The 288,358-nt window shown below is 40.9% G+C and overlaps 4 protein-coding genes across 9 annotated transcripts; 2 read left to right on the top strand and 2 right to left on the bottom strand.

Moving 5' to 3' along the window:
* The first annotated feature begins 9,251 nt into the window (after positions 1 to 9,251).
* LOC138592034 (receptor activity-modifying protein 1) lies at positions 9,252 to 15,274 on the top strand. Its single transcript, XM_069662645.1, has 4 exons — positions 9,252 to 9,342; positions 11,891 to 11,936; positions 12,039 to 12,174; positions 15,016 to 15,274. Exons 2-4 carry the CDS (start codon positions 11,891 to 11,893, stop codon positions 15,272 to 15,274), a joined length of 441 nt encoding a protein of 146 aa, XP_069518746.1. The 5' UTR covers positions 9,252 to 9,342.
* Positions 15,275 to 22,524: 7,250 nt separating this feature from the next.
* Positions 22,525 to 76,572, bottom strand: slc4a3 (solute carrier family 4 member 3). The gene is made up of 23 exons (XM_069662644.1): positions 76,503 to 76,572; positions 64,514 to 64,697; positions 61,349 to 61,599; positions 61,020 to 61,207; positions 60,179 to 60,244; positions 58,102 to 58,325; positions 44,407 to 44,552; positions 43,006 to 43,186; positions 42,564 to 42,699; positions 35,515 to 35,683; positions 34,597 to 34,699; positions 33,944 to 34,128; positions 33,114 to 33,333; positions 32,568 to 32,783; positions 32,340 to 32,488; positions 32,025 to 32,219; positions 31,684 to 31,884; positions 30,706 to 30,795; positions 30,440 to 30,606; positions 30,076 to 30,329; positions 27,985 to 28,154; positions 25,609 to 25,782; positions 22,525 to 23,677 (listed from the first exon to the last, which is right to left on the bottom strand). The coding sequence occupies exons 1-23, from the start codon at positions 76,554 to 76,556 to the stop codon at positions 23,600 to 23,602; spliced, it is 3,801 nt and encodes a 1,266-aa protein (XP_069518745.1). The 5' UTR covers positions 76,557 to 76,572; the 3' UTR covers positions 22,525 to 23,599.
* A 42,124-nt stretch (positions 76,573 to 118,696) lies between these two features.
* On the top strand, positions 118,697 to 162,983 carry col5a2a (collagen, type V, alpha 2a). Its single transcript, XM_069662729.1, has 54 exons — positions 118,697 to 118,943; positions 142,002 to 142,223; positions 143,086 to 143,129; positions 143,230 to 143,262; positions 143,355 to 143,387; positions 143,684 to 143,737; positions 144,870 to 144,962; positions 145,199 to 145,270; positions 146,587 to 146,631; positions 146,739 to 146,792; positions 147,003 to 147,056; positions 147,276 to 147,329; positions 147,427 to 147,480; positions 147,675 to 147,728; positions 147,853 to 147,897; positions 148,055 to 148,108; positions 148,269 to 148,313; positions 148,673 to 148,726; positions 148,961 to 149,059; positions 149,185 to 149,229; positions 149,313 to 149,411; positions 149,530 to 149,583; positions 149,715 to 149,822; positions 150,346 to 150,399; positions 150,539 to 150,637; positions 150,760 to 150,813; positions 150,926 to 151,024; positions 151,126 to 151,179; positions 151,527 to 151,580; positions 151,661 to 151,714; positions 151,817 to 151,870; positions 152,012 to 152,056; positions 152,137 to 152,235; positions 152,999 to 153,106; positions 153,395 to 153,448; positions 153,556 to 153,609; positions 153,898 to 153,951; positions 154,072 to 154,125; positions 154,247 to 154,354; positions 154,466 to 154,519; positions 154,628 to 154,681; positions 155,688 to 155,849; positions 155,963 to 156,070; positions 156,185 to 156,292; positions 156,386 to 156,439; positions 156,512 to 156,619; positions 156,901 to 156,954; positions 157,047 to 157,154; positions 158,166 to 158,219; positions 158,378 to 158,485; positions 158,739 to 159,051; positions 159,303 to 159,484; positions 159,741 to 159,983; positions 161,425 to 162,983. The coding sequence occupies exons 1-54, from the start codon at positions 118,853 to 118,855 to the stop codon at positions 161,569 to 161,571; spliced, it is 4,515 nt and encodes a 1,504-aa protein (XP_069518830.1). The 5' UTR covers positions 118,697 to 118,852; the 3' UTR covers positions 161,572 to 162,983.
* A 2,245-nt stretch (positions 162,984 to 165,228) lies between these two features.
* gulp1a (GULP PTB domain containing engulfment adaptor 1a) lies at positions 165,229 to 262,766 on the bottom strand. Of its 6 annotated transcripts, XM_069663127.1 has the most exons (13): positions 262,675 to 262,766; positions 227,424 to 227,514; positions 201,578 to 201,658; positions 183,942 to 184,003; positions 177,548 to 177,619; positions 173,319 to 173,417; positions 173,027 to 173,164; positions 172,679 to 172,795; positions 170,965 to 171,051; positions 169,927 to 170,157; positions 169,613 to 169,751; positions 169,343 to 169,437; positions 165,229 to 165,993 (listed from the first exon to the last, which is right to left on the bottom strand). In XM_069663127.1, exons 3-13 carry the CDS (start codon positions 201,603 to 201,605, stop codon positions 165,922 to 165,924), a joined length of 1,140 nt encoding a protein of 379 aa, XP_069519228.1. In that variant the 5' UTR covers positions 201,606 to 201,658; positions 227,424 to 227,514; positions 262,675 to 262,766; the 3' UTR covers positions 165,229 to 165,921. The 6 variants fall into 6 exon arrangements, with proteins under 6 accessions (XP_069519228.1, XP_069519234.1, XP_069519233.1 ...); XM_069663133.1 differs by lacking the exon at positions 169,927 to 170,157; XM_069663132.1 differs by lacking the exon at positions 227,424 to 227,514.
* Positions 262,767 to 288,358: the final 25,592 nt, after the last annotated feature.

Raw genomic sequence — 288,358 nt, 5'->3', positions numbered from 1 at the left:
TCAAAAATGACCCTTGGAAGGATTGAACAGTACGAACCTCAGGATCCTGACAGTCAACTGTGTGAGGGTAAACATTGTGATGCAACTGACAGGGTCCTATCTGCTCTCATGTTACCAACAGAAACAAGAAAGCCTCTGAGTCTCACCAATAGACATGAACCAATGAGATCTACATCCTGGAATGTATTGGTTTATTTCTGCTGATTCAAGTACAACTAAGACGAGTAAACATCTCTTTTTATTACTGCCATTTATGCTACAATTCCTTGATTTTATTATACATATGATTAAAGAGCAACTTGTAGGTTAATTTTTTTACTACAGTAATTTCTGTAAAATGGCTGTGGAAAAAATTAATCCTTGATTTCGTATTATTTACAAGGCATTAGGGCACAAATTTAGAGGGAGAAGTGGCCGTTTTAAGTAAAGCTGCTTTTTTTTTCAACATGGCGTCATATTACGAAACAAGAGGGACTTACAGTGTCCGACTCTGCTTTAGCTCAACGTGCAGAAGTAGGTGGTAGTGAGTCTGAGCTATTGTATTGTATTGTGCAGATATTATTTCGGTAGTGTAACACTGCATTTCACCAGTTCTTATGATGGTTCGCTTTGCGTTTGTTGCACAAATTCTAGCTTCACAGGACATCGAGCATCGAGGACACACAAGCACCTATCAAACAAAGTATCAGGAAACTGTCATCGCTCTCTCTCTCTCTCTCACACACCACTGTGGCACCGTAAAACAGATTTACCATTATAGAAGGCAATACAAAATACAACTGATACGAGCTGACACCCATTCGTAACTGTAATGGGTATGTATTAATGCTCCCACTTGCTACTTGGTATGTGATAAACTTTACAATGTTCACAGCTCTCCACTGGTTCTCATCGCACTCCAACTCAATGTCTCTCCTGTGGCCATTATTTCTCTTTATCCCGGCAACCTCTCCATCGTATGCATATGAATTAATAATTTCTTCATCTTAAATGACAAGATCCATATTTATTAATGTTAAATCCCTCATTAATTGGCGGGACTCCCTTTTGTTACATCGCATCCGGTTATCTGTTTTGATGCAGAAATATAAGAAAACGTAGATAAAATGACTCCAGAAGCCACTGCAGTGTTTTCATTCATATATTTCGTTGAAAATATAATTACTAAATCATTTCCCGACACATTGATTCCCTTTAGTCTCCAACCTGCAAGTTTCTCTTTAACAGAGGGAAAGAAATGGGACTGCTTATCGGTCTCTTTTTTTCTTCAGGTCATTCCGGAGCCAAGCTGAGATGACGAACACAAATAACACCGACTCAGCACCATGTGCACTCACTTAGAAAACAAAGTTCAACTAAAAGCAAAACACAGAGAGCCAGATCTTACAAGCAGAATATTAAAACTCGCGCTGAGTGTTTGTGATGTGGCCCCTTCATTTGTTGCTCGTTAGCTGGCACTTATTTAAAGGTGGAACCAAGGGGCCAAAATTACTCTCATTTCTATGTAGCCCAATTATTTTGCTGAGTGGTGGTAGTCAACATAATGTGCTCTGTTGCCTGCTGAAAAACCCAAGTGAGTGTCTCTCAGCCTCGAACAAGTGGCTGTTGACTTTTACCCTCTGCAGTTGGGACAGGTGTGACATAAGTTTGACCTCTTTGTGGAGGTTATTGTCGCTATTTTTCTGCTCACCTTGGTGTTCGTTGACTTTATCATTAATTTCAAAACAAGGTCCAACGCGTCATCATTTTCATCAAGTGTTAGCAGCTAGATGGCTCATTGCATGCAAAGACTGTATATACAGATGGACGACATGACAGCTCCCTAAAAGTGAAGCCAAAACATTTTGAGCGCCCCCTGCTGACTGGCTGCAGTATAGGTCATAAAGCCCGCCTCCTCCATGTTAACAGATGGGACATGAGTCAAACTATAAAATCAAAATACACGTCAGATACATTTTTCTCAAACATGGTTTCTGTCATTATAGTTAGTTCTCATCTTGCTGATTTACGTCCAAGTGTTCATTTTTCTGACAAGTTTATTTTTAATTCGTTATTTGATGCGGTAAAAATGATGATTGACATCCTGCAGCCGATCTGTTCTGGATTAGCAGAGTGGAGGACGAACGGCGAGAGGAAATGTAACTAAAACAATCACTACAGCCATTGAAGTTTCCATACCTGAAGCTGTTCTGCCGTTAAACACGCTGGCGTGCGAGATCCTTGCTGTTTTTTTGCAGTTAAGTTAAGTGTGCGTTTTGGTATGCGGAAGTGGCTACAGTGGCGCCACCCGCCGATCTCAACTGCGCAGTCTTTGGCTCCAAATGACATCACCATCACAGCGCCTATCACAGGGGCTATTTTGGCATCAATTCCGTACAATGGGAGCAGATGGAGACACGTCGTCTATCTATACAGAGATCGGTTGCATGTAAGAGAAACCTTTTCATTCATTTTTTCAAATCTGTATTTAAGCCTCGAGAACAATTGACTCTTCCCTCATTTGTAATGATAGATACAGAAAAAATACACAATAAAAGCCACTGAAAAAGGCAATACTCAGTGAAAACATTTGCTCTCAAAGGTGAAGTGGTTTGAGATCATTGTCTTAATTTGTCCAAGAGAAATGAGATTGTTCATCTTGAGAGTGTATCGTACATAATTCCTCTTTAGGAGCACAAAAACTAAAGGCGGGTTTTCCAAGTTGAGAGTAAATCCGCAGGACTTGAAGCATTGGGCAGTTAGTAGAGCGAGTTTGGTAGGGTCCAGTGGTCCAGTCCAGCCTAGATGTCATGTGGGGTCATGAGCATCCAGTAAGGATTGATTGATGCTTCCGCACCAGAGAACAACACCATTTTTTTTATTGGACAGAATACAATGTTGACTGTCACAGGGATCTCTGGTTATAAATCTATGAGCCTAATGGCCTTCACTTCCAAACCCTGCATAACCAACTGCATTATCACTTGGCAAAACTCAATATGTGCACAGTGAAGCTGGCACACAAGCATTAACCTCACATTCACTTGAAAATGTTGGCCTGGTTCTAAAAGGACACAAAGGGAACACAAACAGTGTGACGCACTAAAAGTACGGAGAAACTATTTAGCAATTTGACAGGAATACAATAAAAAACAAAGTGTGCAGAGTCAGTTATGTGTTATTACTGGTTAAATCAATGTATGGTCTTAACATGAGCAGTTTCTTCGAGCATTGTTATTCACTAGAAAAGTTCAGAATGTTTTAATTAATGATTTACTGATACCAGATAATGTGTTTGAATAAGGTGAGTAATGGCTTTTCAAGAACTGCAGAAAAGCTCATCCTGTCCAGGGTCGCGGGGGGGGCTGGAGCCCAGCTGTCATAGGGCGAGAGGCGGGGCTATAGCCTGGATTGATCGCCAGTCAATCACTGGGCTGATGCATGGAGACAAACAATCTTTCACGCTCACACTCACACTCCATTTTTAGTCATTAATATGCATGTCTTTGGACTGTGGGAGGAAGCTGGAGTACCTGGAGAGAACATGCAAACTCCACACAGAAAGGCCCCCTTCATCCAAACCAGGATTCAAACTAGGAACTGTGAGGTGACATTCCTAACCTCTCTACCATCATTCAGCCTTGTTTAATACCAACAGTTGTGTTTTCAGTTGACGTAAGGGATGAGTTATTTGGACTGGGTGTGTGATAAGAATTGGCCATCGAAAAAGTAGGTCTCAAATGATAGAAACAACATGTGTTTTTGCCCTGTGAATACAGAGATGAAAGTACACAGTGCTCAGGTCACATGACTTAAACATACCATGAGGGGGTTTAACCTGTTATGAAACCTCAATATGATCTAAAGAAGCAAAGGAGACCATCAGTGAGAAGAATGGCTATTTCTCTATGTATCCTTAATGCCTGCTAATTGTACAAATTGTGAATTCCTTTATGATCATAAGGCAAGTATGCATTTCTTCTGTCTCTGATTGTGGGTGGCAAGTCCACCTACAATGGCCCTGTTCATTTAAGTTCACTGCTCCCAGCAGCTGCAGCTGTGGTGCACACTGTTCAGGACAGGTGCAGCATTGAGTGGTTAAGGTAAATACATTTACTAATCCCTGCAGGAGTAGTAAAAAAAAAAGGTAATGGAATAATAACATGTCAAGGTGTTTTTTAAGGAAATAAAGTATAATTACAAGTGATATTCAAAAGTCAACTTTGCTCCATTAATTGTGAAAGAAAAGTTTGGATTATAGGTTTTGACTGTCAGTACGAATGAGGAGCAAAAGAGCATGAGTGTAGATTACGTAGTGACATGATGTAATGATGGATTAACACGCAGTCATATGATGAAGTGCACGTTACACCTCTTGGAGACGATGCACAAACAGGAAACTTCTCATTCCCATTACACGGGGCAGATATTTCCTCATGTTTGACTGACCCCAGGATGCACGTTTGGGTTTTCCAGCCTCGCAGTGTTGCTCCGGTGTGATGTCAGTGTAGCTCAGTGTATAACATGCTTCAGTTGAGCTGGTCTGAGTATGAAGTAATGTCTGTCAGGTCTGTCTATCCTCACTCTGCCCGATTCTGCCACTTGCATAAGGTTTCTGGACTGACAAGGTCATTGGGGGAAAAGAGAAGCCTCTGAATGTTAATTAAGTTGTTGGTAAATGTATGAGTTAAGTCCTGACAAACTGAATAAAGTCAGGACACTACATGTAGAATTTCTTACTTTGGCGCTCCCCATTGGTAGGGTAAAAAAGATACAGGGTTGGAAATGCATTTCTTTGCATTAGTATACTTGACTTTGTGATCCAAAGTCCAATTTGGAAAAAAAAATTCCAACTCACTGACATCTTAAGGCACGTGCAACTTCCTCCCCACCCATGTATGCAGCTGCATGGTGATGGAAGATACTTGTTCTGTTGGACAGCTGGCATCCTGCAAGAAATTTCATCCTCAAGCCTCTAAAGACTAGTAAAGCATTCTCTTCAATAGATGCACTTATTAAATCACAGTATAACTCAACTCATTTTTTTTGACAGTGTGACCTTTTAAAAAAGTGTTACTGTCAGTTACAGGCCACACAGTAACTGGAAGTTGTGAAAGGGATAATATATGTAAACATCATTTGTGGTGTCTTGAGCTGCAACTCTCTCATTGGATAATTCAATCAACATATTCACAAGCCAGCGATATTCCTCTGCAATCGCGCTCAAGGTAAGGAAGCTTTTATCAAAATAATGTCGTAGGCTACTCAATGCTTACTGTTAAAAGATGTATAAAAGTGAATAACATAACTAACTAACTAATAACGTAAATCTGACGAATCTTCATGGACCGCGAGTCAGCAAATGTAGAACACGATAGAAAGTGAAAACATGGAGGGACAAGCCACATTTCAAGGTAAAACAACATATTCGATAACCTTAAAGCTTTCAATCAAGCACTTCCTAGCTAAAATTACTGTTTGCTAACATCACTGTTAGCTAGGAATATACCCCTTTCCTCTTTGCTATATAACAACAGCAAACCGGGTAGGATAGCTCTGCAGTAATTGGGACAGCCCTAGGAAAAAATCACTTTAAGTCAATGCCCAGGTTGGTATTTTAAAGAAAAATATACATGAGGAGCTCTTTGTGTACGACGGAGCAGGAACCAGGAACTGAGTGGCTTAGCTAATGGACTGGAAGCATTAAACATTTTAACACTTATTTCTGAACACAAATGTAAAGTTTTATGTTGGTCTGGTGCAGTGACTTCTTCAGCTTCGCGAATGGATGCCAATCTACGGAATGAAAGTCACAGTGTTTACATCCTTTAAAACCCCATTCCTCAACTGGTGTTGGAAGGCTGCAGTGCTGCCGGACTGAAGATAGAGCAATATCATACAGCAGCTTTAAAATGATCGTATTCTACCAAAAAACAAAAGGGTCAAAATACCACATTGAATTGCAGAACTATGCTCTGCACACCATTTTAATGTAACAACACGGCCCATACATTCGGCCTTTTTTGGCATTATTAATCGTATACTGTATAGAGGGCAAAAATATTCTTCAAATACGATAGTTATCGCACATCTGGCAACACTGGAAGGCTGCCTTTTGAGTCTTGGACAGAGTCAGTCTAGTTGTTCCATTCCCCCCTGCTTAAGGTTTTTATGCTAAGCTAAGCTTATCTCCTCCAGACTGGAGCTTTGTAAGCTACTACACACATGGCTAACATTAGATTGGTATCAAATTTCGGATCTAATTTTGCAGCTCAACCTAATCTCCAACAGCATGTGTAGTCTAAATACACAGTCAACATTCTTTTGGTGGAAGACATGAAGCTATGGTTGCAGAGCGTAGACCAATTATTTAGGATCTGTTCTTACAATGAATGTGTGTCATCCATGCTTTAGACCTGTACATCACTATCAATTAATGAATAAAGGAAAAAATCCTATTGCGTTTTACGATTTATTTCTCCTTGAATTTGAACCTAATTGTCTGTATCGTCATATCTCCTCTACTGTAACCTTGAAAGCATGATTATACAAACAGCAGTTAATAAGCATAACTGATATATAAATGGCTGCTGGGTGTGTTCATAACAAATGAGTTAAAAAGGAAACAGAGTTAAGGAGACAAAAAGAAGGATTTAAGGCGGACATCCAGCCCACAGTACACAGCCTCTTCCCTCTGCTCTTGTTCCTACCTGAGAAATATTTTCCATTACTTTAACTCTGTCCAAACAGCACGTGCGTTCACTTTCACGGACACAGTGTACGGAGCCGTGTCTATCTGCTGTGTACTCTTGTTTGCTCTGTCGCTCACACTGTAATGCTTTCAATTTAGGAAGATGGAAATGTTTTCTTATGGCCGATCCTCAGCATTTCTCCGTTCACAAACCCATTAGGATTATATTATGTGTACGCGTTGCCTAGGAACTCTTAATGAATGGGCAATAGCTGAACAATGTTGGAACGTTTAATTTTACTCTACAGCGGAACGACCTGATAGTGCCGCGCTGAGAGATCTGTTAACTGGGCTCCTGAAAGATCCGTCTTTCAGGGAGTCATTTAGCCGAGACAAATGGAATACCACAGTAAGGTGGTCACATTTTCCACACTCACTCATTTTCCTCAGTCATGGGCATAATTCAAAGGAGAGGAGTGAAAGGGAGGCCTATATTTGGGAGGATTCTGATATCCAGCAGTGAACAAGACACTAATGAGGATTAAGGAAAAAGAAAAAAGGTCTTGAATAGATCTTAATAAAATAGAACAATTTCTCTGATTTGTTGTTTTACATACATTAATTATATGACATAATCAGCGTTCAGGAGTGTTTTATGTGTGTTAGTGTGTTACGTGTTTGAAGGACAGACTGCAATAGGGTGAGAGATAAAGACTGTGGGGCTCCACGGTGGTGCAGGCAGTGGTTAGCGCTGTCGCCTCACGAGTGGAAGGTTCCTAGTTCGAATCCTTGTTTGGACAAAGTGGGCCTTTCTGTGTGGAGTGTGGGTTCTCTCCGGCTTCCTCCCACAGTTCAAAGACATGCTCGCCCTATTGCCGGTAGGTTTGAATGTGAGCGTGAAAGGTTGTCTGTCTCTATGTGTCAGCCCTGTGATTGACTGGTGATCAGTCCAGGATGTTCCCCGCTTCTCGCCCAATGACAGCTCCAGGCTTCCCGTGACCCTGAACAGCATAAGTGGTATAGATAATGGATGGATGGATAAAGATTGTGTTAAAGTGATTATCTGGAAGATTTTTATTTAAATAAATGTCTGTTAAGTCTCTATCTATCGCTGAATGAGGTAACACAATGGTGATAGAGCCTATGGCCCACTGATGAAAGCCTTTGCATTTGCTGTGTTACAGACTGGGTGTCTGCGGCGACTTTCGGGGAAAAAAAATCACAAGCGGCGCCCAGTTAGTGACGCGGTTTCCATCACCCAGCAGTGGTTGGTCTGCCAGAGAGGGTAGGTGGAGCTAAGCGGCTGCTTTTCCGGTCTCTGCAAGTGTTGCGAGTAAACAGTAATCTACTATGGCTGAACAAACAAAGAAAAGATGGATGACTACAGATACAACTTCAACAATAAGTGAAAATCCAAAGAAAAAGAAACAAACTCGACGCTCAGATGAAGGCAAACAGTCTGAAAAGGAAATCGAGGAAAATCAGGAGTTACCACCGGAGCCAACCGTGGACGTCACACATGCAACATTGTCTGGATATCTGAGAAGTGTGCTCCCGCAATTACCGTTTATCACCATAGGTGCCGCCAAAGAGAACGAAACTGAGATCTTCGAGATTTAAGGTCTCGCTGTTAACAAATCTATCTATAAACTCAACAAAAGCTGTTTTTATTAATATTTTACCCACGGGGGATCATTTGCTCCTTGTAATAGATTTGATGACATAATATTTTATCCTCGCAAGTTTATTAGAAAGAAACACTATCTGCAGTGGGCTCTGGGTGTGTGGGGGAACAGGCTCAGTAGCAGATCTGTGGAAGCAGATTTAATCACTCCAGAGAACACAAAGCAGCCCTGCAGCAAGAACTCTGTTCACCCTGACAGTGGCTGTACATGAAGAGCTAGGTCTCATTTCTGATCTTTGGGGAAAACCAGGAAAATGTGGTTGTTAATGTTAAAAGCAGGACATTTGAGAGTGTTATGGATTGTTTTCAGAGCCTTGGACACTGGGACGATTGATTACTGTAATGCAAAACAAAGCTGGTGTGTGTGTACTTGTTAATATCTGTATGTGTGCATCTAAAGGCAGCTGTGAAAATGCTGAACATGGATGGGTACATTCAGGTTTGCTTGTTTCTTTCAGGAGCTCTCTCTCACCCCACAGACTATTAACTGCCTCTGGTTGTGAATGTTTGACTCTCTGTTTTCAGTAACAGCCTGACAACCTGTTCAAGGTATTTGTCCAACTGATACTCAGTGTATACTGGACTGTACACCTCTCTGATTTCAATTTGGAATAGGAAAGATCCATAAAAATAAACTTCAACATTTGTGAGATGCTGCCATGCAGGCTTCCTGACATTGAGGCCTCTCAGTTCGGGTGCCTCTGGGGGGCTGTGTGTGGGACATGTCTCTGGGTAGCATGGGAACAGCTCTCCTCAGCCTGGGAAAGGAAGCAGCCTGTCCATTTCTGTTGCACAATCCAATTAGCTCTGAGTTGCACCGATAAGAAACTGGACCAGATCACACAGAGGCTTTTTTGTGACCAGTTGTGCATTTGTTAGTTGGCTGGTTAAATGATTTGAAGCATCTTCAGCACAGGTTCTGATCGAGTCTTTCTCCAGAGATCCACAAGGAAACAATTCTGCTGCAGACAGCGACGTAAAAGCCGGGGTATGTCAGAACTTTCCATACTTGGTGATGAGCTTTGCTTTAAAACTTGCTGCATTTAAATGATAAATCTGTTGAATGCAAAAACTGATGCTTTTATTTTTTAACGTAACATTATATGAGAGGATTCAATTTGTTTAATATACTGTATGTTATAAATTTGATTTCCCATATGGAACTGTAACTGACTAACAGTATTTACAGTATACGGTACAGTATTTCTTTCTACCCAGACATTTCTTGTGTGCATATTTTACAAATCCGTCTCTGGCTGCTTTCCACTGCTGACATCTGTTTTCAGAGTCTCCCACGAGATAAATTCATTAATTTGAGGGAATGTCCAGGACACAGATGGCCGTCACTTCTGTTTCGTTCAGAGCTTTACAGCTTTCTCTTTTCAAAATGTGCAGCAGGACACAAGTTCAACATTCAAAATCCTGCTTGGAAAGTTGTGTAGCCTAAATGTAAAGGTAGGATTTAAATCAGTGAGTGAACAATTTGTTCAGTTTGACATGGACTCTTTTTTTCACTCACTCTGAATATTCATAGTGTATCAGCTTTAAGAAGAAAATGTTTGCATAGAGGTCATGCATCGCCTTGTGATAAGGTTATGCATTTAATAAAAACACTACTCCCACTCAACTGTGGGGGAGGAAATAGACAAAATGTCTTTTTCCAGCAAGATAAAGCACGGCTGTTTGTGCCAGGACATGACAGATATCATGATTAAAATGAGGTTTTGTTGAATAAAGAGGAAGCAGAGAACTCACTGAGACTTGAGCTGAGCCACCAGTTCCTTAAGCTCATCACTTGTTTTCAAAGCTGCTCCTACATGACTGATACAGAACACTACAAAATCCCAACCCGTGACACATTAAAGGCTAAATATGTGACTTTTATCCAGTAGATGTCGCACTTGAGCACCTGCATGAAACCAAAACGAACTCCATACAACAGCCCCTGCTACTTTTTCTGCTCTACTATGTAGCACCAACTGAACATAATTATAACAGAGCAAACAATCGAAATGGATTGGTAGGCTTGTACAGGCTCATCTAGGCAGCATGCATGTTACAGCTCGAGCTGCAGTAGACCGCAGCCTGCATTGTACAGCTGCGGGCTAACGTTAGCACACTTTAGTTTACTATGCATGTTGCTACAGCCCCCCGCTAGCATGGTTAACTACACAGAATGACCGTGGTATGATAACGCTACAGAACACTAAGCAAGCAAGCAAGCGTAAAATAAACAGTGAGTTAGCTATCGTCCCTAATGTTACTCTAGTACGCGTACATGAAGTCGCATGGAACGTGGACGCAGTCCTGTCGATGTAAACAAAGAGCTGAGCACAACAAACACAGAGGGAGTTTGACTTTACTCTCTTTTTAGGACGTTATTTTGCAAGGATATATGTACATAGGACACACTTGATTTCAGATATATTAATGTGTAAAATGTCGCATATTAAGCCTTTAATGAAGAGTATACAGTATTTATCGCAGCTTTGTTAATAAGCCCTAAGCAGGCATGCATCCATACACAATGTTTCAGTGATAACGAGTAATTTCCGGTTCTTTTCTCGGCTTATTTATGTTATCTTGAGATACAACGCTTAATCCACTACCTTAGTACAGTACAGCGTGCGTAGCGAGGCAAACATTATCGGATAGCTAAACACTAATAGCTAACACCGGATAGCTAACTTGACTGTAATCATGCTAGGTAGGTCATGATGAAGAAGCTTGAAGTGAGTTTTCATAGATAACTTGCACGCTCGTTTACTAAAGAAACAGCGTTGTATGAATCGTTTTTTAGTCATGTAAAACTGTAACAATACAAAATGTTCCTATCAAAAATAAAATATGAGCAGAAATGGTTTCTATAGACATACATGAACTACTCCACTCACAAACAAAGCTTATCCAAGGCTTACACAGGCGGATGGAGCTGGATTGAAAAAGTGGTTTGTTCTCTAGTTTCCTTCAAAGGAAAATGGTGTTATCATTAATGCATGACAGGAAATGAGCTGCTGATCACGTGACTGACGATCATGTGACTCAAAACACCCAATGACAGTGAGAACATTCAGAATAACAGAAATAGGCTACATGCCACTATAATATGAAGCAGAATATTTAAGCCGAATGAAAACATGTTACATTACAATGCTGGTTTTCCCGTGATAACAAGCAAATTTCAGTTTCAGAGAGTCAGAGTTGCAAAAGCAGAAAACGAACATAGAAATGGCATAATTTACAATTAGTGTCGGCAATGGCCCTTGTAAACAGCTTTGTAATCCCCAGATAATGAGAAAAAAAGTCGAGATCTCAAGAAAACAACTGACATTAACTCGTTATCACAGGAAAACAAGCTTTGTTGTCGCGAGATAATGAGATGATTAAGGCAAGATCTCGAGAAAACAACCGGAAATTACTCGCAGTTAAACAAAATAAATACAATGCATGTCTGCTTCGGGCTTCTGTACATTACAGAATTATGATAAGTAATATTTTCTTAATTACTATGATTGTATTTTTTTTTTTTTAAATAGATGGTGTTGACTGCATTCTTTCTGGCACTAATCTTCATCCGGACAGGTAAACCAGAATTTCAGCTTAGTCAGCTTGACCTCGATAGACGACATGGAAGCAAAGCAGTCTACAGTCACCACTGATACTCTCAATGTCTGTTTTCTTCAGGAGTGGCTTTGAAATTTGTTCCATCATGTGACCAGCACATGTTTGACAGTAATGTGGACATCTGCCTGTCAGACTTCAACAGGAGCATGGAGACGAGAGGCTATCGGGACAGATGCCCCTGGCCTGGTTCCAAACGGTAAATTCACGCCGATTTCTCACATAGTTCTAGTTTAAACCTGCTTTTACATCAACTCATTGGAGTTCATCAAATTCATGTCTTTGAACCAGGACCTGTTATTTGGATCAAGTAGCTGGTGAAAATGATTAATCTGTTTGCATATTTTAGTGCCGTTTAGGTTTACACAACTGACCTGGTATGTTGGTTACCCAATATTTAAGATGAATTCAGATATTATTTAAAACTTTTTACATATTTTGGGGTCTAAATGACAACTTGGAGCAAAAGGTTGCTCCAGTAGGTCTTTTCAGGTAGGAGCCGTGAGATGAGCTGCCATGGCTGCAACTTGATCTTTCTGGGCAAATACTCACCATGAATTTATGTCGACTAAAAGTGCTTGTTTTTGCCATTTCAAAGTGTGTTACAACACTAAAAAAGAATGATAATTTTAAGCTAAGCTGATCCTTTTTTTAAACTAGAAACAGCCATTAAATGCTTTCTTTAATGCTACCAGACTTGTATTGACTTGCACAGAAGTGGTAATCTCGAAGATCTCAGTTTTTGTTCTCTTTGGCGGCACCAAGCGATAAATGGTAATTGTTTTCCAGACTCTGTTGCATGTGTGACGTCCACGGTTGGCTCCGGTTGATTTTCCTGACTGACGGTCGCTTTCCTTTTTAGCCTGTTTGTTCAGCCATTTACTCACAACACTTGCAGAGAGCCGAAAAGCAGCCTCTTAGCTCCGCCTACCCTCTCTGGCAGACCAACCACTGCTGGCTGATGGATAACGCGTCACTACCTGGGCGCCGTTTGTGACTTTTTCTGAAAAAGTCGCCACCGACACCCAGTCTGTAATACTGCAAATGCAAAGGCTTTCATCAGTGGGCCATAGGCTCAATCACCATTGTGTTACCTCATTTGGCGATAGATAGAGACTTAACATTTATCTAAATGAAAATCTTCCAGATTATTGCTGTAAAAGGTTAGCTCACAGGGAACACCAACACACAAATTAACTGGTCAAGGCAAATATAAACCAGAAACTCCTTCTGTGTTCTGAGAATCAAAATTACAGTTTTTAAATAGGGCACAGGTTCAAATATACCAGAGTTTCCCTTTAAAGGATCCAGACCAGGATCAGGGCCGAGACATTAAGACATTAAGACAACTTAATGATATGATAAGATGTTAGTGATTAGCAAACAGATATTATTACCAGAGCTCAACATTGTAGAGGCAATAGATATAAAACAGGAATAAGGCTGGGTATAGTTGCACATTATGCACTTTTTATGGACTTCTCAGTGATGATATATGACCTTGAGTCATGGGAAAGTCAGATACTTTCATGTTTCCTGGCTGCATTTAGTACTAATTACTCAACTTGTAATGAAAAAGTACTCGACTGTTGCTCCTGGGCTCATATTCCAGACAGCAGTTGTTTGTGGAGACTTTAGCTCTTGCTGTGCTACCTACAGTAGACTGCAGTAGATATTAATTATAGCCGTAATAATCCATATTTTACTGCTAATATGGTTTAGGGCTGAGTTCCCTCAGAGATCAAATGGTGTGTAAGGGTGGAGTGTCAATCATCACATGGAGCCCTGTATGTTGATCAGTCCTCCAGCTGTCAGGCTCAATTGCCTCTCAGTGAATGTTTTCCATACTAAAATCTTGTAGTGACAACTGCTCAAGCGATTTATGCTGCTGTAGTCAGGCTATGGTCGCTTCACCACCCAGAGGAGGTGACATGTCAAAACTTAGCAGTGAAATTTAAGCTTCCTCCACAACATCAGTGAAAGATTTCTCCGTTTATAAAAAGCTTGGAGTCGCCAAGGCTGGATGTTTTTGGCTCATTTTGCATTATGTCAAAATGCTCATGCATGAATATTAAAGTGGTGGCTTTAACGGACTACACCGGCGATAGTATTCTTTCATTAACTTGAAATCATATTTATACATTTTTCCAAACCATACTGTAGCTCATTAAACCTTTCGATCCCAGAGCAACTTTTCATAGAGATTGATTTACAACAAGTTAGCTTACACTGTGCACTATATCTTTGAGCATCACTGCAACAAACATTTGTGGACCTATTCTGAGTGTTTCTTTTACACCCTACACATAAGCTGTGTCCCAATCCAGGGGCTGCAGCCTTTGAAGGCCATATTTGAAAGCCGATTGCGTCACAGCAGCGCCTCGAAGGCTGTCCCAATTCTTGTTTGAATTGGTGGCTTCTTACACAGCTGAGAAATACATTTTTAAATGTAAAAGTTTTAAAACTGGACTTATGTTGGCCTGACTAGACTTCCTGTTACATGTGTAATCATTAAACATCAGCGTGCTAGCCACACAGTTGGAAAGCCCACCGAACTTTGAACAAATTATCATTGTTCAAGTCTTTTTTGTGTCTTTCTCAATGTTTAATGTGGATTAGATTAGTAGAGTGGTTGAGGTTCATTTAAGTATGATCCATAAAAGGCAAAAAAACCCCACTGAAATTTCCCAATAAATTAAAAATGTCTGACTTCCTCCAAGAGGATTTCTTGATACATCTAGGAGTAACGTGCAGCGGGGGCTCCATTGTTGAAATATTGTATTGGGTGCTATGGAGCCATTATACCAACCCTGACACCTACATCATATTTAAAGTTGAGCTAGTCTCTAATAATGAACTTCCTGTTTCATGGCAAATAATGTCATATGTCATTAATGTTAATACAATTAGCATAATGTGACTCTAAGCCTCCGGATTCATATAAATTGTAAAAAATCTTTAAATGTGTAGTGAAATCCTGACTGCTGGAATCATTTTAAACCATCTAACTCCTGTCCTCTGTCCCGCTCTCTCCCTGCAGGGTTTACAACAAACTGAAGGGGTGCGTGGACGACTGGGCGAAGGCGTCTTGGTGTAGGGGTTGCGGATCTCTGGTAGACAAGGTCTTCTTGGAGGTCCATCACACATACTTTTGGCACTGTGGACAGGTCCAGGACCCCCCACTCTTCACTCTCATTATGTTAATAGCACCTGTTATCATTGCCACGCTCGCCCTGCCAATTGTGTGCTTTAAACTCGTCACCTGGAGCACAGAGATGCCCGGCACTCTGGGGCTGTGATCTGCTGAGCTGACAAAGGAGAAATACAGTATTTTTCAACCTGGGACATGTTGTCGTAATAATTGCGGCCATTGAGAGACGTGATAACTTAAGTTCAAGAATTAATGCAAACACTGAGTCTGAAACAAAGTTAAACGTAGCTGCCAGAATAAGCTAAGTATTTAGCTAACTAAACTAGACGCCTTCACATTTGTGATTGCTGGTTAGTTTAAATATGTGATGCAGTGTGGTACTGTCGCTTTAACGTGTGGTCATTATTAGCACAGACGTAGTATTTGAATTAGTGTCTTCTTTGAGAAGACTATCCAGCTGAGAATCAGGAGGATGATCATGAGGCATCACTTAGAGCCTATACCATTCTATAACCAGAAAAAACTAACGAATAAGGAAATAATAAATAAGGAAGAAAGACAAAAAATACAGTAGAAATGGTAAGCAACCAAAAACAATACATTATAGGATGATGGAGAAACAATGACTTATAATTTAATTAATGACAATAACTAACCAGGGAGCTAATCTATGGGTTTACTTCTGGTCCAACTCATAAGCAAGTGTTTGAATTGATTAATAAGAAAAGTAGTTTGGTTTATTTTGTAAGCTTTAGGAGGCTCAAGCTGTTTGCCCAGATTTAATCTTCCCATATTTCCTGAGGGGAGGCGGCTGGTGCACAGTTTGCATGACCCTTTGTCCCATCGTCAGAACCACCACAGTTAGAAAGATAAAATTCACGTTCTAGTACTGCAAGTACGGCTACTTTCTTTTAAATTAAAGATACATGAACACACAGATCGAAACACAGGCCAACATATACCACTATAGTATTACAATCTGTTTAAAGTAGCGAACACACATTTTAAATCAGGAATATTATACTGTATAATTGTGCAATTACAGGCATTAATTTGAATGATATGAAAAGTGAACCACAAGTTATCACTAATTGTTCTTCCAAAGCAATTGTTCAACCATTAGTTGTTTAAGTATTTTTTTCTCCTCATATGTCAGATGTTCTGTACCTTTAAATGGCTGCTTCCTGCATTAAGCATATGATTAATTCTGTAGACATAAATTTATACTTGACTGTGTAAATACTTTTCTGTGAATGTCTCAACTTTCTTGAGCTCATTATTTTGTCATGTGTGCTGAAGCCCACCCATCTGGTACCTAGAGCAAGTAGAGAAAAACAAAACCTTATTAATGATTTACTGCACTGTTAAACACCAACGTCATTCCTAAAGTCTGTGTGACACTATGTGATAACCTGTAATGTACTGCTGTTTTTTTACACTGACCAAAAAGGAACGATTCTGTTTGTATTTGAAACACATAATAAATATTTATTTCAGACAAAAAAATAATGTTTTCCAGTTGTTGCTGAAAACTTCTTTACAATAGCGGGACGGACCTGCTATACAAGTGTCAGTCTGCGGCATGATTGCAAACATACATACTGGATGTCATATTTATCATCAGATTAGTATACACCAAGGGATTATCGTGTGAATCATCAAAACAAAATAAAGAATAATGAAGCAATGTTTAATGACTGCTTAGGATGTGAAATGATGGTCGAACTACCCACTGAGAATCAACACCTAAATCTGCAGCTCTGTGTGGCTCTGGCAACTCTGCACCTGCACAGCACGGACCAGAGATGATGTAAACAAGAGGGTTCAGCTCAAAGCAATCCAAAAAGTAGTGCACTCTTCTTTTTTCATAAATTGCTGCTATACAATATTTGAGTCTGGTCTTTCTGATTCATTGTTCAAATGTTGCTTTCTGTGCTGTAGAGGAAAAAATCACTTTGTGACAAATGCTGAAGTTATGGTGTTTCTGAAATAACATATTTGTCACTATACTGAAATCAGACCTTTTATTTTGAAAGGTTTGAAGACAAAAGAGCATTCACAAAGGATTTGTTCAATTTATAACTTAAGAAATCAACAAAATGTAGGAAACAAATCCTGCTCTGGGATCCTTTGGCTTGGAGTTCAATTCAATTCAAAAGACACCATCCATCATAACTCTGTTTTTCTGGAGGGAACATCAATGCGAACAACCTTCGCCATAATACTTGATCTGGTTTCATGTATCTGATTTAGAGTTATATAATAGTCAAAGCTAATACACTATATCACATGCTGGAACTCCAAGATCACCAGACGTCTTCACTCAAACCAATGACGTTAAATCAAGAGAGGTTAAAAAACAACAGAGCCAAGCGTTAGAATTGGGTGGGTGGTCTGCTCTGCTTCCATGGAGGTATAAGGTGACGAATTGTGGGAACTCGGAATATTAACACGGCAGAACTTTTCGAGGGTCAAAAAACTATTTTTCTTTTAATCTTGCGTGTTTAACATCCAGCTCCCCGACAGGACAGAGTGGCAGCACCGTACCTTTTATTATCTTAAATAATACCCACAATTCAACTTTTTCTCTTGGGTAAACACGGGAAGGATGTTTAGCTAAGGATACGTTCCGCAGCCCTGTCGTGGCTCAGCTCCACACATACCCAGACACACCAGTTATTGTCATAACAGCAGCACGTGGACGTGTTGAACAGTCTAACAGAGTTGTATTCTCAGACAACAAAGGACGTCCACCCTCTGACTCCTTTAACCACTGTGGGCCAACCAGCGGAGCACATAGTCGTACTGCATTCAGATCGCTGATGCCAGGTACTGCGGCCAAAGAATTACTGGTCAAAGTCACATCAGGTGTCAATCAGCCAATTTAATATTTAGAAAAAAATGAATGCTTTCATAATAAATCTTTTTTAAAATCTAATTACACATTTTCAGGGCTCTATTATTTACAGGTCAAAATGTTTTCATCACATTTCTCTGCACTTAAGTGTAAGTGTTGTGCATGTAATTAAGTGATTATCAGCCTGTGCTTGTTATGTATAAGTAGATCACTGACGCCACAATTCTTCATGCATGAACTAATTAAAGCTGAAATGAAGCTAATTTATCAGGTTTATCAGCTTAAAACACTTATTTTGTAAATAACATCGTCAGAATATGTGTCAATAATTATTGGGTGACAGGCTTTAACACAACATGCCCGTTTTAAATGATAATCTCAAAGATTTTCATTTAAATAAATGTCTGTTAAGTCACTATCTATCACCGAATGAGGTAACACAATGGTGACTGAGCCTATGGCCCACTGATGAAAGCCTTTGCATTTGCAGTATCACAGACTGTCTGTCTGGTGCGACTTTCGCTGGAAAAGTCACAACGCAACGCCCAGTTAGTGACGCATTTTCCATCACCCAGCAGTGGTTGGTCTGCCAGAGAGGGTAGGCGGAGCTAAGCGGCTGCTTTTCCGCTCTCTGCAAGTGTTGCGAGTAAACAGTAATCTACTATGGCAGAACAAACAAAGAAAAGATCGATGATTACATACAACTTCAACAATAAGTGAAAATCCAAAGAAAAAGAAACAAATTGGACGCTCAGATGAAGCAAACAGTCTGAAAAGGAAAGCGACCGTCAGCGACGAAAATCAAGACCACTGTCTGGATATCTGGGAAGTTTATCGCCATACGCCGCCAAAGAGAACAAAACTGAGATCTTCAAGATTACAACTTTAAGTCGATTCTTCTGACTGGATGACACTCTAGATCAATTCCAATGGCCTGTTCTGCTTTCAGTTGGCGCTAACATGAAGGAATATAACCTGCCATAACACAGAGAGTGTGACTTCAAAGACAGAGAGCAGAGGAACCCTGACTGCTCCCTAACCGGGCTTTAGCTTCTGCAGTGCTGAGGTCATGACCTCTGTAGTTTTATTCCATGTACTAATCAACAGTTACATTTGGTTTTAAATACTGACACCAATACTATTTAAAAGTTCTTACAAATTTGACTTTTTTAAGCAAAAATGACCAAATACATAAATGAAAAATATATTTGTGACACTATAATTTAATTCCTGGCAGAGGGGGAAAGTTGACATTTAACAATCATTTCACACAATCATTTAGGAATACTCTGAGGCATAAAGTTATTCAAAAAAAAAATACAAACAAAATAAATTAAAATCAAATAAACATGTTACACTTTCTTCTCCAGGTCGTTTTATAATAATCTCTGGGCGTGGAGGGTTGGCTCAACATCAACTGTGTGCATACATCTAACACATAACCTGTCTGTTGTGCTTAAAGCATCCTTAACATTCAACCATCACTCAATAGCTTTTGTCCTTAATGGGGCTCCATGAATCGGAGTCAGACTTGCTAAACATGACCAGCACCACCACGTGTCTGAGAATACAGACAACCTAACGTTTACATTCATTCATGTCATGAACACAGTGTGGCCAAGTATAAAGGAGAAAACTTATCATCGTCTTTGCACTCAGTTTGCCATTCCAGTCTTTATGAACCCTGAAACACAAACACATGGTTCAAAAGGTCCTTTAAATGTGCAGCCTATTTTCAATGAACCTGCTATAGAGTGCTAATGTAAAGCACATTCAGTGACTCATTAACCTGGGGAACTGCAGAATTAAACACAGACTGCAGCAGGTGCATGTTTCACATCAAAGTATAGCTTGAAATGTCGGTCCGAAGAGAACAAAGGAGGGGGAATAAATAAAGTCTTAATTTACAGTTAGTTTCCATGTGACTGCGCCGGAGTAAACACATAATTCTCTTCACTTGACCTCCTTCTCTCCTTTGTGTGACACAAAAGCCTGCACTGTAAGCCATATATTTTTACATTGCAAGTGTTGGATTGCCTTGAACGCTTTATGTACACAAAAGAGACAACAAACTGAAAGGCTGGGAAGCAATATTTACAGATCAAAGGTCAGTTTCCCCTGAGACAGAGTTCTTGCATGGCTCTAATGTAGGGCATGGTTATTTGAAATGAGATCTACTAATCTGTGAGGTTTGCATACAAAAACGCTGCTACACTGCTGACCATTAAAAGCATGTTTTGTTTTTGAATGTCATAATCTGTACTTTACTGTTTAGCACTTTTTTTTTAGTTGATTGTATGTCTGCAGATGTGTAAATACAAATATATATGAATATATGCGTTTTTTCTTTTTTTGTCATATTTAATAGCTATTTACAAAACCCTCCTCAGCTGCCACACTGTCTGTCGACTGATTCCACCATGTATTTCTTTATGCATTTCAGCAGATACAGTGAAGAGGTTCACAAAAAATATGTGGAGGGATAGAAGGAACAAAAAAATCGACATAAAATTTACATTTGTGCAAAAAAATTCTTCAATTTTATATTAGTTAATCATCCACATCTTGCACCTTTCTGAGGAACTTGTCATCTCTATTGTCCATAAATGTGATCAGTCATCAGAGAGTTCAGTAGGCCTTTTGTTGCCCTGCAGAGTATTTCATTTCACCATTCAAATCCAAATGCATCCACTTCTATCTTTTTTCACAAAACTTTTTGACTACTTTGTTTGAGAACGCTGACACAGAACATCCTAGAATAGTCCGTGTTGCACTGAGGCCTCATTCATTGATTCACGCTCTCAGGCTTAAATCTTTTGTTAACCATAGACTGAATAAAAGAAGTGCACATAGCCACTGTGACAAAACCCATCTGTTTGTGAACCCCCCTTTCGAAGCCGCGATTTTAGCATTTTCGACACATCTTGTTTTTCTAGGACTAGACACGACTGTATTGGGATGGGACTCCTTAAAAACACAGTATTTACTCAGATGGGCGTGGCTCTGTGACCATCAGAAGGCTCAGCGCTAACTGTTAGCAAGCTAACTTTATGTAAACAGGTTTCCTTTGAAACAAGCCTCACGTGCGGAGCGCTTAGTTACGTTTGCCGCATTGGGCTATAAAGAATTAAGTTACCCGAGTGTATTGTTAATGTGGGTTAAATGCCCCAATAACCCCAACTTCAGCAGTTTGTCAACAAATTTAAAGTGAATCGCACCTCATGTACTGTATGTCTTCTAAGCTCATTTGGGCATTTATTGATACAAGATACTTCATTGATATCAGACCCCCATCTGACTATATTTTTGTATCTAATGTCAATATATTTTAGCATTATTTAGTTGTTCATATTTTCCAGTATAACATTATAACGGTCAAATTGAGAATTTTCCCACAGTCAGGTAGAAGTCATTTGAAAATCTGCAGGGAAGTCTAGTCATGGTTGTAGCTGTGCCAACAGCACAATGAGCTAGAATCTAAGTGTACCTTTGTAAATCAATGATCACAAAAAAAGTAAAAATCATCTGTTTGAAGTTACAATCAGATGTGAGCTCTCCTGCAGGTTTAATCTTGGAGTTAAGGCAAAAATTAGGATTATAAACAACTTTTTAGGTTTAGTTTTGCTAGCTTGTCCAAAAACGAGACGAGCTAAATGTGAGTGACAAGAATGGGCATCAGACACACAACACTCTGTGTAACGCAGAACATAAGACACCGCCCCCAGGTGAAATACCGTGTTTTAAAGGAGTCCCGTATTGGGACGTCAGGGTGGATACATATTGGTCTACTCTATCCTATTTGTCAATCACAGATAGCCATGCCCTGAACTTTAAGCATACCCTGCTTTTCCCCCAATTTTAAATGTTTTCTTTTTACAATTTTTGAAGAAGACTTTAAACTAGCGACTGACACCATGAACTCAATAGGAGAATTTTTCACTGAGGTAATTATTCACACCTGAAGAAGGGTCCTTTTCTCATCTGCTTCTATGCAGCCTGACTTCTTTTTGCAACCAGCGGAGTCGCCCCCTGCTGGCCATGAGAAAGAATGCAGGTTTAAGGCACTTCTGCAATGGCTTCACTTTTAAAATCAACAGGCTACGTCCACTTGTTTTACACAGTCTGTGGTGGAATGTTTGTCTCTGGTACGCTGGCCTTTCACAAAACTGTACGCAGCTAAATAATTAGGTCTCTCATGAAATTTCTACGCACAGTAGCTCTAACAACTGGTGTTCTGTGTAGCAGAAGTAGTGTTTCTGAAAAGTGTCACAGCTGAATGGTAATTAAAATTCTATAGTGGGCTTGAAAATATAGGAGGTGAAAACTGAATCTCTGGGCATTTCAAAACAACTCTGAACACAGATGGTACATTATAATTCCAAGCTCACAGTCGTACTGTACAATGCATCATTCATACACGCTGCCAACACTCAACTGTTCCCCAGCGTTTTCAGTGCTTGTGTGTTTGCTTAGTTTCTATGCTTTTCCACTCCAGTGTGGTTTTATATTATTCATGACATGTGTGAAAAATGCACCACGTTATGGAAATACTGCAGAGAGAGATGAAAGAACGGGTGAATAATGACATTTTCTGTTTTCAATGTGTCAACCTACACAATGTTCTTTTTATTTTATACTCATATAGCTATAGGTATTTGGAGTCTAAACACCACTAAGAATCTGGCATTAAGTCCAAAGGTCACAAAGTAAATAGGTACAACAAAGTAGAAAAATAAGGTTGAGACCATGTTAGCTATTTACTTACAGTATACATCCAAGGTCACAATAATAGGGGAAGAGTACTGGTATGTTGGGCATTAAACACCTAACAAAGTACAGTAACACCCCGTGAAGAGGCTTGCACAGTCTCTGTAGAGATTTTGGCTTCATGGGGAGACTACATTTAGGGAGGAGGCTTTGCGCCAGGGAGCTCGGTTGGCAGTGACAAAAGTGAACTTTTGCCCAGTCAAAGTGCTCATTACTAGAAGTCTGTACAGAAAGGAAGAGGACTGCTTAACTCCTTGTTTGCACATCATTGCAACCTATTGGTGACGGCAGTGGTATAAAGAAACTGGCAGCTATGTTACATAGGCAGTGGAATTTAGAGCTTTGGGATTCAGGGTCAATCCACGTGACAAATTCTGACCTTATTTCCCACCTTCAGGCAAAAAAAGGGTTAAATTATCCCGCTCCCTGTAGTCATAGAGGTCCCCATCAACATTGCACTTATTCCCAAACCTGCAGAGTAATTAAAGGGATAGAGAGGATAAAAAGGTGGTTAAAATGTTCATGTTAGTTACATTTTTTTGCTAGATTTGCATCGTCCACTTCAGGTAGGGTGCTCCGAGTTTTTTTCATGGCCTCTGACACAATAAAATCTTCAGGGAGTTAACAGAACACCACCATGGAGATCATCAGGGGTGTTATTTAAAAAAAAACTAGGCTAAACAAAGGTAAGAAGGGATAATCAAGCTAAAGTTTTCAATATTTTATAAAAACCATTTCGGTATCTCCCCCCGCTTAGTCGTGATGCTGAGGTTTCCAGAGAGGCTCGCTCTGATTGGTCAGAGCTGGAGGAGGGAGGATGGCGTCCAATAGGCAGGGTCCAATTTAAATTTATACAAGCATGTGGATCTCGTTGTACTCGTCTCGTCCGTCTTCATCAAAGTTGGGAGAATCCTCGTCGCAATCCAGCTGTGGAAAGACAAATTATCTTCAGTCAATCACATCACAAGGTTTGCTCAGAGGTCAAGTGGAGTAAGATGCTTGTTCAGATGAACTCTGGTGCTCTTAAAGCTTGTTCAACAGCTGCCATTTAACACTGGTGCTGACTCAGCTAGGCCTTGGTCTGCTTCCAAGTCTCATAATCATGTTTGATTTGAGTTTGAATCAAACAGCTAAGTCACTGTTAAATCTGCTAATTATAAACTAAAAAGTGAAATATTTTGTGAAAATTGTGCATTTCTTTTCCCACAGAGAGTTAGAATAAGTCACATGTCTTTATGCTAAATATGAAGCTACAGCCAGCAGCTGCCTAACTTAAAGGAGCAATTCGCCCCCCTGGAAAAAGTCATGGTCAGTCAAAGCTGGTGTTCTCTGTAATCAATAGGACCAATAATATTTGAAATTGGCACCATAGCTGTGGAGAAAGTTGTACAAACAGTTTGTGGTTTCGCCCATTCTACATTCCTACAACACCCAGCGTGCATTGCACCCCTCCCTCTGAAAGGAACGGCCCAGCAAGAGACGCTGCAGTGAAATATTACCGTTTCACTGCAGGCAATGGCTCAGAGCGGTACAGAATCCGAAATACGACAAGTCTACATTTCAAACCTGATGATTTTGAACGAGACATGACATCGGAGGCGGGCGTCCTAGATTGAGGAAGGGTAGTTTGGCAAGCTCCCTGGCCTCCGCCAGCTGAAGAGTTTTACGTAGTCTGGAGGAGGTTTGCAGGGCCCATTGGAGAAGCAGATAGCGTCCTCCAAAGGCACAGAGCCAATTTGCATTTTTTTTCCTACCATAATGGCATCAGCTCCCCATAATAGCATGACAGGACTGAGGTTGAAAATCGGCAAAATGGCCCTTTGACTTAGCCTACATTTGCCGCACCACTTCAGTTCACTACTTAACATGTTCATTTGTGTTTGATCTTGTACCGTCTTTGCAAGTGTAAAACCAGCCATTCGCTATTGCACAGCGAGTTGTGTGCCCTGTCTTTGCTTAGATAAGTACGCCAACTGCTGGCACCAGCTTCATACTTAGCATACAGACATGTGAGTCGTATGAATCTACTCATTGAACTCCCAGAAAGAAAGCCCAAGTGTTTACCAAACTGTCAAAGTATTTCAGAAGCTCGTCTGGTTAAAGCTCTTGGTTCGTTTGTAAAAAGCTGGCGTGTACATGAAGTACAGTGAATTAAGAACGAAATGGCAACGATGTACAGATGATGTCAAACTAAAGGAAAAACCTGAATGCTTGATCCCTACAGTGAGGGGTAGGTGACGCTCTGGCATGGTTTCGATCCACAAGAGCAAAACAAAGAGCAAACATGTTGAAATACAGTGAGAGAAAGTAATCTGCTTCATTCAAAGGTGAAGGTTAGAGGAGTGAGGATCCTGACATCATGGAGGTCCCAGTAAGGTGTACAGCATTTCTACAGTGCTTTGGGTTCATGAGACCTTTGGACGAACACAGCATGAATGGTGGTCAGGTTCAGAACTAGGCTGTTTACCCTAGCTCCTGAATAAATTGACATTTTGGAAAGGGGGGGGGTTTAATGTCACAGTGATGACATGTATGGGTTTGGGGGATCTAACCAAGAAAACAAAAAGGATGGACTGTGATTCTTTTTCTGGTCAGAACTCAGAGCAAAAAGAAATATTTGCATATCGAATGAAAATATTTGGAGCACAGAGCTGTCCATAATCATAAGGGAGGAAATCATTTGTAGTTCATTTGTAGGGTTTTCTTCATGGACTGTTAGTGTTAGGCAGATATAAAAACATGCCAACATCCATCTAATGTTAAATCTGCTGTGAAATAAGTGTCCCCAGGCGATGTGGGATCAGATTATCGTGGCAAAGATTCAAACATTCCTGGACCGTCTCTGCTACCAAACCTACCGCCTGCAGCTCACGTTCCTCGAAAATCCTGGAGAGGACGAGGCGACGCAGCGGCACCGTCATGATAAGGACGAAGGGGAACGCCAGGGAGGCCTCGGTCGACTTCACTACCCACAGAGCCACAATGCATCCCAGCTGCGTGATGGTGAACATGTTCATACGCCACGTCTTCACCTGAACAAACACACATGCTGGTTAGAAAACTAGAACCCCTGGACCACACAGTACAGACATACAAAGATATAACACACACAGCTGCTCAAAGACACACATGAAGAGACTTTAAACTGAACTGAATCCTAAAGTTTCCCTGCATGAAGAAAATCTTGCATGTTTTTGGCTCCATCTAGTGGAAAATGTCATATCTAATATTTGTGTTAAACATGCTGGATGGAATTTTATGTGTTTTCACTGTGTTTTTTACACAAAACAAAAAGTGGTTTCAATGACACACATACAGTTTAATGAAGAGCCACGTGCAGTAAAGCCATGTGTCATGATTTGTAAGCTGAAAACATCTGGCGTCCTCTTGTTGTTTTCTATTTTCATTTATGAAATGCAAGTGACAACACAAATCTTTATTTAACGATGAATTCTTATTGTGTTAACTCTGAAATCTCTGTTCCTGTTTGTTTTAGGGTTCATTTTAAGGTTTTATTTTTTCAATCTTTAAATGGATTAGCACCTCGGTACATCTCTGAGCTCCTGCAAGTCTATAACCCCTCGAGGTCTTTGAGGTCCGCTGATCAGCTGCTTCCTGTTGTTCCTAAAACTAGGCTGAAAACGTGGGGTGATGGAACGAGCTACCACCCCACGATAGGATGGCCCACCACCTTACCAACTTTTAAATCCTGTTTTTAATGTTAGGTTTATTCCTTGGCTTTTAACCCAGCATGAGAGTTGAGTGGTCTCTGTCTTTCTGTGTCGTTTTATTGTCTTATTAATGTATGTTTAATGTATTTTACGGGCTTTTATGTGTTTTTTTGTATTTTAAAGTCTGTGCTTTTATATTTTATGTTTTTTCTGCGCTTTATTTCTGCTTTTTAATTTCACTATGCCTTAGGTTTTTTTTTAAATGTGCTATATAAATAAAATGGATTGGATATTGGTATCCAATCCACACTGTGTCATACTGTTCTTTGATTTACTTTTGTAATTAAATATACACCAACATTTTGATTTTGCTCGTCTACTTACGGCTGCAATCATCTCCTCCTCCTATTTTTCCCCTATGTTTAATAAGAAAGAAAAAAGTGCCTGCTTTTACTTGGTTATTATTCAATTTAAATCATTGTTTTATTAATTTATTATGCAAGTGTTGGCCACCCTGAAGCTGAACCATTGTATGCTCCATGTAGGATAGAAAACACACGTCTACTTTTCCTACAGCACACCCAAAGTCTTTCAAAAGTTGCCGCGTTTTATTATGAAATTCCATCTACATATTATCATCAAATAAAAGAGTTTCTTGTTTTTAAAGTCAAGTACAAACAACACAAAAATCCCCTTTGAACAGGCTTACAGTGGGAGTGATCAGGGATATGATCATCAGTACATGTGCAGTGGAAAAATGTACTCATTAGTTTATTTGAAGATAATATGTTGAATCTTTTTATTTTGAAATTTCCTCCTCGTGTTTCTCAGTGAGACAGTGTTTTCGTGGCTGAGCCTTAAGAGAAAAACAATAACAAAGAGAGGGGAAAGAGGGAATTTCATCATAAAATCAACTTTGGAGCACACCCACTTGTTTTGTCTACCTTCATATGTTCTTGGGAAATGTTTTGCACTAAGAGTGATTGTGAATTTTGTCTCCTTTTAGTTATATTTGGAGGTAACTAGTTTTAAGACAGACACAACACAAAGTACGTTTCACTAGTATCCTAAATACAAGTTATATTTTGCACATGTCGACTTTATATTCTGGTTTCATACTTAATGTACTGGTTTTATTAACTTTCTTTAGTACTTCTATGACTGATGATCGGTGAGAGAAGCCAAAACCCAAACTGTGTTTATCCTCCACTGTTTAGGAAACTTTTGATTTGGGGTCAAAACTGCAGGAACGGTTTCTTTTCTTCATGCAGTTTGGAAGATGGTGCCTGCTACTCTGTGTTGTTAAAGAGATATCAAATGTGTTGAATGTGAAGAAGTTTAAAACTTGGATAGCTCTAAAAACCTGAACCAAGATAATTCATCATGTGCACACACAAGTCTAAATAATCTGGTTAGTCTTTCGAAACAAGCTAAAAACCAACCCTGCAGACATCGGCTGCCTGAACTTTGCAGCAGTTACCGCTCGGCTCGGTCTGGTTTCTCCATCTCACCACTAATAACAGAAGGACGAGGGCATGTAAACATTCTCATTGCTTGTGTTACCTTGGTGACGTAGATGTGGTCAGGGTGATGCTTGGCGGGCGTCACCATCAGTGTGATGCGTTCGTACAGTTGGATGCCTGTCAGAGAGGTGACCCCCATGTACAGGAAGATACCAAAGAGCACAGCCAGAGGGATGAGGCGGAGCATGTCTGTCATCACTATGGACATGCCTGATGGGTAGAAAGACGAGGTTATCAAATGATAGATTTTTTTTTCGATATAACAATATGCAACTGTGGAGAAAATTATTCATTCAACAAAGGAGCGGCCCTTATGACAAACAGGCTGTAATTACTGTTTATTTGAAACATATCCATTGTTAAGCTGCGTTGGTTGAAACCCTACTTGAGTTAATCCAAAGGGTCTTATTCTTAAGCCCAACAGCATTTCAATCAAATAAAAGCTCAACAATCACGATGAGTCATTATGATTGTGGACCCAAACTGGATCAAACTTTACTTAAGACAACTTTGGGAAACCACCCTAATTGAAACAAGATATTCTGCTGGAAAAAAAGTGCTAGCCAGTGGAGAGAAACAACGCTGAAATTGAAATTGAGTTTGACAATTTTCGTTTTTGGAAGAATAACTGTTGATGCCGGGTCATTTTGACGACAACTTTTAAACAGAATGTAAAGTTATTTTTAAGCTGTTAACGAATTCATGCCTCGAGAATGTCAGGAGCTGCAAAGGTGGCGCTCTGTAACTCTGAGCTCATGTTTGCTTTGAAGACGAATAATTGCCTGGAAAAAAACAGCAATTTGGAGAAGTATAACAGAGGAGCAGCTTTGTTTGTGTGTTAGATGGTTACTTAAATATCAGTATTTTCAAACAACACACTCTCTTTTACAAGAGAAAATGCTCTGAACTTAGTTTGGAAAATTTTCACTGAAGCTGCAAGCATGTTAACTTCTATAATAGAGAGCAGTTATGGGTCTTTGAAGCGATTCAGATCTTCAAATCTCGTTCAGCTGCAAGATTAGTTCATGAGACTTGTTCACCAAGTCATTCAGTGACATTTCCGGTTTGTCCGTAATGACAAAGAAACAACTCCTTCCTCACTCTCACTCGTTTATGAATTGCATCGCATTCACTGGTCTTCTTGTAAAATCATCACGATATAACAGTTACTTGGCCCAACTTGTCCGTTACAAAACCATCTGACGTTATAATGTCTTAATAAATAAACATAATTTAGTTTGTGTTCATCTGTCAGAGGTTTACACTTCTGTAAACTGGCTTTGTGTGCACGCCTGAAATACTTCCGCCCCACTTTCGTTCGTAATCGTATCGTTCACGAGGACCATTCTCATTCAGTGGACGAGTGAGTGAGAGAGTGAGAGAGCGCCACATTCTGCCAAGTGATACGTTCCGTAGTTCTCCAAACCACCAATGACATGGTCATTTGATAAATACAGCCCTCCTCCAAAAGGCAGTTGGTGCATGCTAACATCAATCAGTCCGGTTTTCTAAAAGGAAGAAGGAGGGGATTGGGAAGCTGCAAGCAGAGACGTTAACATCAAGCGAGAGAGTATTGAATGAACGGCAGGAACGAATCAATGCCTGGAATTGAACGGATCATTGAATTCACTAAAAAGATTTGTCCTTTTTGAACAAATTGTTCATGACCGAAACATCTCTATTCCTTTCCTTCCCAGATACTCTTAACTGTGACATAGTAGCGTCTTGGCTCCCACAGGGCGGTCGTTCAAGTCCTGAACAGTAACCCAACAAAACCAGCAGCTTCTAATGTCCTGCTCCTTGGCTTGGAAAAAGACACTATTGGTAAGCTGTTAGCCAGGCATGCTGACATTTGCAGCTAACGTTGGAGCAGATAAAAACACTGTTTAATGCATTCATTAACATTAGTCCTTGTGCTTTTAGATAGGTTAAAAAAAGAAACCACTCTCTTTAAGATAGTGAGTATCAATCTCACTTCATACACACATTTTTCACTTGTCTGGGAATATTGACAGGTTGCGTGCCTATCGACAGCTGCAAAATTTTGATTGGCTGATCACAGTTTGGTGTTTTGGTTTCAGCAATGGTCATATGTTTACCTCCACACTCCCATCCTTCTCTTTCCTCTTACCGACAAGAACAGCCACGAAAAGCCCCGTCAGCCTCTGTTCCTTCACCTCCTGGATCATGGGCTTCTCGCCGGGCGCCGTGGCTTTGCTCATGACAGTGAGGGCATTGACATGAGTGACGGATCGCACAGTTGCTGCGGTGAGCCATGGTAGGCCGAAGAGAGGACAGATGGCGCCCAGGATGACAATGAGCAGAAGATCCAGGTGGAAGCCCGAGCCTTTAACCAGCCGACGCTCCTTCTTACTGACTATCAGTCTGATCGATTGGAGGAAAATGGTTCATTTAGAAATGTTTGTAAAGAAGAATACACGCACAGAGATTCTACTGACAGAGCATGACCAGTGTACATAATATTTAGTACGTACGAAGTGATCTGAGTTTCCATGAAAATGAGGATGAAGACAAGAAGGGCAGGTACGACAGACGCTCCCATCATCCAGGTGGGAAACGGATGCTTGTCACCAAAGGGACTGATGAACCAACCTCGCTTATCAGGGGAGGTGACTGAGAAGCCCGACGGCACGTCCAGTTTCTAAAGTAAATACAAATATTGTTAACATCCTGAGAACACTGACTTCATGAAGCTGTAAGGAAAATGGTGTGAGTTAAAAATAATTGAAATTACAGTTACCTGTGTGTAAGTGTCAGTGATGGCGTAATCCACCAATACTGAAAATAAAATTGAGATGGGGATGCCGAAGTCACCGATGATTCTTCTGGCCTGGAGGTTATTGAGAAAAAAACATAAATAAAATCAAGTCAGTATAATTCTTAACATATAAAAGTTTACTGTTTAAGTGATAATCTCGAAGATTTTCATTTAAATAAATGTCTGTTAAGTCACTATCTATCGCCGAATGAGGTAACACAATGGTGATTGAGCCTATGGCCCACTGATGAAAGCCTTTGCATTTGCAGTATTACAGACTGGGTGTCTGGTGCGACTTTCACGGGAAAAATCACAAGCAGCGCCCAGTTAGTGACGTGTTTTCCATCAGCCAGCAGTGGTTGGTCTGCCGGAGAGGGTCGGCGGAGCTAAGCGGCTGCTTTTCCGCTCTCTGCAAGCGTCAGCGAGGAAAATCAAGAGTTACAACCGGAGCCAACGGTGGCCGTCACAGGTGCAACACTGTCAGGATATCTGGGAAGTGTGCTCTTGTAATTACCGTTTATTGCCATAGGTGCCGCCAAAGAGAACGAAACTGAGATCCTCGAGATTACCACTTTAAGTAGATTCAAAAGGCACCATGTGGAGTTTTTGAGCCGTGGAACATTGTTTTTAAAATGGACCCTGTTTTGTTTGTTTGTCATACACACGGATAAGGACACACATGCTGGTTGTAATGTGCCGAGAAATGAAGCAAGCAGGAAGCAGAAAGAGGAGACCACAAGGTGGTGTAAAAGTAAACGTGCTGTAAACAATGCAGGTTTCAAAATATTCAGAAAACCAATTGCAAGTGTTTTCTGAGAAAGAGAAACAAAACGTTTTCTCACATTCAGGACACAAACAATGAATTTTGGTCTGGAACACACAATGTCAACATGACTTTGTTAAAACTCCACAAGATGCCTGAAGTTCATTGTCTGAAAGAGACTCAGTAAAACGTGGTACCTTGCCGCCTAAAAAACGACTGTTTCGGAATTTCCTGAGGAAGAAAGCAACAAAGAAAGTGCCCATCATGAGGACCAGAGACAGAAGAGCAGTGTTTGGCTGGTTGTAGACGGGGCCTTCATAGTCCCGAACCCCGGAAACCCCGGAAGCCGGTGTAGAGTCAGTAGGATATATTGCCATCAGAGGATGTTCATGAAACACCTGGAAACACGAGGAAAATAAGACCGTTATAGATAGGATAAAACCCTATTCTTGGATATATCAACTTCCATAACAAGCCCTGCATCATTAATCATGACAGATAGTCTCTTTAAATGGGAACATATGCATTGAAAAGTTACCTTGAAGAGCTTAGAGAAAGTCTCGTAGATGAAGATGAGGGAGATGAGGAAAGCAAAAATCTCTTGGGTGAAAGGCGAGATGTAGCGCACGAGGAAGCTGCCCTCTGCGGCCACCATCACCAGGACGATGAAGATGAGCCAGAAACCGATCCACACCCGACCAGTCAGGTACTCAAAGTTGTGAGCCTGACAGAACTGAGTGAAAAGACGGACATGTTAACAAGATGGCAAAAGCATGGCACAACGGGAATAAGGTACCATAGAAACTGGAGTATGTGGTTGAGATTCTGGTACAACTTCTTCATTTTAAAGTACCTTGTAGTAGGCTTCTTCAAACACCAGTAAAGGTCCTGAGAAGCCGATGATGAGGAGGGGCTGACCACCGAGCAGCGAGAATATTACACCAAGAGTTGCAGTTGACACAATAAGCTCTGTCACTCCCATCATGCCTTCTGTTTTCTCTCCTGCATGTGAAAAAAAACAAGTTCAAAGCACCGGTACGACATTTACATAGAACCCAAATGTCTTGTACTTTCAGTTTACCCAGCAGGCCTCCGAAGGTAATCGTGGGCGACAGTGCAGCAAAGTAGATGAAGATGACGGCGGCGAGGCACTGCATGTCAAGGGCATCTTTTAGGTCGCTGACATATTGTGGGTAGCGGCGGCGGATGTCGTGGATCAGGCCTCCGAAAGGGATCCCTGAGCGCTTTAGTGGGTCCACCTCCTGGTCTCCCTCCTCCTCCTCCTCTGGGCTCACCTCTAGGGGGAGTGACACAGGCACCGTTACATGACGACAATACAATAATTGCAATTATCTTTACAATAAAGTCTCCTGCAGATTCATATGCAGCTGAAACTAGTTCCTAACAAATGCAAAATTGAGTCCTGTTTTAGTGACTTTTCCACACACAACAGTGCTCAGCTGTTTAGATCAGGGTTTTTAACAATCCTAAAGCAGGGAATGCTCTGCACACAATTTAAAAGCAGCCAGACTAAAGAGTTTTTGTACAATCAGAGGAACCTCTTTCTAACCTAGTAATTGAGGATTTGGCTCCAAAAAGAGGCTCTTTAAAGACCCTGACAGACTACCTTTGTTGTTAAGCTCGATTCCAGCTGAGGAGTGCTGCCTCTTGAGTTCTCTTTCTTTCCTCTTGCGCAGCATTTGCTTCTGGAAGTCAGCCACGGTCTTCAGGAGGTCTTTGCCTTCCACGTCTGAGGGTGGAATGACGATGCTGCAGTCCAAGAACTCATTGATACCATTCAGGAGGTCCTGTCTGTCGTCAGCAAAGTAGGCCACCTCATGGAAACTCTGCAAAACACAGTTGTATGTCATTAAGAAACACTTAAGAGGGCCCATTAAGCTAAAGGGATCTGCTCTATTATTCATACCTGCAATAACTGTGTATATTTAAAGTATCTGTTAGTAGCGAGAGTCGCTTCACTGTGAGTCTTATTAGTGGTTTATTACTCCTATCAATTTTCAGCTTCCCAGGTGTCTTTGGTGGCCGTATACAGATGTAGTCAATAGTTTTCAGCCCTGGAAAGTCATTTTGTTAAATTCAATGCAACATGAAAATAGCCAAAGGGCTGCTTAATTGGCAACTATTTTGCATTTTTTTCTCTTTACTTTGTAATATCAAGATCAATTTCTGGGTTCTTTTCTCTGCAGGACTTTTTCTTTCAGTGAGAATTGTTAAAATACAAATATGGAGACCCTTAGATGTCCTTTACACACACTACAAGTACTTCACACATGTGACTGCAAAGCAAATAATCACTTTTCCAAGTTTTCAAAAGTGTTGGCATATTAAAATAATACTTAGTTACTGAGATTAGTCATCTGTTGCATTCTATTTAGTGACTCAGTGCTTCAACCATGTGACTGAAATGTGACTTCACATCTTTTAAGTTTCAAATACCTTGTCAGACATGAGAGTGGAAAAGGAGCGCCCGATCTCGTGATAGTCCATGTTTGATTGACTGGGACCAAGCAGGACGAAAAGGAAGCGAACAGGGACGGGGACCTCCAGGACGGACTCCAGAAGGACCGCTTCATTCAGCCTGACAAAGGCCATGGCCGGCTGCTCCAGAAACTCAACGCAGCCTGACAGGAGACAACAGCAAACCACAACAAAATTAAGTCATGGGAGTTTTTCACATCTCTGCATGACGTGTGGCATATTTGCTTGTCCTCATTAACATCTTTTGTGGTGCTTAATTGCTGTCAAGGCTAAATGAATACGTCCTGTAGCTTTACACAGCATCGCAAAGCCGCTGCAGTGTTGTTGACTTAACATTAACAGCAGAGTAACACTTCAAACTTCAGTAAAGACAATATTTGATGAAAATACTCAAACAAGTATACCATTAGCGGCGAGTATGACATTTGTTTGGTGTTACACCAATGTATTTAATGTATTTAAATTCTTGTATGTTGTACTGTATGTGAGGGCTAGCCGGATGGAGGGTTTTCAACAAGCAGATCCAACTCTTGGCAGTTTCTAAGAACAGAAGAAAATAAAAGGCATAATTCCTCTGACTAATATACTTTGTCAAAACTAACAGAGCTTACCAACTAAAACAATGACAGCTTCAGCATCTTTGGGAATCTTGGCGAGCAGTTTCATCGATCTGGCTGCGGCCGGATGACTCTCAGGCAGAGGGTGGAGAGATTTCTTGGATCAAGAACAGAAGCAAGATTAGCCACATTATTGTTTCGACCAACGTGATGTGACACCATAATATGGCATGGAAGCAATAATGTGAGAAGAGCAATATATGTATGAAGAATAATAATCTAATGGCCAGGAACAATTCTTTTCAAGCCATGCAAGTGTGTGAGTGGTTCTTTATGTCCAAACAGAATTCTTTTAATAGGCTGTTTGAAATTTGCCAACATTTTAAGCCACGGGGAACATTAAGATTTCACAGTTAATGCATCAAGAAGCTTTAACTAGAAGCACCTGTAAGCTGACTAAGAACATAATTCAACACATGTGGCGCAGGGAGGCTTACTTTCTCCGACTTCAAGAACTACCTACACGACTTCTGACCTCATGGAGGGTGTTTCAAAGAACAATGCGAGAGCCACGGGCCTCACATCAGGACTTTAGTGTAATCATGCTTAAATCTCCGCTTACTGCTGATTCTTAGAACTTAATTCAAACCATAAACTAGAACGAGACACCTCAAAATCGCTTTTATCTCTGTCCATTTAGATAGCTGAGTTCAATTATCCTTGTGGATTCCTGTCAAAACTAGTTACTCTGGCTTTGGAGAATCGTATTTACTGTGTGGGCTGCCTGCGTTGTTTCAACTATGTCACAATCTATCATCATCCAGATTTCATATCTCTTAGATCTTTGCCAACAGCTTCTCAAATGGACAGAACTAAGTAAGTGTGAAGAGTTAGGATTGCTGTTAAGCTGAGGTCAAACAAATCACAGATAAAAAATAGACCAGGGGAACTTACAAACAGGCTGACAAACACGTCTTGTTTTGGGTCGTATACAGGCCCTTTGTTATCCGGATGCTCTTCGTGCTCTTCTGCCACCAGGGGCAGGTTGGTGTCATGGACGTTGTTGTGATTGTAGCTGCCATGACCGAGACTACTGGATGATTGGTGGCGGTGAAAACGGTGTTTCAGATCACTCGGGTGGCTGTAGAACAGAAATAAAAAAGCCAACCATTAATGATAGCATACAGCACAGCAAGCAGCTTTTGAGGCTGTACGTAGACACAACAGTGCTCTGCGCTAAAAGCTAACATCAGTATGCTAATATTCTTTCAGTAAAATGCTGCAGCACTGATGATTAGCAAGTTATGTTTACCAGTGTCACGTAGTTTTAGTATGTTAGCATGCTAACATTTGGTAACGGGAATGCCATTAGTTTAACATGTCTTAAACCAAAGAAAGACAGGTACAAACAAACTATGTTAACCTATAATGTAAGGGAATCGTCAAACATAACAATAACTCATCCTGTGGAGAACATAAATAATATATGTAGCAAGTTTATAGTAAAAATATTATTTGATTAAATTAAATTATAATTGATCTGCAGCTTTTATATTGGTCCATCCAACAGCTGTAGAGACATTTTACTCTTAACCAAACTTGTTCGTCATCAAACAAACTTCCCTGGATAAACAGTCAGGGGATGATGAAAGTCAAGTGGATGCAACGTCTCTGAATCATTAATACCTGCACCAAATGTTGCACCAACTGTCCCGCTGATGTAAAAATAGTTCAATGGATAATTAAAATTATTGACGTGCTAGTGGTTGTAGGTGTAAAGATCGGCAATGAGGATCCATCCACTGTGAATCATGAATGTCTGTAGCAAGGTAGATTTTCACTAAGGACAAAAGTTGAGGAGCAACAGACTAGCATTCTTTAAACCTGTTAGGTTGAGCAGTATGTAGACACACACATTATTAGCTCCCTCTTTCTTGTGGCTGGCTGGAAGTGGGCGGGGCTTATTAATTAACCTGGTTCCTCAGGTGTGCTAAGTTTGCTGGGTAACCGTGTCCAGCAAGAGGTTTGGCACTGAACCACCCTGATGATTGAGACCCGCCCCCCTAGCACCTTTTGTTTTGTGCCCTGATAACAACAAGGACTAGAAGCCTACTATCTCCAGTTTCTTATTTCTTTTGGACCAACCACCAACAAAATACCTTGACACGTCTACTGACGCCGCCTTGCCTGGCCGTTCGTGGGGAGCTCTCAGTTTGAGCTAGCCACTGTTGCTGACTGGAGGTAAGCCCCACACCACCCCTTGCCAGCCAGCCTATTCTGAATGAATGAACTTACCCTAGATACACCAGGAGCCAAACTCTCAGTCATTCTCGTAACAAAGCCCCAAGGCTATCATGTCTAAAATTCAGATAGTAATTGGATGATTGTTCTATGTTCCACATTCTAAGAATCTTATTCCCACTTTTTCCAGTGGAAACTGTTGAACTGACTCAAAGTCGGCATGGCAGACTTTAATTCAGCTTTGGTGATGAAGAGATGAGGAGATGGGTGAAAGTCCTGTGTTTGACCTATTGTCTTTCTAGCCAATATAAACACAGTATAACGAGCAAGTCACATCACCGTCAGACGGGACAAGGCAGAACTTACTGGAAGAAAAATATGCCCCATCTCACCTTCCCTAGTAAATAGCATTACCATATGGCAATAGAGTTGCCATGTTGCTCTGTCAGCTACTACTAACCATTATTTTGTCCCATTATTATTTCAGAAACCTAAAAGGAATGTGTATCTACTTATTAGTTCGCAAGCCTGAGGATGAATTTAATTATGAATATATGATAATGGGAACAGTTGAATTATCACCAGTAAAAATAGGAAGAGTTATCATGAGGAAGCATTTGTATTAAACTGACTGCAGGATAGTTTGGAGTGTGAATTAACCAGCACAGCTGTGTTTCTTGTTCACATACTGTCAAAGAGCTTTACCTCATGTAGCTGTAATGCAGCTCATAAATTTAGAAAAGTCATCAGCGAAGAGCTTCAAAATCTAAACCACTTTTCAATAAGAGCTAATTAGCAAACACTAATGAGGAAGCCTGAGTGGAAACAGTCATTTTTCCTGATGTGATATTTGCATTAGCACATCAATAAAACAGCCAGAGACTAATCTGTGAAGCCTTATTATCCATACTTTAGTGCATGTGTTTAAGTGTAAGCACGTTTCTCTTCCCCTTATGAGCCAAGTATTTAGTGTGTCACACCAGCCAAGGTTTTTAACACTGCGCCATTCCTGCTCAGTCCAATGGTGACATCACCTCAATCATTAGGCCCACATGGCCCAATAAGACGGCGCCCAAATTGGACGCGACAGCACCCGGAGACAAAAGAACGAGGTGTGACACTGAAGTGAATTGTGCTCGGGACGTTTCCAGAGGATCTTTAAAGTGTTCTGAGTAAGCGATGAGCTAAATTTTAGCAGCGCCTCAGTGTGTTTCTTTCCACGTCGTAAATCGGATATCTAAGACTGGTGATGACTCTGATGATGACAGAGTGTTTTTTTCCCTGTGGAAGCAGCCAGGATATTTATGTGGAAAGGCTGTGAAAGATGGTATCAATGCAGGAAGGCCTGCTAATAATGTCCACAGGCTTATATTGTGTTCATCTGTGTGTGCAAAATCAGTCCCAGGCACATTAGTGACAGCAAATTTGATTACTATAATGTTAGTAATATTAAATTATTTACTCAAATCTGCCCTAATCCAAACTCTAAAAGCCTCATGACAAAAAGAATAGTCCATGCAGGATTACTGATCACACTCGGGCTGTACCATTCTGGCTTAACAGAGGGGGAGCCAGACGGAGACTGCTGAAGCAGGGGCTCAGGAGAGCTGTACACAGAGACATGAGGATGAGATTTATTCCAATTCAAAATAAAACTAAAACAGGTGTAAATAAAAGCTTATTCTTGACCTTAGCAACAGAAATTGTCAAAACATTTTCACACCCCGGTCCATTTAGCAGCTTTTATGGAGCTTTTCTTTGTATCACACAATAGAGGGAGAGAACCTTTAATATGACAACATAGAAGAGACGTATGAAAATGCCCAGCACTGAAAATTTACATTTGAACAATTCTGTGACAACAGGACAAACTCTGTGTTCTTAGGAAGCATGTTTGATATGATCGAATCTCTAAAACATTTAAAAGTGTACCTATAGTTAGTGTGTACACAATATATGTCTGCAAATGGGCACTGAAAACAACTTGTCTGCATGTCAACTCAAATAAAATGATTGTGTTATGAATACAACTCGATATAGAAGTGCAACATTTTCAGCAACATCTTCACTTTAATAATCATACAGTATAACTGGAGATCATTCACAGAGATCCTGTCCCCAGATTTATTCAAATCTCCCTGTTGTTGACATTGTTGGCATGTTTTGTTTTTGGCATATAATGACCACAACCAATGAATATAGCTGTAACATATGTCTGGCTCAGACATAAGTGTTCTCATAAATTGCAACATCGAGTACCCTGGAGTAGGACGGGTCCTTGTGGGCAAGCACCTTGCTCGAATGTAATTTCTCGATCTTATTATTATTATTTTTTTAATTAATCTTTATTTAACCAGGAAGGTTCCGAGGGAGACCTGGCCAAGACAGCATTCCAGTTCCAGTTCCAATAAAGATAAAACAATAACAAGCAAGAAATACAATCAAATACACAAGGAAAGGACTAAGACCGGCTCAAATGAAGCAGTTACATTTTTCAGAAACATGGACTTTTAACAGCATAACACTTAACTGTCTTGAGCTTGAATTTTTGCTACTTAAAAGTTATAATTAAGTTGATCAGAAGTTAATTCTTATCGGCAATAATTACAGACCTCTCAACTTAAAAAAAAATTCAGATGAAGACATTTGAGTCATAAGTTTGATAATCCTGGTCTACAGCCTTACTTAGAAGCTTTCGGAGTTTTAAAGGCTAAAACTTGTTGTGTGTTAGCATGCTAACATGGGAATGTTATTGCTTCTTTAAGGTATTTGGTCATAAACAAAAGTGTTAGATGATAAAAACTTCTGATCTCATTGTGGCGCTACATGAACAGCCACCAATTGCTACAATTCAACCTCAAATTCATGTTCCCAACGAACATAATTTAATGGCCATCCACCCAAACTTAAACTGTTGGTTGGGCTGGAAGAAGATTCGGGCTATTAGCAAAATCATTAGCATAGATGTTCTGGGCACTAAGGATACAACCACCTCTTTTCATGGCAATCTGTCCAATAGTGGTCTCGACATTTCTCTATAAAGCAAAAATCTGTTGGCACAAAAGTAGTGACCTTTAATGTCTTTACAAAGTTCCATGGCGATCCATCCAGCAGTTACAGTAATTTCACATGATATTAACTTGAGGATGAGTGAGCCTGATGACAACATCTGTATATATGCAGGCATGACTTATCTTTCCTCTGGGTAATGTGACTTGACAGCCGACATTTAGTTCACTTGTTTTTTTGTTATATAACAGTAAAAAGAATCTATAAAGAACCGCATGTAGCACACTATTCCATTGGCTGTGTGTGTTAGGTCAGTTTAGCTGGCATGTCAATGCTTCTGCCAATCAATAGGAGGGGAGCAGCTATAGGGAGGGAGGAGATGGCATGTCACATGTTTCACATCCACATGCTTTATTTGATTTCAAAACAGCAGTGTGCCGGGTCTGATGTAACTTTCCCCTCCGGTGTTTTGTGAGCACAGCTGAGAGATTTTCTCGTGGGCAAAATCCTCACACCTGAAAGTAAGTTGTGGCATCCCATGATAACAATCCACCTTCCAGATGTGCTCACAAACACTCCTTCTGGTTTACCAACTTCATATCCAATTATTCCCAACAAGTCTATTAAACTTGACAGACTGGGCCGGCTGGAAAGAACCTGCACTTGTAAAAACCACAAAGAACCCAAAACTCAAAGGCTGAAACAACAACTGACCCTGCTGGCGAGAAACAGCAAACCTTTGGAATGAAGACACCCAAATAGCTTGTTGTTTAGTCAGTCTCCTGTCATCTTAAACCCTGGGTTTAAAGTCTTACTTGTTTTAAACCAAACACATGAAAGACAATGGACCTGGATTTATGAAGAGTAACTAAATAGCTGAGTTTCAACCTTGAAGGGCGACATGTTTTTAAAAACACTGTTGTTTCATTCTCGTTGTGTGGTTAGGAAAATCAGATTGAAAAAACGAACTCTTTCGAGTATAGAGGAGAAGCCTGACAGAGAGTAGGACTGAAAAGGCAAAGCGTTTTACAGAAGAAGAGATCAAACGGCCAGGTTGCACAATCAAGAATCAAACTTTGAATCTAAAGGTCTGGGATTTAAGAGCCAGCGCAGCTTCAGAACAGTCTTGACATTTGAATCTTAGTCAACCCCGGGGAAGTACACGCGATGATGAGCCAAGTGTTGTTAAATGTCACAATTTGGAAATTCCCCGCTCAGTTCCCCGGAGTTTGCCGTTTTGTAACAACCTCCACTGCAGAACAATGATTAATGAGGAGGAGGAAGAGCGATCGGGTATTTTTCTTCTGTAAAAATGTAAACAGAGCTGCATCCACACAACCGTTCACAGACCGGTCTGTTAATACAAGGATAAATAAACAGCTGAATCTGAGATAAAAATGTTTTGGGCATGTCTCTAACGTATTATTAAATTGGATTTGGATTTTCTGAAATTTAATCAGGATCTGCTGGCATGGTAAATGAACCCACAGACCGAAACTGCAAGGAGGAGTTCTTGTTCAGTCTTCCAGATCAAACATATAATTAAAGAATAAAGTCCTCAGAATCAGTCTTGAGCCCACGTTAACCCCATGAAGACGGTCCTCCCACGTTTGGCTGCGGGAGTTTGTCGTTTATATAATCTAGATCTAAAATAAAATCTTTATCAGCAAATTGTTTTATTCAAAAGAAAGCTAAGGCTTCCAAAGTTAACGTTGAGTGTTTTTTGCGTTACATACAACGTAAACTGCATGGGGTGTGTGGGATCTGGAACGATATGTGTTCGTTTGCCTTATTTAGCCCTTTTCAGAGTTCTATGAGTTTAAGGAACAAGTATTTACAACATAATTAAGCTGTATTATACAATATTCTAATGTAAATCATTGTAAACAAGTCATTAAAATAGAGTAATATTATTTCTGAGTGTTAACTCGTTCCTCAAACAGCTGGGTATCGCAGCTTTTGTTGTTGTTTTTGTGAAAATCAACGCAAACAAATAGTAAATAGTGTATGTCTCTGGGATTCCTTCAGCGGTTGGTTAATACACATTTCGTGCTCTTTTCCAGCAAAGTACATGAACTGGCTGAAAATTAAGGAATGAACATTCACTGCAACAGCGTGACTAACTGATGTTTTGAAGCTCTGTGGTGCAGCTATTAGACTTTGACTGTCCAGTCAACACCTGTTAGCAGGATATATTCACTTTTTTTCCTTCAGTGTGATTTGTTGATGATATGAGAAATGGAACATTTTCATTTTTAAGAGCAAAGAGCATTGACCTTACCAATCAGCAATACATTTGATGGCTAATGTCTGTGCTGCCTTTAAAACAGGGTTTCTAGCAAATACCACAGATGTAGTTGCCAGTATTAGCAATAAATAAAGCTCTTTATAGAAATCCTGACAGTGACAGGATCAGTAAAGCTTCTTTAACATGTTGAAATACATCAATGAAGCCATGAGGAACGTAAGTGATGTATTCACACATTTCATACTCCTGCAGTACTTCCCAAAGTGTGCCGTTGAGGACCTGCAGTTATGAGAGTTGTTTTCAGATTTGTTAATATGTTTTGCTTTCAGTAACAATGTTGTTACCAGCTGTAAAAGTACTTTTCAACCTGTTCCTTAAAACTTATTTAGCCTGATGAGGCCTTCAAACTCTCAACCCTCTCTTTGGGTGTCACACTAGAAAACTAACTCATCATTGAAACCAGATTACACAAATGTTGTTTATGAGGGAGGTACATCAGATTAAATTAAGCTTAGATACAAACCTGTGTTTGAGAAGCAGAGCCCGGAGAACACTGGGTCTGTCCTCAGCTCTGATCTGATCAGAGATGATCATCGTCTCCACCACCAGATGGGCGATGCCGGGCAGTGAGTTCTGCTCGAGGTCGAGAAGGACAGCACCTGGGGAAAGAAGGTACAGGAAGATAAAGAGCTGAACTGGCTGCTGACACCAGATTGTTTTAAAGGTAGCCACATAAAGTGTTTGGCCAAACATTAACAGAGAGAAAACGTTTCACATCTACATTGTGGTATTTAAGAAATGTAGGCAAAAACAACCTATATTGTTGTCCAACAAATCAGTGATTTTACTACTTTTAGTGCATCATATTTATGTAGATTTTAATTCGGCTGCTCACTAAAATAAAAGAATCATGACAGTATTGTTGTGAGTATCCTCTTTCCTGTACTCATGCAGGAGCCTGTTACCATGTGTGATGGTGCGCCGAAGCTCCAGCAAGCTGCGGAAGGAGAGTGAGGCCACATGAGGTTTGCCCCAGCGGTCCGTCTCCTCCTCCACATCCTCTTCAAACTTGATCCAGCGAGCACGCTCCTTCCAACGCATTTCATGGTCCTTCTCCACAATCAGCTCGTTCAGCTCGACAAACAACTGAAGATGAAGTGGGAAAAGAGTATTATTGACATAAACCTTGCAGAAATGAAACAGAGATCCATCTAAAGTTCTTTTTAAAAACCAGAGCATGATCTGTTACTGGTGGCAAACTAAGTTCAAAGACAGCTAATCCAATGACACAGTCGACACATGTTTATAGGGACTGACTAAACTTAGTGGTTTGGATGCAGCTAAAAGTGGTTTGAACTAAGAGGATAACTCAGTGGTTTGTAGATGTATTTTGTCATATTTTTAACATATAATTCATTTTTAGAAAAATGTTTTCAGGGCAAAATATAATGATTTGTGTCGTTGGAAAATGTATGCTGTCAAAGTGAGGTGAAACAAAAGAAACTATGGTTCTATTCTAACTATTCTGGTGAAAGGAGAGAAATGTGCTTCAGTTAGGACGACACAGTCCCATAAGACTACAGAATCGTATTTTACAAGACTTATGGATTGTTACTTATCAGTTAGCATGCACTAAAAAATATTTTATATTAACAATGTGTCAATGAAGTGATATCCTCAGATATCCAGACTGGTTTAGCCCCTTTCAGCTTATTCTATTGGTTTCACAGGCCTCAACTTTATTGCTTTGGTTCGTTCTGACTGCTCATATCACTCTTATTTCCAGCAGCTAGCTTAGCAGCTATTTTAGCGCAAAACAATTTATAAAGCCGCTGTACGGTGCCTGCCTAGTACTAAATGGCTGACAAAGTTAGCAACTAGCAAGTTAGCAAAGTGGAGCAGCTAGAGAGCAAAATATTTCCCCTCAGGAAGACAAAAACAAAGTTAAAATAAGAATGAATGTTGGACTGACATTTTGTTGGGTGGTCAGAAGCACTGCTCCAAATGAGTACGAACTTCCACTCAATACCGATCGACATGTCTGTTTTTATTTACATATCTAATTTAACTTTATTTTATTTATGTATTTATTTATTTTTATTTTCTTTCTCCTATGTTCTTGTATGGTTTTGCTTTGCTGTTTCTTTTACTCTCCTGTTTTTTTGTTTGTTTGTTTTTTGTTTAGTTTTTTCCTTATTCTGATCCATGTAAAAAATATGGTGATAAGTAAATATATGTAAATGAAAAAAAAGGAAATGATGACATTTACAAGTATAATAAAGGAAACTTTATCTAGCTATTGAGGGATTTACATGCTGGTTAAAATGCAAGTAAATGTGGTGGGGGAACAAGAGCGTGCTGCAAACCTCATGAATTTTCTTATCTGCTGCTCTCTTCTTCTTCTTCAGGCTGGATAGCGGTGTGGAACTGTTGCTGCTCCGGTTCATCTGACACCGGGATGACTTCTTTACCAGGTGGCGTCTCACCCCGGGATTGTCCTCAAATCTGTGACCTGAAAAGCCACCACAAGTATCAAGTCAAAATTGAAAAGGTCAACATTGTGAGGTCATGATGTTAGAAAAGTTCTTTCAGGACTACGATCAAATAAAACTTCCTCTATAACTCAGGATATGTGCTCCATGCTGGAAAATCAGAAATTAAATTTGTAATGTCTGTTTAAGTTTCCAGCTGACAGAAGAACATCCACTAACAGAAGGTGAAAGCACCACGGGTGAGTGAGAGTGTGCTGTATGTACGCCCTGGGAAACTGTTACAGAAGAGCTGGTTTCGCTTGCAGACATTTGTCAGTTCAAAAAGAGTAATTTCATTTTCAATTTCCTTGACCACAAATCACGTTTTATTGAGTTGAGCATAATGTGGAGGTCTTTAAATTACGGCAAGTACCTGGCAACCATCTGCCTTGTAAGTGTGGGAGGCTTGGGAAGTCACTTAATTGGGACAAAATAGCTCGGAAATGAGAAAAGGTTAACCACCTGTGTGGACATGTGTTTAAAGGATGTTTTACATGATTTGAGGTCATGATTATAATTTGGCAAAATTGTGACAAATTATTTGGAGGCCCAGTGTGTGTTTTTATTCAGAAACGGTCAAGTGTGGGTTCACAGTGACTTTAAGGTATAACTCGAGAAACATTGCAAAGGTGGTCAAAGGAAAATTTTAACTGCTAATCAGGTGTATTTACATTCCTGTCTACTACTTTCCTTTGAGTGTTTGATTCACTTTCCACTTTCTGGGTGGCAATTGGCTTATATAAATCTGTCTGAAAATTAACATTCACATACATGTGTGGTAAATCATAGTAGTAGACATTAGGGGTGGGAATAGCAGGGTAACTCACGATACAATATGCGATCCTTGGCCAGCGATAATATCACAATACAGCAATTCTGCGATAATTGATTTATTGCAAGTCAAACATATAAAGATACATCATGATATCTGATTACTTCTTCTTCAGCCGATTCATTTCCATTCACCCTCATTAATGTCTTAAGCGCTGCTGCGAGGAGTCAACAAGTAGTGACATGGTGAGTCAAAATGGCAGGGAAATCTGTTTAGAGCGCTGTATATTTGTAAATCGACATAAAGATTTTTGTCGAAAGATAATCGTATTGCACAAGTCAGGACTAGGATATATTGCCGTATCGATATTTTGTCCCACCCCGAGTGAACATTTCGTTTCCCATATGTACCTTGTTGAACCTTGTACAGCATGGACAGGTTAAAGTCATTATGAGCTTAAAATCCTAATTTGTAATAGTTGGGCTTTAATGATCAAAATGAGTGGCACAGCTGTTAAGATTTACCATAAGAAGCATGGGTATGTATGAGGTTATATGAGGTTAAGTTGAAGGTTAAGTAATGAAATGGGGCCAGTTCAGAAACTGACATTTAACTGTGAACTGAAAGAACTGCTCGCGACCCGTCAGACCCGCCAAAGGCCGAATTAAATTTCTGACTAAATAAACATGTCTTTTTTAATCTTCTACATGAGCAGCCGGACCTACATGGAGGTGAGAGAGGGAGGGAGGGAGGGAGTGTGTGTGTGTGTGTGTTTTTGGGTGCAGTAACTGTGGCAAGTGTTCCGTTCTGCTGCGTCATGCCTTCCTCAGGGAAACAGAGAGAAATGGAAATCAAGATGAAGTTAGGCTGTATTTCATTTTGTAGACCCTCCCGAGGGGAAAGCTCTAAAGGCTGTCCTTTGGTGAACTGTTCCAGCTGATCTGATGAGCAAATGTTTCTCACCACATGGGAAGGGCATGGCTGGGTAAATAAGGGGAGAGAAGGACTTCATTTTGTTCCTCTTCCTCCTCTTGAACTGCTGTTTGACCTTGGATAATTCTATTTATGTTGCAGAAAAGACTCCCAGTGCTTAATACTGCAATAAATGTTGAGTTTCCTTTAAAATCAACAGCTTTGAACAATTTAGATCAACGATCAAAAGTAATAATGCATAAATTGGCACACGGATAGATGATTTCTTCTGTCATGAGCTGGACAAGAAACTATTTAGCATGGGTCATAAAAGGGCAATTTGATAGTTAATTTGGGACAATGATAAGACAAACTTGTTGTAGATATACAGTATATATAATTACCCTGAAGGAAACAAACTATCCCTGTGTAACCAACCATCTCATGCTAATAATACTGACTTTTAGAAATCAGTTAGAGCTCAAGAATGATTAAAAAACACTTCAATATCAAAAATGTGTTTGCTTGCCAGGAACTGTGTTCTCAACAAAAAGTCTCTTGTTTATCTGAGTTGAATCCAATTCTTGTACAAATCTGATTTGGGACATATTTGTTACCAAATAAACACAAATCTTACTTCATTTTAGACCAAAACAAAAGTTTCTGTTACTGTAATCTTAAACTCATGGTTATTTTTAAAATAAATAAGTCTTACTGTTTGAAAAGGACTGGATGTGTTTACGACACAAGATGGAAAATAGCTAAATTAAAGGCTGTAAAAGAGACCGAGGAGCTCAGTTTAGACATGTCATCAACCTTTGAGTTTTAAGGCTAGTGCTTGACAGAAATTTTACTCAAATGTCACTAAGCCTCTTGGAAGCAACAGATCAATTAAAACTGCCCTAAAAAAAGGAGCCAGTTGGAATATCAAAGTATAATGACAATTCAAAGGGTCATGTGCTTGGATCGTTATAACAAACATTTCAGAAAAATGACTTAGTCAGTAGAAACGTGTTTACCTGATGATTTGTAAGTGACAGCACTGTTTAATAAGCTGTAATACCTCAACAACTGGTGAAATATATGCTAAGTAAAGATTTCAATATTAAAGGAGAAGTTTTAAACCTGGGCCCTATTTTTTTAGCAAATTTGGGTGTCGAAATGCCTCACAGGAACAAAAACTTTTGGAATCGGTCCAGTAGATGTCCACCGCCGTAGCCACGTGGCAAAATAATCCCCTGGGGCAATTGTGCCAGATCAAATTACATCCACTAAAAGTGCTTGTTTTTTCCACTGACAGGCTCAGATTGTTACTCCAGGTGTCCGACAACATTACGAAAATGATCTCTAAAAAGATTATCATTTTTGAGTCCCTTTTGGGTAACCAGAAACAGTCTCACTCAAGGAGAAGTCTCGTTCTGAAATCTCGCTGGTGGTGAGATGTTACCTGAACAGGACGGTGGAAACGTGAGTTAGAGTTGGAGAGAGGATTTGTTTACGTAGAGGACTGCCAGCAAGAATATATTTCAAAAGCCATGGCTGAATATTTACCTGATCGACGAGGAAGATGAGGCATTTGAACCACCGTCCTGTTCAGGTTAAATACCAAACTCCTCCTTTAACCGTTGTAGCTCTATTCTGAAGGGCCACTACCCAGTCAAGGCACTCCAAAACTCAAGGCACAGGGGGTGTAATTTGGACTGGGCCTATATGTCATTTTAACCCCTGCTTGATAAAGAGCAGGTCTTGCAGATTTGGGCATGTTATGTTAGTAGCGGCAAAGTTAGCTTTGAGCTGCTACCTTAAATGAAAAATGGGCTGCGGAGGTCTGTTTAGTTCTTACTTCAAATTCCCAGATAGTTTTCCTATTAAACAAAGATGCTGACTAATCACAGAAGGTAATTTAACAGACCTTGCAGAGCTTCAGGCATGGCTCCATGCATCAGTACTACCAAACACCTTTAAATTTGTGGAATCCCAACTTCAATACCAATGATGAAGGTGTATTCAACGCATGTAATTAGGAAATATTGTCTAGAAAGCATTGAAGGCTCAATCAAATGTTCTGACAAACTAACATGTAGATATGGAGGCATTTCATGGCGTACGTAAAAACCTGCAAGTGGCGCTAAACAAAAAGCACAAAAGACAGGATCAGTTCTCTGAGGTCTCTGACTGCCCAAGAACTGCCAGGACAATCTCATCACAGAAAACATCAGGGGATCGCTACAATCATCACACAAAGGATTATGAAGGTCTAATTATATATAACTTATATTATGACAAAATTTCATGGCATCCAATGTCCAAGCTGACATTGCCAGAAAATACTATTAATTATTTTCCACATTGGATTTGAGTAGGTCCAAGACCCGGTAGCACAAGCTGAGTGGCCAGTTTAAATTTACATGTAAGTAATGACGGGTTGTCCATTATCAGGAATAAATGGCAGAGGCAACCATCCTACGTGCAGTAGGGAACAGTTCTGGCCTTCACATCGTTATATAGGACACCTTTAAGGACGTTGTATTACATGTACCATCATCACATCAAAGTGAAAAAAAAACAGACCGTGTATTCAAGTCAAGCAAATTCAAAGGATTTCAAAAGCCAAAATTCAGTTTACACTGTGACCCCTGAGAGTGTAACTCAAACCTAAAACACTGATTATCATCCCAAAAGGTTCATATGCTAAAAAACATTTTCTACTACTCCAATAAAAAGTACTGATCTCAGATACAACCTGGCAAAAACAGACATTTCTAATACAATCAGCTTGAAGAATGCTTTGGCCCAGCGATAAGCCAGAAAGCATTTAGTATGTGAGCAACACTCAAAGTCAATGACATTGCATTTAGTAAATTTAATTTGAAAATATGTGCTACAACAAGACAAGCCAGCTATCCAGCCAATTCATTTTTCCAAATCAATATCAAGATTTCCCAAACAAACGATGCCATGCCATGTTGGATAACTAGTTAACAAGTTGCAAACAATTGTAAACCGACTTGACAACATCCAGGCTGCTATGGTTACTCGTTTTAGATACAGGCTGATACAATGTAGCCGTCACAATAATTGTGAAAAGTGCACTGTGACAGTTTAGCTGGTTCTTTTGAGTAGGTGTCCATTATCAGGAATAAATGGACTCCCGGTAGCCAATCACAAATGAGTATTTACCCAGACTGTGGTATCATAATCGTTACTGTGGTTTAACAGATAAACGTATCAAGAGGAATTCTAATTATATTATAGGGTGTCTGTGGCTCAGTGGTAGAGCCAGTCAGTGGTTCGATTCCTGACTGCGACAGTCCACATGTTAAAGTGTCCTTGGGCAAGAAGCTGAATAGTACCCAAATAGTAGCCTTTGCCATCAGAGTGTGAATATGACATGTAGTGTAAAAGGGGTTTGAGTAGTTGGAGGACTAGAAAAGCGCTATATAAGTACAGTCCACTTTCCATTTACCACAAACATTGCTCTAAATTCTGACAACATTTCCATACCAGTATAGACTCATGTAGATGCAGGCCGTAACTATGTAGCCATTGCAATCATTTAAAAAGGTGAGCAGACAGTTTTGCAACATCTTCTTCCATTGTCAAGAATAAATGGACACCTGGCGGCCAATAAGAATCGAGTATTCGCCCAGACAATGGCATTATTATTGTTAACTGGCTTTAACAGACACAGTGATTGAGGTGAATTACAACAATTGCTCAAAATTCTGCTCAAGTATAACAGGCTGATTGACTTAATGTAGTTTGTATGTGCTGGAACCTAGCTCCATAAAACAGCAGAACAACACTTTGCTGGTCAATGAAATGTCTTTCCACTCGAGCTGTGGCTGATTCCAAATGGACCTGCTGAATGGGGGCCACTGGATCAATAGGAAAGCAGGAAGCTGCAGCAGTGGAGCATCGTGTCAATTCACTCAATACCGTGGAAAACCTTGTTCTGTGTGGCCATGAACGAGTTCTATTGCCATTAATTAAGCTAGCAGTGGGCTTTAATCAATGAAAACAAGTGAGCTCCCGCCCATTGATTATCCATGTAAAATCAGAAATATGTGCTCATCCATGTGAGTTTCCCACTGAGTTAGGATTGCATAACAACTTCATTCATAAACAGCTTAATGTAACTTGAACTACTGTCATATGTACATGGTTTAGCTCTTCTTTAATGAACAGAAGTGCAATTCTAGACTAGGAGAATCCAATCAGCAACACAACAACACAACTTACGGACTGGCTCCATTGATGACCCCACTTGAGTTTGGATAGACTCAAGCAAGTCATAGTCATCAAAATCCAAAACAAACTCGTCAAAGTCCTCCAATCCCTCCACATTGGACAATGAGCCGTGGTGATCATGTTGGTGCTGCTTGGGAGTGCCTTTCTGGGTACTGCACCGACGTTCTTGTCCATGGTGGTCAGTGCTAAGCTTCTTATCAGAGGTCCCATGTCCCTGGTTTTCCTGTCCCTGAATGTCTGTCATCTCCTCAGCCGGTACCTCCTCCTATCCTCCTCTCTCCAAGTGGACACACTGCTCATCCAGGGCTTCAGCTCTTGAACAAAGTTCCTCGCCCAGGGTCACTGTTCTGATGAGACTTGGTCCTTGTAGAGAGCCCTCGTTGAGCAGCAGAACCTATGCATAAAGTTCAGAAGTAGCTCCAAAATCAGACGGTTTTGAAAGATTTGAAAGACTCCTCCCAAAAAGCTTCTTGTGTCCAATTTGTGAAGTTACATGAAGTGAAAAACAAGCCTCAAATCCAAACAAAATGCAAAGTTGGAGCCACACCCTCAGGCAGAAGCCCACAGTCAGAAAGATGCATAAATGGCAGCAACAAATGCTTTAGCTGCAACTCCAAAAACAAGTATTGACAAGGGTTGGTCTACTTTGCGAGACGTGCCTGTCAGTCGAATGGTTGCTCCGCCCTTTTTAATGATGTCCCCAGTCCATTGATCTTTGTGGCTGTTGGAAAACCAACATAGAGTGGATCAGACAACAAAAGTTCATGCCTTTTGTTTCCATAGTTCCCCACATCACATCCCCATCATGTGATTTGTTGAAGAGTAAAGGTTATGTTCAAAAGGTTGCTGATATTCAGAAATACATGCCTAACACTAAGCAACAACCACTAGCGTTATACCTTACTGATGAGAATAATCTTAGTGAGATATCATGGTGCTTATTATCACAGTGTGCTGGTCCATTTCTGTCCCTTTGTCTCCATGGAAACCGTAAAAACCATTGAGGTGTCATGGTCTGCTTAGTTACAGCGGGTGCTAAAGTGGACACATCTTACATGTGGCCATAGATTTTATTAAGTCAAAGGAAGCGCTTCCAATTCCAGCTTTGCCCATTTGCACTCTGGGACTGTCCAGGTGAAGTATTGTTGATCTAGAGTAGAACATGTTTTATCTGATGTTACTGGAACTAGTCCTATTTCAGCAAACGTATTGCTTTAATCAGCGTTACTATATCTTCAGAAGACCTCTCTCTTTAGGTTTGACAGCTCGCATGGTGCTCGCACAAGCAGCTTAAGATATCTCAATGGATTCTGTCACTATTGGACATCATCTCTTTGAAACTCTCTATAAGTCGAGCCAACAGTGCAGAGGATAATTCATTAGACCACTTATACAAGGTTCTGGGGAAAAAAAAATTATAGTTATATGATTCAAATTATGCAAAGATGTAACATATATGACTGTTGCAGGTGTTCATTCTCTGTTAGATATGAAATACATGCTGTAGATAGACCTTTATTATCATCGTACTGCACAAGTACAGTACAATGAAATTGGATGGCTGTCCTTACTGATGCAGAGATAACAAAAATAAATAAATACATTTAAATCAAATTAAAAACAATATTGCACACTGCGCCCTCTTTAGTATTGCACACACCCTTATATTTGTTTGGGGAAGTGCTGTCCTATCGCACAGTGTTATGTTCAAATGTTCAAATATTCATGTTCATTGCAGCTATGGCTCTGCTGTAAAAACTTTTTCTCTGTTTTCCTATCTAATATTATTATCAATATGTTTATTATTGATGGCTTAAATATTCATAGTTTTGTACCTATGAGTCATATTGGGAGGTGGGTGGGGACTTGAACACTGGAGGGGCAGAAACGATAAATGTGTAATTGCCGTCATATTTAACTCACCCTCCATTACTGAAAATAAAACATTTGATCACAGAAAAACAGGTTCACAAGTGTGAGTGTTGCATTCAGGATCCTCACTGTCTGCATTTATATGCATGTGTGTGTATACAGTACAGGCATTTTAGGGAATCAGAAGGTATTTCAATTTTGACCGACCTGCATATCATTCTTATGAGTTTGAACGTTTGCTTAAGATTTGAAAACATCATGTAACCAGATTTTCTCCAAACAGACACGTTTTTAGGATTCTTTACTCACACTATCTCATATCTCATTTCACTACACTCAACCTAGCTAGGTGCAAATAAACTTGGCATTACATAAGGCTTAATGCCTAATTGCACCTTAATGCAGGATGGCACACTCCACTTTTCATACATTGTCACAGACTAAACAGTCTTCCACTGCTATACATTGAGGACTGAGTGTTTGTTAAGTTCTATTGACTGTTATCATTACAGCCTGTGAAGGTTATGGTCACTGGAAATACTTTCAATTCTTTCAACTTGGCTTTAAATTGCAGCATATGTGATTTTGATTTATCTTAAAGTGTAAAAAATATATTAAACATTAATGACAGGATTGGAACAAAGGTACCTACTGTGGGTAAACACTGTATATGTGCTGTCACTTTCACCCATCCCTCCCTACAAATCCGATAGCTTGCTCTGATGGACTGTGGGTGCCCTGTTTTCTGTTTCCAGAGGGTTCCCAAACAGTCAATGATCACTCTGCTGTGGTAAAGCAGGAAAAGCCAGAGGCAGGGTCGCTGCTAAAGGGGAATCGACTGCAGCCTCGGTTAATTAATGCCTCTGGATGCTGTTAGAGAGCTTTTCCCTGGCTACACTAGCCTTTGCCTCCCAAACACTGTCTCCTCTTTTCTCCCTTTGTTCAGTATTTAGTGCGCTCGATACATGCACACAGGGACAGCATACCTGCCTGTGTGTACAATGTTTAGAATTAACAACGGGCTCTATATATAGTATACTCAGTTATGAATCAATAGGGAATAATCCATAATGAACTCACACAGATAAAATGCAGGCAGCCTCACTCCCACTGCCGGAGCTGTGTCCCTTATTTCTACACAACCTACCAATACTTTTGTTGTTTTTTTAAGCTGACCTTTTTGAATAAAGTTTCTGTTGCCAGTTATGTTGAGCAGCTCCTTTAAGTCAGGCAGAGTGAAGGCAGACAGGCCTGTCAGGATACGTGTTTATCCTTTAAATTTTAACATTGAACTGATCCTGTTTCCCTTTGGCCAGCAGAGGGGGCTGCAGCCTTTACAGCCCTTTCCAAATAATACATTATTTTACTGTCCTTTCTAAGCATTTAACTTTGTATGCCTACATGTAGGCAGCACTATGGCTTTAACGCTGTAATAAAACAACATTCTGCCTTTATTGTACAACGGATTTCTCCACTAACATACTTAACTGCATTGAGCCCAACACTGAAACGGGTAGGAATGCATTGTTTCGCTGCATTTAATTCAATGGCTCATATATCACAAAAGTATTCAGTAAATGTGACTACAAAAAGAAAAGAAAGCTTTGTGTAGATAGGTCGTTTCTCTGTCCTCCGTCCTTTCTGCTTCTGTGATAGAAGCTTCTTCTAACAGTGTGTGTGGGGGCCAGGAGCTGTGTGGGTTGGATTCATGAGACAGAATGTGTTGGACGCCCACGGTGGAGCCGACTCTTCGGCAGCAGAGAAGCAACTTGTCAATTGTCGACATCAGAGCAGCGAGCCTGTCAATAAACGTTGTAGCAGGCTGTCCAGGTTGATCACATTTCAAACATTTTCAGCTTTGTTTATGGAAGTTATCGTTACAGTATTGTTGATATAAAAGAGGCCATAAAACTAACACTTGTTTAGATTTCTGACTATTATCTAGTTCAAGCTGATTTTTGTATGACACTCTGATAATACAACATTAGATGATTTATACTTACTTTTTTCTGAATTTCACATTTCAAGGAATATATATCTGTTGTAAAAGTACGTATGATACTCCAATAGTAACTTGCTAGTAAAGATCAAATGTTTCTTACTCTGCTAACATCACAAAACATGTTGCTCTGTCAACAGATAAATTGCAGCATACAAAAAGGATAAACAACATTTGGAATCAGTATAGTAGTGGCAACTTGAAATAAAAACCTTTTTTGCCACTAGGAGGACGTGATGTTTCTGACACGTGTTCCTCAAAAGGCAAACTTCCACGTGTTCCAAAAGACAAAAGAGACTGATGAAGGCACTAAAAAAAATCAACGGTTAAAAATAAAACTAATTTTTCGCTTGCCTATAAACCTATGACCAAAAAAAAGACTACAAAATGCCTTTTATATCGTACTGGCAACGGTCAGAAAAACTGGTGCTCCCCGTCCTGCTCGCTTGAATGCATCATTCACGGAGCATGTGCCCACAGGTGCCACACGCGGCACCAGCAACAGTTTACGACAGCAGGATTAACAAATGAAGGGAGGACAAATATCCTTATAAATCTGCTGTTATAGATACAACAATAAGAAAACAAATACAAAATTATATAACTTACAACTATATTCAAATGAGGCACAATCTTAATATAAACCCAATTTTCCTTATGGCTCTAACAAGTATCTATATTTAAGGTTTCTCAACTTAAACAAAGCTCTCAACAGCTCGGAGCTGAAGTTACTTTGAGGAGGAGGCTCGCCAAAAAGGGCTGCAGAGCAAAGAGCAGCAGCTGCTGACTCATAGTCATAAGGATGATGCTGCTACTTTGTTTGGAAAAATACCCACTGGGAAGAAAATATTTAGTGGTGTTAGAGCAAAAGTCACTGGGAGGATTTCTATATTTCTTAAATATGCAGTATTACCAGCACCCAGTTACTGAAGAAGACGAGACAGAAGTCTTGGACTGATGTTTGAAAAGCTAAAAGTTTAAAAGGTCACATTCAGAATTCCTTTGATGTATTATCAATGTGTTGAAAAGGCAGATGAGACAACTGTGTAGTAGTATTCGTCACTACCACTAGAGTGTGCTAGAGTATTAGTGGAAATGTAAGGGGAACCGCTATCTAACCAAGACATTCTTGGATATAATTTGCAGATCAAGTTGATCCACCTATTATTACTTTAACAGGAAAACAGGCCTTTAACTAAATGTTTATATCATCTGTCCTTTACAACACAACAGTCAAGACAACATCAAGAGAACCTTTTGCAGCTCCTTGGCAGGTTGAAAGGATGCTGACGATGTTCAGAGCCAGGAGTCTGAAGTCACATCCAATTATGTTCAGATCAGAGAGCGGATGCAATTAAAAAGTGGCAGATTCTAGCTCTTTCTTTTCCGCTGTCTTCTCTCTTTTTTTGTCACAAGTTCCTCATTTATCTGCTGAAATACACCCACTCCTTACCTCGATTCTCCTATGCTGATACCATCATCGCAGGCTAACATACACTGACGAAAGCTTTTAAATTATTGGTGGAATGCCGTAATCACGCTCTCTTACCAGTTTAATAATGACTCATCATAACACCAATACCTTCAAAAATAGTATGCAGGCCTTAATATTTGGGAATATATCAGCGAAATGACACCGTGTATACTGCAGGACTACATGAACTTCTACACAGAACTGCTGTTGGCCCTTTGTCATAAATATCATAGCAACCACATCAGGTGCTATATGGAGAACTGGTGGAGCAAAGTCACTGGCTGATATATAACAACCACGCTGGAAACGGACACCTCACACTGTTGTTGTGATGTGGGTGAAAAGGAAAACTGAGTCATCTCAGAAGGTACTTTTAGCAACAGAGGAAACCATCTCCTTTCGACCTGCTCCAAGGCCTTTATATCTTATTAGCATGAGGAAATATAAAGGTTGTTTTTCAGTCTGTAAAGTGGCCCAGACGTGTCATCACTTTACAGGACAAGATACACCACAGCAGCTGTTTCAGAAAACTATAACTAAACCCTTAAAATAACCTTTTTGTCTAACACAGGATTATGAACCTAATGACCAAACTATTCAAAAGTACCTCTAAATTACATGGAACTCTAATACACCACCAATTACAACAAAGCAGTCAAATTAACACTGCTGTAACACAGTATCAACACAACCTTTGCTGGATGTTATTTTTGCAACATCACTTTTAGTATGTGGTTACATTATATTTTACTGGTTTACCTGATCACATGTTCCAGCACAGATTTATCTGTATCTGTATGTTTTTAGACATGTGGCTATAAAGAAACTTCTTTTTAAGGTCATATAATTCAGAAAAGAATGCTTGGTGTGATTTAAAAAATGACATCATCATATAATTTGTGTAGCAAAGTGCACTTAAAGTAATAATCTCAAAGTGTTGCGAGTTAACATTAATCTACTATGGCTGAACAAACAAAGAAAAGATCAATGACTACAGATACAACTTCAAAAATACTTGAAAATCCAAAGAAAAAGAAACAACTTGGACGCTCAGATGAAGGCAAACAGTCTAAAAAGGAAAGCGACCGTCAGTGAGGAAAATCAAGAGTTACAACCGGAGCCAACCGTTCTAGATTACCACTTTACGTTTTTTAAAGAAATCAGCCTTTACTTTTACATTGTAATTCCAGTGGAAAAATTGGTGTAAAATCCACATAGAAAGGGTTTATTTTGGGCACCAAATAGCTCAGTGGTTTTAGTGCGTGTCCCATTTACAGAGTCTACACTCCTCGATGTGGCGGCCCCAGGTTGAAATCCGACCCTCAGCCCTTTGCCGTGTGTCATCCCCACTCTCTCTTCCCCTGTTTCTGACACTATCCACTGTCCCCTCTTTTTCAATAAAGGCATAAAAGGCCAAAAAAACAAATGTACAATATATAATTTACTCTATTTTGACTCCAGCTCAAAAACTCACTATATTAGCAGACATGTTGGTAACCAGTGAATGTTTCCCCTCTGAAATTGGTGTCAACATTTCCCTAAAAAAATCCCATATCTCTCGTGCTCTGCTTGTATCTTATTATCCGGCAGGTGTCTGTTTAAATTGAATGACAATAAACATCAAACATAGTTCCTGCCAGTTTTGCCTGAGCACAGGATGTAGCAACGATAGCAACTGTTCCTCAACTTCATGCTGTATTTGTAGCTGAAGAAGAATATGATCCGACTACAGCAAATCACAGCACTTCTTACAAGTCACCTAGTGTTTTAATCTGAAGTGTACAATAAGACAGTGATGGTAAACTCAAGACTACATGTAGTCGGGTTCCAGGTAGCTGAATTACTGCTCACATTTCTGCTCTTTTCAATGTTTAAAAAGTATCGGGGGTTGTGATTAGTGGTGGCTTGCTTCCTGGATGGAAACAATGGCCGAGCTAGTCAGAGCTTAGAGGTTGAACTGAGAACGGGGACGTTTTCCTTTGTGAGTCAGCTAACTGCGCATATATGAACACAACTTCCATGTCAACTGAAAATCCTGTTTGCACTACAGATACACATGAAGATAATGTTAGGGTAAAAAAAGGTTTATCAAGTAATCATGTAACTTCCGTAGCAATTATGATTCAGACATAAATAAACAGTATCTTTTGATGGCTTTCAGATGTTGAAGTGTGCCTACAAACACAAGCAGAACCAGTGAGATCATCCAGGATGCCCTGCAGAAAAACCCTTCTGTTATAGCCTCCTTACTTTTCATGTCATCAAGGTCAGCGCTGGCCAGCATCTGGGCCTCGGCCTCATCAGTGGGCACCTGCTGGTAGACGGCCGTCTCATGAGCAGTCATGCTGCCGATGCAGATTCGCTCCCGCAGGTCATAGTTGCTGCGCTGGGCGGCTGCTGGACGATGGTGGACGGGCTTCTTGCGGAACCAGCCACGGGTCGTTGAACTCGAAGGATCTGATTCTTCAGGAGCGCTGACAAAAAGCAAGCAGAGGTGAGAAAAATGTAAGGATAACCAAGTTAAGAAATAATGACACAGAATGTGTTGAAAATCAGACTTTAAAACTGTTCACATTTAAACATGTGTTGCAGCTGATCCAAATGCTCTCCTGGCTGCATTTCTGTCTCTTCACCAGCAGAGGGCTTCACAACACAGCAGCAGCGCGGGATCTCCTCACAAACCCTCTGAGTCATCCTCTGCTGTGTTCGCTCAATCACAGCAGCATAATCTGACATGGCACAGGCTCGACGCTGTTTCTGTGCTCTTATTTTACCAGACAGACATTTGCAAAGACAGCCAGCCGCGTCACCATTGGGCCTCTTACTTATCAAAGCTCACACAATATAGCAATTATGTAAAAATGCTGGAGCCATGAATGAATCATCGAAGCCTGAGGAACTGTATGCACGGGTTATTGGGGTTGATTTGCTTGATGTTCACATTCCTAATGACACAATTAAGTTGCTAATATAAGTTCACATGTGTAATATGTATGAGCCTATAAATGCAATAGCAGCAGAGTCAGCTCTTGTCTGCTCTTTCCTGCTCTGTGCTGTATTCTCAGCCAAAGCACCTGCTTTGTTTAACAGATACATTTGACGCAGGGGGTCAGTTCTAAATTTAGAAAGCAAAATAAACCTTTGAATATTAATTAAATCGTCTCTAATCCAGCTTTGGTATCTGATCCCTCACTTATACCCTGACTGACAGACGCTCAGTTCTATCTTGCCTACAGGTGGAAAACAGACAAACACTAACATCCTTCCTTGTCTCAGTTTTACCATACTAAATTAGACCAGTTCATAAGGTACACAGTAATAAACTACAGGTCACCATAGCAACGCTCTTCTGTGTAGCGTGTTTGTCTTTCCACAGTAACAGTTAACACTCTTTGGTGAAATGGACTTAGAGTAATAAAAGGAAAAACTGATTACAAACAACCTTTAAAGCTGCTCAATCAATATTTTTATATCAGTGAACCACAGTGGGGGAAAAAGAGGGCGATGTGAAGGGGGCTGCTCATCGCGAAGACAATTAAGACTCTGCTGTTCCCCTCAGCTCTACGGATCGTTTAAGCATCCTTAGATTTATTTACTTTTACAGCTCACAGAGTTGCTGTGTACAAGCTGCCCGACATCCATCAGCAGATCGATAAAGTTAGCAGCTAGCTGGTGAACATAAAGAAGAGTTTAGCAGATTAAGAGACAGATATTTGACAGATATAAGGAGTTTGTGGAAACCATAGAGATTAATATTAGACTTAAATAAATTACAATCATCCCAACAACCCAAAATTAATGTTAATGTGGAAATATGCAACTCTTTACTAACAGGAGTAAGTAAACAATTTCATGAAACGATGCTAAATGTGCTAAAGGATAAGATATCGTACATTATTGCCACCTGTCTATCAAGAGGCCTTTGTCAAAGCAGACGTTTATCCTTTCTGTAGTAGTTAAAGGAGACATATTTTAGCAATGCAATCAATTTTCTATTATTCTAATGTGTTTTTGAGTCACGTTGGTAAAGTTTGTTGTTTTAAAAATTGTAGAGCCTCTCCTTCCTCCTGAAACGAACAAGTCATTCAAAGGTCAGACCTTAGCCATGATTGGCTGACAGCATAGCGGTCATAGTGCACGATCCCATGTGGGGGAGCGGCCGCACTGTATTGTCACTCCAAAGTTGTAGAAAACATGGCTGCTCTAGAATCGGTTATTCGACCTTATATGTACGAGCCAGAATCTCCAGGAGGTATCGGAATGGTAAGCTGAAATCTTGACGACTTGACTACAAGCTTGTGCAAGTAGGCAGCCTGAGGCGAATGACGGTGAAAGACGATTGGTCAATTTCTGAATGTCCCATTTCAGAGGCGACCTTTTTAAACATGTTATTCTGGAAAGACACAGAATTATGCAGTTTTCACCTTTTCACTGTGAACAATAAACAAAATGTGAAACCAATGCAGAATATGAGAATATCCATTTAAAAGATATGGCCCCTATAAAGCACATAGGCTACTAATAACTGTTTTTAGCCACAGGGGGCAGCAGAATGACCAGTTAAACTAGCATTGACATGTTTGCATATAGTGATATTTGCCTAGTTTTTACATCACACAAACTTTGAGCAGCATTAGTATAAATCTTGACTTGTGTTTCTTGTGACCTGAGGAGGGCAACTCTAATATCCACTCTACTTTTAGATGTTTTGTGATTTCAAAAACAATAATATCTGGCTCTTTAGCTGCTAAATACAGAGCAAGGTAGCTCACTAGCTAACTCTGCATACTCTTTGGTACTGGGCATGTATCAAACAGCAGGTTTATCAGTGACTACTTTTTCCTGAAATCTGCTGCTAAAAACAAGGGAACTAATATTACAATTACAGGCCAGAAAGCAATTAGCTGAAGGATTCTTAGTAGATGAAGGCTCATTAGAGGTGAGAGGAACTGCAGAGTCGTGATAATTCTCTGCGGGTTTATCGCTTAATTACAAATAGTGATTTGATGATTTTAATTAAAATATCGGTAATAAATAGTTTGAAATTAATAACACTAGTGATACAGGTAGGTAGGTGATACGGTTTCAGTTAAAAGAGAGGATTTAGGACTCATTGAAACAAACACTCTTCAGCACAAACAGCCACTTGAGGAATTGTAATAGCCAACCTGCTGCAGGCTGCTTCCTCTCCATCCACCTCCTCGTCCTGTCCAACAACAGCAATTCTCCCATTACAAGCCTCCCCGTCCATCAGAGTGGGTTCAACTTTCTTCGACAATGGATGGTCTTCATTTTCCAAGTGGAAGGTAGAGAGCGGGAGGGGTTCCTCCAAGTCTTCTTGGATCCCCAAACTAAACTGAGAGGAAGAGGAAGATCAGTGAGAGGGGAGGAATATGCTACGGGTGGTTTTACCGAGCAGGTTATCAAAACCTCAGACAACTATTCCCTTGCCACCTTTTCACCACAGAATGGGTATGGTTCCTCAGTCTTATTTTACCTGTGGTTGGATGTCAGGTTTCTCTGTGCTCGCGGCAGCCGCCCCCTGTCCGTCCGTCTCAGACTCCGCCCCTTCCTCGTCTACCTCGTGGATTGTGGGTGTAACATCAGAGGGTGGCAGAGACGTCCTTTTTTTCTTCCGTTTCTTTTTGCGCCTTCTGTCCAAGCTGTGCACCCTCTTGCGTAAACGCTGTGGCAGGGGCAGGTGGGTGGATAAGGGGTGGTGCGTATGATGAAATGTGTGTCGGTGATCTAAAATATTAAGAATAAAAGCAAAAGAAAATCATTCATCAGATGCAGAAATGATGGACCACTTACTGAGAAGACAGTGTCATAAGGTGCTTTTCGACAGCAGTAACTTTCCCCAGGAACAAGGAACCTTTTGAGGAACTCTGTGCGTTTCGATAGCAGACGATACCTGAAAAGTCCCTGCTCAGGGGCAAGTACTTTCCGAAGGTCCAGGAACTTTCAGGGCGGGGCCTGCAGTGCTGATCGTTTCTGAATGGTCGAGTACTCGCAGAGTTTTATTTCACCCACCATGTTTAAAAGACTGCAGCTGCAAGCTCACTGTTATCAACGTGCTTCGAGATTGTTTATCATTGTGCTTCGAGATTGTTTATCAACGTGCTTCGAGATTGTTTATCATTGTGCTTCGAGATTGTTTATCATCGTGCTTCGAGATTGTTTATCAACGTGCTTCGAGATTGTTTATCATTGTGCTTCGAGATTGTTTATCAACGTGCTTCGAGATTGTTTATCATTGTGCTTCGAGATTGTTTATCATCGTGCTTCGAGATTGTCTATCACCGTGTTTTGAGATGGAGTCAGAGAAGTAGGCCTACGACAAATGGACCGACGACGAGGTGCAGGCCTTGATGATGCAATAAAGCATGATCAAAAACAGCACAAGTTGAATCTCCATACTAACAGGCTAACTGTAGTGTCACACAAATGATGATACCGGCATTTTATGCCGTCATCTTTGTTGTATGGCGTCATCTTCTTCTTACTGCTGCCTACTGGACTGGCGGTGTAGTGCAGTTACTTTTATTGCTTCTCCATACGTCATTGGCCTGATTTGCATAATATTCTCGTGACTTTAGGCTGCTGTGGAAACACAGACAACAATGGGCACAAGGAAGCATTTAGTTCCTTGAAGAGAATTTCCTGAAGTTAAAAGTTCCTGGTACTTTTGGTCGAAAAGCACCTATACACCGTTTCATGCTTTGTCCCTTTGGACTGTGTTTAAGGTCTAGTGGCAGAGATTAGGAGCAAACACTGTAAATAAAGAGGTGACGTAGCCTTGTAGGGTCTAAAAGTGAAGGCAATGCAGACGTGCCTTCAACCTGCAGTCTCTCTAAAAGACAGAAGAGGGCGACTCCACTGGTTGCAAAAAGAAGAACGTGACCCCATTTCTCACTTTATTAAACAATTTCCCAAAAAGTTAATAATCTTAATTGTTAGTTTAAAGTCTTCTTCATGAAAGCATGATGATCTTTTGCGAATTAAGAGTAAAATAGATCATAAAGGATATGCTTCCGGTGTGGCTACCTGGTGATTGCAAGTCACAACCTTTAAAATATATTTATCACCGTTCCATTGCAACATACAAAAAATAAAAACAAAAAATAACATAACCTTGCTAACCAAACTAGCATTAGCACAAGCATATAACTTTGTATTTGATACTCCTTGCTCCTTTCAAGCATCACTCTCCCGTCCAATTCGTGCAGTTAGGACACATGCAAGATGGTGAGAGCCAAAATGTCGAACTCGAGGCTTTGTAATTTCAAGATTCAAGATTGAAGACGTTTATTGTCACTCCGGTTATACAAGTACAACAAGGGTTAATATTATATATAAGGGACAGATAAAATATAGTAAAATAAAATATATTAACAAAAAAGGATGCAGTAATAAAACAAAATAAAAATAATATATTCGTTCTACTGTGCCTCTGATATACACACATATATTGTATAGCTACAGCACCTTATATAAACACATCTACAAGTTTTAAACAGACGCTGCCTTTCTCTAACAAATACTGGTTCTTAGCTGCTGCCTTTTGATTCCATTAAATAAAACATGCAAGTGCTATTCTCGGAGGAGGAGTTCTATCCCCCCTTAATTCTCCATTAAACACTTGAAAGACACAACACAAACAAAGGCTTTAGATTTTAATTAACATACAACAATAGAGAGATGCACTGTTTAATAAACATCAAAAGACAGCAGCTTTATCTAATCTTAGCCATTATCATCTCCTTCCAGAGCATGTGGTGTTCATTCACTTAGGTCTCTGAAATTAATCCACTGGTTTACTTACATGAGATCTGGTGCCCTGCTCTAAATGTAGTCGCTTTATGTAACACAAGTCAATACTATGAAAGACAAGGTCAGAACAAACTGGATTATGACAAAGTGCTGTTTTTCCACACATATTTAATATGAATAATATGGGAAAGAGACTCAACAGCTGTGCTAGTGGCTCTTTGAGGCTGTATTTCAGCAAACTTGTGCTGTGGGCTAAATGCTAAAATCAGTATGCTAACATGGTTGTGTCCACCATGTTACCTTGGTATGCTAGCATGCCAACATTTGCTAAGAAGAACAAAAAACGAAGTATGCCTGAAGCCAAAGGTATGGTCTAAAAAACAATGGCACCAGATGAAACAATGTCACAATTTATCCTGAAGAGAAACAGGGATGTCTGTAGCCATTCCTGTTCTAGGATGTCCACTGGCTGTGCAGACATTTCAACGAGAAGCACAAATGTGAACCATGAGGTGGTTTCTTTTGTGAGGAAAAAGTCAGGGCATGACCAAAGACTAGTCACCTTCTGGAAACCATGAATGACTTAAGAAAATGTACCTCAGTATTGTACATCAGTATTGGAGATGAAGAGTTATTGGACAAGAAAATCAGGGGACCATAAGAATTCTTCAGGACTTCTTTAGGGCTTAGAAATTACTGGGATCACCGAAGTCGTTGAGGTGGACCCTTAGGAGAGCATGAATGTCTGTAGCAAACTGAGGTAATTCTCAGGTACCTCAGTCTGTACCAAAAGGACGGCCTACATTCCTATCCATGTCACAAGCATTGCTTATGTTTGCATGGAACCAAATATAATCGTGCAAAATGTGTACTAGGTAAATTTGCTTACATTCGAAGTCCTTCTCGGTGTAGTGTCGGCCCATCCTGTCCCCACTGGTGGAAGCAGAGTCGCTGATGATGTCTCCAAAGCGCTCCACGGACAGTGCTTTCTCCCAGTTCTCCTCCTCCTCCTCCTCCTCCTCTTCCTCCTGCTCCTCTGCTGACCCTTCTTCATCTTCCTCCTCCACTTTCACCTGAGGAAGGGTGGAGAGAAAGAGAAAACTTCTGTCAACACGGTTAGGGCGATAAAGAATGCATTAGATGAAGCAGTAATATGTTGACGTCTTCACTTATTGGCTGTCTTATCTAAATCACTATCTTTGTGTGGGTCTCTATAGGAGCTATATAGTTTAGGTTAATTCACATTCACTCTGATGAATGAATCTCATCTGGACCTGGTGATTACATGACTTGTTCTACACTGATTGCTCCATTCTGTAAGCCTATAGTGCGTAATGCAATCAGACATTCTGTAGAGCACAGCTTGACTCTGACAGCAGAAATAAGAGCCACACAAGGGGCAGATTGAGGCCAAATTCCTAATGCAGGATGAAAAAAGAGTATATAAATGTGTGGGGGCGTTCCAACACCAATTCTATAATACATCTATATTATTGTGAATCTCAATGCATGCATGTTGGGATGGATCGAAAAAATATCTGCCTAACGTAAGACAAAGCCAATTCCGGTTGTCCCAAAATCCTGATTTAGCTTTTATTTGTCATTGGAAAAAACCTCCACTGTATTTTAGATGACTTCGTATACAGTACAATAAGCACCTGGTGTCTGTACATCCTCCACTTCATGTATAGAGGACATTAAATCGATACAACAAAGTGCTAAGCAGCAGAGAACTAATGCACTGGACAGCCCCTGGAGACAGTGGAGGCTGAAGGGAGTGTCCTGCCGGAGCCGTTTGGTGCCTCTGATAGGTCAAATCACCGCGACAGGCTGCTTCCTCTGCCTCAGATTGGTGCTGGCACGGTAAGCACTCTGGCTGCTTCTCTGTGGTCTTCAATTTCTCTGTGCCAAGGCTCCATTACCTCCTAATTACCAGTGGGATGAAGGGACAGGATGCGTTTAATGATCTCAGCTACCTATCTAGAAAGAGCCGAGGCAGATGAAGCCAGACTGAATATAAAAGGACAGTTTTAAATTGAGCGAGCATTAAAAGCCTTGTTTTCACTGGTCGGCCGGCTCAATTCTGTTCATTATTAAAGGTGCCCTATATTCCTGCAAACCAATTCTAGTTTAATTTCAACCTCTTACATCCTCCTGCCCTCACCTTGCTCTGGTAAGCACAGTGTAACACCCTGAATTTAATAGTGCTAATGCAACGCAAGAGGGAATAATACGGTGAGCTGAGGCCGATATTACAGTAAAAGGAATTCTGCTAAACCTGCTTCTGCTTTGCGAAAGCTTCGTTGAGGCAAATGAGTCAAAAGTCTTTCATGTCGGCTTTGAAGTCAGTTGGGGTGGAGGGACACAGGAGGAGGGCGTCCCCAGCCCAGGTGGTGGAGTTGGTATGTGAATGGGATTTGGAAGACGAACAATGGAGGGCGCTCATTTCTAATAAGGCAATTATTGATTTTACCATTACAGTGAAGCAATTGAGCTATGTGCCCTTAGTGTAGACCAGCCATTACCTTTAAGAATGCAGCAATCTAAAAGTCAAGGGAACAAACAAACCTCTTGAGACCAAAATGAAGTATTTTCTTACATAATTGTATTTATAAACAATGAAATTCTATGCAATTCTAGCAAGTCTCGACTCATATTTTCTTAGGCAAGTCAAGTCAAGTTGAGTCCGTAGTTAAGGCAAGTCAAGTCCCGAGTCAATTAACTTTTTTCCCACCCAAGATCCAGCTCTCTTTCCTGTAAATTGTCCACCTGCAGCACCTTCCAGGCCCACCAAGGGGCCGCAGCCCACACTTTGGCAATCATTGGTTTAGACTATTCATGAACAGGCCCCTATAATTAGTAAGAGTGTTCAGGTATATTGAATCCCTTTATTAATCCTGACAGATCTAGAAGGAGCATTCAATCTGCAGGAAAGATTCTGATGTGACAAAACATACTGACAGATAGAATAGTACTCTTTAATGGTGGCTAAGAGTTTTTACACAGAGACAGCTGAGGGAAAGGTAAAATGCAAAAAGGCATAATTGTGATATTTATTGGCTTACATAAGCCCATTCCAAACATGCATTGCACTCCTGAACATGTTGGGACATTAAGCCAAAGGCTGCACGGGAGAGCATTAATGTTCAAATCACTTGCACCGCTCATTATTAAATGGTCTTTACCCTGCCAGCTCCTTAGCCGGAGTCAGTTCGATGTCCAAGTGAGCCGATGTGTGAGCCGAGCAGGTAATTGACAGGATCATTCCACTCTTTTTGCTCAAATACTGTTAGCTTTTTACTCTCTTTTCTAATGTGTATTTGTTCAAATACATGTTGTGATATAAATGCAAACACAGTGACCAACCTCCTGCATGCTCTACCTAAGTCCCATCTGTGTCCTTACCAAAACAGTGTATTTTTAGCAGTTTAAAAACACACCTCACACGATCCTTTTTGTGCTACATGTGTGAATGAGCAAAGTCCGGACTTGATTCTTTGGATCCTGTCTGGAGATCATGTATGAAAAGAGCCATGCAGACACCATGAGACACAAAACTTACACCAAAAGCAACCAGCTGCCTTATATACCCTCCCTGCTGCAGGTGACTGGTTGGACAAGACCACTTAGGTGGGAACACAACCAAATTAATCTATTTATATTTCCATAACATCAATACCATTCAAATAGAAAGAATTAATATTCACACAAAAATGATTTCCTGTGTTTTAATCTGTAACACTTACACTCAAAATAATCACTTAAATATGCTTTATTTCCTCCTGTACTCCCCCCCTCTCACTTTAATGGTTTCCTCCTGGAGCTCTTAAGCAGGTGCTCAGGCCTCGCCCACCCCTTAGGAAACCGCCCCCTGCTCAGGAGACAACCAGGAAGTGGTGAGTGCTGCCATTGTTGGAATTAGCTCTTTGAGTTAGCTTGGTTGCACAGGCAGGATGGCCTGTGTTTGCCTGATGTCTGATGTCACCTTGGACTCTGGTGGAAAATATGAGGGACAGTCACTACTATTTGACATGGAGAGGTGGAGATCTACTAATATTGTTGTTGTTCTAATGAATCAGAGCTCTCTATTAACAGTGAGTGTTTGCACTGTGGGTTACCATCTACATCAAACACAACAATATTTGGTGGATGAGAACTCAGCTACGGTGTGGCTGGTTTGGCCTCTTCTAATCAATTATGAGCGGGGCACGCTTTGATCAAAGCAGCCTGACGTTAGGAGGTAAGCCAGTGTTTAGAGGAAAACCTGCTGTCTAACCTTTTCTCATGAACTGCCCAACTTCTACTGCAACATGAATATTTCATATCTAATGGAATGCTGAGCCAGAGAGAGGCAGTGAAATATTTATCAGCTGCTGACTAATATGAAAGAGGGCGTGTGTGTGTGTGTGTGTGTGTGTGTGTGTGTGTGTGTGTGTGTGTGTGTATGTGTGTGAGTGTTTTATGTGTTTGCCTTGTATGCCCTTAGTGATCAGGAAAACCCTCTGGATTTTACGTAATGGTTGGTTGGTTATTTTGGTGGAGGACAAGAAGTGTGGAGCTAAGAGTGGGTTACTGTTTTAAGGTCTAATTTCAATGTTTGGGGTTGGAAATAAGCTCAGGGTTAAAGCATCTGGCAATTAAAATAATTTGGTTTATGATGGGATTAGGTTAAAGTCTTATTTTTATCAAAAGAAAAATGCAAAAATGCAAAAAAATGCAAAAAAAAAAAAAAAACAATCACCAATAGTAGGGACTATGTTTCCTATTGCTTTACTTGTGAACCTAGTTGGAAGCTGAACACCATAACCCTGCTGACCCTCTCTTCCACTCTGCTCCTCATTTAATACTCACATTCATTATGTTACATACAATTCCGTATACCCAATATTCAATCTGAAAATTAAGAGAAATGTGTAAGTAATTATTTTGCAAGACATGCATAATATTTACACCTCTTGCTATAATGCAGCAATGCAGCTGTTACTGCAACAAAGCTATGCCTCCACCAAACACTGAAGTTACAGTTTAGATCCTCTTGTGTTTCCCATAGAATGACAGTGTAACCGTGGCTGGGACTGGGATATACTGTATATGTCACAGTGAAGTTGACCTTTAACCTTCTGGGTAAAAACTGCCATCGGTTCATAATTATATGCTATAAAACTTTGTTCTGATTTTGTGTCATAAGAAAGTATTAATTCTTGAGAAGTGACCAAAAAAGTCCTTCTAAATTATCACAGAGACCTTTTTACTTCTGAGCACTAAATTAGTCCGAGTGAACCTCTTCCCACTCAATTTCCCCCTGGTAGATGAGAGATCAAAATATCTTTAGAGTTTAGCCAAGTAGGTGACATAAAACTATTGTTATAGCAAGTACAGTACATACACAGGAGCAACAAAGCCATATGATACCAAACATAGCAACCCCCCTCTGCTGTGCAGACAGACAGACAGACAGTCAGTCAGTCAGTCAGTCAGTAGGGATGCACCGATACCGATAACCAGTATTGGGCAGTATCGGAGCTTAAGTACTCGTACTCGTAAAACTACGACGAGTACCGCACCAGAATACCACTGTACAGCTTGACGTTAGCCTCCCATTAGTTAAGCAGTTATAGGCGAAGAAGCAGAAGTTGAGTGTTAAAATGTCAGCTGCAGTTGCAGTTGCATCATTATGTCTTTTTACTTTGTTACAGTCAGAAAGTGAGAAACATCTGATGAAAATGACACGTTTTAAAGTCATTATGAGAACTGTAATAATATTATTGTACTTGTACTGGGAAATTATGGAAAACAAAAACTTGAAAAAACACACAAAAAAAATAGTACAGTTACACAATTAAAGAAAAATAACACACAGGACGGGAGCTGCTGCCACCTTGCACGACGCTGGAAACGGAAGCCATTATGACATTGCTTTTACAGCCTGCAGGTTCATTGTTTTTGTTCACTTAAACCACTCTTCTAGTTTTAATGGAACAAAAACAATTGGTAAACATAGTTGAGTATTTAGCAGGCCGTTAGTAGAGAACAAACACAGCCATAGCTAAAACTAAAGTGGATATTGATCTTGCATTCAGCAGATGTCCAGAGACACAACTTCAGAATGAATGCTAACATGGCTCTGTGCCTGCTGGATGGGTTATAGGCAATGTCGTGCTAATAAGTTAGCCACATGAACTTCAAACAATTACTTTCACAGCTGGTTTCCACGACCCTCTTACTGTGTGCAAGATTACAACACATTCATGATGAAACGAAGAAGTGGTGTAACCATCTCAACATAACATAAATGAATGTTTGAACACTGTTTTTTTAAAGGTAAATCTAGATACCATTAGGTGAGATTAGTACAGCTGAACTTGATGCTGAAATGAATGACTGAATGTATAATCTGTAATAACTCTGAATCAAATGGAGTTGTCTGTCTCTTTGCTGAGCCAGATTTCAGTGCGGATGCCTTCAGGCTGCAGTATGTTACACCATGTAACAATATGTCAATGCATGCTTGTTGGTCTGGCAGATTTATTATTTACATCATAAAAACCATTGCCAGGCAAAGAGGATCGAACAGTGGGATAGACAGTACTCGAGGGGCAATGTAAACAGTGAACACATTTTTTACTCATTATTTCACATATAACAATTCAGACTGACACAAATATATGTTTGTTTGCTTCTGCTGATTGCCCTGCTTTTTGTTGCTTCCTGCTCTTTTTATTTAGCTTCATTTAGAAGCTGCTTCCCTCTGCCTTCATCTCGGCCCTTTGATAGAAGCAGTTGGCACGTTTCCCAGACCGACAAACACAACTAACATAAATATCAGCAGCAGTGTTTGGCTTTGCTATTCACTGCACAGCTGATGTTTATGAGCAATTATTTAAATATGTTGGGCTTATTACTCAACGTTATTTTGAAAAAAAAATAAAAGTTAAGCAAGTTTTCCATAAATACAGTCCAAACAACAAGTGCTCAAAACATGTGATTAAAGCCGTTATTCTTTCCTCCATACTTGTAATCAGCAAATATCAAGCAGCAAGACTGGATTCTATTATTGTTACAATTATAGCATCCAATTTAAGTTATCTAAGATGCACTTAGATAACTGGAATATAATTTAATATATTAGGGATTGAAACCAGTTCTTACAGAGAACCAATATTCAACAAACCATTCAGCAAAACCAACAACACAGAACCATGTTTTTAACATTTAAACGCCTAACCGTTTTACCAACTTTCCTTTAATAAATAATCCACACAGTCTGACAGTATTGTATATATTCTGCATTAGCAAAGCTCTTCAGTGCAATTTAATGATGTTCACACTCAATATTCCAAAAAACATCCCAATATTTAATTTAAGTTGAATGGGGGTGATTATTTTTCATGAAGCTTTAAGAGTTTACTAAGGTGGCCAATGCAGCTCAAAGTAATGCAACTTAGCTTGTGTTTTCCTGGTGAAAACAAGACCTAGTTTCCTTGATAAGATAAGATAATCTTTTATTCGTCCCACAACGTGGAAATTTGCAGTGTTACAGCAGCAAAGTGGACATTACAATAAAGGGCATATAAAGATAAGAGAAAAAGCTCGTCTGTGAGCCGGGAGCTACTGCAACAGGCTGCCACTCGTGTGGCGCCGGAACCGGAAGGTGAGCTAAGTGTAAGCTAATTGACAAAACTCAAGAACTTCAACACGTTGAAAACATAAAGGCAACATTTAGAAATAATTACTGCAAATATAAAAAACCCAAACCCAAGGAATTTAGTTAAAAATTGCCAATTTGACAACAAATATGCTGCTGAAGAAAATATGATGTGAATACATACAACACGTTATATTGGATTTTTTGCCGATATCCGATATGCCGATATTTTCTAACTCTTTTTTGCTGATTGCGATACCGATATATTAGGCACATTTTTTCCAAACCAAATTGCACAGAACATCAAGTCTCCCCTGTAGTGGAATTGATATCATGCCTACTCTTATTGTAGTGGCCCACTTGCAGATGCAGAAGTAACACAATACAGGGCTTTTTAAAATGTACACATACACTGGGCAATATAAGAAAACTACTTAAACTTGTACAAAATTCCATATTTATTTGTATGTAACATTTTCTTTCAAATAAAACAGCAATAGTCATACAACTTAGACAAGCTTCTCCTCGCATGACCGACGTAGAGCAACCATTGCAAATAGCAACCTTGCTGTCTTGCACCCTTCTTCACGCCTGACAGAAGCAGACACTCGCACTGAGTTAATGTCGTAGCATTACGTCGAGCTTTTATAGGGACTCATCGAGCATTTAGGCAGAAGTAAAGCGTTGTTTTGGCGGCGGAAAATATCATAAAAATGACATATCTGCCGATGCCGATTTCATTTCAACCATAATCTGCAGATACCGATAACATGTCCATAATATCATGCATCCCTAATCAAAATACAGCAACACTGCCTTTCTTGACGCATTACAGCCACGAATCAAAATCCAAAGGAAGGAATGTGTTTAATGTCACTCATGTCCAAGTGCATTACTGTATGTGGCACTACTAGTGCTCCACAGGTTCCTTTGTGTTGCAAAGCATTGACCTCCACTGAGCTCACAGTTAACAGTCAAAAACCAAGACCTCAAAAAGATCTGTATCTTGAGACGTCACATACATTCAATAATTGCTGCTAATGTTTCTGTGGTGACCCAGACTGAGAGGAGGATCATCAGTCATCTGAACATAGCCTCAGGCCAAACCAAGTCGATCACAGTTTAGAGCAGGCATCAGCTGGCTTTAGGAAGTGACGGTGCAAATAAGCTGTTCTGTCTCTTTCTCTGAATCCTCTGTGTGTGCGAGTGTACATTAACTACAGGGTGCATGTATTATTGAGGGTAGGAAATTGAGCGGTCCATGCAGCAAAGCGTTGAGCCTATTATTTCCTCCGAACCAGTGTCACAATATGCTATGCACGCTGGTGATGGCATGGCCCCCACTTTGCATAATAACACATCACCTACTTAGTTGGCGGAGCCGATTCTCCCTGAGAACACGCGTTCATCTGTTTCATTTGAACAACAGCTACAGTACATTTTCCACAGACATGTGTGACTCATCCTTTTGTTGGGACGTTGGAGGGAAAAATTCAGTCTTGAAGACAAGTGTGTCTTTCATTCCAGCTATGCATTATACTGTTGTTCAAGGGGCTTCTATTCTTTAAGAATTCTAATTCAATTTAATAGGCTTTACTGGAACGACAATGCAGGATTACAATTCTGACAACAGTAAGGACATCTTTAGATAGAGACAGTTATTCCCTAATTTAAAACACTAACATTTAGTGCAAAATCTGTTTATTTCAATGGAATCTCTGAATACTGGATCTGCTTATGGGGTTGAAATAAATCGGTTAGTCAATCCCAAACCCAATCTCTACATTCACAGACTCACAGACTTTGAGGCGTGTTCCCGGTATGAGTGTGAGTGCTTAGTGCCGTCCCAATGTCAAATCACCACGTGCCTGAGGCCTCTGATGCAGAGCTTTTCAATGCCAAATTGCAGACTTTCCTTGAGTCCGCATATCTGCAGACTTTCCTTTGGGAGTTACCTGAAGTCGCAGCCAGCTTGGTGACGTACACAAATGTGATTGCCCAGCCCCGCAATAAATGTCAACAAATGTTCGTATATTGAAGTAGTATTCAATAAAGTTTGAACAAAAAAACTAAATATAAACAAAGCAAGCATGGACGGTGACGGGAGCCACAAATAGGTTTATCTTTAAGTGACAACATTTAGTTAATGACTTGTGTGGTTATTTAAAGCACGTTTTTAGAGATGTTTATGTTTTCAGTTCAATATTAATTAAAAATGACGCCTTTCTGACTTTAGTTTGCTAAAATATGTAAACACTGTAAGACACATTACATGCTGGAGGACGGCTTTTTTCCTAATTATTTAATGGCGCTTCTTGGTTCCAGTTAACATATGATGTCATGATAGTGTGTCCCATTAAGGATTTGTATGCTGTTCTCAAACCCTCATGGACTCACGCACTTGCACGCCTGACGTCATTAAAGTCTGTGAGGGTTCAGTGCTTAGGCTTTAGGGAGGAGATTGGGATTGGGCCAAAGAATGATCATGAGCTTAAGTAGAAGATTTTTATACATTTTTTTAGAACAAAAACTTGCAGGAATATTATAACACAATTTAATTCATCAATATGTGCAGTTGTGGTCATGTGGACATATGACGATGTGATTATGAAGAACAAAACTATAAATTAAACACAAATTGAACATGTCAGAATGAGCTCCCCCCTTCAGTAGCACGGATAACACCATTTTTCCAGGCATGTCAGTAACTTGTGTAAAGGTCGCTTTATTTATATTCATAATCATTTAATAGAAAAAAAATGTACAAATGCGACAGAATGATGTACTGGCAAATGAAAAAGCAGTGCTTTGTTTTCACTTTATTCATTATATCAAATGTGCCATTTGACAGAACTAAAACAAGCCCTTTTATTTTTCCCGTTCACGATACAAAAGCTGTTTGAAAGGGCAGCGCTGCCCTGAGGGGAAGAGAAAAGGGCTTCTTCCTGAACTACCAGATCCAGCTGAGAAAACACACGATTTAAGAAACAGGAAAGGCCACATCCAACAAATATTTAGTGTTTCAGAGATAACATTTTAGAACCGCTCTCTGGCCTGTGACGAACAGGCTTCTTGGCAGCTCGGCGATATGAAAATGTGACATGAGGCTGATTTTGCAGCTAAAGAATGAGTTCACACAGACACAAAGCATTTTGTCATGGCTTTCAGTCAAACACGCTTATGAACTATTTTTTCTCACTCCACTTCTCAATCTCAAGCTGCTAGCCACATTGCCAGAATTCAAGCTCTATTAAATATGCCACCTGCTGTAGTTATAAAGGACTATTTCACTCGCTCCATGAGCATGACTCCATTCTGAAGCTGAAACATGAACATATGCAGCACACTCAGTAACCAGATATATTTTGCAAAGCATTTTTCTGCAAACCCTCCTGCACTTACATAAGTGTCTGTCCTTGAGATAGCCTCTTCACATATCAACTATTACAATATAAATCCCACAATGCAACCAAACACAGTCAGCAAAAGAATAAATCAATGTGTTCTTGTCAGTAGGTGTGGAGCTACAGGGGATTAGCTTACATTAGCATGAAGACTGGAAGCTGGGGAAGCAGCTATTCCACTTCTCTTATTGACACATAATTCACTAATTGAGACGTTGAAAACAAGTTGATGTACCCTAATTGAAAAAGGAAACTGTTCGCCAAGACAAACATGTAGTACTTAAACCCATTTCTGTTTGTGCACTGATTAAACAAATGAGACACACAGTCTTCATTAGTGAGCGCAGGCTTTTGGTTCTTTGGGAGGAATTTTTGAACTTGGGAAAGAGAAAGCTATGCTAAGCTAAGCTAATTGCCTTCAGACTCTAAGGGGGTTTTTAAACCTTTGTTTGTTTGTTTTGGTCCGAATCAGTGGATGAGTTGATAATTTGGTTCATTTTCACTTCGGTTCGGTTTCACAAGGCAAAATTTCAAGACATCAAAATATATCAACAAAAGCCATGTGGGAGCTGTCAGTCCGTTCATTGGTCAGAAATCTCATGTGGTTGGCGGCAGATAAAGGAGTTTTTGCACTTCTTGTTGCAAACACAACAAGTTCAAACCCACTTGAACTGAAATGAACATCTTGGTGATCACATTTGTATTGTAAACAAAAATACACGCGTCCCGCTTTGCATTAAATGTAATGGATTAAACGTAAACACAATGTCAAATATAAAATGAATTAAAATAACAGCCTATCCAAAGTGCAGCCAGTGTGTGCTTAGTATACAGCGCAGTTGGTTACGGGAGCTTGTTTAATCCAAAAATGTGCTACGCTTCCAGCAGTTTGGTCGAAGTAGGACAGATCGCGTTCTTACCACAAACGAACCGCAACAGAGTTTGTTTGGAATCGGAGAGAGAGCTTTGTTCCCATCTGCCCAAACGAACCGCACCAAGGGGGTAAACGTCCTAAATCTATAGTCACTACGAAGACATGAAGTGACATGGACTCAATAAAGCAGTGAGCGCACTAACCAAACCATCCATCCATTTTCTATACCTTATCCTGTTCAGAGTCGCGGGGGGGTTGGAGTCTATCCCGGCTGTCATTGCCCAAGAGACGGGGTTGCATCCTGGACTGGTCGCCAGTCAATCACACTCACATCCATACATACACACAGGCAATTTAGAGTCACCAATTAACTTGACGAGCATGTCTTTGGACTGTGGGAGGAAGCCGGAGTACTTGGGATTGAACATGCACACTCCACACAGAAAGGCCCACTTCGTCTGAACCCAGGATTCGAACTAGGAACCTTCTCACTGTGAGGCAACAGCGCTAACCACTGCACCACCGTGCAGCCCCTACCATAACCAATACTTAAATAAACAAGGGGGTATACTTTAATGGACTTTTAACACAGAAAGAACTATGAATGGAGGCCACTGGATCAACCAAAAAACACACACAAAAAGAGTTCAGCTGTTGCTTGGGAAAGCTTTCTGGTTTGAAAAGGGCAGTTCAAATCAAACTGAAGGCTGTTGGCTTTTTACGAGGTTGTGCCACTCAGACTACCTCCCTGTAAGGTTAACCTTCTGAGAGCGCTGCTGGCCCGGAGGCAAACGATTCTCCGCACTGTGCACATGACCAGCTCTGGATTAAACCAAGCAGCTTGTTTTGGTCTTTGCTTAAACAATCGAAGGTTTAAGATATGTTTCTACTTCACATATTTCCCATTTTTTTTATATCTTGTTAAATAAAAGAAACAACTATGAATAATTCTTACCTGTTGTAGGTTGATCAACACATCTATCTCTGGGGCATGACCTCCTGTAGCCATGGGGCCTGGCGCGCAGCCAGAAAGTGAAGAATAGCTCGATGACGAGGACGGGGGCCTGCAGGAAGGAAGGCTAATGTGGCTGGAATAAAACTAAGGGACAGACTGGGTATGAAGCGGCTGTGGGAAAGGATTTGGGAGGGAGAGATGCGACTGGATGAAAAGTCCTAGAGGTAAAGGATGACAGGGGTGGCAGGGTTGGGTGTTGGAGCAGGGTGGGGTTAGTGTCGTGGGGTGAGGGGGGTAAGCAGGAGAGGGAAGCAGGGAAAGATGGGGTGCAGAGCAGCAGGAACCTGGGGGAGGACTGGGATCAGCCTTTCTCTTTCACAGTTGGGGATCCAGGAAACCTTTGGGGTGGCATAACCTGCAGGACAGTGGACAGGAGAAGCGACTGTGTCATAAACTGAGGAATATATGGGTCACTGATGGACAGTAACCAAGCACACATAACATACTGCAAACACTGTTACACATACCAACAGTAAGAAAAAAAACAACACATTCAGAGTAAATACATGTTGGTAATATTTCTACAATACATTCAAAAGCTTTGGAGCAGATTTATATCAATAATCGAGCAGCTATCCTGGATATATCACAGCATTCCTTTGCTGCTTCCCACCCACATGGTGTTTTTTTAACATTCATTATCGTATGATCAATTTCCAGAGGCGTCTTTACAGATAGATCGATAAATACTTTGTCAGACCAAGTCTGAAATTGTTCTTGCTTCACAGCAGCTCCATTTGCAACATAAACGTTGAGGACAGGATACAAAAAAAACATAGATTTGACAAAACAGTTCATAACACAGAAGACAGTGTTCAGGGCCCTTTAACGTACTTTTGATCTGGGATTTAGCTCCATGTTTGATTTCAGGATAGACTGATGAACAAAAGAGTGCTTCAGCCTAACCTTATTTAAACCTGGGACCCTGGATCTCCGGTTTGATGGTAATAGGGGCTGCCATATCAGCTGCCAGGTGACAGAAAGGGGGTTTACTTACAGCAGGCCTCATCTGGAGTCAAACCACCACCGTCATTTCTAACCGAGTCTCTTCGAAGATTATGTGCCTTTTAATCAATTTTCTCTTTATCTCTGCTCTGATACTTCTTATAATAGGGTTTAGTGTAAGAGGCTATACTGTGGATCCCCTAAACTTCAGCAGCATGCTGAGGCCTGCCCCAAAATTATACATTTGACTTATCAGTGAAGAAGACCTTGAGACGACACATGTTGTCTGGCGAGTCTTTTAAGCTTTGTCATTGACCACAGACCGATACAGGAGCAACAACATGGCAGCTTTAAACTTTACAGAGTCTCAAAATAACCCGTCAGTGTTTATTGTTCACAAGGTTTTAACTGGGAGCACAGTTATCTGCAGAGGCGTCCTCCTTTAACAAACTGAGCCGTTTAAAACTGTTTTAATAGAACATGAGAGTCATCCTGTTGGTTGAAACAGGAGTTTGGTCAGACAATGAACTGAAAAATTGCGAAAATATGATTTGACTGACATTCTGAGTCATGAACAGCCCTTACAAACTATACAATGATGTTAACTATCTTTCTTCTATTTAAAGACTTTTTACTGACTGGCTGCTGCAACATGTTGGAGTCTCCTCTTCTTCGCTGGTAGTGTTACGCTGGGAACACACCGGACGCCGAAGCGCCGCGAATTGTGTCGTTCACACCAGACGCGCCGCGACGCGCACCTCCGCGGCTGGCTTGCGCCCTGCAGCGATCGTGTCAATCCTGGCAGGAAGTCACACATGAAGCAACGAGAGAATCCGGTCAATTTTCAAAATTAAAGCAATTTTCAAAATAAAACACCGCGATTGACAAATGCAATGTTATATTTGTGTGCTTTTATATATTTGTCAGTATCTAAACAGAGCGCGAGAGAGATGAAGATACACACAGACACACACACACACACACACACACACACACACACATGGACATAGACACAAACACAGGCGCACACACACACACACACACACACACACACACAAGAAAGAGAGAGACACAAAGTGGACTGGCTATAGGGGGTGCGGGCGGGGTGTCAAAACACACACGCAAACAGAGAGAGAGAGCATGATGAAAAAACAGCTCCAAATGTGAGTAAACGACAGCTGAGGAGCAGAGGCGCTTGTCGACCGGCGCGGAGAAATTCGCGTCTAGTGTGAACGGAAGTGCTCCGGCTCGCGCACGATTTTCGTTGCGCGGCGCTTCGCAGCGCTTCGGCATCCGGTGTGTTCCCGGCGTTACAGCGACAAGCAAACTTCTTTTTGCACTTTGCATCTTTATAAGCATTAAAAAATCAGGACATAATGAGTTACCACTTTTTCTGAGGTGTTGTTAGGCAGGTACATTGGACAGAACCAGGCTAGCTGCTTGCTTTGTTTTCCGGTCTTAGCTAGGCTAACTGGCGGCTCACATTAGCTTTATATTTCCTTAAAGTCATGACAGACAGATCCACATTATCTCTCTCAGGAAAACAGAAAGTAAAGCAGGATTTCTGGTTCGTCATGTAGAAAAATCTTTCTGGATTCAAGTAAAATTTTAAAGAAAATCAATTAGCAAGAATCATTATATACATTTTTAACCGTATGAAAACTGTGTATTGGTGAATAATTCTTAAAATAAAATATGCGGTATTACAAAATGAAAATTTACTCTACTTAAAACGAAATGATTCTAGCTCTTTTTGCTCTATTGTTACTGTAAGGGAACACATCAATGTGTTTTCATGCACATATAGACAATTATCAATTATACTTAATATTATGTGGGACTTTAAAGTCTATTTTCTATTTTACAAACAAAAAAACCCTCCTACTTTCACCACACTTGGTTCAGTGACTACAAATAGACTTGTGGGCTGCAGCTGGGTTACTTGTCACCTACGTTTCTAACGGTGTTCAAATGTATTTTTAATCAGTGTGAGCAGCCCCGCAACGGTAACTTTTGGAAACAAAACTCACACATCCTACTTCCTTTCGCCAAATGCACAACCTCATGCCGTGTGTGCGCAGCAGGTGAAGCCACTCTGAAACACCTCTGCTTAGTGAACGGTCCGTTCATGTGGTCGCAGCGTTAAACAACACCTGGGCGAGGTTCCACTAATAACACATTCATTCATAAACCACTCGCGTAACTGCGCGTCTCACTCAATCATCCTGCAGACATTATATGTGAGGGCTGCGGCGTAGAGCGTGTCTACAGGCAAGTGACACACACACACTCAGCAACCAGGGACCATTAGCGTTCCTTTCGCACCTCGTGAATGTCAGCCCAATGTTTCCTCTCTTTTTAGCCCTGTTTTGGTCTCCACCACCTCCTCAGGAATATGTGAACTAGTTGCAAACTTTGTGTGTCTGCTGTTTGGTACTGGGCAGGTCGAGTACAGATCCGTTATCGGAGCATTTTGTCTGCTAGGTCTATGAAAGTGAACCAAAACAGTGAATTTGTTAGCACACAACCAAAACAAAACAGCTAAAAGAGACTAAACAACATCTGAGGACAACGGTGGAGTTCTGTTCTGTTCTGTGGGTTCATTATAAGAAACCCCTTTGACATGCTATACAGCTAATAGACCCATTGTTATCATAAAATACAAAGATTTGTTTAATTTTAAATTAATGTTAAGAAGTTGAGATGGCGATTAGCAACCTATTAGCTTTAGATGATTTATTGACATTACTGGTGTTTCCCTGCAGATTAAGATAGTCATCTTCTTGTTTCCCATTAAGATATCCTGCTAAAGTCATCACTTAACTCTTCTTAATCCTCACTTAATAGTCTAAATTGAAAATCCCTCGAACACACACACAAACATAAACAAACACGAGAACAAGAGAAGGCACCTTGGGACCGCTTAATCATCGTGATGACGCCAAAATAGACACAGCTGATTATTTTGGATTTAACGTGGAGGGAAACAGGTGCCTGTCATCCATCTGGACATGCCAGGGATTGTTTGTGTGTAATTATTTTTGGGCAGCGAGGGAGAAGGCCAGCCAGACAATTGCTATTTACTACAGTAAAGATCTTGTCACTCAGGGTTAGTCTCAAGGATATTAGTCAATTAGCAGTTTTACCATTCTTCCAAGAGGAGACGGAATAGAAAATACCTGAATGTGCTGCCCCTGTGATCCTCTCTGAAGAGGAGGCATTACTCGGTCTTTGTATTATCCATATCGTTGTCATGTTCTGTTCATTACATCTCTTGTGGTTCAGTTATGAAGTGCACAAAGTGTAGAGTGAATCATAGGGTATTTCTTGATGTGTGTGTGTGTAAGGAGAAGCACATGTTCAGTGTTTTGTGAAGGCTTTTAGGAGGCTGATGGTACCAGTGCATCTAATGCAGAGACAAGACATTCAGTTGAATTAGGCCAACATCATGTGAATATTAGATATTTTGGACATAAAGAAGTCATAGGAATTGACGTAATAAAGCTGATAAATCCCGAGGGTCCCAGTCTGTTGGAGCTGCTGTTTTCCCACCGTCACAATAAGATGCCCTACATCTGCCTCAGTTCTATTCTGCTGACTCATTTTCTCCCCCTGAGACAGTTAAAGCTGGCTCATAGCACACATTATGCACAAGGCGCTGCACAAATAAAAGTATGTTGCAGAGCTGAGTGTGCGGAACAGTTTGGGGTTATCTCTGGAGAGCTATTGTGCACAATATGGCAGTATTACACTGTGATGCATCTGCAGGAGAAACCAAGAGTGTTTTCTTTAATAATCACATCACACACTGGGATCTTTGATTTTAAGGGGATTTCTTAAATGTATTTTAACAAGAAGGGGGGTTTGACTTTATTTCTTTATCTTGTGTAAAATCCACACAATCTATGCCAGAGTGTTTTATATGATTTTATAAGATAAGATAAGATAAGATCCCCCATTGCGGGAAATTCACTTGTTACAACAGCTTAAAGTAAAGGACAGGGTAAAACAGGTGATGGATACAAAAAAGGCAGGACAAAAAGACAATAAAATACAATAATAATCTTAATAACAAATATGTACACCTTTCACTTATTGTGGATGATTAAGTTTTTGTACCAACAAAAGCGTCAAGACAAAAAAACAAACTTAAAACTGCACTTATATAAACTTAACATTGTTTGCCTTCATCTGAGCGTCGAATTAGTTTCTTTTTCTTTGGATTTTCACTTCTTGTTGAAGTTGTATCTGTAGTCATCCATCTTTTCTTTGTTTGTTCAGCCATAGTAGATTACTGTTGTACTCGCAACACTTGCAGAGAGCGGAAAAGCAGCTGCTTAGCTCCGCCTACCCTCTCTGGCAGACCAACCACTGCTGGCTGATGGAAAACGTGTCACTAACTGGGCGCCGCTTGGGATTTTTTCCGTGAAAGTCGCACCAGACTCCCAGTCCATAATAATGCTATATACTGGAAATGCAAAGGTTTTCATCAGTGGGCCATAGGCTCAATCACCATTGTGTTACCTCATTCGGCGATAGATAGAGACTTAACAGACATTTATTTGCAAGAAAATCTTCAAGATTAATATCTCTCTAATATCTCTGAGGCTCTAGAATCATTTTTTAGACATGCAACAATGCTGCTTCTGTGTTGACATTTTATTATCATTCAGTCCTTGAATGCACCATGCATGCACAACTCATTCATAGTTAAATTTAGCCTCTTGCAGTTTCAAATAATGAAAATACTACTGGCTAGCGAAATAGATACCATTAAAAAGCAAATAAACTGTACATTGACATCGCAATAGAGTCTGCATATGTACTTAACCTGCACATGCTGTTGACTAATCCACTATACGTAACTTTATCCATCTCACTCCTTTTCAACAGCACCAGTATTATTTGTTCTGTTTAAAGGTTCTATGGGAAAATAACCCCCGTACCCTCGCATGTTGTTTCCTACCTTCTATTGTGCCTGCAGGGCCAGTGTGTCATCCTGATTGGCCACCAGCGGAGTGAGTAGTCACCTTGGCCAAAGCCGACCCAGCTCCCGCCTGGCCCACCACCACCACCAGCTCACTAACAGCCACAGCAATATCAAGTGTCCCACCCCCTTCATACCAGCGGTGTAATCAGAGAGCGCTGAATGGCTCGCCCTTTGAATGTGTGAAGGGAACGCTGACATACATAAGTGACAGACGCTCAGAGTGTTGTGGTGTTTGGGGGGGTGGAGCAGCTGAGGAATGCCAACAGACACAAAAAAAAGGAAAACAAAAGCTCAGGTGGATGAAAGGCCGACTACACAAATGATGAGGATGACCCCCTAAAAATAATCAGCTACATATTTCATTAGAGAAGATAAATACTATGTCATGAGGATGAGAGGGCGTACTCACTCACCACCCGATACTCAATTTCAACTGCCAAGAAACACTTAGCACTTGAGATATTAGCCGTAGGGGAATAGTCATGTTGTAAAAATATAGACAACATGTTGACCTCAACCTTCACTTACAACTATCCAAGCACCTTTCGCATTACATGCTGCCTGAAGCAAGTCAACAATGAGATCTTTTAATTAACTTAGAGTTGCTCCTACCTAAGTGTGGTAAGGACTATTGGAGAGTACGCCAGCCATACACCAATTGGTTACCATAATTTACTAGCCCCACCCAAAAATCTAAATGTTTATCTTCCCCAAAACAGCAGCCTATACAGCAATTGTATATTAAGGCTGTAACTGGCAACTACAAAAGTACAAAAGTGAGTAGAAGTACCCAAGAAGCGGGCACTGCCATCTTGTGCATTTGCAACCAGAGTGTGTGCAGTAGAGATCGACTGGAGGAGCCGTGGTGTTGACGTACTGCCACTTCCACTAACCTAAACACATATACAACTAAAAAAACGAAATCCCTCACGTCGGTGCATGCAACAGCAGAACAGCTTCTCGTGTTGGTCTGAAGCAGATATTCGTGGTTATGGAAACTTCAGTGACTATTGTGATTGTTTTAGTTACGTCTCCTCTCTCTGCTCCTCCTCTACTCTGCTAATCTGAGTCGGCTGCAGGAGCCGGACTAGTCAACATACCTGTTTTTATAGCATCAATTAAGTACAAAAAATTAAAAAACTTCCCATGTTTGAGATTAATGTATTTGACGTGTATTTTGATTTTATAGTTTGACTCATGTCCCATCTGTTAACATGGAGGAGGTGGGCTTTATGACCTATACTGCAGCCAGTCAGCAGGGGGCGATAGAGAGGGTTTGGCTTCACTTTTACACAGTCTATGATAAACAATAACAGTTTTTTTTTAAGATGATTTTTTTGGCCATTTTGCAAAGACAGCTGAAGAGAGTCAGGAAATATGGGGAGAAGAGCATGGGGAATGACATGCAGCAAAGAGCCGAGGACAGGAGTCAAACCTGTGGCTGCTGCGTCGAGGACTGTAGCATCTGTATATGGGGTGCCTGCTCCACCAACTCAGCTAAACCAGCACCCCAGTGTGGTGCACTTTTACCATTGACTAACAAGTTAGTGTCTATTGACAAAAAAGCAACAGGTGAAATACAGGATCTGTTGTCTAACACTCTATTCTCTCTAGGAGGTTGTGTGACGTGTGCTGGATGGAGAGGCTCTGATTAAGGATTATACTGGCCTGCATCTCCCAGTTAACGCTGATGACGTGACAGGTAGTGTTTGTTTGTTAGAGCTGTCTAGTGGTCAGTGCCCAGCGCTAGCTTGTCTGCCTTGGCTAACTTCTCTTAGCTCATCCTTTTTCAGTGCATTCAGTCATAGTAACTCTCGATGGGATAATGTAATACAACTACAGGTACTGAAATAACTTTGGAATCTGTCACCCTCTACCAGAGTGATTTACATAGTAACAGTATCCATAATTTGGCACACCAACTAGGTGATGGTTTTAGATCACCACACATCTTATTTCCTCACCCCTATCTAGCAGCTACGCAATCTTTCACTAGTACTACTGAATGCTAGTGTACTAAACTGAAGAGAAGCTCCACACAAACTGACTTTGTTGCCATTATAAAGGAAGTATATCCTTTAACATGTTGATTATTTACCTGCTTGCTAGCAAAGCCTATAGGGAAGTGTGTGTGCTTGCAACTGTAAATAAACCTCTGGACCAACATGCAAAACTGGCCAAGTATCGATGTTGCTAACCAATTAACAACTAATCATTGACAACACTCAACTGGCTTATAAAGCCCCAAAACAATTTTAATTTAGTTGTAATTTATAAATTGTATTATCATAATGTTGCAAGAATATTCAAATGTTTTGCATTTTTAATATTAATATTATATTTTATATTTAATATTTTTTTCAATGGTTTTAATCATATATTTCCATTATTTAAAAACACAGATGCAGATTTTTATCATTTCATTGATATTTTAAATGTATTTAATTTGTTATTAATAAAATTGCATTTGATTATATTTAAATATGTGCAGATCAATAAAAATGCTGCCATGAGCAAAAGTTTCATCAAACCATTTATCTGATTGCATCATTTAACAATTCCCTAAGATTACCACTTTTATGTGACGATCCAGACATAGTTTTCCTAGTGTTTCAAGATAAATTACATCTTGATTTTCTCAATGAAATTACTTGCAGACACTGAGTCAACTTCAGAATCAAATGCCACGTTTGCCAGACACCCTGCGAATAAAGCCCCCTGAGAGAGACAGAGAGAGGGAAGGTGTAAATGAGGCAGATGCTCTGAAACACAGTTTGCTCAGTTTGAGCACAATTTCTTATGTGTTGATTTCTCAGCAGCCAGGTGTTTGTTGCACATCATTTACTCATGGTATCCACAGTGGATCATTTTGCCTAATGGCACTGTGCTTTGGTGCAGCACTTTACAAATTAGGCAACTCATATCTGCCCTGGGGCCTTCAGATTGGACCGCCAAACAGTTTAATAGCAGTAATAACAGCATCACTGTAAATCATCACCTCTGTAGACTGATTTATTGATATTCTTGCTTTAAAGTTGTATTTTTTTTGTTGATCCACATTTTTTTTTTTTAAGCACCTCTTAAATGTGTAATCTAAAGTAAGACACTTTTCTATGGTCAGTTAAATATGTAAATAACCGGATGCATGCAGAGACCCTAATCAAGCTTATAATTTAATTATCCTTTTGAAATTACCATTAAATTTGCCAATTAGTTTACTATGAGGTTATTTGGAACTGCAGTTTCCTTAGTTGCACTGTAAGTTTTGCAGTTTAAAAAGATACATCAACCACACAGCTGCCAGCTGGTGCTAAGAAAAAAACAAGAAAGTGATAAACTTTGATCAAAAACTGAACAAAAATCAGTCTTGGCATCAGCTTAGAGACATCTTGCAGAGTTTCACAGTTCATACTGACAAACATGGACAAAACTTCATGTACAGTGCAAAGGGAGAGTGTAAGATCAAGAGCTTCTGCCAACCAAAGTTAACCTGTTAAACCACACATAGGAGTCTGCACCACCACTAGCGCTACTCAGTATTGTAGCCTTACTTATACAATACTGCAAATATGCACCATATTTCAACTAACAGGCAGCACTGCCAAGACATTATCTGTGCAGGCCATTGTGGTCATCTGAAAACACATTGCAATCATAGTATTCTGCTCTCATGTTGGCCAAGCAGTCCGAGCAGAAGTCAACATGTTTCTGCCCGTTAACAACCTCTGCCTAACTCCAGGCCACACAAGCCACTCCAGACACAGCCATAAGCTATTTCTTTATGTGTAGATCTATATTTAGAGACCAGTGGGCAGCAAACTCAGAGACAAGGTGCCTGATAGGTCTACAAAGGCTTCACACTTTAACACTATGATACTGAAGACAACTGCAACTGTAAAATAAGCAAGGCCAAAGTGACATTTCATAACTTTCCAAACTTCAGTTTATGGCCACAAGCACAAAAATGCCACAGCTGTAGCCTCACATATTCTTACTCTGTGCGCGGTGCTAGCTAACATACCATTATTGCCATTGCTGGGCAGTAACCCTGACTAATGGTAACATCACAATATGATAACTTTTTCAGTTCATTCAATCCAAAAGGCATCTTGATATATTGTCTTGTTTGCTCTTCACCAAGAGTTTTTGGAGGGTTAAAATCAGTTTCCCAATGTTGGGTGGAGTGGCTGGTAAAGAGCATGCTAGCTTGGCCCAGAGGCTGGAGATTTGGGGAGGCGGTTTATTCTCGAACAAAAGCAGAGAAATGTCACACCTGCTAAGGTCGAAGTTGTGTAATTTACATCTTGTGTGTTGTGAGCAGTCTTGCTAATGCTAGCTGATAAGTACTTATACCTATAAGTACTTTTACACTTTCAAAGCTACTGTTATCTTCAGAATAAAGTACGCTTAGTAGTTTTAAAGGCAGCCTGATATGGTTGTGCAGGAAGTAAAATTAGAAGTCATGTAACAAATGGCTTTTGCCCTGTTTGGATTGTGCAGTTTTTCGGTTCAGCACTACAGTAGCAGCTGTAAGCATTGTAACTGTGTGCATGTTAGCATGCTAACACTGAATTTAAGCTCAAAGCAGAGTTGCTAGCACGGCTGTAGACTGGTTTTAAATGATGATGACATTTCAATGCGCTGAGTGCACTGACTCAGTTCACCTTCATTGTATTGAGTTTGCTGGCGAGCCCTATGAGTAGTTGTAATATTTTGAACTGCCCCTTTAATTACTTAAAGTCAGTCACCAGGTTTTATCTAAATTGACTGAGTGTGTTATGGATAGTGAGATATTATTGTATCTAAAATACTAAATACACATGGGATCATGTCTCTTGGAAGATTGTAGCCTATAGCTTAAATATTTGTGTTCATCCTATTTCATCCAGCTAATAATCCTGCTGGAGGACATACTAGAACACACAGCCTTTGATATCCTGCTCTCAGCTTCCTCTTGCTCAGACGTAAGTGGTACAATAATCAATACTTGCACTCAATTCTAAAATCCTTTATTTATAAAACATTGAAGCTGAAAGGTGTCAAGTTACCCTAGCCATGTGGTGTCCATAAGAACTGAACAGCAGCTGCGTTAACCCTCCAGATTTTAGACATCATGTGAGGCACCATTAGTTTACTCTCAGCAGACGATTGTTGCTGAGTCATTACTATGTGACCTCACAACCCCAGCTTCTGTTTGAACTTGAATCCCAGGCTACTTCACACGGCTTACAGATGATCTATTAATGCTTTTGGTGTGTTTTTGAGCAAGAAGGCTGTGCAATCTTTAATGCACAGGCAAAAACACTGCAGCACAACAACGACTAACAACATACTACAACCAGTAAGCCACCGCCTCCGGAGCAGAGCTGCTCTACCTGCACACGATGAAGTCGTCTCTTCCTCTCAGTGCAGACCTGCACCTAAATGCAACACTAAACCTGCAAGGGCAGACTCGTTAGCATTTATTTACTGGGCTGGATATCTCTGTCTGTGCAGATACCTCAATTCTACAACGTTAGCATGTAATTTCCTCTGCTCACGCACATGCATGTCTTTGTTGCATAGCAAGTAACCAGACAGCGACTCAGCATCATTTTGATGTCAGTGCGTTTTTGCCCACTCAAGTCAAAGCTGAAACATTTGCACTTTTAACAAACGTAATTTGCCGACTTACCTGCGATTTCAGAGAGCTGTCCAGCCGTAGAAAAACTAGAAGCAAGAGATGCTGCGACTATACGAAGCAGCAGCGATATTGGTCCATACCGTAACCTAGTGAAGACACGCCACGCAGCCTGCTGGATCTGCAAAGGATGCTCAGCATGACCACGTGACTCTGGAGGACAACCTGCCAATCTGAAGTCACTGACGGACAATAACAACATGCTGCGTGTGCTTTGTTTTTAGGAAGGTGGGACGGTAATATATTAATTGAGTGCTATCCTCAACTGTCATCATAATTATCGATTTTATCCTGTCATCGTGTACGGAAGAGTATTAGAGTCAGCCTTAAGAAAAAAATGAGGAGAGGGATTTTTTTTTTTTTTTTTTACAATTTGAATTTCGATAATAAAGTCGAACTTCCAGTAGCCTGTAAGTGCCATTAACTAATTAATTAATTAATTAATTAGTAATGACTTAGTTCTCGACATTTTAAATGTATTCATCAGTGCAAAAAAATAATAATAATAATCTTTCTCATCTTGTGCCTGGCCCCAATAGGCTACTGTTCTATGAATACGAGTAGGCTAATAAAAGAAGACATAGTAGTGGTTAAATTATATTACTTTTGTTTTTATAGTAAACCCGATCATAGTATTATATTCTAGTATCTATACGTTCATATGTTATCTATATGTATATCTATGTTCATATTATACTGTACATTTTGTACCGTACAACACTACATCCGACATGCTGTTTTTGCTTCTGTAATATACACTATTATGTTATTATTATATATATATTGTTAATATTATTGATACCACATACTGTATATTATATTATATTACACTATATTATACGATCATACTATATAATTGCAATTCCACCTTTACGTTACATTGTACAATTGACTTAATATTCCATACCACACTACTTTACATACATATACATACCGTAATATAAAATACTGTATTTATTTGACACTTTTTATATTGCACCTTATTTATACTGTACTATTTTATACTGCTAAATGCTGCTGCTATTACCCATACATTTCACTTTAGATTGTCACTTATGTCACTTTTGTATACCAGTTGTATATACCTCTTATTTTACTTTATTTTATTTTAGTCTATCTATTCTTATTTCTATTTGTATTTGCCTTCATGCAACAATTTCTTATAACATCTTAAAGTTGCGAGGACTAAACTCGGCTACAGACTCATAACAAGCCGCCACTTCTTTTTCTAATGTAACTGTTAATGCAAATTTCAGGGTGACAGATCAGAGCTGCATCTTTAAAAAAAAAAAAAAGTCTATATTAATTCCAACTAAAGTTGTATTTTTTTATTTAAACTAAATATAGGAGCAGCTGGTTGAACTAAATGATGCATAACATGAAACATAAGCCTACTCGGTATGACAGCTTTATCACTGAGGACTACTAAAAGTTCTGCCACTGAGGCAATAAAGCTTCACATTGAGAGTTAACATAGACGAATGGATGCATCAGGAAACTGCTTTGTGGTCCCCAGCGGGCCCCTTAAGCTCCATGTGCACTTTGTTTTCAATATTTTGATGGTAAACAGAATTATTTTATTTGCCATACATCTTCAGAATTACCAATTACTGCAGCTTGATGATGAGTCTTGTGTGTCCAGACGGAAAACAGGCAGGATGTGGTTAAGAGATTGTACCATACACAGTACTGTGTAAGCAGGCTCCCAGCTGTGTTCCCCCTCATGTTTCCATGTCATTCTTCTCTGCATCCCTCATTTACTGCACCTTTTAATAAAGGAAACAAACTCATATTGCATGTTGCTAATTCCAAAATAAGCGAGGGATAAATGCAATACAAAAAATAAACAGCAGGAGTGGTTGATGGTGTTGCTGAAACAATTAAAATGATAAAACAGTTAAATATTCATATGTCTGAACTTAACCTTTTGCTGCTGCTTTGATGCTGATTTTCTGCATGGTTCCTCCTCTCCACAGCTGCCGCACACAATCATGTGTGTAGGATGAGCGAGAAACTGTCAGTTTATTTGAACAAACCCTGTCCCAGCCTGAAACACTGCTTAAAAAGAATCAAACCTCCTCCTCTGAAACTGACAGCAATTGTAAGTCAGTTCTCCCACCCACTCACTCGCAAAACACATTCTCTCCAAAGCAGTCACCACATGGCCTCCACTACAGTACACACTGCCAATGTGTACAGAGTGCCTGCTCAGTTCAGTGCAGGATAAATCCAGCCACAACACTGTTTCTGATACTGTGTTGTGGTTTCCACTCAGAGGGTATTGAACTGTGTTTTGTCTCACTGTAGAGCTTTATTGAAAAAATTCTGTTTAGTACCAGTATCTCGTTTGCTGGAGGCTTCTCATGGAGAACCTGCAGAAACACACATTTTCTGCTCGTCACCATGTAAACATACAAAATTATTTAGCACTTATGTGTTTCAATAAGAAAACAAAGCAAATAAAACAGTGGAACAAATAAAACACTTCGCATTACTGCTCAATTACGAGACATGTCACCGTTCAATGTTCAGAACAAAGCAACACTAACTATTCATATGTATGTACAGAATGGATTCTTTGTGGCCCTCTAGTGGCCTAAAAGGTGCACAGCACTTGGGAGGACACCACATTAAAAAGGGGAAAACTTTATTTTTTTGGCCTTTTATGCTTTTATTGAGAGGGGGGGGGGGGGGGGCAGTGGGTAGTGTAGGAAACAGGAACAGAGAGTGGGGATGACACGTGGCACAGGGCCGGGGGTGGGAGTCGAGCCCGGGGCTGCTGCATCAAGGCCTGTAGCCTCTGTAAATGGGACGTGCGATTTAACTAATGAGCTAAACCAGCGCTCTTGAAGGTTTTATTTATAAAAACTATTAATAATTACTGTCAATAAATCTAAATGTGGACACAAATATGGCTAATAAGTCCTAACTTAAACTAATTGGCAGAACAAAAAGACAAACTAATTCTCTGTTCAGTATAATAGTACATTTAGAGTACAGGTTCCTGATAGCATTGCATTACAAGACAACACCAGGAGTGTTTTTCATGTCAAATCATTCCAGGTCAAGTCAGTTTTATTTGTATAGCACCACCTCACAACAAAATGTATCTCGTTACACTTTACATAAAGAGCAAGTCTACATTGTATTTTTTAATAAAGTTATTTACCCAATAATTGAACCATAAACAAGCACTTGGAAAACAAATGTTTTTTTAACAGGTAGAAACTTCAAGAACTAAACATTAGTTGGACAATTATCTGCCTCGACCAGTTGGGTCAAGGCAGAAGGCCGAAAAAGAGAGGTAGATAGACGGAAAGACGGAGACGTACCAATGCACATGTAACAATAGTTTTAACAACATCAACTGCAGTTGCACGTATATAATAATAAAGTAGCAGTGCGGGTCAATCAGCTCCATACTGGCAGTCGGTCCACAAGGAACCTGCAAGAAGAGAAAGCACAGAAGATGTGCTGGGGAAGATACAAGGGAAGTGCATTAATGGGAGAATAATGCATGGAGAGGGAGAGGAGGAGAGAGGAGCTCAGTGCCTCATATGAAGTCCCCCAATAGTCTAAGCCTATAGCAGCATAACTATAGCTTGGTCAACAGCATGCCTGAGCCAGCTCGGACTGTAATCTACATCAAAAAGGAAAGTTTGGGATACATTTAGTTTGCCTGAAGTTTTGGGGTCTGATTTCTTAAACCTGCACAACCGATCACGGTCATGCTTGGTATATTGTTCAAACTGAAATAAGGCCGATGTCCACAGTCCATTATCCTCGAGTCCACATGCACGTCGATGTTGATTATGTGGTATAAACTGGCCACAGTCTGACTGATATGAAATATTGTTTAGAGTGACATATTTGTTTGCTAGTGGAGAGGATGTATTGGTTGTGAAGTTTAAACAAGAGTAAAACATCTGTGCATTTATAATACAGAGTCGGCTGCATGCAGACATCATGTGTAGGTTGCAGAGACACAGCTGGCAGCTGAGGGAACACTGAAACATCTTCAGATCATCCGACACGTGTCGGTTTACTGCCGCTGTCTGTGGAATTTGTGATTAACGGAAGTCTAACAAAAAAACAGAAATGAAATAGGAGGAAAAATAAGTAATATTGACAGATTTCTATACATTTAAATCACGTTTAAATCTCTGTTTATTATGAAAGTTCTGACCTTCAGCATGCTTCAACAACAAACTATTAGTTTTCATTGCTTTGATTCCTGAATGTCACATTTAACCCACCAGGAAAGATGTGCACAAAATAAAAACACATCTAATATGCAAATTATTGTAGATTTTTTAAATAGATTAACTAAAGCATAGTAAACTAAGTTAAATACAGTGAAACAGATGCCAATGTGCAATATGGGTTTGCTCCACTAGAGGGCGCCCTAACTTTAAATATAAAAAGACAATACATATTTTACGTGTATATGTACATCTCAGAATAATAACTTAAAAAGTAGTTTAAAACGTGTGATGCTATAGATATAAAAAAAGGATCTTCTTTATAAATATCAAGATTTAAGTTACCAAAGTAACAGAGAACAAACATTAATGCTTTTTATCATTCTATTAAAACTGCTGACGGCGCATGTTTGATATTTTCTTCCTCTATTAGTTTTTAATAAGAGTTTGCCACACAATATCCTGTCAGGAGAGGCAGGCAGACATTACAATGGTGTCAGGAAACCCTGTTAATGTTTAAAGCTGGGAGATGTTTAAATGTGCGAGGCAGACGTCTCACAGCTGGAGGATCATCCACACGGAACATTTTCCACTGACTGTGTTCTTCACACACACACACACACACACACACACACACACACACACCTACACACACACAGACAGAGAGAGAGAGAGCTGAAACTGTTCTGTTTCAATGATGGCAGGAAAGTCACTTATTGTGTGACAAGATCCTAGTTGTTCACATAGTTAAAGTGTCACACATGGAAGCAGAGGGCGGGATTTAGAGGCAAAGAAAGAACAGAGTTAAAGTGGAGATCAGTTGTTGCTTTAAAGTTTATACACAGAGTATAAACACACGTCTGATGGACTCAGGCTATTTCATCACTCACATTGAGCTTGTTTGCTCATGCGACCTCAGACAGACTCTCTAAGGTGCTCTAACAGGAAGTTTCATTTGGCTCGGTCAGAACGTAAGGCTCGGGGGGCAGGGCTGTGTGTCAAGTGATTACACGCCTGCAAAAGGAAATAACACTTTAAGACCACCGGACATTTATTTCACTCTGTTCAAACACCTCTTCTTCTTCTGCTGCTGCTGCAAATAAGTCCCCTCTTTACACATGCTTATACTTTTGCCTTTTCCATTTACTTATTTAAAGCAATGGTAATTTAAAACGTGTTAACCTTTCACATATAATATCACAGAGAATAATCACCTGTTGCCCTGTATCTGATCAATATGTACATGGACAAACAGTTTGCAAATGTCTGTATTATTCCATTGTAGAGATACAATCCCCGTTGGTGTAAGTTAGAAATTAAATGTGGCAAAATGGCAGAAGATGTATCCTACGGAAGCCCTAAGCGGACATGCATCCATACATTTAATTGACTCCAGTGATAACGAGTAATTTCCAGTTGCTTCCTCGAGATCTCGTCTTATTGATCTCGTTATCTCGAGATAACAACGCTGCATCCTTCGTAACGCCACATGATCATAACTCGTATCCCCAGAGTTGCAAAAGCACAAAACAAACATATTTTAGCTATACAATACATTTTCAATTATTCTGATGTATTTTTGAATCATGTTGGTAAAGTTTGTTTCGTTTTAATAACTGTATACATATCTTAATGTAATTATTTTTCAGAGCCTCTCCTGGAATGAAATGAGGGAGAGTTTCTGAGGTGTTGGGGTTTCTGAGAGTTCCAGAGGGAGGGGGCAGCAATGGAAAAGGCTCTGTCCCCCCAGGTCCGGTGTTTGGTTCGGGTGAGAGGGGTGAGGAGGTTGGCATCAGTAGATCTTAGGTTGCTGGTGGGAGTTTATTGGAGAAGGAGGTCAGTGAGGTAGGAGGGGGCAAGATTGTGAAGGCCCTTGTGGGTGATTAGTAGTTGGATGGGAAGCCAGCGGAGGTGTCGTAGGACAGGGGTGATGTGGTCTCTGGTGCGAGAGTGGGTGAGCAGACGGGGCTGCAGAATTTTGGATGTATTGCAGTTTGTTGAGGATTTTGGAGGATGTGCCATAAAGAATGCTGCGAGGTGAATGAGTGTTTCAGCAGCTGAGAAGGTGAGGGAGGGGTGAAGACGGGCATTGTTTTTCAGATGGAAGAAGGCGGTTTTGGTGATGTAGTTGACGTGATGTTCAAAGGAGAGCGATTGATCGAAGATGACACCAAGGTTGTGGATGTGGGTGGAAGCAGGAACAGTGGAGCCATCAATACAAAGGGCGGAGTCGGCGCAGGATGAGATGAGTGATTTGGGACCGATGATGAGGATTTGTTGCTGTTGTGTTTGAGAAAGTTTGCTTGCATCCAGGTTTTGATGATAAATGTGATAATATCAATTTAAAGGATCGGGCCCCTTTAACTTATCTCATTAGTGTGGGCAGTGGCAGCATGGCATGTTCTGTAATATCAGTGACCATCCTGTTGTTTTGTTTTCTAGATTGCCAGAAAATTATCCTGTCAAAAGTTCCTGAAAGTAATTTAAGTTATGCAAGTATAAGTATTGTCAGTAAAATGTAAGAATTAAGTGAAAGTGGTGGAAAATTATTGAATTATAATTATTGAATTATTTATTTACTATATTAACATGTAAACATTATTTTAGGGTTGTAGCTGCTTCAAGAGAAGTTAATTTAAACTACAAAGTTACAAGTAAATCTAAATAAATTGAACTCAGTTGTTATTGAGCTTGTGTAAATGTATTCAGTGATGATCCTACACTAGAAATGCAAGTGAGAAATAACAAAGTGTGATGTATGTATAAATGTCAGTATTCAGACAGAATGACCTCAGAGCTTTTTAAACAGCACTGTGAGGAAGCAGCTTCTGTTGTGCTCATAAAACGTGTTCCTCCCTCGCACACTGCCCGGCTTCCTCTGGAATTTGATGGAATCTATTAATTAATTTTGCGTACAGACTTTCTGCCTGATAAGCAAGTCACAGCTCGCTGCTCCGCGTCTCTCTGTGCCAACTGCCAGACAGCATCTTTATGTTTTAGCGCATCACCTGGCATTACAGGTAATCTTAGAGCAGGACTATTGTGCCCACACTGTGCTCGATTACCTGGAAGATTGTTCATTAGAACTCTTTGCATGCTAACTGCTGTCAAATCAGACGGTAAGGAAATAATAATGAGGTTCATTAAACTGTAAGCTAAAACCAGTACACTAATTATTAGCTATTGGCAGGGTTCTGAGGCGGATTCAGGTGACTGGTTTGAGGCCTTTTGTTATATTAGTAAAATGGGTCAGAATATATTCCTCTCCTCTTTTATAAAATGGCATTTCCTGTTGAGATTTTTTCTACAAATTGGTACCATTTTGGGCTGCATGGTTGTTTGCGCTGTCAACTCACAGCTAGAAGGTCCCTGGCTCGATTCTTTTGGACTTAAGGGGGTTTGGACATATGAGGCCTTTCTTTGTGGAGTTTGCATGTTCTCCCTGTGCATGCACGGGTTCCCTTCAGGTACTCCGGCTTCCTCCCACAGGACAAGACATGCTCGTTAGGTTCATTGGTGACTCTAAATTACAGTGTTGTGACCAACTCATCTTTGCTGAAGTCCCAAGTAAGTCTCAAGTCATTTGGTCCAAGTCTCCAGCAAGTCTCGAGTCATTTTTTCTTGGGCAAGTCAAGTCAAGTCAAGTCGTCAAGTCAAGTCCTGAGTTAAAGCAAGTCAAGTCCCAAGTCATTTTGTTCCCAACCAAGATGCAGCACTCTTACCTGTAGTATCCGGTCTTTACAAAGAGAAAAGACAAGGTGTTAATAACCCGTCTAATAATGATGTTATCAACCAATTTATATAACCTGTTCAAATAGTAAGACAGTGAATTGTATCTGTATTATCTTGGCACAGATGCAGCCATGATGATGGTCTGTTCTGAGACCATATTGAGTAGTGACGAGTAGGATTGATGAGGCTTCTCTTTGGGGGCTTTGATGTTCATGTTGCCATAGCGAGGAGTTTGACTGATAACCAGTCATCCAATCATGACAACCACACGCCCTGCGTACATACTTGATAGTTAGACAGAAACTTGACAACCTTGAATTTTATCAATTTATATTTAACAGCTAACATTCAAACTCATGAACACACGCAAGTCATCCGAGTCATCATGGCTCAAGTCAAGTCAAGTCTCAAGTCATTTATTGTTTGTCAAGTCAAGTCGCAAGTCATTAAAACAGTGACTCGAGTCGACTCGAGTCCAAGTCATCAAATCTCAAGTTCAAGTCTCTGCTAAATTGCCCGTACGTGTGAATGTGAGCGTGAAAGGTTGTCTGTCTCTGTGGATCAGCCCTGTGATTGACTAGCGATCAGACCAGGGTGTACCCCGCTTCTCGCCCAATGACAGCTCCGATAGGCTCCAGCCCCCACGACCCTGAACAGGATAAGCGCTATAGATAATGAATGGATGGATGGTATTAACTTATTACTACATCAAAATAAAGCATTGCATAATGTCTTTACGAGCACGGTGCTGTAACATCACAATAAATCATAACTGATTTGTTAAGAATGATGCAAAGACATGCCTGGGCTGGAAAATGACATTTTGAAAGGAAGTTGGCAGGATTGGGAATGTGAATGTTCAGATGATGAAAAGTTTGCCCCATGGGAGGATGCTCAACAGAGCTGAACATCCTGAAGGGACAGTCCAACAGTTAGGATGAATTGTGATGCAGCTTGTGAGTCCAAAGTATCATGATAGAAGAGTGCATTAGCCTCTGATCTTTAGTTAGTGAAATAAAAACAGACAAAGGTTTTGTGGTTAGAGATCACATCATTAAATCAAACCTGGCCACTTAAACAGGAGAAGCTCTGTGACAATAAGGACACGGCAGCCGCAGCAGGCCGAGGACGCGCTCCCCTGAGAAGCGAACAGAATGCTGCGGTGAGCCACACAATGCGACGAGTAGAACAGTAGAAAAGGAGTAATACGACTTGTGACTTAGCAAACAACATCTGTGTTGCTTCAGCTCCCACAAAGGCCCAAAGGGTTTGAATAATCTAACAACAGAACATCTCTGTTCATTCATGTAAGTTATTAACAAAACTAGTCCAAGAGCATGTGAAACCTCACATTTCCCTCTGGAGAGTTTCCCAGAAGTAAAATAAGAACTATTAATCTATGCTCATCTTCATTCCTCATTTGCTTCATGTTTTTATTTAGTCTTGTACCAATAACACTCTCCCACACTGAGCTGGAAAAATGAAAGAACAAACTGTTGGAAAATGTGAACCAGATCACAAACACAAATTCCTAAAATTCCCTGTGCAGCCAGGATTCTTTAACGATTCCATTCACAGCACAGATCGATCACTGACTACAAACATATCTGACCACATAACAGTTAAACAGTACTGTATTGTAAAGTATTCATTTACAGCATAAAAAATAAAGGCCCAAAATTGACACAATGTAGTATATTTAAAATGTACTGTATGTCTGTTAAGTCTCTATCTATCACCAAATGAGGTAACACAATGGTGACTGAGCCTATGGCCCACTGATGGAGGCCTTTGCATTTGCAGTATTACAGACTGTCTGGTGTCTGGTTTGTGGAAAAAATCCCAAGCGGCGCCCAGTTAGTGACGCGTTTTCCATCACCCAGCAGTGGTTGGTCTGCCAGAGAGGGTAGGCGGAGCTAAGCGGCTGCTTTTCCAGTCTCTGCAAGTGTTGAGAGTAAACAGTAATCTACTAAGGCTGAACAAACAAAGAAAAGATCGATGACTACATACAACTTCAAAAATAAGTGAAAATCCAAAGAAAAAGAAACAAATTGGACGCTCAGATGAAGGCAAACAGTCTAAAAAGGAAAGCGACCGCCAGCAAGGAAAATCAAGAGTTACAACCGGAGCCAGCCATGGACGTCACACATGCAACACTGTCTGGATATCTGAGAAGTGTGCTACAACAATTACCTTTTATCGCCATAAGGTGCCGCCAAAGAGAACAAAACTGAAATGTTTGAGTTTATCACCTTAATACAACTTTCATCATAATCCCAACAAATGACACAGAAACATTCTTAAAAGCTTTAGCCAGCTCAGTCTGCTAGCGTTAGCTTTCCAGCTAAAATGCTTCAGGTACTCTTACAAGAGTTTGTAGAATGACTCCATGGCAGTATGCAGTATATGGATGTTTAAAAATACCTGGCTAACTGCTGTAGATTTATGAGCTTAAGCTAGGTAGCTAACTAAAAAGGCTGGAAGCTAACCACACGGTCCTCTCCAGTACTTCACACAACTTAACCTACACCATGGACTTATCCCTGCCTGGACACTGGATGAGAACCATTGATATTATATTCAGACTGGGATACAAACCAAGAGATGGCGCCGATTCAGTCAAAAAAAAAAAAAAGTGTCATCTGTTGCCAATCCAATCCTGCTGCCAAGTTTTTAAGAGGTTTTAGAGGAAAACTACAAATATTTACAGCCTACATAAATATCTTTTGGTTGTTTGAAAACCTTCTGCTATCTCTTCTTGGCTTTGGGGACTTATATTTTTAAATGCTCACTTTTAAAACCAGCCAAAATATACACGGCCCCTTAAATGGCTCATTGTATCCTTCTCCTTTAGTCCAACATGGTTTAACAAGAAACATTTGCTGACCTCGGTGTATTTTATGAGTGAACCCAAATTGTAGGGGACATTGATGACAAACTCTGGATGCTACTTTAAAGTGCAACTTTTCCCCACATGTGAGCCATACATCACGGCGTCTGCTGGATTTTGACAGTTTTTATGAGGATGGCAGTATAAAGGCCGGACTCCTGCGTAAACACAAAGCCAGACACATCTCAAAGCACGGCCTGCTGCCAGAGGAACTGTGTAAACAGTGTCAAACTAACCCCCCCCATCCAAATGATGCTGTGCGCTTTGTGGCACCGCTACATATATCTGCTTTGGCTAAACTTGGGTTGAATTACTAGCCTGTTAGCAGCCGCCAAACTGAGGAAATTGTTGAGTCCGAACAACTTATATCGACATGTCAATCTAAGGAAGTAGTGTTAAAAAGAATCAGTCAAAGACGAGGGTCTGTTTTAGGAACATTTTCTTGGCATCACACTTTTATTAGGTCAGTGTTGGGGTGGGCCACTGGAAAAATGTGGGGGAGAGAGGAAGACATATGATGTGTGTCATAGGTCACATTTCAAGCAGCCGGGAAGCACTGCTCCTACAGTGGACTCAATACCACATCTTACACATGCAGCACATGTTGCACTGCTACGTTTCTGCCCACGTCTCAGTAGCTTCATCCACTCCGGGGAACGTGACTCAGCAGTGAAACAACACTTTCTAGGGGGTAAACTGATTCAGCCTTCACCAGACTGGGGGAGTCCAACTTTGATCCCTGCATCTCCTGGAAACAAGGATAACTAGCTAAACTTTTCCAGTCTGATGTGGTGAGGAGATCTGAGTGCTGAGGTCATCGTCGAGCGTTCATCTTGGATGGGGGGGCTTACTTCTCCACTCTCTCTTGATCCCTCCCTCCCTGCACGTGTGGAAAAAATCCAGATCCTTTTTTTCATTGCGCAAAGTCAGAGTACAAAAAAGTGTGAGCTGAAATAAGATCTGCATTCAATGTTTTTTTTTTAAACAAACAAAAAAAAGCTCTTCTGAAGGCAATGGCAGATTAACAAGTAACAGAAAAACAAGCACAACTGAGCTCATCAGTTTAGAGATACAATATTATTTCTGGCAGGCTGTGGGATGACACAAGCAAGCTCCTGTAATTGGAGACACACAAGAAAAGCATTTTAAGGTGTTTGGAAGCTTAAGACTTCAGTTTATCCAAAAGGGCAGATAAGGGTAACAGGGGACACCTCAAAGGAAGGACTATATTTTCCAGTGCGATAGCCAACTGGCCTGTTGTTTGTCTTTTAAACCACACGTCACGTGCTAATTCCTGAATTACCAGTGTAAAGTATATGAGCCACAGTGCACCAAACTGTTTGCCTTTTTATGTAAATATATAAAGAGGCCACAGTAGAGAGATCTGACCTCACCATATTTATGCAAGTGTGCGGAGCAGCAGAAACATCTTCAAACATACTGAGCTACTGAGTGTCAGAGGACAGTGAGATGAACCTGGACTGAGCAAGATCAGAAACTTTGTCTCTGATGTCTCTTTGATATTCTCTCTCAGAGCTTGAGTTATGTGCTTTTCTCCTTGTAAGTGTGTGCTTTGAAGTAAGAAATAAGGCGGTAAGTGTTACATGCTAGAGGTTTACAACATGGCTTCAGTCATATTATAGGCTGCCAGAGTTTACAGTATGCAGACTAAAGTGAAAATAACTCTTTAACACCCAATTTCTTTTCATTTCCGAATTTTGCAGCTTGAAGGTTGGAACAAAATATTTTATTACTTCCTGCATGACAGTATCAACACCCTGATGTCACCAATAGTTTTTGGGCTGATGTTTTGAATCCTTTTTTCAGAGCCAAAAGTGACCATGTTTGGATGAGAGGGTGGATACACACTGATACTATAGAGGTTAGAGGTTCACAGATTGCCGTGGTAGCAACCTGTTAATCCCAGGGAGACGTGACCAAAGACTTACCCTGCTTTAATTCACATCATGCTTAAAGAAGACAATGAACTACAGATTAAACGATCGGAAATCGTTTACTGAGGTAATAAATCTAGTGAGAAGTTGAGGTAATTTTCTGATAGACTTAGATAAAATGTACTCTTTCTGCAAGCAGTGGAGTCGCCTCCTGCTGGCAATAAGAAAGAATGCAGGTTTAAAGAGCAGCTCCAGTCATATTTTAAGACATATAAATGCTCTGCTTGAATCAAGGAATTGTGTCTGATATATTTTTTCTGCAAAATACATTTCATTACCTTGTAAAAATCCTCCCATGGCATCTCCTCCTTCTCCCTCAAAAAAAATTCCTGAATCCCCGCCCACTATGCACATTTCCAACCGCCCCCTCTGTTGCAAAAACAAAACTCGTCTCTGCCGTCGTTTATTGGCAACTCGTTGACTTGCAAAAATTACGATGGCGGTTACAGCTGGCTCGCGCATCGCCAAAGTGGTTGCCATAGGTTGCACATAATGATATGCATAGCGTCACCCCGTCCATTAACGGGATTGGCTCCTTAGGTTTGTGACGTCTCAAACCTGCCAACCTAAAAACATGTTGTTCAGCCTGTCCTTGGTACACTGCAGTTTAAAAGCAGACAGGCCCAGCCATGGAGACGACTGCTCATGTTGTCCCTGATGTGTCTGGTAGCACATTACTGTGGATGTTTAGGTGCATACATGTCTGCATGAATATGTATAGTGTGGATAAACCTGTAGATTTTTGTAAGATCCACATATCATGTCTGTTGTTTTTTATGCAGCTGAGGACATATACCCATGTACACAAACTAATGGAGAGTAAGACATGCACCACACGTCAGGCCTGCAAACTGAAGAACTTGGCTTCACTCCAAACAAAAAGCAGAACTTTATTGGGAACAAAACAAAGTGCAAGAATGTAATTTGCTGTTCTGTGCTGACTAATTATGTCACACTTGCAGCAATAGTGACGCGTAAACCTTGATAAAAAACACTCCCACTGTGTAAATGTCTGAAATAAAGCAGAAAAATATTTCACTTCAGGAGAACTCTTCAAATGGAGAGTAAATATTGCATTTCAAACGTATAAATCTGATTTATCGGCCCACAAGATAAGACAACACGCTGAGCTTCTCTCTCTCTTTATGTAGCTCTACAAGTCAGCACAAGACGAGGGGGGTGTACACCATGAGTTATTGGCAAGGAAACTCAGCACATCATCAATGCTTCAGAGGTGAAAAAAAACAAAAGACGACATGATCTCACACACACACACACACACACACACACACACAGATCACTGCAGGCAGAGTAGCGGCAGGCGAACACTCCCTACCTGTACCAACTCCAACCCGACATGGCTGAATAAATATCTCTTTGAAGAGCTGTCATTACTCACCTATCAGCTATTTGTAACATAACCTCCTGAGGTTCTCCATCACTCAGCTCTACAGCCGAGGCGAGTCTCTGTGCTTTAAGGCGTCTGTGTACATTAAGGGGTGTCTGCATAGGCATGCAGCAGGCGTGCTGTAAAGATACTGTTGTCAGAGGAGCCCAGGGAGGTTGAGGTGATAACTTTAAAACGCTGCTTTAAAGAAAAGCTTCTTATCTGACTTCCTGTTTTAGTTTTTCCTGTTGATAACGAATCCGACGTGTTCCCTTCCGCATTGATGGTATTCTGCTTACACAAAGGTGGCTTTGTAACTTTTCATTGTGAAATGCTCCACAAAGATTTCCTAAACCACGGCTCCTTTTTTCCTGGGGGAAATATACATCTTTCCTCTTGACTCACAGACCTCAGAGTGATAAATTACTCTGGTACATTCCAGTTCGGGGCCGGAGGAGACCCCCACTCACCCGACACACAGGGGTGGTTTACCCATCTGTAGAAGCAACTGGAATATGAGGGCCATTAACCCCCCACCCCCCCCACCCCTCGGCTGTGGAAAGAAAAGCCTCACATGCTAATAAAAGTGTGACATCACCAGAGTACAGGCATTTGTTTTATACCCAGTGATTATCCCCGCGTTGGAGGCCATAACTTTCTCAGTAGAAAGTAGGATCAAGTTTCTTTCCTTCAGCTTCAAATTCTCGACTTAGTTTCAGTTAAAAATCACGAAGATTTTCGAAGATTCCAGGATTTCAAATTAAAACGAACCTAAAAAACGTAGCACCATATCTCTTTGTTTCATACAACCACCTGAGGTGAGGAGGAAACTATCAGATCCTAAACTGTAGCCCAGGGTGTTATTTGTATTACACTTCCAGAGTATTTTCATTTAAGTATTCACATTTTCAAGGAAAGTTCTTTAGACTTCGTCCTTGGTGCACTGAAAGGAGAGAAGGCTTTTTTACCCCAGCTCATGAGGCTTGGACTCTTTCTGCCTCTGTATGCAGAATTACTCCCCAGCTTGTGGTCACAGAGGCTTGGATGAAAACTCCTACTGCTATTATACCAAATACTCCTAATCGGACCAGTCTCATGTGCGCAGTATAGTGAAGAAAAAGGATCAAGTTTATAAGTTCCTGAGACTAAATGTAATGTTTTATTGTGAAAATAAGGAGGGTCCCACCTGATAATGAACTTAGAAACATGTCTGCATCAAAGCCCATCTCTCTGGCTACAGTCTGCAAGATGCAAGCGACACCAAAGGGGCCATATCTCCTGATCAGTGGCATACTCTGTCTCTGAGGGGCAGGGGCAAGAAAAAAAGGGGCACCGTATGCCATGAGACACCAGCACATAGAAGGTGTGATGCAAAACAGCAACGTGGGCATCTTGAACTACATAATGGGCATCTTTAACTATAAATAATATAATAATAAGGGCATACCATGAGGCTGCATTGTCTCACACGGAGGAGGTGCGGAGGTCAACTAATTCTGTGTATAAAATGTAAATGTATCTGTTATCCACTGGAAGGACGCCCAGAGGGCACTACATTATTTTTTGTCTACGACAGGGGCTTCCATGAGGGCACTTTCGTGCCGTAGTTTGGCAACAAATCAATTTCTTGAGGCAAGTTCTGGGTATTCTTCCCGATCCTTGGAAATCAGCTCTGCTCATTGACATGCATGCGCATAAATCACAGAAACACAGACAGATCGTGTCTGTATTTATTCAGCGAGGAGACTGCATCTAAGTTTTTAATACGGGACGAGCCGACGAGAGGGACCGCGTGGGTCAGATGATCCATCGTGCCATCCTAGCAGTTTATCCAAATTTATAATGTTCATGGGATGCAAAGCCAGGGTTGCCAGGTCCGTGCTTTTTCCAGCGGAATTGACACTTTTGAAGTATGTTTGGAATGTCACGAACACTGTTGGGTTCGGACCGGGTTTTGGGAACCCCTGGTATAGGAGATACGAGGAAGTTAATCAAAGGAATATGGGATGAACAAAGATGTATAATTTGATCAAAACTAATTTCCTCTAGTTTAGAGGCCTTTAGTTTGGACAGCAGCTGGGCTGGAGTTCTAGTGGTTAATTGAATTTCAGCAGTGACCTGGAATCATGAAAAGAAGAAGATTACAAAAAGTCCTCTCCTGAAATGTGGCTCCACATACTGTATCAATTACAGCATTGTGGCTGACTAAAGAAAGTAAATATAACCGAAGCAGTGGAGAGCGAAGCTCAATCAAAGAATTAGGATACAATGATGGACAGTCATAAGTTGCATGCCACCATTAGTGCTCGGGGTAAATGCAAAAAAATGCAGTCAATCAACTCATGTTTGTACAGTTGGCGGCTGACCTCAATGATTTAATTCCCCAACTTGTGCTTGTTGAGTGCGGGCCAAAGTTTTGGACCATGCCTGAACTTCATGTTATGCCAAGTTGTCTTGCATCACTTCAGTCCTGTATACTGCAACAGAAAAGGTGGGGCCCCTCCCTTCAGCTCCTTCTTCCCCTGTATTGACTTGGCTGACACAACACATGTCAGCTGATCAATACTTTAAACTTTCTTCTCTATTGTCTATTTGTTAATATCCCAATGTCAATACCAATGGATTACAATGTGGGTGAAGAACATTTGGAAAACTTATTTAAACAGCCCGAGGACGCATGGAATGATGAGCACTGCTGGAATAACAAGGGGCCTCTCTCTTTTGAGATAATATGAGAGTCTCTTTACATGAAGCACGAGGTCGAGGATTTGGTACCTGCACATTGTTTAAACTCTACCTGCATTGCTGATGCATCGAAGCCTGGGAGGCACAGTGTGTCAGATTGAGCTGAAAAGTATGAACTCAAGTATTTCTCCATATCTTCAAGTCAGGTCTGAGCCCCCATCACACATCAGCACACAGCAAACAGCCGAGCTCTCTGCCAGCTTCCAATCAGTTTGACAGTCGTGCTGCCCCGAGGACATGCAAAGTGCTTTGAGCCTATATAAAGCTGCACTCACAAACACGCAGGTTCAGGCCTGCTCCTTGTGAAAGGCTTTTATTGTGGTAGTTTTGCTGAAAAAGTTAAGGCTTTGAAATTTCTGACTTAGAGGAAAAGATTCAGAGGTGTGAAAAAACAACGACTAACTTCCTGATATAATAGAAAGCGACATTAAATAACAGGAAGTACTTTATAAGATACCTTATCCTGGATGATCAGAGGATCTTTTAAATAAATGGTAATCATGCACCTTCAGTCGGCAATATCTAGCAACTGTGACAGCACAAGTGTTGGGCCTGCTGACCTTTGGTTAAGTGTCCTCCTTTAATAGCAGGACAATAATATGTATTGTGTTGTAATTGTTCGGGGTTATATCTTTTGAATGGATATTCTCATATTTTCATGGGTTTCACATGTTTGGGTGTTTATTGTTCACAGTGAAAAAGTGAAAACTGCATAATCCTGTGTTTTTCCAGAATGACATGTTTAAAAAGGTTGCCTCTGAAATGGGCCGTTCAGAACAGCTGCAGGTTTCTACGTAGAACCTTGCTTTCGCTGAAATCGACATTCACCGTCAGTCACCTCAGGCTGCCTTCTCGCACCAGCTTGAAGTCAAGTCGTCGTCAAGATTTCAGCTTACCATTCTGATACCTCCTGGCGATTCTGGCTTGTACATATAAGGCTGAAAAACCGATCCTAGAGCAGCCATGTTTTCTACAACTTTGGAGTGACAGTGCAGTGTGGCCACTCCCCCACATGGGGGAGGGGCTACGTGGTCACTCCAAATACTGGCAGCCAATCGTAGCTAAGGTCTGACCTTTGAATGGCAAAATAGCTTGTTCGTTTCAGGAGGAAGGAGAGAAAAATAATGAAATTACATTTTTATTCAATTTTTAAAACGAAACAAACTTTACCAAAGTAATTCAAAAACACATCAGAATCGTAGAAAATTGATCGCATTGCTAACATATGTCCCCTTACGGTTATCCTTGTAATGATCAAATAACTGAGTTGACACCACGCAGGCTCTGTGGTGCCTTGAGCCAATGCTAACATTAGCGAGCTAACATGCTCACAATGACCATGCTAACATGCTGATGTTGGTACCTCCAACTCTGTTCACTGTCTTAGTTTAGGATGTTAGTCTGGTAACACTTGTAACTAAGGATAAAAAGTATAGCTGATGGCAAGGTCAGATTTCAGATCAGATTTTATCAATCATTATTGGATAAATTACCAAATATTATTGAAATCGCAATATGGCAGAGTGCAAGATCCAAAGTCACTGAATATTTTGGATGAAAGAAAAGTGTGAGACAAAGCACTGTAATGAAGTGTGGCAGAGCTGCAGAGATGCTGTGGCCAACAGATGTTTGAGCAGATGTAAGAAAACATGTTTGTTTGGCGCACATCCTTACAAATATCATCACATCATCATGACTGTAAAAGGTTTACCAGTGAAACTAAAATTTGTGATGTAGAAATGATTATTCCTTCTAATCATGAATCATATTGCAATCCTGATATCTGTCAGAATAAACAGAACATGATTGTTTCTCCAGACTGTGCAGCCATGTGTTCGTATTAAAAGCTGTTGTGTGTTTCTGATGTGCTCACTGTATGAACAGCTCATCGATCGTGGGGTGAATAACTTGTTTACCTGGCCCCGATGTGTAGGCCCCGTTAATGGGCTGACAATATGTGGTCAGCTGTCAAGGTTAACTTCCCTCTTTTGTCACAGTCAGTAGAAGTACTTAGACCAATGAGACACCTTGAATTACAACTGCAATACAATATACATGGGCATGCATCTCCCGTGTGTGCAAGATCTTAGGTAGGATTTGGGTATAAATAAAACAAGTATGGATCTTTTTTATAAGATACATTCATGTTATTGGCATGCAAAACAGTTGTACCCAACATTCAGTAAAATGGTTTAACCCACAGCAGCACTTCTAAAGTAGCCCAATTCCTCAGAAAAACCATCCATCTGGTAACCTCAGACTAACACAGTGTCCCATTTCAGGCTGCGTCATTCATAGTCTGCGAAGACCGTTCAAGCTGAACTGAAATGATACGGTCTGGACTACAGGGGATTTCCTGTTTGTGTCACCGGCTGTTTCGCCTTTACTCTTCCGCCACCAAACACCACTCCTGTCGCCTAGCAACTAGCTAGCATAACTAAGATCGAGTAAGTTAACCCTATTATTTTAAAGACAATTTGTTTTAAGGGCCCTTTTGTTTTCTTGAACATGTGTAAAGCAGCAATTCGATTGAGTTGAAACCAAAAACATTTACATTTAAAAGTTTATTGCTCAGTTGCATATGAGTCCACCATCTTGTTTGGATGGATCCTTCATGACCCGGGAAAAGGAAGACCCATTTGTCAGTCGCATCTGAAGGAGCATTCGATTTGGGACAGCCTTTGACATGCGGCTGTGACGCAATCGGCCTTCAAATACAGCCTTGGAAGGCTGCAGCCCCTGGATTGGGACACAGCTTACTAGTGGAGCTTAAAAAATTAATAACATTGCTTTTGACTTTTACTTTACACATGTTCATATTTTAAAATGGGTATAAAAATAGTAAGTTAAAGATAGCATTTGCCGAACACTCTGTAGACTTGATTAATTATTCACTTTATATGTTTATTACTCAAAGAAATTCCCCAAATTCAGCTTTTTCACTTTCCGACAATTCTTTTTTTTAATGAAGTGGACGATTAGTTTACAGACTCAGACTTTTAATATTTGAACAAAGAGATGGAAGGCTATATTGGAGCAGAAGAGTAGTGCAGGTAGTGCAGGCAGCAGCGAACAATTTTGACAGACTCATGTCAATCAAAAAACTCCATTATGGTCTTCCTCCGAAGACACGCCGACTACTCAGTCTCTTGAAGGTAACTTTTAAGACACTAAATTAGTATCATGGTCAAGACTTCAGATTCATGAATGTTAACTGTTCAGTATGATGCATTATTCTTGTTAAGTTGGCTCATGGCTGCTCTCTGTGGGCGGTCCTTACTCACGAGAGAGTTGGACGAGCTCCGGGGAGTTGTAGTCATAATTTCCTAGTCGGTTGCATCTTGTGTCTCTTTCATACACTAAGATCCTCTGACTAGCCATGATCTCATGAGAACTCCATCCACAGAAGCAAACCACAGTTTGGAAAAACTTCTCAGAAGTGCCCGCACCATAATTTCCTTATAAATGAGATACACGTGAAGCCTTTTGGAGACAGTCATGATGATACCTTTAATTATCATTCAGTATCAATTTCTATCATTTCATGTAATTTAATGGAATGTTTTTGGAGGCTGTCTACAAATGATAAAGAGTCTGAACTGCCCAGTCATCCTACAATGTGTAACTGTTACTGTTTGCTGATTTAACACAAATGGGTTTACACTTTGAGTGCAGTGATGATCCAAGCAGTGCACCAAGAAGCATTGCAACAATGTTTAATGTCCTCCCACTTTTAATCTAATGCTAATCAAATCTGCCATTGACCACGTGACAACAGCAGAAGTGTTCTATTATTGGCTTATTGTGCAAATTCAAAAGAAACTTTTAAAGGAAACCTTAAAATGGTCGAACAACATTGTCTGATCGAGACCCCGTCTTGCAACACTGTCTCAGTCCACCATTTTCCCCTTCTTGTGCCTCTCCACTCCTCTGTCTGGAAAGTAAACAAATGTCTGAGTCCGGCTCTCAGAGGCAGGACTTCCATCCCCCTCAAAGATATCTGGCCAATGAGTCATGCTCAGCGGCCTCAGTCCTCCTCACATTTTCCACAAGGTGCAAATCATTTCCCCACAACCATGTAAAACTGAATGTACGTGCGGTTAGGCGTTAGGCCACTCGCAAAACCTTTAGACCACTTATTTGCTCTGGTTGTTCCAGTTCTCTGGTTGTTACTGCTAACTTAAAGAAGCTAAAGTGCCACCCATTTGGAGCTAGCTTTAGCAAAATGGAAGTACTATTTGTAAGCATACATGATTGCGAATGAAAAATCGAAGTCCATGATAGATGTATGTATTTTTTATTCTGTCTATCCAACTTAATGAGAGTCTTCTATAAGCTACTGCCAAAATGTAGGCGATTTTGTCTCCATCAAAACTCTCATTTCTCCTCCTTTTTGCAGATAGAAGTCAGGTTCTTTCATTATCTCTCAAAGTCACTTTAATGTGAGGTTGCAGTGATGTTCCACAGCACACGCCATGATTTACACCCAGGTATTGGCAATCACTGGGGATGTTACTTTCGACAGTTCTCTCCACTGAAGTGAATTTATTTTTGCCATAAATGAGATCCTCTGCTTACTTCCCTTTTTTGTCCTCCCACATTACTGAGGAAATCCCTTCCCCAGATTGCTCGCTCTGCGCCTGGAGGAGGAGCCTGTCTGAGACTGTGACTGATGACTGTTGTGTTATGGCTTTGTTTCTTCATTTGTCAGCCTGCATACCTATTGGCTGCTCTGTTTGAGACAGTTGTTGGGACTTGTTCTGATAGCTCCTTGACTGCCTATGTAGGAGTATACATCACCATTACAAAGGCAACACCACTGTTGTCAGGAGAAGTGGGAAAGGGGCAGTGTAAACAGAGGTCAAAGCGACTCACTTGCTTTCAGCCGTTAGAGTTGCACAGTGGAGCTTTCTTCTTTTACATCAGTGTTCCTCAAGAAAACACACACTGTATTCTTCAGGTCTTACAAATGTGTTCAGCATTCAGACACTTAAAGTGTTTACATACATTTTCATCTTTATTTACATTGCTTAAATTCCTTTTGCTACCATTGGATCAAGCCGCAACTTCCAGGGCTGAAAAATAAAGCCATCATAGAAGTGCAGTAGAAGCGCAGTTCCTCGAGTGGCCACTTGAAGCTGGCTAAAAAAGCGAATCAATCCCCATTAGGCCCCGTTTTAAAATGACAATTTTTATGATTTAGTCTATGATTTAGACAAGTAGAACACCATGAAACAGAATCAATACGCTCCCTCATGTTTCCACGAACAAGATTTGCGTAACAGCTGCTACGTAGGGCCACAGCTTTAACAAACCTTTAGCCTGCTTTTACTCACTGTTATCTGCTTTTTAAACTCAGCTCTCGTGAGCCTTGTCCAGCCGCAGCAGATAGCTTTTTACAGTGAAAAAAGCATAAAGAATCCATGCTGCTTAGCTCCAATGGTAGACATTAGCCCCTTATACACTGACAGTTCAAGGCGGGATTATTACACCTGTTACACTCCGTCTTCAGCCAGCAGTCCGTCTCCGCCGGCAGCGGAGGTAGTAACGGAGGCGAAACAACGTCAGTGTAAACAGCGGAGCCGGCAGGACGTGTTTGTTTACACCTTGCGCACGTTTTGCTTCTGAACACCAGAACCCTATATAAAACCAAAGACTGTGGCGGCCTTATGCCAGCGTTGTTTGCCGCAGTGTGAAAAAGGGCTTAAGTTAGCAACTAGCAGTGTAGCATAGCAGTATCTAGCAAGCTAACATAAATACTTTGGCATCTTGTGGATACGTAAGCAGAGTTAACATAAGAGTCATTCAGGGCTTACATTGATCAGGTTCCCAGAAACACAACTCGAAATAAATGTTTCGTACAACTGAACTGCAGTAGTGATGATACAATCATATTAAAGCATTCCCTTTGCCTGTTTACTTTGAACTTGTGTCAAGAGTTCAGCAGGAAGACTGAGGAAACAATTCATTTCTCTTTGGGGTAAAGAAAGTTGACCCCAAGGTCACTGCCTCAGAAGGCGTTCATATGTGGGCACTGAGGAGGCCCCTGGTGTCAGTTTCCTTCGCTCATGCTTGACGGAAATGTGCTACAGGCAAAAAACAACATGCCCCTGCAGCCCACAAGAGGTTTCAATGACATGATCAAAGAAGCTAATTAGGTAAGAACACAGTTTAACCCTGACTTAAAGAGAGACCATAAGAGTTAAAGGCCAAGAACAACGTTTATTTTCTAAAAGAGTAAAATGTACAACTGAAAGACAAATACTAAAAGACCTGTTGCAAACCTTCATACTGTTTTTAAAAAAGGCGATAATAAAGCTTTGGTAGTGCAGTATTTATCGAACCCTAGTGGCTCATTAATCCCACCTGAAAATTATGGATGACTCTGTTGACTCAGGAGGATTGATTGATCGTAATCTGTTAAAAAGATATTATATACTGTACTTTCCGATGACGTGGCTGTTGGCGCACTGAAACAGATTTACAACTCACTGCGAAAAATCTGGCTTAATATTGAGACTGTTTGATGTTTGTTTGTGTTCGATGTTTTCTACGTGGACGTTCTGTTCTGTTAAGATAATCAGATTTTCGTGTTTCAAGTCGTCTCCTTGTTATTGTCTCTATTTTATTGGCCTCAAATGTCCTCAGGGCTTTGAAGGGGGGGGGGGGGGGGGGGGGGATAGGGCGAGATGACTTTAGCAGATGAGCCAAGACCATGAAACTGCATGTTAGGAAAAGAGGGGGAAAAGTCTTCAGAGCTTTGGCAGTCAGAGACTCCGGCTCAGTTTCGTGTGGAGGGAGGATTGTTGAAGTACAAGTTGGAGATAGCGCAGGGGAGATTTTTCCGCTGTAGGAAGTTCGATCACCGCTTACATTGCCTTTGAGAATTCTGTCGAGGCGTTCTGCCGGTCCAATCAGCTCTCTCTGGAGTTTCACTTTCAGTGTAACAAAGCACAGGTTTTGCATCATTTAATTGAAGGTATAATCAAGTTTCACTGGAGTCAAGCTCAAATCCCAAAGAGTAAATCCACTATGAAATCTTTCATTAACTCGTGCTTTTATCTCATCTTCCTTTAACTATTCCAGCTCTGTTAAATCCAACATAGCTGAAGGACACTGTTTACCACTGGCCCAAAACACAGCAGCTCAGAAATGCATAGAAGCATAGAAATGTTTTCAACTGAATTTAGAATCATTTTAACAAGATTTTACTAATCAAATATAAAGTAGTTAGTGGCCCAGCTCCAAGCTACATTTTGGACTCCTTCGTCTCTGGAATGCACCCTCAGGTCTGCCAATAAGTCTCTCCTTGAACTTCCTAAACGTTCAAATGGTAATCATGCAGTTGTGGGCAGAGCCTCCAAACTAGAGGTTTTTAGTTTTTCATACAAATCATTTCTTCTGGGGTTAATCTTTGCCTTTATTAGACACAGAGCAGAAGAGAGAGGACAGGACGAGTCAAAGATGTGGAATGACATGCAACAAAGGTTCCTGACCAGATGTCCAGTAGGGGAAGTGGTTGATCGTCGCAGCTCTGAATACTGTGGAGTTTGTCCACAACCTACTAAGGAACTGAATGTTTACAAAAAAAAAGATCAACATAGTTGTCATGTCTTGGGACAGGGTTGAATACGGTGGCTCTGAAGGTCGAAACCATAGACTGTATAAAAACTTGGACGATAAATAGGTCCCTAAAAGTGGAGCCAAAACATTTCGAGTGCCCTCTGCTGACTGGCTACAGCATAGGTCAGCTCCATTCACGGGGGATATTTTGGCATCAATTTCATAAAATGACAGCGGATGGAGATGCGTCGTCCATCTATATATACAGTCATTGAAACACAAAATTCCACAAAATTTCTTGAAACACAACAACATTTTAGATTATTGAGAAGGTAGGATAATACTTCTTGTTTTTGATAGGACAGAACCAAAGCCTCTTATACTGTCCCTATTTACAGACATTTTTATGCAAATGTGGCAAATGTGTTATATCGAAGATTTCAGTTTCTTTGGCGGCACCTTTGGTGATAAACGATAGTTGCGGGAGCACACTTCCCAGATATCCAGACAGTGTTGCATGTGTGACGTCCACGGTTGGCTCCGGTTGTAACTCTTGATTTTCCTGGCTGACGGTCGCTTTCCTTTTTAGACTGTTTGCTTCATCTGAGCGTCGAGTTTGTTTCTTTTTCTTTGGATTTTCACTTATTTTTGAAGTTGTATCTGTAGTCATCGATCTTTGCTTTGTTTGTTCAGCCATAGTAGATTACTGTTTACTCACAACACTTGCAGAGACCGGAAAAGCAGCTGCTTAGCTCCGCCTACCCTCTCTGGCAGACCAACCACTGCTGGCTGATGGAAAACGCGTCACTAACTGGGCGCCGCTTGTGATTTTTTCCTCAAAAGTCGCCACAGACACCCAGTCTGTAACACTGCAAATGCAAAGGCTTTCATCAGTGGGCCATCGGCTCAATCACCATTGTGTTACCTCATTCGGCGATAGATAGTGACTTAACCGACATTTATTTAAATGAAAATCTTCCAGATTATTACTTTAAAGCCTACGTCCATCGTGCTTCTAATTTGAAAAGCAAACTGACTGATATGCTTTATTATTCCATGCCTGTGACTTATTCTAAAGATGTAGGCATTAATATTGCTGATACAATGTGAATATGACTCTCACATATCATTTTTACTGTCTATTTTAGCCCAGATGGCCCGCAGTAAAAATAGGCGGCATATCAATGCTCAGGCGGGCAGTTTTAGTAGATGTCATATCTCGACTCCAACTCGATCCTCGCTTCTAAATTTGCTGGTCACACTGCAAACAATGGCTAGAAGTCCTTAATTGAAAAGTTGGCTGTCATTCCCAGAGGCTATATCATCGTGTGACCATAGCCCATGGGTTCAGAGATTGTTGTGTTCCTGAAGAAGAAGAGGCTGCAGTTCTAGGACTGAAATGTGAAATGTTTTGTGAAATGTTAGTTTCTGAAAAGTTGTGTTTTGACCTTTGGAGCCACCGATGATTGACGTCACATTATTATTTTTAGAAATCTGACTGTTTTATGTTCAGTGATTCTCCTTATTGAAGCTCTTTTGTTCTCTTTTTTCCTTTTTTATGATGGTCGCAAAAGTAGTTTTAGAGAACTGCATGAATAAAGATATTATTATAATACTATATAGTGCAGCTGTGTCAAACCTTTACAAGAATGTAGGCCATAGAAGTTTCTTTTCATCTCTGTGAGATGGTTTGACAGCATCCTGCTCTGATATACAGCATGGAGGTCTGCAGTGTACAACAGGCTCCATATGCTCTCCATCTGCCACCACATTCTTCCTGTTCAATCCAACAGTTTAGTTTACAAGAAAGCAACACAAGTTAAAGGAATTCTGTCCTGTAGACTGAAATCCGTGGTTGAAGCGATGGTAGTGCTCGGTAAAAGATGGTTACTCCATGTGAGGAATGGTCTGCCTGCTGATGGTGTGTGAGCTCTGGCTGCACAGTCTGTTTATTGCAATATTTTGGCAGGCGTATCCTTGGAGACGTAGACGCAGCTAATTATTTCCATTCTCTGTTTCAGTCCAAAGCTAAGGTTATTTGGGAACGTACCAAAGCAGCACCCCCATCACCTGTCAATACCTTAAGATCATAGAATGTCTGAAAAAGGAGCACATAATGTACAGCCGGTCCTTTTTCTGTCTCTTTTCTGTATGCATTGGATGCCATTGGATGAAACGCTAACAGCTCTGAAATGCTAACAGCTAGGAGAAACTCTAAGCTGCCTGTATCCAACATGACACGCAGCAGACATTTTCTGTAACTGCTGTGGTCATCAACTTCAGCATAAGAGACATTTTAACATCCTGCTAGAGGAGGAGAATGTGTGAAATGTGCTGTGACGAACACAAAATAATTACCAGTGGGAGGAGTTTGATATTCTGGGATGAGGAGGAGGAGTGAAATGGAGGATGATGTCTGTTGAATGATAGAAAAAAAACGACTTCCTTCTTCTGCAGTGTCACCAAAATAAAGTCCCAAGATCATGAACAAACTCTGCCCTCATCAAACTCTGCTTCCCCTTAAACAGACACAGTTAACCAGAGCAAAGTGAATCCTTTTGGACGTATCAATGACAAAGTATCAATGTTTGCTTCTTCGTAAACAGAACTGTACTAGAGATATTCTTTTGACTTGTTCTGGTCCAGTCCAGCTGTTGGTGCTGGTTTACCAATAAACACTAGAAGAAGACAAAGAAAACAAAGAGGAGGACGACCAAAATATCTCGAACATGTTGGGTCCACAAAATAGGCCAGCAAATCTTTCCAGCGTTCCAGTGTTAAAAACATTGATTTTGTTGCAACACCAAAATATTCTTATGCTTCTCATTGAACGCAATGTTACATCATGTTTCAGATGTCTGTATCTTATTTGAATGTATTGTCCCTGAGGGTTTTTGTGACGCAAGCTGCTGAAATTTGAGTCACGGCAAATATATTTTAGCATCGCACTCGTGGGCTTTATGTTCATTCATCAGCAAAAATCTATAAAAGAATACTTTAACACATAAGAGGTGCCTAAAGGAAGTTGAATTGACTAATGCTCAGTCATGCTAATACTTTTACTAATATCCCTGACCTGATTCCTTGTCAAACAGCTAATGTGTTTCTTTGCATTCATTCCAAAAGCAAGGAGAGTTTCGTTTCACAGTCCAGTCAAAGAAGGTAACAGGCATTTTTTATGTGTAAAGGCAGGAAGCAGAGCTGGATAATCATCTGCAAGGCCCCTGAAATCTGAATCAAAATAGTCCTTCTGTCTTTTGAATTACTGTACGTGATGACAGCATAATGTTTGTGACTGTGCCTTTATGTAACAGGAAACCAGGAGTTGAAGATTGATCTACTTCCTTCAGATGGAGATCACCCAAGAGGCAAAGGCACACCGTGCAGACAGACCTTTGTATGATGAACAGCAACTGTTCAATTTGGTAGTAGTGACGATGCTGTTGGTAACACCACCATTTGTAGCCATGCTAGTAGCATGCAATGTGAGTTGGATGTGTAGTCCACCATTTTGGTCCACAATGAAATATGTCAAGAAATTCATGGTTACCTGTGGATGATCTTTGGCGATCTTTGAGGGTCAAGCATTATCTAGATTTTCTTGAATTTTGTTACAGATACTCGATGTCCTCAGAGGATAAAATGTCTTGGCTTTGATAATGAACAGAAGGTTGAAGTTTTCACTTCTCTGAAACATGTTTTGATGGATTGGCACATTTGATGCCGGCCTCTATGGTTTCTAGACGACATGATTTTGTTGACTTTGGTGTTCCATTGACTTTTCCTGGAGTGGCAGCCTGCTGTTGACAACTGTTGGAATACTGTGTGATTTGGAACAGACCAGGGTGATGCGATATGATTATTTTGGGAATGATTCACATTTATTATCTCTTGTAGGACTTTGTGTGGAAAACAGCTGAGCAGTAAAAGACCTGCACTATAAAGACTGTATATTATTGCATAAAAACACAGGTAACATTTTGCTAAACCGCAAACTGTAATAAATCAAGTTAAATAAATGTATTGCCATGCCTCAATACACACATTTAATGTCTCCACTGTCATCATTTTGATCCCCTGATTTTCCATCTAGTCGCACTATCGCCTCAAAATTAGTTTTGTACTTAACTTTTGCCTAAAGTGCAACTCAGTGTTACTTTGTGTTAATATGGTAATACCGCAGCCCATAAAGTATGCACTATAGCACACACACTGGCTCTGAGTTCAAGCTATTGTTCTTTACTCTCCAACCATACAGCTACCCTATATTCAGACCAGCCGGGGTCAAACCATGATTTAGACAAACTGATTCCCAGAGCACCTTCCCCACCTTCCCTTTTGGCAACATTTCTTTTAAATGACAGGATCTTTAGCAAACAGGGGTCAACTGTCAGTGCTTGCAGTGTTTGCGGTTTCCTTTTTTCCCCCTCAAAGTTTCCACAAAAAAAAACAACAACTGAAGCTTCTCGTGAGTCTTGCAGCACGGGGACTCCGGAGCGGCTGACCCCCGGTTTGTGGGCGGGACAAACAAGAAAACAGCTGTCTTTCTCATTAGCGCTGCTCTAGCCTCTTAAACCCCCGTCTCTCTTAACACACACACACACACACACACACACACACACACACACGCACACACATGCACACACCCTGTCTGATGGGAAGCCAATCACCTGATGCTTTTAGCACCTTGTGGACTCGGCACACAGCTGTTTCCTGTCATTCGAGGGGTCAGGGTTAGTTGTGTGTGGCACAGTTTGGGGGAAACCTGGGTGTCATTTTAATAAGTTTAATAAAGTATTTAAAGGAATTTCAAAGAGTTAGAATGTATATTGAAGGGTATTTATTTAACTTTATCTTTAACCAGTTAGCTGGACTTTGATTGACAGGTAAAAATAAGGTGTAAAGTGATGCTGTATGCCATGAAATCACTTGTGTGGTCTCTCTTTTTTTGTGAATTTGGAGGAAAAACAAGAAGCGTAAAGTGACGATTTGAAACAACAGTGAGAGATGACTCTGTAGAGAATCCTTCCGCTGCTGTTTTTTCCCTCCTGTTTCCCAAACATGAATCAATGGCGTCTTTATACGAGCCATTTAAGTGTCATGGAGAACTCTACGACAGTATCTCTCATGTCTTTTGGGAGGAAGAGGAATGGCTCGTCATGACAAAGAGTCACATTCTGAATTTGACCTCTAACCTTTATATACCTTTGACTTTTGGGATTGCATGAAATGTTCTGTTTCAATAATAAAGGTTGGGCACAAACGTAGATTTTGTGCTACATGCTACGATCTAGGTTAAGACCTTTAGACACACCTGCAGTCAGTGATACATTGTACTATGATCAGATGCAACACCAGTATAAGCACTGTCAGAGGATTCCATGTTATGTCAAAAGGTGTTGACCTCAGATTTCTCTCTAAATTTACACTCTGGATTCCCGATCGTGACCACCTACAATCATGACCACCCACAGCCACTGTCACACACAGCTTCAGCTTCTATCTCTCTACCTGCACTTTTGACTTCAGTAGGTGCAACTTTAAGAGAAACCGCTGATTTAAAAAGCAAACATACAAACAGCCAATCTTGTATGCTACAATTTCTCAACAAACAAAAAGAGTTATAAACTCTATTCATACATTTAACTGCCCTGTTAAACAGATTCTCTCAGCTTACTGTGTGTCCTCTTTGGTGCCTCTGAGACGGCAATAAAACAGCACTTTTTATGATCTTGCTAAGCAACCACTTGAGAGGAGAGTTAAAAATCAGCGACACATCCAAACAAGCAAAGTCATGTTTCCTTATCTGTTCCCCGATCATCTTTAAGTATACGTCTATTAAAGCCTATTAAACCTATTGCATTGGGAGAAACAGACAGAAAGAATCACTGGAAAGTATGAGGACTTGTGAACATGGGTGTAGCTCTCCCACAGCCACTAAAGCCTGTGAGAGGATGGTTATGGGAGAGGGCTGACAAAAGGGGGAGGAAAATTAGGCTCGCCAGCATTCTTCTCATTTAAAGCTGTAACTACACAAAAAAGCACTCACGCAGTCTGGGCTGGGTCTGCTTGCTGCTTACAAGGAGGGGGACTCTTGTATTCATGGTGCTGCAGTGATAACCTGAGCATTTTTTTTCCTCTTTTTCATCCTTTTTCCCCTTTTCTTTGGGCACACGGAAGGCTCATGTCTTTCTTATAGACATGATGGGCTTCGTGCATTTAAGGACTTTCCTTTTTCTGGTGGTGTCCGTGGCTCAGGTTCTGATTGTTACATGTCAAGATGGGAACAGTGGTAAGTGAAGCCTCTGCTGTTTATTTTAACACCTAATCGCTGTTGGGTTAAATGTGTGAAGGTTGCTGGTGTTTGCCCTTTGAATTAACCGAACATTAGCTGGGACATTAGTTTTTTTTAGCTGGGTTTAGTTGTACAAATCATGTGTTTTCCCCGGTGGTTTAAGCAACTGATACAGAACCCCCTTAAAGTTTGTTCTTGATTAGAAGGAGTCATTTTAGATAAGACAGATTTCACTGATTGTGTTCATTTCTCTTGTTCTGCATTGCTTTTTTGTGCCAGAGTGAATCCTCCATGTACATGCAGCTTCATTTGTTCTTTCGCATTGTGAAGAATTGACTTTTTTTCTCGGACAGCATCTGGAAATGCAATAACTGCATGGAACATGTAAGTTAGATCTGTGGCGGAAAATGATTGAGACAAACCAATCGTCATTATTAAAGACTCCTAACAGTTTAGAAACAGTTTAAAAGAGATCCAGAGCGGATTATCTGCAATTGGCAAACGAGCGGTGCATGTCAGGAAACAGTCCTGTGGACATCTGTCAGTGATTGCATGTGATGTCACCCTCAGGCACTGAAAATGTGTGCCGAGGAGGGAAACCAGCACCTTTGCGGGTTTTGCATTACGCCTGCACCGCTCGGCCACTTTGGAACGTTCATTAAGTGTTACCACAAACGTTTTTTCCCCTCTTTCGGACAGCGTTGTACATCTGCTGAAAGAATTTGCGCAGCGGAGCGTGCGCGCCTGTGAGGGAACACAGACTGCGTGTTAATGCGGAGCAGATGTGAGGAGACATGAGAAGCAGAGATGCTGCTGGAGTCTCTGAGTCACTCGGTGAACTGTGGGGCTGCTGATGTCTTCAGCTGGCAACATCCACACCTGGAACACCTGAGTGTTCTTGTTTTACTTGAACTACACTTCCCCCTCTTTTCCAGCTGGAGTGTTTGAAGTCTTGTGTCGTCACAGGGACTGTGTTGTTTTTACGTATGATGTCACACTGAGACCTGGAAAGTTCACTTGATGGGCCCCTGATGGAGTGTGGAGTCAAACAGTGCGGCCAGACAGGAGTGTTTATTTTCTCTTAAGCCATCTGGATAGTTTAAGTTTTTCTTTCTTTATATCATTAAGTTAAATGAGTTGGCTTTTCTGACTGTTCAGTTTCACATTAAGCAGAGAGAGATGGGTGATAGTGTGGAACCAGACAGAGCACCACCCTGTGGTGAATGCAGCATGGGGCCCAAAACATGGAGTTATGCACACTTCACTCTGTGGAACAAAAAGTTTTAACACTAATAATAGCACTGGTAGTGTGACAGTGCAGCTGATTAATTTTTACTTAATTACATGGACACAAGTTTTAAAGGGGAAACTATGGAAGAAAACACAACATTTCCAAGCTCTACAACGTTCTGCTTCTCTGACATGAACAAGGAAAGTTTGTCATGTAGTTCAGAAGCTCTTCCAGGCTCTGTTTTAACCAGCTCCTCCATTTTCCATATTTGTTCACGTGAAGCAGCACATTGCTCATGCAGGCTTCTTTCCATGGAATAGTGGTGGGTGAGACGATTGCATTTGGACCAAACAAAAACAGTGGAAAGTTCATGGTTTTTGTGGACTCAGGGAAAATGTGGTTCACCAGAGTTTTCAGACAATGTACTCATGTGTGAGAGAGCTTGTTACACGTGATGGAACGGTAACAGTAGTATTGTTTGGAGTAGTTTTGAATATGTAAATCTGTCTGTGTGAACAGCAGGAGACACAGAACATTTCTACACATCCAAAGATGACGCTCACAGATATTCTCACAGAAATGATTCCCAGTGTTCCTGAATTTAATTGGGACTTTTATTTGGAAAGTTCAACTTCAAACTGAGTGCGGGTGAATGCTTATGAAACTCCGTAATTGATAGCAGACTCATTTAATCAGCTATCAACTATCAACACGATTCTCTATAGTCTCCTCTCTTCTGAGAAATGAAAAGAAATCAGCGAAAGTTGAGGACGTTGAGGTTGTTGGAACGATTCCCGAGCAGCCAGACTCCGGTGGAATTTACAAAATCACATATCGTGCTTTGAAGACTGAAAACATGTTTAAAACAAATGTTGAAAGTTTTCATATACAGCTCTGAATTAAAGTCATATGTCTGCACATGTGCGGAAAGTTAGCTTGCAAAAGAACATAAGTTGGCAAATGAGATCAAGGGGCGGACTTTAAGCGCACAATTGGAAATGGTGATGCCAGCATAAATTACCTGGATGAAACATAAAACCCTCACGCCAAAACTTACAGGAGGAGCATTTAAATAATATTCAGAGTCAGGTTTACGGATGTGAACATGGAAAAAGGAGAAAAACGCCAAGAGATCTTTGATTCCAAGAACAAAAAGCAGGAGTGTGTGCCCAAAGCTTTCGCCTGAGATGGATTCATGCCTCTGCACGTGCATGTGTGTGTGCGTGAACATAACTCCTCCCAGACGCTGACATAGCTGTAAAACATCTTCAAAGATGCCACTTAACGCCTTACATCAAAGAGACCAAACACTCAGACTGACAGTGGATTTGGTTTGTTAGCAGAGTCACAGTTGTCTCTGTGTTTTTTGGGCTCATCGCAGCCAAATCTACACAAAACACACCAGCAGGAAACAAAGATCTGGCATTCCAAATCAACACACCAACATGAGGTCACCCCGTCCTCCAAATTGCTTCCAGTTGTTGTTGCCACATCACTGACATCGCAACAAATGGGCTGTTTTCTACCAAAGCAGAAACGTCCAAACATGTGAATTCAAGCAGGTCCACAGACGGCTTTGATTAGAACCACATGCCGCATTTTTCAGCTATGACTTGATTACACGCCTCTTTTCTTCCACAGTTACGGGGGTCGCTGAACCAGATTGTACATTGTCTCGACTTATAGGTTCTGAGGACGTTTTTTTTCCAGTGTGGCGAGATATCTTGGTGGCACAGACGATGGAGCTCATAGTTTTTTAATGCAGCTTGTGCCTGGGAGGACTGCTCCATGGGAACCACTTATAAACCAAATTATTGCAGTCAGCAAATGGAGGCTTGGGGTGGGGGGATGACTTCCAGATGTTAAAATGGTGGCTTTGGCTGTATTTGGATATTATTGGAAAAAAAAGGTCTTAGCCTTAGAGACAGTTGGAAGGGGAGGATGTTAAACGGCTGATGTAAGACATTACGCGTCATTATTAATTTAGGGTACTGGCTCATGGTCTGCCTAACAGTCATCTGTATCTTTGCACCGAACACCTCTGCAGGTTCAAGTTAAAGTAACTGTTTGTTCTGAAGCCGTACAATTACAGCTCCCACTGACAGGTTTCCTGCTGCGTGATTGGCACTTACTCTCCAATCTGCCCTGTGATCCTCTGGGCCTGTCCATGTGGGAGGATGACAGGGCAGGACGTAAACAGTGAGTGGGCTGGGTTCCCAACGGCTGTAACTTCATTCTAATTAAGAACGAGCTGGAGCTGCTACTCACACCAGTCATACAGCAGGAGTGGCTAAATTATACTGTATGTGATCTGTCATAATTCAATAACTAAAACACATGTCAGGTGGATGCTAGTGCTGTTCACAGTGTGTCGCAGCAGTGAAAGAAGTGCAGATTAAAGGTGCACTCCACACTTTTCACACATAGAGTTTAGTTACACTTTAAATTTTTATTTTGTATTTTATTTTTACAGAAAGTTTTGGATAACAATCAAGAAAAAAAACTCGTCCAAAAAGTGGTCTAAAAAAGGATGCTACCCTGTTGCATCATGGGAAATGTAGGATCTAGCTTTTTTGTAGGGTAACTCATTCAACTAATTTATAGTGATAATCTTGAATATTTTCATTTAAATGAATGTCTGTTAAGTCTCTATCTATCGCCGAATGAGGTAACACAATGCTGATTGACCTATGGCCCACTGATGAAAGCCTTTGCATTTGCAGTGTTACAGACTGGGTGTCCAGTTAGTGACGTGTTTTCCATCACCCAGCAGTGGTTGGTCTGCCAGAGAGGGTAGGCGGAGCAAAGCGGCTGCTTTTCCGCTCTCTGCAAGTGTTGCGAGTAAACAGTCATCTACTATGGCTGAACAAACAAAGAAAAGATGGATGACTACAGATGCAACTTCAAAAATAAGTGAAAATCCAAAGAAAAAGAAACAAACTCGATGCTCAGATGAAGCGAACAGTCTAAAAAGGAAAGCGACCGTCAGCGAGGAAAATCAAGAGTTACAACCGGAGCCAACCGTGGACGTCACACATGCAGCACTGTCTGGATGTCTAAGAAGTGTGCTCCCGCAATTACCGTTTATCGCCATAGGTGCCGCCAAAGAGAACGAAACTGAAAAATCTTCGAGATTACCATCTGCAATTCAAATTATTATCTTTTCGAAATCTGACTCCTTGTCGTTTCCCCGACTTTATTATTTCAAGCACAACAGACAAACAAAGAACTGTACATTTACAATTTTCTCTTAAATGTATTTTTAAATAGCTCATAATAAAAATCACAATAACTAGCTGTATTTACCTGTTCTGTTATTTCCAAAACCAGGTTTACAAAGTGCTTTGAGGGGTGAAACAAGAGCCATGAAAGCGTTAATGTCAAAAACAAAAGCAACATCAATAAAGCAATAAATAAAAAGAAGCAATTTTGGTAAAAGAAACAACAACAATTAAAAAGTAATATGGTCCACAAATGTGACTTAAGACAAACAGGACTGTGATATTAATGCCTGGGGAAGCCATCACTGGTGCACGGTGCAGGCTGCCTGTGAGTGTTGATACAGCTGCTTGTAGTCTTCTGGAGGACTTTTGCCCGCTGGAGCTCATCCTCTGCAGGTTGGCAGGTCTCACAGTAATATAACACTCTCCCTGAACATGTTCGCTGTCTCTCCCCTGGTGACTTTTTCAAAGGCGGCTGTAATTGTTCAAAGTCTTTCAATTTCATGAGATGTTATGACCCATCTGGGAGCCGGGCTGCGCGACGCGGTGCTCTGGGCCAGGTAACGATTCAGCAGAATGAGATTAAAGTTGCTTCTAAGTCAGTAAAGCAGAAAAGCAGAATCATCATTTGATTTAAATTGGATGGCATTTTAAGATGATTTTTAGCTTCTCCTCATAACTTCTCTTTGATCATTTAGATGCTAAGGCCCTACGCTTACTTGTTTAAACGCCACAGAATGGTGTCTGTCAGCCATAATTGCAGGTTGCGGTTAGACCTAAATTCTAAGTTGTAGTGAGGTTGTGTATATTACGACTGCTGAGGGTGAAGAAGTGGAGCTACATGGGTGTTGGTGGGTGACAAGGGTTAGCAATGTGGCCTGAGTTATGTTTAGGCTCTTAACAGCTTGTTGGACAGCTGAATGACTTGATGGTGAAATGCCTCATAATGTGTGTGTGGTAAAAAGCCTTGAGGTCATTTCTGAATCCAGGAGGTCTTCTTGTTGTGGAGCTGAGGAAGTGAGAATTTTGTTACTGACTTCAGTAATAAATTTAAATCGTAGGCTGCCTTATAAAGTAGTGCATGTGACTGAACGTCTTGCAGCAGTTTGTCAAATAGTCACAAAGATGTAATATTATTGTGTACATGTACACGAATGTCCCTTTTTTCATGGTAGTCGTATTTTAGTTAGAATTATATTTCGCCACACAAGCATCTTCGCGTTAGTCAGCACGGCTGTATGGCGTGGTGATGGCAGGGGGTACGTGTCCAGCAGCCTCCAGGGCTCTGTGCCTTAAAGCTTGTTGTCTTTCACACTGCTCTTGTCACATGTGCAACCGGAAGTAACCTTTGACTTAACCAAGTTATTTCAGTGCCGTCACCTCACAAAAACAATATGTTGCTGCTAGGTGGTATTTGGGCACAATAAGCACTTCAACTCAAACAAAGTATGTCCAGGAGGACACAAAAGATACACGATGTTATTTAGGACAGTAAAAGTAATCCAAATTTGACGTTTGGTCTCGCAGGAGACCCAAACTTGGGTCTCCTGCTCCTTGAGTTTGGTTTCACCCGTCCATCGCCCCTGACCAACAACCAACTAGATTCTCTAGCTCTATGTCGCCCCCCTTCCTGAAGGCTTCACCCTGCGGCAAGAAAAATAATTCTAATTGAAATATATCAGACTGGAATTTTTTCCTGACTGACACAAAAAGGGGGAAATTCATTTCCATGTTTATCTCTTGATTTTTTAATTTCATTGCTATTTAAAAAAACGAACTTTTTCATGTAAATAAACGTTAAGTCACTATCTATCACCAAAAGAGGTAACACAATGGTGACTGAGCCTATGGCCCGCTGATGAAAGCCTTTGCATTTGCAGTAGATCGTATTTTTACAGACTGGGTGTCTGGTGCAAAACTGGCAGAAAAAATCACAAGCTGCGCCCAGTTAGTGATGCGTTTTACCATCACCCAGCAGTGGTTGGTCTGCCAGAGAGGGTAGGCGGAGCTAAGTGGCTGCACTTCCAGTTTCTGTAAGCATGGCAAGGAAACGATAATCTACCATGGCTGAACAAACAAAGAAAAGATTCAACTTCAAAAATAAGTGAAAATCCAAAGAAAAAGAAACAAATTTGACGCTCAGATGAAGGCAAACAGTCTGTAATGCTGCAAATGCAAAGGCTTCATTACTTTAATAAGTATTATAATACTTATTATTATAATATTCGGTGATTCCCATTTTTGCTGTCTTTTGGACTCCATACTTCTGTACCAGATCAATGGAAGTCAGTCTAAACAAAGGAGGATCCCTTTCATAGAACAATATTTCTTCCAGAGGCTCTCGTTCAGAGGGAAACATGTGAGGTCCTGCAGCTTTCCAACACACATCGTGCTGGATACCTCACTGTGCAACAATGCCAGATCTCAGCAGGGAATATGATGTTTCTTGAAATGTCATCTACCATTACACTCATCTTGTGTGCAAAGCAGATGCATGTGGTAGCTGGAACCAGCATCAGCTCAGATTATTCGAACTGAAACGTGGCTCCAGGAGTCATGCAGGTCATCAAGAAAAAGTAGGACCAAGGGGATTCTGGGTATTTAGATACTTTTTTCCCCCAATTGGATCATGGTCTGTTGCATCAAAATAGATTTCTATTTGACAGAAGGGTTCATTCTTTCTACACAATGTGAGTCTGTGCTGCCCGTTACCCACCGGCCGCAACGTCCAGTCAGTGTTCCTGAACAAACACTTCTCACACAGAGCCAGACCAGTGAGATGTGGAAATGTCTGCTTGTAGTCGATGACTCATGGCTACAAATTAACCTCGATGATTTCACCAAATGGGTAAAACACTGCTGCAGAGAAACGGCTGAAAGAGATGGGGTTTTTAGGGGGAATAAGTTTAAGCTTGGACATCAAAAGATTTAGTTTCCATTTAAATTGTCAAAACGTGAGCTTCACAAATCAAGCTTCCTTCATGCAAAGCTTTGAATTGCTTGTGTTACTGTGTGGAAAGTTAGAGACTCTATAACCAGAAGAACAACAAATCTAAATGCTTGCATAGTAAATTACAGAATGCTAGCTCTGAAATGATGTCCATATGACATCAAACGCTGGCACTTTGCATTTTTGTAAATAAACTTCAGAACAAACGCCCCGCGGGTTTTCCTAAAGAAACACTATCTGAATGAATAAGCGTGTAATTTCCGTGGTGTATAGACATTCTGACTTCACTGTATCGGCCACATCAGTTCCACCCCGCCAAACACGTCAGGTTCACACAGCTGTGTTGTGCATCATGCCAGTCTTTATTTACCTGGGTTAAATCAGAGCTCTAACTACAGGCCTTGACTCTTGATTTCTATTTAATCTCATGCTCCCTCTTGTTTCTAAGCCTTTCACTGATGTGGCCCCATAATAAGAGGGATCAGCTTTATACATGGGAAATGGCCAGAGAGAAGGAAACTTCATTTCATCGTAATTTCATAAGGTGGATTGAAGAGGAAGAAAAGACTTAAGTGGAGAGATCAAAAGGGCTGAAAGAGAAAGGAGGAGGACAGAGAGGCAGGAAGGAGGATAAGAGTGGGGATCTATAATGAGAGAGAGGAAAACAAGAGAACGTGAAAGGGTGTGGAAGAAGTGGCAGACTATTGTGTGATAAGTAAGGGGAGATAATTCTCTGTAGTCTTATCTCTACAACCTGTCCGTAGCGTTAGACTGATCCAAGTCCAAAACAGGGAGTCATGTCGAATTGGAATTTCTTCTGGAAAAGTATGAGTCTCTGATCTGGCTGTTAGTCGTTAGTGAGCGCTGTGATTTATGATCAAAATGTAAAACAAGGATGACATAAAACATAGCGTTGACATTTTTTAGTGCAAATGTCTGCCTTTTCTTTTATACAGAAGCAAGTTGTAGTGATGTTAGTTATGCTCGAAATGTTGAAACATGTTAACTTTGCAAAACTTTTATCTTAGCAAGAGCTTAAAAATGAGGTCAGTTGGCAGTGCTGTATGTAGGCTGAGGAAAAGCAACCCTGGTTTTTGTCCTTTGGGAAGACTTTTCTGAGGCTCTCACAGCTGCTGGTGACATGTTGAATAAAGAATGCAACAGTAACTGTTACTAATGGCAGGGAGGAGTTTCAGCAAACAAACTGCAGCAGATCTGCCAAGAACTAATCCTCTGTCGATGGCGGTGCAGGGAAGCTCTCAGGATGCTTGTTAAACTCTTCTTCGCTGGTTGGTGCGGTTCGGTGTTTTGCTGTAATGTCACAAGGACCTGGGTGGGAATTTTCCCCTCATACTTCTTTCATTAGAGAAATAAATGTCACTGTGTATGAGTGAGAGAGCATTTAGTTCTAAGTAGATTAACTACAATTAAACTCTGACTTAATTTCCATCCATCCATCTGTTATAATACACCGCTTAACTTGTTCAGGGTCACGGGGGGCTGGAGCCTATCCCAGCTGTCTTCGGGCGAGAGGCGGGCTCACACCCTGGACAGTCAATCACAGGGCTGACACATTGAGACAAGCTTTCACACTCACACCTACAGACATTTTAGAGTCACCAATGAACCTAACAAGCAAGTCTTTGGACTGTGGGAGGAAGCCGGAGTACCCGGAGGGAACCCATGCATGCACGGGGAGAACATACTAAACTAAAATTATGCTACTTTCAAGATTCATATTTCACTCCTGCAGAGTAGCTTAGCATAATTTACAGTTACAAAAACTTTTTCTCATACTGGTGCTCTGTGCAGGCCCTCATACAACCTCTGCCTGAAACGACTCAGTCAGCTCTGTCCCTTTAAGAAACCCCGCCCCTACAAGTCTACTTTCTTCTGATTGGCCAGCTCTCCAAAGCCTGCTGAGGCAGCACTTTGTGACATCAAGAAGTGCAGCAGCCTGCAGACTGAGCTGAGAAGCCTGGGGATTACTCCAACATACTTTTACCTACAGATTTGAAACTTCACTGATGTTTAGTCTGGACATCCAACATTGTAACATTGTGTCTTAAAACCTGAATTTCCCCCCTGAGGATCAATAACGATGATCTTCAAATGTGAAACAGCATCATACTCCCTCTTCAAATTCTGTTATTCAAGAATTGTGACCAAGAGGCACTGAGCAGGAAAATCATGGATAAAGATATTATTTCTATAAACAGATATCTGCATTTGAATACAGTTACTGTAGGCGAGGTGCAAGATTTTGGTGTCATAAGCATTCTGGTTTCCATTTGTAGTCGTAAAATGCAATCTCTGAACCCACCGGCTATCATCTAAGTTTTGCATTCTAAACTCTTAGAGCACATATCATGAAATAACCACTTTTTCCAACCTCATAGGCTACATATTAGCCAATGTTTAACTCAGTATTATATTAACACTACTACGGGCATGGGAGATCCGGCTCTGGTGAGTTTCACTGATGCCAACTTTAAAAAGACATCCATGTGGCCGCTTCATTGCCAGGCCTGTGTGACCTCTCAAAGAAGCAGAGCATCATAACAGCACCCCTCTGACCTCATCACCCCTCTCACTCCCTGTGTCTGTCTCCGGCATTTACAAAAATGCCGGCTGCAGTAAACTTCAAGGGCTCCATTTAGCAATAAAGAGAAAGTGATAAATTCTGTGTGTCCCCTGAGGCTTCAGCATGAGTGATGTCATCACAGATAGGGGCCTCACGGTGTCGACCCCCTCTCGGGCTCAGATATTTAGCCTGTTTTACCCACAGCTAACACCGGCGACCGGCCAGCACAGCCACTGCAGTGTTTAAACCTGGTGTTTAAAGTCTTTAAAGAAGGATGAGTGTACTACAGCTAATGAGAGTCCCAGGTGGTTTGTACCTGCAGAGAGGCAATCACTGGAGACTGCCCAAGCTGTTATCCCTCTGTGTTTTTAGTGGAGCTCAGCAGACTTTAACAGTTGCTGGGAGAATAATAGTCGATGTGGTGACTATCCAAGCAAAGTAATAATAGATGTCTCCAGTAAGAGCCTGAACAGCTTGAGGGAACAGTTAATTTACTTCACCTGGAATTAAGTCACGGTTTCCATTTCAGAGATGATACTGGACTAAAGCCAACTCAAGCATATCACAAGATGTTTGGAGAAAGTTTGGGCCTAAACATCTGCTCAGACACTGTTTTCTTCACGGATTTGGCCTCGGCTTCCAAAAAGCCTCTCCATAACATTGGCTTAGTGCTTTAGTTTCAGGACTGAGAGGCGTTTCTGAAATTCCCTTTTCTGTGAATACAATCATGTCAGATAACTTTCAAACAAGTAGCTCCCAGCGATGTTTTGCATTGTTCGTGGTACATTTTGAAGCTTTTGATGTGGTCATTTCGACATTCCAACATACTTTAATTTCACAAAGTTGTCCAAGCAGATTGTGTCTATCAATATTAGAGAAAGGTTCCCAAGAGATGTTTATCTTTGTGTCCGGGTAGTTTCCTTTTTTAACCAGAAACAGCCGTTACATTGCTCTCTTCAAAGACACCAGACTCCATTAACAAAAACATTTTACATCATAAAACACCCAAGTTGCTGGTCTCAATTGTGTAGTGTTTTAGTGATCATGTGTGCTGCTTGTTTAAATGGATGGATCATGGATCATTACAATCTAAAACATATTTTGTGTAACACAACAAAACACAAAAAGACAATCTAGTCAAGGAAGCAGTAGACGAGAAACTCCCTTGTTCTAAGAGGTAAAATTACTTTTTCGTCAGTGGAGTCTGGTGGTTTTACAGAAACAAAAGTAACGCCTATTTCCCGTTTCAAATATATAATACTTCTCTTGAGCAAAAAAGTTTTACTCTGTGGGATTCCTTCCAGAATGTTGTTAGACACTTGGACTACCAGTCTGAGCCTGTCAGTTGCTAAAAGCAAGCTCTTTCATTGGACCAAAGAGTGCTTTTGTTTGATCCGGCGCATTTGCCCCAAAGGATTACATTGCAGCCATCACAGCCTGTTTTGATGCTACCTGTAACGGCTATTTCCCGTTTCAAAAACAGCATCTTTCTATTAACAAAAAGGTCTTACTCTGTGGTATGCTTTCCATAATGTTGTTAGACACTAGATTGTCAGTTGCTAAAAACAGGCTCTTTTTTGTGCTTGTTTAATCCTGCGCATTTGCCAGAAAGAATTACATTGCAGCCATTGCAGCCTGTTTTGCGTACTGAAGGAATGTATTGCAGCAGTTTAAAAATCTATCTATTAATCATTTAGGCCCTAAAATAGGTAAAAACAAATAAAGAAAATAGGGCCCAGGTTTAAAAATACCGGATTACCCTTTAAGCACTGGATTTACTTCTCTAACTACTCCCATTACGGCTGAAACATGAAATGGTTAATGGCAAAGCATAATGGGCTAAGTCATTATTTAAAGTATCCTCATTTATCCCTCATGCTCCGTAATTCTTTACAGAACGTTCTGCACATTTCAATAGATTGATATTCATTAAGGAGCTTGTGCATACTCACATGATTAGGGACTTTTTAGTCCCATACTGCACTTACCTTTTTATTGCTCACATTCAGAGTTGGAATTATAACTGATGCTGTTGTCCCAGACATTAAACGACAACCTGGATTAGAGCATCAGTCTTGGCTCACCATCTAATGTAAACATTAATAATCTTTTGACCTCGCACCATGCAGTCCAGCTGAAAATGTAAATATTTATGGGGAACATCCTCTGCCTGAGGAGCTGCACATATGATACACTGTCTGCTGGCGCTATGGCCTCACTGTTGCATCATTTCTCCGAGCTTTTAGAGAAACAAAATGGAGAAAGAGAGCAAGAGGGGAAGACATTTAGAGATAAGTGCAACAGGAAAAGAAAGAGTGCAGAACAGGAAAAACACCGGAGTGTGGAGGAAAAGTCCAGAGAGAGGCGGTTTGCTTTGATAGGGATAAGGAGAAAGAAGAGGAGATTGGAGAGCTTGACGGGGATATGAGAAAACACAGGCTAATGCAGAAGAATGAGTGGGATTGAAAAAGAGAGCCTGCGGCAGCCATTTGGTTTGAGGATGCAGCATCCTCTAACTGCTTTAGCACTGAGGTCAGACTAAATGTAGAGGCAATAAGTCGCTCTTGCCTTTGGGGTTACCCCTTTATACAGGAGGCCTCAAAAGTCCCAAACACCTGATGAATGATAATAGTTGAACATGTGTGTCCCATCATAAGTCCCCCTAACCCGTAACTTATGACCCTATGCTGTACGCACTGTGTAGACTGTGTTGGCTTTATTGTATTAATGTGGTTAAAGCTGCAACTTTGTGCGTTTTAGTGTTGTCTGAGTTTGTCTCTGCTCTACTGATTAAGGTACTTTAACTGCAGAAAGGCTGCACAGGAAAATTGTAACAAGATGTGTTGCTTATGCAATCACCTTTAAATATTGTTCCTGCACAAGAATATTCAAAGTAAATTGCAGTGAAAGAGGGAGACGAACATTTTGTGCCAGCACCTCGGTCTATGCTTGAAGAGACAAACAGATGTGTTTAGCACTGATGCGAGCAGCAGACTGCATGTGTTTTAATGCCTTATGCTGTTGGTTAACCATAACTGATATAAAACACATTTTTATAATTTACCCCATACCTTATCATCCAGCCATGCATGTGATTTCAAAATTCCTGCTGAGTTCGTAAAAAGCTGATCACTGAGATCTGCCATGAGGCTGATAAAATCTGGGCTAACTGAATTTAGTTTGTGCTGAAAGCCTTTAACGTTCTTTCCAAAAACAGCATCAACATTACTCAGGATAAGTTGAAGTGTATGCTGTCAAGTTTACAAAGGGACTTTTTCTTCTGTAGGCAGTTGACGGTGAGGTCAGAACATTCTCTTTCTTTCTTTCTTTAAATGGTGCATACTGAGGGAGCAAAATCCACACTTTTTTTGGCTAACTGACCCTTTAACATCCTCACAATGTGAAGTCAAATGATTACTTTTAGAGGTTTTTGGCATCAACATAATTCAAGCATCTCAGAGGTCACAGCCCTTTGCTAATACTACCATATAGAAAAGGTATCAGATTCTAAAACACACTGTGCTGTATTTAATGATGACTCAAAACCTAAAACTTCTGTGTTACGAAAAGTGGCTTTGTTGCTGCAATACATATTACAGTGTGTAATACACACTAATCCACTTTGAAATAGAACTGTTACCATACACTTGATGATAACATGACTGGAGCTGCTCTTTAAATAAATATGAATAAGTTCTAGCATGATGAACAAACTAACAGTGGTATCTATCTCACTTTAGTTCACCATATCTCCTCTCGTCTGAACTCCAGGTATTACATTTCACTACCACATTTTAAATACAAAGGCCTGAAACACTACTTTTCATTGTGTTTCAGCCACACAGCAAAGGTGTTTTGTGCTGGAGACGACTTTCGTTCCAGTTTCACGCTGTACAAAATCCACCGTTTATTCTCCCACATCTGGCTATGTGCTCAGTTGATGTAAAACACCGGGGCGCTCTGACCCCGTGTATATGCTAACGCTCTGCTCCGCTAAACTGGAATGTTTTACGTCAACCCTTTTTCCTTTGCTGCATACCTGCTTTTAATGGACCGACCAATGTTATATTGTGCTATAGATATGAACAGATTAAAAAAGTTTATTGCATCTTTAAGAATGTGTCAAAGAAGATAAGATAAACATTACTTAAGCGGCAAAGTGTTTTCTGTTCGCACTGATTTTCAGACGGGGACTGGAAACACAAACCGACAGGAAGCGTCACATTGTTTTATGTGTTTGATCAGATGGTCAGATGCGATGGCCAGGTCGTCTATACTGACTGATTCAGTACTTTAATTCACATTATTGCAAATACATAAGCTTCCTTTTGTGCTTTAGGTTCTTATCATAAAGCAAGATTACAGAGGCGCATTGTTCACATGTAGTGAAGAGTGTCAGTGTGTGTGTATCCATCCTGATCAATGTTCACTGGTTCTACTTTTAGAGGAACCTCATGTTTGACATTTTACCAGCACTTTGTGTAAGATCTTCTTTCAAACCAAACAGCTCCACCTGGGAGAGTTAAACAGTGACTTTAGTGATTTGTTCTCTGTCCAGAGGCAACATCAACGTTCCAGAAAATATAAATATAAATACATATCTGCTTTCCACAGTTGATTGATTTAGTCAATTAAGTTATTTTAGGTGCAATTCGACTACTTGTGTTTGTTTTTCCACAACCCCTAACATCCATTAAGGAGCTTCCATCCATTTCACTCTGTAGTAACAACAGTATATATATTACAGTACATCAATACAAAACAGTGTAAGTTCTCCTGCCATCCACACATATCTCAGATTTTAAGAACTTCTGTGGAAACGTTAACGAAAAGTTAAAGCTCAAAAATAAGAGATCTTTCATGTCTTTCCTTTTTTAACATGCCAGAATGAAAACTTGATGCTGAACGTCTTTACTATAGCACAAAGCCCCTCCCTATTCAAAATTGACATATGATTCTCTGTAAGACAAGGTTATTTGATTGTGTTGTTGTATGTATCTTGTTTGGTTATCTGTTACATTGTTGCGTTGTTTCTGCACAGTCTTTAAAGTGACCTGTAATTGCTGAAAGTCATGAGCCAGTTCAGGTTACTTTGCTGCAGAAGAAACTGAACATGTGAAGGAATGTGCAGTCTGATGTTTTAAACATCCACACTTGTTATGATAAGTACTTCAGTGTATATGATATTTACTAAACAACACTGCATTCTACACAGACACATGTCTGCGGCATATTTTACACAGGAAGGCAGAGAAATGAAACATGAAAAACTCACGTGGTCACAGAATAACTTGAATATTCTAAAACATAAAAACCTCAGTGTTAAAGCAAAGTGAGACCAGATGAGTATGATCCATGTGTGTTGAATCAGTGTGTGGAACATTTCTTCACTGTATCCACAGAGGATTTAATGTTGTGAGAACATTTCATGCCTGTGCAGGATAAGAGTGCCCTGTCCTTGAACTTTGACCCCGTCCAGGTTGAGAGCCTCAGGCCAGGTCAGAGAGGGTCCGGCATTTGGTGTTTTTAGTGAAGAACATTCACTGTTTATCCGCTTACATGCTCACAATAACAGCTTGTCGTTTCTCTAATTACAGTTAATTATTCGTTTTGGAGCATGCCATCTGTGATACAGTGTATTTAGCTCATAATGAGTTTACATGCTCAGGCTGTAATTTCTATTTTCCATAAGGCACGTAGATACAGCTCGTTTGTAGACTGTTAAGGACTAAGGATTCTTTTTAGTTGTTGCTGCCACAATATGACAAAGGCAGAGAGGGATGCTGGATAATATGTGGTATAATAAAGCATAATGCACCTCTGAGATTGTTTGAGACATTCAGACAATGTTTTGTTCCTGTTCAAATACGTTTTCCAATCCATAAGACCACATAGGTCTGTGGTTCTTACCCCTAATAGGACCTACAGAAGTGTTTACTAAATCAGCGCCTGTATAGATGGCAGGCCACACACCCTCTTAGCTACCATAAAATCCAGAATATAAGTCCCAGTTTTCTATAGCTATTTATTAATAAAAATTTGTATACAAGTTATTTCAACACTATTTCGATTTATTTTCATTTAAAACACATTAGAAACACACAAATTACAGCCTACCATCTGTTTTCACCATGTCGAGTTTGCAATCCTGCTAGCTCCTGGTGCTGTAGCTAGCGGTAGCTGGCAGCCTACGGTAATGTTGATTGTTGTGAGGGTGGCAGCTGCAATGGCGATCATCACGGTGCATGTCCGTGACGAAGCGTTAGCAACAATCAACTTTTTAACAGCTTAAACAGCGAAGATAACAGCACTGTGGCATGTTGTAAATAGGAGACGTTGTAGCGGCTTGGACCCGGAAACAGAGATGTGACGTCACCACTTAACAACCGAACAGCGCCATCGTCTGGGTAAAACATAACATAACCTACCTCTCTGCATTTTATACTGGTATATTTGTCGCACCAGTTTATAGGACGTAGCCCACTTTTTAGATGAAAAGAAATGTATTAAAAGTGCGTCTTATACACCAGATTTTACGGTACACGTTCGAAAAGACAATTACAAGGTTAAAGTCGCAGTTTGGTTAGATTTAAGAAACAAAACTATTAGTTTAGATAAATTAAAGTATGTAAGTAACGTTACAACATCACATTATGAACTTGATGAAGCACATGTGAGTGACACACCACACCTGTATTTAAAGAAGTTAATGTAAGAAAACAGATCATAGTTTGGTCTTAAATTACTCCACTAGATGTGTTAAGTTACAGTATGTGTTCAAAGTCGGTGACATTACGTATGTGATGTTTCGCACATATCTTTTGTTTTCCCACGGGACTGAACTTCGTTCTCCTGGGTGAAAGTCCTGTTAGTTTGACCCATCCATCGCCCCTGATTGGCAGCTCCATTGGGCTTCTTTTCCTTTAATAATACAGTCAACAGAGTTTCCCATATAAGCAGTAGCCCTGATGACCTTACTGTAGTATTTCTGGTGCCAACAGTCTCGCCTGTTCCTATTTTAAAAGCAAACTTAATTGATTTAAAAAGGTAACTCTAAAAAGCAGATTTATAGACAACAGTAACCAGTTCCAGTTATAAGACGGAGTTGAGTCAAGGCAACAGAAAGCAAGGAGGCAGCCAGCCAAGTAGATGAAGAGGCGAGGAGGGGGGGATGTGTAATTTAGCAGGACTTACAATCCTCAGTGGGCTGAGCACGGGATGGGAACAGCTCATAGCTGTGGTTGCCTCTTTAAAAGGAAGACCCACTTGAGACGGGGGCCTGTTGATGGAAAAGCCCAGACATGTAATCAGCAAGCTACTTATTCATTTCAACTTTCCTGGCCGGAGCTTCCCTCCCCTCCCTCCAGATACTGAGCTTTGTTTGTAGAAGCCAAGGTGAAGAGCATGTTCGAACTAGAACCTTATTTCAGATTTCAAGCCCCTGTGAGCACAATACGGCAAATCCTCCATGCTTTAGGATATTAAATGAGACTGTCTTTGAACATATTAAAAAAGCAGAAAGGTTAATCTTAGAGTGTTGATTCACCTCGACGAAAAATACCATGTTGACATGTTTTTGCTCCTAATGCAGAAGAACATGGCCGCTTTTATGGACAGCTTCATCAGTGGACTGATCCCAGGTTGAGCTAAAGGTCCTTTACAGAGGGAAGATTTATGTTTGGCCCTGACTCCGAGGGGTTCAGAGCAGGAAAGCGCAGCCACCCCTCAGCAGCTGTAACTCATCTGCATCTGGACAAGGAATCAGGCTGCAGTCCTCTCAGTATTAAACATGTCGAGCAGGGCAAGTTGCTCTCACTGCTATGTAGGGCTTGTTCAGAACAAGAATGGAAACAAATGTCAGAAATGGTTTTAAAAACTTACTATCAGCTGGGCGCTATCTTTCTGAAAACTGGGCCATCATTTTGAGTCGTGCAGTTGGACCCTTTTCAGAAGGAAATGAGAGTTCCAGTTCTGCGTGACTCATTGTTTCCATAAGGTCATTCTCTAACCCCTCGACTTGTGGCTGCAATAGATTCCCCCCAAGCACAGTGAGTATTTCCATATTAGCTGGGGAAAATCCATAAACTATCTGCTTGTTTTGTGTCTCTTCCCTTCTGCCAGCTGCTGCACGTTTGTGGCGTTGCAAAAGTATCATTCTCAGGTTTTTCCCATAAACTGTGTACCAGAAGTGGACAGAGCTGCCATCGCATGACACACTGGTTTGTGAGTTTTGGAGCCTCATTTTGGCTGTTGCTGATGCTGATCATCTTTCTGATTTTCAACAAAGAAATTAACATTTTTTGGATGACAAAACTCTTGCTAACTAACTAACACTAGCTTTGTTTGCAGGATGCATCTGTAATACACAGAAACTTTGCTATTAATTGGGAAGTTAATTCTGGCTAGCTATAAGGGCCTGTGTCCACTAACAGTGTTTTTTGCATTGGGAGTGCCCATGACCTAAATTTCAGAGCGTTCTCACCGGCGCTTACTGTTGCCCGGTTACAAAAGTTGTCTGACGGCACTTCCGCTTCCCTTGGTAGTGACAGTTAAGTCTGTTTTAAATTACTCTTTATGCTAATCGCTTTAATTCAAGGACATTTTCCGTAGCGTAAAAAATGAAGCATAAAAACAAAGGAAAGGAATCGTGTCCTGGCATTAGCAGCAGCTCCAGACCTGGAAATTGTACCAAACTAAATAATTAGTTTCTCCTCCGCCAATGTTGTTGACAAGGTTGACATTGGAAGTCTCGCCCCTTCTAGATTTTGATTTGTCAGTGAGGGATCGATGCAATTGAACTTCAATGTGCAACCAGTGGAGTCGCCCCCTGTTGGCCATGGGAAAGAATACAGGTTATATACACTTCAACATTGGCTTACATTTTAAAACCAGGAGGCTATGTCCACTTCTTTTGTACAGTTGATGGTTTTTCCTGCTGGTTGGGATGTGTGCCATGTTTGGCTCTTTGTTATCTGATGTCTGGTGGTAGAAAGTAGACACGAGTCATGTTGAAAAGCTCCAGACTCTGTGTTTTAAACCCGGAGAGGAAACCGTCTGCCCTCTGAGCTGACTAGTGGAAAATCCACATCAAGCATTCACCATCAGAAGGGATCATGCCTTTTCACCGGTGTCACGATTAAACCGTGCTTTTATGGCGTCTGTGGAAAAGTGTGGGCCCTGCAATGAATTAGCTGAGAGGAGGGGAAAAAGTGAACCTCCCTCTCCTCCTCCTCCTCCTCCTCCTCCTCCTCAAGGCTTGCTGTGGGTTTTTTAAGACCGCTCTAAAAACCACACTTCTCTTCCAGTAAATTTCAAACTCCTCCAACATGCAGAGTTCAAAATCCATCAAAACCCGACCATCCAGCTATAGGGCCAGACGTCGCTGATTCTTGATGTCTCAGCAAAGAAAACGACTAAAGTTACACAGTTTAAATCCTGTAAAGATAAAACTCACCTGAATGTGATTCAGTAGAAGAAAATTTAACATGTTTGAGACACATGGAACAACACAAAGACATTCAAATCACAAATAACTAAAGTGTTTCAAAGGGAACAGTTTGTACTAAAAACAAATGGTAAAAAAAAAACAAGGGTTCCTTTCCAAAAATTAAGATTCATGACTGAAATGATTCCAGGCGTCTCTCCACAAATGAGGAGAGATTCACTCTGGTGTTTCATAGAGGACTGTTTTTCATTTTGAACAGCCACAACTGAGACAGTGGGATGTTTCTGGCCGTTGTAAGGCTGGGAGTCTGAGCGGTGAACTATGTTGTGGTTTTAAAGCTGTCTAATACTTTGTGCATGACGGAACAAAGATGTCTGAGAAAGTATAGTTTACCTTCTCGGAGTGTTGATGGTCTTACACAGAGTTGTAGTCCTCAGGCACAGCTGGGTGGGAAAAGAGTGAGATAAAGAGTTAAAGTCTAACTGCTGTTGAATGTCAAAGGGTAGATCAGAGGTAGGCAAAAGTAATATGTATGCACCCTTTTCTAACACACACAATCTGCCAGACAATGTTTAAAAGTTCAAATGAAGCTACGGTAAATGCTCATTTAAATGTACACCAGTGATTTAATTTGCGTTATTCATAATGATTCAATTCTATTGTATCATACTATGCTTGTTTCATGCTTTACTGTATACTTTAGTGCACTCTATAAGTAGTTAACATTTACTTACACAAGCGGTTTAATGCTATGATATTTATTTTTAAACCATTCCTACAAAACAAGTTTATTTTAGTGTAAATATGAAAAACAGGAAAGAAAAAAGGGAAATGCTTTATATATCGGGTGTTACAGATGGCTGTGGCTCAGTGGTAGAGTCGGTCGTCTTTCAATCGGAAGGTCGGAGGTTTGATCCCCAGCTCCCTCAAGCTACATGTTGAAGAGTCCTTGGGCATGACACTGAACCCCAAATTGCTCCAAATTGGCATAGCCAGCAGGTATGAATGTGATAACTGATTGACAGTTGGGCACTTTACATAGCAGCGTCTGCCATCAGTGTGTGAATGTGTGAATGTGACATGTAGTGCCACAAAGACTAGAAAATCACTATATAAGTACAGTCCATTAACCATTTACCATGACCCAAATCCCAGAAGCCTGTACTTGTTTTGGACACGCAGCCTAGATGTAATGACTTTAAGAGGGTTTGATTACCTGGGCCGTTTGTGCCGAGTTTCCTTTGATTCCAGGTATTTCAGAGGCCCAGGTGAAGCCCTGTTAAGACAAGTTTTAATGTAATTTATCACCCACATCCTCAAGCTACCTATACGTTAGCTTTCTTTGATCATATACCAAACGACTCAATGTATTTTATCTGTGTTCTCAACATGAATAGTGCTTGTATTTGTAGCTCACTTGGCTGAAGAAAGAATTTATTAATTCTTAATTTGTTAATTTTCAGTTATATACAGTATATTGTTGTTGTTATTGTTGTTGTTGTTGTTGTGATTATTGCAATGCTCTAAAAAAGTCTGCCTTTATACATACAGTCATATTGTGTTTTCTCGCTGTAGTTTGCGACTCAAGGACACCAGAGCTTTCTCTTGCTTGCTTACAATCTTGCAAGAGTCTCGCCCTCAATCCCTGCATGCTCTAAGAAGCTGACATTTACACACCCATTTAACAAAGGTTGATGCCCAGAAACATCCCGCCTCTGTAGATACAGGCTCTGCTGGAACTTCTAGTGGGTCTTAAGGGATGATTGTTGGGATGATTTCTATGTGTCCGTGCATTGTTTTTTTTTATGAATATTCTACTCATTTATGTTGTAATGTGCTGATGTGAAAGTGGAATATATGTTACAGAGGCCTATGAAACAAGTACTGGTAAGACTATAACCTACAGCATGCTATATAGGTGAGTGCTCAGGGTTAGATGTCCAGTCCATGTGAAGTTTCCATTCGACATAAAGCAACATATCTGTAGCTGTATCTTCATGTACATCTCTGCTGGGGGCCAATAGAGTTGATTTTGATTGTGATCATTGTTGAAGTTTGTTTTCATTTTCTGCTGACAGCTGACTCATGAGGTGAATTCTGGACCCAAATATGTGAGCTGCACATTGTTCTGTTGCAGTCAGCCCTGATAAACAACTGCCAATCACAGCTACTTCCTGTCCCAGGCTTCGCCAACACAAATATAAATATGGGATCAAGCCATGTTAAAACACGTCTCTTGTCATGAGCCTTCAATATAAGTAGACCTGCACTTTAACATGATCGTTGCAGCTCTTTGACTTTCAGGGTTCCTGCAGGTTTAGGAATTTTCTCAAACATGCACCCACGTATCTAATGAAAGAAAACTATTTCAATCATCAGTAGTTAGGCCTCCTCTCTACAACGTGTAGCAGACTAACCTGACTTACCTGCAGTCTGAAGCTCAGAGCTGCCACCTGCTGTTTGCATGAGGAACAGGTGAAGGCCTCAGAGTGTCGTCACAGAGGACCTGAGAGAGGGGGGGGCTCAGATTACAGAGTCTTCACACTCTCGGGTCTTGTTAAATCCAGGCTCAACCCACAGCGAGCCTGAGGCCTCCCTCTACATTCACATCTCTTATTTCATGTCCGTATGTCCTGCAGATCAATTCTGATATTTATAAATACTTTTTAATATAAATAGCTCTTGATAATTTGCAAAGCAGACGCTCCCTGGGTTCAGTTGTTTGTGAGGTACACCTTTTGAATGTGAGTCAAGTTTCTGAGACGCTGCCTCTGGAGGAAATGATCTCATGTCTAACGGCTGGAGACCTCACTGCAGCAGAGCAGCATGTTTTCCAGACCTTTCTCTCTCTGGCCGTGTGTGCAGAAAATGGTGGAAAACCTTGTTTGGGATTTGTTAAACAGCATACAGAAAATACTTGTGGTTGTTTTGGTTCTTTTCTTCAAAGAATTGTCACCTATGTAAGAGCATAAATTTGAGATAAGCATTTAAAGTGTATCATGGTTTATTTGGCTGTGATAAACCAATGCAGGTATTAAGCAGGATTGGAAATGTGCAGCCCTGTGGCAGCTGCTCCAACAGGAATAAATTAATTTTAGACAGCGTGGTGGTTAGGTGTTTAATCCTGTCGCTTCATAGATAGAGGAGGGAGGCTTCCTGTGTTTGTGTTGAAGCTTTCTCAAAAGAATGAAAAAGGTTAAATGTGTTGACCCCACAACTTTACTTTACAGTGTGTTACTGGCAAGGAGTTGGCCTCTGTGACCCTAAACAGAAAAAAGGGAATAGAGGATCGAGGAATGAGTGTTTGTGTCTGTTTACAGAGTTGAATTGTTAAAAAAAAGATATGACTTCCTCCTTTTTATCTTGCATATTTTATTCTTTTGCACATTTTCCAGTAACATTTTTAAAACCGGTAAAACACTTTGACACAAGGTTAATTGTCCAGTCTTGTCTGCGGTCCTGGTTATTGTCCTAAAACGACGCTAATAAAAAACAGGGGTTTTAATGTGGAAACTTTAAGGGGATTAATAAAGGCTTAGAAAATCGCAGTCGACAGATTGCTTTTGATTTGAAACAAACGTGATGAACTAAAGTTTGTCCTCTCCACCTGTGCCTTTGTTCCAGGAGATGACTTAAGCTGCACGGCGGACGGCCAGACGTACACCAACAAGGACATCTGGAAGCCAGAGCCGTGCCGGATCTGTGTCTGTGACAACGGCCAGGTCCTGTGCGATGAGATCCAGTGTGATGAACTGACTAACTGTGAGAAAGTCGTCATCCCCGACGGGGAGTGCTGCCCTGTGTGTCAGAGTGACTCACCCAGCACTGGCGGACAGGGTGCTTTTGGTGAGCAAGCGGTTATTTCTCTCTGGTTGTTTGAGTGGCAAAGATTTGGCTTTTTATATTGTTGGAGTGGGAGGGACAATCATTTGCTAAAAAAGGAATCAACTATAGCGCAAAGACGAGAAGAAGGAGGAAGAAATATTGTTCCCATCTGGAATCCATAATAATGATGTCATCAGTATGAAATATGTTTCAGCTTCAACAGGCGTCCATGTTGTCACTGACACGATCTTTAAATCTGTCAGAAACAATAATCAGGCTGTTTCACATCAACAGACTAAGAATCAGTGACATCATGAGGGTTGTTTTGCTTTTGTTTACCTGCATGATGACAGATGATTCTGTTTCAAGCTGCTTCTGCTTTCTGAGCTGTACCTTTTGTACCTTACCTAACATACTCTCTGTTCTACGGAAACCCTGAGAGGCAAATGGCAAAAAAATTGTGTTTCTTTTTCCAAAGTCTGATCTGAAATAGTTTTCTCTTCTGTGTTGATGACTTAATGTCTCTTGTGGTTGAAATGAGTACTACAACAACAATCACTGAATAAAGTTAGCCATAAAAAAAACAAAACTGCCAATTTTTTGTTTTTAACTGCTTACTGAGACAAAAAAGGTGACTTATAAAGATGATTGGTTTTTTTTTGTTTTTTTACAATACATGAAAAAATAAACTAATAAAAACTTATAAGGAATTATCCAAGAATGTTTTGTTTTTACCTACTCTTATATCACAGACGGAGAAAACAATTTAGATCAGATTTTTAAAATACTTCACCAAATATTTTGCCTTTCAGGGCTTCCGTACTCTGCATTTATGGTATGATGAAAAAATAATGTGATCGTTATATGCTTTTCCCCCATTTAGGTGGAGGTGGAGGTGGAGGTGGAGGTGGAGGCAGAGTTTACAGGGTGAGGCACAGTTTAGTGATTGTTACTACGTTATCATTAATATGCTGATTTAATCTCCATCTTGGAGCATGTGTTTGACAGCCTTTGTCTGTTTATTCAGGGTCAGAAGGGAGAACCCGGAGATGTCCCACTTGTGAGTGTTAAATATAAACCTTTTAATCACTTAAAGATGAGTCCAAAAGACCTGAATGCAGAATATGACATGTGTTGACGCTCTCCCCGCAGGTGACTGGTATCAGAGGCCGCCCTGGACCTATGGTGAGCACCTCGGCTTGTTGTTATAATAATCATTTCCAGCATCCAAAATGACACATTTTCCAGTTTTTCTGTGATTTTTGAGCCACTTGAACTGACACTAGATGGCATTAGAGGACAGTTAACAGTTCTAACTTCACCTTAAAAGGACTTGTGCACAACGCGTTCGTCCTCTGAGTCACTGTGACATTTATAAGCACCTCTGTGAGATATCCAGACAGGCATCACATGGTTTTGATGTGATTGCATTATTATCACTCTCTGATTTTTATTGGTTCTGTTTTTTTTCATCCCAACAGGGACCTCCCGGCTCTGCAGGAGAGAGAGGAGCTCGTGGAAACAAAGGAAGGCCTGTAAGTCACGTCCACACGTCTCCACTGACGATACAAGATGCAACTACAAATAGATCAGATTATACTCAAATGGCAAAGCAGTTGATCAGATTAACCTCTCTTCGCATCACTGAATGTAATCAGAAATATCAAAGATGAATGCAAATGTATCAGATTTATTTGTGGTGGATGAACGACAGAACACAAAAGTGAGACACCACAGCAGTATCTAATGAATTAAACTTTACATTAACCTTCATTTTACCAACATGTTCCACATACGAACACTACCAACTTGTATTAAATATCTGTAAATTATGATAAAAAGTGTGCCTGCACGCTTGTATGTAGAACAAGGGTTAGTAAGAAGGTAACCTTTCACATTCTAAAGTCAAATTAGCTCAGATATTAGCAATCGAGAACGTCTGTCTTTGTCTTTCTGTGGAAGTTGTCGCTGGATCTGGATTCAGCAGCAATACTGTGGGATGGAATCATCCTTGTGGTTTTATTGCTCAGACTAAAATATATCTTTCTATCTATTTTTGATAATATGTGTCTTCATATTTCACTGGAAGCCTCGCTCGGTCAGACAGAATTCACATGACATCTTGACTTGACCTTTTCCTGCAGGGGTCATGAGAATGACGCAGAACTCTGCTGCTGTCAAACTAGCCAAAGAGTTCAAAAGAAAAGGAAAATACTGTCCTGTATGCATGCATATATTTATAAATGTTTGGGTTTTTTTGGTTAAAGGGAGGAGACGAGCAGCCAAAATGTAATGCAATATGGCAGGTTGATGTGTGATGTGCTTCGCAGGCAGTAAAAGAAGCAGGTTGATAAATGGATGTGCTCCTCTTGGTAGAGTGGAAGGCAGCATTTTGAGGGTGATTTATTTGTACAAAGCCAGTGCTTTTCTTTCAGATCTGTACAGTTCACGCTTCATAAAGCAACACAAATAAACTGCATCATTGTATTAAAACTGGACTGGCTCTAACCACTTGTAACATTACTGGACATCTGGACCAAAGCAAAGTGTCTTAGCATTGATTGTTTGTTTCCAAAGCCACACAAGGAAGAATCAGTGTATTTTTAAAGTCTTTAGAAAGTTAATCTCTCTCTCTCTCTCTCTCTCTCTCTCTTTCTCCGTCTCTAGGGACTGCGGGGCTCTGCAGGTTATGATGGAGAGCCTGGAATACCAGGTCAGCCCGGTGAACCAGGACCTCCAGGACATCCAACACACCCAGGAGTGAGTGGTGCACATCTCTCATGTGCTGCAGACTCACATTCGTACCTACATGTCTGCGCTAACATGCACAGAAAGACCAAACACAAGACAGATATGAAACCAACATTTCTGCTGTAATGTAGACACACCAACTCATCCTTACATGATGTGGAACACCTTCATTGTACATGCTGAATGACACCGATGAACGATGGAAACACACTGACTGGACTAAAGTGCGTGTTGTTCACCTGCAGGGCCTGGGATCTGAGATGGCCGGAATGTCGGAGGGAAAGATGGGACCTCAGGGCATGCTGACCGGCTCAAGGGTGAGAGGATGTTTGCAAAACATGAAGTCACCTCATCTGACAATGTTTCTCATTTTCAGCCAAACAGCATACAATAGCTCTTAATGCGCTTTTATAATGAGGTTTGATTTGGCAGTAAAGATACAGGAACAGCATTCTAATGTTTGGATTGTTTATTAAGTTATTACATCTGTAACCAGGGCTCTAGTAACAGAGGGTGTCATATGTTCTTTGAAATGATTTTGTAATCTGAGGATATATAAATAAAGATTTAAATTGCTTTTTCAGCTGTGAACATAAGACAGAGGTACGACCACAATTAAGCATTGCACTTTCATAAATTCAAGGAGCTTTGAGCTTATCAAATATTTTCAATGTATCATATTTATTCATTTTCCACAGTTCGACCTTAACTCTTTGCCAAACCATACATGCCTTGTTAACACCCACGTTTAACAGTTTTGGATATTACAAAGTTTGTAACACAGGCTTTCAGTGTTAAAAATGAAACCTCCCTTACCCTGATGATGTCACTGAGGTTAATTCTTCAGACTTTTGAGCGCTCGCTCCAAAGCTTCAAAAGACACAACACAACTTTTTACAACTTGAATAGAGATCTTCATGACGACCGTGCAACACTTGATATATTTAATTTGAAGTTCTCCTTTAATCTGGATATTATGTATTATTGGATGCTCTTCCTGACGCTTCTTACCATGAACGTATCCTCACAGAAGACTTAATCAAATGTAGGAAATTTAAAATAATGTACAGAATATATGTATATATGGATATATATATATAATAATTGTTGTTATAAAAGGTGAAAATTTATGATTAAGACTTTTTAAGCAGTTTAACACCATTAAAATATCTGTACTGGCTACAGATTAGGATAAATAAAGTATTTTAATTAGCAAGAACATTATATGTTTAAATTAGCAAGTACACAACTGCACCACTTTGGTAGACAGAAATCAAGCAATGCTTCATGAATCGTGAAGAAGTGTCCTGGACATAAAGACGAGAAGAGATGAATCATTTGGTTTCACCTTTTTAATTGCGTTGTTACTTTAATGTAGTTTGACTGGAATACAAGCACAGGGCAGGAAAGCCTATTTTTGTAAGTTATCTCATTCACTGTGAAACATCTCTAAAGTTACCGGAGAAAGTTCGTGGCGTAGACCGGGAGAGTAATTAAAGGAACATTGCTTGTGATGAAACGTGAAATGAAAGATTCACACTATCTTGCTCTAACCTCAGGGAGCATGGTTCACTCTTTTGTGGATCATTCTGTTTCCTGATCATCGTTTGATTTTCCATCATGTTTGTTTCAGGGAGAGGCTGGTGCAAGAGGACCTCCTGGGCCAAGCGGCACACCTGTAAGTCCACTCCAAGCTTAGAAACACTGGACATACTTTTTTGTCTTTGTCTTTTATTCAGCATGTTTTGTTCTCTGTGTTTTAAATGTTTCCCCTTCTCCTCTAAGGGTCATTCTGGACCTCAAGGACCCCCTGGAGAAGTTGGTGATCCAGGACATATGGTATGACATCATTCTTTTGTGTGTATGGTCGGAGTACACTTGGTCAGACTGCATGTGATTTCGATGTCCGTTATGGTATTCTCCTTGTTTGCAAGAACAACACAACACCCTCTGTAAACACATACAGTTTGTTTGGCTCAGTCCATTTGCGACAGATTTCAGTAGGACCGGTTGTTGCTGGATGTTTACAATCTGAATGTGTCTTTTCAGGGTCCATCTGGGCAGAGGGGACCCGAGGGCCCTGCAGGGAAACCAGGTGAAGATGTAAGTCAGCTCAGGTTTTATACGTATACCTGCAAACCCTTTGTTTTCATACCACACTGACAGAATGTTAAGTCTCCCTTTAAACTAAGTGGTAAATAAAGCAATATACAATATTTGTCTATGTTGTTAACAATAAGTGAAAAAGCTACAAAGCTCTACAGAGAGCCTGAGCTCTGCACCTTATGTGAGATGTTTACAGTATGTCGTGTCCTCACACAGGGAGAGCCAGGCAAAGCAGGAAATTCTGGAGAGGTTGGATTCCCTGGATCAGCGGTAAGCTTGCGGACACAGAATAATGGCCCATGATAAATGCTGTCAGTGCATTTTCAGTTGATTTTTACTGACTGCTGTTCAATGTCACATATCTCAGGGATCAAGAGGATTTCCAGGTACACCCGGGCCTCCTGGGCTGAAGGGTCACAGGGTGAGTTCACAGAATTGAATGGCCTATCCTTTAACATGTTCTTTTTTTATGTGAATGTTGCACCAGACTTACTTTATAAGCCCTCACATTGAACTGAATATTGTATTTATTTATATAGTTTACAGCTCAGGGTGCATTGACTGTCACTTTACATTGACAGCAGAGATACTAAAACTTCTTGTTCTTGGTCACAGGGCCATGGTGGACTCATTGGCCAAAAAGGTGAAACCGGAGCTGTTGGATCCAAGGTACAAAAGAGTGAAAACCAAACATGCTTTTTAATTCTGTCAGCTGTTTGTTTGTTTGGTTGATTGGCAGATTTCTCAGTGATATTAGTATTGGAACTAAACTTCTACTTTTTTTGTTTCCTAGGGTGCAACAGGGCCTCCTGGTCCAATGGGAGGACCTGGACCCATGGTAAGTTATATTCTCAAAATTTCCATTTTTAATGCTTTTAAGGTCTCCATAGAGCTGCTGTACGCTTAAGGAGGTCTGAAACGAACTTTTAAGCTGCTTGGAGCAGCCCAAATGAGAATATAAGAACTTACTAACGCTTCACTTTTTTGTGCAACAGGGTCCTGCTGGAATGTCGGGAGAGAGGGGACGCTCTGGACCAAGTGGTATAGCTGTAAGGATGCATCAGAAAAATCTTCAACCATACTTATGTTTCTTTCTTATTTCACAGATCTTTGAAGTAATGGGGGGTTGCATTTTGTAAAAAGGGACACCATTTTGATCTAAGACCAGAGTTTAATTACAATTCAATATATTTATTTCTTACATTTCAGGGTAAGCGTGGTTCACCTGGTAACATCGGGAAACCTGGTCCAATGGTAAGTGATGTACACTTTTGGATTTACTGTGCTCTTGAGTTACAATCTGAAGCCATGTTTCTACCAAAAGAACCTGGGACTTTGAGTACCAGAGGGTACTTTTCAAGACATCAAAGGGTTCCCCCAGCCCAAACCCTAAGTCAGCAGAAAGTACTCCCCCCCCCTAGCAGGGACAATTTTTGGGGTATAGTCCCTGGTCTCCAAGGTGAAAACCCAATGAGTACCTTCTGAAGTCCCTAGTTCCTCTGGATGAAACGCAGCTTGAAATAGTTTAACACATATTCATGTTAAAGGTTTGTCGTGTTTGCACATTCTCAGCTCGTATTTCTAAAGATTTATTGTTGTTGATGGTTTAACAGGGTCCCTTGGGTCTCAGTGGCCCTCCTGGATATCCAGGAGGCCCAGGAATGAAGGTCAGTACAGTAAAACACTTCACAACAAGGCTGTCTTCTATAGGCTCATGCTAATGGACGATTTTAATGACTTTTGAATGGAAAGCAATAACTTATTTTTACTGATCACATTAATAACCATAGTCATTTGGTTTGCTAATACTTATTACTGCACTGAATCCAGAGTAAGCCTTTCGAAAATTAACAATTCAAACAGTAGTCACCTTTCCAATCATGACCTGTGATCCTCCACAGGGACAACCTGGCCCAACAGGAGTCCGAGGTCCAGAGGGCCCTCAGGGACAGAGAGGAGAGACCGGTCACCTTGGCAGAGCTGGACCTGCTGGCCTCAGGGTTAATATCTTACTTTACTTACACACTATACACAGAAACATCATAAAGATCTTATGAAATAAGCTACTTTTGATCAACTGCGATCCAAACGATCCTCATTGTTGAATGGATGTTTGTGTTTTTAGGGACCCATGGGTACAGATGGTGGACCAGGTGCCAAAGGACCAGTGGTATGTTCCTCGTATATTAAAAAGAACTTATCAAGTATTGAGGATAAGGATACCTGAAAGTGACATACACTGTCTCCTCACAGGGTAATCTTGGTCCACAAGGTCCAGGCGGCCATCTTGGACCTCCTGGCCCACCAGGACCTCAGGGAAGCACTGGTCAGCCTGGTATCAAAGGACAACTGGTACACTTGCCTCACTTCTTGAAAATTCTTAATTTTTTGAGGTTGTTATCTAGTTTAAACTGAAAGAACCACTTGATATGCTCAGGACTCGACTTGTTTTTGCACTTGTGTGTGACAGGGAGATGTTGGTGTACCAGGATTCAAAGGAGAATCTGGACCTAAAGGAGAATCAGTAAGCTTCAAACATATATAGAACTAACTCATTTGAATTCTGCTTTGTTGGACATTTTTTGAACAAGGATGTCTAATTTAAGCAAGGGAACATGTTTCACATAATTTTCTGGGTTGTGTCTTAATGTCTAGGGTCCTCCAGGATCCCAGGGAGTACTTGGACCTCAGGGCGAAGAAGGAAAGCGCGGACCACGTGGTGACTCTGGCTCTGTGGGCCCTCTTGGTCCTGTCGGAGAAAGAGTGAGTCGGCATTCTGGCTCCTACTGTAACATTCATCAGTCACAGAGCTGCACTTGAAGAACACGGGTCATCTCAATGTATGAGAGGAAGAAAACTAATCCATCAGGGGAAGAAATAGGAAACATTGAATCCCTTAGGTTAACTTGTGTGAGAAATTGGAAATGCTCCCATTTATGCAGTGAATATGACTCAGGGTAAATGGCATGGTGATGGTTGACACTGCCATCTCTCAGCAAAAAAAGTCAAGGGTTTGAGTCCCAGGAAGCTGTGGCCTTTCTTCATGGACTTTGCATGTTTTTCCAATGTCTTTATAGTGTTTTCCTGCCACAGTCTGAAAGTTAGGTGAACTGGAGAATCTAAGTTGCCCAAAGAGTCCAAAGACCCTGATCAAAAAAAGCCAGCGTAGAAGATGGTCTGAAGGTTTCCTCTTTATGTTTGGTGCAAATGTTAGGGGACTTTCTTCAGCGAGTAGTTCCAGTACTTTGAACATGATGTAGAGTCTAACACATATTCTGTTTTTCAGGGATCTCCTGGTAACAGAGGATTCCCTGGTGCTGATGGGTTGCCAGGCCCTAAGGTACAGTAACACTATTATCTTTAGAAATTCTTCTACCGCTGTATATTTAAACAAATGGGCAAATGTTTGAAGCACATCGTAGCTGCCAGATGATAAAAAAGTTTGTGCTGTGGGTGATTTGTTTCTCTTCTTTCTAAAGGGTGCTCAAGGAGATCGTGGAACGTCTGGCCCCCCAGGGCCCAAAGGTTCACTAGGGGACCCAGGTCGTACAGGAGAACCTGGTCTTCCAGGTGCAAGGGTAACACTGCCGATCTTGGCATTCCAATTTCAAACAACTATATCACCTGTATCATAACATTTACTTTGTCAATGTCCATATCCCACCTTTCTATTGCTTACAATTGTATCTCTTAATCCTAGGGTCTTACTGGAACCCCTGGAGTCCAGGGTGCAGAGGGCAAGCCAGGACCACTGGTAGGTTACTGTCCTAATCACATTCACCATCAGACATTAGAGTTGGCTATAAGGTTTGGATAAATTATAAGAAATTATTCAAGTGAGTCAAAGTTTGGTTTGCATTGTTAAGGGAGCCCCAGGTGAAGATGGTCGTCCAGGCCCTGCAGGGTCCATCGGGAACAGAGGACCTGCAGGAACCATGGGAGTGCCAGGCCCCAAGGGCTTCAACGTAAGGCTGCAGAGTACCTCAAAGCTTTGCTTTCATAGTCAGTCAAATCAGTCTGTTTTCATTTCCAGTTATAAATTCAAACATGCTTCTTATTCTCAAAGGGTGACCCAGGAAAGACAGGTGAACAAGGATCTGCAGGAGTAGCAGGTCAAAGGGTAAGTACTCTTTATGAATGTTATAAGTTTGTTGAAAACTTTGGTCTTTAATCAACATGTGATGCGATGACAGAGATATTTTTCTCTGATAAAATAAAGGCAGGAGATTCACAGATTTTGCAAAAGTAAGCATAGCAAGAATAAAGAGCATATTAGCAAAGAAACAGCATGGATCGACATTTTATGCTGTATGTATTAAGTGATTTTAAATGAGCCTCTTTACCACAGATGTCATTAGTAAGCCATTTGAAAACTCCTTAAAACCTCCCACACCTTCAGGAAATCATCCACACCAGCCCATCCGGATTACTATAAGACAGGTTTGTTAATTGACAATTTGTCTTTAGGGTCCACCAGGAAAAGATGGAGAAGTCGGCCCGGCTGGACCTCCTGGCCCATCTGTAAGTGTCTGAATTGTTGTATTAATAGCATTTTTTACTGCTTTCACAAATGACTGAGTCGTAACTGTGTTCTCTCACAGGGGGTCGCAGGAGACAGAGGAGAGCAGGGGCCTCCAGGTGTAAATGGATTCCAGGTGCGTAGATGTGTTTGGTAGCTCATAAGATGTGAGAATGTTGCCACACAGTGAACGAACTAAGTGCTCTAATGGTCATGTTCGACTGTCTCGTGTTCTTAGGGTTTACCTGGAAATCAAGGACCTCCTGGAGAACCTGGAAAACCAGGCGACCTGGTGAGTGGAACCGCAGCTCCTTTCAAGCTATCCTACCATCTCTAAACCGTCTTTATATCCTTTACACTGTGATATTAGGTGATATTGTGAAACTTATCAGCAGTTCTGACTGCACATAAACAATGCTTTTGTTTCCTTCAGGGTATCCCTGGAGAGCTCGGCGCTGTGGGACAAATTGGACCAAGGGTTGGTACATTTGATTGTTTAGGTGAGTGGTAAATTGAATAGCTACAGTGAGAATGAATCTGGTGCCTTTTCTTCCTCAGGGAGAGCGAGGCATTCCAGGGGAGAGAGGAGAGCTGGGTTCAACTGGTCTGCAGGGGCCTAAGGGGATCCCTGGAGCACCTGGTCCAGATGGACCAAAGGTACTGTAAAGACGCATCACCTGTATCTCAAGGACTGCAGAATGTACTGTTGGTTAGAGCAATAGTGTGGTATCATTATTTTAAAAGTTATAGTTATAAGGGCACATATACTACTAGTGCATGTCACATACTACATTAACAGTCAAAAGTTTGGACACACATTCCTATTCACTTGTATGAGAAAATGTGTCCAAACTTTTGAGTGGTAGTGTATGTAGGCCTTTCATGCACGGCGTCCACTACAGTCTACATTTATAAGGTTACTGGTTAACTGTTGTCAAAATACATAAACATTGGACAAAATGTTTAAAGATTAAAAAACTATGGGCCTAATTCACTAAAGGATTGCACAGCTTTTGCGCCGCTGGACCTGTGCAAATGACACAAAGCACACGCAAATGGTTAAATGCACCCCAAAGTGCGCTGCAGAGCTCTGTGCTCAAGCTCAGTTTCCACTGATCATGACAACAACTCCACCTTTTTGGCGACAAATTCCAAAAAGTTCTATTGAATCCCCCCCTGTATTTCTTTGTTTTATTACTCATGCATGAAAGGGCTACAGTTTGTCAGACTCATTCTATCAGCATATCACACAGAGACATCCAGAACAGACTGCTGCAGGAATTTTAGACAAAAGCATGTAAAAGTTTGCGACATAACATATAATTGTTGGTGGGTAGTGCTAAAAAAGAAAGTAATAATTCAATACATGTGCAATACATGTAGGCAATAAGCCCATTAACCTCTGTTCTTGTCCATGAAGGGCAGTCCTGGTCCTCCTGGGGCACTTGGTGACGTTGGCCCTCCAGGCCTTCAGGGAATGCCAGGAGAGAGGGGCATCTCTGGCCCTCCTGGGCCCAAAGGTGACAGAGTAAGTGCATCAACATCTTTTTTTAATGCTGCTAATTTTGTGTTTTCTAAATTACACATAAATAATAACACTACATGTGTCTTGACTGAAAAATGGTTTAACATGTGGTTGCAAAACCACATAATCAAGCAATTTGTTCCAGTGGAAGTTCACACTAGTGATCTTTGGAGATCTGAAGATGCTAGTTGTTATGTAACAATCAACAAGTCTGAGTTTGAATTAGATGTCAGAGCACTTTGCCAACTGGAGTGATTATGCCTGCCAATAACTTTAATGTCTTTTGCACAGGGAGCCATTGGTGAGAAAGGATCAGAGGGTACAGCTGGAAATGATGGTGCAAGAGTAAGCAAACTGTCCTTCACTTTTTTTTGTGTATTTTTGCAAATCTGAGTCTTGTCAGGACTTGTTCACTCTGAGATCTCCAACCACATTTTGTTTTGTCTGAACAGGGAGCCCCGGGTCCTGTCGGCCCGCTAGGACCTGCTGGACCCAGTGGAGAGAAGGTAGAGTGTTTTCTCTCTAACACACATGAAGAGGCTGCTTTTTACATCATAATGATTCCAGGCTGAGACAAGTCGTGTTCTGGGAAAGCGTCAGCTCCCAGGATGCCCGCTATGCTGTTAATCCTTCTGCTTCTTATGTTCTTGGCTGTGTTTGATAGCATGTTGCAGCCTGTGAAGGACACTCTTTGGCTGACAGTGCCTTTGCAAACCTCAAAAATACTGGAAAGCACAGGCTCACTGAATGATCGTAGAATTGAATGTAGAGAGTAACCTGTGGTATCTTTGCAGGGAGAACCTGGGCCCAAAGGACCACATGGACCACCAGGATCCAGAGGAGTACCAGTGAGTAGAACCTTTCAGTGTTTTCAAGTCATACATGAAGTAGATTGTTTTTACTCAGCTTTTCAGAATGAATGTACATTATTAGTGTGGTTTAATGTAATGATGTATCTCCTATGACAGGGAGCAAGAGGTGATCCTGGTCCCATAGGTGCTGTTGGATTTGTTGGACCCCTTGTAAGTACTCATTCACTGTTATGTTTGTATTGTCTGTATACAATAAATTGATCTTGAGAGATATCCCAGTGGGGGATGTAAAAGTAATGAAAGATTCTAACTTATCACCAACATTTCCCAGGGTCCTGATGGCCAACCTGGAGTCAAGGGAGAGCCTGGAGAGCCAGGTCAGAAAGGAGATGCTGGATCACCAGGGCCTCAAGGCTTATCTGGTGCTCACGGACCTCCTGTAAGTTGCAACACACAGAGATGAGATGAAAACTACTGTTGGGATATTAGTGCAACTGTGTTCAACATTTAATACAGATAGATGTTTGTCTAATAAGTGTTGTTTTTGTAGGGACCAACTGGTGTTGCTGGGCTGAAAGGCGGAAGAGGAACTCAGGGTGCACCAGTAAGTTCACCTCATAATTACAGAACTAATTTAGCTTCTCCAAACTGCAGATGTTGCATTCAGTTGCAATCTTCTAACTGAGGACCTTGTATAATTCTCTGCTTGCAGGGCCCCACTGGTTTCCCTGGATCTGCAGGAAGAGTCGGCCCACCAGGCCCAACTGTAAGTTCTCACCCGAGTTTGTATGAAAACACAGTTAGGGTAACAGGAAGAAACATTTGTCATACAAGTTTCAAAATAAGGGTCATCTTGCCACAGCCTAGTGTATTTTTTAGTGCACCTACTCTATCCCGTACAGAGTGTACTGGTGTGTGTTTAGTGCAAATGTTGTAGTACTTTTTGACTCATTTGAAGTCTTTATTGATTTTCATAGTACAATCATCAGCATAAACATACCGCCCTCGACCCACCCATCCTCCCTCCCACATACCCACTTATTCTGTCTCTTAACATCACCCTTACATTTACAGCCAGAATCAATATAGAATGTGACATTAACAATCGTACAATCAGTGATACCTCTAAAATATGCATACATGTATACATATGAAGATGTGTCAATTCAAAAAGTTACACCAGTGCTAAAAGAAAATTCCAGAACATGCCATCATCCCCTTCTGGGGTCTACCACTACATTAATATTTTGAGAGATTTGTTCTGCGTTTTCATCAAGTGAAAGCTCTCCAATATTTCCACTTTTTATAAAATCACCAAATTGTTTCCAGATTCCTTCATAAACACTCATTTGTTTTTCAAGGTATATGTTATTCTATTCTCTCCATTGTCATACATTGGGCAATGTTGTTACAAGCACCAATTGTAGGTGCAACCATTTTCTTCTATGCCTGTTGGTTACAAGTGTAGCAATATTATCTTGCAGTCCAGTGGAATATTCACAGACAAGATTGTCCTGATGTTATTGATCACATGTTGAATCATTAAAGAACATCTGTAAACCTGTTGGAAGGGAAGCATTCTAAAACAGACTATCTATGACCATATACACTTTACGCAGCAAATGGCCAGGTGTGCACAGGTATTTAACAGTGTCTCACCATTACTGGCCTTTTGGAACAATTATAAACACTTGCTTTCATATGTAGAAGGACAGCAGGTTGTGCAACATAATTTGTCTGAATTTACCTGCTGACCATTTCATATCTTCCAGGGTCCACTTGGAGAACCTGGACCTCTTGGACCACCTGGGAAAGAGGGTCCTGGTGGTCTTCGTGGAGACCACGGACCGCCTGGAAGACAAGGAGAGCGAGGGCCAGCAGGACCACCAGGCAGCCCGGGAGACAAAGGGGACTCTGGAGAGGACGGACCAACGGTAAAAAGATGATACTGAAATGACATCACATTTTATTTCTTTACTGACAAGTAACATTATGTTGAGCTACAGAAGCATCACCCTCAGTTTTTAATCTAAATCTGTGGCTCTAGGGTCCTGATGGTCCTCCAGGCCCAGCTGGAACTACAGGACAGAGAGGCATTGTGGGTCTTCCTGGTCAGAGAGGAGAGCGCGGGATGCCTGGCCTACCAGGACCGGGGGTATGTAGCATTTTTAAGACATGAACTTAACTCTTCATGTCATGTTGTTTATATTTTGATGAGTGTGTGTTAAGTGGAGTGTCCTCTTTAGTCGCCTTTTTTCATCTTTTTTAGGGTCCACCAGGAAAACAGGGATCCACAGGAACACCTGGAGATAAGGGTCCCCCAGGTCCAGTTGGTTCTCCTGGATTGAATGGACCTCGTGGTGATCCTGGTCCTGATGTAAGTACAACTTCTAAATGTTCTAGAGGTTCTCCATTGATTTCACCAGAGGGTGTCTCTAAGTTGTCTTACTGTTTTCTGTCTGCTCCTCAGGGTCCTGCAGGATCTGACGGTCCACCAGGCAAAGATGGAAGGCTGGGACAAAGAGTAAGAGAGACAACGAGAATCAAAACTTTTGTTGCATTGTTGCAAGTGTCTAATGGGTGGTTTCTTTTGCAGGGAGACCGAGGAGATTCTGGTCCGGAAGGTTTGGTTGGTCCTCAGGGACTTCCTGGCCCGCCAGGTCCTGTTGGAGCACCGGGTGATGCTGGAAGGAGAGGAGACGCTGTAAGTGGACTCTTATGCTTCTGTTTCTCCTGGAATCTTCTGCTCTCTGTGTTAGTTTGTCTGTCAGTCCATCGGCAGGACACAGGACTGGAATACCAGAGTCATATGTGAACTAAGAACACAGGATTCGAGCCCTTAGAGCGTCTTTGGAGTGTAATGAAGTTATATTAGGTGCTAGGAATGCTGTGTTTGGCTATAAGAAGGAGTTGGAGAGTTTTTCAGAGCTGGCAGAGATCTTTTATTCCCCCCGAGGGCTTTCTAACGATTTGACCTGTTTTCAGGGCTCAAGAGGACCTGTGGGTCCCCCTGGTTCCGCTGGAAAGAGAGGATTAGTGGTGAGTCTTTTTATGTTCAGAACTCAGAACTTTGATATAAACCTTGTTATTTCCAAACTAAAACTTAAATTTCTCAAATCTCTCTAATACAGGGACCCCAAGGACCAAGAGGAGATAAGGGTGACCTGGGTGATCATGGAGAGAGAGGGCAGAAGGGTCACAGAGGCTTCACTGGTCTGCAGGGTCTTCCTGGACCTCCAGTAAGTTCCACTGGTGCTCAGTAATCCAGTTCACAGTAATCCAGCCTGATCAAGCTGACTCATCTGAGTCACGTTCTCTCTTAAACATGCATCTGTATACAGTTTTTTCTCCGTCAGTCAGATTCACTTTAGCCAACGCTGTTCTATATGCCAATCAAATGATGTGGTAAATAGTTCAAATTCATTCACTTCACTTTTTAAAAGTTTCTGGTTCTTTTTAAAGTTTTCCAAAGACAGTGCCTGCACACAGTTCTCTCTCCTTGGAGTCTTCTGCTCGCTCTGTTCTTAGTCTTGTTCCTTCTTAGCAAAATAGTTTCTGCTTTATGGCTCATTTAGACAAAACTCTGTAGGGACAACCAAGGTTGTTCATCATTCACCCATTCACCTTTTCAATATTATCAGAGAAGGTTTAGAAGCTCAAATCGATGTCAGTTGTGACTGAGGAAATCACTGCAGTCCAAGGTTTCTCAAAGCTTTTTGATCCAAGGCATCAGACCATGGAGAATGTCATGTTATGAATGATGCAATGTGGGTGTAAATGAAAAGCCTGCCTGATGTAAATGAAGGACAAGTCGATAAACAGAAAAAGACCTTTAGAACCTATGAAAACATAAAAAGTACTTTCTAATGAATAAAAGTGGGAATTAATTTCTGTCGTATTCTCTAAAAGCTTTCTATTTTAATGCTGGAGTTATTGTAAGTTCTTCTACTCGAGTATCATCCTGTAAGTTGTAGCCATGAAGCGCTGGTGAATCTGTGAAAAATGTTTTTTTTTAGATAATTTTTTGACCTGATATGCCTTTATTGTGAGAAGACAGTTGATAATGTTGGAAACAGGGGAAGAGAGTGGGGATGAGACGCGGCAAAGGGCCGAGGGTGGGAGTTGAACCCGCCGCATGGAGGACTGTAGCCACCGCACATGGCCGCCGATTTAACCGCTGAGCTAAACCGGCACCAAAATATTTGTGTTTTTGAATGATATAAATATAAAGAGACTTTTCTTACCCTCAGGGTACGACAGGTGAGCAGGGAGCTCCAGGAATTATTGGACCAGGTGGGCCGAGGGTAAGTATTACAGTTCCATTTGTTTTCATCAATTTCATCTTTTGTACTCACATACATTTTCATAGATAAAGACAATATATATTTGAATTTCATGCCAGCTTTATGTTTATATCTTAAATCAAACAGCTAATTTTGACTTTTACTGTGATATGATTCAGGGGCCTCCTGGACCTATTGGGCCTCATGGAAAGGAGGGATACATCGGCCAGCCAGGACCAATGGGTCCTCCCGGAACTCGTGGACTGAGTGGAGAAATCGGACCAGAGGTACTGTCCCTTTTTATAGAGAGGAAGTATTTGTGATGAACTTATGAGAAGATAATGAAATTCACTTAAAAAACCGGCAGTAGTACAGCCAGCTAATAAAAAGATCAGACTGTCATTAAATGGTTGAACATCTTTTCAACAGATGTTCAGTAGACGGGGAACACAAAGTACGCAGTTTGAACCACTAAATAAAAACAACAGAAACATATTAATAACTAATGTTGAAAATACCCCACTACTCCTAAATCCACAGGGCCCTCCAGGAGAGCCTGGCCCCGCAGGCCCCCCTGGTCCCCCAGGACCCCCCATGGCTGCCATGGACGACCTGTTCGGCGGCCCTCACGATTACGAAGATTCCGGCCCTCCTCCTCCTCCTGAGTTCAGCGAGGACGAGGCTCTTCCCAACAGCAACTCCTCTACCATCGTGGCCGTGGACCCCGGCGTGCAGGCCACCCTGAAGGCCCTCAGCAGCCAGATCAACAGCATGAAGAGTCCTGACGGCACGAAGAAACATCCTGCCAGGACCTGCGATGACCTGAAGAGATGCTATCCCATGAAGAAGAGCGGTGAGTAGTATTTCTTCTTTATCTTTGTCCTTTAGTTTATTAAGCCCCTAGCTTCGCTGTTATTTGTCCTGTTCATCTCTCCTGTGTTTTTAAATCTAGTAATATTGTCAGGGCGATGTTTTGAACTGTGAACTAGACTTAATTATATGCAATAAAACAGATTTATTTTACTGATGCAGCCATAGCAGCTGCAGATAAATCATCCAAGAACAAATGTCTGTGTACCGCACACTGACCGTGTTGTTGTGTAGGTGAATTCTGGGTGGATCCAAACCAAGGCAGTGTGGAGGACGCCATCAAAGTGCACTGCAACATGGACACCGGAGAGACCTGCATCTCTGCCAACCCGGCCAGCATTCCTCGTAAAGCGTGGTGGAGCTCTTCCAGGAACAAACCTGTGTGGTTCGGAGCTGACATCAACCGTGGAACACATGTGAGCGCTTACATTTTGGTGATGGGGAGAGAGAGGGGAGCAGAGGAAGCTACAAACAATCTATGATGTTGTTAAAGACATTATAGAAGAAGAATCTTGTAAGGAACGTGTTCAGTTAATTAAACATAAAAACAACTACATGCAGAGGGAGAAATGTGTCCTCAGATCAGGTGCACATAAACTCATTTGCTGGAAAAATGCTGGAGTTTTGTGCTCTGTATTTGCTCTGTATTAATTACTTTATTTGTTTCCCTAGTTCGCTTATGGCAACAAAGATCAGCCGGCCAACTCCGTCACGGTCCAGATGACCTTCATCCGCCTGCTCTCTAAAGAGGCCTCTCAGACCATCACCTACCACTGCAAGAACTCTGTGGGCTACAAGGACGAGAAGAACGGCAACTACAAGAAAGCTGTGATCCTCAAGGGCTCCAACGATCTGGAGCTCAAAGCAGAGGGAAACAACCGCTTCAGATACACAGTGGTGGAGGACTCCTGCTCAGTAAGTTTCTACACGCTGAGAGGGGCTTTGCTCCTTTAACTTATTTATTCATTGTAAGGCTGCTATAATCCTATATTTCACTATTTCTCAGAAAATCAGAGGAAACAGTCAAAACCAACAATGAGTTTTTCCATCTATTAAAACCTCTTAAATCATATATATGTACAAAAAGTCCTAAATATAAATTAGTTTAATTTATGTTATTTTGAGTTATTTCTTATTTAAGATAGGTGGATACTGTAGTTTACAGCTGACAAAGCTGCTTTAATCAGTGTTTTAGGCCATGACTGCACTGTTTCAAAATGTAGCTTTTTCTCTGCGTTTCGGCCTTTCGTCCACACACAAACCGTTTTAGGTCACTGAAAACGGATCTTTTGTAAAACTCCGGCCAGGGTGAAGACTTTTAGAGACTACGTTTTCACAGAGACGTGTAGACGGGGTAAATGGCGTTTCTGGCTCGTGACGCCAGGCTATGTGCCGATATCTCCTGACGTCACAAATGAGGCGACATTCCTTGCAAAATGATGAACGAGACAGAAACAGTGATGCTTCTATCCCTGCTAACAGGACTTTTTACATGTTTACTCATATATGTACAGTTACTCGTCCACTATATTGATATATCGTACCCCTGCCTCGATGCGCCATTGCAGCCCGCCAGGTAGTCTTCCGGTGACTGATGTTTTTCAGACTTTTAATTGGCTGCGATTTTCTTCTTCTTCTTTGCATGACTGGGTTATATCGTGTACCTGTTGCTGTGGCCTCCTCATGACAGTGTTTCTGTTGTGTTTTTGCGTTTTCGTTTGGGTGGGATTTTTTATAGCCGTGCTGTGGGTTTTATTGGAAACGAAGGAGAGAAAAACATGTAGACATGGCCTTAGATTAAAGGATCAGTGTGTGAGGTTGCAGATTGCAGTGACAACAGTCCTGCTAACCCTCCCCTTGCAGCATGTAACACACTTGCAGCATGTAACACACAAATCCTTGTTTTGAAGGAGACCAAAACAGAGCTAAAAGATAGTACATGTAGGACCTAACTTTATCAGAAACATGACTCCAAATAGATGCTTAAAGGAAACTGAATGCTGCATAACAACTACATTACCTGTAATTCATTAGGTGTTGTGTTCATAGCTTTGTGTGCTGCCACCTAGTGGCTGAAATTCAATTTATGCAGCTTTAAGAAGTATTTTAAGACGATGAATGTGTTGGGGACTATTCATTGCAGTGCAATAATCAATTTTTTGGTCAGTGTTTCTCGACTATAAGAAAAATGTTTAATAAGGGTCAAGGTATGACGCAAAGAAAACTACTTTTTGAAGTCAGTGCCCAGATTCATTTAATAGAAAAAGCTGGTATAATGTTAACTGTATTATTGAAATAACAATCATATAGTGCCTTTGAGTTACTCTCTAAATTCCAATTTGTCTTTATTTTGCAGCAACCGAATGGCCGATGGGGCAAGACAGTGTTTGAGTACAGGACACAGAAAACAGCGAGACTTCCTATTGTGGACATTGCCCCTGTGGACATTGGTGGCTCAGATCAAGAGTTCGGCGTCGACATCGGGCCTGTGTGCTTCTTGTAAAACCGTCAGCTGGGACGCGTCGAGGAGAATCCTGAGACTATTGAACTGACAGCTGACGCGATCAGCCACATTGTACATACGAGTACTGAGGACTATTGTGGCCCTGTGGCAAGATATTTATTGTGCCTTCAACCCAGTTCAAGACATCGAAGATTTGTAAGTTACAATGAATGTTTGGAATTGACTAAAAAAATGGTTAAAATCAGAATCATTCCTGTCTTTTTGTGTTTGTTTGACTTCGAGCATGATGCATTTTGATGCTAACTCTTTCTGTAGTGAAGAGCGGTTCTTTCAATTTTATTTCACGAAGCAAAATTGCCAAAGATTTAAGAAAATAAAAGCTTTAAATAATAACTGCTGTTTATAAGCCGAGTAAAATCCCATCAAAGCTACGTTAAATGTTCCGCCACTACTATTTTTTACAAAATGTCTATTCTTTCTTGTTCTAAATGTTTGAATATAAAACAACATTGTGGTGCTATTGAGGAAGCAATACAGCCAAAGATGCCTTCACTGGCGCAGGTATTTTCTCAAGACAGTTTTGATGAACCAATGTCTGTATCCAGTTATTTGAAACTCTGTACCGACACGTGGAACATTAAAGACGCATTGAGACTGTCGATTCCTCAGTGTTAGCTACCTCGTCACCGAAACTGAGAACCGACGACACTACATGTAAATCTTGTTTTCACAGGTGCTGTTTTGTAAGTAGTGTGAACCTTGTGCACTTCTCCCGGCTGCGCGGTACAGGGCAGGGTTTGGGGATACCAATAAAGATCTTTCTGTCGTCGACGGAGAGACGAATGAGGTGTCGTGTGAGTGGTGTGTGGTGATTTGTAACTTTGTTTCTCTTTAATTTTCGATATACAGTAAAAGGTAGCACAGCATTTTCTATTTTTATGCATGTCAGTTCCCCCTTTCTCAGTATCCTGGACTTATATGCTCTTGAAATCCTTTTTATACTCAGTTTTATAGAATAAGGTGGCTGTGAGTGCCTGTTTGCTTTGTATTTCTTGCTTTGCAACAAATTAAACAATATGCTTGTTAATCCCCCCAAAGCTCCTGTCATATTAATTCAGGTATAGTTAGGTTCTCCATGTTTGTCATTTTGCACACAAACTTATTTTAGATCTATTTTGTAGCTAAAAAGCATTTATGTATTTAATATAGTCTCACAGTTGTTTTTTAATGTAAGCTGTTTGTTTGTGCCTTTTAGCAATTCTGTTGTGACCATTTGGTTCATTTTGAGTATATTTATTATAGATTTGTAAGTTTTAAGAGGCTTGACTGCCTGCTCACACCCCAGAGGCAGAGAGGAGGAGGAGCAGCAGGAGGAGGAGGAGGAGGAGGAGGAGGAGGAGGAGGAGGAAAAGGGGCTTTCCACACTGGAAGCAGAAAATAAATATTGAAAATACTTCTCTCTGCCTGTTCTTGTTTCAGAAGTTCAACTGGTCTTATTAAAAAAACTTTGTACTGTACTGTAGAGTAAGTGTAAAAAAATCTGATGCAAATACCCACGGAAAATTAGAGATACAGAAAAATGTGATGTTAGAATACATGTAGCTCAAACCAGATTAAAGTGAAGAAATACGAAAGTACTGTTGCCAAATGTCGCTGATTACTGCTCATGGTGGATTCATGTTGGGTCTCTCGGTTTAGACCTGTTCTTTTTTGTAAAGTGTCTTGAGATAACTGGTTACGATTTGGTGCTATGCAAATAAAATTTGATTTGAATTTGATCTGAAGTACGGAAGGGGCAGCGTGAACTGCTCCTGAAACTTTATCAACATTCAAACATTCACGTATCTTCAGTGTCTACATCGCTGCTGCCATGCTAGCACTCCTGTTAGGCTAAAGCCTTGTTTGGAACATTAATGTTTTAAACTAAATGCTAATGTCAGAATGCTAACATACACAATGACAATGCTAACACACTGATGTTTGTTTTGCCTAAGCTCAGTTTGTTAGCATGCTAGCATAAGCTAATTAGCATACAACGTGTCGCTTTAAAGTGTAAGGGGGTCATCAGAAGTATTAGAATTCCTTCTGTGGGGAAGATACAGTTTGTGTACCAAATGTCATAGCAATACATCCAATCATGGTTGAGATATAACACAAAGATATGCTATCCTAATGGAAGTCTTGAAACTAAGAACGAGTGAGCTAAACTTTGTTCAAAAAATGTTCCAAAAGGAAACTGTGCTCATCAGAAACAGCCCTCTATATCATCTGTGAAACAGCTTTTTAAGACCCTGTTTATGTTCGTAGTTATGAGGCAACCTCTAGTGGCCACAGCAAGAAGGACTAGACACAAGGCGGAAGTCATCTGACATACTACGAAGACTCAAGTCCAAAATGATCAGCTGTCAGGGCGATGGATGTGCCAAACACACGGAAAAGTCATGTGATCACGAACGTCAGGATTCATTTTATAGGAGGGTCTGCACAGAGTGTCGTAGCCATAGAGATATTTCTTGTCCAAAGGTGGATTGATTGATCAACTCTGCAACCTGTAGAGCCATGGAAAGCAGCAGGGCTGATAATATAGATCTGTATGAGAAGAGAACATTTCACATACAAAAATAATAACTTTATATTGCACAACACAGACGTCCTGTACAAGATGTGCAGTGGTCTGCTGGGGAGGAGGGAGCACAGAGAGGGACAGGGAGAGACTGAACAAGGAGGGCCAGTTCTGTCCTGGACTGTTCTCTGGACTCTGGAGGATGTTAGCAAAACTGACATCTATCATGGACAACCCTTCTCACCCCCTGCATGAGACTGTGGGGGCCTTAAGCAGCTCCTTGAGCAGCAGACTGAGTCACCCACCATGCAAGAAGGAGCACGACCACAGGTCCTTCATGCATTCATACTACAATTAGACATATTCTACTTTCTATACATAGTATATCATGCTATGCAATAATTACGCCCCACCCTAAGGCAGCCCTATGGGGCTAACAACAAACCACAATTGACCCAAATATAACCATGTGAACACCTTAAGACACTCAAATACATGAGATTTATTAAATGACAATTAAACAACCAAATTATTAACTGAAGGCGAACAAAAGCAACGAGAAACTCAACAACACAAAAACCCAGTGTGAGAGGCAGAACCACAGCAGTCCCCACTCCAGAAGCCTCTCTTGATGTCAGTGCTGGTGTCTTAAATTGACTACTGATCCACGGCCAGGTGCACCTCATTAGCAATTAGGTTCACCTGCAGAGTTTAGAATAGAAGGGGGAAAGGGACAAACAGAACAGGAAGCACATACAGCCGTAACACTGTGCAATAATACAGCAAAATTTAATCTTATTCTGGTTTTAATCATAATACTACACACCATGTGTGTTTTTGATTTTAAAAAATTACTGTACTGTTTTCTGTGCAGAAAAATAACCCCTGCATATCTTTCGACAAAGTAAAGGTTCATAGTGTGGATAGTTTTGTTACTGTTATTATTTATATTGTCAGAATTTTTATCTTGTATGCCACCTGTACTTTCTATTTTTAGTACTTATGTACTTTACTTAATTTGTCTGTTTTGTGAGCTGCTGTAACAATTTCCCTTGTGGGGGTTCAGTAAAGCTTATCTTATCCTAATTAATTGTAAATGACAGAAATAATGACAAGTATTTTTTTCAGTAAGTTTTTCTTTAATAACTGCAACAACAAAGTCAATGCAACCAAAAGTAAAATAATGGGAATAGTACTGTGTGTGGACAGAGGCTGTCCAGTAAAAGTGCCTTCTGGTGCAAGAAAAGAGGAGACTAAAATGATGACAAAGTAAAAATATGTCGACTAAATACTGAAATGGCAACTTCATGTTGTGTGATACAAAAATATAACAACTCAATGTCAGTAACAAAGGTTGTGAGTCAGCCATAAAAAAGATGAGACTGGATTATTAACTATATATTGTGTAAAATAAGATATGTGACGTTATGGTCAAGCTGTGTTAATGATACAGATTCCATTTATTATCGTCGCCATACAAACAGGAATGTATTAACAATACAGATTTCAAATGGTGCTACACACAAACTGTCTCATATGAAAATTCTGTGTACCATTGGACATATTCGACTATTTACATCCCTCATTGCCTGTGCAAGCAAAGGTACTCAAAACTAATCCTTCCATAAGTTTTTTCTTTTACAAAAATAGTTCTTTTCTATAATGGATCTGAGTTTACCTTGAAATATCAGAAAACCAATCTAAATGCAAATGCATATAAACCTCAAGATGAAAAGTGTGACATCTTGACTCGACCGTGGAGTGGATTTTGGCACTTCTTCATACAAACGAGTTAAAAGTACGCGACAAAGAGCATCTTCTTGGCATCAGCAGCGTCCGTCGAGCGGGTCCAGGGAGAAGACGGTGCCCTCTAAGGTTAGTCCCATTTTGAACCCCTCCTGTAAGACACAGCAGAGCAGAGCTGTGACATTCAGCCACACTGACATGGTCTCTGTGGGGTTACATGAGTCTGTGTAATACTTAGATCGGAGCTATTGAAGTGCTAAACAAAACAGACATCACAGCACGGTTGTTAAGTCATGCTTGGTCATGCATTATGTGAAGGATCATAAACTCTGAAGAAAACAACGAGGCATGCATCTTAATGGGACAAGCGCTGTTGAAACTCATATGAAATTTAATATCAGATAAAAAAGAGAAGCTGTGTTATTTCATTGTTCCTATTTCACTTGATTTGACGTATCAAATGTGACATTTGTCACTAAAACTGTGTCAGAATTATGTGCAATAATTGCCTGAAAACTTAGTTTAAGTGTCTAATGTATCTTACTATATTTAAAAATTTGAGAGGGTTAGAGCAAAATTAATTACAGGGTACAGAGTTAGCAAGAATGCTCATTTACACCTGTAGTCCCCAGGCAATAGAAACATTACAAATGAACAATACACAAGTCTTAAAAAACTACAGTGTGCACCATTTTAAGTTAAAAATGATCCCATTCCAGGTTGCCTAAAGCCACTGTATATAAGCCACAGTCTAAAATATGAAGGCTCAAACACACCGCTGTGTATCGTAACTCTCCTCAGAGAAAGATGAACACTTCAGAGAGGATGGAAGAAGTGCGTTTTACATCACACTGGATTTGTAAGAGCATGCAACATCCCCCGAAGCATGCAAGACAAAATCACAGACAGAGAAGCTGAGTACAAACCATCTCTGACGCTACAGGTGGAACAGACAAGAGAGGAAGATAAGTTGTTAGTGATTAAGGAGAGGAAGAACTTGAAGGAAAAGTTAAAGTGCAGGAAAATAAAGGGTGTAAGTGCAACATCTCCCCCTACTGGCAACACCCTGCAACTATTTTGCAAATAGAAACAGAAGTTTCAGCAGATTTTTAAAATCCAAAAGTCCTTACTTTGTAACCAGAGTGTAATTCAAACCTCACAATGTAATCCTTTACACAAACTCAGAGAGAAAGACTGATTGTAGAGATGAACTGTATTTGTAATGATCGTCTGATTGCATGCCAAGCTAAAGCACTGGTTCTCAAATGTTTTCCCCAAGCCCACTTTGCAGGCAGAAACATGTCTGTACTCCCAAATACCACCGCAAAACAACGTAATTGTTCTAAACCGTTAACAATATAGAGATATTAGTAAAACATCACATAGGAATTTAGCTGAATCAAGTAAGACTTTATCAATTACTTTTAGTCATTACATTTTTCCATTTTCATTCTAATTTAGAACATTGAGCCTTTATAGATGACTCAGAAGACTCATCAAATTCACTCTCTTGTAAATTAAAAACAGACATGATGGATACTTTCTGTGTGTCCTCAATACACCTGAGGTTTCTTCTGATAATCATAATGATAAAACGTGAACCCTGATGAGGTTCAATATCAAGCCTCTATTCTTCCCTTGTACTCGGATCATTTAATAATGTCACGTAGGTAACCTCACATATTGCCTTGGTAATAACTCTGGTACGGAGTGGAGCCAGCAGGAGCTGCTACAGCGATTAACTATCAGTGGCAAATGAAAACTGGCTTTAGAGCAGATTGAATGTAAATGGAAAGCAAGTGCAGTGTAATTCGTTTTTGATTAAACATATTGTTTTTTCAAGTTCAACATACATCAGTTGGTTTCACAAAATCTCATGAGGAGACTTTGAACTGCTGAATTCCATTTACTTTGTCACGAGCTTCTAGTGAGAAAATTAATCCCACGCTGCCTGAATACAGTTAGCTTACATGCTCACACTTTCTTGATTTCAACATTAAAGTAGTAATCTCTAAGATCTCAGTTTCGTTCTCTTTGGCGACACCTATGGTGATAAAAGTTGACTTGATTTTCCTCGCTGATGGTCGCTTTCCTTTTTAGACTGTTTGCCTTCATCTGAGCGTCGAATGTGTTTCTTTTTCTGTATTTCTTTTCTGTATTTTCACTTATTTTTGAAGTTGTATCTGTTGTATCTGCAGTCTGTGGCGACTTTCACGGAAAAAATCACATGCGGCGCCCAGTTAGTGACACGTTTTCCATCAGCCAGCAGTGGTTGGTCTGCCAGAGAGGGTAGGCGGAGCTAAGCGGATGCTTTTCCGGTCTCTGCAAGTGTTGCGAGTAAACAGTAATCTACTATGGCTGAACAAACAAAGAGAAGATCGATGACTACAGATACAACTTCAAAAATAAGTGAAAATCCAAAGAAAAAGAAAACAAATTGTACGCTCAGATGAAGGCAAACAGTCTAAAAAGGAAAACGACCACCAGGGGGGAAAAATCAAGAGTTAGAACCGTGACAAAGGGAGCCAACTGTGGACATCTGTTTAAATTGGGAAGTGTCCTCTCACAAATATTGTTTATTGCCATTAGGGGGCGCCCAAGAGAACAAAACTGAAATCTTCGAGATTGACAGTTTAACTGACATGTTTACTTGATGAGCATCACATTATGTTAGTTTGCAATCACAATAACAGAAGTCTTTCGAGCCTTGCTGGTGGTTTGTTGACCTGCCCTGCAGTTTGAGAACCATTAAGTGTCAGCAATGATTTGTCCCCTCTAAACGAAGCATGGACGAGCTCCCGGTGAAACACTATTGACTGACTTTCATTTAGACTCCCAGACAGCGCGGGACAATTATGTGTTATGTCTGATAAAATTGGCTGCGAGGACTGATAAGACACTGTCATTATTATTTTTTTAATAGTCAATAAAAAACTCATCTCTTTACTTATTGCTCCACCAAACCACAAATAGAGCTGCATACAAATGTTCCACTGTGATATTAAGACATTTTACAGAACACTGAGCATCCTCGCTTGTTTTGACTCCACTTGAATGCATCAATACAAAGTCTTCAGTGAGAACACAGAAGACTTTGTTTTGATGCATTTATAAATGAATGCTGAACTGGTTTTATGTGTGTGATAAATCTTAATAAAGACTGCGAATGAGGCGATCCCTCACATCTGCTTGTTTTTTCACTTTATAGACAACAGCATGACAAATGTGATCTGCTGTGAAAGTAAATACTTCGAATAAACTGCCTACTGGAGCTGGCATACAGTGCACTGCAGGCCAATTAGGACCAAACTCTCCAGAAAGTGCCCACCTCTGAGCCATCGCCCATGATGCACAAAGCCTTTGTTCAAATAAACAAGAGAAAATCTTGTTTGAAAATCTTCAAAGTGCTGACAGCAGGCCAGGATTCACTGTTTAATCAGCCTCCATACTGTTCTTTAAAAACAACACAAAGCGAGGAGTCAGACTCAGACAGGAGCTCACCTGCATCTCATCCAGCTTTGACTGAATGTCTGGAGGGAAGTCAGCTGCCCCGCAGGTGAATGGATCAAATGGCTCAGCACCAAACAGATCTTTCCCTAAAAACAAAGACAGCAGGTAAACGTCACGCTGACTGCAGAGGAAGAACAGCTTTAATAGAAGGAATTAGCCTTAAACAGCTGCAATCCTTCAGTGCTGCAGGATATATCTTTAAGCTGAACTAATTAAAATCTGCAAATCTTATAATCACATAGTGTTGAAGTAACTACTCACTTATATCTGGTGGTAATGTGGTGGGTGGTGGTGGTGGGCAGCCATTGCTGGCCTGTGTGGGTACCAGTGGTGTCACAGGGGAGAAGGGAACCATGTCGAAAACGTCTGTAGACTGTGGTTTCATGGAAATACTCCCTGCCTGTGAGAGAAGGCATCAAAGCAGTGAAATCAAAGTGCTAGACAAAACTAAACAGCTATTTTTAAACACAAGGCAATAAAAGAAGCAGAAAAAGACAAAAGCAGAAGATAGAAAAGGCCTAAGGGACAAGCAACAAAGCAAAGAGCAGAAAGAAAGAAGGAAATAGTGTGTTTACGCGAGGCCGCGGGATGCTGCATCCCTCGGTAGGCTTAGGAGGAAGGAGAGGAGGTTTGGCAGGCGGAGGAGTTAGTAGCCCGGAGGACAGGTTGGAATCCGGCGAGCTCATAGGAGTGAGCGTGACGGAGGAGATTTCCAGACAGGAGAACGACTTGATGCTGTGACACCAGAAGAGAGAGGACGGCCTCTGCAGCATGTATGCTTCATTAGACGAGTTTATGTGCAGCGGCTGAGAAGAGATCGCAGACAGAAAATGACCAGAGAAGGACAATTATATTCAGTTATGCAGAGCAGGAGAGGTGAGGGTAATTGCATTCGCAGGAGGCTCGCACAAATACGGGCATTTGGCCCAATTAGATGGGGGGTGTATCACATTCCTCATCAGACCAATCAGGTGTGTAATTGTTTTCCATCAGACACAGCTTAGACCCCCACACACTCCCTCCAGAGAGGTTTGGTCATTTCAAACTTTAGTTTGAGGCGGTGCATTTAATCACAGAAGCAATATTAGCTAACACAGCTCTCCTTAGAAATACTGGAGGAACTGGAGTTTAATTTGAACAGCTTTCATAATTAAAACCTTGTCATGGTTGTGGACTTTTGGCCGACGTGGAACACTTGAATCCCAAATGATTCGAGACTCATAATACAGAAACTACAATCAAAGTAAACTATGAGACTTTTAGATTAGGAAATAACCAAATGTTGTTGTTAGAAACAGCTACTAAACATGCTCTCGTTCAAGTCTGCATACTTTGGGGTTTGGCTGTTACAAGCTTACTAGTTCTGGTACGAACAGTAGCCAATAGTGTCTAATGTTTGAAAAGATATTTCTATGTAGCTGATTAGAAAAGCTGTTACTATACATTTCAGCATTATGTGTGCTACAGTCACTGCCGCTCAGAAGCAGTTTGTTCAATCTCTAAACTGAAGAGGGGTGTGTGTGTGTGTGTGTGTGTGTGTGTGTGTGTGTGTGTGTGTGTGTGCGTGTGTGTGTGTGTGTGTGTGTGTGTGTGTGTTTGCACTTTGTGCTTACTGGTGGCACATGAGCAATCATCAGCTGTTCTTCGAGATCTTGAAGTTGTTTCTTCAGCTCAGAGTTTTCTGTTTCCAGTTCTTGAATCTGCACAAACACAAGAGCAGCTCAGTGGTTTCAGTAGTCGCAGTAGATTTAAGCCTAAATTGAGTGCAGCATGGCGTCTGATATCGAAACATCAACTGTAAAAAAAGGATTTAAGTATAACTGCAATGTCATGTTTCATGAAACTGTATCATCACTCTTCTGTGATGATCTTTCTAGCTACCGTAAAATTTAGTGTATAATACGCACTTTAATACTTTTTTTTTTTAATCTAAAAAGTGGGCTGCCTCATATATACCAGAGCGACCAATATACCAGTATAAAATGCAGAGAGAGGTATGTTATTGTGCTACTGTGTTTTTCCGGACTGCAAACTCGACATGGTAAAAACAGATGATAGGCTGTGATTTCTGTGTTTTTAATGTGTTTTAAATGAAAAAAATTGAAATAGTGTTGACATATTTTTATTAATAAAGACCTATAGAAACCTTTTTTCCTCTGGGACACCCCCAAAAACAGACTGCGGCTTTTATTCTGGTGCGACTTATAATCCGGATTTTACGGTATTTTATATTAAAACATTTTTTAAAAAGTAGAAAGACGTCCTGGTGGTTGTAAGCGTCTAACAACTAGTAGAGTTGCACTTTACATCATTCAGTGTTTCCAAAGAATGATTGACTGACAGTGTAACTGTGGCATGGAAGTGGAATCTATTTGCATCTTGACAGTATTTGAAATGATACTTTCCCCTTCAAAAAAAGCAACAGCATAAGTAGGACTATGCAAATATTTACAAGAGGGTCATAAAACCGATGATCGCCACAATAAAATAATGTCATGAGGATATGTTATTATCCTGTAAGACAAAGGCCAGAAACTGTGTCATAATTAGTGTAAAACTTCTTGAGTTATGGCAAAAAAAACCTGTCAGGGATCAGAGTGACCTTTGACCTTTAACCTCCCCATACTGGTCAGTTCATCCCTGAATCCAAGTGAGCGTTTGTGCCAATTTTGAAGATATTTTCTGAACTTCAGGCGTTCTTGAGAAATTGTGTTACATAATTGCCGAACAGATGGACAGACAGAAGGACAGTCTACCACAAAACATTAGGCCTCCAGCCATATTGTTATTACACACTGTGATATGGGAACTATCTCCAAGGTCAACAACGGCCTTTGATGGTTGAACGTCTTATTTAATATTCTGTCTAAAGTTTGGACTACCATACTGTTTCAGCTTTTTCCGAGTAGCTAAAACACCAACGAGACATATTTGTAACTATCAATTTGAGAAATGACTGCAGATGATCATTAAGATACATGTCGCACGGATGTTTAGCTTCCGCATTCTGTCAATAATTTAATTCAGTTCATGCAAATGTTTTAATCAATCATAATTTAAACAAAACCGCAGTTTCAGCAGGGTGCACAATAATTCAATTTCAGAGGGAGTCGGTAACAACACAACAATCATTAATATTCATTACTGACATTTTTCATCAACACAGCTTCATTTTCCCGACCGGATGATTTAAACCGGTCCATAAGAAACAAGCTCTGCATTAATTAACAAAAATATGGCTGTGTCAGCATGGTGGTACGACTTCTCAAAGTCAATTAGAGTCGATGTGAGAGCAAACACGCTGAATCAGACGGACGTGAGACGTACTCTTTTCTGTAGAGTTCCAATCTGTTTCCTGGTTTCCACGTCTTTGCCTCCAGATTCCAGGAACTTCTTGTAGGCCAAGTCGAAGGCCTGGCCGATAGTTAGAGTTATCTCTTCTGCCTGCAGCAGGGGAGTAACAAAGACGTACCCATGATATTTACCTAAATGTCACCACAGCTTCATTACAGTTGAATGTATTATTGATTGTTAACAACAAGATGTCAATATCAATCAAAATGAGCGCGATGAGGGCAATCAAGATGCAGACATGGGTTATAAAAAGGTCTACATCCTGTGAAATGTGTTGAACATTTGTTTCAGTGAGAAGAGACGGAGGCAGGAGACACTTACACACTTTTCACTGTCAAACACGTAGCACAGGTGTTTGTTGGATTCGGAGTCTTTGCAGATAAAAGTGAATATTCTTTTATCTGTTTTGTCATCTGCACAGAAGGATATCCTGTGTAACTGACAGTTATGCTGCACATCCTGCAAAACAAACGCATCACATTCATTATTTATGGACGTCATGAATGTTGGAAAAAAGGAAGACACTTCTGTCTCTACATGTTTTTTTTGTTGTTGTTGTTGTCGAGTGCATCAATGAGCCTGCTACTCAATGGAATTTAAACAACAGACTCACTTTTGTCTTGGGGTCGAGTATCTTCACACCATAAATGGAGATCTGCAGCTCCACTTTGGGCATCTTCTGTCCCTCAGACTTCTTGATATGTCTCTGAAACTGTCATAGGGGACAATCAAACGCCACACTGATCAGACCACAATGTTTCTTTATTTCTATAAGAATGAAAAAACACATAATGATATAAAACAATAAAACTAGAAGGAGCCTACTCACCAATCTTTTCCAAAAACATCTACTGTTTAAACTCTTTAAAGCTAGTCAAATAAAACCCCACAAACAATAAGCTTAAAGAAGCTACAAGTGTTTAGAGAGATGAGAGCAAGTGATTTTTTTTGTTAATTTTCTGTGGGTTTGTCACTACAAGTGAACACTTTCTGATAATGAAGTCATTTCATCCATTGTAAACATATAAATATTACATTTTGTACAACATACAGGTACACTGGTACAACATACAGGTACACTGGTACAACATACAGGTACACTGACAACAATGAAGTGTATAAAAATCAGTGGTGGACAAAGTACACAACTTCATTCAATTTATTACTCGAGTTAGACTACGGTATGTGGTTTTTTCAACTAAACACTACAGAGTAGTTCAGCAAGCTCCCTGGCCTCCGCCAGATGATGCATTTTACGTAGTCTGGTGGAGGTTTTCCAGGGCCCGTTGGAGAAGCGGATAGCGTCCTCCATTGTTTTCCTACCATAATGGCATTAGCTCCCCACATTAGCATGATAGGACTGAGGTTGAAAATCGGCGAACTGGCCCTTTAAATGCTTATTGCCAATGTTGTAGCTCTGCCAGTTTCATTTGGGGTTCTCCCATTGGAACTATATCGTTTATTACCAAATGCTAATTGTTGTAATCAGTTGTTGTTACCATTTTATGGTTATGTTTACACTGATGTTTGTGGGGATAATAAAAGAGGAGTGTGTGTTTATGCTATCTAACTGAGTTATTTGCTCTCATAAGCAACATATGTGTTCAAAAAAATGAAACATTTTTGTTTAATAAAAGTCTGGCAGAGGCGAGAGGAAAGTGAACTTCCACAGCTGACTTATCTGCTTTCTCTGTGTCTTACAGACATCATTTTAAGCTGTTAGCAGGTTTTATCCTGTACCTGTTACACCAGCATCTTTAAAGTGCAATAAGAAAGGCTAAAGAGAATAATATAAAAAGAGGTTAAAGTGTTTTAAATAAGATGGACGAGGGAATTTAACAACTCTGTGATTGATCCAATGGGTCACTCTTTCAAGCACCGCCAGAAACGACTGGAGTCTTTCACAGTTATGTTGCCAACTCACAGAAATACTAAAAGTACTTGGCAGTGAGTTTCGGCTAACAACCAGTGTAAATGTTACAAGGGAGAATAAATAGAACCAGTTGAAGAGACACTGTATCATTAGATGTGAGACTCTTACAGGACGCTGATAATAGCTGACAATTGTTGCCATTTTAATAGAGATAAATGTTTAGGACGTATCCACCACTGCCATTAAAATAGAAGAAGATTAAAGCTGCAGCTCTGTTTGCTGATTGTGACTTCATCTTTTCAAGCATCTTCACAGCCTCTAACATTACAACTCTTTGGTGCTTACAGTAAAGAGAGTTATTCATCTGTAATCAAGAACTTGTAAGGCCTTGAGTTAAGCTTCTAAAATTGAAGACATTTACTTTTCAGGGCCAGCAGACAAAAACACGAACAGACAGAGAAGAGTAAGTGTGTGGTACGAGGGGATTTATCTTCTCTGAGTAAAAACACACAGGCACTTAACTGATACAAGACTATTTGACCTGACCACGCACAAATGGTTTCCAGGGCCGTCTCTCTTTTCCACTTTTTGTACTAACTACATTTTTCCCCTCACATGACCTTTGGAATGATAACTAAGCCCGGCCTGACTGCCAGTGTATCTGGGAGAGTAACCATGGAGCCTCGGTCTCCAAACAGGCTTTCAAGATCAAATGTAACGTAACAATAGAGGTATGGGTTCGGGAAAACAGTCCTCCCCTACAAGTGGCCTCACAAATTCAACAGTTGGCAGGAGAAGACAGAGGGGAGGCCAGCAGGCAGCGAGCAGAGACACATTACCGAGAAGCTGGGAGAAAGGAGAGGTTGTCTGGGTACTGGCTGTTCCCATGCAGGGAGACGAGCACTGCTAGTTCAGTTACAAGTTGGTGGTCATTGCAACATGAACACAACACTGTTGCAAAGACCAAAAACAAGTTTGTTGAGTTTGATGAATGTCAGAGTGTCTATGTAAAGGATAGTGCAGTATAACTATGATGTATATCAAGCTTAGCTTAAAGAACAATGACATTTAAACCCTAATTTTTCAGACACCGTTAAATTACAGTTTTTGATATTGTAAATAATATATTAATATTGAAATTATTGCTTGACAAACTTATGAAACAGCGTGAAGCATACTGGATTTACACTCTCCAAACACTTGATGAACTTATTCTGAATGTGTTTCTGTGATTTACTTTAACTTGTATCCCAGGATGAGTGTTTCTCTGATTGTCTGTTCTCGTCCCTGCCAATTTTAGGTAGTCACGGTTACAGATAGAAAATGTACATTTATAATCAGGTGTATTTCTTAATAAGATACCTGTTTATCTTGTGTCTGTTTAGATGTAGACTAATCAACAAGTCAACCTGAATGACAATTTGCCTTTTCCTTGCTGTAGAGTATAGGCTCTTCTTTTTTACTTTTATTTTACTATAATGACTATTCTTGTTTTCTAATAATGTTTACCTTGAGGACCCAAAATGTCCCTTTAATTTGAATGTATGCATATAAAAAATAGGACACAATATTTAATTTAGATGACTCTTTGTTATCTTTAAACTCAGAAATGCCCTTTTTGACAAATAGTTTTCCTGATGAAGGTCTAGTATTGAAACATTGCAAATAAATATAATTTCTGCAAGTTAGACAGTGTGCAGGAGTTTACACTTTTTTAAAAATGTTATAAAAATCTGTGCAAAATGATATAATTTTATGGCTTTATCTGCATAAAGATTATCACTTTAAAGTACCAGGTTATTAGAGAGATGTTTGTAAGAATGTATGAAAAAATACCAATGCATTTAAGGGTTAAATATTGAAGCTTATGTGATCTGTACCCTACCTGTCAGGCACTGTATGGAAGCTGGAAAAAGTGAGCAACTAGCAAGAGAACTTTACGGCTAAACAGCCTGACATTTCCCTTAGGAGATGGTGGAGGCAAAAACTGAGCTAAAAAAAGAGTTGGCTAACATCAATGACATCTAGAAACATGTCAGTGCTGTGTTTACAGCTTGTTACATCATCCTCAAGTAGCCAAAAGATTCAACTAACGCAGCTTTGATGCAAGTTTAAAGCTGCAATAAATTTGTTGTTGATCTACGTACGTCCAATGTGTACTCTTCTTTTAGCTGTTTACAAGATTATTAGAACTGGGAAAAAAATAATGAGCTGTAAGTGACTGAAGTTCTCCACAGAGCCAAAGTGGCCCGCAGAGCTGCTGATTATTCTCTGGCTTAGTTACTACAAGCAGCTACTTAAACATTACAAATAGTTATTGGAACGATAGCTAATGGATTAAAGAGCAGCTTTAATGTGTGTTTAAAAACAAATAACATTAGCACACTTGTGTTTACATGACTGATATTAACATTAACACCTCAACTTCATAAAATGGATTATATTGTTTTGAGAAATTGATTTTTGTCCCTATTTGTATGCAAATGTGGTGTGCAGCATGTAATTAGATCATCTAATTCAAGGAGGAAGTGGTGGAGAATATTAAGTGAGAGGAGTTTTAATGCTGTGTCACCGAGTTCTGTCAGTGTGCATTACTTAAATAAAGTGACTTCTTAAATAAAAAAGTCGGCTGGTATATGAAAACAAAAGTTAAGGCTGGTGGATGTAAGTTTAGGGTGAGGGACAACAGGCTTCATGGCGTATAAATATTGCTTTATTGAATTCTGCATCAGCTCAGAGAGGGTTCACTGAGCACACTGCCGTGCTTATCCAGCAGTTATAGGCATCCACACTTAGGAAACTCCAAGGGCACCTTGTTGGTTACTGATGAGGGAGGGGAGCATTTGTCACTCACTCCCCCCCCGCCCCACCCCCCTTCCTCCTGCTCAGAGGCAACTATCCAATCCGGTCACTCAAGAGCACTCTTCTATACTTTAGGCTACACAGCTTAATCTCAGTACTGGCTTTACCTTGAGCTTTCTGACTGCATCCTTCACAACTTCTGTGCCTTTGGGGGCTTCAACCTCTGTGTTTCCAAGGAACTGAAAAGAGAACAAAAAGACACATTTCTATGATTACACAGCTACGCAAGTATGCAGTACATAAGGCAGGGTTTGGTGCATTAAACAGCAGATCAAGGCACAAAGAGAAGATATAATTTGTAAGTAGGCTTTGATTAGACATGGTAAACAACTAAATCAGTTCAGTGAAAGTTAACTGTGGTGAGTCCTTTGATCATAAACTGTCGGAGAGCAGATTTCTATCAGCATAAAGAATGAGTTCTTATAAATTAGCATACCAATCACAGATGACATTTGAGTCAAAAACATCTGGTGTTTCTCATCCCAAAGTTCAAATGAGGGTAGATAACATTAGCACCACATTATTCATGCTCATCTCCTTTACAGACATACACTTACAATATTACACAACTCCCCATTGTAAGGTAACAAAGCATATGTCTCATACATGTGACGAATGCACGGACACACACAGACCGACGCACTTCTGCCGTCCTCCAACAGATGGAGCCATTAACCTTTGTGCCTGTACATCGTGTTTTCCATCTGGCAGCGGCAGCAGTAATTGTTCCAGTCACACACACTGCTTCGGTGCCTCCTGGGCTCAATGTGTGTAGCCTGTTCCAATATCAGACCTCATAAACACTGGTGTCAGCCCCTTAAAGGTTAGGGGAAACAAAATAACAGTGTCTCCCACTGGAACATGGCAAACAGCTCAGACAGACAGGGATTGTCTCACCAACAAACTCTGTATTATCTATACACTTTGGCAACTTAAAGAAAAGCCATCCTTGTTTATACTTAATTGGAATGATGCTAAACTCTACCGACTGTCTACTTGAACTTGGCAATTCGTTTTTTGGACATTTCTTGAAGCTGCATTTTCATGCCAACTTAAAAATGGCCAAAATGGCACTTATCGACAGAACTAGAAGACAGATTGAGGCATTATAGGAAGGTGTCAGCACCCTGCACCGGTGTGACAAATGCACTCTACCCTCTTAAGGATACGTCTGAGAGCACTGCTGACAGATGCCCAGAATAGACTGGAGAAGCGCTTGTTCCTGACCAGTGCATTCTGGGCGACGACTGGGGAGGTTTCGCAAGGTAGACCAAGCTCGGAGGCTCATCCATCAACTGGTGCATGCAGTGGAAAACAAACTCCCTCCTTCCCCTTATTCCCCACAGAGCACAATCACACTTCAGCTTTAAGCGACCGTGCATTCAGTCAAAAATACTAAAGTGCACAGAGAAAACAAATATTTCTACCCCCCTGATGAGCCTGATGCCAAATGGAAGTGAAAAACACAAGGTGGGTTTTTCCACACTGCTTTAGGAAAGGGCGGGATCTGTCGTGTGCAACGTAAGTGACTTCTGAAGTGATATGATTGTTGACGCAGTGATCCCTAAAGCTCACAGATTCTACTGTTAACATTTTCTGTCCTCCAATAGTCCAGAGGGCAATAACACTTGTTGACTCCAAATGGTTCTCTAACAGCCGAATGCATGAAGAGCTCTCAGGACCGAGAGAAGGAGCACTGAAAGAGACGGGCTGCAGAGGTAGAGGACGATCACTCTACTGTCACCTCATAAGAAAATATAGCCAATTAAATTCAAACCAGGAAAATACCACATGACATAGTCTCTGTTATCCATCCGTCCATTATCTATCTCCATTGGCTGGAGCCAAAGCTGTCATTGGGCGAGAGGCGGGGTCCACCATGGACAAATCGCCAGTTAATTACAGGGCTGACACACAGAGACAGACAACCTCTCACGCTTACATCCACACCTACGGGCAATTTTAGAGTCACCAATTAACTTAACGAGCATGTCTTTGGACTGTGGGAGGAAGCCGGAGTACACAGAGAACCCATGAAGGAGGACAACATGCAAACTGCACACAGAAAGGCCCATGCTGGTTGCTGGTTGCTGTTATGAAAATAGTTGATCATTTATAAGAAAATTAATTGTTAGTATTTGTCAATCCATCAGTACAACATTATGTTGTGTGGGCTTCTGGTTGCAGCTTCCTTCCATCCATTATGGTAAACGGACTGTACTTCTATAGCACTTTTCTAGTCTTCTGACCACTCAAAGCTGCTTTTACATTACATGTCACATTCACACATGCTGATGGCAAAGGCCTAAGCGCCAATCTCCAATCAGATCTATACCCAATCATACCTGATGGCTATGCCACTGGGAGCAATTTTGGGTTCAGTGCCTGAGGACACTCGATACGTACGTAGGCTGTAGCAGTCAGGGATCGAACCTCCAACCTTCTGATTGAGAAATGACCAACCGGCCCATTATCTATACCGCTTATCCTGTTCAGAGTCGTGTGGGGGTGGGGTGGGGATCCCAGATGTCATTAGGCAAGAGGCTGTGTACACCCTGGATTGATTGGCCAGTCGATCAAAGCGCTGACACATAGAGACAGACAACCTTTCACGCTCACATTCACACCTACGGGCAGTTTTAAGAGTCATCTATTAACCTAACGAGCATGTCTTTGGACTGTGGGAGGAAGTACCCGGAGGGAACCCACACATGCACAGGGAGAACATGCACACTCCACACAGAAAGGCCAATGCTGGTCGCTAGTTGCTGTTATGACAGCAAAAAATAGTCAAGGAAATAAATAGTTGATGGTTTGTACTGTTTGGTAATCCATCAATTTAAGCACATTGGACAACGTCTGTTTTCTGGTTGCAGCTTCCATCCATCCATTATCTATACCGCTTATCCTTTCCAGAGTTGCAGGGGGACTGGAGCCTATCCCAGCTGTCATTGGGCAAGAGGCGTGATACACCCTGGACTGACCAATCCCAAATCACTCACGGGGCTGACAGATAGAGACAGACAACCTTCCACGCTCACACTCACACCGGCAATTGAGAGTCACCTATTAACCCCCATGAGACCCGAGCTTTTTTTGGTATGCATTTTTAATTTCTCCTACCTTTTGGGGATTAACCCAATAAGTATAAAACCTAAGAATTGTCTTTGTGTTACATTGAAAAAGTCCCAAGTCCTCATGTGAGTACCTTGTGTCTAACGGTGTTGTAGCTGTGTGTCATATTTGTCTGCCATATCAAGCTACAACTGTTAATACACATTAAATAAACAAGTTTCAATCATAAAATCTGAAGAGGTTTTGTACCTGGTTGAGTTTTCTGCAGAGACCGACTGTAACACATTTTGGTTGGGATCACGGCCATCTTGAATGTACACCGATCAGTGTAATTTGCTTTTGTGACCACAGGGTGGTGGACAAAGTGTCCATGAATGAGACCAACGGGCCAAAGTTTCGCAGAATTAATATTATGGTGCTGTGAAGCCAAAATGTAATGTTCCCGTATGAGGACGCAGGGTCTCAGGAGGTTAACCTAACAAGCATGTCTTTGGACTGTGGGAGGAAGCTGGATTACCAGGCGACAGCACTAACCACTGCCCTCCGGTTGCAGCTTCACTGATATAATACCGTTTGGCTTTGGTCTGTCGGTTGATAAAACATACTATTTCTTGACTCCATCGGTAGTTGACACTTTATTTTAATCAATCCAATTTTAAGATGATTAGCAGATTAATCAGAAGAATAAACGTTGGCTCTAGTTCTACATCATAACTTCTTTTTCCAAAAGTTGGTATATTCATACTGTTTTTATGAATACTACTGACTTTGAAGTGCTGAACACTTTACTTAAGTCTTTTTCTTGTTGACTTAAAAAGTAATTAAGACGAGTATGAAAACTTTTTCACTGTAGTTTGTTATTCACCAAAAGACGACCTTCTCATTAGCAGCTACGGCTCTGCTTTCTACTGAGGAACCATTTGTCTTGTCTTAAATAATATTTCATCTGAGCTTTAGCTCTAAAATGGAAAATTCTTGAGGCAAAATAACAGATTCTTCTCAGCTCCCAATCCTACAGTGAACTGCTAAATTGGCTCCTTTTTTCTTTCTACAATTCTGAGTGCATCAAACTATGGAGAATTGGCCAACACAGTCTCAGCACTTTGACTGTCTCATTCCCTCCAATCCTTCACTGATGAGTGGTTTACTCAGATCTTTGCAAATTTAGCCAGACAGGCACCTCATCAGAGAAAGCTGACAATATGCTTCAGTTTGAAAGACGAGGCCTCTGCCAGTTCACGCTGTCTCTTTAAGGCAAACAGTGAGAAGACTTTGTTGAGGATTTTGTAGTTTTGGGGTTCTGACTTTGTTCCATCATAACATTCTGTAAGATCAGGAGGCTGGCTGACTGACTCACCGCTTCATAGGAGGGGAAACTCTTCGTCAACATGAAGCAGAAAAGCAGCCTGACAGGGTAGAGCACCCCAGGTCACACAGGCCTCCCTCAAGATGTGTTTGTTAGATATTTGAAGACTTTTTATCCGAAGCCACGTTTCCAGTCGACACTGAAGAGTGCATTTCATTTCAAGTTATTCACGTGTCAGGATCACAAGTTTCTGGCTGCTTTTGACACAAGCTTGAGTCACTTCGCATAAACCTCTGATGTTCAATCATTAATGAATAAACAAGTCAAGACGGGTAAACAGAGAGAAACTTTGAATTAAAGTTTGAAGGATATTTTACCCCATCACTGCTCAGAGCTGCACTTGAGGATAAACTGTAGAATAAAAACATTAAATATAAAAAATATAAAGTTATTCTATCAGAAGTTTGTATCTGGTAATAAAACAGTCTAAATTTATTACTGATGCCTCTTGATGACCTACAACAGCAGACGAGACTGAATATTTCTATGATGTTCTTCCTACTGCCTGTTGCTGCTGTCACCGGGTTGGATTGCAATCTATGGCACTCAAACCATAAGAGCCTTAAAGTGTCACGCAGGAGGAGGTTTTTAGTGAAAAAATGTTACTTATAAAAGTACAAGGCAGGATCAGCAAATAGATAAAAGCAAAGAATCGTCCAAAGAATTAAAAAAACATAAAATGGACAATGATCGAGTAAAACCACAAGTAAACCGAAATCAAAAATTCCTGAAGTGTGCCTCTTCCTCCTTTGCAGGTATTAAGTCTATTCTATTTCTAAAAAACAGTGGGGGATGTGAGTATGGACAGTCCATGAAGGTGACATCATGAAAATACCATACTTAGGGAATATTAATAACTTCCCTTTGAGGTAGACTCAGGATGTAGGGACTTTGCTTGGGAACTGGAGAGTGGCCGGTTCATGTCCTGGTACAGACCCAGTATGGACTTGGGGCTGGTAGTTGGACAACTGTTCCTTTCCTGGGCTTGTGAGGGAAATTCTCCTCTTGAAAAACTGACCCAATGTTATGAATCAAGTCTATTTACTTACATTTTACATGCAGCATGGAGAGAAGTACAAAAGTTCTCTGACTATCCCTCAGAGGGGTCAGACTTACATCGTTTCAGCCCCCTAACCCCGTGACCTTAAAACACCCCCAAATGGTACTCACACAAAAGTTTGTGACTCATTAAACAGATGTCATTATTAACTAAATTTCCCCCAATATAAGTTCTAAATTTAAGGAAGTTACCCCCCTTAATGATGCCTGGAAACTTCCCACAGGTTCTGTCGAGGTGTCCGTGAGCAAGGCACCGAATCTGCAGAAGTGCTAGGGGCAAATGTCCATGTGCAGCCCCCCTCAATCAATGCATGTCGATAGGGTCATGATTGTGCGTGTGTGTATTTCATGGCCTATTTTTGTGTAGCATGGCGTGACATAGCAAGCCCCACTGGAGATTAATAAAGCATGTCTTCTTTGTCTTCTTCTTATCGACTAAATTAACAAGCAACCAAATCTGTTACTGGCACATAACTTATTGCTGATCATCTGGCAAACAACTGGTCAAAAAGAAGAATAGTATTAGAAAGTTTACCTTTTACAATAAATGTACATGCTGGCCAGATCAAGATCATTACAACACCATGAGTAGAGCTTCGTCCACAGGGGGCGCCAAAATCAACACATAATAACACTTTCCTGTAGTTACTTTTAAAGAGTTAACTTGGAAATAAAATAGATGATGTAACGGGGTAAACGGGTACCAACAGGAAAAATTAACTTTAAATAAAAACACTGCCAAGCTAATTTGCCGGACTTTTCCGGATACTGTGAGCTGCTGCCCTGTATGAAAGGCCTGGTTATCTCAGCACAAATGCATCATGGAAAACCTGGACTGAGAGGTGCTGGTGTGAAAGACCTGACAGATTTAGCTAATGAACAGGTAGGTGAATGACATAAACGGAGGCATTTTGTTTCCAAACAACATCTAAATTCCTCTGTTCAGTCAGAGAGCTCTGACAATGCTTACTGCAGTGCATTAGTCTGAGAGTGGAACATACCTTGGCATTGTACGGTATGTAATGCTTGGCCAGAGCCTCCGGGGTATGCATCCACGATTTATCTGAAATGACACAAACAGCTCAATCAGTCAGTTAGTCCACCTGAGTCTCCATCAATCAACTACCCAAGTGGATAAATCAAACACAGGTAAACACAAAGCATCAAACCATAAAGTCAGAGAAAGAGAACAATTGAAAACAGAAATATGTAAAAGGTAGGGAGGTCACAGAATCCCAGACAAAGATCACAAGTGACTGTTATCGAAGCATCTTTCATGTATTTTTCAGGAACTGTTTCACTCTCTCATACTCGTGTTTACAGGTAAGTTGCCCACAGTCTGATTTGTTGGTGGCTGAGCAGCTCCACAGGAACAGCTGGGGCCGCACTCAAGGACACATCAAGTGGCAATTAAGCAAGGGCAAACGCTGCTTTCACTTTCCCACCCTCTTTCATCCTGCAGGTCTGGTAATTGAAGCTGTGACCTTCTAGTTACGAGTCCACTCACATAAAAATGTGTTAACACTGAGCATAGCACAAACGTAATGGTAAATTGAGTGTTGCATTCTGAGTAAATGACAGGACATGAGATGTGAACATGCTTCAGATGTACCCTCAGCATTGTTAAAGGGGGCTAATTTCAAGCTTCATATTTCACTCTGTGATACCTGCGGAGTACAGTTAAAAAAACCTCCTCATTTTTCTCACACTGGTGCTCTGTGCAGGCCCTCGTAAAGCCTCTGTCTGAAACGAATCATGTCCCTTTAAGAAACCCCGCCTCTACAAGACCACTTTCTTCTGATTGGCCAGCTCTCTTTAGCCTGCTGACGCTGCTGTAGACATGGTTGCTATTGCACATATACAAAGAACTGCTGGCACTGTGTCTCACATCTCACTGCATGTCTGTCATAATGACATCAATGGGAGTTATGTATTATACATTATATATGTATGTCTCCTGGTTTTGGCTGATCGCCGGGGTCAGCCCTACACATGGGTCTGTATGTGACTGACTGACTGAGTGACGGTGCTTTCAGAGCCAAATAAAGTAAAAAAATAATAACAACAACAACGGCCCGGGAAATACTATTGCTTGTGTGGACAACCCGTTGATTCCAAACTGCCACTTGGGGAGAATAAAGATTTTCCAATCCAATCCCTGTTGAGTTTCTGTTGAGGAGTTACTTTTTCGTTTGTATCATGCAAAAGAATGCAAATGGACAATCGCGCACGCATCACATTGATACAGTAAAAAAAAAACTGTGAAACCTGGTTATCCTAGCAGCCTGCAGACTGAGGAGCCTGGGGATTACTCCAACATACTTTCACCTGCAGATTTGAAACTTCACCCACGTTTAGAATGGACATCCAACATTGTAAAATTATTAGGGCTGTCGATCGCTAAAAAAAAATTAACTAATTAATCGCACAATTTGCTGTGATTAATCGCTTTTTTACTTCTTAAGACTGAAGCTTGTAATAATGGATAATTAAAAAATCATGAAATTTATGTAAAATCAACACAAAAGAAACATATGTAAGTACTATTGTGTCATAGCATCTTTTTAACTTCAAACAGATTCTCTCCTGTGAACCACAGATTTCCAATAAAACCCTCAGGGCCATCACAACTGACTGTCAGCTTGAAAGGCAGATTTCTTATATGCACTAAAAGAAATAATAACAAAACCCAGGCCTTTAAGTGCCAGTTGAATTCAAAACCATCATTGTCCTTATCCGTCTTTAGCCAGGATGGTTTGGTGTGGCGGTTGTCACAGCACTGCTGCGAGCGAGCGGGCTGCTCGATTGGCCGCTGTCCTCTTCCTGCCCGCTGCCTAAGGCCAGCCCCGCCCGCTCCTGACTGCGCATGGGACAAGAGGAGAGAGAGCAACTCGGAGCTGTTGGCGTAGGGGCCGTGAACTGCGACTACTCTGAGCAGCATACATGGGAATGAATTACAATATAATATATTTCAAACAATAAATTTAATTTAATTTTGACAGCACTAAAACTTATATATATTTATGTCTTCAAATGTGAGCATAATACCCTCTCTTTAACAAAAAACAGGCTGGGATTTTGTTAAACGTTTCCAAAAGATTGTTGGCATTAACTTTAATGATCTTGGCCATGTTTATCAAATAAGGGCCACTCAGAAGGCAAAGGCCATCCTGGAAGAGCCTCACCACCCTCTTCATGCAGAGTTTAGACTTCTGCCAACAGGGAGGAGGTTCACTTACACTAGGAGGGCCGAATCCAACAGATATCGTACGTCATTTGTTCCATCAGCAGTTGGGTTCTTAAACAAGCTGGAGGCATTGTTGCTGTTGTCTCATATCTCACTGCACGTCTATGATGATGGAATTAGTTATGTATATATATGTATTTGTGTATTGCTTGTGTGGACGAGATTTTCCACTCCGATCCCTGTTGAGTTTCTGAACAATACTTGTGCTGTGATAAACTTTTTAAAATAGGGGTTACTTTTGTAGTAAAGGAGAGGAATGCAAATGCAGACGCATCACATTGATACAATGTTATGTGCTGCTCTTCCCAGCGTTCTCTCATGGACTCATCCTCTTATGGACACTCGCCCCATCAGTGGGGCTGTGAACATTCATGTGTATTGGGAGGACTGGCTATGGTGTAATCCTGTTTGGATCCTTGCAAAATCCAGCTCACTCCCACTGGTTTCTCCAAAGTTGCCAACCAGCTTTAGATGAATCTTCAAAAGCTCAAAATGTCTTAACCTTATCCAAAATTTATACCCGGACTATGGCTGGAAACAGAAGAGGAGACAGGGGGAAGAATAGAAAAGGGCTGAACTGGAGGTGCAAGCAACTTCGGAGATCAGTGATTGCACAAACGTACAGAAAGGTAGCAATGTGCACATCCCATCCTCTTCCTACATGCAAGACTGATTCATTTAGACTCTTACCAATCGTTGTCTTTTTGTGTCCTTATAAGAAGCTTTTATCCTGTGCTTCCAATTAACATACTCACAGAAACAACATGGTTGAGGCATATGTTGCTAGCCAACGACAGCTAATGTCTGAACATTCTGCACATGTGCTGTTTGTTGACAACATTCACTGCACAAAGACTCTAGCACACTAATTACATTTTTGCATTAATGAAACGAACATCTGTCAGCCAATTCAATAATACAACCAGGTGGCAGCTAGCATATTAGTGGGAGTATATTTGGATTTTTTGTTTTGATTTTTTTTTGCCATTTTGCAGATTTTATGGTGGCTTAGAAGTGCTTCTGTTAGAGCATTTTGCTAAGGCCGCCCACTTATTAATGTGATACTGTTTTCATGAGCTTATTGTGCAGCTTTTCAAGTTTACTTGAGTAACGTATGCCTCTTACTCTTGATGTGATTGGAGAACACTCTTGGCAGAACTGGCAGATTGGATTCCCTAAAAGCCGATTAAACAACAACATTGGAATTCTACTGACCAACTAAGTGAAAAAAACATGAGCAATCAACACAAGAAACTAAACTCATTTTCACATTTTTAACGGGCAGTTCAGATTAATGATTCGCACCGAGACTGGATGCAACTGCCAAAAGAATCCCTTGACCTCTGATCGTAAACGTTCTAAACCTGGGCCGTTAACATCAAAGCAACGCAGTAGACGCAGCTGACCGTCTCCGTAGCAACGACGCACTGACATACCCCACTTCTGTGTTAATATTTTCCTAGGTTACATGAATTTACTAGCTGGATTTCTGTTATACAAACAAATTGATGACAGTGACAGTGACGTGCTCGCAATGTTAGCTGTAGAGTTAGGAAAGAGAGGATCTGCAGCCGTCTTTGGCTGCTGCACTGCCAGAGACAGGGTGCCTACGCCAATTTATGCTCTTTCCTGATTGGCTGAAGTAAAATAACTACATCATTCTGTTCTAAAACTGCATTTGGAGATTTGACAAGTCAAATCTTTTGCAACTCCAGGCAACAGCTTCAGACGCTCTGCAACTAACCAGTTCACACCGCTGCAATTTTCTCTGCAACATTCTAAAACCGTTTTGTCGTGTTGCGAATCATTGATCTGACCTTAAGAGTGAATAGAACCATAAAAAAACATTTCAGACTGATTTCTGACTCCACTATCAAACACTAATACAGTTAATAACTTTACAAATTACAACAACCCCTTTTAAAGATTACACCAATGCAAAATTAAAAGAGGGTCAGATGTCATTAAGGGTCACTGATGGTGTTCAGTATTTCTTAATCATCCACTGATTAAGCTTCCTTTTCTGCCTTCATTTTGCATTCATAAACGGCCTATCAGCCTGTTACTGAATCTGGTGACAAAAGATGTACGACTGTGTCCTCGGGGTGCTAAACTCCTGTAGGTTGATTGCATTAATCAAGACGTTGCAAGGTGCAAACCATGTGAATCAACTTTGCCATGTCCTCTGCACAAGTGTGCTAATGACTTTGTTTACATTGATGTTGTTGCCTAAGTGACTTGATGAATTCAAAGTCTATTCTAATTAGTGTTAATTTGGAGGCCTGCATTTGCTTAATTGTGATTGCTTCTGTTCGCTAATGTAGCATATTATTTAAAAGGAAACCAATAGGCTTACTCTCGACGTGCCGGGGAGGTGATGTTTTAATCTTCTGGAGATTAATTTAACGGCAGGAAATGAAAAATAGAAGGATGAACACTGAACACAGTTGCTTCACTTGTTAGGCCCTGCATGGTAAACTGTGAGCCTTTTCCTTCATTTAAATAGCCCTCATTTCAAGATCTGCATCGAGATTATCCCAGCCTGCACCTGGCAACAGTCTTCTCCAAAGTGCAATCAATTTCTTGTGGGACTCTTGAATGATAGTTGATAAAGGATGATGTATTTCCCTTTTTGTACGGCTACGGAGGCTAAGAAACTGTAAATCCTGAGTAAGAGTAAGGAGGAAAGAAGGAGGAGAGTGTCGAGGGCTGACACAGCGGCATGGCAGGTTGGCTGACATTTTTCCAAGGCGTCAGCACACACTGTTCTGATTAAAAGAGGGTAGGTGGTGGTGGTGAGGGGGGCATACTTATTTCACTCTCTTAGCTGCAAAATGGCAACTACGTGTGTACACTAAAAGTCGCTAAAATAGAAGATTAACTGTTGGGGCGTGAGGGTGAGTCGGGACGTGTGAAGGTCAGTCTGCGTGGTTGACTTGTCAGGTGTTGGATGAAGATGAGGGAAAACTCAAAGAGGTGACAGCCAGAGAGGCGTCAATGCTTCACTGTCACACCGGATCGTGCCGCCTGCAGGTCTCTGCAGACACGGGGTGCATTGTTGCTTGGTGTTTTCGTGTCGCCTGGAGAACCAGTTAGCACATGTGAAAGCATTAAGGTCACGAGTCCTTCATGCATTTTACACTCCAGCAACTACTGTTACTCCTAATAACAGTTTCCATCTTCCCCCTGTCTCTTCATTGGGCCAAATACATACACAAATAACCAAGATTGTGAGTGTGTTGTGGTCCTGGTCTTTGAGAGTCAAGTATAATCAAGTAACGCAATCCATCATGATCATAACTATTCAATTTTTTTTATTTTAAAGTAATAATCTTGAAGATTTTGGTGACTGAGCTTATGGCCCACTGATGAAAGCCTTTGCATTTGCAGTATTACAGACTGGGTGTCTGGTGCGACTTTCGTAAAAAAAATCACAAGCGGCGCCCAGTGAGTGACCATCAGCCAGCAGTGGTTGGTCTGCCAGAGAGGGTAGGCGGAGCTAAGCGGCTGCCACCCAGCAGTGGTTGGATGTCTGGATATCTGGGAAGTGTGCTGCTGCAGTTACTGTTGATGGCCATAGGTGCTGCCAAAGAGAACAAAACTGAAATCTTAATCTTAAATTAAACAGCTAAAAAGAATTAAAAGTTTTTGGGTTTAAGTGATTCCTTATCACATTATAAATAGTTATTTGACAAATGTTGATATTAAGATATTGACTAATGAAGCTTCATGTAACAATGTTGTGCTGTTTTGGATATGTATTTTGCACGTAACAAAAGAAAAATAAGTTTATATCTCAATTCCTATTCTTTAACATACATTAGAGCCACGTCAGGCAGCCACGAAACTGAGATCTACCACTTTTAAGGAGCCATTCACTCCTGGAAAAAGCCACTGTCAGTCAAAGCTGGTGTTTTCTGTAATCGATAGAAGCAATAATATTTGAAATTGGCGCCATAGCTGTGGAGAAAGTTGTACAAACAGCGTGCATTACGCCCCTCCCTCTTAAAGGAGCGGCCCAGTGAGAGACACTGGAGTGAAATACTACCGTTTCACTGCAGGCAATGGATCAGAAATACAATGAGAATATACCAGTGGATCGTCTATAAAATCTTGGGGTCTGCAGTCTACATTTCAAACCTGATGATTTTGAACGAGACATGACTCAGTTATGAATGTTGAATGTCTGGGAGGGAAAACAGCAGAGCAGGCAGTGTTTCGAGGCACCTCACAGAACAAATGATTACATTTTAAGTATGTCGTTTTTTCAACTAAACACTGCAGTTTAGTGAGCTCCCTGGCCTGGAAAACCTCCGCCAGACTACGTAAAACGTGTCATCTGGCGGAGGTTTTCCAGGGCCCATTGGAGAAGCGGATAGCATCCTCCAAAGGCATAGAGCCAAATTGTTTTTTTTCCCTTCCATAATGGCATTAGCTCTTCATAAGAGCATGATAGGACTGAGGTTGAAAATTGGCCAACTGGCCCTTTAAGAATGAATCCTAAAGTTTTGTGGTTTAAATTCTACCTGTTTATTGGCAAGTCTGTGAACTGGAGACTAACATGCTGCTAATGGATACCTGATCTAATATAACAGACAAAGATAGTTAATAAAGTCTCATCCTGCAGGAATCCAATAGAAAACCCTGTGTAGCGATGGCTGATGTATTCACATGTTTGTGTCAGTACATATTCAGTTCTAATACAGACACTGACAATGTTGCCTTAAATACTATCCCCCTATAATAATGCATCCTGTAACGCCATAAGGCCAAACAAACATTTCTATTGCAGAGAACTGGAAAGAAAGAGAACATGAAAAGAAAAACTCCAGCATGCTGTGCTGATTTGTGGATTCACTGATGGCCTGATCTATTAAAGCTTTATCACAAACAATATGTCCTTATCTACAAGCTACCGGGTGTACTTTATCTCACCTTCCTTTATCTCACTTTCAACGGTGAATCCAGGCAGAGACGATAAATGGTCCTCACAGTCAATGAGATACAACAGCGAGATATGCTTTCCAAGATAACGAGTACTACAGTTTTCTGGAGTCGTCCACTTAAAAAATAATACAGAAAAACTATCCTTCTTCACCTTACCCAAGATACTGTGTGTATGGTGAAGATTGTTTCACTTAAAAATAATAATAATTAAAGCTCCTGTGGAACTTTTGGTTTGTGTTGATTTTGGCGCCCCCTGTGGACAAAGCCGTACCTCTTACCTCTCTGCTGATTTTGTCCTGTACATGCTTAAGTGATGTTTTTTTGAACAAAAAATCTTATCCTGCTTTCTTTAACCGTCGTGTGTATCACTCACTTTTTGCCCATTTTTTGCCAGGGAAAATGTAAACAGTTAACTGCTTCATCTGACACCTACCCCACACCAGCAGTTTCAGGTGTTAAAAACAACTAAATAATAAATCTTGTCGCTGATGATCTGGTTTGCTTTTGCAGGTCATAGAGAGTAATCAGAATTCATTTCAGTCTCTTTCTTAAAGGGCCAGTTCGCCGATTTTTGAACATCAGTCCTATCATGCTATGGGAGCTAATGCCATTATGGTAAAAAAAAAAAAGCATTTTGGCTCTGTGCCTTTGGAGGACGCTATCCGCTTCTCCAATGGGCCCTGGAAAATCTCCATCAGACAACGTAAAACACGGCCAGGAAGCTCGCTAAACTACACTTCCTCAATCTGGATGCCCGCCTCCGATATCATGTCTCATTCAAAATTGATTCTGTCCCATTGCCTACAGCGATCAATGTCCTTGACTGGAAAATGGCTGGAGCTGTTCTCTTCAGAGGGAGGGGCGCAATGCACGCTGGGTGTTGTAGGAATGCAGAATGGGCGAAACCACAAGCCGTTTCTACAACTTTCTCCACAGCTATGGCGCCAATTTCATATATTATTGCTTCCATCGATTACAGAGAACACCAGCTTTGACTGACGGTGGCTTTTTCCAGGTGAATTGCTCCTTTAACCAGATAAAAACTCCTCACAGGAGCCAACAATCTTTTTCTCTCTTGTCTTCTGCCTGTTTCTCTTATGTGGTTGCTCTCTTTGTAGCACTTTGTAGTTTTTACCTTCACTATTCAAAGTACTGTTGACAAATGCAGGATAAAATTAAGGTTACTATTTTTAGTAGTAATTTATTCATTCTATTACTATTACTGATAAAAACAACAATAACAGCCACATGCAAAACACAATCTCTCTTAACCCTCATTGCTTAGTATTGTGGTCCTCCCTCTTTAACATTCCCCTATAGCTTATCTCTAACCATTCAGAGCTTGAGTGCTGCACTGTGAGTGCACAATTCTTCTATAGGGCCATGAGCATTGGACAGGCAATAGCCTAATTCACTGCAGCGCTCAATCAATGACACACAATGGATTTGCTTGGTATGCACAGTTCTCCATCATGCAGGAGACAACTTCAAATGAGCTCCAGGCAGGGGGGGACCTAGACAACAACTCCAGTGAAGCCCAGTCGTACGGTGTTACTGTGAGATAAAGCATTTAAACTGTACGACTGTCAGGGCGCAAAAATCCATCTGTTTCCATACGTCAACCTCTGTTTGACAGAAAGTATGATGCCACGGTGAAATGCAAAAAAAGGGCTGTGCAAAATGTTGCAGTGACATCGAAATAGTGACAGTGTGTTCTTTGAGAGAACGTCTCCTGAGGTTTAGTCTCCACCGTGTCAGCGCATTTGGAAAAAATGGACAAAAATATCACCAGCTCCCTACAATTCAATGCAATATTATACAACAGCCAAATTTACATGTACAGCCAGCCAGGAAATGGGAACCACCCTGACAGGAAAAGAAGAACATTTTAAGAATGCTGTTTTGAATTTAAGAATGTTGCGAAAGTGCCAAAGTTTCTGTGTCAATCCTCTGTAAGTTCATGTAGTGTCACATCTCTATGACTCTGAAAAGCATTTGAAGTGAGCGCTCAATTCAATGTGAGACTGAATGCAGACGATATAGCTGCTGGGGAGAAAGTCTGGACCCATTCAGGGCTTACCCGGATTATATAGAGCTAAAAAAGGCAATGATTAAAGATGATCACATCACATGGTCGTGTGGCTTTATAAAGCAGCACGGTCAGAGCAGACATTCGGGCAATGACACGGCCTGTAAAGCTCTGGACTCTCCTTTTACATCACAGTGTCCTTCCAGCACAAGGTCACCACACGTATATTAATCACATAAAGGAAATAAGCTCCATCATTTTATTTGCTCTCAGATCAAATTACAAGCCAGCCATGATGGCATCGTGTCATAGTTTCAGGGTACATGTCGGAACCGACGTCACTTAGACTGCTATTTATATCATCCAGCAATTCAGCTAACACAGACATGGAGATTAAAAGCCCTTCATATCCTCAGTTAGTGCTTTTTGTTGATTGGGCCATAATGATGGATAGAGGGCATCGCACCATATTAATAAAAACTAGAATTGCAGTCTCATGGTTGTTTGTCTTTGCCAAACAGTTTGAGTTTACATTCTTCCATGTTTCCCACAGAATGAGCTGTGATGAGGACGGGGGATATGTTTGCATATTACAAATAGATTTGAATGAATATATTACTTCAAAATAAAACAGTTTTAAAGGGAAGCCTATAAACGGGAGCGGTTGCAACACAATGTTTTACAAGAGGGAAAAAACGAGAACATCTCTCTCTGTGTCTCTGCAGAGCATGTGATTGTCGGTGGTCCCCTCTCCTGACAGCAGAATGAACAGGTACACGACAGGAGATTTTCCACTAATAAATCCTGGATGGAATTATTCTCTCCAACAGATACAAAAATAAACCACTTAACATAATCCTCTCAGTGTTGCTGAATTTATTGTTAAGATGAGATGAGAACTAGACCACCAAAACCTTATCAGGTCCACCTGAGTCCAAGTGGAAATCTGTGCATAGATTTAAGATATTCCATTTGTTTCTGTAATATCACAGTCAAAAGGATGGACTGGATGTAGAGTCATACTGACTTTAATCTCTATTTACAGGGACGTGGATTTTAGGGACGGCAAGTGTTCGGGTTTCCGTTTGTGGTCAGCTTGTGGTCCGAGTAATATTGACCAATCACGTATCAGCAGGCTGCGGCGTATGCAGGCAAAAAGCAGACGGAATGTCATGCGCCTAAATGACATCCTGGCTCCCATCAGAGTCATCTGACGACGATTTAGCTCCTTATTAATCTCTATTAACAGATACTGCATGCTAACAGCTAACAATCCGTTCAAGGTCAAAAATTCAACTTCAATTCAATTCCCTTGACGCTGTGTCATGAAAGCCATTCTGCATTCAGATTTCCCGACTTCCTCGAATGCATCAGAAATGATCGATCCAAACTCCGTTCAACAAACGAGCATTTGAAAAGTAGTTTTCTTCTCCTCTTGAGGACAGACCTGACAAAGCTTCATTTTGACTTTTTACTAATCTGCATCATGATGTTGAAATTTCAGCAAATTAACACCCATTAATTAAAGTCAGTCACAAGAAAAACTGTTTCTTTTTCTGTAAACAACGCAGCGCGCGGATAAGGAAGTCTGGTAGTTGTTTTTATGTTAACTGCTGGCTAGACGCCCGACATGTTCACCGTTGTCCCCAGAGGCTATATCGTCGTCAGACAATAGCCGATGGGATCTGAGATTGTTCTGACTTTGACCTTTGACCCCCCCAAAACATAATCAGTTCCTCCTTGAGTTAAGGCTGATGTTTAGTTGCAGAGGAAGTAATGTCCAAAGAAGTGCCTTTTCCAGGACTTTATGATGCGAGATTGACCTTTGACCTTTAAAGATCAAAGTGACCTTTGGAGTTTGATCACCAAAATGGTACCAGTTAATTCTCCAAGTGAGAATCCAAGCGAATGTTTGAGCCAATGTGAGACATGCCTTCCAGGTTTTCCTGAGTTACCACAAGAATGGGAAGGACGGATGCAGACGGACATAGAGATAAAGGGGCCGACAATTAATACGTGTATGTTACTATATGAGAATACTCCCTTCGGTTGCTTTAGTTGGTCTTGTTTTACCAGCTATCACTTACAGTAGATGAACTGACAACAGCTCTGAGATTAGTTACTGTTCAAGAATGAGAGAAAAACCTGGAGATTTCCTCCGTTAGTTTGTCCCTGGAGTTGAAACACACAGTAATGGATTCACCATGATTGTGCGTATAATTATGCTAACTTGAAAAATGTGTCACCAGAATACCTCAGACGCTCAGGTTCCCACTGCTGCAGCAAAATCTGGGGCAAACCGTGCGCTTGCCTCATCACTATTACAGTACATTGGACCATTACATTTTCTGCTCCAACATTACTTATCTGCAGCCACCATCTGTTGGTAGGACAGAACTGTAATACATTTATTATGGCAGCCAATCAGCCCAGATATGATGCAGCACATTGCAGTGACCTACAATAAAATTAACTCCAAATACACACTGTTGATTCAGTTTGTGCCTCCAATCACTGAAAGAATTAATAAGTCTGTGAGTTTTTAATACACAACCAGGACATGGTGACTTTGTAACTTGGCAGTCAACTATTGTGTCCTCGTTAAAGTCCAACTTCTACAGCAACTAATGCTTGTATGTACACTGTGTAAGGGTTATATTATTATAGATATATAGAGATTTTTTTTCGTATTTACTACTTGTTATGTTCTTTACTGTACAGACTTTGGTGCAAAGTTCAATGCTAGAAAGCTTTTTTCACATTCATGTACAAAGGGAGGAAATTTAATCTATGCTCACTTTAAATTTAAATTGAAATCTGGTGATTTTTTTACTTAAATGGAAGCCAGTCCTGGTCCACTGTGTGACCTATGCAGCTGTGATGTAGAAACTGACCTGCCTTTCACCATTAAACAGGCAGCAGGAAGAGAAAAAAAATTAGGCCTAGTTTGACCCTTGACCTGTTCACTTCACTTCAGGGTTAATAAAGTTGAACAATGATCACATTTTTAAAAATGGTCAAAATGTCCAAATATAAATCCTACTGGATTAATTACAGCTTGACCTGTATTTCAATGTTTAGCTGAGAGGTAAGCAAGTTAAGATTCCAAAGATATTTCTACAAACATGAGAGATATTGAGCAGCTTCCTAAAGAGCATTTTTCCGACTATGGCCCCCGTTGAAAAGACGTTCAAAAGTGGTTCAAAAGTGAACCGACTATTTGAAGACGATTATGTTTAGACCAGATTTCACCTGCTTCTGTTACAAGATTCGTCACACATTCACACACATATTAACGGCAATTTTTAAGACATGGATGAAGCTGGATTCAATCCCACAATGACTGCATTCAAGCCGAGCTCTCCACCCTGTCAGCTAACGAGTTTTCTAGTGAAATTCGTGTCCGTCAGGTATTTATCAATGAACTACGTCAGCATCCAGGGGTCGCTCTGCCTTCAAAGTCGGAGCTGCACAGCCGAAGTACCTGGGCATGCTCTTTTTTTTTCAAAACTGCTTCCTTTACGATGTCTCTGAATCTTCTTGTTAACATCACACAGCCAGTAAAGCGCCGTGTTTATGATTTTTGTATGAAAAATAAAATGTGTTGAAATTCTGTCTTTGTGTAGACGGGATTTCACACACCGCTGCAAAATGATTTTGGAGAAATGACGCTATTATCATCCCTTTCCTCACCCCTTCAACGCTAAAATGAACAAATAATCTCAATTACAAAGCAAAGATGTGTTTCTGACACGTTGATGTCGTAACCGTATTTTAGCTGGTTGAAAAAAGGTTGAAATAAGGTCTTAGAAGGTCAGACCTGATTTCACCCTGTTTTCATCCAAATTTCAACGTTGAAATCCCGGCTGGTGCTCAATGGGTTTTGTCAAGAGCTGTTAATGTTTTGTAGGTATTCTACAAAAAAACACCAATGTAGTGTATTTGCTTATCGAGGTCACTACAACATGGTGGGTCGAAACACGGGGTCAAAGTGAAGCACACTTAGCGGCTAGTTTGCTAGGTACTGCTGTCAAACAAACTGCAGCCTTTACTACTAATGACTTTGGTAGTTCTTCTAAATTAAAGGTTATAGTGTCATTCAATGCGTTTACACTAAATATAAAAGGCGCCTCTCATAATCATACAGTCCAACAGCTCCCCAAACCACAGCCTGTCCATATCTACACCACTCTAAAACCTTTTTATTCAGAAACTGATCAATATAACCTCCGTACAGCAGGGCTGTTGTATTATACTGCATTAGTTTTAACTAAGTGTACCTTATAAACTGGATGTATACACCACACAGTATTCACAAGGTCATTAACTGCAAAGTCATGAGACCACTTTAAGAAGTCAGAGGAGGTGACATTTCTGGTACGATACAAAATATGTTACTGAGTGACTCATGTTGTCTACACTGCTGCTCTGTGGCACGTCAGGAAAGGTGCACACGAATCCTGGAGAGTCAAACTGTTCAGTGCCAGTCACGTCCAGGAACATGGGGCAATAAACACGGGTGATAAAAATGATCAAGATCCCTTTTGGCATTACCTACTGGACGTGATCAGGTCCACAAAACACAGCCAGATACGGAGATTTAGGGGGGGTAAATCAGCAGAGTGGGCCAGTGCCAGCCGTCGCTCTCAGAGCCATGCAGGATGTGTAGAACATTTACATCCATGTTGGATTGTATGACGACTATTCAGATATCTATTTCAAATATTACGAATTAAGAAGTGAGAGATAATAATGAGAGACAATCTGTGCTTATCCTGAATCTTTGGTCCCAACAGTCCTCGTGTAACTAAATAAATAAGAAATAAATCAACAATACATTTTAAAATGATAATGGAGGGGAGCAATGTTAACAGCATCAACAACACAAGGCAATTCTGTGCTATCAGACAAATTAAGTTCATCTGGGACTGAATCATTTATTATTTAAACCCAACCGAGAGGCTGCCACTGCAAAAGATCCTTAACAGATAATAATCCCCCAGATTTCCCCCCGGGGGTTAATAAAGTATTCCTGATTCTGATTCTGAATAGTCTTGATTGATGGGAATGCTTCTGCACACCTACAAAATTAGTGTTTTAGGATTAATCAAACTAGTGCATTATGGGAAAAGAAACAAAATAGCAGTCTGGTCCAAATCTATTGAAATATACTTTAAAGTGGTACAAAGAGAAGCAATTGCACTATGCATATTCTTATCTTCGTCCTCGTTGGAGAACACTTTTATTGTGTGTAATTCAAACACCAATTCAGAACTCCTATAAAGGCCTTTATTCAGATTTTTGTATTCAAATCTTTGGAGGCTTAACTTTGAAGGGAAATTTAATCTGCTCATCAACATTGGCTTTATTCTGCAACAGGAAACTTTTAATACTCATTTAGATCACATGGAAGAACAAAAGCACGCTGCTCATACACATGAATGGTTCCTCATATTATGTTTTATGCACTCAAATGAAAAAACATCTTTTTGGGAAGAAGCAGCTTTTATTACACTATCTGTTCTGGACCTTTTGGCACCATTTACCACCGACTGACTTTGGCAGGTGTAGCAGAAATTAAATCTCGAGATAAGCCTAAGGGTCAGGCATCTGCTGGTGGTTTGATGCTACAGTGCATCATGGAGGTCAGGAAACTGTTGTCCTGCTCTTATCGAAAAGGCTTTAACACACTTGTATTCCAGGCTGGTGAATGGAGGCACCATTTGCAGCTTGTCGCAGATGAAAAGAAATGGTCAGCGTGTGCCTGACTGTCTGGAGGCACTTGTTGAAAGAACCGTTTACTGTCTATTTAACTTTCTTTCCCTTTTGAAGGGGCCCTCATTATCTGTCTGCAGCCAAAGCCAACTGAAAGTTGTGACTTGTTCAGTGTGTCCAACATACCCTCACAGTGTTGGGACAGACATGTGCGAAGGTACAGGCAAGGTATCATGTAAAAGTCAAAAAATTTAAAGGGCCAGTTCACCGTTTCTCAACCTCAGTCCTATCATGCTATTATGGGGAGCTATTGCCATTATGATAAAAAAAAAAGAAGCCATTTGGCTCTGTGCCTTTGGAGGACGCTATCTGCTTCTCCAATGGGCCCTGGAAAACTTCCGCCAGACTATGTAAAACGCATCATATGGTGGAGGCCAGGGAGCTTGATGAACTACACTTCCTCAATCCTAGGACGCCCGCCTCCGATGTCATGTCTCGTTTAAAATCGTCAGATTTGAAATGTAGACTGCAGACCTGAAGATTTTTTAGACGATCCGCTGGTATATTCTATTTCGGATTCTGTACCGCTCTGTGCCATTGCCTGCAGTGAAACGGTAGTACTTTACTCCAGTGTCGCTCGCTAGGCCGTTCCTTTCAGAGGGAGGGGCGCAATGCATGCTGGGTGTTGTAGGAGTGTAGAATGAGCGAAACCACAAGCTGTTTGTACAACTTTCGCCACAGCTATGGCACCAATTTCAAATATTATTGCTTCTATCGATTACATAGAACACCAGCTTTGACTGACAGTGGCTTTTTCCAGGTGCGAACTGCTCCTTTAAATATCAGTTCAGTCAAAAGCAGTTATTTTTAATGATCCTGTTTAAATTGATCTTAAATTTAACATTGAACATAATTTACACAATATTTAGGGTGTACAAACTTTAGGGATTCGAAGCATTTGAAGATAGTTGAAGAAATGACCTCACAACAACAAAAATACCAATGTTAAGCCCAAAATATGAGACATATCTTAATAACTACAAAAATAAACAGTTAAAATTACTTTTAGAATGTTAAGAAATATCATGTTCAATTATGTTGTTATTTATGTTGTATATAAATTATGTTGTTATTTTGTTTCTTCATGAAGAATCGTTTGAGAACAATATTTTTGTGGTTTATTTTGGTAACTTTATAGAAAAATAATGTTTTATATGTATGACACAAATTCAATATTTTTTATAATTATTAGTATTTTTTGACTTACATAAGCTGTTAGCTGAGTTCGTACAGATTCGAGTGATATGAAACATTTGAAGATATTCCAAGGAATGACATCACTATAAGCAAAAATACCAAGGTGGGCACTGGTGGAACATTTCTACAACAGTTCAAAGGGTTCAACAGAAAGCAATGGTGCTGCAATCCCATCACACACGATCAAAGAGAAATTTAATGTGAGGTGAGAAGGGAATATTGGCCATCCCCGATCACCATCTCTGGCTCTTAAAATAGACGACCTAATGGCTAAAAGTGAATTATGACACTCAAATATCATTAAAGCCCAGCGCACCACCTGGGCCCCGAACACTTTCCCAACACTGTCCAAGGCTTCTCCAGGTCTGCTGATTCACACAGGAGGGAGGGGGACAGATGGTGGTAAACACATCAAGCTGTTTTTCAAACTGCAGTTCCAAATATCCCCTCCTCTGCATCTGGGCGGGGTCACCTCAAGACTCTGTGCAGTTGCACGTCCACCGTCACAGTCTAACGCTTACACACACATCCTGCCACACGCAGGTTATGATTCTTGTCTATAAATGTTGCGGTCTGTTTTGTATTCTGCTCGTACTGACAGTTTTGTTGTCCTTTGTAGCCTGATGGTAATGAATCATCAGAATGCCAGGACAGTCAAACAGCCTTTGAAGCTGCGCAGTTCATGATTTGTATCAAACAGTTCAATCATTTCATGAGCCAAAAGAATGAGCATAAACATCACTCAGTTGTTTTTTGGTTGTTTTTCATTTGGAGCTTTCCAGTTTGAAGACTTTATAGCTGTGCCAAAATAATTAATCGTATGGGGCTTAAATAAAGAAGACTATTCTAGTTTGCAAGTTCAGATATGGTGGATAAAATCAGAAAACAGTTTTTGCGCAACATTCACGGTATAAAGTTATAAAGTGTGATATGTACACCTTTCCAAAACAACACACACGAGAAGACAAGCAGTGAGTGAGGGTTTCCTCCTTGGAGTCGTATCTTCTCTTTGCTGTGGCACAACAAACATTTCCTTTTGTATTTGAAAAAGTTTGTGAACAGAAATACTGAAGACAGTGCTTGAAATATGTCGACATCATCTGGTTATTTTTTTTAAACTTTGGAGAGCTCCTCCAGAACCACATAAGACATTATATAACTGTTTGCGTAGGAGAACAACTTGTCATAATGACGAAACTAAAATTCTTTTTTCTGAATAGCTGGATTGCCCCTTCAAATAGTGCAATGTCCACAAGCTTGTGTGTTAGAACGCACGACTGTAAGAGTGTTTACTATTGACCAGGACCAGTGACTTGTCCTCCACACCAGTGTTCCTCTCTCAGACGTCTAAAACGGTCTGTGTCCGTCTGCAGTAGCTAAAAGAAGCTTTGCTAAATCAGGCAGTTCCATAAGCTAAACAAGCATCGGTTATTTCTGCTCACCTTTTTTCCTGTTGAAGGCGCGGTTCATAGTGGAAAATGTGCGTCTCCAAGGTCCCTCCTGAGTATCTGCCTATATTCCACCTGGAAAAAGCAGCAGAGAGAAGAGAGTTAAAAACGGCCTTCCCCTCAAGTCTTTAGTTGGCAGAGAGTCTAAAAACAAACTGTAGTTTTTTCTGCAAAAATCACCACTCTCTGAGAGCGAGGTGATGTTTAGCTGTCAGGATGTGTTGGAAGTAGAGGTGCCAGTCCATCCGTATAACACTAGTGTACCACAAGGCCACATCATACTCAAAATCTGGAAGGCAATCTTGAGGTGTTGACAATAAAACCCTTGTAGTCCTTAAAGTAGTACGTCTGAAAACATGTCTAAGAATGGTGTACTCTGCCCCCTGAAGACCTCCAGTTGTCTTTTGTTGAATCCCTGTACTTTTATATTTTAACTTAGCATCAGCATGGCAGGCTTTAAACTAAACAGAAGAGTATCAAAAGACTCTTTGGTGGAGAGCACTCAAGGGTTTATGCCAGAAGCCGAACAATCAGAAGAGGTCTCCTCCTCTCCGAAAGAGACCGGTAAATAAAACCTGTGAAACAATTTAACAAAACAGTTTTAAGTCAAGAACAGAGTCACTAGCTCACTAGCTAGAGTTCAATTCCTTAACAATCCTAAAACCGTGACTTGTTTTTATTTCCGCCTGACAGCCGAAGCTTGTGGAAAACTCTGTTAAAGCATGAGACTGATGTAGGCTGATATAGAAGTTCGGTGTGGTGCTAAGTTAAAAAAAGGACACATAGTCGAAGCTTTGAATTTAACAGCCAAATCTGTTAGGATGGGTACAGCCCTAATTAAATGTATCATTGTTTGTTGCATTATTTTCTACTATTTCTAACAGAACTAGGGCATTTCTTTCTGTCGTAGTGCTACATGTTCAACACTATCACCAACACACATTCAGCTGCCTACACAACATTCACAAGGCAGAAAAATTTAAACTGTATCCACGATGTTTAGCCGTCACAAAAGAGGCTGATGTTTTGTTACTAATCATCTCAAGAAGTCACTAATAAACGTATCCAAAACAAAGACAAGATTGGAATCCAGCATTATTCTTCTTTTACAATTACATGGATATGGATAAAGTAAGAGATGAATGTGGGCTGTGGTCCACGTCAGTTTTCATCTTCCCTTAAAACGTACTGTAGTCGTAGCAGTGCGGCCAGGTTGTGCGATGACACAGAAAGCGATACACTACAATGAAGCTGAGCTGCATAAAGGAAAAAGGAACAATTTCTTTTACAAATGCAAAACATCTCAAATCGGACACTTTGCCTTGACTGCTATCAGACCTTTGCATAAGTTCCCCATGAGAGCTCAGCAATCTAAAAGGACTGCAAGGACAAACTGTCCAGCACTGGGTAGCTGTCAGCCTGCTCTACAATCAATATTCTTTACTCTTGCACTGTGGGAAAATATGCAAGGCGCGGCTTTCTGAATAACAGCTATTTCAGTCCTTGCCTTTGCAAACAAATTAACTGGTGCACGGGCAATTTAGAAAATGAATTAAAATTTTCCATCTTGGGCATTTTCCATTTATCGTGGGAAGCCTGAGCTATTACGGGATTTTTCGTGAATGGAAAAAAAAACCTGCACATGCCTCTAAACCAAACCGCTAACATTTTTATGCTACCACAGGCGATAAAAATCAAGGTGTGATTCATAAAAACTATGACAGCTCTCTACGTGAACATGCTCGGTGATCCATCTTGGGTTGGAACATAAAAAACTAGAACTAAGACCTTACTGTTGTATGCCTCCGCAAACAGGTCAAGTTTGTAAGAACCACTGCCTCGATTGTCTATCATAACTCTCTCTGTTTCTCTCTCTCTACCAAATACATCAGTCATTAAAACACATTACGAAAAAAATGACTTGACTTGTTGTCCTTTTTCCGCTGTTTGTCTGCATGTAAGTTCATTGAGAGAAACAAAAGTTACTGCAAAGAAGCTACAAATTATAAAACCTGAATGTTTCACGTACATCTACACAATCGCCAATGTTTTTCGGTGAGCACACAAGTGTCACTAATTCAGTGCTCCACAAAATGTGAAATGTGGTAAAAAATAATTATAGTGCTGTTGAATATTGACAAGAAGTGAAGACAGAAAGGTTTACAGGGAGCATTATGATGTCGCAGTGAGAATGAACTGGTGGGAACATCTCCCTGTGTATCTGGGCAGGTCACAGAGACCCTGACCTTTGACCTCTAACAAAACTTTTAACATATCATCCCTGAGTCAAAGTGGAAGTTTGTGTCAAATATGAAGGTGTTTCCTTTAGGGGTTTCTGAGATATCACTTCACAGGAAAAGGATGGAAATAGTGTCAAGTGACGGTCACAGTGATGATGACCTTTGACCTTTTGAATAAAAAAGTTATCCCTTCATCGTTTTGTCATATTTTAATGAAATGTTGCCATAATTAGCACGGTCATCTGGATTAAAGTGCTTTGTGGGGTCACAGTGACCTTTGCCCGTCAAATTCTAATCGCTGCATCGTTGAAGTGAAGGTTTCTGCACGGTGTAATGAATATCTCTCAAGGCTCCCCTGAGATATCCCTTTCACAAGAATGGTGTGGACAAACCCTCAGTTCATCCTTGAGTCCAAGTGGATGCTCTTGACAAATCTGACGATATTCCCTCAAGGCATTCCTGAGACACCATGCTAACAAGAATGGGACAAAGGCTCAGACATCATTTGTAGCTTTAATCCTTCAAAAACTGTGTGAAATTGAGAACTGTTCCAGCACACTGGAAGTTAAAAACAACATTTGTTCAGAGGGCGATTAATTATGCATACCAGTCTTTATCTCAAACATGATTACACAAAGGCATACATGGATAGGAAGGCCTGATCTGAATCACAACTGCTGATAATTTTATGTGCATAAATTAATTGCAAAAAAGAGCCCGATCCAAAAGGGACCAAAGGCCAGTCACACCTGATTCAAGCTCAAGTAAGGCTAACAAGTCTTGATCCAACATACGGTGGAGCCCAACAGCCCCAAATAGAGAGAGAACACCAACACTGGCAGCATTTTAATGGGACTGTAATTAACAAGCAGCTACGGTTAAAGGTGTGGAAACACATTCATAGTCTATTTTCTTACTTTATAGCTCCCAATCTCTAAAGCGTATCCAAAAACACATTTTCCACACAGATGACTGATACCTGATAAAACCAAAGCACCTTCGGCACAAGAACACAGGTACCGGGTCAAGTCTCAGTCACAAGGTGGACTTGTGAAGACGATGGATTTCTTTTATGCCCCCTTGTGTTCTGTAGTGCATTTTGCCTCACTGACATTTAATTAAAAATATTAGGACTTAATTTTGAATATATTAGCTGACTTTGTTAAGAACAAATTGAACAAACAGGAGCTGAATACTTGAGTCAGTCCCATATGCACATTTGGTTCAGTTCGGACTACGACTTAGATTCTGCATAGTCATTGGCTGAAAGGGCATTTTATAAACAATACACCGTAGTTATGTTGCTACTTACTTAACACACCATGTCCGGTAGACACAAAGCTAAGTAGTGGCTAGGTTGTCTTGATGGTGGCCATCTGTCATAGTTTAATGGTTAAATAGTTCACATTTCCTCTCATGGGAAGTTTGACTTGGGGCTATGGAGCATGTGCATCGTTGCTATGGGTACTGTCCGAACTGTCACTTGTTTTTGACTCCGCATTAACAGCCATGTACGTAGCAATATTTACGTCACGTGGACCCTCGTGTAAATGTGGGCATGGAAAGTGAAGCAGAATTAGGTTGGCTCACACTGTTGCCAGACTCTGGTGCTGTTCCGCACAACTTCCCACCGGAAATTTGGGCATTTTTCATTACCTGACACTTCAACAGACTTGAGGGATCTTTGTGCTACTTAGCCATATGCTCGACACAACAAACAAACAAAAAACTGTGTGTGGCATGAAGTATGTCCTTTTGAAAATGAGGTTTTATAAAAGACATTACCAAACCATTGTCCTTGAGGCTGAGAGACGAGATATAAAATGTAAAAACAAATTGATCGTTGTGAGAAGGGAGGTTAATGTGACATTAGATTTAGCTGAATCACAGAAAGGTGCAGTACATAAATGATGGTTATGCTGAATCACATACTTATATTATTGCTGAAAGAGCTAATGACCAACCACCCTTAAAAAATACACATTCACGACAGAACTATAATTACTTTAGAATTTGCATTAAACTGGCCCCGCGATGATAAGCAACTGTCCCCTTAAACTGAAAAATGAAAAGCCCTGAGCTGAGGACTTCATAACCACACATAATGATATACAGCATATAATTGAGGTAAATGTAGTTTGCAGATACAAATACAATGTATGTGGGTTCTCACAGTAAGGGGATATTTTACTGCAACAGAGGCCCTGGAAAGGGCTGGAGAAATGTTAAATGGAACAAGCTTAAGGGTGGGGACTGGGACATTCCTCAGTCTGCAAAAACAGAATATCTTTGCAGCTGAAAGAGACAACTTGTATTCTTTATTTACAGGTCTGACATGCTGCTGTTGAAACGCTGCACGGGTAGATGAACAAGGACGCTCCTACTGTTTACATTTCACCAAAGATAGCGAGAGAGGATTCTGCAGAACTCAGCAGCAAACTACTCTGCAGTATCTGGACTGCCAAATCAAGACCTTGGCAGTGGTGGCCTTGGTGCTTAGCCTTAGAGATCCAGCTTTTTGGATTTAAGTGCTCAGCTGCAAAACAAGTTAATCTTTAAAACAAGCTAGATACGGTTTAAAGTTTAGTCACTACTTTAAAGTCAAGGAGGCCAACCCCTTGAGAAATTCTATTAATCAGCGTAGGATAATGATGTGTTACCAACTATACTAGTACCAGCAATACTATCTCATGCTCCAACCATTCAATTCAAACTTTTGCCATAAAACTAGTGTCATTTATAAAATCAAGTCCCAGATCTTCTGTGATTCTAATGTTATGTTAAACGCATGAATCTTTGCATCCTGTCCTAATTTTTGCCTCCTATGTTGCAAATAGGACTGAAAAAAACAAGTTTGGTCTAAAAATAAAGTCTTATTATCGTCATTATCATCATCATAATCATCAACATGTTGCTGCAAATTGCCCCGCATTAGCATCAGCCTCCCTTTAACGGCTGCTGGTAATTTGTATAGTGTCATTATGTGGTTTTGTTTTGGGTTAATTTTCATAAAGCCATGGAAGAGAGAAGAGTCAGTGGGGATCTTTTCGTGGGAGGACGATGGAGGGGAATTGGACAGCCTCCCTTCATTTCAATCATGGACAAAAAAAGTAGTGCAGCCGTGTAGAGGTGGCACACCTGAGAAATAAAGCTGAAACAGTCATTTAGAAGAAATGATTGAAAAAAACTCCCACTGGAGCTGTGCTGGGTGTTTAAGAAAAGGACAATAAGGCATATTTGACGTTACAGTCTCACAGTAAAATGTCAACAACAAACAAAAGATGGGAAATATCTTTTTATGTACGATACGAGTCACTAAACGATCCCTTAATCGGCCTTAAATGATCTCAGTTTGGCAACAACCACAGAAAGGCCTGTTGGAAGACAAAGCCTGGCTACCTCTGTGTTTGTTTGAGACACCCTGTGGTGCAGGCCAACTCCTCTCCTGACACCTGACTGTGATGTCACTCCGTTTGATTGACAGCTTCAGTGTCTGCCCGTTTTAATAGCTTCCTGTCTGGTGATTCAGCAGCACCCCCCTTGGGAGAACTTTCAACCCCAAGACACACATCCACACACCTACACACACACGCACACACACACACATACAAACTTAACACAGAGCTGCAAACTTCTTCAGTCTCCCTTCGATGTTTACCAGCTGCAGGGGACGAAGCAGGTTAGGTCTGCTCATGTATACATGTAAAGCACACATATATGGAATGTGCTTACAGTCTCTCAACGGCATATCTGTCTTATAGTATTCTCATAAAAAATTAGCACACAAACAATAATTAAATAGCAATCAAAACAAGATAATACAATTACGATCTAACAAGATACTCAAGTAAAGTCTGAACATACAAAAGCTTGTAAAAATACTTACATACCCCCTTTAATACTCACAATATGCAGTCTGAATTGTGTCGTGAATTTTTTGTGAAAGTAGCGGAAAATATGACCCGACACTTACTGAGAAAATCATCCCCGATACACACACACAGCAGAAATCATGTCCAGAGTAACAATTCACCTTCAGTGACTCAAACAGTTGGAATTTGGCTGGGGAAAGACTCTTTCTGGAAGTGAGCGCGACCTACTTTGACCCTGTGGAGTTTTCTCTCTCCAGCCCAATCCAAAAATGAATCCAAATACAGACGTTGGACAAAAAACAATGTTTGAAAATGCTTATTTTAAAGAAAAAAGAATGGAAAGGAAGAAAGCAAAGTCAGCGTCCCCTTTTTAAACGCCTCTCAGCCAGTCACTAATCTGACCCATATGCACTGAAAGGCGGCAGGCTTTTAACATGGGATAGAAACAGAGCATGCACTGGGGTCCCAACATAATGCCTCAGTAAAGAAAATCAACAAAGATCCTTTGTTTTCTTCTCTTTGCTCTCACCCCGGCTCTGGAATCTTGCAGGCTAAGCGCAGCACATAAGACATCGCAACTACAATCTGTTTATGAATTTAAGTCCCAGAATTCCTCAGTTGAATAAACCGTGGTGTCTTGGAGTCTAATCTAAAAGCCAGGCTTGCTCTCTTGCAGCTTTCCTGCCACTTTAACTCCTGTGGATCAAATGCAGCACCCTAACATACTAAATCAGAGAAAAGCAGCGCTACCCTTTACAGGGAGTGGAGAAAAAAAATAAAAGATCTACAGAGAGAAACATGCAAACAACTACAGAGCTGAGATAAAAGCTACTTACTTGCCTTCAAACCGGGAGGAATAGTGAGGAGGAAGTTCCAGCGGATCTTAATAGTTTTCAGCTGTGGGCCAGATGGTGGTACACTAAGGACCGCAGTAAGGAGAGATGATGGGGTTTGCAAACTCAACAAGAAGCTTTTGCCTAGACACATGATACTTGACATTCAAACCCAACTTCCTCCGCCCACAGTTTGTCCAGAAGGATTCTTTTGGAGGTTTGCATGTGAAAAAAAAAGAGACCCCTTTCTACAGGAACTGCTCCAGTGAGATGCACCATGGCATACCAGAGATGACCTATAAAAGCCAACAGGCGAGAGGTTGCCGGCTGACCCTTTGCTGCAGCCTGTGATTCATCATTGAGCTATGTGCACTGGCAACAGCCTTAGGTCGACATCTTGGCGTCAATCAGAACTGCGTTCTGGCCAAAATATTGTGAAGCAAAAGTCACAATTCCTCTTCAACACAAAGACGTAGAAGCCTCCCTGTGAGAATATGTCAACTTAATAACAGCCTTTCCTCTCCCACTGCACTCCTGACACATTCAGGGCACAGAAATGTGAATCCTAGCACCTACAACAGAGTTACACAACTTTAAAACCTGACAGATGATTGGCCTTTTTATCACAGATAGAGATGAACTGTGTCTGTCAGAGTAAAGTGCAGAAGAAAAGGTCAATACATAAGCTCAATGTTGGAACTGACAAACGTGAAGGTGAGATCCCATTTTTTGTGCTTCTAGGAGCACAGCGAGGAACTGTGTGGTGTTTTTTCTTTATCTCAACAACTAAAACTTTATTAACACATTGTCTCCCTGGTTTATAATCAGGAAACTCTCTAACACAGCATCCGACAAAGCATTTTGACTGTCTTAATGTACAAGTATTTAAAATACAAATCTTGAAGAGCTCAGTTTTTTTTCTCTTTGGCGCCACCTATGGCGATAAGAGGTCATTGCAGTTGAGTGTTTGGACGGTGTCTTTACTTAACGTTTGGATTCTTTGTCTTTATCCAGGAATTTGTTGCTTTTTACTTCAGTAGCTCTTGCTTTCAAAGTTTCATCCTCGTCATCAATCTTTTCTTTGTTCAGCCATTGTACAAGTTTACTTTCACCTCAGCAGAGACTGGAAAAAAAACTCCACTTCCTCTCTGGTGATCTAAACGCTGCTGGGTGATTGACACAGCTTGAATTTTTTCTTGATGGTGTTGACTCACTACCGCTTTGTGACACCAAAAAATGTAAGGGCACTGGGCGACAGGGTCAGTTACCCTTGTTCTGACTCATTTTGCTAAAGAAGCGGACTTAAAGGGCCAGTTTGCCGGTTTTAAACCCCAGTCCTATCATGCTATTATGAAGCTAACGCCATTATGGTTGTAAAAAAACGCAATTTGGCTCTGTGCCTTTGGAGGACGCTATCCGCTTCTCCAACGGGCCCTGGAAAACCTCTGCCGGGCTTGCGTAAAACGCGTCATCTGGCAGAGGCCAGGGAGCTCGCTAAACTACACTTCCTCAATCTAGGACGCCCGCCTCCAATGTCATGTCTCGTTCAAAATCAATCAGCAATCAATGTCCTTGAGTGGAAACAATAGTATTTCAATCCAGTGTCTCTCGCAGGGCCGTTCCTTTCAGAGGGAGGGGCGCAATGCACGCTGGGTGTTGTAGGAATGTAGAATGGGCGAAACCACGAGCTGTTTGTACAACTTTCTCCACAGCTATGGTGCCAATTTTAAATAGTATTGCTTCTATCCATTGCAGAGAGCTTTGACAGACAGTGACCTCTTTCCAGGGGCAAACTCCTTTAACTTTAATATTTTAACTTTAAGAATGAAAACTGACCCCAACAACTGAAGACTTTAAAGGGATTTTAAAGGAGAGATGAACTGTGTATTCACATATTTTATAAAGATTACTTTACCAAAGAACAAATGTGAGTTAAATGTGAAATTTATTATGAAAAGATGAAAAGGAAGTTAATACTAACTGTGAAGGATCCCATCTTCACATTAACGTTGGAGATGCACAGCTGTCACTGGTCAAGAGCCAAAGTGGAATCTTAAATGTTGGCCTTTAACAGGTTGCACAACAATGGAGACATTCATCCAAATATAACAAGTGTACCCCGGAGCTTGCTGAATGAATTAAACTTGATGTAAAGTCGTATTGAGTGTGTCATACATGGAGCAGTTATACCATTGTTCGTATGTAGCATGTAGCAGCTCAGAGGAAAATAAGCTTCAGGGATTCTCTTTGGGACAAAAACAGGTTACAAACTCCAGCCTGCCATTTTCCAAAGGTCATTCACACCGATTGGAGGCATTTCTTGTTCTTTTAATGGTATCTTGTTAGAGATTCAGCTCGGTCAGGGACTTGGGTGTCGGTGTGTTTTTGCTGGCCGGCAGACCTTTGGTTTCTGCCTGAGAGAGCATTTAAAAAAGGGAGGGTCTCTGGTTTTTTCACTGCTGTGCTGTTCACACTTTATTTTTCTAAGGTTTTTCTGAGCTCTGCCCTGTATCATTTCATGTTTGCGTCTTGTATGAACAGCTGCGGCGGTGTAAGGGAAGTGGCCGGGCCAGACGCTTTCCGGGAAAGTGGGGGCCCTTTATGCTACACAGACACAAATAAAACAGGGTAAAAGAAGTAAAGGACAATATGCTCCATTATACAGATAGTTGATGAAATCCATAGTACTTTTCTTCTTTTTGTCAGCACATATTCAGTACAGTTGCCTCTACAGTGCTCGAAGAGTTTTAAAGATATAAAAGTCAATTGTTACATATGATTTTGATGAAATTTGCTCATTCTGAGAGGCAAATAAGTTCAATACAGCAGCAAAGACACATTGAAGACACAAGAACTCAAACGCATCTAGGTCAACAGATGAAAACAATACCAGTGAGTCATCCTTTCAGACTTTGTTTAGTCACGAAGCTACGGCAAATACTTTTTATCTTTCTTGTTCCAGTTAAATAAAGTGAAGCAAATAATTAAAAATACACAAGATTTAAACCCTTTATCGAGCTAACATATATTTCATTACCAATGTTTACAGTCTGTTTGGTTTACAGATTTACACAACTTCAAAGACCAATTATTTCTCTGCGCTCTTGGATTTGCATGTGTGCGCGTGCGGCTGTGCGTGCGTGCGGTTGTGTGTGTGTTTGTGGGAGTGGGTGGGAAAGCAGGAATGTGCATCTCAGTGAGAAACATCTCAGTGGATTTTCATTGAGATTTGCAGCCTCCACATGATTTGTGTTCCACCTAAGCAGTATTGCAAAGTAGCAAAGTGTGATAGCGTTGATGTATATTCATGACATGGCGAATGTGCATTCCTGCACCACCTACTGCGATGACTTCAGCCAACACTGAAGAAAATTATCTCCATCCACTACTACTCTACATTGCGCAATCTTAGCTCAAAGCCACAAACAAATGTTGACTTTAAATGATTTATATCCATCCTGCCCTTCATCTGAAGCGTATATAGCTGACAGGAAATGAGTTTCAATTTCTGGCTTCATGCAAAACAAACCAAAAATAAATATTATTTCAAGCATGAGTTGTGAATCCAGACCTAAAGCTTCAAAAGCACATATATCAATGCCAGCACAGGCTCTATATTTTCATAATAAGACAGTGTGGAAAAACAAGCGCTGTAATCCCTGGATAAGTGGTCTGACAAAGCTTGTTATCAAATCATTCTGTCAACCTACGATTTACAATTTCTAATATAAAAGCCAGTGGAGCTCATGTGAATGTTTTCTTATTTTTTCCATTATACAAAGAAATGTGCTGACAGCCCCAGTCTGCTCTCACCCACCTGAGTATGTTAATAATTGCGTTTGATCTTAAATGGGATGCGTGTGTCAGGCGGTTTGCAATTTGCATAGAGAAACGCCCCAGTAAACCCAGAAAGAGGCAGCAGACTTGAAAGGCTGTGTGCAAACTGCAAAGCAACAAGCCACTGGCATTTGACATGTTACTTTCAACTCAGACACTGGCCTGTCAAAATATTGATACTCTCTGGTTCTCTGGATCGGCCTCCTGCTGGGCCTGATAGATGATAGGTGTCATCAGCATTGGTGGTAGCAGTTAGTTCCTGTCTCCTAAATAAAAGTTGGAAATGTTGGAAAATTCATATCATATTGTGAAAAACGCATCAGTTAGACACCCAATGAACAACCACCAACTTTTTGTGCAGCAAGAAAGAGTTATGCACTCTCCAAGCCAAGATTTCATTCTGTGCATCACATTTTATTTGGCGGTTGACTGAATGGAATTGGTTACTGTGGTCTGTTGGCTTCATAAGGCTGTGCTTATACTGTGCTATAAAAACATCAACATGTTACACGCTCATATTGACAATGAGGCTGCTACACAAAGTGCCAGGGTGCTCATGATCTAATCCCACGGTTCTCAACTGGTGGGTCGGGACCCAAAAGTATGTCACGGAGCTGTTTTCAGTGGTTTATTTTGCACTTTTAATTCTGTTGAAAAAAGGCCGTTAATTGAATGATTTGTAGAGGGAATATGTTCCTCATGCTGCCACCTGCTGGTCATTTTGGTTGACTATAATATTGTGATATTTTGTTCCGTCTCAGGTCCAAACTGCACCATTTTTCTTGGAACAAATTTGAGAGGTTGAGAAATTTCAGGGGCTGCACGGTGGTTAGCGCTGTTGCCTCACAGCCAAGAGGTCACTGGTTCAAACCCCGGTTTGGGCAAAGTTGGCCTTTCTGTGCGGAGTTTGCATGTTCTCCTTGTGCATGCGTGGGTTCTCTCCGGGGTCTCCGACTTCCTCCCACAGTCCAAAGACATGCCTGTAAGGTTAATTGGTGACTCTAAATTGCCCATAGGTGTGGGTGTGAGTGCGAAAGGTTGTCTGTCTCTATGTGTCAGCCCTGTGATTGACTGGCGACCAGTCCAGGGTGTACCCTGCCTTTTGTCCAATGGCCCAATTTGGAGTTCAGTCTGTTGCCCATGGATACGTCAACATGCAGACAAGAGATCGAACCTCTAGACTCCTGATTTGAGGACGACCTGCTCAATCTCTCAGCCACACCTGTTATAAATGTTATAACTGTTGTCTTTTGTAGTGCTTATGTGCACTTTGTCCAACATCTTAAGTTAGCAGCCTGGTGGCACTGCTAATATCTGCTTGATAGCAGTAAACACAAAGTACAGCCAAGGCTGATGGAAATGTTGTTAGCTTTGCAAAATTACATAAATAAAATAAAGTACTGGATACATTTTGATCTAGTGAAGTTACATGCTGGAAGGTTAAAACAATTCATCTTGAGGTGGACACAAATGTCTGCACCGAATTCCATGTCAGTCCTTCCAGCGGTTGTCGAGCTATTTCGCTTAGAGCCTCAAACATTCATTTGCTCATGGTTGAGGAAAGGTCAGGAGGTCACTAAGCTATTAAAGACTCATCGTCTGGGGACCTTGAACCTCTGTAAGAGATGACATCGGACACTGGACATTGTCATTCTAACCGTCATGCTGCCAGCTTTGCTAAAAGCTGTGTCTAATATGTTCCCAGATGAGCGAAGCTTTGCTACAAATACTCATGAATAACATTCATATGTAAACAGGGATGCTTTAGTCAGCCTGCAAAGTATTTAAGCCCAGAAGTCAACATAGAGTAAACGGGTAAATATGTGTAAATATGGAACAGGATTACCAGCGCTCACTTTTTCTCTACAGTACATCACAGCTGTGATTCTGTATTCACACAGTTCATATTCCTCTGGGTAAGAGTAATGTGAAAATACTGTAAGTGTAGTCTACTGTAAGATTCACTCTCACGCTTAAGGAAGTATTTAAGTGCACTTTAAATTACATTCATTATTCATCATTACGGCTATCTAAAGCCATCTGCTGAAAGAGTTTATAACTGTATAAAGAAACACCTGCTGATAATTCTCTCAGTTTGTTTACGGGCTGCATCTAACAAGCATTTGCATTTAAATGAATCTGCTGATTATTTTGTTGATTGGGCGTTTATAGAGCGATAGTAGACCATCGAATATCAGAAACTAGTGGGACATTTCTCTAAAATCCTCACAACTATAAGCTTTACTGGGGAATGTGTGGCAATTTTGAGGGGACAAAAAAATCCCAGATTAACGAATTACCAAAATAGTTGCTGATCATTTTCAACTAATAATTTCAGCTCTAATTTCATTAATTATATTTGTCCATTTCACGCCAACCATGCAGCCAACTGGCGGCACAAAGGAAAAAGCAAAAGCAGGAAGAAACCCCTCCACAATATCTGTTAATAAACTAATAGATTATAAACGTGATGTGTACAAGGGGAAACATCAGAGCTGAGTGTTTAATCTGCCACAAGAAGCGCCTGCAGTACCTCTGGCAGCCACTAGACGGCTAAAATTAACTCAAACTTTATTGAAGTGATTGAGAAAAGCCTTAAACCCTTTTTTTTGGTGAGATATTTAAAATGCAGACACATCTCTTTTTGCTGAATACTGCAAAACTTGTTGTTTGATGTTTATCTGCTTGATATATTCTGTTGGTTGCTCTTTAATGTTTTTTTTTTTCTAAGGGCCCTTTCTATGTAGAGTTTTCATGTTCTCTCCGACATGCTCGTTGGTGACTCTAAATCAGTAGGTGTGAAGGTTGTCTGTCTTTATGTTTTAGCCCTGTGATTGACTGGCTTCTCGCCCAGTGACAGCTGGGATAGGCTCCAGCCCCTCTGCGACCCTGAACAGGATAAGCGGTGTAGGTAATGGATGAATGGTTGTCTTGTCCAAGACTCCCTTGTTAAAAGAGTTTTTCCTTGTTTGTTTTTTTAATCTGAACTGAAATACTTCTGGTAAAAAAATAATGTCAGCAAAGATCTGTATAACTGACACGGTTTGTAATGACCTTGTTTTACAGTGAGGGAAATAAAGAAGCTGCTTATACAAACATACTCCTCTTCCTCTGAATGTGGGTGTTTGACATGACCTCTGCTGTCTGAATGTTTATCATGCCTCTGTGGTGAGAGAGGGAGGGGGGATTTATGGACAGAAAATCAACACAGTACTAGGCAGAGATGTGGACTTGAGACTTGGTGACTTGGACTTGAGTCGACTCGAGTCACTGTTTCGATGACTTGAGACTCGACTTGGCCTTGCAAGTTAATGACTCAAGACTTGACTTGACTCGAGGCATGATGACTCGGATGACTTGAGTGTTTTCATAAGTTTGAATGTCAGCTGTTTAATATAAAATGATTGTCAGGTTTCTGTCCAACTATCAAGTATGTATGCAGCGCAAACTGGCAGTCAAACTCCTCGCTATGGCAACATGAACATCAAAGCCCCCAGCTACCTGATGTTTTCTCCCCAAAGAGAAGCCTCATCAGTTGTACTCATTACTACTCAACACGGTCTCAGACCAGACCATCATCATGGCTGCGTCTGTGCCAAGATAATACAGATACAATTCATAGTCATACTTTTTGAACAGGTTATATAAATTGGCTAATAATATCATTATTAGACGGGCTACTAACACGTTGTTTTTTCTCTTTATAAAGACCTGATACTACAGGTAAGAGGGCTGTTTGGGTGATAAAGAAGTGACATAACCTGTGAATTGACTTGACCTGCCCAAGATAAAATGACCCGAGACTTGCTTGAGACTTGGACCAAATGACTTGAGACTTACTTTGGACTTGAGCAAAGATAACTTGGTCACAACACTGGTACTAGTACACACACACGCGCACTCACACTTGAGTGAAAACTTGAAAACTAGACCAGCGTGCCCCTCTAACTAAATCAGATCTAAAAAATGTTGTATTACATCTGATGTATTCAAATGAAGATCTTTTTAAGAATTATGCATTCTTTTTTCAAATCTTAACATAAAAAGCTCCTCAATTTATAATCGCATTGCGCATACAGTAGCCTAAAATCGGTGTTAAAAAAAGGAGCACGTCTCACTGGAATCAATTTGCCTTCAAATTGTACAAGAGGAAAATTCAATAGGTCATGAACTGGCCTTTTTTTGCTGAATGTACACCAGGGAGCTTATTTAAAGAGACAAGCTGTGCAATTCCATGAGGCACAAGGTGAGAGCAGGAATCTGTCTGCGGCTAATGTTCCTTTTGTCACTGCAGAGCTACACACTTGCTCTCGACAGCTCGAAAGGTCATGTTATGTCTGCTGTTATGTTGTACTATTGATGGGAATAAATAAACTTGTTTTGTTTTGACGCAGCTGTTATCTCATATTTAGCCTCTCTGCAGGAGTTTGCATGAATGCAGAATTGATTCGTAAATTTTAAACACATTTGTTAGTTACAGCTCAACAGATAGTGCCATTGGATTATTTCAGATTTAATGACCTCAGGTGCAACAATACAGTGTTTTTCTTACCATAAGGTTTCACACAGCCTTGAGAAACATTCACGCAGTGTCCAGGTTTCTCTTGGCATTCATTAAATACATTTCATACTGGGAGGAACACAAACATGTTTTTCTTGTCACAGAAAACCTCTATATGCTGTTTTTCTTTGAATTAAAGTCAATAGAACAAAAAGTTTGAGGCATGTCAGATTGTTCAAGGCCACTGCAGCTTATTTGTGCTGGCTGAGTTTTATGGGGCTATAAGGCAGAATTATGACGGCAACTAAAACTGAGTCACAAACCAGAAGAAGAAAGAAGAGACGCTTTGAGGCTAAAAGTACATCAAAGAAATTCTTTAACTTTTCAAATGTCAACACCTTGTGAGGTTTCCTTCTCTAGAAAATCTTATGTGGCTGAGCAAGTATAATACGGTATATAGTCCAGGTGATGTGTGGAAATTATGATCACCTTTTCATTACTTCTGTAAAGAAATACCCTCAAAGATTTTCATTTAAATAAATGTCTGTTACGTCACTATCTATCGCTGAATGAGGTAACACAATGGTGATTGAGCCTTTGGCCCACTGATGAAAGCCTTTGCATTTGCAGTATTACAGACTGGGTGACTATCACAGAAAAAATCACAAGCGGCGCCCAGTTAGTGACGCGTTTTCCATCAGCCAGCAATGGTTGGTCTGCCAGAGGGTAGGCGGAGCTAAGCGGCTGCTTTTCCGCTCTCTGCACGTGTTGCGAGTAAACAGTAATCTACTATGGCTGAACAAACAAAGAAAAGATGGATGACTACAGATACAACTTCAACAAGAAGTGAAAATCCAAAGAAAAAGAAACAAACTCGACGCTCAGATGAAGGCAAACAGTCTAAAAAGGAAAGCGACCGTCAGCCAGGAAAATCAAGAGTTATTACCGGAGCCAACCGTGGACGTCACACATGCAGCACTGTCTGGATATCTGGGAAGTGTGCTCCCGCAATTACCGTTTATCACCATAGGTGTCGCCAAAGAGAACTAAACTGAGATCTTCAAGATTACAACTTTAAAACTGGATACAGGCGATGAAGATTATGATGCATTTGTATTTGGTGTCATTGTAATCCTTGACCATCATAGCAGATGGGTACGCCTCACCTTTTCTGAGTTATCATGTTTGCTTTAGGAGATATGACACAAAGTACATTATTTGATAATGGTGGAAAATAAAATGGCTGCCATGAGGCGTTGGTTGGTGGCCCCAATCTGTACAAGCGAGGCAGCTGTGGCTAAGAGGAGTCCAAATTAGTCCTGAATGAATGCTGATTAGCTGATTAGTGACCTTGCATGGCACTATATTAGTGTGTGAATGTGTGTTTGACAGGATGAATGTGGCATGTAGTGTAAAAAGCGCTGTTAATGGACAGAGGGCTAAAAAAGTTCTAAGTTCAGTCCATTAACCACTTCATACCCTTCTGCGTTTCATGATTGTAGTTTAGCCAAATTACAATATCAACTTTTATGTGCTCTAACTGAAACAGGTTACTTCACTGATCAATGGTCATCGGCTAAAATGAGAACCCTGAATATAATTGTTGCATATTGCTTCTGAGGTAGGTCTGTATTATGAGTTACAAAGTAATATGAAAGGGAAGAATTTTTTAAATGTTAAGCTCCTGTGAGGAACTTTCAGTCCGTGTTGATTTTGGCGCCCCCTGTGGACAAAGCCGTACCTCTTATCCCTTTGCTGATTTTGTCCTGTGCATGCTTAAGTGGTGGTTTTTAAAAAAAAATCTCTTCCTGCTTTCTTTAACAGTCATATGTATCACTCATTTTAAACTTCTGCCCTGGAAAATGTAAAAACAAAGGCAGCATGCAGTTAATCGCTCTGTCCCCCCCCCACCACCAGCAGTTTCAGGTATTAAAAAAACTATTTAGAAATAATCAATCTTGTCGCTGATGGTCTGGTTTGCTTTTGTAGGTCACATAGAGTCATCAGAATTAATTTCAGTCTGTTTCATAACCAGAGAAAAACTCCTCACAGGAGCTGTAATCAAGTGTATATCAGTTCTTGGACATACAAACAATAACTCTCTATCAAGACAGGACTGTACGTACCAGCCTTATATTTGTGTTTCACTGCATTTGGTTCAGTGCTCAACAAGGTCACACGTCTTCAGAGAGCACTGCACCACTCAGCTACTTTCCCCAACCTTGAGTGCCAACAAAAACAATACGTTCACCTCATTGTTTAAAGGGTACGTTGGTGAAACAACTTTCAGAAGAATGTATTTGACCCTTCTCAGACTCTTCAGTTCATAGTACTGAACCCTCAAGGAAAATCAGTGAACTGTTATTGGGGCGGCGGAGAACTGAAATACACTGTCCCTCCCAATTACATTGAAATTGGACATGCTATAATACACAAAACTGGAGTTACAAATTTGAACTTTTTCTTTTAAGCCGATTAGCTTATCTTTTTAAATGGTGCCACAGAGATCAACATGCTGCATCCCTCCAGGTTTGGTTTAAATCACACCTATGGTTACTTAGATTTTACTCAAGATACAATGCTGGATGAAAGGCTCACCAAAGCTAAGGTCCACACTAGGTTTTAAGTGTGTCCTTCACAGTTCTGCTCTGTTTGTGTTATGCTAACAGTTTGAGGCGATGATAATGTCTGAGAGTCCCAACGTGGAGCAGGAAGAGTCATGGGAAATTAAGCGGCCCTCAATAATTTATGCTTTTCAAGGCAAGATATGATACAGCGCGACCATAATTCATGTTATCTGAATCCTTGGAGCTGTCGGGAGGTTAATGAATTTTACCAAACATCTCTTTATTGGGCGGCTGCTTTCTCTAGCAGGATAATCAACTCTCAACAGGGGGCCTTCAAAGTTTCTATGTGACATTTAGATGTAGTTGAACTTCTGACTAAGTCATGAGATCACTGTGATTATTATAATTGAACATTCTTGTTATCAAGGTAAAAAAAAACCAGCACAAACTTGACACAAAAAAGTGAAGGACATTTCCACTGTCGTGTCGTCTTATGAACACATCTGATACAACCTGTTCCCCTTTGAGTGAGAGAGTTTAAAAGACAAAACATATTGAAAAAAGTATGCAAGTTTTGCTGGTACTTAACCCCTGTGCCACGTACATACAATTTAATGGCTTGGAGCAACCAGAGCAAAGAGAAATGGTTAAGTCTTGTGTAAGGAGATGCCAGGTGATGACTGGGGTAGAGAAGGGTTTGGGTATTTCAGATTTCCATTGGCAGAGAACAAACATGCTGAAAGGAGGTCCTGGATTCTGTATCAGAAGAGGTTGGAGTTAGCTGGGCTGTTGATGCTGTCGAGCATTGCGGCTGGTGTATCAGTGTTCCATTTATAAATCAAGGTTAGTGTTAAATATTTGAAAGAAAGAATCTGTGCTTTTATAATGAGTGCCTCTGGTTTAAAAGCATTAAAGTGGGTCAGTACATAACTTAACTTGATCTTGGTAATGCTAAGGGATAAAAAAGGTATTTAAAGTAATAATCTGGAAGATTTTCATTTAAATAAATGTCTGTTAAGTCACTGTCTATCACCGAATGAGGTAACTCAATGGTGATTGAGCCTATGGCCCACTGATGAAAGCCTTTGCATTTGCAGTATTACAGACTGGGTGTCTGTGGCGACCTTCGGGGAAAAGAAATCCCAAGCGGCGCCCAGTTAGTGACACCTTTTCCATCACGCAGCAGTGGTTGGTCTGCCAGAGAGGGTAGGCGGAGCTAAGCGGCTGCTTTTCCGGTCTCTGCAAGTGCTGCGAACAAACAGTAATCTACTATGGCTGAACAAACAAAGAAAAGATCAATGACTACAGATACAACTTCAAAAATAAGTGAAAATCCAAAGAAAAAGAAACAAATTTGACGCTCAGATGAAGGCAAACAGTCGATGGAAAATCAAAAGTTACAACCGGAAGTGTGCTCCCGCAATTACCGTTTATCGCCATAGGTGCCGCCAAAGAGAACAAAACTGAGATCTTCGAGATTACAACTTTAAGTGAGTCTGGACCAGCAGTGAGCTGTCACTGTTGTGTAGATTTGGTTTATCAAAGATGCTAGCAAAGCAACACAGTACATAAAATAAGCACAGCAGAAATATCAGAAAGGTTACCGAGTTAAATTGTATATCTTAAAACTTTGCACTTACGGCTAAAAATGACAACAGAAATAAACATGTTTTTCGAATTCACATAGCGTTTTATCTCCGCTGTATGTCTGGTTATGTGAACCAGATTTCTTCCTGAATGTCACTGTTGTTGTTAGCCCAACGACAAGGTGATTCAGACTATTGCTTGGGACAAAAGCCAAGAAAAAGCCATTAGAAAAAGCCTGATAATAGGGGTTGCTCGTGGATGCAGAAGGTGGGAAGTCCGTTTGCACACAGATTTTGTAATATCACACCTTTACCTTAAATGTTTGTGACTGCAGCTCCTTGGTAAATCTCTTCAGAATATCTTATGCAAGTCTGAAAATTACAAAAACAACAGAAGGGTCCTTCAGATGCTCCTCCAGATGGGAGGGATCAGGAGGAGGAGCAATGGCTTTTGAATAGTGTATATGAAATATGTTGTAGCCTGTTGTGACTCTGACATGTTTACCCCTTTGGGATTTCTGTGTGAGAACTGATGGGAAAGTCATTGTTTTCAAGTACTTAGTCATTTTTATGGAAGTTCTTATGGGCAAGCACTGCACCACAGGCTCTTTGGGTTTAATGCCTACAAAATAGCACAAGCTAGATATACTCTAAATTCTATCCCAGTCAGTATAAAAAAAAATAAAATGATAAACATATTTAAGAATTATGCAGTGGCCTCCAGGAGTGTGACTTTGCGAGGGAAACATAATGCAGTTTGTAAGTACCTACAGCGTCAGGAGGGGACCACTGGCTGAGCAGTCAAGGAAAAAAGAATATAACAAACTCCTTGACCATGACCATTCTTTGACTTGTGGTTGTCAAAACTTAAAAAAAAAAAAATGCTGGCACACTACGGGTGGCACACTGCACAAACCCGTTACCCTGGTGATTTCCATGACAGATTTCGCATTCAGACACACACAGAGAAAGAGTCTAGCATTGCCAATGGACAAATGTATTACAGGGGCGAAACGAAAAACAGCTGACGCGTCAGATACCAACAAGACGACGTCGGGCGACGTTAGCGCTGACCAACCGCCAAAATCCAAGAAGTCAAGACAATATGATGACGATTTTCTTGCTCTTGGATTTACAGCGCATATGGTCGGAGATGAAGAGAGACCTGTCAGTGTTTTATGTCTGAAAGTCTGACAGCTGCAGCAAAAATCTGTTTGTTGTTTTTCTTAGCACAGATTGAACTTTATTGTTATTGTTCTGAAAAAGTTATTGCACATTTTATTATATTTCTATTTGAAAAAGTCTGATGGAGCAATTGAAATAGTTTTTCTTTTTTGCACAGCAAATTACTCAGAGAAAAGTGAAAAGAATGGTCATGATCTTGACTTTCTTTCAATAAAAGTTCAACTTGTTCAATTTCCTCCAACAGTCCAAAGACATGCTTGTAAGGTTAATCGGTGACTCTAAATTGCCCATAGGTGTGGGTGTGAGTGCGAAAGGTTGTCTGTCTCTGTGTGTCAGCCCTGGTATTGACTGGCAATCCGTCCAGGGTGTAATCCGCCTCTTGCCCAATGACAGCTGGGAAAGGCTCCAGCCCCCCCGCGACCCTTATCCCACAGGATAAGCTGTATAGATAATGGATGAATAGTCAGCTTTGGAACAACCATAGAGGCCACTTTCAAAGTGTTGGAGTACATTTCAGCCACCCATTCCAGCCACGATGAACAAGATAAAAACTGACATAGTTCCGATTTGGCATGTTTTTTTATGGCTTTCAGTGCTCCTCCTGCCTTCCAATAACAAGGACACATCCTCCACAGCCAGCATTTCCTCATCCGTTTTTAAACTTTGGATAATTATCTGTTCCTTCATATAATTTCATATGATTACAGTACATAGAAAGGGGCAAAATTTGCCCTGAATGTCTGCATAATGACTTATTTAAGTACGGGCAAACGGCACCGGAACACAGAGACGCTGTTTGCTCTGCAGCGCACTTCGCGGTGCATTTAACCTTTTGCGTATACTTCGAGAATTAGGCGGAGACTTTTTTTGTTATTTGCACAGGCTTAGCGGGTGCAAAAGCCACGCAATCCTTTGGTGAATTCCGCCCTGAGTCTACAAATAGTCCCAGGTGATCAGAAAGTGAAACAACAACATGTGAACTTAGAGTAAGAGGCCACTAAATGTCCTCTCTCTGAGCTGGTATCTGAAGCAATGACACCTTTTACAGTTTCTTCAAAGTGATCCCAAAGAGTTCAATCATAATGAACAAATAATCTATAAGCTGACAAATCAATACAGACATTACGAGTCAAATTGAATTGTCTTGCTCCTAAACACATTCACAGGGTATAATAGCCTTGTGATGCTTGCATTATAAAGCAATTGTCCCCAGAGAATCCAGAGCGTCTGCCACCAAAATCTAATTTAGATAAGTACATAAATCACTCGAAAGTGGAGAAAATGGTTGAGAAATGAAGAGTAAACCTGCTGAAGGCTTCAAAAAGAGAAATCCCAGTGCAATTACTACAACTATGACCTTTTCAATGGTGAGGTTACAACTTACAAAACATCTCCAGCCTAATAAGTATCGTTATACCAACCTTAGTCTAACTCGAAACTAATCTCTGACATGTTTAACAACTGCAGCTGTAATTTTATGATATTTAAAATGTGCAGAAGGATTTCTAACTTCGGCAACAAACCCACACTGTTCTTGACTTCCTTGTTCCTTTATTATTTTATGATAAAATGCATCACTGACTTTGGCAAAAGACTCTGACGTGGAGTCTGCTTCTTGTCTGAACTATCTGAACTCCTGGGGAAAGGAAAGAGCTGACCAAGCACAGCATATCTGCTCATATTAAAGTGTTTGTATAAAGACGGGGAGTTTGATCAAGATGAATGAAGGCTAACGCTGCTTCCCAGACAGCAACAACTGCCCCCACTGCCTTCTCACAAAATTATTTCCTGCTTTAATCTCTCTAGAAAACACGCTTCAGACACGATGACTCAATATGATGACGTTTCAAGTTGGGGAAAAGTTCAAAAAAGTTCAGAAAGTCTTCAGTAAGAGAGGCACCTTACTGTATATTACAGTGGATGAGCAGGTACCCATTGCATTAACAATTCCCTGGAGATTGCGGACGTGTTTCATGGCAGATAAAAATGCTGCTTAAACTGGGGAACACTCTCATAAATCCTAAAAGAAGTATTTCATAGGTCCATTTATGGCCCAAATCTACTCTAATAATTTACTTCCTCCACTCCTGTTTCTGCATGATAAGACTTTCCCAGGCTTCCACATAAAATCTGGCCAAAGTCATTTCTACAAAGCCATATGTTACTGTCAGCAACTGTTTCACATGAACTGCCTACACTGGAGAGCCCGGCAAGCTCTGTTTTATAAAGCTAAGACTTTTCAGGTCATGTTTACTCTCAATGACACTAAATAAAGCGCGTAAAAAGCAGACGAGGCACTAAATAGAAGCCACAAGGTCCACAGAAGCTCAGATGGTACATAAAACATTAAAGACCTGCTGCAGCCACACAAACTGTCCTCTTTAACATAGGCCTAGATAGCGACGTGCATCTGGCTGCTACAGGCAAGCGGCACATCAATCATGGGAGGTCTAGCCAAAAAAAATGTGATCACATTTTCTACGATACTTCCATTCTCAATGGAAGAAAACATCAAAGCTTTAACCCAGCTCTCCTTCTCTCAGCCTTCCTCTTCATCACTCTGTCCTGGCTGCCTCTGAAATAAAGCCTCCAGTTAAAGCACACACACACGGCCCGATGGAGTGTGGACTACCTGACAAAAGCATGGCACAATGAGAGGAAGGACATAAAGCTCTGTGATATGTGATGTTTTTCCCTTTCAGCACTAATGTACTCATTTAATCATTGACGTGCAGAATATGGATGCAAAACGAAGATGCCAAACTCAAAGGGACAAAAATGGTTGTATGGATAAAAACGTAGTGCTGAAGGAAAGGGCTGTCAGGCGTCAAGGTGAAGCTGTGAAGATATAGCGTGCACCTAAACTGAAATGTATTGTTATGTGGACTATTGGCATGACCCCATCTACAGCGGTACATAACTTGTGTTTCCTTACTTTGGCAGGCTTCTCCAGAGAGGGGCGGAGTTGACTACGGATGGGTATCATTAGGATTTTATTAATAAAAGTATCGATACTGATGCTGCTTATCGTTAACGATACTTGTCAATACTCTTATCGATACTACTCTCAAAGAATGCACAATATTGGATATTTTCTGATCCTTTTTGCCGATTTCGATACCGATATATTAGGCACATTTTTTTCCCACTTAATTGCAGAGAACATCAAGTCTCCCCTGTAGTGGAATTAATATCATGTCTACTCTTATTGTCGTGGCCCACGGGCAGATTCCTGAGATGGGTCATTAAATTTGTAGTGTTGAATGAATTAAAGATTTGGCCCCTCCTCGCATGACCGATGCTGAGCACGACCTTCCTGTCTGTTTTGGAAACTTTGAAAAACTGCCATACCGCAGACACATTGCACCATTCTTCACGCTGGACGCATTGCACGCGCACACTAGCGCTGAGTTAATGTCATAGCATTACATCAAGCTTTTTAGGGAATCAGCGAGCATTTAGGGAGAATTAAAACACTGTTTTATCGGCTGAAAATATTGGCAGAAGAATGACTTGTCTGTCCATGCCGATATGTTATTTACAAGCCATAATCTGCATATACCGATAACATGCCGATAATATTGTAAATCCCTACTACTCTCCATTATTTGGCGCACTGTGGTGTCATTTTCCCTTGTTTAGCGATGGAGAATGGGTTTAACTTGGGTGTCTGACTCCTGCTAACAGTACCCACTGCAGATGAACTGAGGAGGTACTAGCAGTAACGCTAGCAATGGCATTAGCATTAGCCGCTTTGTAAAAGCAGTCAAACATGCTGCACTGCGTCAGATTTATAGACTGTTGAACTTGTGTTTTATTTAACATGACCAACACACAGCAGTCAACACAATAATAACAATTTTATGAATTAGACAGCTTATGAACGTTATTTTCCAGTTCAGATTTTAGTCTGAACATCTGGCTCATGGTTTTGATTAAATGAACTGGGCTTCAACTTGCGCAAGATTTTGCCACAAGATCTCATAGCGCAAAGAACAAAGCCACACGAGAGTTACAGGGAAAGATATAACAACATGCCGAAAATACACTCGTGGCCAAAGTCGACACTAACAAAGAGTAACATAAACATCAGTGCAAAACTAACTTACATATTCATGGACGCACAGACGTTTAAAAGAGTCCGTCCGCGATCACTAATGTCTCCGTAGTAGCTGCAGTAAACAAGTCCAGGCATGTCTCCCTCACTGCCGTGTTTCGAAGGGGATGTGCTGAGTCGTGCTGCATTCAGGAGCGCTCAGAAATGTGAGTTATCAGACACGTTTTTACATATTTTTAAAGATCGATCTCAGGATTTATGAATCGATATTGGGTTATTCAAATGAGAATCGATTCGAATCGGAAAAATCGATTTTTTAAAACCAGCCCTAAACATAACCACTATTTTCCATTACGCTTAAAAAGTAGTGGGTTAGGTTTTAGGAAATATTATGGTTGTGCTAAAATAATACAGCAAAGGTGACTTATGGTTTCACACGAAACACCATCAGCAGTGGAAAGAGAAAGAAGCTGAAGGCTGCCAAGCACACATAAAACAGTGGTGTTGACTGAAACAAAAACACCTTCATGGAGCAGGCACAAAATGTACTTCCAAGTGAAATACAATAGTTTGTGCTGAATGACAGGAATAAAAGGGTAAATCCGTGTTCTGGTGAACAATTTAATATTTAACATTTCTGTGACTATTTCACAAACTGTGTGAGACCAGGTTGTCATATGACATGTGACACGTGACATGTTTGTGGGTGTGTGCATTGCAGGGGGGTGTAATGACAACAGAATCACTATGAACGGGTCTGTTTTGGGAGCACTGTATAAAAATGGTCTATTTTAAACTGTGATATTCAGCAGCACTGTAGCACTTTGAATGACGCTCTTATAAGTACAAAGTAAAAAATGTCACAGCCTGCATGAATACACCTTCTGAGAAAAAGAAAAGCAAGATAGCATCACAATGTCACCTTACTCCTGTCTGTGTTATAACACAAAGCTGTCAGAGCTGCATGTGTGGGTGCTACTATATGCCACGAGCTGCCTTTTGTTCCTATAATCACGCAGAAAACCTTTGATCAGAACAATAAGCAGGTGTGCATTAGGAGGAGCTTAGCTGAGGGGGTGTGAAGTAGGGGGAATATCTATAATGATACATAATAATAACTTCAGGAGACAGCTGTGGAGTGTGAGAGACAGGACATACGGACCTTACTGTTACTGTGGACTGTTGATGTTCAGGTTTCTTTGTTGTGCCTCACGCATCTAAAGGCTGCTGGCTGCTCATTAGTTCTGCATCTTCTGTAGGAGGAGACAGAAAAACGAGAGACGTTTTAAGAGATGCACACGCTCTGCTCGCTGCAGTCATTACATTAAGCACTTCAGAATAATGTGTACAGTTATTCATTTGTCTGAGAGCTGTTGCTTTAATCCTCTCAGTGTGAGGAAGTTAATTTGAGTAGAGAAAAAATACTTTGTATTTCAGTTGTAATAAAGGGTGTGGTAAATACGTAATGAAGAGTTGATCTTTGTTTTTTGGGTTGTACAATCAGAATCAGAACACAGTAAATAGAAACATTGAAACTGTAAAATCTTTGAGTGTAAAATCAGAAAAGCTGCAGTTGTTTGCTGAAGAGGAAAAAAACAAAGTACTGTTGTGGTGCTGGGATTCTCTCGGCTGCAAGTCTTGTTTTCCAGATAAAAGAATGTTACACCCCAACAACTGTCATTACAACAGGGCAGGTTTAAGTAAAAAAAGAGAGGAGGAATATTTTTTAAATTCTGCTGTTAAGAATGAAGTCGATCTTTCAGTACCACTGCCAGTCATTAGAAAAAGTAAATCAGAGGAGAAGGAGTCATTTATTTAAATGTTTCCCTTTTTTTGCATTTACTAAAGGAAATTAATTTCTTTCAGGTTGCAGTATTTGTGCCAGGCACAAGAAACAAATAAATCAGAGAGGGGTGATTTTTATTTATTTATTCATTTTCAAGGTCAAAATGTCTAGAATAAACTTTCAGTAATAATCTTATTTAAATCTAATCTAATTTAAATAAATGTCTGTTAAGTCACTATCTATCGCTGAATGAGGCAAAACAGTGGTGATTGAGCCTATGGCCCGCTGATGAAAGCCTTTGCATTTGCAGTATTACAGACTGGGTGTCTGGTGCGACTTTCGTGGAAAAAATCACAAGTGGCGCCCAGTTAGTGACGCGTTTTCCATCAGCCAGCAGTGGTTGGTCTGCCAGAGAGGGTAGGCGGAGCTAAGCGGCTGCTTTTCCGGTCTCTGCAAGTGTTGCGAGTAAACAGTAATCTACTATGGCTGAACAAACAAAGAAAAGATCGATGACTACAGATACAACTTCAACAATAAGTGAAAATCCAAAGAAAAAGAAACAAACTCGACGCTCAGATGAAGCAAACAGTCTGAAAAGGAAAGCGACCGTCAGCCGTCAACCGTGGACGTCACACATGCAACACTGTCTGGATATCTGGGAAGTGTGCTCCCGCATTTATCGTTGATCACCATAGGAGCCGCCAAAGAGAACAAAACTGAGATCTTCGAGATTACCACTTTAAACCTTTTTGTATTAGTACCAGGCATAGAAAAAGTATTCATGTGCCGTTTGTTGTGTTGGAGTACAGAAAGCGTGGCTCAGTGCTATCTAAAAGATTGTCATGGCTGAAGATCCTCCCTCCCTCTTCGTCTTCGTCTTCTCTCACTCCTCTCTCCTTCTTCCTGCAACAACAACGGTCTCACGTGAGATTTCAGCACGATACTTCTCCGTGAGCGAGACTTGGTTACAGACAACAATGGAGAGCATAAGGTAAAGTAGCATGGCTGCCACAGTGTTGTCAGACACTTATTATAACGATCTGAGCCTGTCAGTAGCAAGAACAGGCGCTTTTAGTGGCTGTATATTGGCGTTAGCGCGGTGCCCCGTTTAGTTACATTGTATCTCATTTGGCGGCTGCCGGCCGGTGCTCCCTCCCTGAATACTGGATCGTTTTCAATAATTGTTGTCTCCACTAGTCACTCACACACAAACACATGGGAAAATAGGGTCTAGGTTAAAATCCAAAAGTTATCCTTTAAAATGTAGAGAGTAAAATAAAAAGTCATCCGATTTCTTGTTTTTAATGCCTGGCAAAATAAAAATTTGATTCACAAATGATTATACCCACTAGTCATGAATTATATCCCAGTTGTCATGTTTGTCAAAATAATATGATTTCTCTTCCATATCCTGCAGCTCTGTACTGAACCATGCCAACCTCTGACTGACAAGTGGAAGAAGGAAACGCCTGAAATTATGAGGCAACACACATCCCCTGTCAACCCTGTCAGCAGACCGTATGACTCAGACATCAAGAAGTACAAACTTTAACCAGGAAACTCAAACGTTTGTGCTAGAAGAAAAAATAATAATATAGAACAATACAATAAGAGAACATATTAAAGCAATAATATAAAGCATTTCAAATCATATGAGTTATTGACTTTATAGCACTGTGTCAGGTATGGATTTGTGAGCTGTCAGTGTTTATTAATAGTTTGAAGAAAACAAACCAACACATTGATCAATCACTCTCAAAAATGCAATCTTGAAAAAAATCAATGAAAAGCTTCTCTGACAAATCTGAAATCTAAAAACCTCATGACAGCCTCTCGTTCACCAGAATACTGTAGATTCATGGAGATTCTCCAAAGCCATCACTGTTCTTTGGCCTCTTTCAGAATGATATCTGAGGAATGAGCGCTTTACAGACGGACCTTTAAAGATTAAAGTGGATACATGAGGGCAAAAGTTTTCTATTATGTGTCACACTGTAGTTTTGCATAGTTATCACGGGTGTGCCGGGGGGTTTGTGGGAAATGACATTCAAAGATAGATGTAAAGGGCAGACTGTGCATAGCTGTAGAAGGTCTTAGATTACTACAGGCAGAGTATCTGGTGATAGATACCATAGACTGTATAAAAAGATGGAAGACATGACAGCTCCCTAAAAGTGGAGCCAATCATTTCAAGCGCCCCCTGATGACTGGCTGCAGTATAGGTCATAAAGCCCGCCTCCTCCATGTTAACAGATGGGACATGAGTCAAACTATAAAATCAAAATACACGTCAAATACATTTTTCTCAAACATGGTTTCTGTCATTATAGTTAGTTCTTATCATGGTGATTTACATCCAAGAGTTCATTTTTCTCACAAGTTTACTTTTAATTAGTTATTTGATGCTGTAAAAAGGATGATTGACAGCTCTGTTTATTAGCAGAGTGGAGGAGGTACGGCGAGAGGAGACGTAACTAAAGTTCTCATATCTGTGAACGTCTGCTTCAGAACAACACAAAGACATGCGGGATGCTTGCTGTTTTTTTCAGCAAGTTAAGTGTGTTTTGGTGAGTGGAAGTGGCTATACTGTGTCTCCTATTGACGTCACCATCACAAGATGGCAGCGCCTATCACAGGGGCTATTTGAGCTTCAATTTCATACATTGAGAGCAGATTGAGACGTGTCCTCCATCTATATACAGTCATTGATAGACACTGATGGAGATCCTCCATATTTTTAAGTTTTTCAAAGAGAGCATGTGAAGTATTGCCTATTCAGGGTGATAGAGTTTATTATGTTTCATTCATTGTGCAAAAACTGCTAAATAGCACCTCAGTCAACTCCATCAGCGAAAATCGGACATCCTCAGAATGTAAACAGGATCACTATCAGCAGTGAAAAGTTGCAGTTGTCCAACAACTGTGCAGAAAAGGAGATGGAGATTTATTCATAAAAACAATCGTGTTGGGTAACTCGGCTTCATTGAAACCTTCTTTTTAGTATTTCCTGCAAATAAATACCCTTCACAAACTCAAATCCCTTCCTTCCCTCTAATGTAATTCCCATCTCAGCAAAAAACAAAGCTGACATAATAAAATCTCTCATATCCGTCTCCGGCCGAGAACAGATTTTCTTCAACGTTTCTCTCGGTGATGGATGAGTTCAAGTGGGTGCCTTTTGGCATCTCACAGTTTTTATTATACTGAGTAATGTAGAAGAACAGGTGAATAAACAACTCTTCAACAACAAGTTCGGCTTTGGAAAGGCTGTTTTACACATCAGTTATATTAGAAAAAAAGGAGCCGAACAGATGCTATGAGAGCTAATAGTTTGCTCTGTACTTAGGCAGGCAATGAACACTCGTGTAAAAGGTTTTAATTTGTGCTGCATTACTTGTTTTGTAATAGAAAAACAGTTTGTTTAGAAAAGCATGTGAAAGGAAATGGCAGAGGATCACAGAATTCATTCAGCTGATGTTAAATCATCTAGTTCTTCCTCATTAGTAGAAGCCAATCACGCAAAAATCATAATTAAGAGACACTGGCATCGAGCCGCTTAGAGTCCCGAGGACGGAGGAGGGTTACTTGTTTTGAAGGAGGGAGGTCTACTGGATTAATCTGTTTTGGCAAGTTTGGAGAGCTCTGCAGCGAGTCGACTCCAAAACAAACTCAAAGAAACCAGCCTTGATATGGTATTCCATGTTAAGTCAAGTTTGTTTGTGTGGTCTAATATTAAAATATGACTCAAAGGCGTTCACAGGCGCAAAACAAAGCCGGCTCAGGGTCTCAAAGACAACAGAAAAACTAGAGTACAAACAGACTGCGGCTGCAGTACACCAAGAATGGAAAATCAGTTTTGACGAAAAAATAGTTGACCCAGATAATTGGATTATATCCAACAAGAGGAATGTAAACGGTGTTACACTTATGTAGTAAATCCAATGTAAGACATCTAAGTCCAATCACATCCTGTAATCAGTTCTCCATGTTGCTCCAGGTGCAGGACGGAGGGCTTAGGGTCAGGGGGAAGAAGGCGCTTTTTAATGGAGCAGGTCTTGGTAAGCAAGACCTCATTATAAAATAAAGTTTTCCAAAGATGTTGAACCTCTTTCCTGCCCTGTGGGCTTTGGCGCATGAGTTTTCCTGATAACACACACCATCGTGAGGGCAGTAGCACAAATCCAGTTTGCAACAAGCTGCAAGTGGAAGATAAGAAACAGGGGACATATAGATAGCACCGGACTGGCTCCGACCCATCGTACTTCCTGCGGGGCAGGACTGTGCCTGCCGCGGACAGATGTCAGGTTCTGGGCACAGACGGTACCAGCTGCTGAGTACAGCGTCCTGACCTGCACAGAGAAACTACACATCATCAAAATGCACCAGCTTGTAGCTGGATGTATCGAGCAGAGACTTTGTGACTCGTAGGCTTTCCTAATGGCTCATCCTTCACGGTACATTAGTGCTCTTACAGCATCAAATGACAATGAGAGAGGATTATGAATGTGTGCTTTAAATACCACCACAGTGAAGAGGATATCAAGTGCAGCTATTGTGGAATCTTATAGGAGAGACTTCAACCTTTGATAATCATTTTCAATTCAAACTGTGACTCGTAGGTCACTGATGGTAGTTTTCTTTACAACCTGGGTCTTGTTTGGTGAAATTGGGCAATCATTCATTTCAGTGATGACAACATTTTATCCACTGGCTTAAGGCCTGACATTTGAGGATATGGCAACTAACTAACCAAGAAATGTGACTTGACAACAACTGCTACGAGTGCAGTAGATTTTATCAGCAAATGCAAAATTTTAGAATTCTTGTGCAATAACCACAAGGTCCTTTTTGTAGCTGTTCTTGAGCTATCAATCACGGTCAACACGGATGAAAAGTCCTTGAAGTGCTCTATCTACTATCTGGTCTCTCCCTCTGCTCTGTCATTGCCACCGCTGCCCTGCACCAGTACTGCGCTCGTACTTTCAGCCCCACCACCACCCCAGCATCCACCTGCAGGCTCTGGCTAGGGGGTTTAAGATATTATGTCATCACTCCTCAAATTTCTGCATGTGAAATAAATCTACGAGGAGACACAAGCTGTGTTCTGCTGCTGCAATAGATTCACAAAGGTGAGTTGTTTGACTGAAGTACCGTCACACTGGGAGGGATCAGTTGTAAGCACAGATAGAATCAGCAGCAACATCTGTTAGTTAAAACAGGAACGCACTACAGGAAAACAGCAGATCTGAGATCAGTGTTTTTTCCATTAAGTGTTTGTAGAGTGAAGTTCAGCTCATTTCCAACTCGTGCAAGATAAAAAAAATCCTCGTGGTCTCAAGTAGCTAGCAGCTAGTCAGTAACACAGATACTTCGCTTTGTGACATCCACAGCCATGCAACGAGTCGACAAAACCTGGCACCCCATCCTCTGCCACCCGAGCACCCTGATGTTATCATTTTTACATTTCCAGTCAGCTTTAGCACTGACTGAATGTAGAGCCCTGTCAGTGTTAAAGAGATGTTTTAAACAGGGTGCTGGTTTAGCTCAGTTGGTAGAGCAGGCACCCCATGTACAGAGGCTGCAGTCCTCGACACACTGATCGCAGGTTCATTTGGTGCATGTCATCCCCAACTCTCTGCTCCCCACACTTCCTGTCTCTCTTCAGCTGTCCTATACTAAAGGCAAAAGCCCCCCCAAAAAAGTGTTATCTTAAAGGGGACATATTTCAGCTATGCATCAATTTTCTATTATTCGAAAGTGTTTCTGAGTCACTTTGGTAAAGTTTGTTTCGTTTTAAAAATTGTATACATATTCTAATTTAACTATTTTCCGGAGCCTCTCCTTCCTCCTGAACTGAACAAGCCGTTATGCCATCAGACCTTAGCGACAACTGGCAGTATTTAGAGTGACCGCACAACCCCTCCCCATGTGTAAGATCCCACGCGGCACCGCACTGCACCGTCACTCCAAAGTTGTAGAAGCATGGCTGCTCTAGGATCGGTTATTCGGCCTTATATGTACGAGCCAGAATCGCCACGAGGTATCGGAATGGTAAGCTGAAATCTTGACGACGGAGCTAGTGCAAGAAGGCTGCCTGAGGTGAATGACGGTGAATGAGGATTGGTCGATTTCAGCGAAAGCAAGGTTCTACACAGAAACCTGCAGCTGTTCTGAACGGCCATATTTGCAAAATATGGGAATATACATTTAAAAGATACGGCCCCTTTAATTCTGCAATTCTGTCCTTGATTCTGTTGTCACACAAACATTAGGAACCTGTCTTATTCACCCCATCCCCCCACCTCCCCTAAACATATAAGGCACAGTCCAGGCCTATGCGTGTATTTCTAAAAACCCTACAAAGATAAATTTAAACACACATATACTGTATGTACCCAGGTGTTTCATGGGAGAATGCAGGCACATCTGGGTGACATGATCCCACATGTGGCCTTTGAGGACACTCGCGCATAAGAAATGCACTGTATAAGCTGACTGGCACTTTTTCATCACTTTTTTATCGAGTAATTTTTGTTGACTTTTGAAATTGTCTGCATCCCCAGATCCCTGCAATCCAGCTGTTGAAGAAACATTCAGAAAAGAAAGAAAAGAAAGAAAAACTTCAGAAATGAGATCAAGGAAGTGCAAAATAAATATATTTTCATCACCTGGGCTGGAGCTGAGAGGCGGGAGTCTTTCAGTGCATGAGCACATACAGGGAGGAGAAAATTGAGTTGGGCATCTATTGAATAAAGTGAGGTGTGAGGAAGTCTATTGAAAAATATGGAAGATGTGCAAACGCTCCTTTTGCTCATGTCACATAAAGCATCTCAAAAGACTGGAAACCTCGCCAGAAAAACACACAACAAACACACCACAGAGGATTTTCACGCTGCAAAACCTGACTGCATCTCTGTCAGCGTGCTTTAGAAGAAAAGGGACTTAGAGCCGCTTTAATGTACAACCTGACCTACTTTAAACACTAACTGATACTCCATGTCAGGTTCAGTCAAGCTAGGTTGAACTGTAATTCCATGTGAGCAGAGAAGCATTAATCAGGTTCTTTCCCAGTGTGCACACCGCACGAACGTGGGCTGACAGGCAAACGCAACAAGGGGTTTGTATTATTGATAAAACATTACCAGAACACCTCCTTCTCCTCCTCCACCCGGGGTAGATTCAGAAGGACTCCACGTCTCTGCTGCTGCTGAGCCGGCCGAGCCATGTCGGATGAACATTTTTGCTTCAAAGTGTATATGTGAATTCCTCCGGGATTCAGCAGACGACAAATACCCCCAGCTGAGCATTACACTCAAAGACAAGCGGAGTTTTACCCTTGTCTGCTGACACCGACTCAAGCAGCTACATGAGGAAGTCAAACTAACAGACAATACTTTTTATAACAGAATTCTAAATCCAAGATGTTCAATCGTAATCAAGTTGGATTTTTATTGTAATTCTAAAAACGGACTTCCTTTTTATAGTGGTTTAAAGGAACAGTGTTACCCTGAGGCACAGTGCATTAGTTTTTCTCCAAGCTCCTCCTATGTATAGTTGTTTTTATGATCAGTATCTTACATTGGCCTATTAATATGATACCTGCAGAATAATGAAGACATTAACTACCCTAGCTGGCAAACTTAGAGTATCTCAATGCCCAGCTTGGTCCTCGAGCTCGTCCTGATGATCCTCAGCCGTAGTGATGAGTAAGAGATCTAAGAGCAGTACGCTTCGGGATTTGAAAGTTGTACCAGTGAGAAAATATGTAGTTCATGAGCCAGATCCCCCAGAATATAGGGCTTTCTATGTACTATCACTCATGTTTTCATCCCTCCATCATTAAACATTTGTCATTTTTTTTTGCCATTTTTCACATAGAGCCAGTATATCATGAAGTCATATATCATTGTAAAGCTTAGATTTTAAACTATGTACCAGTCACATTTTCATGACACTCCCGACACCAGAATTTGATCTTTGACCTCTAATGCGGTAATAGGGCAAATTCTGCCCTTACAACCACCTTCATATTGATCTGATATGCTATGGATAGTTCCATCATAAAGAGCACAAAAAGAGCTTTACAATTATATATTACATGAATAACAACAATAACAACAAACTTTGGGCAGTTTGGCACGACCAACCCCCTGGTTCATCTAAGAGCGGTATGCTAAGGTCTTTAAAAGTTCTACCATTGAGGAAACATAGTGCCAAAGGAAAGTGCTGTTTGACTGTAACTGTGCGTTCACCCCGAACGCGAATAGAAGTGAATCTGCGGCAAGATTCCAAACAAAGTCAATGCAATGATGCGAGTAGACACGAATTCGCAGCGGGCAGCGCAATGACGTGATGCAAATTTGCGCAAGTTGAAAAAATTCCTCAGCCAATTCGCCTCACCTGGTTTAGCGAAAGCCTATCAACATCGAGATTCTCCTGACGCCGTTGGTAACCATGGAGATAAGCCCCGCTTCCTCTTCCCCATTCCAGAAGTGAAGGGTGAATATTCGCCTGTTATTTAAATGCGAATTTTGATCTGGCGGTCAAACTCGCACAAGTTATATCCTCAATATAGCAAACACTAAAATTGATCTAGTTTTTGTAGCCCTTTTTTTAGGTGTTTGAAACACGTTTTTTTGCAGGTCTTACAGGTGCACAGCTTATTCATTGACTGCTTAGCTTGCATGTTTCAGCTTCTTCAAAAAAGGGCAGTACTCACTGTCATAGCTAATACACCGACAATTAATAAGTACCTTAAACATCCTAACCTCAAATAATCCAAACTAACCCGTTATTGTCTGAAAAGCCTGACATGGCCTTGCAACATAATAACATCAGAGACTGAAGCTTCTAGTTTTCATGATCCTGGTTGTTGGAATACTCTAAACATTTGATTTGCATTCAAATCATTTAATGTTGATTCCACATACCCAAATGATTCAGAACTAAACTTTGTTTTTCTTAAACACATCTGATTCACTTTGTTGTGGGTGGATGTGTGTTTTATATTGCACGTGTTTGTTTTAATTAATACTTTGCTTTATTTGCCCACAGTCTCTGCCTGAATATAGTCATTGTCCCATTCAGACTGCTCTTCACATTCTGTCTTCTAAGTGGATAAAACACGGAGCGTGCGGGCTGCTCTTAAGACTCGGCTGTCTTTAAGTCGAAAGCTTTCCATTTCCCCTTATGCCTCCTTCGCCCCAGTTGCCAATCAGACACCACAGGGGTTCCCGTGCTTCCTGACTGTGCAGCTCGCGGTGTGAAAATCCTCTCAGCTAAACTCTATTCTTTCCAGCACTCGTACTTTACAGACTCCAGCTTGTTTTATACTTTTTCAATTAAGGTTTGTTTGTCTATTGTTGAAAAAATAAAGATTAAAGGGATTATGTGGAGCAGAGTCATTAACAGAGGCATTGATTGCTGCATAATCCCATTATTGTGCAATATAAAAGTAGACTGTTTGATCAGTCCAAAAAACATGCGCCAGGAAACTCCAGGACACTGCTTTCTGGGTCTCCAGCTACTCCAGGGTTTAAGAGTCCCTGAAGAGACTTCTGGAAGCACTGCTGACATGATTCCAGTTTCAAAACTGACACTGGTTTTCAGTGAGTACGGGCACAATCAGAGCCTTTCAGAAACAATGACACACTAACCCACAGTCGCTTTGCTTTTTGTCTCTCATCAGTCATGACTTGTCCTTCCCATAGTCATCACAGCATTGATGAATCTTTTTATAAAAGCAAACAAACAAGAGGAGGCTTAAAGGTGCTGCCGAACCTGTTGTATATGCTCACTGTTACATTTTCAATTCTTCTAATGCCGACAAGTGCTGGGGTAAGCTGTCAGTGGATTTTTGCCCCACATAGAGCACCACTATTTTGGGTGAAAGAACCAGTAGCTGTTCTGTTCGTGCCTGTTTTAACCGTCACACTCATGCCCAATTTACAAGAATGGGCATGTGATAAGTGATGTTTGTTTTAAAACAGCATTTTAAAATGAAAATGTAGTAGTGTGGATTTAAAGTGGTAATCTCGAAGATCTCAGTTTCATTCTCTTTGGCGGCACCTATGGTGATAAATGGTAATTGCAGGAGCACACTTCCCAGATATCCAGACAGTGCTGCATGTGTGACGTCCACGGTTGGCTCCGGTTGTAACTCTTGATTTTCCTCGCTGACGGTCGCTTTCCTTTTTAGACTGTTTGCCTTCATCTGAGCGTCGAGTTTGTTTCTTTTTCTTTGGATTTTCACTTCTTGTTGAAGTTGTATCTGTAGTCACCGATCTGTTCTTTGTTTGTTCAGCCATAGCAGATTACTGTTTACTCGCAACACTTGCAGAGACCGGAAAAGCAGCCGCTTAGCTCCGCCTACCCTCTCTGGCAGACCAACCACTGCTGGCTGATGGAAAACGCGTCACTAACTGGGCGCAGCTTGTGATTTCTTTCAGCGAAAGTCGCACCAGACACCCAGTCTGTAATACTGCAAATGCAAAGGCTTTCATCAGTGGGCCATAGGCTCAATAACCATTGTGTAACCTCAGTCGGCGATAGATAGTGACGTAACAGACATTTATTTAAATGAAACTCTTTAATATCTTGAGGCCATGAATGCATAGATCTCTAACAGTGTGCAGTAAATTTTAAATATTTTCTCTTCAAGAGACTAAAAGTGAGTTCTTCAGCTCAGTCGAGTGCCATAAACTTGTCAGAAAAGTGAAAGCACACTTCACCAGAGTGAATCAGCGCCGAATCACGGAGAGGGTAAGCTGCATTTATAACACCCTCGCATTATTCACTCAGAAGACTTGCATTTACACTGACTGGCTCTTCTTAAGGTCAAAGTGCGTTTTATTCAGACTGTTTGAAATCTATTCTGGGAAAAGTGACTTTTTCAAAATGGGGACCCCAGCACCTGCGCTGTGCGTCAGCCGACTTCACTTTTGATTATGTGTTTGACAGGAACAAGTCGGACAATTGGTCTAAGCCGGTGTGATGGGGAATCATCGGTTTTCATTATTTTTACTGCCCACTGTGTAGGAGAGAGCAGGACGGTGTAAAGTGTGCTGTTCTAAAGATAGATGACAATGGGAAACCATGCTGAGCAAGTCTACACTGAAAAACACCGAAGGGGAAATGCTTTGAAAAGTTTCACCAAAACAATGTTAAGATTAATTATAGAACACTTTTATTTTTGTAGAAGCTCTTCCTGAAAACAAAGCAGGGTCGAGAGATACGACCTGAAATCTAGATCTCAATGCTTTTAAAGGGCATCAGTGCAAATGTAGGGAGAGCTTCTGAAGTATGTGAAGTAAACATTAAAGAGAAGATCGTTGTATCATTCTAATAACTCTGAGTGACCATAACTGCTCTTATTCAGAAGTTAAAACCCCTTTAGGCACGATGTGGTGAAGTAGAAGTTCAAGGCTGTGTTTGAACCTTGTTTGTCTGCAAATGCAAAATATAAAGCTGACTAAATTATTTAAAATATAAAAAGATTTTGAAATCACAGCTTCCATTCGCCCACTCCATGTGAGGGACGCTTCAGATCATGTTACTAGTTCCCACCAAAACTAGCGTGTTGAAGCAGGTTTCTCTTTTCCCATTGCCAGTGGAGTATCCTCCTGTCAGTCTCTTTTCTGCTGCGTCACCGTTTGACGTCACAAACACGCCGGAAACAGGGTCGTTTTGTATCTATCACTCATTCAGTCTATTTATCAAACTCGGCGACGACAAATTTGGAACGATGTTCGAGCGCTGCTTTGATGGAGACGGGCGGCAGCATCGCGCCAGAAAGGGCGTGTCGACCCGGGTTTTGTGTTCCCATCATTGCTGATCGGAGCAAGGCGATAATTACACGGGTCTACTGCAGAGTCATTTGACCCAGGTCTGGTTGGCGATAGTAACCTTTCACACTAAGCAAAAAAGCCGGGTGTTTTTTTATCACTGGGAAAGCAGCCATATAGTGTTTTTAGCAAACAATAATAGAGCCCTTCTGTCCTGAGTGTGCCCTGGCTCATCTGTGCTGTTATAAGTGTGTTACATGATTGAAAATACTCTGAAGTTGGCTACAAGACAGCCTGTCTGAGAGGAAACTCATGAATATACTGACATGATTTAAACTGTAGTGTCCTATTAAAAGTTTGACTGTATTCCTGCGCGGTCTTACATGGAAGACTCATGAACTGAACTCCACTGGTGCGGATTCCACTCACACACAGGAAGAAAGACCTCATGCCAACTTTAAAGTTCAATGCATGTATGGGCCAGTGGCCAAAGCAATCTGCCAAGGGGCCATCCTTCTCTGTCAGTGTACAGAGTGGCTGTGACAGGAAGTAGCCTTGAGGGTAACTAAGCAAGCGAAACACATCTTCAGACTTCTTCCAGCTCATCTTGATTTAGCAGTTCAACTCCGAGGTCAGGATTCCTCAGCTCTCACTGAATCCCTCTGCTGCAGAATAGGAGCAGAGTGGAAATCATTTTTTCATGTTGTAAAGCTCCCAGTTGGAAATAAAATACCTCTAGCACATATGTCGTATCATGTGCGTACAAGCATTTAATGTAGGCGGGCCGAGCACAAATTTAATTACAGACAGTATAGTAATCCCACTCCACATGTCGCCACAGTCTGTGAAGAACAGCTGTTCAGAAGACTGGAAATATTATCAACTTATTTTGTGTCCTTGCACTAAATGTAACCTCCCTGCTGGGCTTTTCAGGTGGGCAGCTATTTAAATTAGCTTTTCAATCAATGTCATTGCAGAACGCTCGGTAACAAAAGGCCCAACTTTCTCTCATAAAGGACGTCTAAGAGGAAGCGCAAAGTCAGCCCGACTTGTTCCTGTTACTTTGGAGGAGGTATGTTGTAGATGATACCGATACATTCTTAAGAGAGAATGATTTCTGAGTGACTTAGAACTGTCCTCTCTTAAAAGTGTGGAACACAAACCTGCACTTTTGTTACAAAATGTGACTTATTACAGTTTCCACAGCAGACCAGTCCACATATGAAGATACTTCAGTTCGCTGCTGCATTCACTACATCAATGAAAAATGCAGTGCCTTCTGACAGCGCTGCTACAATTCATATTCATCACCTGTCATTTCGAGGCCAAGATGAATCGGCCTTCAGGAATGAAAAAGACAAATAATGGTGGCACATGTCCATGAGGGTGGTGCCTGCTGAATCAATGCAAAGCCCTGGTGTAGAAAAGAATTCAGGTCAATACACTTCACTGCCTCGTAGACCTGGTTACCATCAGACTCAGAGAGCTCCAGATTTGCCAGCTCACGGCTCCTAAAGAAAGAAAAGATGCTGTAAATGGCCACAGTCCTTGGACTGGATCCTCCACATTCCTGCACTAACTATGTCACAACAGACCCTAACCCTAAACAAAGGCTGCGGGGAAAGAGGTCTTCAAATTCTGAACATGTGGGGCAGATAACTGTACACTCCACAGCCCTCAATATCCCAAAAAGCCGTTTCAGAGGCAGAGCTCTGTGAGTCAGAGTCGTATTGTCCTCGGCTTCTACAAACAAAACAAAATAAAAAATATTCATTAGATTATTTCTTTAGTTGTGGCCAATGTAGGACTTTTTTCCATGACAGTCTAAAATGGGATGAATCTCTTATTTTGAAGTTAAAATATGTGAAGAGCTCAGACAAGTCATAGAGAGTAGTCAAATGACCAAAAAACTGAGGGGGGAATTCACTGCGAATGAATTGCGGCTGCTGATAGCTCCATGAATTGCGCATCATTTGCCTCGCTACCTGCTTCGTCTCAAGGTCTGATTCGCAAAGCAAATTGCACTGATGATGTTCAAGCGCAAAAACACGGCAATACATTTCGCAGATCTGTGCAGTTTGCTCTTGTTGTGTGTCTGATTGTGGAGAGAAGCTGTCTGCACCTCCGCTCTATGCTGCGCGGTGTGATCGCAACTCCATCCATAGATCGATGATGAGATGGGAGAGGAAGGGCAGCTCAACAGTTTATTGTAAAGTCCAGACTCGACAGGTGTTTACTAGTTTAACTGTCTGTAACGCAGCTTCATTTTTTAAATGAGCGCACAAAAGTAGCTCGTCCGGATAATAATCCCAGTCCTGCGTAACGGCTCCTGACCGTTTCCACACATGTGGACACAGTGTGTTTGTGTGCTGACTGGTTGAGCCTCACACAGCCCCGGACTGATCGGTCTCCCGATTATAATAATAATGATGAAACATATTTTTAACAAATTGTTTTTACAGACAAATACATTTTTTGATCACACAAAAGGTGGAATTGTGGTCAGGATCAGTGTAAAGCCTTGTGAGAGCCCTTGACAGCCCTGCGCTGCAGTTACCACCAGCTCTCTGCAGACGGTGATATTTTCCCTCTAACTGCACGGTGCTGTTAGCGCTGGTGTTTGTGAATGAGGTGGTTTTTGCCACGAGGCTCTGAAGCACAGAGACGCTGTTTGCTCTGCAGTGCACTTCGGGGTGCATTCAACCCTCTGCGTGTGCGCGAGTCTTTTGTTGTCATTTGCACAGGTGTAGCTGGCGCAAAAGCCACCCAGTCCTTTAGTGAATTCCTCCCAGAATGTTCCCAGCTTGTTAATACTGAGGATTTCTTTGATTTACAATGTTAGGCGAAGAAAAGGTGGGTGTCTCTGAATTCTGGATTGACAGTACTTTGAGCTTTAGGATTGAAATTGAATTTTTCAGAACAAATTATTCCTGCTTCACTAATCAATGAGCAAAATAATTATCAGACTAGTAAATTAGTTGCAGCTGCACTTTTTGTACAATTCAGTTTGCATGATGAGAAACCCAAAGCAACACAGGAAGAGTACCACACAGGAGAATTGTTTTGGTCTTTGAAAGTTGAGAACCCGGTTACCTGGACTGATGTCTGCCAAACTTGCATTTGATGATGTCAGAGTGAAAAGTCAAGACGGGGGGACTGGCTCTTTTGTGTCAGTCATGCAGGTGCAAAACCATGACAGGCTGTAAATGTTGCATGAAGCCACTTTCAAACTCTCAATCCACAAAAGTTACTGTTGAAAATGTGTCTGTCATGTCTGTCAGCAATCAAAGACCACAGCAATCAGTCCCTATTTCAGAGAGTGTTGAAGTTCTCCCTCAAACACTGCCATGTGGCTGATTTCCATCAATATTTAATTACTTGAAATGTTTCCTGACAAAGACATTCAGCAGCTCATTACTGAAAATGGATTTCTGAATTCCAAACCCAGACTGCACTCATCACTCATCTCAATACACTGTTTAGGAGTGTGAAACCAGCCTGCTTCTGTTCATCAGGATGTATTATGAGTAAACCACAGAGCTTTTGTTCAACCAAACTTTGCAGGAAGACATTTCGAATCTGCATGCCACATCACGAATCACGCAGAAATGACGAAAGGCTGACGATAAATAAGCTTGTACGACCTTGGGGTGAGGTGGAATCGATTTATTTATTTGTTTGAGCAATCTGCCACCCAGAAGTTTTTCAAGCCACTACCATAAGCAGCAAATCTCAGCAATAAGCAACAACAAAGACATCTGTGCAAACAAACACTACAGGAGGCCTGCCACATCAAAGCTGTTATTTTGAGGTGGTTTTATCAGGAGAGCTCTCCTCGCCTGCACCTCGTCTTTAGCAAAGGAAACAGTTGGTTTGGGGCCACGGAAAGATCAATATTGGATATTTTCCCCTGACTCTGATTCTGTGAAGTGCTCATTTCCTGCTTTTTATGAATGGTAGAGCAGATTAGAGGCCAGGGAAGAGTCAGTCTGTATTTTACATCATAGAGAAAACAAGGTTTTTGATACATATCTTTAGTTTGAGTTTGATTTGGTAATGATTCTCTCTCTGGCAGACCAACCACTGCTGGGTGATAGAAAACGCATCACTAACTGGGCGCCACTTGAGATTTTTCTCGGGAATGACGCCACAGACACCCAGTCCATAAAAATACTATATACTGCAAATGCAAAGGCTTTCATCAGTGGGCAATAGGCTCACCCACCATTCGGTGATAGATAGCGACTTAACAGACATTTATTTAAAGTCGAGCTGAAACGGCATTTGAGAGTATCTAGCTTCCGTATCGTGACGTATTTCCGAGTGAAACAGGACTTGCAGGCGGGACATATCATTAGAGGGATTTGATTTGATCGTTGAGAAGTGGGCGTAGACAGACGTTCTCCACAGCACAGTAGCTAGCTAACTGACCGAACGTTCTTGGTGCTCTGCGGCTAAATGTTGCAGATTGATTGGTTGAAATTGTTTGGTGCTAACTTACATAAGCACGCGTAAAATTTAGTTTTACCAGAAGAAAAAATGATCGGATTTTGATATAAGAATACGAAGAAGTGGATTTTCTGTATTTTTTTGGGGCTGTATTGTCAAATAGCTGCACAATATTACCGGGGATGTGATCTAAAAGGATTAAAATGACATTTTTCATTTCACCTCGACTTTAAATGAAAAATTTTGAGATTGTAACAAAAGTGCAATGGATACTGTATCTCTTTAAGCTCTACAGTAATGGCACACAGGTACATTATTAACGTGACAGTGGTGTTAGAGACGAGCAGAGCAGCTCATTTATCCAGCAGCTGGTAGGGGGAAGCCTGGGCTGAGCCTGTTGTCGCTGCAGAGGGGTGGATGGGAACACGGGCAAAGTGATTAGCATCCATCACTGTCTGCTCCTCTCAGACAGCGAGAAGGCTGTGACAGATGAAGGGGACACAATCAGGGGTGAAACAGCAAAGCATGGCAGAAGAAAGAGGGCCGGGAGGGGAGAGGATGAGTCTGCTGCCCGCTCGGAGCAATGATAAAGTTAGGACACCAGCTTTTAAAGGTCAAGATAAGGATGGAAAAAATGTTTGCTTTGTGGAGATGACAGAAGTCTGAATAGCCATTGTTTGTGTGTAGGGAAGCTGGAGGAGGTGCATTAGTCAAACCTGTGAACTGTCAGCTCCAGGCAGAATTTTAATACATCTCATATATTATAACAAGGGTAGTCGTCCAATCAGATTTGACTTTCAAATACAAACCTTTGACAATAACTTCCCTTTTTCTTCCGTTTAGTGCCACATCAAACTGTATATCAGTGGTTCTCAAAGTGGGGTCCTAGGAAATGTGTTTCTGTTTATCACTATGAAACACGTCTGAGGTATTTAGGTTGATAAGTTTTACAATACAAATAGTTCCAATGGCATCTAAAGGTGCAAATGCTAGTAAGCATATGCTAAATCAGTGTTACGATTATGAGGGAGTCCTTGGAAAATGTTCTCCCCTGTAAGGGCTCCCTGGCCCCAAAAAGTTTGAGAGCCCCTGCTCTATATGTCAGCCTTTTACCATTCCTTTAGCACACACGCCTGCCCTGATGAACCAACATCTAATTTCTATTTGCTTCAAGTCGTGTAATCGTCGTGTTTAACAATACCATTTAACCGGATGAGGGATTTTAGTCATTGGAAGTCTTGAAATAGAGAAACAAGCTGAGCTTAAGTGTTTTTTACTAGTTTTAATTACCCTCTCTGTTTGTTGCAGAGGAGAACCGACCTCTGCTGCTAACAACCTCATAAACAATGAACACTGAAACATAAAAACATGCTGAGTGCCTGGAAATAAACTAACGGCAGCCGTTACTGCACAATAAATGGAAATTTCTTAAATGCATCACAAAAGAGTGCATAATTTATAAGTTATTTCATCATTGCAATATAGCAGACGTTTATCGCTCATTGCAGGCTTTATTTAAATTGTGCAGGCCTAGCAGAAGCTCAGCTCGTTGCCCCTTCTGTCATGTAAGAGACACAAAATCATTGTTTTTATAAGTGGGTTTGTTTTAGAGGGGAGATGACCTTGTGATGCACACTGAAGGGTCATTTTGATAATCTGTTATTAAATGGGGGGCGGGGCTTAGTCTCTCATGGTGCGTTCCATTTACCTCGGAAGTCGGAGGTTGGAAGTGGGAATGACGTCACACCCGAGTTGACCGCGGTCCAGTGCAACAAGTCGGAAAACAAAGTTGGACGCCTCCAGTAAAACAGTTATTGTGCTTGCTCTCTTGGAATACAGACAACAACAGAACAAACATGAGGTCCACAACATGCCCACAGATAGAAGTTGGACAGTACTGTGTGTAAGACTGAGTCAATGAGACACAAATAAGACAGAAGGGCTAATAAACAGTAGCTATATGCGCCGATAGCTCTAGTAAGGTTAGCCATTGTTAGCAATACCAGTGGATAACACCATAACAACATGTCCACAGGTAGAAGTTGGACAGTACTGTGAGTACGGCTGATTTAATGAGACACAAATAAGCAGAAGTGATGATAAACAGTTAATACTACAGCTTTCATTTACTGTTGATGCACTGTTGATGAGATATGAGGTCGGGGTTGGTGAAGTTCCTCCGACTTTCTGAGTCGGAAATCTGGGCGTTCCAGTTGAAATTTCCGACTGGGAACTCGGAAATTCTGACTTCCGTGTACAAATGGGACGCACCATCAATCGGAAGGTTGTGGGTTGGATCCCTGATGCTACAGTCACATGTCGAAGTGTCCTCGGGCAAGACTCTAAACCCTGAATTGCTCCCGAAGGCAGAGCCATCGGGTATGACTGAGTATAGATCTGATTGGAGATTGGCTCCTAGGCCTTTGCCATCAGTGTGTGAATGTGAGGGTGAATGTGACATGCAGCTCTGAGTGGTCGGAAAACTAGAAAAGCGCTTTGTAAGTACAGTCCCTTTAAATTTAAAGGGGAAGCACCAATAATAACATAATTTATGGGAAACTATTAGAGAAGACAAACATCAGTGGATGGCACTTTCACATCCCACAGCACAGTCAACAGAGTTATATTAAAATATGCCAATGCAAATGGAGGCTATTTGCACTGCAAGCAGGACTCTGAGCCGGACCGCTCCCTCATATTTTGTTTTCCCCTGAGTGGTGGCACTGCTTTTGTCACACGAGTGTGACTAAAGACCTCGGCTAAGTGTCTGCAATGTCTGACTTCTAATTTTCCTCCCGACAAAGGAAGATTCAAAGCAGTGTTTCTAAAGTGATTAAAGGAAGGGCTGTTGCTGCTAAATGACAGTCCATTATAAAGAGACAAAGCTGTTAGAGCTCCATTTGTTACTGCTGGCATTTGTTCATTCCCAGAAAGAGACTACTCTGCTAGAATGTAATTAAAAGTTCAAGGTCAAAATAATAGTAAATCGATTTATGTCTGGTGCCAATATAAAAATCTTACAGTGTTTTACTTTGGACAAAAACGCTCTGATAAAATAAACAAGATGAAAAACTCCAGTCACTCCACTTTATTTCGTAACTGTTCGTGAGTAATTTAAACCCATTCTTAGACTTTTATTTATTGAGACAAAGCTCGATTCAATTTTCAAGATTCGTATTTTCAGGCCATGTCTACACGTACACAGGTATTACTGACAACAGAGTTTTTGTGTCCTTTGTTTCCAAAAAAACCCCCGTCCACACAGACACGGTTATATAAAATCCCTGTCCAAACGAAAACACGACAGAAACGCTGTTGTGAGAATGCCACACCAACAGGCGTCGATATAACCGGGTCATGCAAAGAAGAAAAATCGCGGCCAGTCATAAGTCTGAAAAAAGTTTATCCCGACGCCTCTGTTCCTCAATATAGCAGACGAGTAACTGTTCATATATGTGGAAACATGTAAATAGTCCTGTTAAGCATCACTGTTTTTGTCATGTTCGGCATTTGGAAAGGAATGTCGCGCCATTTGTGACGCCTCACGAAGGAGATAACGGCGCACTGCCTGACATCACAAACCAAAAACACCGTTTACCCTGTCTACATGTCTCCATGGCAACGGAGTTTCTTAAAGTCTTCACCCTGGCCGGAGCTTTACAGATGACCCGTTTTCAGTTACCTAAAATGGCGTTTGTGTGGACAAAAGGCCGAAACGCAGAGAAAAAGCTACGCTTAGAAAAATACCCCTGTACAAGTGGACATGGCCTCAGTCTGTTTCATAACCAGGGAAAAACTCCTCACAGGAGCTTTAATCATTTCATCTTATTAGACATTTATGTGAAATTTGGCATAATTATTAGTGTATGAATTGTTGAGTTGTTTTCAACAAGATCACAGTAACTTTGAGCCTATCAGACTCTAATAATTTAATCCTTCAGTTAAAGTGAATGTTTGTGCCAAATTCAAATGTGTTCCCAAGATATCACAGTCACCAGAACGGGACTCGCTGACTAAACTACAACAAAACAAAACATGATAAAAAGAACAAGAAAAAGGAAAAGATCTGAGTGTTTGAACACTTCAGAAAATTCTTCAAGGTGCTCTACATTGTCACTCCGTGCCACATGCTAAAAATGTGTTTCTAGCTTTGTGCAGCAAGACCTGGAAGTTTGCAGAGGCAGGTGAATGTGACTTTTAAATGTGTATTTCCCACCCAAGAATCAATAAGCATTTTCAGAATAACAGCTGCCTGACCATAAGGAGGGTAATGATGTGCAGTTAGCATGTTCAGTATGCTTCCAGTTTTGTTGTTTATCATCTGAATTGTATTTTTGTGTGCAAAATGTGTCTCTGCTAACAGTCTACGGCTGCTTACGGAGAGCAGGTGTCACACGGAATTGAAGAGGCCATCTGACCGGCCTCCGTGGAAGAGAAGATTACGGCTGATGCAGTTTGCAAAACAATCTCCCCTCCTTTTATGTAAGAACTGTCGGGTTGACTTTCATGCGTCCTGCTGAAGACAGAGGAACAGAATCGAAGAAGGGAAAAGTATGATTATCTTTAGTTATGATTGTGAGGAAAGCGCTGCACATAATTCAGCCACATTTTCTTTTAATAATTCTTCTGTTAGCCACTGTAGCAGCGGGCCACAGAGGCTCTATCCAGCCAGCCTGTCTCTGAGTGGTCCCCCTCCAGGTCTGTATCTCTGCTGCTGCACAAAGAGCTAAACCAGACTGCTGTTAGTGGAGCAATTACACACTAGATTTACTCACTGGCCTCATTTTTGGCCATACTGCCAGACAAGCCTGACAAGCCACCACCAACCAAGCTGGTGAGCTGGATAAAGCAAAGAACCGACAAGAGGATGAAAACAATATTTCCAATCTGATTATGTAAAACACTGCCAGGTGTTTGTCAGGTTTCCCATTATCCTGAAAACAGGCTCGAAACTGATTTCATGTTTAGATTTCATACAATATTTGTATCACTGTTGATGAACCGCTATTGGCTTTCACATTCTGCTCGATGTCTTCAAATTCATTGCTTTGATTTCCATTTATTCCAATTAGAATAACATTTTTTAATTAAAATGTGATATATTAAAATGCATTAGTTATTTGAGGGTTAAATTGGCACTATTCTGATAAAAAAAGAGTATTGTTTTGTTTAGTTTTTTTTTACTTTCAGAGACTTAACCAAGCTTTGCTTTCCAATTCCATTTTTTTCAATGTATGAAAAATCTATTTTTCCAATTCAAATCGATTCTCATTTGAATAACCCAATATCGATTCACAAATCCCGAGATCGATCTTTAAAAATATGTAAAAACATGTCTGATCACTCACATTTCTGAGAGCTCCTGAATGCAGCACGACTCAGCAAATCCCCTCGAAACACGGTAGTGAGGGAGACATGCCCGGACTTGTTTACTGAAGCTACTACGGAGACATCAGTGATCGCCGACGGACTCTTTTTAACGCTTTTGTGTCCATGAATATGTAAGTTAGTTTTGCACTGATGTTTATGTTATATTTTCGGCATGTTGTTATACAGTATGCCTTTCCCTATCACTCTCGTGTGGCTTTGTTCTTCGAGCTATGAGATCTTGTGGCCAAATCTCGCGTTCATGCCCAGCTTGTTTAATCAAAACTATGAGCCAGATGTTCAGACTAAAAATCTGAACTGGAAAAAATGTTCATAAGCTGTCTGATTCATACAATTGTTAATATTGTGTTGACTGCTGTGTGTTGGTCATGTTAAATAAAAAGTATGATGTTACTTCTTTGGGGTCAATTATTGTAAACATTAAACATTATGATAATACACCAGGTTAGACATGCACTGATATTGTAACTGAAATACCCCCAATACAAATCGATATCGAATCGGATCGGGACCTTGCCAATCGGAATCGAATCGAGAAATCCATATCGATACCCAGCCCTATTGAACAGAGCTTTAAAGTGTCATTAGCTCTTTGTTTCAGTTTTACGAGTTTTTCAAACTTTACTGCTTATTTCAGTCTCAATGTTCTTTTCAGCTTCAAAATATTTCCCCAAGGGAGTTGGTGGAGCCCAAACCAGAGCTAAAAGAGTTACATCCAAACACACACAAACAACACAAGGCCCAATCAATGCTTATGTTGCTCAGTGTGGGCTGGATGTTTAAATGGGGACTAGGAAGTTCACAATACTTTATCAAGTAAGATATATAAGAAAAAAACATTTTGGAGATGGGATATCTTTGTAAGGATACACAGTATAGCATACTTTAAGCACTTGCTTTTTTTACTACGTAACAAACTAAAGTTGCCCAAATGTAGACTGTCTAAAAGAACCACAATTTGTGAAGGGTCAGTTTACTAAGTCTTTTGGAAGAGGAGAAAATAATAACTCAACAAGCTTATTACCTGTTTTGTTTCTGTATTCACAGAACTGTGATTTGACTACATACATACGGTAGGTCTCAGGGTAAAATAGTGCTTTTGCTTGTTTGTGGAGTCACCACAGGACAAACCACAATAATGTAGTAAAGTGACAAAACGGAGACAGCCAAATAAATGTCAGTGTGATAAAGAAGGTTTATGCTTTAGTCAACTTAGAGCACAAACAACCGCTCTAGAACAACACTGAAATCCTGAGTGTTTGTGCAGGGAGGCGGCATTGTAATGAGCCCTAATAAATCTAATTAGCTTTAATGTGAATGATCTTTATGGAGGAAGCTTCCCGGCTGATGGTGTGGCAGAAAATAAATAATGTACTTGAAGAGTATTTACTCCAGACTGCAGTCTTGGCAAAACATCTAGCACACATAAAATGCTGCTCAGGCCTGCGAGGAAGAGATATGCACTATACCCAGAGAGGGAACGGAGAAATCAGCCTCCCCGCTAAAGTGCTAAACAATACCAATAAAACACATATAACTCTCGCCAATTCATTACCAGAAGGAGGACAACGCAGTCATGTTGTCTCAAGCGGATAAAGAATACCAGCTGCAAAGCACTGAGGCCTGCCCCTTGAAATTAATGGTACTCATGAAGAAATAAAAGAGCCGTAAAAGGCGGTCTGTTCCTCGCCCACGACGGGATGGCTTCTTGAATTCACAGGGGACGCCGTGGACGGGCGTATGCCACTGATTTCTTTGTTGGTGTTGGATCGAGAAGACATGCGTTGTAAAGCCTCGGCCAATTTGGAACACTAACGCCGACAGTGTTAGTCTGTCTGATTTGCTCAGGGCCGTCAGCTCTAAATGCTGTTTGTCAGCCCGAAAATGCTTAACACAATCTGTGATGGTCCGATGACATGCAGATATCTGAAGCCTTCATCTGCGCTTCACTGTGCTTTTCAGTAATGCGACTTAACAAAAGATGCAAAGCAGCACAGGAAGGCCTGTTGTGCAGATTATAAGGATGGATGGGATACCAAGGCTTTGTGACCGAGTGCTCCTTCATGAAACACAAATGTCACAGTCTAATATTTGCATAAAACACATTATGCGCCTGTCACCTGCAACTTTCCATCCAGCCAGTCCACTGTGGAACAATCTGCTTTTGCATTCCTATCTTGCAATATTTAAATCTGATCAAAATAATGGAAACACTGTACTCTTCTATTACATCAGCCAGGAGCCTTATGTCTAAGGGATATGAACAAAAGCTATGGATACTTTCCTCACACATAAATTGGAATTTAAAAAAGATGCTCCTGCTGTTCCACTGTAATGAACAGACAGCAAGAAACCTTCAGCATATTTCTGCCTTTGCACTATGCTGAGTCTTTGTCAGGAATCTATACTGTGTTTTGCAGAGCATGTGATTTTAAATAGACATGACAGCAGATGCAACAGGTACGACAGAGGTAGAGCAAAGTCTTCAAATAGAGCAACTTTTACCTCAATGTTTGGAACTGAATCATTTGAAGACATTTTTTAAGTATGCTTAATATTAAACTGACAATTTCAAAGATTCTAGTTTAGTTCTCTTCGGCGCTAACTGGCGATATATGGTTATTGTGAGAGGACACTTAACCAGACGTCCACGGCTGGCTCACTTTTGTTGTAACTCTTGATTTTCCTCGCTGACGATCACCTTCCTTTTTAGCCTGTTTGCTTCATCTGAGCGTCGAGTTTGTTTCTTTTTCTTAGAATTTTCACTTATTTTTGAAGTTGAATCTGTAGTCATCCATCTTTTCTTTGTTTGTTCAGCCATAGTAGATTACTATGCATTTGCAGAAACCGGAAATACATGGCTTAGCTCCACCTACCCTCTCTGGCAGACCAACCACTGCTGACTGATGGAAAACACGTCACTAACTGGGCGCGTGCTTGTGATTTTTTTCTGCGATAGTCGCACTGGACACCCAGTCTGTAATACTGCAAATGCAAAGACTTTCATCAGTGGGCCATAGACTCAATCACCATTGTGTTACCTCATTCGGCCAATGAAAATCTTTGAGATTATTACTTTAACATACAAAAGTAATCCAACTGTACTTTTGGTAGAGTAGGGTATCATGGTCCACTAGATGGGAAACTGATATATATCGGTATTCTTTCCTTATTTGCTCTTAATATTGGACTACCGATGAAGCAGCTTGCCCTGTGTGTCATTGTGCCTACCTCAATATTTATGCGGAACTAGACAAAGCAAAAACAAATAGTCGTTAAGTTTATTTACTCGTCGTTGGAAGAATCACAGCTGTGTTTCCGTTGTTTTGTGTGTTTAAATGAAATGACTTGGCATGGCATCAAAAGTTTGAGCAAAGTGAAAGTTTGCCTTCTTGTCTGAGAGGATATAGCTTATTCTGCACTTCAGTATGAGTAAGCCATGAGTCAAATAAGCTGCCACAGGGTCTTGATCACGCACAGAGCTGCAGGAATACATAAATGCAGGAATACACATTCCCTCCTAAGCCAACAATATGCCTCACCCCGTGCCGAGTTTAATAACTCTGATTTCCACAACAAATTAAAGGTCAGTTCCTGTGAGCATGTCTTGGAGCTCACCGTCGAGATAAGGACGAAGGTGTGAGAAACGATGCCAAACATCAAAACTGAAAACCAATTAAGCATTCAGCCCACATGTCTGCTGTGACTTGCAATAGTTACTGGCATTATCAAATTTTGATAGCGCTGAGCGCTAATTGTGGCAAGCCATGTTTCCCATCCCATTAGCTTATCTCCTCCAGAGGCAGACGCATATTCATCAGGAAATTGCATTGCAGAGTCGCTGTCTTTAATCAAAATGTATTAACTTATCAATGCCGAAACATTGGCAAGCAATGCTCATTTATATTCAGCTGTGAGCCACCTTTCAGTGACACAAAAATATGCACAAGTCATGGGTTCTTCTTACTAAATTAGGAAAAAAAGATAACACACTTTCACAAAAATAAACAGCTAAACATCTGCAAATGTACGACTTATTTCAGTTCTTTCAGCACATTTCAGCTCTCGGATTCAGGCAAGGGAGGGTGTGACAGTGAGACAGAGCGGCAGAAACGGCACACAGCATGCAGCCTCCCACAAACAGCCAAATATGTACACCGCATTAAATCAAATCAGCAGTTGTGATTTGCCTCAAATCAAAAGGAGGGCTGAAGTCGCAGTATGAAAGCAATAATGTAATGAGGCTGAGGGGAGCTTTCTTCTCATCAGCTCCCCCCGCTCATTTTCTCCCGTCATCAAATGTCAATGGGCAACAGATGGTCGTGAATACGAAAGCACCCATTATATTCATTCACCTTTTTGGATGTCACAGCAATTAACGTAAAAAGGTGTTTGGGGAGACATTTGGTGACGATTAAGACTTCTGTAAATAATTCAGATATTGCTGCAATTAACACTGAAGTCATTTTAACAAAATGTACACAATGTTTAGGGCGGAAAAGTTTAGTGCCGAAGCTACAAGTCGAGTAATTGATCGTCAGGAAATTCATCTGCAACATCAAATAATCCAAAAAGTCTTTTTTAAGCAAAATAAACATTCTCCCATTTCATTCACATGGCTCGCAGTCAGCCTGTGCACTCCTTTGACATGAGCAGAGTCTTCCACAAGCTATGTGGGTTAGCAAACCAGCCACACAAGCATGGCACAGAAAGGTAGTTAGATACTTTAAGCAATGATAACAATGAGCTTGACTCCCCTCCCCCTCCTGCACATTCCTGTTCATTGGTGGAGTGACTTTGACATTTGTTACCATTGGATACATGAAAATGTTACCTAACTTTAGCTAGTTTCTCCAAATTAAAGTGCTAATCTCAAAGATTTCAGTGATACAGCAACTGCGGGAGCACACTTCCCACATATTCAGACAGTGTCGCATGTGTGACGTCCACGGTTGGCTCCGGTTGTAACTCTTGATTTTCCTCGCCGACGGTCGCTTTCCTTTTGAAGTTGTATCTGTAGTCATCGATCTTTTCTTTGTTTGTTCGGCCATCGTAGATTACTGTTTACTCGCAACACTTGCAGAGAGCGGAAAAGCGCTCCGGTTGAGATTATGACTTTAACTACCCCTCCTTATTCATGGATAAATCCTTTGCCCAAACACTTTGCCACTTCAAGTCAAGTTAAGTCAACTTTAATGTCATTCATCCAAATACAAGGTATACAGACAAACAAAATGCCGTTTCTCATGGACCAGGTGCTAAGAAGTGGACATAGGAACATAAACAAACAGACAAAACAACATACATGAGACAAACAAGACTGTAAAGGATGTGCTGTGTATGACTTTGGTGTATAAGGTGCTGTGTGCTTATCCAATGTGGACATACAGAATATAAATATTGTTATGAATATGAATAAAGTGTGTAACTTTGAGTCACACGGCCTTTTCATGGAGCCTGCATAGCACATATGGTACAAGTGACGTTAAAACTACTGCAAAAGTGCCATACGAATGACGAAGGCAACAAAGATGTTTCCCCTCAATGAGGGTTATTCCTCATGACAGAAGAATATTTGACTTAATGTTTCAACCTGTGCTCAGGAGGTTTGACAAGACAGCAAAGCTGTGAATGGCTTTAGATGTGTCTGGCTTGTTGTGAGCCCTAAGCATGATGATCTTTACCAGGCTTTCCCTTCATCCGCAGAGAACAGCAGCAACATCCTCGATAGAATAAAATGTATTGTGTCACTGAGAGCATATTTCAGAAACATTATTAAAGAAAAATCCTGTGAATTTGGCTTCGCACAGAGACCACGTTCCAACATCTTACAAATGAAATGTCTTAGTCCTTATGTAAGGATATATTACTGCTGCAGGGTTATTATGAAGTTTGTTAAATCATCATTAGCAGATTAACTTTCAAACTTTATTGAATATCACTGCGCATCAGTGTGATTAGAAGACCTCTAACAAAGTTCGATGTGTGTAATCAACAGCTTGTAATCAGAAACAAATGAGTCCTTCACATTACAAACAGAACAATTCTTTATCAAACACGTGCCCAGGCTTGGCAACATGATCAATGTCAAAACGCATCTACACTAACTGACCAAGTGCTTCCCATTGTTTTCTTCTGCTGCCTACCGTTGTGTCAGCAATACCCATGACAATTGAGTTTGCCACCCAGCATATATCAAGTTTGACAATATTTGCAGCCGACCTTTCAAAGCGCTACCAGAGAGACCGAAGCTTTATATTAAATAAGCAGGCAGGTGAACAAATCAATATGCTCCTCCTGTATGTTTTTAGTTTCATCAGATCATAAAACTGAAATAATATGACAACCCCAGGGGGAACGTATTGTCTTAAAGAGGCAGTGACGCGGATCTAGTGTACACACCTTCAGGCACAACTTTGTAAAGTGTTTAACAGAAAAGCCATTTCCATCCTGTGATCGAGCAGGCCAATAAGATGCTTCATTTATCACTCTGAAAGTTTTCATTAGGGCCAGCGCCCAGGTTCGTTCACTTATTCGGCGGATTTATTTACCCATGACTCATTTGGCTTTCTAAGGGAGTGGGTCCAGCCGCTGTAAATAGTCTGTCCAGACAGGAAAATGTCCAAAGTGCAGGCTCGTTTAATTTTGTCTACGGTTTAACGTATATTTTCTGGAGTCGAATTTTACATAAGTGGACATGATTCTTTCACACTAACCTCTAAAAGCCTCTGATTGAAAGAACAGGCAGTGGTGTGGCCTCAGATCAACCCAGCTGTGTTTATAATGCATGCAGTTTCTAAAGATCTACAGAGGTAATATCAGTGAGACCGGGAGACGCATCAACCAACTCTGTCGGCTTCACTTCACTTTCACCAACCCACTCAGAAATATCTATTAGACACGTGTCATCAGCTCCCTCGTAACTGATCTCTATAGTCTGTTGAGCAGTAGTTGCTGTTGTGTTGCTTGCAAGCTTACAAAAACATACATCCCCAGTCCAGCAGTTGGACGTAATGCAGCTATACGCTGGTTTTCCAACCGCCATTAAAACTCAAAGAAGACACCAAGTGATCAGGAAAAACTGTTGACATGGTACGATTTCACCGTGATTAGTTCAACAGATTAAACTGATTATTAAGGCTTTTAGAGCATTTTGTTCTTTTTGGGCTTTTGGCCAATTATAATCGTAACAGCAGGCTGTAAAAGTAGTCAACAAATAAGATTGTGATTGATCCATTCTTAACTAGTAAGTGATGGTGGAAAACTGCACTATATTGAATTTTTAAGGGCACTTCACGTTTAACTCTCGTTTCTCATCACAAGGTTAGAAAATGTTTTTAAAAAATCAGATTTTTTCACAGTCCCAATTTCCTAAAAGTCGGGTTCAGATATCTTGTTTACTTTTTCATTAATTAAAAACAGCAGTAGACTAAACACTTTCCCTATAACAAAAAAATACAAATAAAGTTTTAACTCCCTCTTTGATTAGTCGAAACAGAATTGTAACTACTTTCTAGTAATGTTTGAAGCACATTTTAAACCATCATGCGTTATAGAAATGTCTTTTTGTCAGCTGTGTGGGTCTTTACTACATGATTTGCTGTAGAAAGTGTTATTGTCAGCTCAAACATCAAAGCACAGACTGTAAAATATACCTTTTTAAGTGCCTGCGACTTAAAAATATGAATAGATTTTTTCCTCCTCGTGCGTCTTAACACCCTTCCAGAATGACACATCATAAGGAGTTCCATTAGCGCTGAAAAGGAGCCTCAATTTAATAGAACAATACCAGCCTCATGCAAGAAGGAGCAAGACAAAAGAATCGGGGCACGGGTATGGAAAACAGGCAGTAACATGCAGAGACCAAAGACTCCCTCAGCTGTCACATTTGCAAAAGCCTGTGATTAATTAAGATGTGTAATAAATGCTGAGAGGATTAATTCAATCACAGTGATGTGAGACTGAAGGCTTTGACATTTGTGGGAGTCAACACCTTGGCCCGGCAAGACAAAAATATCAATTATCTTGACTGTTGCAAGTCACTGGTGTGATTTTAGCCTCTAAGAAGGATTTGATTTTGACAAAGACGATGATAAGGAAAGTGAGTCAGCGATAAGCTACCGTGTAATCTTCCTGCTCAATTTTGATTCCAGAGGTAACAACTGCAAAAGTCATCATGGATGAAAAGCTGTTTGATGTTTCCGGCTGAGTGTGAGGCTGAAGTCACTTCAGCTTTCCAGCCATCTGACAACAAACAGCTCTGGGTGGAAAGATGACTCGTCGTAATAAGTTTTCTGTGACAGTGAGGGACGGGCCACATTGGCTGATTGTAATGATGTTATCAGTCACTGTGATCTTGCACTGACAGATAGAGTGTCTGCCTTCTGAAGCCAGCCAGTGAGTTGTAAACATGTCTGCCGTCAACATTACGGAAGCAGCACGTTGATTTTCTTAAAGGGGAATTCTGCTATTTTTAAACTCTGACACTAATTTGATGTATTTAGGTTCTGAATAACTAAGAGGCACTGAAAAGTTCAGTCCAAATAAAGGGAAACTGTTACTTTGCTTTCTGCAAAGCCTCCAAACTCCATTGACAAAACTAGTAATTTTACCACACCAAGTGAGCTGCCGGTCAACCACCGCCTCCATGGGGAGTTTGGTGTTTTCAGTTGTTAGTTTGGATCCATAAAATAACACCAAAACATATACAGATGGAGGCTACAGTAGACCAGCAACTCATGCAAGGTAAAATTATTGTTTTTGTCAATGGAATGTGGTAGTGTAGAGTGTGTTGAAGAGGATAATGAAAGAGCTTCTTGTTTTAAAGCTGCTGTGAGAAACTTTCAGTTTGTGTTGATTTTGGCGCCCCCTGTGGACAAAGCCGTACCTCTTATGTCTTTGCTTATTTTGTCCTGTACATGCTTAAGTGGTGGTTTTTATCAAAAAATCTTATCATGCTTTCTTTAAAGTTATAATCTCTAAGATCTTAGTTTCGTTGTGTTTGGCGACACCTATGGCGATAAACGGTAATTGCGGGAGCACACTTCCCAGATATCCAGACAGTGCTGCATGTGTGACGTCCACTGTTGGCTCCGGTTGTAACTCTTGATTTTCCTCGCTGACGGTCGCTTTCCTTTTTAGACTGTTTGCTTCATCTGAGCGTCCAATTTGTTTCTTTTTCTTTGGATTTTCACTTCTTGTTGAAGTTGTATCTGTAGTCATCCATCTGTTCTTTGTTTGTTCAGCCATAGTAGATTACTGTTTACTCGCAACACTTGCAGAGAGCGGAAAAGCAGCCGCTTAGCTCCGCTTACCCTCTCTGGCAGACTTTGGAAAACGCGTCACTAACTGGGCGCCGCTTGTGATTTTTTCCATGAATGTCGCCACAGATACCCAGTCTGTAATACTGCAAATGCAAAGGCTTTCATCAGTGGGCCACAGGCTCAATCACCATTGTGTTACGTCATTCGTCGATAGTGACGTAACAGACCTTTGTTTATATGAAAATCTTCGAGATTATCACTTTAACAGTCATATGCATCACTCACTTTAAATTTTTGCCCTGGAAAATGTAAACGAAGGCAGCGTGCAGTTAATCGCTTCCTCTGACACTTACCCCCCCACCAGCAGATTCAGGTATTAAAAATAACTATGTAGAAATAATCAATCTTGTCGCTGATGGTCTGGTTTGCTTTTGTAGGTCATACAGAGTCATCAGAATTAATTTCAGTCTGTTTCATAACCAGTGAATAACTCCTCACATGAGCTGTAATATTGTTAGACAGTTAGAAAAACAATCTCTGCCTGTCAGTGGCAAAAGAAGCACTAACCGGACGCGTTATGATCGAATGCATTTGCCCCCAAGAATAACAATAGAGCGTTTGCAGCCTGTCTCGTTGCTGCAGGCTGAAGCTATCCACTGGAGCTACTCCAAAACTTTTTATACCTATTAGTCATTTAGAATCGATAATATGTGAAAAAACTGTAAAAAAAAATGTTCGTATCGTGATGAGAGGTAATCATTTATTAGATGTCATCTGTCAGTATATGATGCCATTACTGCATCGCTGTTCTCCAGGATCAATATGTTATATGTCATCCTGTCATGAGTAGAACACAAAGACAGACAGGGGTCAGTTCAACACGCTGACAACATGACCTAGTCTATTCTATTAGTATGCACATGCAGCACATGTGAGAGACAGCTTCGTCCATGAGTGACGTAAACTTCAATGTCAACAGAACCCTTCAGGATCTCTTGGTCACCTTGCAAACCAAACATCCTGCAGATTAATGGCTGAACAAGTCCCATCTGACCACCACGCTGCCGCAGACAACACATTAGTCATCCAGGTGTGTGTACATCGAACACCTTGATGACATTACAGTAGAGGTGCCCTGCCTCGTCTGCAAGAAAGGGTGCCTCTCCGAGTGTCCTATGAAATTCTGACTTTATTATTAGTATTGTATGGCTTATAATATGGCTTATAATTATTCATAATCAGTTATTCAGTTGATAAAATTTCAAGCAAAATACTTTTTAGTCAATATAATGTCCAAAATAGAGAAGGCAGTTAGATAGATGACAAACAGGAACTAGGACAATTATTGCAATTAATTCATCATTATCAAATAGATGCACATTGTTTTTCTGTCAAACAACTGATGAATAAATTGACCACCTGTTTCAGCTATGAATATCAGCCTTATTAGGTTATTGGGGAAAGACGAGCAGAGGAGCCACAGCACACAGCCGCCATCTGATTCATCTCAGCAGGTGACTGATCGTGCTCGACACCAGGACCAACCGATTTCCTGCCAGAAATCCTGCTTCAGGTAACATAAGGCCAGAGTCTGTCTGCACGTGTGCCAGTGTTAAATGTACTGAGACATTGAACCCTCTGAACCTGTTGCAAGTTATTTGCGTCAAATCCACAGCGCTTCTTCCCAGGGTCATAACTTGGTCAATCTGAACACGAGATGCCATACAAAAACTACCAGAGCCCAAACTTACTCTCTTGTTCTTTGCCGCCCTGGCTCTGATGTACAGTGAGGGTAAACTGTATTAATCGGATGAGAAATAAGATCTTAATCAAATGTAATCCTGTTGATTGTACATTCATGATTACATAGATAAGCATGAGCTGATGCAGTGTCACCCTACATGCTGCTCTGTTACAAAAATATTAATAAATACAGAATAAAAAAGTAGCCATATACTTCCTATACTTGTATGAAAGTATGGCTTTAGGGTTAACCATCATTCAACACCACAGGGACCCGAGATGGAATATATGTCATTTTCCACATGAGAGCACACCACTGCCATGTTGTTTCCAAGTAATGTGTCCTCCCCTACATCTATATATCTTGTGTTTAGTATGCTCTCACACAGCAGTGAGTTAAAGACATTTTGTGAGAGATTTGTGGTGCTTCTTGCACATTACCTTGCCAATATTGCAGGATCTGGGGCACCATTCAGCCTTACAATAAATCAGGAAAAATATTATAATTTAAATGCACTTAACTGATGGTTTTTGGAGGCTATTGGCAACAGACTTATTTCAAGCATTATTTTATGCTTTGCTTTGAGCAAAAGTGAAAGAAAAAAGTGGCAACCAGGGCAGTTCAAGCTATTTCATTGTGTCAAAAATCAGATCTACATATCCACCTTGTTTTAGTCCTGGCAGCCTACTAGGAATATGAAAAACTGCTGTCCTGAATTGCAATTTACAGAAGCCTCAGGGCTAATTCATGATGATTTTCACAGCATACAATATGAGCCACTTGGACAGCAGCTATTCAATTACCGCTACCAGTGGCTGGAAAACAGCCAGATTCTGTTCAGAGGATGTTGCGCCATCATCTGCTAAAAGGCAGACGGGAGATTGGACATGTACATGTGTGAAACGATGTTGCTGACTTCAACAAGTCTCCAAAAAACATCTGTTTCACAATCATGGAAAATGGTGACTCTTCAGCCGTGAAATGAGAACTGTGAGACAAAAACCAGAAGTACACAGGGAGATGCTTCTAATGAGTGTTTTCATTATAAAGTTATAAATGTGTCACATAACACAATGGGAGCTGAACAATAGGGAGGGGAACTATCAAAGCTCTCCTTATGTTGAATCCCTAATGAAACGATTATGTAGGCAGAATGTGGAACAAGTGGAGATAAAAGCTAAATGCCATTTAATAGATCCTTGTTCATTTTTGAAGTGTCTCAATATGCATCTCCTGCTTGAGAAGACAATAAAAGTGATGCTCTGAAACATTCAAAGATAGGCGCGTGCATATTCCCTATCAAGCTGTAAACACATAAAGCAATCAGGAGCATAATTCTGACGTAGTACTCAGAAAAACCCGTTTGTTTTTTGCCACTGCCTAAGAATGAACGTGTAACTTAACCTGAGACATGTCCTGTCGTCCAAATTTAGATGCAGGCAGTGTCAGAAGTAGACGTATCCCATTATGTCCCTCCATCATCTACTACAATGACAAAAAACGTCACTGCAAATAATAATGACAGCGCCAGGCTTTGCCACAAAAAGCGAAGACAAAGACAACAGCCATAAAGTCAAAACGAGGAGGTGACACGTGATATTTACCGTATTTCTTACTTAAAAGTGACAACCGGTAAAAACAGAAATGAATTTCGATCAAGAAACAGAAGCAAACTCAGACATTAGCTCGGAGTCCACCTTGCACGGACTTGCGCAACAAAGTTTCCCGTTAGGTCAAGAGTGTGTTCAATTCGGAGCCCGAATCGTACAATATTCTGCAAGTGAACACAACATGAAACATATGCCGAGTAGTGCACGGCAACAATGTCAACTCCGAGTTTTGACGGCAGACAACATATCGCACAGGCGAACGTGTGCACCACAACACAAACCGCTGTTCCCAACAGTCGACAAACTCGACAGCTAACTTCAAACAGCAGTAAAGGAATCTCAGTTCTCACAGGAAGAGAGGGGGGGGAAGAGGAGTCCGCCTTTACTTACACTGGAGCAAGAAGAAGTCCGAACAGTCCCGTAGTAAAAATAAAGCCCACGGTCCTCGGAGCTCCACAGTCGGTGCTCCACATCCAGCAGTCTCACTCCCTCTCCTCCGCCTCCTCCTCGGCTCGCCGCTACAGCTGCTGGATAAGTTTGCTGACGTCAACAAGCACTCGGTCTCAGCCGGCACAGCTCTTTGGTCACAACTTGAATAATACATGGAAAAGGAGGGGAAAGACGCGACCGGAAAGAATCGGGGAGGCAGGCTCCACATTAGAGGCGACCCTTTCACGACAATGGCCATATTCATTAAAAAAAAGAAAAAAACTTCTTCAGTTGTAAAAAGCTACATTAACTTGACAAAAAGACTATGCCTGGATTTCTATTAATATTTATGAAATAGGTCACACATTGAGTACACTCAGTGAGCTGCTTCATTTGTGCAAAACGCAAGTGTGTTGCATCAACTTATGGGTTCAAAATATCAAAAAATGGTCACCTGTAAATTTACCAAAAGCACAGAGGCAATAACAAGCTGCAAACCAACACCAAGCTAATTTAAATATAGATTGAATGTTAATAGTTTTCGAGCTGTTACTAACTTGTCCTTTAACAAAAAAGTGCATTTGTTGTTTGCTTTTGGTATGCTGGTATAGTAATTGAGTAGAGCCAGCATACCTAATGCTCACAAACATTTGCTAATATGCTAGCTGGTTAATGAATGTTGTAGCTCTTTAATAATAAGCTATTTGATATAAAGGTTATTAGTATGATAAACAATATGTAAAGAAAATTATACATTTTTAAAGTAATAATCTCAAAGATTTTCATAAATAAATGTCTGTTAAGTCACTATCTATAGACAAATGAGGTACCACAATGGTGATTGAGCCTATGGCCCACTGATGAAAGCCTTTGTATTTGCAGTATTACAGACTGGGTGTAGGTGGTGACTTTAGCGGACAAAATCAGCTGCGCCCAGTTAGTGACGTGTTTTCCATAACCCAGCAGTGGTTGGTCTGTCAGAGAAGGTAGGCGGAGCTAAGCGGCTGCTTTTCCGGTCTCTGCAAGTGTTGCGAGTAAACAGTAATCTACTATTCCTGAACTGGCTTTGAAAATCCAAAGAAAAAGAAACAAATTGGATGCTCAGATGAAGGCAAACAGTCTAAAGAGGAAAGCGATCGTCAGCGAGGAAAATCAAGAGTTACAACCGGAGCCAACCGTGGACGTCACACATGCAACACTGTCTGGATATCTGGGAAGTGTGCTCCCGCAATTACCATTTATCCCCATAGGTGCCGGCCAAAGACAACGAAACTGAAATATTCAAGACTACCACTTATAGTATGCTATTTATAAGCCCAAAGTAGAGTACCTGTTCTAAACTTTAAGTGGGATACTTCAAACGTAACAATTTGGGAGATAGGCTTCAGGTATTTTTTAATATTAAGATAATAATACAAGTTTTTACACTGAAGAAAGTAAGGACCTACGCAACGTGGCAGAAGGTTATAATCAGTAATAAATTATGCCATAGTGCTTTAAATGGGTTTTGAATATTGGTTCACGAAAATGTTCAATGTTGTTGAAAGTATTTTGCATTATGTTTCATTTTATAGTCCCAGTAATTAGCGACTTTTTGTGCTAATTTAGCAATGGTGTAATAAAATGAATATTTTGCATTAACCTAAACTGTTGTGGCCTGATAGAAAAGTGGAGAATATTGTCCCATGTCTTATGTACTGTTTAGGTACCATATTCCTTTTACCATACAAAACTGTAATGATAGATCATCAGACTTCAATAAGCTGCTTATGATGGAAATAATAGGTCTGTTATAACAAGTTTCAGAAAACTGTCAAAGGGAAGGGAAATATGTGTTTATTAGTGTATATATTAGTTAAGCCAAACTAATGCTAGAGGGATACCAGCCTTGATAATGATAATAATCAATAGTGCCAGGCCTTGAGGAAAGCAAACAAGCAGCTTCCTACAAGGATCAGTGACACATCACATTAAATATAAAACCATATCCTAAGGATTAAAAACAGAATAATTTCAAAACAAAATGCAAATAGGTCAGTCGCTCTATCCCTGATGACAGATAGATTGGCTTTGCGCTTCCAAATGTAGGCTCTTGTTAAAAGCATTTACAAGAAAATTATGTTCATTTCATGGCAGCCGAAGTCAGGCTTAGATATTTCACAGAGGATTATAGATCCTGGTCTCAAAGGAGCTGGCACACAGTCAGATTCAAATGACTTTCCCTCGTCTACAGCCTGCTAGGAATGTATCATTATCACTGGAGAATCATCCGAGGTGCTGTCACAGTATTTACAGTCTCTCCTTCTCTGACCAACTTCAGACGCTCTCTTTAGATGACATTGCCGATAAGGAATGTTGCTTGGCTTAAAGATTTCTGGACACTTTTTTTTTTCACAATGATGGATTAAAGTGTCCATGATGATAAATAATATGGAAATATGAATTATATATTAAAGATAAATCTCTTCTTTAATTAGTATTCATATCTTGAAGAGCTGTCCCTGGTCAATCTAATGTCCTTCCTTTGACTGCACAGTCTGGATTCATTCCCGCTGAATAACACAAACTTATTTCCTATAGACATCACATTTATAAAGAACTAATTTGTGTCATCATATAAGTATTCCTTAATTATTGCATGGATTACAATCACTGGGAACATTTTGATGTTCCAGGGTTTAGCCAACAAGCCCTTTAAATTAAAGGTAAAGTCGGGTGATATCCTGTTTCTCTCAGTCAGTGGATAGTCAACGAATCCACAAGAAGACCAAGAACAACAATAAATAATCTGACAAAAAACTTTTTTGTTTATTCTTGTGATCCATATAAAGCTCAATTTTTGTCCAATTTCCCTACTGCCTTAAATGCTCCATACAGCTCCAAATATGTATTTTTCCGCTGCTGAAAATAGTCCCCAACATATGCAATACTTATCACTGTTTGAGTTATGTTAGCCAGAAATTGCAGTGCCTCGTTGTTTCAGGAAATGACAGAGACAGAAAAAAATGAAACTATATACTTGTGATCGGCTTTTAAAGATGTATTCAGCAAGAAAAAACATTGTCAGGGAATATTCTGCAGGTATTTTCAGCAATCAACATGAAGCAACTTGGCAGTTATGTTTACATACATTTTTTATCTTTATGTATGCCATTTCTTTTAAAGGATTGTAATCCAGAAGGTATCATTTTTTGTCTCTGAATGTCATTACAAAACAACTAACATAGAACAAGATAATTATTTTCTTTTAAAGCTGTGTCCCAATCCAGAGGCTGCACCCTTCGAAGGAGGCGGTCTACGGAGGATACGCCGTTCATAGCCTGCGTAGACCTTTAAAGCCGAACTGAAATGAGACAGTCTCGTCTATGGAGTTTGCATTACCCAACGCCGCTCCTGACGCCTAGCTACAGGTAGCTAGCAGGCTAACTAGCTAGCATAACTAACGTCATTCAACTTAACCTTTATTTTAAAGATACTTTGAAGGCCCCTTTCATTTTTTTCCTGATGGATCCTTTGTGACCTGGGAAAAGGAGGATGCATTTGTCAGCAGCATCTGAAGGAACCTTCGAATTGGGACAGCACCGCTGTGACGCAATCGGCCTTCAAATACGCACTTCGAACGCTGCAGCCCCTGGATTCGGACACAGTGTACCACTTGTGATTCTTTATCACCATGGTAAACTTTTTCTTATTTTGAGATTGGCTAAAGAGGTCACTCTGTGATTAAATTCTAACCTCCTCTTGTCTCCAATAATATATAACTGTTCAACAAAATGCAGAGGCAAGCAAAAACCCACATAAGACAGACTGTATAAGGCATGTAGATTCAAGATTCAGTTTTTATTATTAAGTGTTTGAGGCCGGATGCTCTTATTGCCATGTTATATAGCTGCTTTCTATTTATGCTGTAGGAAATCCTCTGATGCTGATTTGCAGGGCTAAGCTACAAACAGCATCACCCACTTCCTCCCAATTTACAGTTCTTTTCGTCAGCTGGCTTCCCGGTTTCAAAGCCCACAGAAAAAAAATAAGCTTTTTCAGAAGCGCTCTGTGCATTAGAGATGCTGTCTCCTCTGTATAATGTCAAAGCCTGCTGATTCCTACAGCACGCTGAACCCTGCTGGTTGATTGTTTTTGACATGCTTTGGGGTATAGTCAGCACTGCGGCTATTTTCAGGCAAATATTAGAAAATCGCACCTCTCCAACCTGCACATTAATTCTTATATAAAAAGTGATGAAAGTGGATTTTTCCATCGCACTGAAGGTCCTACTTTATGCTGCAGCAGCCTGTTTGAGCTACCTCAACTTATTATTATCTGCAATCCTATTAACAATCCACAACAGGGGACTCTTTTCAGAGAATGCTCATCATCAACACCTCAAATCTATCCATTTTCATCTGCTGAGATGAGGCAGCACATTAAGAGCAGAGAAAAAGACTGATCTTCATATCCATCATCGTTGCAGCTCATCAGCGCAGCAGTCGGGAGAGATCACCATTGAAATGATTAATGTAAAATGTGCACAAGCAGGGAATTGCCACGCTTTCATTTCAATGCTCCTTAAACCGAGATAATAAGGCAAGGAAGTCTGCTTTTGTAATAGGAATTTGGGAGAAAATGAGAGCCATAATTGCCAGTATCTACCCACACTATTAGCTGCTTAAAACTTCAGTAGCACTGCACAACTATTTAAGTTTTATAGCTTTAATGCTACCTTTAATGCAGGTTCTATTTCTGTCTCTTTGTAGAATAAGCACATTCGGGTTCATATATTTATGTGTTGCTTGGATCTTTAAACGTATATGCTTTTTCAAAGGGCACTTTGAAATGGCTTCAAACTACCTTTTTGAAGTGTTTGAGGACCTTTAAAGTGTTTCTTTAAGTATTTCCATCATAATAGAGTGGAGGGGCTTTTCCCACCAAAGACATAGAGTATAAGCTGTCACAAACAGCATAGAAGTGTGTGGTATTAGCTCTTTGAAATCAGCGAGCAAAAAAACCTGATTATATTCTTTCTAAGGTGCATTGTACAAGAAGTTCCCAACATTGACTCAAATCTACATTTTATTTCAAATGCAGCGCTCCTGTGATCTGCTACTGCAATAATTTGATCTGAAATCCATGCAGCAGCATTGTGTTCTGGCGGTTGTTCAAAGAGTAGAGAGTTATACAATGTACACCTGATCTCTTGAGAAGATGAGCGTACACAACCTTGGCAGGTCTTATCCGCTTTGTGTGATGTTATTGGCTAAAAAAATTCACCAAGATTGCATGCATTGTCACGCCTTATTCACATCAATAACTCCTTGCTCCCTTTTCCCTCACTAGGTGTTCTGGATCAAGAAAGAAGGATGATTATGGGAGCAAATCTGACTCTATTCAGGCTGTGCATTTCTAAATAGGCATGGTAATTGTTAGAATACATCTGTGAATATAAACAGATATCGCTGCAAAAGGGAAATCTCAACGATTGGAATTTACATCATGCTGTTCTAAAGTTACCTGTGCTGTCTGGAGCAGACTGCAAGTTAGGCCTCCCACTGAGTAGTAAATTAGCTGATTGGAGTTATTAAAGTTGGATGTGATTCTCTTTATAGACACATTTGCAGAGCTACGGTACTGTACATGCTCAGCCTAGTGGCAAGATCCTAATAGCTTCACTAGGTGAAGAAATGGCCTCTCATGAATCATTAAAGAATGGAGAGTTACAACCCATTGGCAGCAGCAAAATAGACTTCTATAGAATGTTTGATGGAAGCAGGACACTCTGTCAGCTTTAACAACACCATAAAACTCGATATTCAGCCAGCAGGCTTCTTAAATGTGCTTCAAAATAAGTCTCACACCATGAACTTTTAGCTCTGTGACGCAATTCTAAACCAGGGTTGAGTCACAATCATTATCAGCTATTTTCAGTTCCCTTTTCCCCTAATGGTTTAACTGAATCTAACTGAAGTGCTCGTGTTTTTTCAGGAGACCATTAAGAGAAATCAAGTTCTTTCAAAAAGACGACACGTCAAAGCTGGCTTAAGTGAAGTAAGTGAGGGAGGGTGTAGCTCCAACACTGTCTCCCTTGAAATTACCTTCCTTATGTTTCCATGCAACAGCAGGAAACATAATGCAGGCCGAATAACTCTTTACGTTAATATATTGAGAATATGGCAAGAATATTAAATAAGGTAAGTTGCAAGATTTGTAGCCCACATCATCTTCAACAACCGGTTTGAACTGTTTAAATAGGGCTTTCTGTTATGGCACAGCACAGACACACCTGTCTCAAAGTCACCAACAAACTCCTCTTTTTAGACTCTAATTGTCTCGCCTTCTTGTCCTCCTCGATCTGACTTTAGCTTTTCCATCTTTTTTTTTCAGATTCCCATCTGAATCATCTCTAGACATCACTGGTACTGCCCTCTCCTGGCTGAAGTCATATCTTACTAACAGACAACAGTTCATCAGCGTCAATAACTACACCCCTTTGTCCAAAGGCGTCCCCCAGGGATTGGTGCTTGGTCCTCTCCTGTTCATCCTCTTTATGGTCTCAACTTTCTCTGCTATGATGCCAGCTCTACACTTCAGCTAGATCCATCACCACTGCATCCAACTCCACTCTGACAAACTGCCTAACTGAAATTAAATCGTGGATGCAGGCCAACTTCCTCAAACTGTGACAAATCAGAAATATCGTCATCCGCCCCAAATCCATCATCAAAACTTCTTACAATTTCTGTACCATCTATAACTTTACTCTTCCTCTCCAAACATCAACAACCTATGAGTCCCTTTTGACAGCAACCACTCCTTTGAACACAACGTCAATTAAATCACCAGTACTGCCCTAAAAATCATTTACTATTCATTCTTCTTTTATGATGCATCTGCTTGTAGTGACCACTGTATTATTAATCATCATTAAGCAGTTTCAAGGATCAAGGGTCTGGTTTAAAAGTCTGCCAACATTCTTAATGAAAGTGCTTTAGTGGCCTAAACCAAGAACAAATATGACTCTGGCTGTGAATCCTGATTTCTGGTTTAAAGTCTGGCACTTTGTTATACCATCTTCTGCTTTACCACCTTTTTGGTGGACCAGTCGGTGAATTCACTTAAAAATTGCCTCCAATCATATCTGCATCACCACAGTGTAAATTGGAAAATATTTATCACCATATAAACGTAATTTTTGGTCGGCTGCAAAAATCCAATATGTATAAATGAGCTCACATATTTCTAATCGCACACCCCTCATTCTGGATCCCACAATTTGGCCTCGCCTGCCAACACGTTTACAACAAAACTGGCTTGCAAATGCTGAACAACCATGGTTTGTGTAACAGAAACGACTTTGTTAGGGTTGGGTAACTATTATGGCCTTGGTAAAAAAGGGAAATCAACTCTGATTGTCAGCAAAAAAAACTGCGCACTCCGTCTGCAGACTTTGTGCTTCTGTAACTCGCACTTCTTCCTCTGCTTTGCATATAACAGGACTCATCATTCCTATGGCCGCTCAAGGGTGTGGTTCAAACTGAAACGTAAACATTTCATCATTATCGACTATTTGCTGAAGCAACTTTTATTTTTCTTGGAGACAGGGCCGTTTGTAGCGTTTTGGGGGCCTATGCAAGATGCTGTTTGGGGGCCCCTATTTTGTCAAACAACGATGAGAGGATTCCAAACCCTTTGAGGTGATCCGGAGAAATGCATCAACCTGGTACACTTTAAGAGGGAAACTTCAATTCGTGAAAAACTCTCTCAAATTCAAATGAAACATCTCAAGTTGACCCAAGCAGTTTAAACCAAGAGAAAATGAAAATAAAAGGTAAGATCAGTCTTGGGCTGTCACTTCAGTCATAGAAATCTGCGGCAAAACTGGGAGAATTATGTGTGATAAATTCTGTCAGGGTATGGGAAAGGCTAGGACTTCTTCATATTCACAATGTGTTACACCTTTTGGTCTTCTGTTATTTCTTTTTGTGAAGTGACAGTTGTTGCGCTGGTTGCAGTAAAGGATTGTGATTTTTCTATTGCACAGGACAAAATTGAGACGTTCTCAGAGGAGTTTTCGAGTGTCCCTGAAAAATAAAATAGCCAAAGAGGTTGTGATCATTGTCAAGCCAAAACTCGTCTGAGTTCACTCCAGCCTTGCGTGCTAAAAGGTAAAAATGTTTGACTGCAGTCTACTTGGTAGCTGTTGGCATTTTAGTTTATATTCATGCAGTAATCTGTTTGGTACATTTAACTTTACGAGATTTATTATAACACTGACACAGGGGTGACACTGTGGCCGTTGCTATAAGTTTGAAGGCCAGTATCTTTACACTACAGTATTATAAACTATATTAAACTTTATTCGAGGCCTGGCCAATATCTTCCTGTCTCCCTCTTGACTGCTGAGTTCTTGTAAAATTTGCTAAGTTTTTACTGTTGTGTAAAATTGTCCTAAAATGGGTCTAGTATTTTCAATAGTGGTAAAAATATCATAATTTTCAGGAAATTAAACAGATGTGAAAATTTTCCATTGCATTATTAAACTAGTGTTAATTGTTTTCAGCTATATTTTATGCTTGCCTTCATTTTTATTCTGTGTTGAGTGTCCTTTCGGTTTTTATCATGTTGAGACAACCTCAGCCTGTTTTTTTTAGCCAAGTTTTAGTGTTATCTTAGTCAGAACAATTATCTTAGTCAAATGAAAATTGGATTATAGTTTCAATCATTGAAAATTGACATTTTAGTAGATTCAGATTCGGGCCTGAGCGGCCTCTACTTCCTGAGGAGGCTGAGGTCCTTTAACATCTGCAGGACGATGCTGAGGATGTTCTATCAGTCTGTGGTGGCTGGTGCTATCCTGCTTGCTGTTGTGTGCTGGGGCAGCAGGCTGAGGGTAGCTGACGCCAACAGACTGAACCAAATGATCCGCAAGCCCAGTGACGTTGTGGGGATGGAGCTGGACTCTGTGACGGTGATGTCTGAGAGGAGGATGGGGTCCAAGTTACGTGTCATCTTGGACAGTGTCCCCCACCCACTCCATGATGTGCTGGTACAAGAGCATGTTTAGTGACAGACTCATTCTCCTGAGATGCACGACAGAATGCTACAGGACGTCATTCCTGCCTTTGGCCATCAAACTCTTCGACTCCTCTCTCTGACAGTCTGACATTTGGACACGTATTTTAAACGGTTACATTAAATGTATAAATCAGTGTATAATTCAGTTTAAAGGACCTCCTCCATCCCTACACCCCATCCCGGAGTCTGCGGTCCTCAGAAGCTCTCCGTCCCTCACTCTCGTCTCAGAACTGTTGGGAACCGAGCCTTCAGTGTTGCTGCCCCCACCCTCTGGAACTCTCTGCCTGCATAGATCCGCAACGCCGCCTCCCTGGACATTTCCAAAAACACCCTCAAAACACACTCTGTTCACCGCGGCCTTTGGACTATAATTCACCACCTTCCCCTGCTTTCAGTGCTTCCACCTCTTTCTGCCTGTGTTTGCTTCTTTTGTTCTGTTGTCTGTTCATTATTTACTCTGTAAAGCAGCCTTGGGTCCCTTGAAAGGAGCTATATACTGTAGGTCTAAGTTCTTCTTTTTATCATAATTATTACTTAATGCACACACTTACTTATTCTGTATATCTAGTTCACATTCAAAGCATTTACATATTCTGTATATAGCCGATATTTTCTATATATTTTTGTACAATTTCTATATATAATTTACATAATTTACATATTTCTTACTGTATTTGTATTTCCTGTATTTCTTCATACTTGTAGTTTGTATTCCCCCTGGGAATAAATGAAGTATTTCTGATTCTGAAGTCATTCAAGGGCTGCACAGTGGTGCAGTGGTTAGCGCTGTTGCCTCACAGCTGGAAGGTCACTGGCTTCAACCCCGGATTGGGTGGAGTTTGCATCCATCCCCATGCATGCGTGGGTTCTCTCCAGGGTCTCTGGCTTCCTCCCACAGTCCAAAGACATGCTCGTCTGGCTTCCCACAGCCTGTTCATTGGTGACTCCATAGGTGTGGATGTGAGTGCGAAAGGTTGTCTGTCTCTATGTGGCCCAACCCTGTGATTGACTGGCGACCAGTCCAGGGTGTAGGGCCCCCCCCCCGCGTAGGCCTTCCCGCGACCCTGAACAGGATAAACAGTATAGATAATGGATGGATTTCATTCAATGCAATCTAGTCAAGCCACTTCAGTTCTTGGTTAAGCAATACATTTCTTTTTCTACTCTACTCTTTTTGTACTCATTGACTGTCGCATGACATCACAAGTTTTGGCAAGGTGTCAGAAGTTGAATTATTTAAACTTGTATCATTAACCTTTTTAGTAACAAATTGAATGCTGATTTAGTCATGTTGTTTTCAAATCAGTCGGGGCAGGAAGAGCTTCACTTTTTTAATTCTGATCTTGTTTCATCACGTTTGCAACAGGCAGGCTGAAACCTAAGACATGAACTAGTTTCCTGTTTGGACACATCTTATAAATAAATAGTCATTACTTTTCCCGGTGCAGTTCAACAGGAAAAGAGATTTGATAAGCCATTTGAAAGTGAGCATGAAAGCTTTGAGCCTGAACGCAGCCTCAGGCAGCTCAGACCCAGAGGGCAGATACGAGTAAATCAAATCTCCATTACTGAGCTGAAGAGTCCATGTGTTGCAGATGTTATTACCCTCATTATTGGGCTCCTTGGTGCAACACAAAAGGGAACAAGCTGGAGCTTCTGAGCCTTATTCTCTGTCTGCAATAATTGCCAAAGACAATGTATTAGATGTGGGAAACCTGTTTAAATGGGGAAGTGAAAATTATCATTGCTAGGTCAAAGGCGAACATCTGTAGACTTTAATTAAAAATCATAAGGAAAGGTCCCAACCCTGTTATTTCATGTTTTTCTCCTCGTATCCGATGCTTTTTGCGGGCAGATTGAGTCATATTTCTCATCTTTCCTCTGTCCGGATGTGCTTTGTTACCCTTAGATGACAGATTAAGTCCACACAAATGAGTCATCATTACACATGCAGCAACAATCATCAATCAAATTAGAAGCCATCTCTGCCGGAGACTAATTTAGAACATCCATTCATTTAATTTGAATCGACTCTCTTTAAAGACATTGCCAATTTGTGTTCTTGTTATCGGAGGCCTGCAGGCCGGAGGATTCCCTCTGCAGAGAACAACAGTTCTCCATCAGTCAGCATGATAATCCCGGGAATAAAAGCCTGCATGTACGAAGTAAGAACATCCCAAATGTGCAACATGTTTCGAGCCAAGATCCTGTCGCTGAATGGAAAACAGATTTAGTCCGCACCTGTAATGGGGATGTAGTGCCGTAATGTCGAGGCGAGGAAAGAAACACACTGTTAAACTAGAACAATGGCTGTGAGACTTTATATTCGCTCATTACTTCACATAAAAAGTCAAATGAATTATGTGACCCTTTTATTACTGCATAAAGACTTTATAGGGTTGTTGCAGACTTTGAACATAAACTTTTGCTTTCTCAAATTGCACTTTCCCACAGAGAAAATACCTGAGATATTAGAAATAGTTTATACTCATAAAACTGGATCCCTGCACTGTTACTGAACACTCCTGGATTCCTGGAACCAGTTTCTATCTTTTGTTACGATAATCGGATGTTCTCCAAAATGGTATTCTGTAGATTTCAGCCGTTTGGCGACGGTGCCTGCTGAGTCAGGTGTTCTGGCAAGTGATGCACCTCTGCTAAAAGCTGCCTTTAGTAGAGGTGGATTAGAGCGGAGGATTAGAGGAGCTCACTGTCATTTTGTTTCAGTGCATGTACCAGGTTCTGTTCCCGATCCCGACAGCAACAGCGCCGAGTTGTTGCAGCTCTGTGAGTCCTCAGGAAGCCATTCTAGTGAAGAACTAAAGCATCCAGCTGTGACTGTGACCTTAAGGAGGAGGCTGCGTTTGGAGAAACCTTTTAGCATTAAGTATTCTCTGGGGCCGTGTGGTAAAATGAGCTAATTGCTGGGGTCTGGAATAAAAAAAAGAAAAGAGAGGCTATTTGAGATGCGAGATGTTGTACATGGAGGAAAGTTGCAGGGTAAAGTAAAACCATTTAAATCCCTGTGTTTTAAAAGAATGCCTCGCTTTCAGCCCCCAGTTTGATGCTACTTCTCTGGGTCTTTCTGTGCCTTACTTGCTATTTGTTGTTGTCAGATAGAATTTCTTCAGCATTACTAATAATATGACTTTTACATCAATTTTTACAAGGCTTTGTGCAGCAAAACACTTTAGAAGTGCCAGTTCAGTAGCCTAGGCTTCATGTCTGTACATTATGAAGTTTTGAGCCAGCGGTTAGCTTATTTTAGCTTAAACATTAGAGGCAAGAGAAACAGTTAGCCTGTCTCTAGCCCAGTTCAAGGTGGGATTATTACTCCTCTGTAACGTTATGCCGTCTATGTAAAACGCACAGAGGCTGAATGGTGGGGCGAAGTCGTTCTGCTTCTGAACCGGCATTCGACAGAGCCAAAACGGCGTCTGTGTAAATCGGAGCCGGCAGGGTGGAACAGAATAGTGTCTGTGTATTTTCTGTTTACACCTTGCGCATGTTTTGCTTCCACAACACTGGAACGCTATGTAAAAACACATGCTGGGACGGCTTTACACCAGTCATTAAGCTTGGCTTATTTGAAGGGCAGGTTCACACCAGCCTTGTTTAGTCCGATTGAAGCGTTTGTCCCCTCGGTGCGGTTCTTTTAGGTGGTGTGAACGCCGGAATGAAACTCTGGTGCGGCTCAAACAACCGGACCATGGTCTGCTAGAAAAGACGGGTCTCTGTCTGTTTCCAAGCGAACCACGGTCCGGTTTGATTCTGGTGAGAACATAAACAGACTTAAAGTAGGACCAAATATGTCCCTTTGCAGTATGTTTACAGGTGCTGACATTTGCAGAGACACGCAGCGCGATGAGTAGAGGACAGACGTGGGAGAGCAAAGAGGAAATAGAAATTTGGGCTGACCAAAAAATTTCACAGAACACGGAGGTTTTCAAACTGTTCAGTGAAAAACTAAAGGAGAGTGGAACTGATCGATCTGTTGAACAATATCGGTTAAAAGTTAAAAAACTCCGACAACAAAACATTTATGTCCGGGATCATGTTGATTGTGATTGATCAGTGTGCTCTCTTGCTTTGTTTTCCCACGTCGTTAAAGCTGCTGTCTGAACACAAACCACACTTGAATGCAACTTTGACACAGTTTGGTCTTTGTTTCGAATCAAACTAACTGACTTTAGGTGTGACTGCCCCCTAAGAGTAAAAACTTTGCTAGTATTTTACGTAAGTGCTCAATGATAACATGGTGCAGTTAGAGTTGACTGGAAACATTTGTGTGGTTACCCCACGAATCAGGAGGGCATCATTCTGACAGGCTGTTTCTAGTTATTTGTCATGAATTTAAACCCAAAACATTTGATACCATTGATTTTATATTTCATAAAGACTTTTATCCTTTCATCATGACTGATCCTTATATTCTATATCCAGTTAGTCTATTTATTATTCACTCCACTCCAGGGATTAATTAAGTTGTTTGAATTGTCTTGTGCATATTTCACTTTTCAAACTTAAAAACTTTAAAAAACTTTTAACCTGCACCTGAAAATAATGAAACTATGTTTCTCATAAAACAGAAGTATCTGAGCTTAGAGCATTTAGATGAAATTGCAGTAACCTAGTTCCCTTTGACTTTGTGAAACACGTGCGGGAGCTCTCCCCCTTCTTCTCTTCTTGTCTCTTCTTTCTCTCAGATCTGGCTCACAGTCAGAGGAACCGTCATGTGTTTTGCATATTTTAGGACGTAGCGACCTGTAAAGGATGAAACTGCAGCTTTGTTCCCACAGCCAGCTGCAACACACCATCTTAATCACAGGCGATGATGATGATGATGCCACTTCAGTTTGCCTTTGGAACAATGTAACCTTTACTTTTAATGATGCAGAGCAGGTGATTCAATGAAGATGCAGAGGACAGGCCAGCAAAATGTCCAGTTCCAAGTGCATATAGGAAATAACCACTGCATTTACATTCATACATTAAAACAGCTAGTGTGCTACCTGTGGAGTTTTGGTTTCTAATATTACCATGAAATTAAATAGAAAGAGGTGGTAAGCAGGCTGCACGGTGGTGCAGTGGTTAGGGCTGTTGCCTCACAGCTAGAAGGTTCCTGGTTAAAGTCCCGGTACGCCTCTCTGTGAGGAGTTTGCATGTCCTCCCTGTGAATGTGTGGATTCCCTCCGGGTCCTCCGGCTTCCTCCCACAGTCAATGAGTTAATTGGTTTCTCTGAATTGCCTGTAGTGAGAGCATGAAAGATCCTGACCAGGATAAGCTGTGTAAGTAATGGTCGGATGGGTGGGGGTGGTAATCATTTGTTTTTCAGGTAACCAGTCTCAGCATTAAAAGATACAATTTGTGCAGTATGATCTGGAGAGAAAAAGGGAATGTTTGGGACATAATCTGTGAAACAAAAGTGTTCAAAAAGTCTTTTGTGTGGGTGTGTTTGCAGGTTTTCATTTTCCCGTCAGACGTGAGCGGTCGCCTGCTCGTTACAGACGCTCTCCTGTGATATTCTGCAGTGAACTGTGCTGTTTGCTTTGATTCTCAGTGTGCTTGTAAAACTCAGGATTCATGGCTGCTGGAAAATAATTGCTGTGCCCACTGTTTGAATCTTTTTCAGGACTCTGCAGAGGTTCAGGCTGACTTTAATCACAACAAAGTCCTGGCTGTAGTTTTGGCATACAGACTCATAATAACCAGATTTTTAATAACCAGTTTTTTCAAAGTGATCCTTCCTCTTAAACATCGCTCTTTAAGGTCTGCCTGCACACTAAAATGCCTTGAAGGGACAAATTTTACTTTACTTTTGCTCTACTGTGGAAAATGTGCAGGATGTAAAGCTTTAATATCCTCTATAGCACTTTGCTATGCTACGCTACTTTTCTAGAAAGTTCTGGGATCACCTTATAGAGCATCATGGCCCGACAGCCTACGAGCTACCACTGTAGCAACAGTCCATAGCATCACTCACTAATATACACAGCTATTTTAACACTGCAGTGACCATGACTTTCTCCGTAAACTAAGTTATTGCAGCCCTAATGTATATAATGTGTTTCTGCATGGCCTGTTTCACTGACAAGGTCATATGTGGAGCCCAGCGGTGACTTTGAAGTTGATTTATCCACGCACACGGTCACAGATCCGTCGGTCAAGCCATTAAGCCTCGCTTGTTTCGGCTTCAGTGCCCGGCTTGTTGCCTGTGTGACGAATCCTTGGCCTTGCTTTGAAATGAAATCAGTGAATCCATGCAGACATATATTATTCAGCAGGGATGTCGCTGATTCATTATCTAGCTCTGTGCATCAACAGGATGTAGAGTACAGAGGATCAAAGGCCAAGAAGAGATGACTTCTCATCTTGGTAATGGTGAGTAGCTGCTACACGTGCATGGTCTCTCTCTCTCTCTCTCTCTCTCTTTGTGCGTGCGTGTGTGTGTGTGTGTGCACATTGCAGACTCCTGGCGGTTTATTTTTGCCCTGGAAAGTCTTCAATAAAATATAAGAGTGCAGAGTTAACAGTTAGAGGCAACCAGGGAGATTCAATGATTTAAGATGTAACATTTGGCCTTCACTTTTAGAGAACATTACAGAGGTGAGGTTTACAGGTGTGAGTGTGTGTGTGGGTGGGGTAGTGTGTGTGTGGGGGGGGGAGTGTGTGTGTGTGTCTCAGTTAATCAGATCTATTCTATTTGAGGAAATTAGGAAATTACACATTTATAAATGAGTCGGCTGACGGACAGTAAACCAAACTCACATTAACAAATGTCACACTAGAGCCGTATGTACGGTAAACACAGTTTTTTCATTTATTAAGATTAGTGGTTCTCAACCTTTTCTAGTCATGACCCCCCCCAAAATAACCAAGTTGGTGTTCGTGACCCCCCAACCCTGTCAGTCTGCCTGATATCAATATGTTCAATATTTTAAAACTGGCTACAGCTACTTGGTTAAAGCTGTAATATTAAAGATCTCAGTTTCGTTCTCTTTGGCGGCACCTATGGTGATAAACGGTTATTGCTGGAGCACACTCAGATATCCAGACAGTGTTGCATGTGTGATGTCCACGGTTGGCTCCGGTTGTAACTTTTGATTTTCCTCGCTGACGGTCGCTTTCCTTTTTAGACTGTTTGCTTCATCTGAGCGTCGAGTTTGTTTCTTTTTCTTTGGATTTTCCCTTATTTTTGAGTTTTGTGTTACTGTGTTGCTTTGCTAGCATCTTTCATAAACCAAATCTACATAACAGTGGCAACTCACTGCCGGTCCAAACTAACTTAAAGTTGTAATCTCAAAGACCTCAGTTTCATTCTCTTTGGTGGCACCTAGGGCGATAAACGGTAATTCCCAGATATCCAGACAGTGTTGCATGTGTGACGTCCACGGTTGGCTCCGATTGTAACTCTTGATTTTCCTCGCTCCTTTTTAGACTGTTTGCCTTCATCTGAGCGTCGAGTTTGCTTCTTTTTCTTTGGATTTTCACTTATTTTTGAAGTTGTATCTGTAGTCATCCATATTTTCTTTGTTTGTTCAGCAGATACCGGAAAAGCAGCCGCTTAGCTCCGCCTACCCTCTCTGGCAGACCAACCACTGCTGGCTGATGGAAAATGCGTCACCTACTGGACGCTGCTTGGGATTTTTTTCAGCGAAAGTTGCAACAGACACCCAGTCTGTAATACTGCAAATGCAAAGGCTTTCATCAGTGGGCCATAGGCTCAATCACCATTGTGTTACATCATTCGGTGATAGATAGAGACTTAACATATTTATTTAAATCACTTTCATTTGCAAAGATTGGGAATTTACTCATCCATCTTTTTCAGGTATTGACAATTCGCCACAAGCAGATTTAAAATTTGGCTTATGCATGTGTGTCTGCTGGATGTTATATAGGATCAAGTATCTGTGACTTTGTGTCTATGTGTGTGTGTGTGTGTGTGTGTGTGTGTGTGTGTGTGTGTTTATCTCCTAGGCCGTTGCATAATGTAAAAAGAATGTGCATTTATGGATTGGCGCCTGCATGAGCTCTAAATCTCTCCCTCTTTTTAGTGGGCGATGACCGAATGTTTCCACCACACAAGATGGCACCCACCAGCGCTGAGCACATGGAATTGGAAATCCCATTAAAAATGGGTCAGCTGATAAGGGAGATGACTACATAGCGCTCCAAGAGATTCCCAATTTCACACCTCAACATTTTTCCTCCTCTCAGGCTGAGGATGGGGGTGCAGTTGGAAAAGGATGAGAACTGCATATTCAACACAACAAATCCTATTTAGTTTGAAAACAAACGGTGTGTGCTGAACTCCTCAGATGGCTGCAAAAAATATCTCAACAAAATAAAATACCACATAGAATGGTCCCCCTACTCCGAGCTGCTGTTTCAGGTGCACAATCTGCAAAGTGGGAGCAGTCTGCAGAGGGTTTGTTCTTCCATCATCTTTGTTTTCAATACAATGTCCCAACCGCACAATCACAGCCAGGAAGTTACTCTGCGGCCTTGTTGTGCTGCCTGTGGTTTGGCTCGCATGCCGTGGATAAACTGTGTGCTGTGTTATCTGTTCGTTTGATGATTATGTTTTAGAAATGTTTGTAACATACGGCTTCTTTATCCTTTATTTCCAAGTGTCCCATTCTCCAACTTTTGGATCTGTGAAAAACAGTCATTTGAGCCCTTCCTTAAGGGAACTACATCATGGTTAAAAACTTGGGGGGAAAGCCAAATTAATGAGGCAGTGGCAAAGTGGTGCCCGGAGAACAAGAGGAGAGGATGGCTCTTAATTTGCACCCCAAACGACTCGTGCTTATTAAGTTCACCCAAAAATGGGCCAGTTGCACATTGTCTCTTAACTTCTGCTGCTGTACTTCAGGGAAGCACCATTAGGATCATTATACAATGAACACTAGACACAGGAGAGGTGCAGATTTTGCCCACAGACTTTAGGGTGAGGCAGCGATATAATTACGCATTTTGAGTTCATTGTTGCTCTTGGAATTTTGCCCCCGCTACAATACAGGCTAAAATTCCACAACACGCTTAAAATCGCACTCATATTTGACAAATTGAAGCCTTCTTAAAGTGATAATCTCCAAGATTTTCATGTAAATAAATGTCTGTTAAGTCACTCTCTACCACCGAATGAGGTAACACAATGGTGATTGAGCCTATGGCCCACTGATGAAAGCCTTCGCATTTGCAGTATTACAGACTGGGTGTGACTTTGGCAAGAGTTACAACCGGAGCCAACCGTGGACGTCACACATGCAACACTGTCTGGATATCTGAGAAGTGTGTTCCCGCAATTACTATTAATCGCCATAGGTGCCGCCAAAGAGAACAAAACTGAGACCTTTGGAGATTACAACTTTAAGTTGTTATGGCTAAAATATTAGCACACATACCATCTAACTCAATATTTTTTGGGAGTCATATCTGTCCTCAAAACTAGTCCAATATGTTTTGTACTTCTGGCTCTATTTTGGTCTCCACAAACTCTCAGAGCTCTTTAGCTTCTAAATTCTCCTGACAGTCACCAGCTTGTCAGCATGCTGGGTGCTAAGCAGGTAATTTGCAGTCATTTTTTCTGTTAAAACATTGGCCTGCTGCTGGCAACCAGAATAGCTGAGAGCAGAGGTGCTGCACAAAATTGTGGGTACAAAGCCATTCTCTTTGGGCGCCTCATTGCATCCATTGCTATTCATCCCCTGGTCCATCCCCGTGGCTGAAAGTGCTTACAGGGGTCACATCTTTTGAATTCTCATATTTGCATGGGTTTCACATTTTTGTTTAGTTCACAGTGAAAAAGTGAAAACTGCATAATTCCGTGTTTTTCAGAATTACATGTTTGAAAAGGTCGCCTCTGAAATGGGCTGTTCAGAACAGCTGCAGGTTTCTACGCAGAACCTTGCTTTGGCTGAAATCGACCAATCGTCATTCACCGTCAGTCACCTCCGGTTGCCTTCTTGCACGAGCTTCTAGTCAAGTCGATGTCAAGATTTCAGCTTATCATTCCGATACCTCCTGACGATTCTGGCTCGAACATATAAAGCCGAACAACCGATCCTAGAGCAGCCATGTTTTCTATAACTTTGGAGTGACAGTGCAGTGCGGCCACTCCCCCACGTGGGATCAGACACATGGGGGGAGGCGCTACGAGGTCACTCCAAATACTGTCAGCCAATTGTGGCTAAGGTCTGACCTTTAAATGGCAAAGCTTGCTTTAGCTATGCTATCAGAAAACCGATTGCATAGCTAAAATATGTCCACTTTAAAACAGAAAAGTTGTGTATGCCAAATAGAAATCAATGAGGCAAAAGACACCGAAACACTCTAATGTTTTAAATTAGAGTGTTCCGGATAAACACAGTGACAAGCCTTTTTGGGGATCTGTTTTTAAAGTAAGGAAAAAAGAGCAAAATGAATTTCTGGCAGGTTGATCGAGTGTCCACTACTGAGATTACATTAGTTTCCTCAGGGTTGAAGGTTCCTGTTCCTCCGCTGCAGGTGGCTGCCCTGAGAAAGTGTAAGACTTGGCTGCTTGCTGTGTTGGCTTTCAACATCCACATTATTATAGATTGCAGAAAAGTGCTTGAGTTTCTGGTGTGGATGTAGTTTTTGAGTCACACCCACGAGCGGTTAAGAATAACTAATTTCAGTAATGCAATTTCGACATGAAGTTGGTGAAACTGTGAGAGGAAGCAGCACTTTTTCACAATGCAACATATGCCAACACACGTGTTTGTCGCATCCCCCTTGAAACAGTTAAGTTAGACAACATAAACAAAGATGCACAGTATGTATCATAGAGAAGGACGTGTTCCTCTTGTCAGTTACAAACTTTTTTTCTTCAAACTGCAGAGGAAATGATAAATTGCTCTGTAAGAACAATTTATTTGTCCACAGCTGAACCAGGAAGCAGCAGCCGGGGGGGAGCATGCTGTATTGATAAGGATGTCATGGTGAGAGGGGTCTTTAAAGGGTGAATTATGGCTCATCGGTGAAAAGGGAAATTGTTTTGCAGCACATTATTTCGCAGTCTCTATTTGGAGACCCTCACTACCCAGGATGCACAGCTGGCAGTGCCAATGCACTCGCTGCTTCAGGCCAATAGGAATTCATTACTTAGCTTAGCCATTGATTTTCTTGCTGCCTGGAGAAAATATGAACAGCTTTCAAGATAGATTGCCAGCATTCAGAGGGAAGCTGAAGGACATTTTCTCATGACAATACTTTGTGCTCAGAGGCAAATAGAGTCGACTCTCACAAACACTGCTGGCCTTAATATGCTGCACTTTTGGTCTTTGCTTATTTCAAAGAGGCTGAAAGCTAATGTTTGAGTACGCCTGCCCACAAACTACAATAAGAACAGTAAACATCATGGTATTTCTTTAAATACAAGTCTGAAATATCATGTGGAATTCTGCTCTTAAACACTGTCCATCTACAGCCGGAGGTGTGAGGTATATTAAAGCTTTTTTAATCAAAACCCAAACCAAAACAAGCACACTCATGTTAAACATGGCAGCTTGGTCACTGTACTAGCTTCCTAATATGGTGATCTAGGTACCACTCTACTGCCAGTTGTCACTTCCAGGGCTGAGTGGTCAACGTAGCTATAATACATTATGCAAGTTTGGTTAGTCTTTCAAAACAAGGCAGTCAAGCTAGCACAAAGATACAAGCAGCATCCAGTTAGCTTTTCAAAATGAAGCTTGCAAACAAATGTTTTACATCTTATGACCTTTGGATGTGCAGGGATCATAAACACCAGTTTAACGCCGTGAAACAGTCACAGTTTGGTTGGGTTAAGGATCAAAAATGTCTTGGTGTAGGGAAAAGAGCCGGGTTTGGGTATAAATGAGACCTTATGTAAATGGTAACACACACACACACACACACACACATTCACACACTGATGGCAAAGACTGCTATGCAAAGTGCCAATCTACAATCAGGAACTAGGCAAACTACACCGATGGCTATGTACTTTGGCTGACGAGGGCAATCGTGCTGCAACAGCCCGAACAGTTTTCATCAGAAGAAACAAATTGCAAGCAAATGCAAATTCAAAAACACATACAAAAGTCCAACACACATGCAACGATGGAAACGCGCTGCAAATGAAAAAAACGTGCTGCAAAAGGCCGAAACAAACGCATTAAAATCAAACGCGCTGCAAAGACAGAAATGATGCAGGGTCAAAAACACACGCAAAATACAAACTCTGCAAATCCAATCGACACAACGGAAGTGCTCAATGAGGCTTGGTGTAACAGCTAAGAGCAAGAGCTAAGTGTTGATTCCCTAAGTTAGGTGTCAGGTGACTCCCCTCCCCTTATTGGCCGCCGTAGCTATGCCTTTAGTAGCAATTTGGGGTTCAGTGTCTTGCCTGAGGACACTTGTAGACTGCAGCAGCCGGGGATCGAACTGCTAACTTTCCAATTGGGAGACCACCGACTCTGCACCATGTATGTACCCGAGATATGTTAAATAACTTCAGCTTGAGTGTTATCTATTCGGCCCCCAGTCCATTGCATTCCGACATCTGCCCCGAGCAGACAACAATAAGCCAGAGCACAGCATCCAGAACTGACGCTTACTATAGGGGCTCCTACAGCGTCACATTTTGACCAGTTGGCTCGCTGACCAAGCTGTTGTATTTGACAACTTGGGACTGAGCACGGGCTGAAGAAGCCACATCACTGACCATATTGTATCAAGACTCCAGCAGGAGCTCTGTGGTCTCTAGCTCCGTGGGAGGCACTGTGGTCCAAATAAACACATTAACACCATCATGAGCGTGATTTTACAGCAGCATGCAAGCAGATTGACTCATTAAGGGTAATCGCACGATATAAGACTTCATCAAAAAGGAGTTAGCACACAGGCCATTAAGATTCCCTCTGGGGGGTAAAATGCATACAAACATAAAGCAGGTTTTCAGTGAACACTGTTTACAGTCAGATGTGTTTGTCGTGCCATCAGACGTGCTCGGCTGAAAATGAAATCAGCGTAATAAAATCACATATTTCCCACCTGTCACCCAGTTTATGAAGTGTGATGAAGCAGCCAAAATGTTTAATTGATGCATATTAATTCAGGTCAATGAGCATGTGGTGTGTGCGTGCGTGTGTGTGGTAATTAATTTAGTGGAGCAGATTAAAGCACCGTCAGCAGAGGGAGGAGGACTGCAGCGGATCATGGGATGTTTTCTTTTGCCAAATGTGGCTGAAGTGTAACTGCTTAGAGAAATAGGTGAAGAATAAGTGTTTTGTTGGCGACACAACACGACGGTCAAATTATGGCGACAACTTCATGACAGCTCATCAGGCTCCTGCAGAGCCAGAACCCAAGCTGTTAGTGTGTGCGGATGGCCTGCAGCAGAATCACACAGGCCGGCAGAAATTCATCTTTGGGGAAATGAAATGACAATGCGCCGAATGAAGACGGCATCTAGAGATATTTTTCAACATATTTCCTCACTGAGGATGTTTCCAGCCTGTGGCTATGCCCGACAAAAATGAAAAATAGTGGTGAGCAAAAAAACCAAAACAACAAAACAACACCGATCACAGCTGCCAGTCATTCTCTCAGAGTCCTGCAGGATCTGGCCCTCTGCTTACCCTCGATTATGCTCTGACTCCTAATGCGTTTAGACTTTTCTATCAGGAGGCAGAGGCCAGCAAACAGGTGCCCAAAGGGGGTTGGTCGATACCTGCCCAGTGTGGTAAGCTGCTAAGTGGAAGCCCTGTGGCAGCCGTGGAGTCATATCACCATGGCTACCTAATTTCCCAGCCTCACTTAAGGGAGCAACAAGGGCAATTTTCTGCTCAATCCACACTTCGCTCATTTTTCAAGGTCCTGAAACCACATCCTTTTGCCTGCTGATGCCAAAGAGCTTGTTGGCTGCAAAGAGAGAGAGAGAGCCAGAGAAAGTCTGAGAGAGGCAGAAAAAGATAAAAAAGCAAAAACAAAAACAAGCTGCTAATGTCCAACAGGATATGCAAGAATGTGGAGCGGAGCTTTAATGAATCTTGGCAATGCACCAGCCGAGCTCGTCCCCAGTGGAACGACCCACTAACGCAACAAAAGAGAGGCGGTGATTTGTCCGTTTCCCTCCCTCCGAAGCCAAGTGGTCCAGTCGTAGGCCTAGTTTTCAGGCCAGCATGGTTCGATGAATGAAGCTTTCAGGGTTTTAGAACGGGCCAGCAATCAGCCCCCTTCCACGCCTGAAGAGAAAAGCACAGTGCTTATTATCAGAGTGCACGGCTGGAAGTGATACACAGAGTGAGCTTTCTCAGCGAGGCCACCGTGGTGAGCGACTCATTAGGAGTTCTGCGTAGAGATGAGGCGCTCCTCATCGCTTTGCAGGACGTGATTAATGTGATACAAAATGCTTAATCCATCCATTCCACAATCCTTTCATTATAACTCGCCTGATTAAATCTAAGATTGCTTTTTAGCTCATTTGAATTCATTTGCAATTTTTTACCATAAAAATTTGGGAAATAATATCATAACCAAGAATAAGTCTTGTGAGTATTTTTCTTACTCAAAAAAAAAACAGTGAAAACAAATCAACAAGTATTGTCATTGTATCCCGATCCTGAAATACCTTGTTTGTGCATTAGAGCCTCACTGTTGTCCCAAAACACATCAATGAGCCGCATTGTTTCTCTCATTACACCAAACACACACGCTGTGGTTGTGCCAGATTTAAAGTCACACATTCGGCTGCATCAAATACTCACCACGGCATCAAAGGCACCGTTACTATTAACTTATGTTTGATTAACTTCATAAACTCCTGTTTTAGAAAATCATTTAGCCTCATTCGACACTGAAAACAAAGATTTATGTCCTCAGTTGTAACAAATGGCTTGGTGCTAAGTGAAACAGACAGGCGTGGGAGGTCTGAAAGAACTGAGAGTCTTTCATGGCAATAATGGCATAACCACAACCTTATGCTCTATAGAGGATATAATTATTATTAATGCATCGTATAATTACAAAGATTCTTGTTGCTGTATTTTGTTAGTGCAGGTGATTTTTTTTTTGTGTTTACAGCAAAGACTGTATTTAACAAGCAGACATAGCCTCTTGATCTGAAAGGTAAACCCATGCGTGGAACTGCCTCTAGCCTGCATTCTTTCTAATGGCCAGCAGGGGGCGACTTCACTGGTTGCAAAAATAATGTTTCCTTCTGGCTCCAAAAGAACAAGATGGAAACAGCTTAATGTCATTAATGCTTGTGAACTGTAGTCTTCTGATGGTTTGGAGTTGCAACATCAGTCATATACTCCCATCCCTCCTTAAAATATCTCAAATGATATTGTCTTATATATTGTCTCTCCATCCATTATCTATACCGCTTATCTTGTTCAGGGTCCTGGGGAGGCTGGAGCCTATCCCAGCTGTCATTGGGCAAGAGGCGGAGTTACACCCTGGACTGATCGCCGGTCAATCACAGAGCTGACACATAGAGACAGACAACCTTTCACGCTCACACTAACCATACCCTGCACATCTGTACAGTGTTTAATTCACCTGTTGTACACATTTTGTATTATATGCATTGTTTTTTATATTTTTATTCTTATTGCCTATTTTTATCTTATTCTATTTCTTATTTGTATTCTAGTTATGTGTGTAATTCCTTGTGTGTGTAAACCTACTTGGCAATAAACCCAGATTCTGATTCTGACCTCAGGGCAACTCAGAGTCACCAATGAACCTAACAAGCATGTCATTGGACGAAGCTGGAGTACCCGGAGGGAACACGCACATGCACGAGGAGAACATGCAAATTCAACACAGAAAGGCCCACTTTGTCTGAACCAGGATTCGAACCAGAAACATTCTAGCAGTGAGGCGACAGCTCTAACCACTGCGCCACCGTGCAGCCCTGATATATTGTCTCTATAAACCTTTCACAGCTAGAAGCACTCTAATGTTGTTGACTACTGTCAGTTAAATACTAAAACCTTTTGTTTTATTATTGATCTAACCTTTGACGGTATTCAATTTATTTATGATAGCTCTCTTGATCTCTTGTCATGGACAAATGAATGTCTACATCATGTAGTGAATAATATAATACTCAGGGCGCTGGTTTAGCTCAGTGGGTAGAGCAGGCGTCCCATATATTGAGGCTAAAGCTCTCGACGCAGCCCCCCCTCTCCTCTACCAGTATTTCCTGTCTCTCTTCAGCTGTCCTTTCAGTAAAGGCAATAAAAAATTATCTTTAAAAAATATACTTGTAATACTTGAAGGAAATATAATTACTATAATATTATATAGTATATTAATAGTTATATTACAATAAGAATTGACAACATATTTAAAGAATGCTCCACATTTTGCTTCAGTGAGTGCAGAATCTAAATGTATTATTCATGAAAAAAGTCTGAATGTGAAAACGGGAACAGTACAAACTGCAGTACAATGCACCTGATCTCCTCCTATACATAAAAACAATGCCTCCCTGAGCCTGCACACAGAGCTGGCTGATGCTCGCACACAGAGCCAAAGCATCTGGTAAGATTCACATGCCAAGTCTTTTCTCCTCCT

The sequence above is a fragment of the Semicossyphus pulcher genome, unplaced genomic scaffold (assembly GCF_022749685.1).
Source record: "Semicossyphus pulcher isolate SPU_LCO1_2020_fin unplaced genomic scaffold, fSemPul1.0.p SCAF_15, whole genome shotgun sequence".
NCBI classification, from domain to species: Eukaryota; Metazoa; Chordata; class Actinopteri; order Labriformes; family Labridae; genus Semicossyphus; species Semicossyphus pulcher.
Note: the sequence above shows the minus strand (reverse complement) of the source record. Positions and strands in the feature narration are given on the sequence as shown.

What these genes read in the sequence shown, in the direction of transcription:
- col5a2a (XM_069662729.1), top strand. Translation starts at nt 118,853, where the DNA reads ATGATGGGCTTCGTGCATTTAAGGACTTTCCTTTTTCTGGTGGTGTCC. An exon ending in CTGGAAATGATGGTGCAAGA is followed by an intron (nt 153,449 to 153,555) that starts GTAAGCAAACTG and finishes TTGTCTGAACAG; the next exon opens with GGAGCCCCGGGTCCTGTCGG. An exon ending in CTGGAAGGAGAGGAGACGCT is followed by an intron (nt 156,620 to 156,900) that starts GTAAGTGGACTC and finishes ACCTGTTTTCAG; the next exon opens with GGCTCAAGAGGACCTGTGGG.
- gulp1a (XM_069663127.1), bottom strand. Translation starts at nt 201,605, where the DNA reads ATGAACCGCGCCTTCAACAGGAAAAAAG. An exon ending in TGTTTGACAGTGAAAAGTGT is followed by an intron (nt 172,796 to 173,026) that starts GTAAGTGTCTCC and finishes CCCCTGCTGCAG; the next exon opens with GCAGAAGAGATAACTCTAAC. An exon ending in TTGGAACTCTACAGAAAAGA is followed by an intron (nt 171,052 to 172,678) that starts GTACGTCTCACG and finishes GTGTTTGTGCAG; the next exon opens with ATTCAAGAACTGGAAACAGA.
- slc4a3 (XM_069662644.1), bottom strand. Translation starts at nt 76,556, where the DNA reads ATGGCTACAGGAGGTCATGCCCCAGAGATAGATGTGTTGATCAACCTA. An exon ending in TTGACCAATCGTCTTTCACC is followed by an intron (nt 58,326 to 60,178) that starts GTCATTCGCCTC and finishes GCTTTTTGTCAG; the next exon opens with CGCTCCTGAAGAATCAGATC. An exon ending in GTCGTTTTTTAGGCGGCAAG is followed by an intron (nt 30,796 to 31,683) that starts GTACCACGTTTT and finishes AATAACCTCCAG; the next exon opens with GCCAGAAGAATCATCGGTGA.
- LOC138592034 (XM_069662645.1), top strand. Translation starts at nt 11,891, where the DNA reads ATGGTGTTGACTGCATTCTTTCTGGCACTAATCTTCATCCGGACAG. An exon ending in ACTAATCTTCATCCGGACAG is followed by an intron (nt 11,937 to 12,038) that starts GTAAACCAGAAT and finishes TGTTTTCTTCAG; the next exon opens with GAGTGGCTTTGAAATTTGTT. An exon ending in CCCTGGCCTGGTTCCAAACG is followed by an intron (nt 12,175 to 15,015) that starts GTAAATTCACGC and finishes CTCTCCCTGCAG; the next exon opens with GGTTTACAACAAACTGAAGG.